The sequence below is a fragment of the Hemiscyllium ocellatum genome, chromosome 1, assembly GCF_020745735.1.
Source record: "Hemiscyllium ocellatum isolate sHemOce1 chromosome 1, sHemOce1.pat.X.cur, whole genome shotgun sequence".
NCBI lineage: Eukaryota > Metazoa > Chordata > Chondrichthyes > Orectolobiformes > Hemiscylliidae > Hemiscyllium > Hemiscyllium ocellatum.
This window is the reverse complement of record NC_083401.1, coordinates 156,117,350-156,370,355: the sequence shown is the minus strand read 5'-3', so window position 1 is coordinate 156,370,355 and position 253,006 is coordinate 156,117,350. Positions and strand designations below refer to the sequence as shown.

The 253,006-nt window shown below is 42.2% G+C and overlaps 1 protein-coding gene and 1 long non-coding RNA gene across 6 annotated transcripts; one reads left to right on the top strand and one right to left on the bottom strand.

Annotated features, from left to right (window-relative positions):
* Positions 1-20,318: 20,318 nt before the first annotated feature.
* On the top strand, positions 20,319-251,660 carry naf1 (nuclear assembly factor 1 homolog (S. cerevisiae)). Of its 5 annotated transcripts, none has more exons than XM_060826986.1 (9): positions 20,319-20,481; positions 30,262-30,890; positions 70,805-70,946; positions 124,001-124,094; positions 198,147-198,229; positions 200,797-200,957; positions 226,944-226,995; positions 245,529-245,622; positions 250,213-251,660. In XM_060826986.1, the coding sequence occupies exons 2-9, from the start codon at positions 30,280-30,282 to the stop codon at positions 250,722-250,724; spliced, it is 1,749 nt and encodes a 582-aa protein (XP_060682969.1). In that variant the 5' UTR covers positions 20,319-20,481; positions 30,262-30,279; the 3' UTR covers positions 250,725-251,660. The 5 variants fall into 5 exon arrangements, with proteins under 5 accessions (XP_060682969.1, XP_060682961.1, XP_060682953.1 ...); XM_060826978.1 differs by having other exon boundaries at positions 20,319-20,519; XM_060826970.1 differs by having other exon boundaries at positions 20,319-20,551.
* On the bottom strand, positions 28,107-109,997 carry LOC132816981 (uncharacterized). Its single transcript, XR_009644831.1, has 4 exons — positions 109,898-109,997; positions 106,539-106,625; positions 98,931-99,017; positions 28,107-29,447 (listed from the first exon to the last, which is right to left on the bottom strand). It is a non-coding gene; the product is annotated as an uncharacterized LOC132816981 (long non-coding RNA).
* Positions 251,661-253,006: the final 1,346 nt, after the last annotated feature.

Sequence of the window (253,006 nt, the reverse complement as noted above, 5' to 3'; positions counted from 1 at the left end):
TTTAGTAGCAGCAGTGTGCAGTATCTACAAGATGTACTGCAAAAATGCACCAAATCTCCTAAGACAGCACCTTCTTGCAGCAGATAATCAGAACACCATCGCTTGCAAGTTCTCCTCTGAGCCATACAGCATCCAAACTTGGAAATATATCGCTATTCCGTCAGTGTTGCTCGGTCAAAATCCTGGAATTCACTTCCTAATGGCATTTAAAGGTACCTCCATCAAAAAACTACAGTGGTTCAAGAAGGTAACTCACCAGCACCATCTTAAAGGCTTCTAGGAGTAAAAGCCTGTCGCACCAATATCCCATTAGTGAATTTTTAAAAAACCTGTTTAAAATTATGTGATCCCCTTTCAAGAGTGAATTGATTTTTTTTCTCAGCAGGTTGTGTGACTGGGAAGGTAGCGGAGGCAGAGTTATTGATTATTTTTAAGATGGTGTGGATACATTATTTTTTTGCAAGGATACCGCCATTCATCAAGGAATAAATGGAAACTGAAATAACTGCAGATGTCTTAAATCAGAACTAAAAACAGAAATTGCTGGTAAAGCTCAGCAGGTCTGGCAACATCTGTGAAGAGAAATAGAAGTTAATGTTTCCAGTCCTGTGACTCTTCAGTTCTGAGGAAGGGCCACCGGACCTGAAACATTAACAGCCAGACCTGCTGATTTCCTGCAACTTCTGTGAAGGAATAACATGAAATTTGGAATTCAAAACACAAACAAATCAGCCATAATCCCATTGAATAAAGACAAAGAAAAACTGTGGATGCTGGAATCCAAGGTAGACAAGCAGGAGGCTGAAAGAATGGTTACACCCAAAATGTTGACTTCTCCACCTCCTGATGTTGCCTGGCTTGCTGTGTTCTCCCAGCCTCCTGCTTGTCTACCATGATCTCAGTGAATGGCAGAACAGTCTTCAGAGCTGAATTGCCTACTTTCATTCGTATTTTGTACGCTTGCATGTTCATATCCTCATTTACAATCTTAAAATGTCTGCACTAGCACCTTTGTAACTGTTGGACTTAGTTAATCTGAGAGGTAAGCAGCCCAATTCAGACTTCAGGAGGCTGGAAGATGGTTACACCTTTTAAATTTAATGACCAAGCGTTGCTCATCTATCATAAGCAACCAAATGCTTGACTGCAGATAATACTCCGTGCACAAGCAGGAAGCTGAGAGAACACAGCAAACCAGGCAGCATCAAAAGTTGGAGACGTCGACGTTTCGAGTGTTACCCTTCTTCAGGACCTGTGGCATTCACTTTGATGTTAACAACACTGAAGCTAAATGTAGTGTGCAGAAACTGTCTTAAGGCATAGCCTGCACACATCATTCTACAATCACCTTGAGTAAGAGTTTGGAATCAGTGAATGCTCCACATATCTCAAAAGGGAAATATTCTTTCTATGTACAAGCTTCTCAAGGCAGTGCATTGACATTCAAGGCCAGGTCATTGAGATGTACAGCACGGACACAGACCCTTCGGTCCAACTTGTCCATGCCGACTCGCTGTCCTAAATTAATTTAGTTCCATATGCTGGCACCCAGCCCGTATCGCTTCAAACCCTTCCTATTCAAATACCCATCCAGATGCCTTTTAAATGTTGCAACTATACCAGCCTCCAACACTTCCTCTGGCAGCTCCTTCCACACACGTACCATCCTCTGCCTGAAAAAGTTACCCCTTAAGTCTCTTTTATATTTTTCCCATCTCACCGTAAACCTATGCCCTCTAGTTCTGCACTCCTCCACCCCAGGGAAGAGGCTTTGTCAGGTTATCCTATCCATGCCCCTCATGATTTTATAAACCTCTATAAAGTCACCCCTCAGCCTCCAATGTTGCAGGGAAATCAGCCCATGCCTGTTCAGCCTTTCCCTGTAGCTCAAATCCTCCAACTCTGGCAGCATCCTTGTAAATCTTTTCTGAACCCTTTCAAGTTTCACAACATCCTTCCGATAGGAAGGAGACCAGAATTGCATGCAATATTCCAACAGTGGCCTAACCAATGTCCTGTACAGCTGCAACATGACCTCCCAACTCCTGTACTCAATACTCTGACCAATAAAGGAAAGCATACCAAACACCTTCTTCACTATCCTATCTACCAGAGACTCCACTTTCAAGGAGCTATGAACCTGCACTCCAAGGTCTCTTTGTTCAGCAACACTCTCTAGGACCTGAACATTAAGTGTATAAGTCCTGCTAAGATTTGCTTTCCCAAAATGCAGCACCTCTCATTTATCTAAATTAAACACCAGCTGCCACTTCTCAGCCCATTGGTCCATCTGTTCAAGATCCCGTTGTATTCTGAAGTAACCTTATTCACTGTCCACTACTCTTCCAGGTTTGGTGTCACAACAAAGCGCTGACTCTCACAGGTTCAACATTGTATTAGAGGATGCTCAAGTCTTTCAGGCAACTTGCAATCTGAATTATTGGCAGGCTACTAATGATGTACGGGTCAAAAGGAAATCCCTCAGGATTCCTCTCAACTTGCTACCTCACATGAGAGACTTCACTGTACAACACTCAGTTATAATATCTTTCATTTTGTTCACTCGTGAGATGTGGACATCACTGGATGGCCAGCATTCTTTGCCCATCCCTAACTGAGATGGTGGTGAATTGACTTCTCAAACCATTGACTCACAATACCCTGAGGGAGGGAATTACAAGATTTTGACCCAGCGATAATGGAGGAATGGTGATACATTTCCAAACCAGGATGGTCTGTGTCTTGGATATGCATTTGCATGTGGTGGAGTTCCCATGTATCTGTTGCCGGTGGCCTTTCATAGAGAAGTGGTCATGGGTTTGGAAGGTGCTATCTAAGGATCTTCGGTATATCTCTGCAGTTCATCCTGTCGACAGTATACACTGCTGCTACTGTCCATTAGACAGAATGGATGCTTGTGAATGTAGTGCCAATCAAGTGGGCTGCTTTGTCCTGGATAGTGTCAAGTCTCAATGTTGTTGGAGTTGCACCCATCCAGGCAAGTGGGGAGTATTCCACTGTCTTCTTGATTTCTGCTTCGTAGATGATGGGCAAGCTTTGGAGAGTGAGGAGTTGAGTTATTTGCTGCAGTATTCCTAGCCTCTAGCCTACTCTTGTAGCCACTATATTTATCTGGTGAGTCCAATTGAGTTTCTTGTCAATGGTAACCCAAGAAGGTCCTGTCACTGAGGTCCTATTTACCTTTTCCCTTTCCCCTGGTTACTGCCCCATAAGGGTTCCTTTATCCAAAGCTCCCTAATCAGCTGTGCCTCATCACACATCAAATCTAGAATTACCTATTCCCCAGTGGGCTCTATAACAAGCTGCTCCAAAATGCCATTTCATAGATATTCCATGAATTTGTTTCTTTAGACCCACAACTAACCTGATTTTCCAAGTTCACCAGCATATTGTAGTTGGTCATGATTTTTGTTATAATGCCTTTCTTCCATGTCTTTTCTACCTCCTGACTTATTTCTTTCCAACATTCTGACGATTATTAGGAGACCTGGACACAACTCCCATCTGGGTCTTTTTTCCCTTTGCAGTTCCTCAACTTTACCCAAACAGATTCTAAGCCGTTTGACCCTATACCACTTCTTGTGACCGGTTTAGTTATATTTTTTACGACAAGGTGACCACATCACTTCAGCCCATCTGCCTGTCCTTTCAAAAAGACATGTATCTTTGGATATTTAGTTCTTAGCATTGATCATCTGCCTGCCAATTTCAATCTGCACTGCAAGCTCATTTACCTTGCTGCATGCACTTAAGTGCAACACCCTGGGCCCTGCATTAATTGCTCCACTTCTCACAGTTATCCCCTTATCTGCTGTGTCTGAAGTTAGAGTCCTAACTCTTTCCATACTTCTCTTTTCTATCACCTGTTCTGGAAACTTTAATTATCTTTGCTGATCCCTCCCCCACTTTAACTTTTTCTATTAATTTCTATGCAACTGAACCCCTAAACCCACCAGCCCCATATTATTTAGCTATCCAACTGATGTATCTTTCTGACTCCAGGTACAATTGATGTCTGAATGTTACTTACCATCATAAAAGTGAAATCCTTTTAAATTCAAGAGTATGGTTATTATGCATTAGTTATTAGTTTGTGGAGGAATCTACAGATCCTGTAAATGACTTTTTAAGTTTCATGCAATTGTTACTTGTTCATCATGAGTAAGACCATATGGCTTCAGTAGAACACATGGCTTTCAGGTTGAACAAAGATGTTGGGCATTAACCCAAGTGGGAGGAAAGCAAGAGTGAGTGTGAAGAAATGGATTTCTGGAAATAGGGATGCATGTCAGGGGCAGCATGGTGGTTCGGTGGTCAGCACTGCTGCCTCACAGCACCAGGGTCCCATGTTCAATTCCAGCCTCAGGTGACCATCTGTGTGGAGTTTGCACATTCTCTGTGGGTTTGCTTCGGTTTCCTCCTGCAGTCCAAAGATGTACAGGTCAGGTAGATTGGCTATGCTCAAATTGCCTATAGTGTTAGGTGCATTACTCGGGGGGGAATGGGTTACTCGTCAGTGTGGATTGGTTGGGCTGAAGGGCCTGCCCCCACACTGTAGGGAAACTAATCTAATCATTTATGTTCCTGTGGAGATATCTAGATGGTTTTCCAAGTACTTCGCACTTCAAGCTTACTCACCTGCTCTTCCGTACTGGAGGATGGAGCAAGGACAATCACTGGAATTTTAGGTAAGTGCATTCATATGAAATAAGAGGGAGCCAGCAGTTTTGGATGAAAGGAGTGAGAATAAAAATGCCTGGACCTCTGAGCTGTCTTAAAGAGCTTTTTGACAATTTATTTTCAACAAATGTATAATTTGTGACCTTCACATTTGTTGCCAGCCGTATAATCCAAACGGAACCAAGAACAAAGAAGTTGCATAGATAAAACAAATGTCTAAACTTTCACAACAATGTTATAGCTATGAGATATCTTTTGCAGTGAAACCAATTGGTGATGAATTAATGAATAATCAAAACATCTAATTTTGATTACAGGTGGGTTACTCTTCGGAGGGTCGGTGTGGACTGGTTGGGCTGAAGGGTCTGTTTCCACACTGTAGGGAATCAAATCTAAAAACTAGAAATTATTGCTCTTCCAGTATCATGGACTTTTCTTTGCAGCCATCTGACAATGCAGTTAAAGCATCAGTTTATTATTTCATCAGCAAGGTGGCACCTCAGACAGCACAGACATTCCTCAGTACAGTAGGGTAGATGATGTGCTTAAGTCTGCCATGGAATTCATAGAAACAACCTTTTGAATCAGTAGCAAGAATACTACCAGCAGAGTCAAGCTTCTTTGGCTACTTCTGTCACCAAAAGTGGGTGTTTTGATTATTCTTTAATCCATCACCAATTCGTTTCACTTTAAAAGATATTGAGTACTTGTAAAACGTTCACGGTGTTGCGAAGGTTTAGATATTTATTACACATACATAACTTCTTTCTTTCTGGTTCATTTTGGACATTTTCCTAAAACTTGAAATTGATCCACTTTTAACAATCCAGTAAAACTTAATTTTTTCAATCAATATTAAACATAGAGTATTTTTGTAAGAGCATATCCACAATGTTCTTCCGTTCACAAATTTGCAGGTAGGTATTCGAGCAACATTTAATAGTCCAGAAAATCCTAGAATCCAGATGTGAATGGCTCCACCATTCTGGACTGGAGAGGTTCCAGTGCATTAAAATGTTTAATAATTTGCTAAATAGATCATAAAAATTTATTTCACTCCTATTTTTGAAACATTGACCTGAATTTTACCAGCCTTTGTGGGGACACTGTGAGGCAGAAAGCCAGGTAAAAGTAGCATTCAGGCTAACTAGACAGAGTATAACTATAACTCAAGAATTTGATGAATAAGCAAGTTCTACAAATTCTAAATATTTCAAGCACTTAATTCTTTTTAAAAATCTAATCAAATTTGGCATTGAGCACTTAACTTTAACATTAATGTTGCTGCTTTCGCAGCAAGGGTCAATGGTAAGCAAGCTGCTGACTAGTAGCTGCTGTGTAAGTGACTTGTTAGAACTTGCCAATTGGTCAGCAGGAGTTGACTTGTCAGTATAAACAGAGAAGGCTTCTGTACACATGGTACAGACACCCAATTCAACAGAGTATATTTTGACAGAGTACTCTACTTTGGTATTTAGCACAGTGGTTCAAGAAGACGGTGAGATGATAGAGCTGCGGGTTTGGACATTAATTAAACTGATAGGTGGTTGGCTGCTGAGTTTCACATTTTTTCACAAAAGTAGGCTGTAGTGAAAACCATGCCTACTGTATCCATTGCACTTGATGTGGTCTCCTCTATATTGGGGGACAGGATGCAAACTTGCAGATTGTTTCAGAGAACATCTGTGGGACACCTGCAACAACCAACTTCCCCTCCTACTCCACCAAGGATGTGCACGTTGTGGGCCTCCTCTATCACCACTCCCTAAAGAACCTGACGCCTGGAGGAAGAACGCCTCATCTTCCACCTTGGGACCCTGCAGCCACACAGGATCAATGTGGATTTCACTAGTTTCCTCATTTCTCCTTCCCCACATTTCTCCTTCCCCAACTTGGCACCGCCCTCCTGACCTGTCTATCTTACTTCCCACCTATCTGCTCCATCCTCCTCTCCAACCTATCACCTTTATCCCCATCTTCACCTACCTATCACATTCTCAGCTAACTACCTCTCAGCCCCAGCCCCCTCCCATTTATCTCTCAGCCCCCAGGCCCACAAGCCTCATTCCTCATTAAGGGTTTATGTCCGAAACATCGATTCTCCTGATCCTTGGATGCTGCCTGACCTGCTGTGCTTTTCCAGCACCACACACTCCACGCTGATCTCCAGCATCTGCTGTCCTCATTTTCCCCAGGCAAGAATATAACATTGTATTGGGTTGGTTAGCAGTCCAGAATGACACGAGTGGTGTGGGTTCAATTCCTGTAATGGCTGAGGCTGAATGTTTCTCCTTCTCAATGTCTTCTCTCACCTGTGGCATTGTGACCTGTAGGCTGTACAGAGAGAGCAATTATATTGTTTGTACTAGGAAATGGGCAATAAATGCTGGCCTGCCAGTGACGCTCATAATCTCAAATTGGTGAAAAAATCTTGTAAAATCCCTTAGATTTTGGAAAGGTCCAAGTAAATTGGAAAAATGCCAATGCAATGTCATCATTGTGGGTAATACATGACTATATAGGTTAGTGACAGCTGCACAATTTTTGTGAAAATGGATTACATACTTCAGACTGAGCATAACACTTTGTTATGGGGCACTATCACAGTGCTGAAATGGATTCTGATTGGACCTAGCTCAAACACGGGCTTATAAAAGGAGTTGTGGGTCATAAGGAGCAGCACAATTATATTCAACCTGTAATTCTGTGGCTCAGCACATCCCTTAAACTGAAGGGACACTGTCAGTTCAGGGATAGATACAATTCAGTGGAGAGTGCAGGAGGGCATGCCTTAAACAGCACCAAGCATACCAAAAATATGAGTTCAATCTTTTGAAGTGACATCACAAGACAATTTAAATGCTAATCACAGAAACCACAGCCAATAGAATTTAAGTGATTCCACAAAAAGTTGTGAATGATGATGAATAATAAAGCAATTAAACAGAAGAGAAGACTCAACAAGTATCCGTATGCTCATTAATGGGGGCCCCAGCTCATCAGTACAAAAAGAAGATTGCAGCATTTTCAACTGTGTTCAGTCAGAAGTGCTTTATGAATAATGCATCTTGGCCACTTCTTAGGATTCTTAGCATCACACATACCAATTTTCTGACAGTTTAATTAATTCATGTCAAATCAAGAAATGGCTGAAGGCACTGGATACTGTAAAGATCCTGAAAATATTCTGGAAATAGTACTGAGGTCTTGTGCTTCAGAACTAGCTATGGTCTTGTATCCAATGCCTCGCTTAATCAAGGCAAATGCCTCAAATGCTTCCTTAACCACATTATCTACCTGTTCTGTTGCCATTGTAGATCTATGAATATGCTCTATACTTCCTAGAGCCCTAGCGTTTGACATAGAGCCTTAGAGATCTACAGCACAGAAAATGGCCCTTCTGCCCATCATATCCATGCCAGTCAAATGCAACCACCTAACTATTCTAATCCCATTTTACAGCACTTGGCCTATCGTCTTGAATGCCTTGACTTCTTAAGTGCACATCTAAATATTTCCTAAATATTATGAGGGTGTCTGCTTCTAACACCCTTACAGGCAGTGAGTTCCAAAAGCCCACCTCCCACTGGGTAAAAATGGTTTTCCTCAAATCTCCTTTAAACAGTTTGGAAACAATGACCACAATTTTGTAAGTTTTAATTTTCCTATGGATAAGAATAAGAATAGTCCTCAGGTTAAAGTATTAAATTAGGGAATGACTAGCCACAACAACTGGGGAATGTAGATGGGGGTGGCTTTACCATGCAGGAATCTTTTAAAGGCAATTTGAGTTGTATTCCGGACCTTACTTGCAGCTAATTCCTGTAAAAATTAAGGATAAGGATGGCTAGACTTCGGGAACCTTGAATAACAAGAGGAATTGTGAGCTGAGTCAAAAAGGGCAAAGTGGCATATGTAAGGTTTAGGCAAGTGAAGACCGAGAAGACCCTTGAAGAATACACAGATAGCAGGAAAGAACTTAAACAAGGAGTGACGAGGCCTAAAAGGGGCAATGAAATATCCTTGGCAATCAGGATTAAGGAAGTTCCCAATGCATTTTAAACTTATATAAGGAGCAAGAAGGTAGTCAGGGAAATGGTAGGACCACTCAAAGCCCACGGAGGGAACGTATGTTAGAGTTTGAGGAATTGGGTGAGGTCCTTAATGAATACTTTGCATCACATGAGGAATGGTGAGTCTAGAAAGGGGTATGTTGATATCCTGGACATAGAAGAAGGTGGTGTTGTGTGTTTTGAGAAGTCTCCAAAACAAGGCCCCAAGACCTGATGGGATCTAACCCAGATTACTGAGGGAGATGAGGGGAGAAATTGCTTTGGCATTGTACAAAATCTTTGTATCTCCTTTACTCACAGGACAAGCCCCAGAGGACTGATGAATGGCTAACATTGTTCCTTTGCTTAAGAACGTCAATAGAGAAATTTCAATCTGGTGAGCTTTATTTCAGTAGCAGGGGAATTATTGGAGGAGTTTCTTAGAGACAGGACTTACGCACATTTGAAAAGATATGGATTTATTAGTGAAAGGCAGCATTACTTTGTCAAGGGAGATCATAAAATAACAACATTTCTACAGTATGGAAGCAGGCCAATTGCTCCATCAAGTCCACACCAACCCATTGAAGATCAACCTACCGAGACCCACTTTTCCCATGGCAAAGCCTGCACATCCCTGGACACTATGGGCAATTCAGCATGGCCAACCCACCTGACCTGCACATCTTTCGATTGGGGGAGGAAACCAGAGCACCTGAAGGAAACCCATGCAGACACAGGGAGAACATGCAAACTTCACACAGACACTCACCCAAAGTTGGAAATGAACCCAGGTCCCTGGTGCTGTGAGGTAGCAGTGCTAACCACTGAGCAATCGTACCTCACAAGGGAGGTCATGTCTCACAAAATTGAACGCTTTTTTTGAGGAAGTGACAAAGATGATTGATGAGGACAGGATGGTGGATGCTGTTTATGTATACTTTAGTATGGGCAGACTGATGCAGAAGGTGAAGTCTCATGGGATCCATTGTGAGCTGGTAAGATGGATAGAGAACTGGCTTAGTCATAGAAGACAGAGAGTTATGGTGGAAGGTTGCTTTTCTGACTGGAGATCAATAGCCAGTGGTCATGGAGTCAGACAGCTCAGAAATTGACCCTTTGGTCCAACTCATCCAGGCGGAATTAGTTTCTCAAACTAAACTAATCCTATTTGTCTGAGTTTGGCTCATATCCTTCTAAACCTTTCCTGTTCATGTACCTGTCCATATGTCTTTTAAATGTTAAAACTGTACAAGCATCTACCACTTGCTCTGGCAGTTCATTCCACATACAAACCACCCTCTATGCCAAAACGTTGCCTCTCAGTCCCTTTGAATCTTTCTCCTCTCACCTTAAAAATAACTATAGGGAATAAGTTTAAGGTGAGAGAGGAAAGATTTAAAAGGGATGTAAGAGGCAACTTTTCACACAGAGGATGGTGCGTGTATGAAATGAGCTGCCAGAGAAAGTGGTGGGGGCTGGTACAATTACAACAATTAAAGGCATCTGGATGGGTATATAAATATGAAGGGTTAAGAGATATATGGTTCAAGGGTGTGATGCTGGAAAAGCACAGTCGGTCAAACAATACGAGGAGCAGGAGAATCAATGTTTTGAGCGTAAGCTCTTCATCAGAAAAATGCTGGCAAATAGGACTAGATTTATTTAGGATATCTGATCAGCATGGATGCATTGGGCTGAATGGTCTGTTTCCATGCTGTACATCTCAATGACTCTATATGCCACCTAGTTTTGAAGTGATCTTTGGTATTCACCTTATCTGTGTCCCACATGATTTTATAAACCTCTATAAGGTCATCCCTCAACCTCCTATGTTCTGTTATCCTAGCCTGTCCAGTCTCTCCTTATAACTCAAACCCTCCAGTCCTAACAACATTCTGGCAAATCTTTTCTGAACCCTTTCTATTTTAATAATATCTTTTCTATCGCAGGTCGACAATTCTACACAATTCTCCAAAAGCATCACCCAATCCTGTGTAACCTCAACATGATGTCCCAACTCCTATACCCAATGGTTATAGCATGAAGGCAAACGTCTTAACGTCCTGTCTACCTGTGACACAGTTTTCAAAGAACTATGAACTTGAATCTCCAAGTCTCTCTGTTCTACAACACTTCTGGAATAGTGTCCATTTCTAGTCACCCAGTTATAGGAAGGGTATTATTGAGCTGGAGAGGGATGAAAAGACAGTTACCAGATGTTGCCGAATATGTAAGGTTTGAGTTATGAAGAAAACCTGGATAGGCTGAGACCTTTATCATGGAGCATAGGAGATTGGGAGGCAATGTTATAGCAGTTTATAAAACAATAAGGGGTATAGACAGGGTTAATGGTAGTTGTATTTTCCCTTGGATAGGACATTTCAGACTAATGGGCACATTTTTAAGGTGAAAGGAGAGAGATTTAAAAAAGATTTGAGGAGCAATTTGTTTTACACAGAGGGTGGTTCGTGTGTGGAATGAACTTTCTGAGGAAGTGATGGATGTGGGTACAATTACAATATTTAAAAGATATTAAGAAATAAGCCAGGAGGAGGCCAGTGGGACATATTTAGTTTGGCGTGGACTGATTGGACCCAAGAGTCTGTTTCCACACTGTATGACTTGATGGCTGTGACGACCGAAGGCCCGAGCATTAATTGAAAAAGGTTCTGCCCCTTTTTGTTGTACCAAAATGTAACACCTCATTTATCCAAACTGAACTCCATCTGCCATTATTCAGCCCATTGACCCCTTTGATCAAGATCGCTTTGCAATGTTAAATTAGATTATACCACAGGGACTGTACTAAAAGGGTTAGTGGTGGCATCCCCGTTGTTAGTAATACACACACATATATATAAATGTATATAAAAATGATTTGGATGAGAATGTAGGTGTCCTATTAGTCTGATTGCAGACTGCGCAAAGATTGGGAGGAGCTGCATTTAGTGAGGAGGATTGCCAGAGGTTGGAGATAGTCTGGAGATTTGGGCAGAGAAATAGCAAATGGAATTTAACCTGGACAAATGTGAGGTGATACATTTTGGTCAAATTCAGGAGGAAAGTAAACTGAAAATGGGAGAACCCATAGAAGCATTAACATACAGAGAGATCTAGTATTACAGGTCCACAGTTCCATGAACGTGGCCAAGAAGGTGCATTGCATGTTTGCCTTTATTGACTGAGGCATAGAGTATAAGCTGTTCTGCTATAACGCGCATTTTGTGAATGCAAATTTGCTATAATGCGATTGATGAATTGGGGACACTTGTTTCTATGGTGCAAACTTTTAAAGTGTGTAATGGTTATAACACTATTCCAGCCCTACTAGTTTAAATGGTGCTGCTATTGAACAATTTTCTTGGGATTGCATGAGGATGGAACTACTGCGTTTATAGCAGAATTGACGGTATAAAAATGGGCAAGTTAATGTTGCAACTGTATAGAACTTTAGTTAAAACAAAAGAACAAAGAAAATTACAGCACAGGAACAGGCCCTTCGACGCTCCAAGCCTGTGCTGATCCAGATCCTCTATCCAAACGTATCGCCTATTTTCCAAAGATCTGCATCCCTCTGCTCCCTGCCTATTCATGTATCTGTCTAGATGCATAGTAAATGACACTATTGTGCCTACCTCTACCAATTTTGCTGGCAACAAGTTCCAGATACCCACCACCCTCTGCGAAAAGAACTTTCCACGCAGATTTTTCCTCTTTCACCTTGAACTTGTGACCCCGAGTAATTGAGTCCCCCATCTGGGAAAAGGCTTCTTGCTATCCACTCTGACTATACCTCTCATGATTCTGTCGAGTTCAATCAGGTCCTCCTCAACCTCTGCCTCTCTAATGAAAATAATCCTAATTTACTCAACCTTTCTTCATAGCTAGTGCCCTCCATACCAGGCAACATCCTAGTGAACCTCCTCTGCACCCTCCCCAAAGTAACCACATCATTCTGCTAATATGATGACCAGAACTGTATGCAGTATTACAAATGTGGCCGAACCAAAGTCCTATACAACTGTTAGGCCAGGTTTGAAATATTGCATGCTGTTCTGGTCACCACACTACTAGAAGGATACGAAGACTTGGGACAGGATACAGAAAAGGTTAACCAGGATGTTGTCTGGTTTGGAGGGTATTAGCTATGAAGAGAGATCAGACAAGCTTGGTTGCTGTTCACTTGAACATCAGAGGCTGAAGGGCGAAAGAATTTTGCAAAATTATTAAATGCATGGATAGAATGGGTAGTCAGAGTCTTTTTCCCAGAGTAGAAATGTCAAATTCAAGAATTATGGGGACATAGATCTAAGATAAAAAAGGAAAAAGTTTAAAGGAGACATTAGAGGCAAGTTTTTATACAGAGGGTGGTAAGTACCTCGAATGTGCTGCAGAGAAGGGTTTGAAGTGGATACAGTACAAATGTTTAAGAGGCATCTTGACGAATACATGAATAGGCAGGAAACAGAGGGATATGGACTACATGGAGGCAAAAGATTTCTAGATTAGAAAGGCATAATGTTTTGACACAGGCTTGCTGGGCTGAATGGCCTGCTACTGTGCTGTAGTCATCTTTGTTCTTTGCTTAATACTTCTGCCTCTTGCCTTAAATCTATGCTCTCTGACCATTGATCCCTCCATCAAGGAGAAAAGTCTCTTCCTATGTACCCTACCTATGATCTTTTAATTTTATACATCTCAGTCATGTACTCTCTCAATCTCCTCTGCTCTAATGAAAACAACTGTAGTCTGTCTAATGTCTCTTCATAACTGAAGCATTTTATTTAACTTTTCCAATATTTTAAGGGACTGGCATAAATGCTCATCTGATTCATAGTGCTTCCAAGGGTTCTATTATTCCTCATGTAATGTTTACTCTATGAAATTTGTGCACAAATCTGCTCGTCCAATTCTCTTGTACTGTTGGGTGCCCAGAATACACTGCCAGCAATTTGATTGCACCTTTTTTGGCTTTTAAGTTCTACATATGGCTTCATTTGAAGAGACTTCTAAGATGTCATCCCTCCTGCTGTAATTGACTCCCTTGTTAAAATTGTAATACCTCCCCTTCTCTTACCTCATTCCCTCTCATCTAAAGACCATGTATCCTGAAATATTGAGCTGCCAGTCCTGCCCCCATTTCAACCAAATCTAAGTGATAGCAATTACATCATATCCACATTTAATTTTGTGCCCTCAACCCACCTGCTTTGTTTGTTAGACTCTTAGTATTAAAATAAATACCATCCAGCCTTGCCAAACTTGTGCTCTCCAGCCATACATTCATTTGGATTAAGCTCCTATTCCTATACTCTTCGAGAGATTAACATCTTTTGGGTCCTATTCTTTAATGTATTTTCCAGCTCTCTAAATTCTGCTTTCAGGTTCTCATTCTTTTTCCCAGCTAAGTCATTGGCACCAATGTATCATGATCTCTGTCTGTTTGCGCTTCAGAATGCCTTGCAGCCATTCAGTGACACCACTGAACCTGGCACCAGGGAGGCCATCTTGCAGTCTTGTTTGAAGCCGGACAAATGCTTGTCTGTTGCCCTAAAAATTGAATCGCCGACCGCTATAGCCCTGCTGTTCTTTTTCCTATCCTCTTGTGCAGCACTCCCAGGCAATGTGCCATGAAGTTGGCTGCCACTGCTTTCCTCTGTAGAGTTGTGACCCAATAGGAGCCAAACTGGTATATCTGTTAGAAAAGGGAGATGGCCACAGGATACACCTGCATTACCCGCCTTCCTGTTCTCTGGCCACCTTACTGAATGTGTGAACCATGACTTGCTCAGAAGTACATGTACTTCTCTGCCTTGCTAATCATTCCAAATGCATCATCTCACACTTTTCAGGTTTAAATTCCAAGTGCCACTGTTCAACCCCACTGAATCATCCTGTGGTTTGAAATTTTCCTCCTTGCTATTTATCACATCTCTCATTTTTGTGTCATCGGTGAACTTTCTGTTTATATCTCCTACACTGATTTAAACTCTGTGTTATAGCACTGGACATCAGCCTCCAGTCACAAAAACAGCCTACAATCACCCTCTGTTTCCTGTTAATCAGCCAATTTTGAATCCAATTTTCAAAATTCCATTGGATCTCATAGGGTCTTAACTTCTTCACCATCTGCCCTGCATGATCTTGTCAAAAACTTTACTGAAGTCCATATAGACTATATCAATTCCAGTATCCACATCTACTAATCACCACCTTGAAAAAATCAAACAAATTGATTCGCTGTCTGTTATTTGCTCATCTAAATTGAGATTACTTCTGTTCCACAGGATTTTTTTCTGTTGTTTTCCTAACCTTGATGTAAGACTCAATGGCTTGTAGTTTCTTGGTTTATCCATACCACACTCCTTGAATAATGGCACCACATTAGCTATACTCTAGCACCCCTGCTATGGCCAGAGAAGATTTGAACATTCATGGCAGATGCCCTGCAATCTCCTATCTTACCGCCCAGAAGATCCTGGGATAAATCTCATTTGGAACTCGGTATTTGTCCACTTTCAAGCTTGCTAAAACTGCAAATAAGGCAAAAGTAAGGATTGCAGATGCTGGAGATTAGAGTCGATGAATGTGGTGCTAGAAAAGCACAGCAGGTCAGGCAGCATCCGAGAAGCAGGAGAATCGACATTTCAGGCATAAGCCCTTCATCAGGAAGCCTCCCAAAGCCAATTTAGTCAATTATATGTAAACCTGGAGGAACTTCAACTAAGCATTAGTGAGCAGGTTATTCTTGCATATGCCACTTGATAGTTGTCAATGATTCCATTAATAACTTTGCAGATAATCAAGGGTACATTGATATTTGTAGACAGGACATCTGGTTGATGTTATTCTTTTAGGTTTACTGGACTAGCTTAGTTAGAGGCACAGCTTGGTCTTTAGCATATGCGTTCATTATCATTGTTGGAATTTTGTCAGGTCTCATTGCCTTTGTAGTATCCAGTGCCTGTTATCATCACTATGGGGTGAATCAAACTGGTTGAGCACTGGCATCTGTAGTGCTAGGGACTTCAGGAAGAATCCAAGATGGATCATACATTTGGCACTTTGGCTGAAAGTCGTTGCAAATACTTCAGCCTTGGGTTCTGCTGGTATTCCCATTATGAGGATAGGGAAATCTATTGAAGCTGCTCCTCCTGTTGGTTAGTTAACTGCCCATCACTATCTGTGACTAGAAGTGTCAGGACTGCGGTATTTATATCTGATCTGTTGGTTGTAGGATTGATTAGTTCTATCCATTCAGTGCTGCTTCTGTTTTTTGGCACACAAGTGTTGTAGCTTCAACAAATTGATATCTCATTTTTAGGTACGCCTCCTCCTGTCATGTCCTCCTGCGATCTTGACTGAACATGTTTGGACCAAAGACGTAATGAGGTAAATAACAGAGCAATAGTGATAGGACCGAAACTGAGTAGCAGTGAGAAGGTTACTTTTGTGTGAGATGGCACTGCTTGATAGCACTGTTAATTGCACCATTGTGCATAATTGAGAGGAGATTGACAAGGGAGTAATTGGCCTAATTATATTTGTCCTGTTTCTTTTGCGGACAGGCATACATTTTCAACATAGACAACTTGCGTGGCAATGAGCTCAGTTGGATAGAAGAGCACACATTTTCAAATTACAGCCAGAGCTGCGTCAGGGCCCGTAGCCTTTGCAGTATCCAGTGCCTTCAGTGAATTGAATTGATAGAAGATTTGCACGTGAGATTTCTGATCATTTACTTGGGACTTCCACATACAGAAGTTTATCAATTAATGTATGACACTGAAGAGCGAATCTTACAAGCCTCACAATGTTGAGCTTATGATCACAGATTTTTGTCTGCAGTTCACAATTCCTGGTATGTCATTACTCAACAGCAACACAGATGATTCTTTTATTTTAAAATTACTTGTCAATAATGCAGTACTTAAATCTCCTCTCAAAATTAATTTCAACATCCAAAATGTTAATTGCACATCACGATGATAAGATGTAGAAGAATAACAAAACTGCTATTCAAGTAAGAGAGCCATTTAGTACAGTGGGGAAAAAATTACACAGCCCATCAAAAAACTTAGGCCGTTAATTTACACAGTTTAAAATTAGACATGTTGCAAAAGTTTATATTAGCGTACAGATACTCATAATGACTTAACATTGATTAGATATTTGGATTAGATTACTTAGTGTGGAAACAGGCCCTTCAGTCCAACAAGTGCACACTGACCCTCCAAAGAGTAACCCCTCAGACCCATTCCTCTACATATACCGCTTCACCTAACACTATGGGCAATTCACCTAACCTGCACATCTTTGGACTGTGGGAGGAAACCGGAGCACCTAGAGAAAACCCATGTGGACTTGGGAAGAATGTGCAAACTCCATACAGAGAGTCACCCGAGGCTGGAATCGAACCTTGGCCCCTGGTGCAGAGAGGAAGCAGTGCGAACCACTGAGCCACCGTGTTTGTCAAAATTTAATTTGGACTTCAGAGCATTAAAATGTGTAATATTCTCCTTTTTGGTGTTATTTTATAAATGACATGTCCTGTTCGGAGCTGAAAACAGTTTTCTCTTTTGGTTAAAAATGATGATTGTGGGTGTCCTCGGGTGAGGGACACCCTGACACACCTGGTGGGGGTCCTCGGGTGAGGGACACCCTGACTCACCTGGTGGGTGTCCTTGGGTGAGGGACACCGTGACTCACTTGGTGGGTGTATGAGGGTGAGGGACACCCTGACTCGCCTGGTGGGTATATTAGGATGAGGGACACCGTGACTCACCTGGTGAGTGTATCAGGGTGAGGGACACTCTGACTCACCTGGTGGGGGTCCTCGGGTGAGGGACACCGTGACTCACCTGGTGGGGGTCCTCGGGTGAGGGACACCGTGACTCACCTGGTGGGGGTCCTCGGGTGAGGGACTACCCTGACACACCTGGTGGGGGTCCTCGGGTGAGGGACACCCTGACTCACCTGGTGGGGCTCCGCGGGTGAGGGACACCCTGACTCACCTGGTGGGGCTCCTCGAGTGAGGGACACCCTGACTCACCTGGTGGGTGTATCAGGGTGAGGGACTCCCTGACCCGCCTGGTGGGTGTATGAGGGTGAGGGACACCTTGACTCGCCCTGTGGGTGTATGAGGGTGAGGGACACCCTGACTCGCCTGGTGGGTGTATGAGGGTGAGGGACACACTGACTCATCTGGTCAGTGTATCAGGGTGAGGGACACCCTGACCCGCCCTTTGGGTGTATGAGGGTGAGGGACACCCTGACCAGCCCGGTGGGTGTATGAGGGTGAGGGACACCCTGACTCGCCTGGTGGGTGTATCAGGGTGACGGACACCCTGACCCACCTGGTGGGTGTATGAGGGTGAGGGACACCCTGACCCGCCCGGTGGGTGCATCAGAGTAAGGGACACCCTGACCCGCCTGGTGGGTGTATGAGGTATACCCTGATCCGCCAGGTGGTGTATGAGGGTGAGGGACACCCTGACTCGCCCTGTGGGTGTATGAGGGTGAGGGACACCCTGACTCGCCTGGTGGGTGTATGAGGGTGAGGGACACCCTGACCCGCCCGGTGGGTGCATCAGAGTAAGGGACACCCTGACCCGCCTGGTGGGTGTATGAGGTATACCCTGATCCGCCAGGTGGTGTATGAGGGTGAGGGACACCCTGACTCGCCCTGTGGGTGTATGAGGGTGAGGGACACCCTGACTCGCCTGGTGGGTGTATCAGAGTAAGGGACACCCTGATCCGCCAGGTGGTGTATGAGGGTGAGGGACACCCTGACGCGCCCGGTGGGTGCATCAGAGTAAGGGACACCCTGATCCGCCAGGTGGTGTATGAGGGTGAGGGACACCCTGACTCGCCCTGTGGGTGTATGAGGGTGAGGGACACCCTGACTCGCCTGGTGGGTGTATCAGGGTGAGGGACACCCTGACCCGCCCGGTGGGTGTATCAGGGTGAGGGACACCCTGACCCGCCCGGTGGGTGTATGAGGGTGAGGGACACCCTGACCCGCTCAGTGGGTGTGTGAGGGTGAGGGACACCCTGACTCTCCCGGTGGGTGTGTGAGGGTGAGGGACACCCTGACCCGCCCGGTGGGTGTATGAGGGTGAGGGACACCCTGACCCGCCCGGTGGGTGTGTGAGGGTGAGGGACACCCTGACTCTCCCGGTGGGTGTGTGAGGGACACCCTGACCCGCCTAGTGGGTGTATGAGGGTGAGGGACACACTGACTCATCTGGTCAGTGTATCAGGGGGAGGGACACCCTGACCCGCCCGGTGGGTGTATGAGGGTGAGGGACACCCTGACTCGCCTGGTCAGTGTATCAGGGTGAGGGACACCCTGACCCGCCCGGTGGGTGCATCAGAGTAAGGGACACCCTGACCCGCCTGGTGGGTGCATGAGGTATACCCTGATCCGCCAGGTGGTGTATGAGGGTGAGGGACACCCTGACCCACCCGGTGGGTGTATGAGGGTGAGGGACACCCTGACCCGCCCGGTGGGTGTATGAGGGTGAGGGACACCCTGACTCTCCCAGTGGGTGTATGAGGGTGAGGGACACCCTGACCCGCCCGGTGGGTGTATGAGGGTGAGGGACACCCTGACCCGCCCGGTGGGTGTGTGAGGGTGAGGGACACCCTGACCCGCCCGGTGGGTGTATGAGGGTGAGGTACACCCTGATTCACCTGGTGGGTGTGTGAGGGTGAGGGACACCCTGACCCTCCTGGTGGGTATATGAGGGACACCCTGACCCGCCCGGTGGGTGTGTGAGGGTGAGGGACACCCTGACCCGCCCGGTGGGTGTATGAGGGTGAGGGACACCCTGACCCGCCCGGTGGGTGTATGAGGGTGAGGGACACCCTGACCCGCCCGGTGGGTGTGAGAGGGTGAGGGACACCCTGACTCTCCCGGTGGGTGTGTGAGGGACACCCTGACCCGCCTAGTGGGTGTATGAGGGTGAGGGACACACTGACTCATCTGGTCAGTGTATCAGGGGGAGGGACACCCTGACCCGCCCGGTGGGTGTATGAGGGTGAGGGACACCTTGACCCGCCCGGTGGGTGTGTGAGGGTGAGGGACACCCTGACCCGCCCGGTGGGTGTGTGAGGGTGAGGGACACCCTGACTCTCCCAGTGGGTGTGTGAGGGACACCCTGACCCGCCCATGGGTGTATGAGGGACACCCTGACCCGCCTGGTGGGTGTATGAGGGTGAGTGACACCCTGACCCTCCTGGTGGGTGTATGAGGGTGAGTGACACCCTGACCTGCCCAGTGGGTGTATGAGGGTGAGGGACACCCTGACCCTCCTGGTGGGTGTGTGAGGGACACCCTGACCCTGCTGGTGGGTGTGTGAGGGTGAGGGACACCCTGACCCTCCTGGTGGGTGTATGAGGGACACCCTGACCCTCCTGGTGGGTGTGTGTGAGGGTGAGGGACACCCTGACCCACCTGATGGGTGTGTGAGGGTGAAGGGACACCCTCAGCGACGTTCCCGCCGCCTCTCCAACGGCCACCGGTGACGTCATCGCCCCGCGCCCGGGCTGTGTCGTCATCAGCCGGGCCGGCGCGTGTTGGCAGAGCGCGCGTGCTGCTGCTGGGTGGTTATGGTGGTGGTGGTGTCCACACACTGTCCCTGGTAATATTCACCAAAAACTCAATCAATCCTTGTCTTCTCACCGAGACGGACCACTGATCGGTCAGCTGCTCAAGTTTCGGGTAGTTTTCGTTTCAGTTTATTTCCTGAGCCCCCGACGGTGAGACTCCCGTGTTGATGTTAAAGTTGTAGGTGGGTTACTGCCCTTTATTGCTCAGGTGAAGCAAGTTAATGTAGTAACATCTAGAGTACTTAAACATAGTAGAATATTTAAACCATCTAAATATTGTTTAGGTATTTTTTTAAACAATTTATGATCCTAAAAGTTACTTATTGAATGGTCTGTTGCATGGAGCAAGGTATTTAATTCGTAATTGTTCCTTTGGGATGACTATCTTCCAATCATTAATACAAATTATTATTACCTATTATTTACTTATCTCTGCTACTTTATAATCTGCCTGTAATGCTGTCAAGGCAACTTTTTATTGTGCCTCGGTACACGTGACAATAAATTCAATTCAATTCAGGTTCTGCTGTGTTCGACTCCTCCAGTGAGGCACTTTTTGGTTTAACCGATTAAAACAGTAGTGCCAACATAATGTATTTTCTGTAGTGTAGTAAATTCCATTTGCTGAGGTCACTGTTTTGTTTTTGGGTAGGGGTGGGAGAGAATAGGGTGTATGACAGTTTTTGATTTATTTATTCATCCAAGTTAGTTGTAGTGCAGTTGGAAACCTGCCTGTGAACCGCAAGATTCCAGATTTAGTCCCAATCCAGGTGTGTGCACAAAAATTCGGGCTGATGTGCCAGTGTGGAATTGAGAGAGGGCTATACCATTTTGAGATGTTGTCTTTTGGTGGAACGTTTGACTGACATCTGGATGGATGTAAAAGATCTCCCGGCACTTTTTTTTTTGAATAAGCGAAAGTGAGTTTGTACACTACAGCACAGTTACATCATCATAAAAACTTATCTGGTCATTATCCTATTGCTATTTGCTTTATGTATTAACTACTCTATTTTCTAAATTACAGCAGTGACTCTGCCTTAAAAAGTTGTATAATGTTTTGCGATCTGGAGGTTGTGAAAAGGGCAATGGAAATCTGCAACGTTTTCGTCACAGGGTCTGATGCAAGTCCAGCATTTGTTGTCCATCCTTGCAGCTGTTGAGTAGTGAGGGTGAGCTGCTGCCTTAGCCCACTGCAGTCTGTGGTGTACGTGTGCCCTGAGGCTGGCAGGACAGATGTTCCAGAATTTTAACTGAGTGACTGAAGGAATAGTGCTTTATTTCTAATTCAGGATATTGTGCAACTTGGGAGGTGAACCTACAGATGGTCATGTTTGTATCTGCTGTCATTATTCTTGTGGATGATACGTTTGAAAGATGCTATGGATGGAATCTTGGTGGGCTGCTATGGCATCTTCTGCAAATGTTGTACAGTGCTATCATTGCATGTTACTAGTGGATAGAGTGCGAATAAAGCAGTGTGTTTTGTTCCCGATGGTGATGAACTTTTGAGTGTTCTTGGAGCTCAACCAGACTACTTGAAATTGGAGTTGCAGGTAGACAGGATGGTGAAGAGGGCATTTAATATGCTTGCCTTTATTGGTCAGTGCATTGAGTATAGAATTTGGGAGGTCATTTTGCAGCTGTACAGGACATTGGTTAGGCCGGTATTGGAATACTGTGTGCACTTCTGGTCTCCCTGCTAGGGGAAGGATGTTGTGAAACTTGAAAGGGTTCAGAAAAGATTTATAAAGATTTTGTTGGGTTTGCAGAGTTTGAGGGGCATAGACAAGGTAAATTGCAAAGGAGTATTCCCCTGGTATAATGTAGTCCAAAACTAGATTTAAGGTGAGAAGGGAAAGATTTAAAAGGACCTATGGGGCAACATTTTCAGAGGGTGGTGCATGTATGGAATGAGCTGCCAGAGGAAGTGGTGGATGCTGGTACAATTACAACATTTAAAAGGTATTTGGATTGGGAAATGAATAGAAAGGGTTTAGAGGGATATGGCCAATTGCTGGCAAATGAGACAAGGTTAATTTAGGATATCTGGTCTGTATGGGCAAGTTGGACCAAAGGGTTTCTTTCAAACTGTACAGCTCTCTGACTCTGGTATGTTGCAAGTATTCCATTGCGCACCCGACCTGTAACTTGTAGGTTGTGGACAGGCTCGGGAGTCTGGCGATCACTTAGTTGCTGTAGGATCCTAGCCTCTCATCTGCCTTTGTATAGCCACAATATTTATTAGTGGTCCTGGTCAATTTCTAGTCAATGATAACTGTTATGTTGTCATATTTAGTGATGGGACTGAATGCCAGGAGGAGATGATTTGGTCCTATCTTGTTGGAATCAACTAGGCAAAAGTGAGGACTGCAGATGCTGGAGATCAATGTCAAGATTAGAGTGGCGTTTTAGAGTACCCCTCTCATCCCAAAGCTGTGCCCTCTAGTTCAGGACTCTCCCCAACCGAGGGAAAAAAACCTTGTTTATTTATCGTTTCCATGCCCCTCCCGAGAAAACAGCCCCAGCCTATAAATCCTCTCACTATAGCTTAAACCCTCCAACTCTGGCAATATCCTTGTAACCTTTTCAAATTTCACAACATTCCACTCTTTGTTCAAAAAAAACTTGCCCCTCACATTTTTTTGAACTTTCCCCCTCTAAAGTTAAATGCATGTTCCCTAACATTAGTCTTTTAAACACTAGGGAAAAGATTTTGACCGTCAACACTTTCCTCTCATCTCAATTTTATAGACTTCTATCAAGTCTCCCCTAAGCCACCACTGCTCCAGAGAAAGCAACCCGAGTTTTTCTAACCTCATCTTTATAGCTCAGACCCTCTAATCCTGGTAAACCTCTTCTGAACCCTCTCTAGAGCCTCCACATCTTTCCTGTAATATGGCGACCAGTATTGTACGCATTACTCTAAGTGTGGCCCAACTAAAGTCTTATAAAGCTGCAATATGACATCCTGACTCTTGTACTCAATTCCCCAATCAATAAAGGTAAAGCCCTCTTTGCCTTACCTACTTGGGTAGCCACTTTCAGGGAGCTATGGACTTGAACCCCAATATTCCTGTCTATGTCAATTATGTTCAGGACTCTGCCATTAACTGTATACTTTTTCTTAACATTTCATCTCCCAAAGAGCAGCATTTACCCAGATTAAACTCTATCTGCCATTTCTCCAACCATATACGCTGCTGATCTGCATCCTATTGTATTCTACACTATCCACAACTCCACTGATCTTTGTCTCATCTGCAAACTTACTAACCCACCCATCTGCATTTTCATTCAAGTTATATGTATCAAAAAAGCAGAGGTCCCAGTATAGATCCTTGCAGAACACCACGAGTCATGGACCTACAGCCATAAAAACAATGTTCCATACAACCCTCTGCTTTCTACGGGCAAACCAATTCTGAGTCCATGCTGCCAAGTCACCATGGATCTCGAAAGATTCAGTCAACTTCAAAAGACATGACCTGCCTCCCACAAAGCCATGCTGATTGTCTTAATTAGGCCATGCTTTTCCTAGTGTGCATAAATCCTATCCCTAAGAATTCTCTCCAATAGCTTCCCAACAACTGATGTGAGACACACCGGTCTGTAGTTTGCTGGATTATCCATATCTCCCATCTTGAACAGAGGAACAACATTAGCTACTTGCCAGCCCTCCGGGACATCTCCTGTGGCTGGCAATGATCTGATGCTGTAGAGGACTGGGCCATATTTCAAGTGGGTTACCACGGGGTTCACTACTGAGACCGCAGCTGTTCCAAATATGTATTAACTATTTGGACGAAGGAATTGAATGCAATATTTTCAAATTTGCAGATGACACTAAGCTGAGTGGCTGTTGTGAGGAGTATGCTAAGAGGCTGCAGAGTGACTTGGATAGACTAGCCAAGTTGACAAATACAGGTTGTTCTGCAATAACGCGACAGTTGTGTTCCCCTCCATCCTTGTGTTATAGAAAATCATGCAATGGAAAACCACTATATAAAATCATGCTGCAGAAGGATCGCTAATAGAAAATTACTGTACCCATTCAGTAGAAAGTTCGCATCATCCAAACAACGTCCACAATTTGTCAATCGCATTATAGTCACTTTGTACTGTCGAAACATGTGTTATAGCAGCATGACTTGTAATTGGCAAATACTTAGATAAATGTGAGGTTATCCACTTTGGTCACAAAACCAGGAAGGCAGATTATTATCTGAATGTTTACAGTTTAAGAAAAGATGAGGTGCAATGGGACCTAGGTGTTATTGCAAAACGTTTGTTGAAGGTTGGCATGCAGGTGCAGCAGGTGGTGAAGAAAGCTAATGGCATGCTCTGCTTCATAAAGTGAGGATTTGAGAACAGGAGTAAGGATGTCTTGCTGCAGTCATACAGGGAGAAAATGAGGACTGCAGATGCTGGAGATCAGAGCTGAAAATGTGTTGCTGGAAAAGCGCAGCAAGTCAGGCAGCATCCAAGGAACAGGAGATTTGACGTTTCGGGCATAAGCCCTTCTTCAGGAAGGGCTTCCTGAAGAAGGGCTTATGCCCGAAACGTCAAATCTCCTGTTCCTTGGATGCTGCCTGACTTGCGCTTTTCCAGCAACACATTTTCAGCAGTTATACAGGGCCTTGGTGAGGCTGCACCTCGAGTATTGTATGCAGTTTTGGTCTCCTCGTTTGAGGAAAGACTGAGATGTGGATGAATTTCTTCATGCAGGGAGTTGTGAACCTAAGGAATTCTCTCCCACAGGAAGCTGTTGGGATCAGTTCGTTAGATATATCCAAGAGGGAGCTAGACTTGGCCCTTGTAGCTAAGGGGACCAAGGGGTGTGGAGAGAAAGTGGGAGCAGGATACTGAAATAGTATGATTAGTCATGATCGTATTGAGTGGTGATGCAGGCTCAAAGGGCTGAGTGGCCTACTCCTGCACCTGTTTTCAATGATTCTATGTTCTGTGATTCATGGTGTGGTTCACAAGCGCTCATGTAGCGCAATGGTAGTGTCCCTTACCACTGGACCAGAAAGCCCAGTTCAAGTCACACCTGCTTCAGAGTATGTAATAACGTCTCCTGAACAGGTTGAGAAAATATCTACTACATTGGATAGTGTGCTGTTTTATAAAGACCTTGTTACGATGTATAATAGAATTATTTGTGGCTTAGTTAAATCTTTGTGATGTTGTGGCAATACATTTCGGATTAGACTGTCTCTGATCACCTCGGTAAAAGTGAGGACTGCAGATCCTGGAAACCAGAGTTTAGATCAGAGTGGTGCTGGAAAAGCACAGCAGGTCAGGCAGCATCTGTGAAGCAGGAAAATCGACGTTTCGGGCAAAAACCCTTCATCAAGAATAGAGGCAGGAAGCCTCCAGGTGGAGAGAGAAATGGGATTCTGGGGGGGTGAGGGGAAGGTAGCAAAGAGTACAGTAGGTGAATGGGGGTGGGGATGGAGGTGGTAGGTCAGAGGGGAGGGTGGAGGGGATAGGTGGGAAGGAAGATTGGCAGGTAGGACAAGTCATGAGGACAGTGCTGAGCTGGCAGGTTGGAACTGAGGTAAGGTGGGGGGAGGGGAAATGAGGAAAGTGGTGAAGTCCGCACTGATGCCCAGGGGTTGGAGTGTTCCGAGGTGGAAGGTGAGGCATTCTTCTTCCAGGTGTCGGGTGTGAGGGAGCGGCGGTGGAGGAGGCCCAGGACCTGCATGTCCTTTTGGTGGGGGGGGGGGGAAGGAATGTATCCCTGGTGGTGGGGTCTGCTTGGAGGTGGCGGAAATGTCGGCGGATGATGCGGTTAATGCAAAAGATGGTCGGGTGGAAAGTGAGGTTTGGGGGTGGGTGGCGGGGTCTGTCCTTGTTGCGGTTGGAGAGGTGGGGTTTGAGGGCGGAGGTGTGGGATGTGGATGAGATGCATTTGGAGGGCATCTTCAACCACATGAGAAGGGGAATTCCAGTCTCTAAAGAAGAAGGCCATCTGGTGTGTTCTGTGGTGGAACTGGTCCTCCTGGGAGCAGATACAGCAGAGATGGAGGAATTGGGAATACGGGATGGCATGTTTGCAGGAGGTAGGGTGGGAAGAGGTGTAATCCAGGTATTTGTGGCAGTCGGTGGGTTTGTAAAAAAATGTCAGTGTCAAGTCGGTCGTCATTAATGGAGATGGAGAGGTCCAGGAAGGGGAGGGAGGTGTCAGAGATGGTCCAGGTAAATTTAAGGTCAGGGTGGAATGTGTTGGTGAAGTTGATGAATTGCTCAACCTCCTCGCAGGAGCTGAGGTGGCGCCAATGCAGTCATCAATGTAGCGGAGGAAGAGGTTGGGAGTGGCCGGTGTAACTACGGAAGATGGACTGTTCCATATAGCCAATGAAGAGACAGGCACACGTATGGGCCCCAGCTATGCCTATCGCCTCTGGGCTGGAGGAAGTGGGAGGATTTGAAGGAGAATTGTTAAGGGTGAGGACCAGTTCAGCCAAACGAATGAGAGTGTTGGTGGAAGGGTACTGTTGGGGACGTCGGGAGAGGAAGAAATGGAGGACTTGGAGGCTCTGGTCATGGTGGATGGAGATGTAGAGGGATTGGATGCCCATGGTGAAGATGAGGCATTGGGGGCCGGTGAAACAGAAGTCTTGGAGGAGGTGGAGGGTGCGGGTGGTATTTCGAACGTACGTGGGGAGTTCCTGGACTAGGGATAGGACAATGTCGAGGTCGGTAGAGATGGGTTCGGTGGGGTGGTCAGGCTTGTGGATCTTGGGATGGAGATAGAATTGGGCGGGGCAGGGTTCTTGGACTATGCGGTTGGAAGCTGTGGGTGGGAGGTCTCCTGATGTGATGAGGTTCTGTTTGGTCTGGGAGATGATGGTTTGATGATTGGGGGTTGAGGTCACGGCCGAAGGAGTGGTAGGAGGAGGTGTCTTCGAGTTGGTGTCTGGCTTCAGTGGTGTAGAGGTCAGTGCGTCAAACTACCACAGCACCCTCTTTATCTGCTGGTTTGATGGTGCGGTTGGGATTGGAGCAGAGGGAGTGGAGGGCTGTGAGTTGTGAGGGTGAGAGGTAGGAGTGGAGGACGGGGGTAGACAGATTGAGGTGGTTAATGTCTTGGCGGCAGTTGGAAATGAAGACGTCCAGGGCGGGTAGTAGACCGGCACGGGGTGTCCAGTGGATAGTGTGTGTTGGAGGCGGGCGAAGGGGTCCTCCGAAGGTGGGTGGGAGTCCTGATTGTAAAAGTGAGCTCGGAGGCGGCGAAAGAAATTGTTGATGTCACAATGCATATTAAATTCACTGATGTGTGAACGGAGGGGGATAAAGGTAAGGTCTTTCCTGAGGACTGATCGGTCGTCCTCGGTGAGGGGAAGCTCTGGGGGGAAATGGTGAAAACCTGGCAGGGCTGGGAGCTAGGACCTGGTATAGGTGTGCAGCTAGGAATGGTGATGGAGCTGGTAACTGTAGTGGGTGTGGAGTTGGGGGAATGGGGGTTGTAGTCATGAGCAGGGGTGATGTTCCCCTTGGGGCATCACCTTCCTGGCATTGCTTTACATTCAGCTTAGCCCTCAAACCCTCGTCTTCTGTACCTGTTCTTGTGTGGGGAGCTTCCCAACTTTCACTCTCACATCCTCAAAAGCCCAGTTCTTTGGACCTCAACTCACCATTTCTTCAGCTAGCAATTTGCTGAACATTCTCAACCTTCAACTATCCAATTTAAAGTCATACTCTCATGCCACATCTGCTGCTTTTGGGGGAAGGTCATCAACGCAGCTCTCAAGTGTTGTCATCTCCCAATGTGTAGCAAAGTACAGTGAAAAGCTTTGTTTGCAGTCAGCACAGGCAAATCATAGTAAGCAACGACATACAGCTTGAGGGTGAAAAAAGACTTGGATAGTGTAAGGCATGCAGGCTACACTGCACAGGACATGTGCTAGATAAAATCGACATTAACAAGATCAGCATTATTTGAAGTTAGTGTCCATCCATCAGTCTGATATTGGCAGGGAAGAAGCTGTTCCTGAACAGTGTTCAAGCTTCTGTATCCTCTGTCTGTAGGAAGAGGTTGCAGGAGAGCATTACCTAGTGGGATGGGTCTTTGATGTTGGTAGCCTTTCCATGGCAATGAGATGCATAACTGGGCGGTTTGCTTCTGTGATGGTCGGAGCTGGATATCTGCTAACCTCACTTTCTCTTGGGCCTTGCAACAATCTTCTGTAGTTTCAAACAGTCCTTGGCAGAGCAGTTGCCATACCAGGCTGTTGGGCACCTGGGCGGTATGTTTTCAATGGTACATTTATTAAAGTTGGTCAGGATCATTATGAGTGTGGCAAATTTCTTGAGCCACCTGAAGAAGAAGAGGCATTGTAGTGCAATGGTTAAAAAGGCACAATGTGGGAAATCCTGGACAGATTGTCAGTTATAGTTCCTCAGACTGACTTGACGCATTCCACCCTCTCAGCCTCAGCCCCATTGATGTAAATGGGGCTTGTTCTCTCCTTTCTTTCTGAAGTCCGTGAACAGTTTTCTAGTTTTACTGACATTGAGAAGAGGTTGTTACCATTGCACCAATTCACCAAGCTCTCTGTCTCCTTTCTGTATTCTGATTCATCGTTGTTTGACATCTGTCCTACCACGGTGGTGTTGTCAGCAAACGTAAAGATGGTGTTTGTATGGAATTTGGCAGAATTGCACGTGGGTGTACAGGGAGTATAGTAGGGGGCAGAGATTGCATCCATGGGAGGGGGTTCCAGTGTTGAGCCTCCTTGTGGAGGAGGTACGGTTGCCTATCTTCGATGATTGCAGTCTGTGGGGTGAGCATCCAGATGCAGAGGGCAGAGCCGAGACCTGGATCTTGGAGTTTCGAGATCAGTCTGAGGGGATAATGGTGTTGATGAGCAGGAATGTAGGGTTAGGGAACTGGTGTCTGCTGTCGGCCTGTTATGTCGGTGGGTAAATTGCAGGGGATTGAGGCAGGCTGGGAGACTAGAATTGATGTGGGCCGTGACCAGCCTCTCGAAGCACGAAGCATCCTCCATGATCATGGAGTACAGAACCACTGGGCGGTAGTCAGGAAAGAATGTTACATTTTCCCATGAGCTGCAATTAGATATAATAAAGCTTTAATCTTGCAACACATCTAAAATGCTACTTATTAAAAGCGCAAGTGTGACAATGCCAAAGACAGGTTGTTTTATATCGTCATTCTTCACTTGTCTGCAGTCTTTGATATGGTTGATTTGTGTCATACCCTCTCCCCTTCAAGTCGACTTAGTTCTTTTCTGAGCTTGCTCATAATAGCGAGAGAACTGCTGGTTAATTAGTGTCTCATTTTTCAAAATTTTCCTGCTTGTTTTCAAATCCCTTGATTTGACCCCTCTGTCTATAATAACCTCCTACCATAAATGCCACTATTTCAGCTCCAATGATTTTGCCCTCTTAAGTATCCACAATTTTAATGACACCATCATTGGTGACCTCTGGTTCAACCACTTAGGTTCCAGAATTCTTTCTCTACATCTCTTTGACTTTCTACCTCACTTTCTACCTTTTATAGATTCTTCCTTAAACCTTTCAGTGATCTGTCCTATATCTCCTTATGTGTAATGTCATAATTTCTTTTGTGATGGTTCTGTGAAGTAGCTCGGAACATCTTTCTAAAATTAAAAGCGTTGCATAAAGACTATAAATGTTTGAGATGCAGTACATAACTTTTTTTTTATATTTCTCAGGCATTTGTAGGGGATTGAACAGGCAAGTTGAGTTGAGGTAGAAAATTCGCTTTGGTTGTATTGAATAAGTGAGCAGGCTTGAGTGAGCCATATGGTCTACTTTTTTGTTTTTTCTCACTTGATGAGAACTTCTTAAATGTTATATATTCTTAATTGTTTTTCTTTTCTTTGTTTCCTTTCAGTTTTGATTTTGAAGAAATATGACAGATCAAGGAGGCGATAGAGACGTTCAACCCTCTCAACAGACAGACACCACTGAGAAGAGAGTGGTCTCTGAGGGCAGTTTATTGATGGAAAGCAATGATGATTTGGCTGACAAACGACATGAACAGCCAGCAGCAGAATTATGCACTCAAGCATATAAAAATGAATCTCTGATGGCAGCTTCTGAAGTTTGTGTGATAAAGCAGAAAGATTCTAAAGTTCAGCATGAGCTTGGTGTTCCATCTCGACAGAGCACTGCAAATGAAATTATTGGCAATGTGCTGCCTTGTGTAACTCCAGTAACACCTGTCACGCAAGGGACTTTGAATGCTGTTAAATCAAGTGAGCTCAGTCCTTCTCAGGAGTGTGAGATTACATCAGCCACTCCTGCCTTGGTCACTGGTGATCAGGAAATGGAAGTTTCAGTGTCTGCTCAGTTGGAGACGTTATCATTTGAAACAGCACAGTTGAAATACCAGGAAACAGAACATACACAAGACCAACACTCGGGCCAAGAAAATAACTTTCCACAGGTTGATGTTACATTACAAGACAGTGCAGTTGACGCAGAAACTAGTGATGATGATGAAAGCTCTTCATCGGACAGGTGAGCATCCGAGGAAAGGAATTGGTAATACTGAACTTTAGCAAATTTCTAGATAATATAATACTAGAATACCTAGTTTATTTCATCAAAGAAATTGAAATTGCACTTGATTGTCAAAAATATGTTTTCTTTGTTAGTTAGGTAGTTCACTTCTGTAGGGTACCTATTGGAAAAAATATCCTAGAGATCTGCAAAAGTTCTCTTTTCATTTTAAGGAGATGTACACTCCCTTAGTCAATTTAAAGGAAAACTTGAAATTATCTTTCATAAACTGAGTGCTCCACTATGTACAAAGCAATATTCCAAAAACAAGCATGAGACTGATAACTACGTTTTGCGTTGCTAGTTGAGCGATAAAGATGAAAGGCATATTGTTACCCTAGGTGTACAGCTGGTGGCTGATTTTGCTTGATTTGGTTTATTCGCTCCTAATTTTCCTGCTGGTTTAGAGATTAAAGTCCCAACAACAGTATCAAGATCAAGATGGTGAAATGAGGAAAGGAATTATTTTTGGTATTATTGGGCTACTTCAACTGCTTGCATTTTATGTATCTAGTAAATGTATACAAATTGCTCAAAATTATTTCACAGAACTGTAACAGATGAAAGAATAAGATATGAGAAAGGATGATGAAATAAAAGAGGTGGAGAGTGAAAAATGACATGGTGAGGTGGAATGATACAGGAAGGAAATCTGATTGTGAGGCCTGGATGATTGAAGGAAAGGTGGATGTAACAGTGGCCATTTTCGAACAACCTTTAGATTGGTGGTGTGGTGTGGTGTATCATTACCATACATGTAGAAGCTAAGTGTGTGTTTTTCAATAGGGGTAATATGTTGGTGAGGAATCAAGAAGAGAACCTAAACAACTCCTTAGTGGCTTGATGTTAACAAGTGTGTTGGTTGAAGAGAAGTTATTATGGGCTGTGATAGGAAATGTGGGCAATCTTACTGAGCTGGAGAACAGAGAGACATTGCAGAAGCATAGGGAGATGTATCATGCAAACAGCCACAGACTATGAGGATCGCAAATGCACCATTTGTCAGCTTTTTTTTAACTTTCTTGGGGGTGGGGGGGGGGGGTGGGGGTGGGGGGGGGTGGGGGTGGGGGTGGGGGGGGGGGTGGGGGGGGTGGGGGGGGGGGGGGTGGGGGTGGGGGGGGGTGGGGGTGGGGGTGGGGGTGGGGGGGGGTGGGGGTGGGGGTGGGGGGGGGGGTGGGGGTGGGGGGGGGTGGGGGTGGGGGGGGGGTGGGGGTGGGGGGGGTGGGGGTGGGGGGGGGGGGGTGGGGGTGGGGGGTGGGGGTGGGGGGGGTGGGGGGGGGGGGGGGGGGGGGGGGGGGTGGGGGTGGGGGGGGGGGGGGGTGGGGGTGGGGGTGGGGGGGGGGGGTGGGGGGGGGGGGGGTGGGGGTGGGGGGGGGTGGGGGGGGGGGGTGGGTACAGTATCTTCTCTCAAACTCTATTTTAATTTAGTCCCTTCCTGCTCACCCTCTCCACCCTCTTCACTTTGTTTGCATTGCCTATAATTGTCTTTGCTTGTAAATACTTATTTGGATACATGGGTGTTTTTATTAATGCTTGTTAGTTTACCTAAGCAAACAAAAAGTCAGTGATTTTGGTGCTGGGAAGATGGTCAGTTGTGTGTGATAGCACTTCTGGGTTTAAAACCAAAGTAAAGTGCTTACTCTGATCTGTTGCAGATGTGATGGTCCAAATGTTCTCCTGCTCTGTAACAACGATTGTATTACTTTCAGTGAGCTATGATGGGTGAAAGTCAATAATTAGAAGGTTGAGTTCTGATTTGGCAGGTGACAGTATGTTCAAAAATTTGAGACAAGAAAGGAAAATTGGAGATTGGATCAAAGAAGAAATGTTCCCAGCCCTCTGCCCTATCACTGGTTTCCACCACTTCCTATGTCTCAGTTAGTGATTTAGATATTTTCTGATCACTTCTAACCATAGGTGGTCCATTCTTCTTTTTGACCAGAATAAAGTTTTGCTGAGCATTATGAAATATCTGCTTAAATGATACTGCTGCTCATCTACTGATCATTTCCTTTTGGTGCACTTTAGTCGTCTTCATATGTGTTTAAGTTGACAAGGCTGGTTTGAAACTCTGGTTGCTCTCCCTCAAAGTGGATTCTTTTTCTACTATGTTACAATCGTAACCACCTAGAAATTCCTTAATTGTGAGATTGCTTATTAACCCTAACACACTATTAGATTAAAACTAGCCCATTCCTCGGTAGATTGTGCAATGTACTGATCTAACAAGCTACAGAACATAGATAGAAAAGTACAGCACAGAACAGGCCCTTAGGCCCATAATGTTGTGCTGTGATTTAATCCTAATGTAAAATATAGTAACTTAACCTATGCACCCCTCAACTCACTGCTGTCCATGTGCATGTGCAGCAGTCGCTTAATTGTCCCCAGTGACTTCGCTTCCACCACCTCAGCTGGCAACGCATTCTATGCATTCACAACTCTCTGCATAAAGAACCTACCTCTGTCTCCTTTATACCTTCCTCCTAATATCTTCAAACTATGACTTCTCGTACTAGTCAATCCTGCCCTGGGGAAAAGTCTCTGGCTATTGACTCTATCTATTCCTCTCATTATTTCGTACACCTCTATCAGGTCTTCTCTCTTCCTCCTTCTCTCCAGAGAGAAAAATCTGAGCTTATTCAGCCTTTCTTCAAAAGGCAAGCCCTCCAGTCCAGAGAGCATCCTGGTAAACCTTCTTTGTACTCTCTCCAAAACCTCTATATCTTTCCTCTTGTAGGACGACCAGAATTGGACACGATATTCCAAGTGTGGTCGCACCAGGGACTTATAGAGCTGCAGCATAACCTCGCGGCTCTTAAACTCGATACCCCTGTTAATGAAAGCCAAAACACCATATGCTTTCTTATCAAACCTATCCACTTGGGTGGCAACTTTGAGGGATCTATGTACTTGCACACCCAGATCCCTCTGCTCCTCTACACTGCCAAGAATCCTGTCTTTAATCCTATATTCAGCATTCGAGTTTGACCTTCCAAAATGCATCACTTTGCATTTATCTAGGTTGAACTCCATCTGCCATTTCTTAGCCTAGCTCTGCATCCTGTCTGTTTTGCTGTAGCCTGCAGTACCCCTCTATACTATCGACGACACCTCCAACCTTTGTGTAATCTGCTAATTTACTAACCCACCCCCTCAACCACCTCATCCAAGTCATTTATAAAAAGTACAAACAGCAGAGGCCCAAGTCAGAGCCCTGCAGGACCCCACTCAACACTGACCTCCAGGCAGAATGCTTTCCATCTACAACCACTCCCTGCCTTCTGTCAGTCAGCCAATTATGAATGAGCCAACAATGGGGAACCCTATCAAATGCCTTGCTGAAATCCATATACACCACATCCACTGCTCAACCGTCGACCTGTCTTGACTCCTCCTCAAAGAACTCCATAAGATTTGTGAGACATGGCCTGACCCTCACAAAGCCATGCTGACTGTCTTTAATCACACTATGCTTTGCCAAATAGTCATAAATCGTATCACTCAGAATTCTTTTCACAACTTTGCTGACCACAAACATGAGACTGACTGGTCTGTAATTGCCAGGGATTTTGCTATTACCCTTCTTGGAAAGTGGAACAACATTCACTCCTTCCAATCCTCCAGTATGACTCCCGTGGAGAGTGAGGAGGTAAATATCCTCACCAGTGGCTTAGCAACCTCCTTTCTCGCTTCCTGGAGCAGCCTAGGATAAATTTGGTCTGGCCCTGGGGACTTAGCAATCTTAATGTTTTCCAACATTTCTAGCACATCATCTTCATCAATCTTGATCTGGTCAAGACTGTGTTCCAGCTCCTCAAAGTTTTCATTTACAACAAGATCCCTTTCCTTGGTGAAAACCGAAGCAAAAAACTCATTTAGGGCTTCCCCTATCTGCTCAGAATGCATGATGCGTTGTACAAATTTGCCTTCCATGTTGCTTGCCCATGAAAGTTTTACAGTCAATATGCAGATTAATATTAAGCATGCTCATTGTAGTATCTATCTTGTACCTCTTTTTTTTTTCTCCTGACTTTTATTTTATATTTTATTGTAGAGTGAGGCAACTCTTCAGCAGCCTAATGAAGACTGTCATTTGTGGCATGTTTCCTTTGTTATCACTTAATTCCATCTAAACTGGTACTGAGTCATAATCTGTTGCATCTGTATAATTTCCCACCACTGCATTGATAGACTTTTTTTTCACAAAGCAACCATGACTCCTTTACCTTTCTCCATAGTTTTTTGAAATGCTGAGTACCCTTGAATGTTGAGTTCCAAGTCTTGATTACCCTGCAGCACTGTCTCTGCAGTAGTTATTAATTCATATTCATTTATTTCTATTTGTTTTGTCAACTCCTTAATCTTGTTACAAATGCTGAACACATTTGATAATGAACTTTGTGCTTCGACATTTTATCATTATTATTCTGGTTCTAATTTCTGTACATTATGCTTATTTTCTGACTTTCTATTACAGTTTTGTTATGGCTAAGCTCTTCACTACCATGCACCTCTGCTGTCTTTATTTCTTAGATTTTTTAAAAGCAAATTCCATTTAATTGACTACCAGCTGCCCTACTACTAGTTTCATTTAAAGCCCTAACAAAATTATTTGCCAGGAGATTAATCTCCTCGTGGTTCAAATGAAAGCCTGTCCGAACAGAATAGCTACTTTTCCCGTTGCTCCATGAGTCAGAACCCATCTCACCACTCTTTGACCCACTCATTTACTTCTTGAATCTTGTTAGCCTGCAGCAGTTTTCATGTAGCATAGTAAGAATCTGGCTCCATTTTCTAAATTCTCCCCAATCAGTTTGTAGTACTTCCATAGAATTTCATCCCTATTGGACAAAAGTGCCTTCGAAACAAAGTTCTGGATTCTTATGCTTGCCTCACTCATAGTTGCAACCTCCTGTCCCTGACCACGGAGAAAATTTGGTGCAATTAATTGAAGTAGTGTGATTGTCTCCTGAAGTTGTGTCCAGTCTGAACACCATCCTTTCCTGCCTTACTTTTCTGGAACGTAGATGTTTGACATCATAGCTGAATTCTCTAGTCTTTGGCCTTGATACTGTCAGGATTTCCCTAATGTCTTTCTTTGCCTGTGTAACTGTTTCTCTTCTGTACATTTCCATCAATTTTACCTTTTCCGTCTTGGCTGACACCTGCTGTTATAACACATCACATGACTTGTTTTTGGACAGGACTGATTACAACAGAAAATGCAATATGGAAGTAATGCAATTCCCCCTGTACCCAAATATGCAATGTGAGTTGGTATTATTTGTAACTGGTGTAGCTTCCATCATACAGTTGACTGCATTAAACATGCACCATGCTTCTTTAGATGTCAGGTGTTAACTTGAAGATATCATGCAGAATCTATCTGAATGGTGCTTAATATATTGTCTCTTTTCTACTGCACGTAGTACCATTACCTTGCATAATAATCACCCAGAATTATCCCAATGTTCCCTACTTTTGTATGGGTGATAATTCTGGTATAATTAAGATTGTTTTATACCATAATTTCAATTAACATAATCTGTTTTAAGTGATCATGTGCACATGTCGAACCCCTGAGCTGGCAACTGATCAGGCCATTCTCCCTGTGCTGTGACAAGAGCGTACTTATTATTTACAGGGATACCTCACCCTCCTGAAATTGTTTCCAGTTCTCCAAACTCAGAACTGGCAGCATCTGTGGAGAGAAAGCATCATTAAAATTTCAATTCCAGTGACTCTGTTTCAGAACTGAGTTCCCTTCTGAGCATAGAACAGTACAGGCTCTTCGGAACTCGAAGTTGTGCCGACCTCTTATCAAGCTAACCTACCACCCCCTAATTTTACAATCATCGTGTGCCTGTCCAAGAGTTGCTTAAATGTCCCTAATGTATCTGACTCTATTACCACTGCAGGCAGTGCATTCGACATATACACCGCTTTCTATGTAAAGAACCATCTCTGACATTTCCCCTAAACCTTCCTCCAATCACCTTAAAATTATGCCCTTGTGATAACCATTTCCGCGCTGGGAAAAAGTCTCTGGCTATCCACTCTAACTATGCCTCTCATCATCTTGTACACCTTTATCAAGTCACCTCTCATCCTCCTTCACTCCAATGAGAAAAGTCCTAGCTCCCTCAACCTTTCTTCAGAGGACATGCTCTCCAGTCTTGGTGACATCCTGATAAATCTCCTCTGTACCCTCTCTCAAGTTTCCTATAATGAGGTGACCAGAACTGAACACAATATTCCAAGTGTGGTCTAACCATGACTTCATAGGGCTGCAGCATAACCTCGTGGCTCTTAAACTGAACTCCCCTGCTAATGAAAGCCAACACACCATATGCCGCCTTAACCCTATCAACTTGGGTGGCAACTTTGAGGGATCTATTGACATGGACCCCAAGATCCCTTTGTTCCTCCACTCTGCTAAAAATCCTGCCTTTAACCCCGTAATCTGCATTCAAATTAGACTTTCCAAAATGAATCCCTTCACACTTTTCCAGGGTGAACTCCATCTACTGTTCGTCAGCCCAGCTCTTCATCCTGTCCATGTCCAGTTGCAACCTATGCTAGCCCTCCACTCTATCCACAACTCCACCAACTTTGTGTCATCAGCAAACTTACTAACCCACCCTTCTACTTGCTCATCCAAGTCATTTTATAAAAATCACCTAAGAGCAGAGGTCCCAGAACAGATTCCTCTGGAACATCACTGATCACTGAGCTCTGGGCTGAATACTGTCCAGCTACAATCACCCTCTGTCTTCTATGGGCCAGCCAATTCTGTATGCTGGCAACCAATTTCCCTGTATCCCATGCCATCTTGCGATCTGAATGTACCTAACAAAGGGAACCTTATCAAATACCTTGCTAAAATCCATATACACCACATCCATTGCTCTACTTTCATCAATGTATTTTGTCACAGCCTCAAACAATTCAGTAAGACTTGAGGCATGTCCTGCTCCTCTCAAAATCATGCTGACTAGCTCTAATCAACCTACGCTTTTCTGAATAATCATAAATCCTGTCTCTCAATTCCCTGCAATAATTTGCCCACCACAGACTTAAGACTCTCTGGTCTGTAATTCCCAGGATTATCCCTATTCCCTTTCTTGAACAAGAGAATAACACTTGCTGCTTTCCCATCATCTGGTATTACTCCAGTGGACAGTGAGAAGACACAGATCATTGCCAAAAGGACAGCAATCTCTTCCCTCGTTTCCCATCGTAACCTTGGGTATATCTCACCTGGTCCGGGGACTTATCTATCCTGATGTTTTCAAAATTTCCAGCACCTTCTCCCTGTTAATATGCTCAAACAGGTTGATATCAGCCGGTTTCACGCTGTCCTCACAAACATCAAGGTCCCTCTCACGAGTGAATATTGAAACAAAATATTCATTAAGGACCTCCCCTACCTCCTTCAATTCCAGGCACAAGTTCCCTGCACTACTCCTGATTTGCCCTACTCTCACTCCAGCCATCATCTTGTTCCTCACATAAGGTTGTAATGCCTTGGGATTTTCCTTCATCCTACTCACCAAGGCTTTTTCATGGCCCGTTCTAGCTCTCCTAAATCCATTCTTCAGTTCCTTCCTTCCTGGCTACCTTGTAACCCTCTACAGCCCTGTCTGAAACTTGCTTCCTCAACTTTAAGTAAGCTTCCTTCTTCCACTTGACCAGATGTTCCACATCCCTTGTCATCCAAGATTCCTTCACCCTACAATCCCTTCCTTGCCTCTGTGGGACAAACCTATCCAGCACTGGCAGCAGATGCTCCCTAAACAACCTCCACATTTCTGTCTACATTTCCCTGAGAATATCTGCTCCCACTTTATGCTTCATGGTTTCTGCCTAATAACATTATAATGCGGCACAATGGCTGAGTGGTTAGCACTGCTGCCTCACAGCGCCAGGGACCCGGATTCGATTCCCACCTCTGGCGACTGTCTATGTGGAGTTTACACATTCTCCCTGTGTTTGCTAGACTGTGCAGTGTTGGGTTTTTGTAAAAGTACTTGGCATGGAACTTGTGGATCCATGTGTTGCCATTGTTGATTTTTGTGCTAGAATTGTAATATGGGGGATTTACAGTCAAAAGTTTTTGGGTCAAATCCATTTACAACGATTGAAATGCTGAAGGAGGCTATTCAGCCCATAAGGTCAGCACAGCTCTTTGTCAAGAACAATTCAGTCAGCCCTATTCCTCTGATCCTTCCTTGAATGTTTGTTTCTCTCTGGCTGACATCCAATTACTTCTTAAATTTATTTTTGTTCTTTGCTTCAACCTCTCTCCTATCTTTAAGGCATGGATTCAAAGTTATTACCCCTCTGTGATATTTTTAAGCATCTGACCCAGGTTCTTTTCTCTCCCTCAGCCATCAACAGCACCACCGCTAACACTGACAACCTATGCTGCTGTCCCCAGAGTCAATTTGTCTTGTCAGCCTTGTACCGTAAACTATTGGATCAGATTTTCTTTGCCTACATTCTCTGTCAAAGAAGTTTATAAAATTAAGAGGTACATAGATAGGGTTGACAGAGAATCTTTTTTTCCCAGTTTTGAAATGTCTACAGGCAGATGGTTGCGTTCTTGAGCAACCATCACAAAATCAAGCTTTAGAAACAGAACATAAAATATTGGCGTCACAGCCAAAACGCGTTTTAAAAGTTTGCACCATAGAAACAGTGTCACTGATTAATCAGTTGCATTACAGTGAATTTGTGTTGACAAAGCTTGCATAGCATGTAATACTAGGGGGCACGTGTTTAAGGTGAGAGAGGGAAGCTTCAAAGGAGATGTGAGGGGCAAGTCTTTTACACAGTGAGTCTGGAACATACTGTCATGGGTGGTGGTGGATGCAGATACGATAGAGGCATTTAAGGGACTTTTGGATAATCACGTGAATATGCAAAGATTGGATGGATGTGGACCAGGATTAGTTTAATTTGTTGTCATGTTCAACATAACGTTATGGGAGAAAGAGCCTGTTCCCATGCTGTACTGTTCTGTTTCTATCCCACAGTCATAGAGATGTACAGCATGGAAACAGATCATTTGGTCCAACACACCCATACCAACCAGATATTCTAAATTCATCTAGTACCATTTTCCAGCACTTTGCCCATATCCCTCTTAAACCCCTCCTATTCATGTACCCATCGAGATGTCTTTTAAATGTTGTAATTGTACTCTCCTCCAACACTTCCTCTGGCAACTCTTTCCGTACATGCACCACCCTTTGTGTGAAAATGTTGCCCCTTATGTCCCTTTTATTATCTTTCCTCTCTCATTCTAAACCTATGCCCTCTAGTTCTGGGCAGGGAACAACCCAGGAAAAAGACCTTGTCTATTTACCCTATTCATGCCCCTTTTGATTTTATAAACCTCTGTAAGGTCACCCCACAACCTCTGACGCTCGAACGAAAACAGCCCCAGCCTATTAAATGTCTCCCTACAACTCAAACCCACCAACCCTGTCAACGTCCTTGTAAATCTTTTCCGAACCCTTTGAGGTACGCAACATTCTTTCTATAGGTGAGAGACCAGAATTGCACACAGTATTCCTAAAGTGGCTGAACCAGTGTCCTGGACTACATCTCCTTCTTCCCTGCCTCCTGTAAAAATGCAGTTCCTTACTCCCAATTCCTCTGCCTCCACCGCATTTGCTTCCATGAGGACCAGTTCTGCCACAGAACACACCAGATGACCTCCTTCAAAGACTGCAATTTGCCCTCCCACGTGGTCAATGATGCCCGCCAGTGCATCTCATCCATTTCCCGCACCTCTGCCCTATACTCCCACCCCTCCAACCCAAACCCGCCTCCCCCCGCCGTCTTCACCTTCCACCTTCCCCCTTCCCAACCTCCGTGTACATTGCATCATCCTCTGCCATTTCTTTCACCTACAAAAGGACCCCACCACCAGTGATATATTCTACACACACACACACACACACACACACACACACCCCCGCCCCCCATCTGCTTTCTGTAAAGATCGTTCCCTTTGCGCAGGTCCACGTTTTCCACACCCCCCCCTCTCCAAACCACCATCCTCTCCTGGTACCTTCCCCTGCCACTGCAGGAATTGCAAAACCCACACCCAAACCTCCCATCTCGCCTTCATCCAAGGCCCCAAAGGAGCCTTCCACATCCATTAGAGTTTTACTTGCACTTCCACACATGTCATTTACTGTATCCGTCTCTCCTGATACGGTCTCTACATTGGGGAGACAGGACACCTACTTGCAGAGTGCTTCAGAAAACATTTCCAGGAGACCTGCACCATTCAAACCCACCGCCCCATGGCTGAACACTTCAACTCCCCCTCCCACTCTGCCAAGGTCCTGGGTCACCTCCATCGTCACACCATAACCACCCACCCCCGCCTGGAGGATGAACACCTTGGGACCCTCCAACCACATGGCATCAATGTGGATTTCACCAGTTTCCTCCTTTTTTTTTCTCCCCCAGCTTATCCCAGTTCCAACCTTCCAACTTGGCACTGTCCTCATGACCTGTCCTACCTGTCCGCCTTCCTTCCCTTTCCCGCTCTACCCTCCCCTCCGACATACCATCATTATCCTACTTCCATCTACCCATTAATGTTCTCAGCTCACAAACCTCGTTCCTGATGATGGGCTCATGCCTGAAACGTCGATTCTCCTGCTCCTCAGATGCTGCCTGACCTGCAATGCTTTTCCAGCACTGCACTCAACTCCAATATCCTGTCCAGCCTCAACATGACCTCCCAACTGCTATACTCAATACTCTGACCAATAAAGGCAAGCATACTAAGCACCTTCTTCACTATCCTATCTACCTGAGAGTCCACTTTCAAGGAAATATGAACCTGCACTCCAAGGTCTCTTTGTTTAGCAACATTCCCCAGGATCTTACTGTTAAGTGTAGAAGTCCTGCCGTAATTTGCCTTTCCAAGACGCAGCACCTCACATTTATGTAAATTAAACTCCATCTGCTACTCCTCAACCAATTGACCCATCTGATCGTTGTTCACCACACCTCCAATTTTGGTGTCATCTGCAAACTTACTAACTGTACCTCCAATGTTCACATAAAATTCCTTTAGATTAATGACAAAGCAGTGGACCCAGCACCGATCCTTGTGGCACAATGCTTGTCACAGGCCTCCAGTCTGGAAAGGAACCCTCCACCACTGCCCTCTGTCTTCTACCTTCGCACCAGTTCTGGATGTAAATGGCTAGCTCTCCCTGTATGCCATGAGATCTAACCTTGCTAACTGGTCTACCATGAGGAACCTTGTTGAATGCCATACTGAAGTCCGTTCCAATCACAACCACCACTCTGCCTTCTTCAGTCCTCTGCATTATTTCCTGAAGAAGGGCTTATGCCCGAAACGTAGATTCTCCTGCTCCTTGAATGCTGCCTGGCCTGCTGCGCTTTTCCAGCAACACCTTTTTCAGCTGCATTACTTCTTTGTAAAACTCAATCAAATTCACGAGACATGATTTCCCAGACACACAGCCATGCTGACTATCCCTAATCAGTCCTTGCCTTTCCAAATACAGGTAAATCCTGTCCCTCAGGATTCCCTCCAACAACTTGCCCACCATCGATGTCAGGCTCACTGGTCTATGAGAACGTTTACTCTGACTTAACAAAGAGCCGAATGGGTTTAATAAACCAAAAACAAAGTGGACTTGAAGGTAGTTGTTCTCATTGTTGATAGATGGAAAATAATAGTGGGCTTGCTTTAATTTTTTTACTAATCTTATCTAACTTACAAACTGACTTGGGTGGTGGTGGCGATGACATGGTTAAGAGTGATGTTGTAATTAATATAGAGTAGGACTGACAAAATACAGGAAGACAAACTTGCATAAGTGACTTAAAATTGACATGTGCTCTGTGTGTATATATTGTGATCTATTGTGGTAGTGACATATCGCTTTGCACACCACTACCTAATTGGTGTAGAGAAGCATAGAAATCTGCGTTTAGAGGTATAGTATGGCACAGGTTAATCAGCTTATAAAGTAAAATATAAACAGGAAGTTTCTGTTTTGGAATAGAATTGAAAAGCAGACAGGTTACCTTAACCTTAGTGCGAGTACATTTTGGAGTACAAAGAGCAATCTTGTTCACATTTTATTTTTAAATAAAACACACTGGAGGAGGGTCAGAATGTTTACCAGAAGGATAGACATAAATCTTTCTGTTTTGCAATCAGAAATGACCACGTTGGGCTCTCCTCACAGTTTTGTATCGAAGGTTGAGGGGTGACCTAATGAAGGTCTTTAAGATTTTGAAGAAGTTTGATTCGATAGACAAAAGGATGTTATCACTTATGGAGGAACCCCATCAGGAGTTCAAAACAAATTTTCCGTACCCAGGTAATAGTTAGAATGTGGAAATTAATTCCTCAAGGAATAGTTGGGAATAAGTAACATAGTATTTAAAGGAATTCAGACTTAAACACATGAAGGTAAGTGACAAGTTAATGGAGTTGGATTGCAAAGAGGGAGGAGGCTGGTGTTGATCATAGGTAACTGGGCCAAATGTCCCATGTTGTCACTATAATATATCATCTCTGAAGTGAATTGAACATACATCCCTCTAAAAGATTCTTATTAATTAGAAGCTGTGACATGTGGCAAAGTGCCAGGGCCTGATCAGCACTAAGATAGTTTTCTTCACAACATCCTCTACCATTACAAGTAATGCAAAAATTGATAGTTGGTAAATTTGATTTGACACAAGAAAATGTTGGAATCTCATCTAAACATAAGACCCTCTGAGCTGGCACTTTGTTTAAAAAAACGAATCTAAACATTTGAGACACAGCACACGTGTCCTTGTGTGAACTATGCAGCACATTAATTACAGTAAATTGCTATACTGTCTGTATTAGGTCAGACTAGCATATTTAATGTACTTGTCATAACCTCATGATATCCGAAAGTTCTTTACAATCTATGAAGTACTTTGGAAAAATAGTCAGTGTTGTAATGTAGGAGATGAATGACTGACTGATTCAAAACCCAGCTGTACCAAACAAACTTATTTTTTTCCTTTTTCCTTTCCTACTGCAATAAACCTCCCTCAAATAAATTACACAAAGCAGCCTAGGCATAAATCTAGGAATGCATTATTGCAACAAACCACCGAAATGGAAATCTTTCTTCAAGCGCCTGAATCATCAGTTCATTCTAAGCTTCCAGTTGCTGCAGTTCCACCTTGATGAATCAGCATTGTCTCAACCTCCTGTAAATGCATAAGGTCTCTTGAGGACCTTAGTAACTGGAGGTAAATAGTTCCAAGGAGTAGCGATTAGGCAATCAAATGGCATTTCTAACTGAGACTTGTGCAAAGTATGATGGAAGTTGGAATGCCTGACAAAACCAATCCAATGCAAAGTTTCAAATGTGATTTCTATCTTCTGCTTTTTCATCGTCTTTCTGATGTTTACTGATTACTTACAAGGGTGTTACTTAGTGTGTGTTGCTTTTGACACAAGCATGCCAACCTCAGTTGGATGACAAAAAACGAAAAAAGGGTGGAAATCGCAGCAGGTCAGGTAGCGTCCCTGAAGGTAGAACAAATTAATGTTTTGAGTCCTAATGATGATTCTTCAGAGCTGATGTGAAGTGTGGAGGGGGCAGTATTTATGCAATAGTTGGTGATGGGGGCGAAGTGGGGGGTGGAGTGTTGGGGGAGAAAGGGTACTAATCTTTCACGTTAAGTAATCAGAATATGAAAATGGCAAAACAATGGTGTGTCTACCTGACAGACTGAAAAGAACAGATGGTCCCACTGGAGTTGGGGGCTGGGTGTAGGAGAGGACCTGTTGACTGAGAAACCAACAAGTAAAACTAAAAGAAAAGGAAGGAATGGGAGTGGGTTCACAATTTTAAAGGTGTTGAACTGAAGCCCAGAAAGCTGTAAATGCCTTGTCTGAAGATGATCTGTTGTTCTTCCAGTGATTCACATAGCAAACTGGAACACTGCAGCATGCCACGGACAGACAAGTGGGCATGCGAGCAGGATACTGTGTTAAAATGACCAGTTGTGGGGAATCATGCTTGTGCATGGACCGGGGGTTTGCCGCAAGCTGGTCACAGCATCCTGCTAATATGGATGCTGCCTGACTAGATTAGATTAGATTACCTACAGTGTGGAAACAGGCCCTTCGGCCCAGCAAGTCCACACCGACCCGCTAAAGCGTAACCCACCCAGACCCCATTCTCCTACATTTACCCCTTCACTTAACACTACAGGCAATTTAGCATGGCCAATTCACCTAACCTGCACGTTTTTGGATTGTGGGAGGAAACCGGAGCACCCGGAGGAAACCCATGCAGACATGGGGAGAATGTGCAAACTCCACACAGACAGTTGCCTGAGGGGGGGATTGAACCCAGGTCTCTGGCGCTGTGAGGCAGCAGTGCTAACCACTGTGCCGCTGTGCCACCCACAAAGGGTCAGTTCGACTCGAAACATCAGCTCTTTTCTCTCCTTACAGATGCTACCAGACCTGCTGAGATTTTCCAGCATTTTCTCTTGTGGTAGCATATAAATACTGTAGTTACAGGAGTAGGATAGATGCTAGGAATCTTGCAATGAGTAACATGCCTCCTGATTTCCTCAAATCTTGTCCATCATCTCTAAGGCAAAAGTACTTCCTGCTTGCATGGATGAATGTGACTCCAAAAAGCATGACACCTTTCAGAACAAATCAGTTCACATGATTGGCACTGCATCCACAATACCAACAAGATGCATTGCAGAAATTCACAGAAATGCAGCTTCTCACCAATGCCCTCTACCGTCTTGAGGAACCCGGACAGCAGATACATGGGGACACCAGCAACTGCAAGTTCCCTCCACGCTGCTCATGGTTCTGACTTTGAAGTAAGGATCAGCAATTTAAGTGCTCGATCGAAAGTCTGGAGATTTTTTCCGAACTGAACTGAGGGTCTGACTGTACCAAATAACTTGCAGCAGTTCAAGAAGCTGGCTCACCAGTATCTTCTCTCTGGCATTTGGGTATTGGGCCATACATTCTGGCACAGCTAGTGAAGTTCACATTGTGTAAATTAATTTAAGAAAATTAAATCTTACTGCTCGCACAAATCAGATTTTGTACAAGCTACAAGATTTACTGAATGTGCATGACTTAGCTACTGACTGAATATACTTGGTGAGTTTTTGGCAAGCCACAGTGTTTCATTTAAGTATTTACAGAACATTAAGTAGTCAGTCTGCCTACTGTCACAGAGAAGTGGTAGTAGTATGCACCGTCTACAAAATGTGCTTCGGGAGCCTGCCAAAATATCAAAAGTACCTTCGTTTTCTTATTTTTCTAAGAGCATTTGGCAAACGGAAACCACTATCACTATGTAAGTTCCTCTCAGTAAGTCACATATCATCCTGATTTGTGACTATATCTCTCCTGATACCAAAATCTGGAATTCATTCCTTTAAAGCTCTGTGGCTCCCTACACCATCTGGACTATAAGAGATAACAAAGTAGTTCACCATTTTCTCAAAGGCACTGTAGGATGATGTATGATGGCCTCTCATTGTGATGTGGATGAAAAGCTCAATTCTTGAAGTACAGCTGCCATTCCTAGTTATCTACTGATAATGGTGCCAGGTCAGACTTGGACAGAGGAGCATCCTGCTCATTGCCATCACTGATGAATTGGTACTTCCCCATATTGAACACTCCTCCGAAGAAGTGCTGAGAGTGAAAACAACATGCACTTTTCTCTGGAAAAAATCAACGTTCATCCCCAGAAGTATCAACTGCTGATCAGTGTCTGGAAGGGTAGGTTGGGCCTGTGACTTATGGTGGGAAAACCCATATGAAGGGACAAAAAATCCCCACTTGACCTCTTTCTCACCGATGCATCTGTGGAGACTAAGTCCAATCTTCACAATGTTAGTGCCTTTTGTGTTGTGGATGCTATCGCTGCCCTAAATGGGGTAGGTTTAAGAAAGATATGGCAGCTCACACTCACCATCCATGAGGTGTTGTGTGCTATGAACAATAGCAGAATTACATTCTATCAGAATCTGCAATCTATGGCCTAGTTAATCCCTCACTTTAGTCTTACCATTATGTCAGGCGATCAATGCTAGCTCATCTCAGAGTGCAGGAGAGCATGCCAGGCACAGAACCAGGCAAATCTCAAAATGAGGTGTCAGCTTGGTGAAATCTCCAGCATGGAGCTACATGTATACCAAACAGCAGAAGTAACATGTAGATTGAGTTATATAACCTGGCAACTAATGGATCGGACCAGCATCTGTGGCCCCGTCTTATCCTGTTATGAATGGCTTTGGATCATCAAACAATGAACTGTTTGGCTGAGGAGGCTCCATAAATGTCCCCATCCTCCATGATGGCAGAGCCCAGAAGTTAAGTACAAACTACAAGAATGCGGCTCAGAGGCTGAATATTCTTGACTTATCAAAGCCTGTCCATCTACAAGACACAAGTCGGGAGTATGATGGAATGCGTGTCACTTAAAAATACCTAAGGTTGGTTTCAATATGTGCTATCCACAAGATGAACAGCTGAATTTGCAGCACTTTGTAGAGCATCTTCTAAAGTTGTGAATTCTGCTGTCTAGAAGGACAAGGATGTTAGGCCTTTGAGAAAACCACCAACTGCAAATTAGTTTCTAAATCTCGGATAATCCTGACTTGCAACGATATCACTGTTCACTGGATTTAATATCTTGAGCTTCATCCGGTTAGAGGGAGATGATTGGATTTTGAGGAAAGATTGAGATGGAAGGATCTTTATGGTACTTCCAGCCTGTGCAGGAATTTAATCCATGGTGTTGGCAACGTACTGCATCACAAACCATCAAACTAATTGAGCTATAGCCAATTCCCCCTCCCTAATGGTGCCTTAGGTGTAACCACACCACTTGAACTGCAGTGGTTGAAGAAACCGACTTACACCCACCGTCTTCTCTCAGGAAGAGCAATAAATGTTGGTCATGCTGGTGATATCCACATCCCATGAACAAATTTTAAAAGAAAGATTCCCTCATGAATAGGGAACCCGTTTATAGTGTGGCAGTTGTGCAATGTCGGTACTTTTATTAGTTTGTCAGATGCAATAATTAAATATTGATTTTTGACTATTGCCTCAAGCCTTTTGCGATCAATCAATTGCAGTTGTGTTCAGTGCTTGATAAAATTTATAGAGTGCCTAATTTCTAAAGAGGTTCGCTGCATCTCAAGAAATGTTATATAAAATAATTGTTTTGAGTCAGAAATTAAATCAGTAAGATTATAATTTGTGCTATTACTTGTACAATTTTATTGCACTGTAATGACTGTGGATTTAGCAAAATATAGCTATGAAATTTTGCAGTTAAGATTGACAGTTTTTCACTCTGAACAATATTTCACATAGCAGCTGATGGTAAAGACATGCAAATTTTCCCTGATTTATTGCACCAGTTTTAATAAAAAGATTTTTGTCAACTTGTTTTCATTTGTTTCATCTAGCAGTTGATGTTAAATGTTTTGCCTTATTGTAATTAAGGTTTATGAGCTAAATTGTTGAAATCAATGGCGACTGATTTTTAACTGGGGAACTCTTTGGGCCTGATTAAACCAATGACTGATCTGATTATATTGAAGTATTTTAATGTTTCTGAATTGTGTGTTTTGCAGCGACAAAGCATGTAGTTAATTGGTCTTCTGTTACCTAAAGAATTTTAATTTCTCCAGAAACAAACTTTCTCGTGCATACACGTCCAGCCCCACAAGGATATCATTTTCAGTGTAAAAAGTTTGGTTGCCATGGTCCCAGAGGACCATAGATATGCTCTTTCATTAGAGAGAGGCTATTGGTATTGAGTTTAGGCATGGGGGATACCTAGGTTCAGATGAGGTGTGGGACTTTCATGGTATTCTTAGCTAGTGCAGAAATTTAACCTGGGATGATGGTGTCATTCTGTATCACAAACTGAGCTAACATTCTTTCTCCACCTTCACCCCACCCAGTATTTTTAATTGCAGCTGTTTTGATTAGATTAGATAAGTTTAGATTCCCTACAGTGTGGAAACAGGCCCTTCAGCCCAACAAGTCCACACCGACCCTCGAAAGAGTAAGCCACCCAGACCCGTTGCCCTCCGACTAATGCACCTGACACTATGGGCAGTCTAGCGTGGCCAATATACCTGACCTGCACATCGATTTCTGGAGAAGAGAGGGAGATGCTTGTTTTCAGTTCCTTTTTTTGGAAGGAAATTACGAGTCAGAAAATCTGATTCCTTTTGTTTGCAGTGCAAAGCCAAGTGCTTTCAATTCTATTATTTGGCTGATAGATTCTACTTAATTTACGACAGAGAGGGTGGGGAGTGACAAGTCTTATTCGCTAAGCGTACTGAACAGATGGAAAAATATTGTACGTTTCTTGTTTATAACTAATTTTAGGATGCTAACGATTGCTAAAATATAGAAGAAACTGTATACAGATACTTGAATATTTAATGTGGCAATGCTTCTTTGTTTGCTGTGCTTCACTCTGTGATAATGACTCTGAATGCTTGAGGAAATAGAATTTTTGTTTTCGTTTATTTATTTTAAAATACCTTGACTTGGCGCACTGCCATTTGCTCACCTCAAATTTGGTTCTGTTGGAACCTAAATGAAGGAGATTGACTTTAAAAATGAATGCTTGAAATGAGTGGAGGCATCACCTTGAAAAATTCACTGGATTGATCCCTGGTTGAGAGCAGTGTTCTGTAATAAGCGAAGTAATTTTAAGGTTTTCTCCTGAAGTTTACAAGAATATGGGGAGATCTGATTGAAACAGACAAGATTGTGAAGGAGATGCGGGGGAAATTGCGAAGAAGTAATTTTCCCTGGCTGCGGAATCTAAACTAACAGTGACACTGGCCACTAAATCCTGACACTCGGTTAGCACTGTGATGCGAACTTTGTTCACCGAGTGGTGTGATGCTTTGGTGTTCTGCATTGCAGGGATTTGTGCATGTACAGTCGTTAAATATATTTCAGGCTGGGATAGATGTTGGTCTTTTCAGGAATCACGCAATATGCAGAGTGGGCAGGAAATTGCTTTTGAAGTCCAACATCAGCAGTGATTTATATTCAAGGCAAAGTAGGCTTGATGAGTAAGATGGTTGTCTTGTATGACCTATGTTTTAACTAATTCTGTTATCTTGATAGTTCATAACATTATAATAGATTGCAAGCTAGGGCTATTTCCATCTTGAATGTCCTTTGCACAGGATCTCAGAAAAAAAGCTTCTTAATTATTTTGCAAGGCCATTGATGACGAAAGTATATTTTTACCCATCTTGTTTGCTCTGATAAAAGTGCTTGTTTTGTACTCCTGTGAGAGGGGTAAAGGTAGATGGATATAATTTAGCATTTCAGATCCAGTATGACTCCTCATCAGACCTTTTTACAACATTAGCAGTCTAATGGATGTTGCATTATAGTGTACAGGAATAGTGTGGCAAGAAGAATGCGTAGGTTGGGGGAAGTGGAGGCATTTGGGATGGGTATTTGATTAGATTAGAGTCCCTACAGTATGGAAACAGGCCCTTCAGCCCAACTAGTCCACACTGACTCTTGGAAGAGTAACCCACCAGACCAGTTTCCCTCTGGCCAATGCACCTTACACTATGGGCAATTTAGCATGGCCAATCCACCTGACCTACACATCCTTGGATTGTGGGACAAAACCGGAGCACCCAGAGGAAACCCACGGAGAATGTGCAAACTCCACACAGACAGCCACTTAAGGCTGGAATCAAACCTGGGTCCCTGACGCTGTGAGACTGCAGTGCTAACCACTGAGCCACTGTGCCGCACCTTGTTGCAGTAGTGGGGTTGAATTGTTGACAATCATTAGAACAAAAGGAAGCGAGTCACCAGGCACATGGATGCTGGCGGTCTGCAACAGCCACACTCCCAGTGCTACTTCCCTATCTTGCTGTCATGCCTTTGTACGTTTTCTTGCTCATCAGATAATTTCCTTTTGAAACTCTTAATTGAGTCTGCCTGTACTGCAGAGCATTCCTAATTTTAACACTTGCTCTTAGTATATTCTTATACTCTGATTTCTAATGTTAATTTTTTTTAAACTTCTTATTGAACCATTTATAATCTGTCTGGTTCTCAATTACATTATTCACCAGATGTTTATTATATTTGGTTACTTTTTTTTTTGCTTCATTTTATTCTCTATCCCTTTCACCACCTAGACTTGGAGATGTCGGTGTTGGACTGGGGTGGACAAAGTTTAAAAAAAAATCACACACCACTAAGTTATAGTCCACTAGGTTTACTTGGAAGCACTAGCTTTTGAAGCGCCGCTTCTTCACCAGGTGGTTGTGGAGGGTAAGATCATGCTCACAGAATTTATAGGCAAAGGAGTCCAGTATCCGGGAGATGGGATACAGTAAACAATCTAAGATTAGATTAGATTACTTAGTGTGGAAACAGGCCCTTCGGCCCAACAAGTCCACACCGACCCGCTGAAGCGAAACCCACCCATACCCCTACATTTACCCCTTACCTAACACTACGGGCAATTTAGCATAGTCAGTTCGCCTGACCCGCACATCTTTGGACTGTGGGAGAAACCGGAGCACCCGTAGGAAACGCACGCAGACACGGGGAGAACGTGCAAACTCCACACAGTCAGTCGCCTGAGTCGGGAATTGAACCCAGGTCTCTGGCGCTGTGAGGCAGCAGTGCTAACCACTGTGCCACCGTGCCGCCCACAAAAATTAAAACTTTAATCTTTTATAATGGAATATGCTGGTTTCTGTTCTTTGATATATAAATCCCAGAGCTGCTTTTAAATTACCTTCTCAAGGTAGCTCAGCTTTTTAAATAATAGGTGTGAAGTCTGTCTGTGACCCGATGCTATGTCCGACTGACAAACCGTTTGTATAGTTTTATAGAGTTTACGTGGATTCATGCAGTTTTTGAGCAAAATAAAATATAATCACTCCATAAGCTTGTGTGTGTATGTAGGAGCGACAGATTGTGTGTGCATCAGTGTATGGGTGTGTGTGTATTTGTGTCTATGCTTGGTTAAGTGTGTGAGTGTGATGTGTGAGAGGGTGCGTGAGTTGGTATGAGTGCGGGAGGGATGTGTGTGTGTGATGAGAGAGAGCTTATGTGTGAGGATGGGTCTGTGTGTGCGTGTCTGTGTGCAAAACTTTTTCAGTCTCTGCTCAGCCACTTTGTGTTGTTGCTTGTCCCAAAGTCCGCCTTGGAGGATGGTCACCCGAAGGTCTGAGGCTGAATGTCCAGGACCCCTGCAGTGTTCCCCGACTGAGAGGGAACACTCCTGACTCGTGATGGTTGTGAGGTTTCCATTCATCCGTTGTTGTAGTGTCTGCTTGGTCTCGTTAATGTACCGTACCTCAGGGCATCCTTCCCTGCTGCAAATGAGATAGGCCATGTTGGCCGAGTCACATGAGTACTTGCCGTATACATGGTGGGAGGTGTCCCCATGTGTAATGGTGGTATCCATGTCGATACTCTGCCATGTCTTGCAGCGGCTACTGTGGCAGGGTGGTATGGTGTTGTCCTGAAGGCTGGGTAGTTTGCTATGTATCATGGTCTGTTTAAGGTTTATTGATTGTTTAAAGGCGAGGAGTAGAGGTGTGGGGAAGGTCTTGGCGAGGTGCACATCCTCATCGATCATGTATTGCAGGCTGCAAAGAACATGGCGTAGTTTATCCACTCCTGGGAAATACTGGGCAGCGAGTGGTACCCTGTCTATTGCAACCCATGTCTGTCTTCTGAGGAGGTCATTACGGTTTCTCGCTGTGGCATATCGGAACTGGCGGTCGATGGGTTGAGCATTGTACCCTGTTCTTATGAAGGCATCCTTGAGCACTTGCAAGTGTTCATCATGTTTCTCTTCATCTTAATAGATCCTGTGTATGTGTAGGGGATGGCTGTTTTAATATGTTTCAGGTAGAAGGTAGAGAGGTGTAGCATCATGACATTATCCACGGATTTGTGGTACAGTGAGATACTGAGCTGCCCATATGAGATGCATATGTCCAAGAACTGGGCAGATCCTAAAGAGTAGTCCATAGTTAGTTGGATGATGGGATGAAACTCATTGATATTACTGTGTAGTTGTTTCAGTAACTCCTCACCATGGGTACAGAGGAAGAAGATGCTGTCAATATATCTGGTGTATAGGGTTGATTGGAGGTCCTGTGTAGCAAAGACGTCTTGTTCGAACCTATGCATGAATGTGTCAGCATATTGGGGTGCAAATTTGATTCCCATGGCTATTCAGTGTGTCTGGATGAAGAACTGATTGTCAAAGATGAAAACATTGTGGTCGAGGATGAAGCAGATGAGTTATAGCACGGTGCTCGGAGATTGGCAGTTGTTGGTGTTGAGTACTGAGGCTGTTGCCCTGATGCTGTCATCATCGGGGATGCTGGTGTAGAGTGCTGACATGTCCATTGTGACGAGGAGTGGACCCATTTCGACTGGTCTGTGGGAACTGAGTTTCAGTAAGAAATCTGTAGTGTCGCGTCGGAAGCTGGGTTGTCCCCTGTGCAGCAGGTTTCAAGATGCCTTCATCATAGCTAGAGAGGTTCTCACATAGGGTCCCATTGTCTGATACGATGGGACATCCTGGTGTGTTGGCTTTGTGTATCTTCGGAAGGCAGTAGAAGTCACCCATGCAAGAAGACACAGGATGAGGGCGCATATGGAACTCTGATTAAGTGGATCAAAAGTCCTGATCAACATGTTTAGTTCACGGGTAGGATCAGTCGGTAGTTGCCTGTAGAGTTCCTGTTTGTTCAATTGTCAGTACATTTTCTCGCAGTAATCTGTTCTATTGAGTGACGATGGCTCCTCCTTTATCTGTTGGTTTGATGGCTATGTTGCAATTGGTTTTGAGAATATGGACGGCGTTGTGTTGTGATCAGATGATGTTCTGCTCTCCCTTGTGGGTGCGGCTGATGAACCTGGCACTTATACTTCCTGACGGTTTGAGCATGCATGTGAAGTCCAGGGCAGCGGCCGTCCGGTGGGGTCCAAGTCTTTTGTCGCTACTCTGTGAATGCCAGTGATGACTGTTCCGGTTTGTCGGTGGAGTCACTGGGATCGCTGCTGGCATCTTGGAAAGAATTCCCGGAGTCTCATCCGTCTGATGAATTTCTGTGTTGACTGCTAGACTCATGGGGTCCATTTTGGTGGTGGTGGTGGTGGAGCGGGGAGGACATGATGGCTTAGCTACTGTTGGTGGTAATATCAAATTTCTCCAGTTTCTTGTGTGTGTGTTTGTTTTGTGGACTTGTCTGTTTGGTAATGTCACGTAATGGTGCTGTGGTATCTTGAGTGCAAGCAGAAGTGTGGATTCCATCTTTGTAGAGTTTTACATGGATTCATACAATCTTTTTGAGACTTTTGGATTCCTTTTTGTCAGGTGATCCACTTTGGATGAGTAGAGTAGGGTAGCTTTTTATTTGTCATATCTACCATGTGCAACTGATACAATAAAAATGAGACAGAGCTCCTCCAGGACCGAGGGTGTTACATGGACAGCACAAACTACACAATCGTACATGGCGTAAAGTGCAAAACACGTAGGTTACAGACTATTAAAGAATGATAAATAATAGACATTTTTCTAGCAGCAATTCGAAATCGTGAAGAATTACAGATGGGAAAAACTCCAATCATATTCAACAAACTTGACACTATCAAGGACAAAGCAGCCTGGTGTTCTAGCACCCTATCCACCACCTTAAACACTGCCGGCTTCCACCAACTGTGCACAGTGGTTGCAATCTATCTCAACTGCAGTGAAGCAACTTGCCAATCCTTTTTTTGACAACACCTTCTAAATCAAGGAAAAGTGCAAAAGATATGGAAACAATACTACCTGAAATTTCTCTGCCTGATTCTCGCAACAACCTGCTGTTCCTTCAGAATTGCTGGATCAACATCCTGGAACTAGAACAGCACTGTGTAAATATACTTGCACTGTGTGTTTCTGGAATGTGGCTAACTATTGGCTGCTCAAGCAAAATCCTGATGCCATGAATGATTTGTTTTAAAGAAACCTTCTCAAATTAATTTTTCCTCCATCCAGTATCTCCACTCTCTTCATTATAAATTTGACAGCATTCCCCTTAAAGTTGTACCATTTAGTTTGGATTGCTTCACTTTATTCTTACAAAACATATAAATCACTTTTTGTATTAAATTTCATCTGCATGTGCTCCTTTCGCCAGCTTGCTATGTTCTTTGAAAATCTATAACTTGCCGTTTATGCACAGTGAATATTAAATGTATGTTTCTTATACCCAAATCCATATCATTGATATTCTGACAGTGACTCACTGGAACATTATGCTAGCCTTCCTTCCCGTCTGTCCCATCACTACTGTCTGCTTTCTGTCTCTCAGCCAGTTACAATCCAAGGCACCACTGCCATTTAATCGCATGTTGTCAGTTTTGGTAACAGCTCTCTTAAGCTACATTTCATTAAACAGTTCTTTTTCCAAGTCTGTGGATGCATTAACTGCACTAGCATCAGCGCTCTCTGTAATTTCATGGTAAACCTGTCTAATTGAGATGGAGTAATCTATGGTTTTCCAAATAAGAGTTTTAGCCTAGATTATGTTGTTTAACAGTTTCCCTATGTTGAATTTAAGCAAACTTGCTCGAAGATATTTTCTGCATTTATTGTCGATTGTGGGTGTAATTGCTCTTGAATGAAGTGGTGAGCCATGTTCTTGAACTTCTACAGTCCATGTGTAGGTATAATCATTGTTCGCTTTTGTTTTTTTTAAACTAGGCAACAACATTTATCTCCAGTTTTTGTGACTGCTCCCATAGTTGAAAGATCGTGTTCGAAGCGTCTGTTTTTAATTTTAAAATTTGCATTGATTGTATTTTCTGTTTTCTCTCTCTCTGTTTCAAGCTTACAAATTGTGCAATGCAATAAAACTGATTTTTATCTAAAAAGTTAATGTGCTAAATTATGTTGATTTGGATTTGATTTTTGATTTATTTTGGATCTTATGCCTAATTGCTACATTATTTTTAAATAAGCAGGATGCATGACCTATAGTTCAAAGGTTTAAGATGAATAGGCATGCTTGTATATTAGTATATTTTTGATGCAGTGACAGTCAGTTGTCATAGTGAATTATTGAATCTGTACAGCGTGAAAGTAGGCCATTCGGCCCACTGAGTTCACGCCCACCCAGATCAACATCCATACCCTATCCATGTAATCCTGCACATCCCTGGACATCACGAGCAATTTAATATGGCTAATTCATCTAACCTGCACATATTTGGACTGTGGGAGGAAACTGGAGCACCCAGTGGAAACCCATGCAGACATGAGAATGTGCAAACTCCACAATGTCACCCAAGGTTGGAACTGAACCCAGGTTCCTAGTGCTGTGAAGTAGTAGTACTAATCACTGACCCAATACGTTGCCTGTCCCATCTCTGCCTATTAAGTACATCCACTATTAAGAGTATTCAACACCAATGCAGCGCAGCAGCAGTACGCATCATCTACAAGAAGCGCTGCAGTAACTTAGAGGTTCCTCCATCAGTATCTTCCAAACCTGTTATATCTGCTCTCTAGAAGTACAAGACAGTGGGTGGCTGGGTGCATGACCAGCTGCAATTTCTCTTCCAAGTCACTCCTCATCCTGATTTGGAACTGTACAGCTATTTCTTCACATTTGCTGGGTCACAATCCTGGAACTCCCTTCATAACAGCACAGTGCGTATCCCTGCATCCCAAAAACAGCAGTTCTAAAGGACAGGTCACCATGACATTCTTGAACTTTAGACTTTTTGAAGTGCTTTGAAAATGCTACTAACAAAGTTAATAAATGAGAGTGACTAAGAAGTACACTTGCATAAGGTTAGTTAGAAAACTTAAAAGCACTTGGTAAAGTAGGTAACATACTGGATTAATGATTGGCTGACAGACTGAAAACAAGGAGTAGGAATAAATAGGTCATTTTTGCATTGGCACGCTGTGACTAGTGGGATACTGTTCGTATCAGTACTTGGCATCTCAGCTGTCCAGAATATTGTCATTTTGGCCTTGTAAGGAGTCCCATTTGGATTTACAAGGATTATACCTGGACATCTAGGGTTAAATTACAAGGAGACTGTATACAAATTCAACCTGTTTTGTCCAGAATTTAAAAAGATAAGAGGTGATCTGACTGAAGACCTCAAGATATTAATCCTTGTCTGCCTAATTGTGTCACAGAATTGTTTCCAATATTTTCCCCACCACTGAAGTGAGACTGACCGGCCCAAGGTTTCCTGGTTTATTCCTTTCTCCCTTCTTAAATAATGGTTCCACATTGTCCTCCCGTCCTCTGGCTCCTCTCTTATGGTCAGACACTGATTGAAAATTATTGCCAGCCTGCTATTTCCTCCCTTGCCTTAGTCAACAGCCTAGAAAATGTTCCACCTGAGAATGTGTGTAGGGTATAAGCAGGTAGGGAAACAGTTAAGTTCTGAGTCTTGTGAAACAAGAAGTTCAGCTGAGCATGACTCAGATCAGATAACAACTTGCAGTTAACAATGGGGTGCTGAAGGCAAGAGTAATGGGTGAACAAGGTGGAAAAGCATTCATTATGAAGAGCCATTTAACAATATTAGAAGCATTCAGCATGTAAGGTCAGTTAACAAGGTGTAAAAATATTCATTATGTGAAGCTAGTTAAGGTTCAGAGCATTCATTGTGTAACAGCAGTTGGCTTAATCTTTACTATTGATGCTCTCTGATTGTATGGGTCACCCAATCATTATGTATGCTTCCTTATCTGGATGCTCCTCCTTGTAAAATGACTATATAATTCATTAAGAAACTGCTATACTGGAGAAGACCGTGAACTCATGTCTCTGTGCACATGGGTAAACATTCTCTCTCCCTCCAGGGCTTGGAATACAGATGAAGGAGGTAAAACTTTGACTGGGAGGGAGGGAGGGAATCAGGATGATAATGTTGGCATAGTCAGCAGGATCCAAATGATAGTTACGATCAGATGGTGTCAGAGGCTGCCTGGAACATCAGTGTCCCGAGACGGATTTTAAACCTTGGTCCCTCTTGATAATCCTGTGTGTCGGAGATGGTACCCTCGCTCGATCGTTGCCTATTCTATGGATTGCTTGAACAGTAATTAGTTCAGCCGAGAGACACCGTTTCACAAGTATGCTGACAAACCCGAGGTTAGAGTCCTCTGCGCTACATTTTGGGGGGGGGGGGGGGGGGGGCGGGGGGAGGAGGATGGGTGTGATTGAGGTTAGAGTCCTCTGCGCGCTACTGGGGTTCGAGCTCTGTGTTTAATTGAGGTTTGGGTTCTCTGTGTTTAATTGGGGTTTGAGCCCCCATAAGGAGTAAAGTGAGAAAGGGGTTAAAGTTCCCCAGTGGTGAAATTTGAGGCTCTGAGAGTCTTTATTCTGGGGAAAGAGAGGGGCCTGGATTGTAGTGCCATGTGGTCCACTGTGAAGGCTTTCTCTTTTTATAAATGTGGTTTCAGTGAGAGGATGCAAAAAAAAATGATGGCGAGAAAACTCTGAAATTAAGGTTGTACTAGTACTTGGGTCGAAGGAGGAGAGTTTCAATGTAGAGTGTTTGATATTAAACCAATTTGGTTTGTTAAAATACAGGTTCAGAATATCCTTTTTAAGTAATTGTTTTGCCTTGTTTGAATCAGGATCTCAATTCAGTTTGTTTTGTGTGCTCTGGAATGGGGCAGACTTTGTTTTTACATTGAAATTGTACAATATTTATGATCTTTTTAAAATTATCAAACTTGTAACCTTAAAACAATTTGATTGAGTGCCTTGAGCCCCTGATTTGTTTGAAATTCTATAATACCTATTTAAAAAACATAGTTGGGTCAGTGCTCATGCTTTAACCAGATGAGAGTATTGTATTCAAATAGCTTTGCTGCTGTGTTTTTTAATGCAGAGTAAACACACAAAAGAAGAGTGTGTTTTGTGTTTGATGTTTTGTTAAGATTTTCTGGAGAATATCAGAACTTGAGGCTGAGATGCTTAAATTCTGTTGATTATTGTTAAGGCTTCATTTGCCCCCTTCATATTGCAAATTCAAAGAATGTTGATCTCTACCAAAGTTGCCACTGTAATTCTGACTGTATTATTTGGGAAGTTTCATTTGGAGAAATTATTTTAAAATGTTCCGCACTTCTTTACCAAGAATCTTTGAGATTTAAATCTGAACTGAAACTGCCTCTTCAGTTGCTAAAGCACAGGAAACATTTTGTTGTTTTCTTGCTGTTCTGGATTTTTGAAATGTTTTTCCCGATACGTTTCACATTAGCCAAGTATTAATTTGTTAAAGGAAAATGTTTGAATAACCTGAATGGGGTCCCCTGAGGGTTTGATTTTAGGACTATTGCTTGTTGTTGAAAATTGACTGAATTGTTTAGGCAGTACAATTTAGAAGTTTATGGATTGTATAAAATTTGATAATGTCATAAACAGTGAACAGAGTAACGGACTTCAAGATGACTGAGAATGTTGAAATAGGCAGACGCAATTTAGTGTTGCTAAATGTGTGACTGTCTTTGTATTGATAACCACTTTGGCAAGCAAGGAATGAGAGAGGAAATGCAGCTAACAGCTCTCTAGAATTTCTCCATTCACAGGTAAAGCACACCTTTGGACCACTGCCCACCCCTCCACAGCCTGATTCAACAGATTCAATCAGCTCCCCAGTCATGAGCATGAAAAGTGACAAAACTAACAAAGTGAGGAAGAGGTCGGTACACTTTTTTTTTGTCAGTGACCTTCCTACGGACATTAAACCAAGCTAGTGAGGGCAGGAATAGGAGGATAGAGCAGATGAATGCATGGCTGAGGAGCTGGTGTACGGGTGAAGGATTCACATTTTTGGATCATTGGAATCTCTTTTGGGGTAGAAGTGATCTGTACAAGAAGGATGGATTGCACCTAAATTGGAAGTGGATTAATATATTGGCAGGGAAATTTGATACAACTGCTTGGGAGGATTGAAACTAGTAAGGTGAGGGCGTGGGTCCCAGGGAGATAGTGAGGAAAGAGATCGATCTGAGATGGGTACAGCTGAGAACAGAAGTGAGTCAAACAGTCAGGGCAGGCAGGGACAAGGTAGAACTAATAAATTAAACTGCATTTATTTCAATGCAAGGAGCCTAACAGGGAAGGCAGATGAACTCAGGGCATGGTTAGGAACATGGAGATATCATAACAATTACAGAAACACGGCTCAGGGATGGGCAGGACTGGCAGCTTAATGTTCCAGGATACAAATGCTACAGGGAGGATAGAAAGGGAGGCAAGAGAGGAGGGGGAGTGGCATTTTTGATAAGGGATGGCATTACAGCTGTACTGAGGGAGAATATTCCCAGAAATACATCCAGGGGCGTTATTTGGGTGGAACTGAGAAATAAGAAAGGGATGATCACCTTATTGGGATTGTATAATAGACCCCCGAATAGTCAGAGGGAAATTGAGAAACAAACTTGTAAGGAAATCTCTGCTATCTGTAAGAATGATGGGGTAGTTATGGTAGGGGATTTTAACTTTCCAAACATCGACTGGGGCTGCCAGAGTGTTAAAGGTTTAGATGGAGAGGAATTTGTTAAGTGTGTACAAGACAATTTTCTGATTCGGTATGTGGATGTACCTATTAGAGAAGGTGCAAAACTTGACCTACTCTTGGGAAATAAGGTGAGGCAGGTGACTAAGGCGTCAGTGGGGGAGCACTTTGGGGCCAGCGACTGTAATTCTATTCATTTTAAAACAGTGATGGAAAAAGATAGACCAGATCTAAAAGTAGAAGTTCTAAATTGGAGAAAGGCCAATTTTGATGGTATTAGGCAAGAACTTTCGAAAGCTGATTGGAGGCAGATGTTCATAGGTAAAGGGACGGCTAGAAAATGGGAAGCCTTCAGAAATGAGATAACAGAATCCAGAGAAAGTATATTCCTGTCAGAGTGAAAGGGAAGGCTGATAGGTATGGGAAATGCTGAATGACTAAAGAAATTGAGGGTTTGGTTAAGAAAAAGAAGGAAGCATATGTTAGGTATAGGCAGGATAGATCGAGTGAATCCTTAGAAGAGTATAAAGGAAGTAGGAGTATACTTAAGAGGGAAATCAGGAGGGCAAAAAGGGGACATGAGATAGCTTTGGCAAATCGAATTAAGGAGAATCGAAAGAGTTTTTACAAATATATTAAGGACAGAAGGGTAACTAGGGAGAGAATAGGGCCCCTCAAAGATCAGCCTTTGTGTGGAGTCACAGAAAATGGGGGAGATACTAAATGAATATTTTGCATCAGTATTTACTGTGGAAAAGGATATGGAAGATATAGACTGTAGGGAAATAGATGGTGACATCTAGCAAAATGTCCATATTACAGAGGAGGAAGTGCTGGATGTTCTAAACGGTTAAAAGTGGATAAATCCCCAGGACCTGATCGGGTGTACCTGAGAACTCTGTGGGAAGCTAGAGAAGTGATTGCTGGGCGTCTTTCTGAGCTATTTGTATCATCGATAGTCACATGTGAGGTGCCAGAAGACTGGAGGTTGGCAAACGTGGTGCCACTGTTTAAGACGGGCAGTAAGGACAAGCCAGAGAACTATAGACCGGTGACCCTGCCTTGGTGGTGGGCAAGTTGTTGGAGGGAATCCTGAGGGACAGGATGTACATGTATTTGGAAAGGTAAGGACTGATTTGGGATAGTCAACATGGCTTTGAACGTGGGAAATCATGTCTCTCAAACTTGATTGAGTGTTTTGAAGAAGTAACAAAGAAGATTGATGAGGGCAGAGCAATAGATGTGAATCTATATGGACTTCAGTAAGACATTCGACAAGGTTCCCCATGGGAGACTGATTAGCAAGGTTAGATCTCATGGAATACAGGGAGAACTAGCCATTTGGATACAGAACTGGCTCAGGTAGAAGATAGAGGATGGTGGTGAAGTGTTGTTTTTCAGACTGGAGGCCTGTGACCAGTGGAGTGCCACAAGGATCGATGCTGGGCTCTCTACATTTTGTCATTTACATAAATGATTTGGATGCGAACATAAGGGGTGCAGTTAGGAATTTTGCAGGTGACACCAAAATTGGAGGGTTACCTCAGATTACAATAGGATCTGTACCAGATGGGCGAATGGGCTGAGAAGTGGCAGATGGAGTTTAATTTAGATAAATGTGAAGTGCTGCATTTTGGGAAAGCAAATCTTAGCCGGACTTATACACTTAATGGTAAGGTCCTCGGGAGTGTTGCTGAACAAAGAGACCTTGGAGTGCAGGTTCATAGCTCCTTGAAAGTGGAGTCGCAGGTAGATAGGATAGTGAAGAAGGCGCTTGGTATGCTTTCCTTTATTGGTCAGGGTATTGAGTACGAGAGGTGGGAAGTCATGTTGTGTCAGTACATGACATTGGTTATTCCACTGTTGGAATATTGTGTGCAATTCTGATCTCCTTCCTATCGGATAGATGTTGTGAAACTTGAAAGGTTTCAGAAAAGATTTACAAGGATGTTGCCAGGGTTGAGCTATAGGGGGAGACTGAACAAGCTGGGGCTGTTTTCCCTGGAGCGTGGGAGGATGAGGTGTGACCTGATAGAGGTTTTCAAAATTATGAGGGCCATGGATAGGATAAATAGGCAAAGTCTTTTCCCTGGGGTGGGGGAGTCCAGAACTAGAGGGCATAGGTTTAGGCTGAGAGGGGAAAAGTATAAAAGAGACCAAAGGGGCAGCTTTCTTATGCAGAGGATGGTACATCTTTGGAATGAGCTGCCAGAGGAAGTGGTGGAGGCTAATACATTTGCAACATTTCAGAGGCATTTGGATGGGTATGTGAATTGGAAGAGTTTGGAGAGATATGGGCCGGGCCCTGGCAGGTGAGATGAGATTGGGTTGGGATATCTGGTCGGCATGGACGGGTTGGACCGAAGGGTCTGTTTCATGCTGTACATCTCTGACTCTGTGAGCTTTACCTTGTCTTTTAATCATTTAAAGGATATGAAGGTTCACTGATTAAACTAACTTCACAACAGCCAGTTGGCTTTGTTACCATTGATAGCAGACCGGGAGCAGCTGCAGTGTGGAGTGCTGCGTTTGCCTAGCCTGCAGCTGCACACTCGGATGCACTGGTGTCCTCCATCTGAGGCATCTCCGGAAAGATGGAAGTCTTGCCAGTTTTGTGAAGCATTTAACTGCCTTTATCCAAGAATTGAGATTTCTCTGTAGAGTGATGCTGGGACAGACTGAATTTTGTTTCCAGGTTGGACTTTACTGAAGTACATTTTGGAGAACTGGCTCCTTTTCCGCTTGATTTGAAGGGGATGGATTGCTCACAAAGGACTGAATTTAAGAACTTTACTGGTGAATTTTGTTTTCCAGGTGGGAGGATTCTTCAAACTCTATTTACTGTAATGAGCTGGTAATTGTTGTTATAATCATTGTATGTTGTCTATCAATAACTTAAATACTGTCTGTCAGAATCTTATGAAAGCTTGTAATGCTATTAGTTATCACGAAATGATAAAAGAAGGCAATGAGAGTGTGTGTGTTTATGGAGGATGTAAGCAGGTAGGCAAGAGTTAAGTTCTGAGTCTTGTGAAACAAGAGGTTCAGCTGAGCAGAACTCAGATCAGATAAAAACTTGCAATTAACAATGGGGTGCCGGAGGAAAGGGTACGGGTTAACAAGGTGGAAAAGCATTCATTAAGAAGAGCCATTTAACAATATTCAAAACAATCAGTATGTAAGGTCAGTTTAACAAGGTGAAAAGTATTCATTATGTGAAGACAGTTAAGGTGAAGAACATTCATTGTGTATCAGCAGATGGTTTAATCTTTACTGTTGACACTCACTGATTGTAACGGTCACCCAAATAATATGTATGTTGCCTTATCTGGATGCTCCTCCCTGTAAAATGGCTATATAGTTTATTGAGAAACTGCTATTCTAGAGAAGCTTTTGTGTCTGCACGTGGGCGATCGTTCTCTCTCCCTTCGGGGCCTGGAATAAAGATGAAGGTAAAACTGTGTTTCTCTGAGCATTTTGCTTCAACTGAGGGGGAGTGGAATGACACAGCTGCCAATATTTATCAGCTTTTACGTATGCTAGACCACTTGGAACCTCCTCTTGTCCATGCCAACCTCCTTAATTAAGACTGTAAGACAAAGGAGCAGAAGCTAGGCCATTCAGCTCATCAGGTCTGCTCCATCATTCAATAATGGCTGATAAGTTTCTCATCCCCATTCTCCAGCCTTCTCCCTACAACCCTTGATTCCCTTGACAATCAAGAACTTATTCTTAAATATACTCAATGACCTGGCCTCGATAGCCTTCTGAGGCGGTTAATTCCATAGATTCACCACTCTGGCCGAAGAAGTTTCTCCTCATTTCTGTTCTAAAAGGTCTTCTCTTTAATCTAAGGCTGTGTCCTTGGGTTCTAGTCTCTCCTGCTAATGGAAACATCTTCCCAACAACCACTCTGTCCAGGCCATTCAGTATTCGGTAAGTTTCAATTTGATTTCTTCTCCTCCTCCCCCCCCCAACCCCCTACCCCAATCCTTCTCAAGTCCGAGTATAGACCCAAGTTCCTCAAATTTCACTCCTGGAACCATTTTCATGAACCTCCTCAGAACATGCACCAGGTCCAGTACATCCTTGCTGAGATATGAGGCTCAAAACTGTGCACAATACTCCAAATATGGTCTGATCAGAGCCTTTTAGAGACTGAGAAGAAGTACATCCCTGCTTTTATATTCAAGTCTTCTCAAAATAAATGCCATTGTTGCATTTGCCTTCCAAACTACTGACTCAACCTGCAAGTTTACCTTGAGTGAGTCCTGGTCTAGAACTCCCAAATCTCTTTGCACTTAAGACTTCTGAATTTTCTTCCCATTTAGAAAATAGTCCATGCCTCTGTTCTTCCTACCAAAGCCCATGACCTTACACTTTCCCACGTTGAACTCCATCTATCACTTTTTTGCCCACTATCCTGTGTCTAAATTCTTCTGCAGCCTCCCCGCTGCCTCAATGCTACCTGTCCCCCTACCTATCTTTGTATTGTCTGCAAACTGTAGTCAGAATGTCTTCAGTTCCTTCATCTGGATCGTTAATGTATAAAGTGAAAAGTTGTGGTCCCAACACTGAGCCTTGCGGTACACCACTTGTCACCAGCTGCCATCCTGAGAAAGACTCTTTTAGCCCCACTTGGCTTTCTACCAGACAGCCAAGCTTCTGCCCATGCTGGCACCTTGCCTCTAACCTTGCCATGGGCCCTTCTCTTGCTCAGTAGCCTCCTGTGCAGCACCTTGTCAAAGGCCTTCTTGAATTCCAGGTAGATAACATCCTTTGGCTCTCCTTGGTCTAACCTACTCATTACTTCCTCAAAGAATTCTAGCAGATTTGTCAGGCATGACCTTCTCTTGACGAAACCACGTTGACTCTGCCCTATTTTGCCATGTACTTCCAAGTATTCAGAAATCTCATCCTCTACAATGGATTCTAGAATCTTACCCATAACAAAGGTTAGGCTAATTGGTTTGTAGTTTTCCGTCTTTATATTACAATGGAACCTCGATTATCTGGCATTCGATTATCCAGCAAGGTCACAAGGTCCCGATACTTTGCTAAACTGATATCCGGCATTTGATTATCCGAGCAAAATACTCCCCGCCCGTGTTGTTTGGATAATCGAGGGTTTCTCTGTATATCACAGTCCTTCTATATACTCACATTGCCACTCTTACTTGTGAACATGGATACAAAATATTCAGTTTGAACATTCCTCCAAGTCCATGCACAAATGACTCCTCTGATCCTTAATGACCCCTACCCTATCTCTAGTTATGCTTCATATATCCATGATTTGTCAATGAGGACCAAATGTAATATTTCCAAGCTTGTGGATTCTACTTTAGTAAAGTGAGATGTGTGAGGAACATGTAAAATGACTTCAGGAGGATTTGGGCAGACATCACGAATGGGCAAGAATGTGGTAGATGGAATGTAATGTTGAGAAATGAGGTTGGCCACTGGTGGGAGAGACACGTGCAAAGTATTTCTTAAATACTTTGGAAAGAATAGATGTACAAAGTGACTTCGGTGTTCTTGTCAATAAGTTCTTGAAAGCTAATGGGCAGGTGCAGCAAGCTATTAGGAAGACTAAGCAAATGTTAGCCTTTATTGCAAGAGAATTTGAGTGCACGTGTCGCTTCAGTTGTACAGGAGCTTGGTTAGATTGCACCTTAAGTACTCTGTGCGCTGTTTAGGTCTCCTAATAGAGTCATACAGCACAGCAGCAGATCCTTTGATCCAACCAATCCATGTGGGTGACACGGTGGCACAGTGGTGAGCACTGCTGCCTCACAGCGCCAGAGACCTGGGTTCAATTCCCGCCTCAGGTGACTGTCTGTGTGGAGTTTGCGCATTTTCCCTGTGTCTGCATGGGTTCCCCGCCCCAGCCAGATTCCCACTACCCACGAGGTGAATTTGTTTTCCTCAAATCCCCTCTGAATCTCTTGCCTTTCATCTTTTAAACTTTATGCCGTATTGCTATTGAGCTTTCACTGAGGATGAGCAGATGTTCCCTATCCACATTATCTGTTTCTCATAATGTACACCTCAATCAAGTCCCCTGTCAGCCTTCTCTGCTTTAAGCAAACTACCCAAACTTTTCCAGCCTCTTCTCAAAGCTAGTCTCAGACAATATCCAAGTGAACCTCCTCTGCACAATATTCTTCTTATTGAGCGGTGACTAGAACTGCACTTAGTTTAGAAGAATGATGAGTGACTTGTTTGGAACATAAAGCACTGAGTGGACTTGACATGTGGATGCAGGAACCATGTTTCCCTCTTGTGAGAGAGACGAGAACCAGGGGGACATAGTTTAAAAATAGGGAGTCTCCCATTTAAAATAGAAATGAGGATTTTTTTTTCCCTTGGAGAGTTGAGAATCTGTAGAATGTTCTTCCGCAGAGAATGATGATGGCAGTGTCATTGACCATTTTCAGACAGAGGCTGACTGGTGTAGTGAAGTGTGGGCCGTACTTGAAGTGTGCACAGTGTGGTCGTCTTAGTATGTGCATTGGAAGTGGCTCCGAAGAAGTTTATGCGATGAGTGCCGGAATGAGTAGAGGTCCAGGAAGGGTATTCTCCTCTCTAAACACTAGAGTTTACAAGACCATGAAACAACTTGATTGAAACATGTAGGATCCTGGGAGGGGTCTTGACAAGGCTTATATGGAATGGACGGTTCTGTCTGTGGGAGAATCTTGAACTAGTCACTTTCAAAATAACGGGTCCCTCACTTTAAGCTAGAGAAAGAGATTTTATTTTTCAAAAAAGGTTTCATCTCTTTGGAGCACTCTTCCTTGAATGCTGGCCACTTTTTTTTTTATTAGGCTTTTTATAATGTTTTCTTCCTCCCGGGAATGTGTTTTCAAAATAAAACTTATTTTATGAAACAGCAATCATCCTTTGGCAAAAGGCTATACTGGAACAACTTGACTCAGCATGCAGCTCGTTCCAGATCACTTCCTTCAGTACTATTGCCAAAATGTTGTTAAGGGACGTGTAGAAGAAAGTGAGGACTGGCAGATGTTGGAGATCACAGTTGAAAAGTGTGGTGCTGGAAGAACACCGGGTTAGGCAGCATCCAAGCAGCAGCATAAGCCCTTCATCAGAAATGTGGGATGAGGGGGAAGGGGGGCTGAGAGATAATTAGGAGTGTGGGAGTGGGGCCCGGGAGGGGTGTGTGGGCAATGTAGCTGGGAAGGCAGTAGGTAGACACAGGTAGGGGGTGATGGTGATAGGTTGGAGGAGAGGGTGGAGTGGATAGATGGGAAAGAAGATAGACAGGTAGAACTGTTCAAGAGGGTGGTGCTGAGTTGGAGGGTTCGATTTGACATAAGATGGGGGGAGGAGAGTTGGGGGGGTGGGATGGGAGTTTAGTGGCAAGAGGTGTAGTCAAGGTAGTTGTGGGAGTCGGCGGGTTTGAAATAGATGCCCATGTTGAGTCAGTTGCTGGAGATGGAGACTAAGAGGTCCAGGAAGGGGAGGGAGATGTTAGAGATGGTGTAGGTGAACTTGAGATCAGAGTCGAATATGTTGGTGAAGTTGATGAACTGTTCAACCACCTTGTAGGAGCACAAGGTGGCACTGATACGATCATCAATGTAGCAGAGGAAAAGATGAGGAATGGTGCCAGTATCACTGCGGAAGATGGATTTTTCCACATATCCAAGAGGCAGGCAAAACTAGAGACCATGGAAGTACCCATGGCTAATCCTTTGGTCTGAAGGAAGTGGGAGGATTCAAAGGAGAAGTTGTTGAGGATGAGGGCTGCCAATTGAATGAGTGTGTTGGTGGAGTGGTATTAGTTTGCATCAGTGGAAGAGGAAAAAACATAGGGCTTGGAGGTCTTTGCCATGGCAGATGGACGTGTACAAGGCCTGGGTGTCCATGGTGTAAATGCATTGGCAGCCAGGAAAGCGAATGTCGTAGAGGAGGTGGAGGATGTACGTGGTGAGATCCTGGACCAAGGGGGAGTTTTCTTGAGTGACTGTGAGGGAGTGGCCAGAGTATCTGTGAGCATTTTCAACTGACCTGTATAAAGGGGATGTGTTTTCTTTGTTTGGGACCTCTTTGACTCGATCTCGCAGGCCTTGGTGGGGAGGGGGGGGGGGAGGGGTCACCTTGTTTGTACTGGCTTTAATAAACTTTAACTGTTCGCAGAAGTTGGTGTGTGTAAATTGCATCTCTGGGAAATAACCTAACACATCAGTTGTGGTGCAGCCAAGCTATTCTTGGTGGACTTTTGAAGTCCTCCACTTGGAGTACAATCAAATTGTCACCCTGTACCTCCTGCAAGTGACCTTCAACGTGGAAAGTAACTGATTCGTCAGCTCTAGGGTTGTTACTCTATTGGCAATCCTTGCCCATGTTTGGTCTGCTGCTAAGTTCATGGGCTTCAGTGTCAATGTTGAAGTTGCAATAATTCCAACTCCTGTTTTCCTCATTAATGATTTACTGTATCTGCCTGCTAACTTAGTGAGTCATTTACCAGGATCCCCAGAAACTCCCATATCTGAGTTCTGCAAACTCTCTGTCCAGTTAAATGAAATGCTGCTCTTTTAATCTTCTTTCCAACTTAGCCCAATCGTGTTTAACAAACAAAATTAAGGATAGTATTACAACATGAGGACTCATGTAAAGTTGCTAGAAATAGTAGCAAGCGCGAGGATTTGAAGCAATTTAGTGTTTAGCAGAGGTGCAACAAGAGATTGATTCGGGAGGAAAGTAAGCCTATGAGAGCAAATTTGCAAGGAATGTTAAAATGCTTCTGTAAGTACGTTTTTAAAAAACATTGGTTAAGCCAATTGTAGGGCCCTCAGAGTCTGAAACACAATGGAGAATAAGGAAATGACACCAATTAGCAGCTATCTTTTTGCTCTGTTAACAAAAACAACCCCCAGAAGTGTGAGGGGTGCAAGGGTCATGGCTAGGAGGTATTGAAGTAAATTAGTATTTGTAAAGAAAAAGTGTTAGGGAAAGTAATGGGACTTACCGCTGACAAATCCGGGAATGATAATCAGCATGCCAAGGTAGTGAAGGAAATGGAAGTATTGGATATGTTGGTTGTTCTCTTTCAAATTTTTTTAGCGTTTGAAATAGTACCAGCATATAGTGCCAGAAAAAAAGAGGGGACCTGATTTGAGGTTTACAAAATCATGAAGGGTAGAGACAGGGTAGATAGAGACCAGCTTTTTCCCAGGGTGAAGGATTCAATAACGAAAGGTCACCTTTTCAAGGAGAGAGGTGGAAAGTTTAAGGGATACACGTGGCAAGTATTTCACACAGAGGGTGATGGACGTTTGGAACACGTTGCCAGCAGAAGTAGTAGAGGCAGGCACGGTAGATTCATTTAAGGTGCATCTGAACAGATGCATGAGTAGGTGGAGAGCAGAGGGATACAGATGCTTAGGAATTGGGCGACAGGTTTAGACAGTGGATTTGGATCGGCTCAGGCTTGGAGAGCCGAAGGGCCTGTTACTGGGCTGTAAATTTTCTTTGTTCTTTGTTCATATTCGAGAGTTGCAAATGTCATCCTGCTGTTTCTTTTTAAAAATAGGATGAGGGAGGGAGAGAGCCAGAAATTCCACAGAATAATTACAGATTTAACATCAGCAGTAGTAAAAATGCTGGAATCTAGTACAAAGGATGTTATAACAGGACATTTAAATGCCATCTGTATTACTCAAAGTCAACATAGGTTTGTAAAATGGAAATTGTCTGATAAACCTACTGGAGTTCTTTACTGGATGTAATGTGTAGAATAGATGAGAGGAATCACTAGATATGGTGTGTTTTGATTTTCGGAAAGGTTTTGGGGAAAAAAAAATCCCAAGTAATCTCTTTAGTGGGAATCTATAGCTTGGGTACCAGCTATTCACAATGTATATCAATGATTTGAATGAGGGAGTCATGTGTAACATTTCCTAATTTGTTTGACAGCATGCTTTCAACTTGTTTTGTAAGTTGCAAGTATGTGGCAGATGCAGGAAAATGAAGATAAACATGAAACTCTGCTCTTTGGTAGGACAAGCAGAATGGGCAGATAATTAACTAATTAGTGATAGATTTGAAAATATTGAATATAAAAAGGAAGCCCGTGTCAGTGTACACTGGTCATTGAAAGCAAATCTGCTGTGCGTGAGGAGTTATGACAAATACTATATTGGCCTTTATTACATGAGGACTTGATTACTTTTTAATATGATTAATTTGTGTTTTGTTTCAGTGACTCCGATTCTACATCGACATCGTCATCATCATCTTCACTGTCTGTGTTTGTATTGTCAGAGGGTGAAGATGATGATCAGGAGGTAGGAGGAAAGAGAAAACCCCAACCAGTCAAAACAAAGGATGAACTGCTAATGGAGGTGGGTCCTGGCTTTGAATTTCATTGACTTTGTGGAGTCAGTGGTGATCAGAAAAAAAAACTTGATTTCAAGTTGCTCCCTATTATTATATTGCCTTAGATTCCAAAGGATTTGCAATGGTAGTAATTGATAGTCATACGCTCAAAACAATTATTCTCTTCTCTTGCTGAGCTATCTTTGGCCTGTGTTCTCAACTAACAGGCAATATATGTCGTTAAGTACTTTGCGTAGATCAAATTTGCATCAGTCTTGACTGTATGAGTATGCTGTTAATTGGGACGGGTTCCTGAGCAGGTGAGACCAGTATAAACTGGATGGATTAAACCTGGGCAATACCCAGGCCTGATGCTCTGTGTTAGAATAGTTGTGGAGGGTTTAAACTAAATTGGCTGTGGGTGAGAATCTAAGCAAGTAGTCAGATGAAGGCGAATCAAAGACCAGAGTAAAAGATAGAAAAGGAACAAGAGAAGTAATAGGCATAGGAATCAAAAGTCAGAATCAAACAAGGCCACAGTGGGTGGGGTGGGGGGGTGGGAGGAGAGAGATAAGAAACAAAATGGGAATGGGGCAAGGAAAATGAAGAAGACAAATCTTAACTCTTTGTGCCTGGGTGCATGGAGCATTCAAAATTAAGTGGATGAATTAATTGTGCTTATAGATGTACACAGGATATATTTGGGATTAAGGAGGCATGGCCATAGGGTGACCAGGGATGGGAGCAGAAGATTCCGAGGTATTCATTATTTAATAAGGACAGGCAAAAGAGAAAATGTGGTGAGTTGCATTACTCGTTAAAGAGATAAAAACAGTGTCTTTCCTCAATGTGTTTGGGTACAGTTGAGAAATACCAGAGGCAAAGAAATTTGAGGGTGATATATAGTCTATGTAGTGGCTAGAATGTCATCAAATAAGAAATTGGAGATGCTTACGGTAAAGAAGCAACCATAATTATGGTGACTTTAATTTGTGTATAGATTGGGTGAATCTAGTTAGCTATGATACAAGGATGAATGATTCCTGGACTATTTCTGGGAAGTATTCCTAATCGGTACATTTGAGAAACCAACTAGAAAACAGGCCATTTCAGCCTGGATATTAAGCGATGATGAATAATTGGTGATGTCGTTGAGACACCCCTTGGGGATGAACAACCATAATATTATCGAATTCTTCAAGGTTGAGACTGAGGTAGTTAATTCTGAGATTTAGGTCCTGAATCTTAAGGGCAACTGCAATGATTTGAGTCATGAGTTGGCTGTGATGGATGTGGAAATGTTACTGAATGTTTGAGGTATAAATTGTTTTGTCACCTGTGTTCTCACTATTGCTTATTTCAGAAGGCAAGTTATAACCGATGCAAAGTAGCACTGTTTGATGTGTATATTTATATTTTCTTCTCTGTGGAAGAAGCTGCAAATGTGTTGCTGGTCAAAGCACAGCAGGTTAGGCAGCATCTCAGGAATAGAGAATTCGACGTTTCGAGCATAAGCCCTTCCTGATGAAGGGCTTATGCTCGAAACGTCGAATTCTCTATTCCTGAGATGCTGCCTAACCTGCTGTGCTTTGACCAGCAACACATTTGCAGCTGTGATCTCCAGCATCTGCAGATCTCATTTTTTACTCTCTGTGGAAGAAGTTTTCTTTCTATGTATATTCCAATTGAGGTGAAGTGCTTACTAGATTTTACTTGCACAACCCCATCTTCTGCTGAAAGTTGAGCAAATTAGCACATTAGTGCTTTGCATACTTGAATTAACTTGCACTAGTTGTGATTGCAGCTCTAAGATTTGGAATAAAGTTAACTTTTGATTTCTATATAATAATGTGTTGGTTGACGATTGAAGTGAACTAATGGTAGAGCTGATATGACAGTACGTAAAACGTAGGTGGCAATGGTACTTTGGTTTTCAATGTGTTTAAAAACTCAAACATGATTTAGAAATGTCACAGTAAATGAAATCATGCAACATCAGTGTGGAGATTGTCAGTCATGTTTCTTCTGCTGCAAAACAAGCCACTTTGTGTATGATCCTTCTGTGTTCTGATTAGAAATTAAGAATTTGCTGGAAACTTTTACTTATGGCATGACATGGTACAGGGGAAAGCTTATCGCTTATAGATTTATTGATATGGACATTACCATATACAGAGGATCATTGATTATCTGAGAGAGATGGGCAGGCACTATTTCGTTCGGTTAATTGATCTCCTCTGGGGCTCGGAGTTTTCTGTGAAGTCTGCTCCCCGTTCAGGAGACTATGCAGCACCACACTGCACATGAGACCCAGCCCCCGGCTGCCCTCAACCCCATCCTCTCCCACCCTGCACCCTGCCCCCAACCCCGTCCGTTCCCGTCCCACAGCAAACTGCTGCTGCTGCCTTTGTGGGGTAAGTCTCCAAATAGCGTGCGCGCGCGCACAACTTTTTGACAGGTTCCACCTCTGCCCTGTACAGGTCTGTGTTGGAGTCTGTGGGAAGGTGGACAGGGTTTAGGGTACACCCCTATGTAGAATTCCAGAGAAAGTGTGGAGGGACAGGTGAGAGAGAAGGCAGATGGTCAGTCATTTGGAGATGGTACCTAGACTGTCCAGGACTGTCCTTGGTAGCATTTCAGTGAGTCGAGTTTGTTTTTCATCATTGCACCTGTAAACAAAAGACGTGTTAAGGGTTGACACAGCTCTTTGACGTCATGCTTCTATTGGGACCTTGAGATCCTCTTCGGATAATCCGACATTCGGATAATTGATACTCAGATAATCGAGGTTCCTCTGTATATAATTTTTATGACCCAGTTCAGCCAAATGCCCTATAAATAAGCGAAGCTCTATTTGTAGATGTTGATTTCTACTGTTAATATATCTTCAATGGCTGCAAACTTAAAAAAAATTCTGTAAATAGTTTTAAAAAAAGGCATCTTAAGTATCTTCAAGATGCGGTAGATTGCTGAAGAAATAACCAATTTTGACAAAGCTTTTCAATTTGCATTCATCCAACAGTTCGCAAGAAATACCAAAGTAAAGGGAAAACATTTGCACTAGGAGAAAGTACTAATTAGTTGGCAATGGACTGTGATTGGTCGAGATGTTGCCTCGAGGAATATACCACTTAATAATAAAATGACAGTTAACTGTCAATCTTTGATCTTTTTCAAATTTGGCAGCTTGGTTTCTGGTTAGAACATTGCCATGAGAAATTAATCTGTCAATGGGTAACCTCTATTTTAAGTTGAAGCAACACTGTGTTTAACTATTCCTTCTGTTTGTAAAGAGAAGGACCCTTTTATTAATATAGCTTTCATTATGTGGAAATGTGCTACCCTGCAAACCTGATTGACAGCTGTAGATTCTTTGACAGAGTAATTCTTTGCATGCTTAGAATTTTTCAGCAAATGTTGTTCAAGTGGAGATTAACAACCAATGTTGGACAGTTTTTGAATTTTGCAAGCGCAGGGCAATTACGTACAGAATGCATCTTGTGTAATGTGAGGAGCTGAAAGGATGTGTTGTTTGATGTGATGTACAGAATATATTATCTAGGATCACCAGCTCTGAAATTCATATACCCCATTTCTCATTTGCATGATGGGCAGAAGGTCTTGTTGGCGTGATGCAGCAACATATTCACGTGAACGCCATTTGTACTGCTACTGCACGGTAGCAGGGTGAAGCAGATAGCATCACCTTTTGCTTAAATCTTTATGATAGATAACCATGAAATTTTAATGTAAGGTAGCCTGGGCACTTTGTGGGATCAAAAATGATGGCCGTGGTAAACATGGCAGCATGATGTTAGGGTAGTAAGCACTGCTGCCTTACAACAGCAGGTTTGATTCCAGACTTAGGAGACTGTTCACAGTGTGTACATTCCCCTGCTGTCTGAGTGGGTTTCCCGTGTGCTCTGGTTTCCTCTCTCAATCCAAAGACGTGCAGCTTAAGTAGATTGACCATGCCATATTGCTCCATCGTGTCTGGTAATGTGCAGATTAGGTGAATTTGCTACAGTAAGTATGGTGTTACAAGGATAGGGTGGGAGGGAGTGGCTTACACTTGGCACAGAGATCTGTGTAAAAAGCAGCCAGAAAATACTTGATTTTTCAGCAGAACTTTGAAGATTAACACTGCAGGAGGTACCTAGGTCAGAAAGTGTGGTAAAGATGTCAAGAAGTGTTTCATCCTGGCCTGCTGCCAACTCTCCTGGATAATAACATTTGAACTAGGCAAAAGTGAGTCTAGATTAGAGTGGTGCTGGAAAAGCACAGCAGGTCAAGCAGCATCCGAGTAGCCGGAAAATCGACGTTTCAGGCAAAAGCTCTTCTTCTTTGCTGATTGAAGGGCTTTTGCCTGAAATATCGATTTTTCCTGCACCTCTGATGCTGCCTGATCTGCTGTGCTTTTCCAGCACCACTCTAATTTAGACTCTAAAAACATCTGGAGTTATTTACAGAAACCAGGGTAGTGAAAGACACTGAGCTATCTCATAGTCATAGAGAGATACAGCACAGAAACAGACCCTTTGGTCCAATTCGTCCATGCCGACCAGATATCCTAATCTAATCTACTCCCATTTGGCAGCACCTGGCCCATATCCCTCCAAACCCTTCCTATTCATATACCCATCCAGATGTATTTTTAAATGTTGTAATTGCACCAGCCTACACCACATCCTCCGGCAGCTCATTCCATTCACGCACCACCCTCTGTGTGAAAAAGTTGCCCTTAGGTACCTTTTTATATGTTCCCCTCTCACCTTAAATCCTTCTAGTTTTGGACACCCCCACACCTGGCAAAAGACCTTGTCTTTTTATCCTACCCATGCCCCTCATGATTTCATAAACCTCTATAAGGTCACCAATCAGCCTCCGATGCTCCAGGGAAAATAGTCCCAGCCTGTTCAGCCTCTCCCTCTAGCTCAAACCCTCCAACCCTGGCAACATCCTTGTAGACCTGAACCCTTGCAAGTTTCACAACACCCTTCCAATAGGAGGGAGACCAGAATTACACAAAATATTCCAACAGCGGCCTAACTAATGTCCTGTACAGCCACAACATGACCTCCCAACTCCTATACTCAATACTCTGACCAATAAAGGAAAGCATATCAAATGTTGCATTCACTATCCTATCTATGTGTCACTCCACTTTCAAGGAGCCATGAACCTGCACTCCAAGGTCTCTGTTCAGCAACATTCCCCAGTACCTTCGCATTAATTATGTTAGTCCTGCTCTGATTTACCTTTCCAGAATGCAGATCATGAAGCACATATATTAAAGTCTTAGAGGTGTCAGCCAAAAGCATTAACTCTGTTGGTTTGAGAAGAGGCGGTGTCCAAGTCACCATCTTATGACATGTTGTACTTTGTTTTCATTTTTTTCTTCCTTTTTATCACTTGTTTGCAACTTGGCTTTTCTTATGCAAACTAGAACAAAGGCATGTAGTTGAAAGTAGATGTCTGCCAAACTGCTACTGTGTATGCTTTAGAGCATGTAGAACCCTTTTTGACAAAACGTAATTCTTCACAGCAATTTGGATACAAACATAGACTCATATCATTTCTAAATACATTTTTCCAAAGTTTAAAACATTTCCCTCAAATCATTTTGAATCTTTTGAGGTTTGTGAACAATGTCCTGTTTTAGCAAAGACTTGATTTCTGGTGAGCCTTTCATGGCGCGTGGGCATTAATTGCTGATGGTCATTATTGCTGGTCTCCCAGAACCATCATATCACAGAGACAATGTCATTTCTCACTGGGAAGCCTCCAGGAGTATATCAGACTCTGGCTTGTTCGCCTGGGGCGTCGGATCAGCACTGCTGCGACTTTGAGGCCTCTTGTCTGATTGGTTGCCGTTGCCTCCAGTCTGTTTAGATATGTTTTAATCAACCATTTGGGCATATTGTAACACCTCTGGGACAGGTGGGTGTGAGCCCAGATCTGTGGCTTGTAGGTAGGGGCACTAATACTGTGCCATAAGAACTGTCTAGTTTGTTTAAATACTGTTCAACTGAATCAGGATTCGTATGTGCAGTAGGAGTAGGAAGTCAGAAGCAGAACATGCTCTCTTTGTGAGGCTATTTCTCATCCCTGTTTACTGTGATGATTGTGGGTATAGTGACAAAACTGATTGCAGTGGGAACAACAGTTTAGACACCCCCTTTTTTTTGCACAGGGTTCTGAAGTGTTCCAGATTTTGGAGGGGCTGGTGACCATTGATAGCTGCTATGTGAAGCCTTTCCTGAATTCTTAGCTTGGGAATTAAAAATAACCTATGTTGGCATAATGGATCAACTCATCCTAGTTGACTGTTTTACTATTGTACACTTCCTATATGCTACATATTGGGAATTGGAGACCTTTCAGGAAGAGATATAGTGTCACTATATCTGCCCCCAGTGTGGTTTCTCACCACTGACCAGATCTTTGGTCATGATGTGGAGGTGCTAATGTTGGACTGGGGTGGACAAAGTCAGAAGTCATATGACAACAGATTATAGTCCAACACGTTTATTTGTAAATCTTACAAGCTTTTGGAGTGCAGTCCCTTCATCAGGTGCACCTGATGAAAGGGCTGGATTCCAAAAGCTTGAGATTTCAAATAAACCTGTTGGACTTTAACCTGTTGTCGTGTGACTTCTGAATTTGTCCAGATCTTTAGTAGCAGCCATGAAGCCGCTTTGCAAACACATCACGACTTTCAATCAGCTACTGTTTATTGCTAAATCATTCTTGGTGGAAATCAACATTTTCTTCCCCAATGTCTTCCTCATAACCTCTTCAAATTCCCTAAACAGGCCTTTTACCATAATATCTCATTACAATTCTCAAGTCTAGGAGCAGGAAGACATGAGAATTTGTTAGAGATCATCTCTCTCAACCTCAAGATGAGACATTCTAAACATTTTCCATTTTAGCATGAGGAGAAGTATATCGGAATTTGTATCTTTTGTCATGTTTGCTTCTTCCTTCGAGCCTCTTGCCTAAGTTGCTGACATTCAGTTGTGAAATCAGCTTTAATCAACATGCACGCCCTCCCTTGTGTTGGCTATGGCTGTTGTGCCTGCATAGACTTGTTTTGCCTCACTGCACAAGAAAGGAGAAGGGCTACCTTTAGTTGCACTGCCCAGCAATGCTGGGAATCATAAAGGAAGTCACTCTCTCACTTGCTTTCCCAGCACATAATAACATTTCTTGTCCTATGAGCAGATAATGCAGCTATCGCTATTTGATTTTAGCTTATTTCAGTCTGTGGTTTATTCATTTTAGCAAGGAATATGGTTGGCTTCATGTCACTCCTCAACCTTCTATGCTGCAGTGGGGGAAAAAAAAACGTTCCAGCCCCTCCATAAAACCCAAACCTTCCATACTTTGCAACATCCTGGTAAATCTCTTCTGAACCTTCTACAGTTTAATAATATCCTTCCCATAACAGGGTGACCAGAACTAGACACAGTATCCAATGTTTGTACAGCCTCAACATTATTTCCTAACTTCTATACTCAATGGACTGAGCAATGAAGTCAAGTGTGATAAACATCACCTTAACCGCCCTATCTATATGTGACGCAAACTTCAAAGAATAATGTAACTGAACCCCTAGATCTCTCTGTTCTACAACACCAACCAAGGCCCTACTTCTAATTGTGTAAGATCTGCCTTAGTTTGTTTTACCAAAATGCAATAACTCACATTGATCTAAATTAAACACCATCTGCCACTCTTTAGCCTATTGACCTAATTAATCAAAATCTCTTTGAAATCTTAAATAACCTCCCTCTCCAATTTTGGTGTCATTCGCAAACTTACTAACTATGACTTTTATATTCTCATCCAAATCATTTATATAAACGACAAAAGTGGGTCAGCACCAATCCCTGTAGAACATCACTGGTTGTAGCCTTTCAGTCTGAGAAACAACCCTCCAGTGTTACTCTCTGACTCCTGTCATTTAGCCAATTTTGTTTCCAGCTGGCAAGCTCACCCTGAATCCCATGAGGTCTGACTTTGCTCATATTAGGGGCGGCATAGTGGCACAGTGGTTAGCACTGCTGCCTCACAGCGCCAGGGACTTGGGTTCAATTCCCGCCTCAGGCGACTGACTGTGTGGAGTTTGCACGTTCTCCCCGTGTCTGCGTGGGTTTCCTCTGGGTACTCCGGTTTCCTCCCACAGTCCAAAGATGTGCGGGTCAGGTGAATTGGCCGTGCTAAATTGCCCGTAGTGTTAGGTAAAGGGTATACGTAGGGGTATGGGTGGGTTGCGCTTCAGCGGGTCGGTGTGGACTTGTTGGGCCGAAGGGCCTGTTTCCACACTAAGTAATCTAAAAAAAATTAGTCTACCATGCAGAACCCTGTCAAAGGCATTTCTAAAGCCCAAGTGATAAATGTCTACTGTGTTCCCCTTATCAATCATCCTGGTTGTCCAAATTTGAGAGACAATTTCTCTTGCCTCGAAATCATGCTGACTAATCCTAACAATTCCTTGAATGTGCATCCTGAGTGTGCAAAGAATTATGCTGATGACCAATTTAGAATTGTTCTTTGCCAACAGTCTGGCATGCTTCCATGTATTGGAAGTGACATATTAATAGACAAAGTCCCTTTCTGTGTGGACAGAAGGAACAGGTATGCTGGCAGATGTTGCTTCAACTCAAAAATATCAATGACAGCCTTTCTGTGGCTACATTTTGCATTGACCTGCAAAATAAACCTGTCAGACTCAACCCAACTGGTTTTTAAAAAAAATTAAGGCTTGGATGTGGAAGCGGAAGGGTGGGTGAGTAAATTTGCCAAAGATACGAAGGTTGAAGTTGTGCATAATGTGGAGGGCTGTTGTAGGTTGCACTGGGACATTGACAGGATGCAGAGCTGGGCTGAGAAGTGGCAGGTGGAGTTCAACCTGGAAACGTGTGAAGTGAATCATTTTGGAAGGTCAAATTTGAATACAGATTACAGGGTTAAAGGCAGGATTCTTGGCATTGTGGAGGAACTGGGGGATCTTGGGGTCCATGTCCATTGATCCCTCAAAGTTGCCACCTGAGTTGATAGATTGTTAAGAAGGTGTATGGTGTGTTGGCTTTCATTAGCGGGGGGATTGAGTTTGAGCTGTGAGGCTATGCTGCAGTTCCACAATGCCCTGGTTAGAGCACACTTGGAATATTGTGTTCAGTTCTGGTCACCTCATTATAGGAAGGATGTAGAAGCTTTAGAGAGAGGGCAGAGGAGATTTACCAGGATGCTGCCTCGACAGGAGGGTTTTATAAAAAAAAATGTTGGGGGAGCTAGGGCTTTTCTCATTAAAGTGAAAAAGGATGAGGAGTGACTTGATAGAGGTGTACAAGATGATGAGAGGCATATTCAGGGTGGACAGCCAGAGACTTTTTCCCAGGGCGGAAATGGTTATCATGAGGGGGCATAATTTTAAGGTAATTGGAGGAAGGTTTAAGGGAGATATGAGGTCAGCTCTTTACACAGTAGTGGGTGCATGGAATGCACTGCCAGCAGTGATGGTAGAGCCAGATACATTATTTAAACGACTCTTTGATAGACACATGGATGATAATAAAATTAATGGAATGTAGATTAGTTTGATCTTAGCAGTAGGATAAAACATCGGCACAACGTGGAGGGCCAAAGGACTTGTACTGTGCTGTACTGTTCCATGTTCTTACCAATTAGCTGTCAGTCACAATTAATTGGGATATTCTCTGTGGCAAAGCCTTCACTAATCAGGGTTCAATTGCCAGCCAGTCAGCACTCTCTCCCCTCATACAGTACAATCATTGTTTCTGTTTTACTTTGGGCTTTGTTGTGAATTATCCTTCTGAGTACAAAACATCAATCCTTGTCAAAACATTTTTGACTTTCAGCATTATTCAAAGTTTTGCACTTCTAAGTGAATATAACACAGTGACCTCCACATGGATGGTTTTGGTGGAAGAAAGTTGAGAATAAAAGCATCTTTTGTTGGAGTTATTTAAAATGTTTATTATATTTCTGATTTGAGGATGTTTTGAGCAGCTTAATTAGCAGATGAGTAAACTACAAAATGTGATCTCTGCTGAGTATGAAACATGCTGATGTTGACTGTGTAGCCCACAATTGATTCTTAAAGTTTTGAGTGGATTGGTCTTTAAGAAAGAAGTCGATTAAATATGATAAATTGCTGGCTGCTTCTCTATTTGTCAGTACTGCAACCTTCAATAGTGAAGGAAGAAAATTACAAAAATGCAAAGAGCTGTAGCATTGATTGATTTTCTAATTTACAATGTCTGAAAACAATTTTTAAAAAATAAGCTCTATCATTTTTTCATTTTTACCTTTATGATATACATTTGTGTACAAGTTGAAATATTGTACTGTGCATTCCTGGGTGTGAGTCCTTGCATAATGAAATAAATTACTGATTGTGAGAGAAATACTGCATAAATGAATGGTTAAACTCACGCAGTTCATTATCTCTTTCCTAAATTCGATTTAGTATAGTCCTAATCATCAATTCCAGTCAGTCTTATTCACCCACTGAATATTTGATGTTGTCTTAGCCAAACATTTGTGTGTTACATTTATGTGCAGGATACCAGTTTCAGATTATGTAATCAGTTTAAGCACTAGTGGTGTTGCTCAAGAAGTTAAAATAAATAAATCAATCTCTCAAATTTGGAGTTATTCCAAATCCCCAAGATACCACTCCAAAGATATTTTGGATCTTGCCTTTGGGAAAATACTGCTTAGGATGATAACTGCTGCTTTCTCTGTGTGTTCATGGTAGTAAAGAGGAAACTGCTGTATGTGTTACAAAAGTCCCATCAATAATAGTATTTCTTGCCCTGCCCAAACAAAACCGGTTGCTTCTAAAGGGAAAGTGCTTCAGAGTTGCATAAATTGGGAGTCTAATCCAAGCCTCAGTATGTTTGCTCCAAATTTTGTGCCCTGAAGCAGGATGATGCACAAGGCATGATGTAAAACTGGAATAAGCTTTAGAAGTAAGTGTTCAAGTGAAATAATGTCAAACGGGGCAATATTCAGTGTGGCCAATATGTTCGTGTTGCATAGTTTTCTTTTCTGAAATACAAGTATTTTAATGTGTGTGATAGAAATTGAGTAATCCTGTATCTAAAACCTTTTGTCTTTTAAAACTTGAGGTTGCTCGATTAATTGACTTCATTGCAAATTACAAAGGTTTGGATTCTTTCTTGACACAAAGGGAGGAAGAATGTGATTATATGGTTGTCAACACATCTGTTCAACTACAAGAGATATGTAAACATTTAAATAGCTGGACACGTTTATTAATGTCTATTTACTCTTAACATCAAACATTTTATTTTAATCATTATTATATGATCATTCTTTGTTTGCTGTATAACATCAGATGTAGACCTATTCGATTTAGTTTCCTATTTTATTTGTGGACTTAATTGTTTTCAATATCCTTCATTGCTCTTTACCCCTCAGCAACCTTTGATGTTGTTTCCTTTGGCTGAATGGTCCAGAACAAGGGGTCATCACAATTTTGAAATCAAAGTGTATTTCAGATTGCAGCTTAGTTTATAGATTTTTGTTTTCCTAGGTTGCCTTTGATTATGTTTGCGATCGCTTTCAATCTTAGTTATTTGGAAACAGTTTCTCCTTAGTCAAAACAATGTGTAATTGTGAACACAATCTGCATCTCAAGCCTTACTGCTGTCAGAAAAATAACTCTATACTCAGTTGTCACTTCATTGTAATTGAAGTCTTTTGTCCTTGGTTCCCTTCTAATACACCTCCACTGTAACTTCTCAAAGGTCTTGGCACTGATTAAAATTTTGGCTAGACATTTGGTCATAATACTCTAGGTGGGGCTTACCATCTGTATTGTAAAGGTTTAGCTAACTTCCTTGGTTTTGTATTCTGTTTGTAGAGTCAAGAATCTCATCTGCCCCTTTTCAAACTACCCTCTTGATTAGATATGCACAAACTTCCTAAAGTATTCTGTACACCGTCCAGTCTGTAATGTTCCAGGATCCATGATTAAAATTGCACTACATAGCTATATTGGCCCTTCTTGTTTTTCCTGCTGAAATGTATTACTTCACACTTTGTGCTAAATTTCATGTCATTTCACAAACTTGTCTCTGTCCTGAAATATGTTTTGATGACCTCTTTTACTTTTTATTATTTTGGAATTTTTTGTAATTTGCAACTAAAAGGCTCAGGTAATTAAATAATACTACAGCATATTTACAGTGTGAATCAAAAAGTCTGGTGATCAGTCTTGGTTCAAAGAACGAAGATGACTGAATCCAGAGCAGCACCAAGCATCCCTCAGATATAAAGAGATTCTAACCTGATGAAACTGCAACATGCATACTATAGGCATATCATACGAACTCTACAACCAATGTATGCAGTGGTGTAGTTGAATTGTCACTGGATGAATAATCAAGAGATTCTTGTTGCTGCGTGCTGAAGAAGAGCCATACAAACTTGAAACATTAACTCTGTTTCTATTTCCACAAATGTGCTGAGTTTCTCCCATTCTTTGTATGTATTTTGAATTTCCAGCTATTGTTGTATTTCACTTTTATTGCTGTGGGGATGGGGATTCAGTTCCATTATGACAGAGAGTGAAATTTGAATTCAGCAAATAAATCTGGAATTAAAAGCTAGCTTTAATGGTGATCATTAACCACGGTCAACTGGGGTGAAATCCCATCTGGTTCAGGGCAGAAGATCTGCCATCCTCATCCGGTTTGATCAATATGTGGCTTCAGATCCGTAGCAATGTGGTTAAATCTTAAATGTGCTCTGAAATGGTCTAGCAAGCCACAGTTTTAACATGGGCAAAGAAACCTTCTCCCATTTATTACCTACCCGATTTCTGCAGCGTAGTATCCTCAGCTCACCCATCTTCAGTTGCTTAATCAATGACTTTTACTTCATTAAAATGTCAGAGGTGTGAATGTGCAGTCAGTGATGAACAATGTTCAAGAATATTTTTGACTATTTGGCAACAAAAACAGCCCATGTTCAAAAGCAGCAAGACCCGCACAACATTTAGGCTAGGGCTGATAAGTGCAAGTAACTTTTGTACTATACAAGTGCACTACAATTGACCTGGTAATAATTATCTCCAACAAGAGAGAAATCAACTATCATTCCTTGATATTTGATGGTATTGTTCAGTTCCCCATTATTAGCATTCTGGTGGTTACCATTGACCAGAATCTAAAGTGAACCAACCATTTGGATAGTTACAAGAGCAGGTCAGAGACTTGGAATTAAACAGTGAATAACTTCTAGACTTCTCCAAAACATGTCCACCATTGAGAAAGCACAACTCACAAGTGGACAGAATACTGTAGCTCCAATAAAACAGTAGAAGCTCAGCACCGTCAGGACAAAGCAACTTGATTGATTAGCTCTCCATTTGTCACCTTCAACATTCAGTCCCTCCACTACTAGTGCACATTGGCATCAATGTGCCCCATCTATAGGATGCACTGCAACAACTCCTCCAAGTCTCTTTAGACAGCACCTTCCAAATCTGTGACCTCTCCGCCCAGAAAAACAGGGAGTAGATAAATGGAAAAAACCCTGCCTGCAAAGTTGCACCATTGTGAGTTGAAAGTTTATGGTCACTCCTTTGTGTTTCTGGTCCAACATCCTGGATCTCCCTCCTTAACCTACACCCTAAGGACTGCAGCAGTTGCCACCAATTCATCAAAGACAACTAAGAATGAGCAATAACTGCTAGTTTAGCTAATAATGCCCAGGTCCCATGAATGAATAAAACATTAATGTTCTGAATTCCTGACATATTAATTGTCAATTGTGGTGAACAGTTCAATAAATGTTTGGAGAAAGTAGGCCCATACCCTCTTCAACTTCCTCAAAATTCTCACCCTCCATTGATGTGGTACCCATGCAAATCTGTGCAAAAGACCACTGTTACAGAAGTGCAGTGAACCTTTCTGCTAATTAAACCAAACGCACGGGAAAGCTCACCTCACCCCATGAAGTATCAGTGACTGAGAACACCCAAATTCCACAAATTAACAAAAAATATCAATTTATTCTTTAAAACTCCAAATGAATATTAAACAATAACCATTTACAACTCCAAGCCTCCTTTCCCTTAACTGTTTATCTCCCTTCCACACAATAACAATATGCTATTCTGATAAAAACCCATTTAAAATTACATTAACTTAATTTCAAAACCACACAGTGGCTGTTGTCGTCAGGATCTGTCATCTTCTGGCTGGAGATCTCCCTGGGTTGCATTCGGTCCGGTCTTTTACTACAAAGATGTTTCATATGAAAAAGGTACCTATGATAGAGTGTTTCATGAAGGGCTTTTGCCCGAAACGTCGATTTCGCTGCTCGTTGGATGCTGCCTGAACTGCTGTGCTCTTCCAGCACCACTGATCCAGAATTTTACCTATGATAGAGTGTGTCTTGCTGGCAGTTACTCTGGCGATGGCAGTTTATCTCTCTTTAACTTTTCAAAATGTCTACTTCTTTATACCCCACACATTGAATCGTCTCATCGGTTCGAGGTTGGCAAAAACAGTACATTCAAACTAGTTTGGGTTTTAGTATCCTGGGGCATAATTTAAACTGATTTGGCTAAACTCGAATGGTTGTCAAAACAGCAACCAAACTTCAATATTTGTTTCACAGCCAAATGTTTCTCATTTTCCATTTTTCCATACACTGAGATTGGTAGTCAGTCACATGACAAGTGCCTGCAAGCTCTCAGTGCCAAACATCTTTCACTCTCTCTTAAAGGTACAGGATATGCCTTCAATTTTACAACATTAGGCTAAAGTGTTTGTGATCATCTTTCTGGTCAGGAATGCTGCATAATAATCTATCTTAGCCTTTTACTGAGATTCCCTGTATTCAGCAATTTGGTTAGCTTAACTTCACATGATACCAAGAAATGGCTGAGTGGGTTTGTAAAAGCTTTGATTACTGATTGACACACCAGCTGTAGTTCAGAAGACCTGCATTCCAGAGTTAAGTTCCTGGTCAAGCTGTTCCAGTGCAGCTAAAGCTCTGGTGGCTGCCTAACAATATGGAAAATTGATCAGTTATCTCTTAGCTACAAAAAAAACAAATTCCCTTCAGAAACTACCACCTATCTATTCTGATCCCATTTTCCAGTTTTGTTTTAGATTCCCTACAGTGCGGAAACACACCATTTGGCCCAACAAGTCCACACCGACCCTCCAAAGAGTAATCCACCTATACCTATTTCTCTACACTTATCCCTGACTAATGCATCTAACACTACGGGCAGTGTAAAACCAAATCTCAATCTCAGGATATTGGATAGGCCATTTATGATGGCAATGAGGAAATATTTCTTCACTAAGAGGGTGGTTAACGTGTGGAATTTGCTACTGCAAAAAAAATTTAGATATTCAGGACACTAATGAATGTGGAGAGAGTGTGCAAATATATGTTGAGGTAGAGGGTCAGCCATAAAGATATTGAATGGTGAAGCAGGTTTGAAGGGCCAAAGAGTGTTCTGCTGCTTCTAGTTTCTGTATTTCTGTTTCGGCCCCAGGACATGACTGCACCAAAAGGGTAGTGTCAAAGCTCAATTATCTTCATAAAGTTAGAAATAGGGAAGTCTGTTGATGATGAAGGTTTTAGACCATAGAACATAAAGTACAACACAGAACAGGCCTTTTGACCCACGATGTTGTGTCGAGGATTAATCCTAATGCAAAATAAAATCACTTAACCAAAGCACCCCTCAACTCACTGCTATCTATGTGCATGTCCAGCAGTTGCTTAAATGTCCCTAATGACTCTGCTTCCACCACCACCACTGGCAACGCATTCCATGAATTCACAACTCTCTGCTTAAAGAACCTTCCTTCTTGTATCTTAAAACTGTGACCCCTCATACCAGTCAATCCTGCCCTGGGGAAAAGTCTTGTGTTTTCTTTGCCATTCCTAGTTTCACAGTTCCTCAAGCAGTCCGCACCCACGCCAATCAAGAACTGAACAGATTTGGACTGATAAATGGGCATAAAATTGATAATCACACAACATCAGGTTATAGTCCACCAGGTTTAATTGGAAGCACACTAGCTTTCGGAGTGCTGCTCCTTCATCACCACAACAAGGAGTAGTGCTCTGAAAATTAGTGCTTCCAAATAAACCTGCTGGACTATAACCTGACGTTGTGTTATTTTTAACTTTGTACAGCCCAGTCCAACACCGGCTTCTCAAATCATGATAAAATTGATGTTCCTCTTCTGCTAGGCAATGACACCATTTCTTTCCAGCTACTTTGCCTGAATTTAAAGCCGTGCCATTACTGAATCCTCTCCATTGAGCTGTGGAGGGAGGGGTTGCTATCGTCTAGAAACTGATTAAACCAGCAAATGAATAATATGGTTGCAAAAAAATGTCAAGGATTGGAAGTTCTGTGGCAAGTATCTTGCCTTTTTACTCCCCAGAATCTTCCCTTTGAAACTCGAACTCTGACACCTCGAGGATATGGGTGGCATTCAGACGTTTCTATCCAAACCCCACATAGCTTTCACCTGGAGCTATATCGCCTTTCCTGTTTGTGGGTCATAATTAGAGCAGTTTTTACTCCTGATTAAAGCAGTTAGGATGTGTGATGAATGCTGGTCTTAACAGTAACAATATGAAAGAATTGAAGCACGTGACTAGAGCCTTCACTGGCTATTGAATTGGTAACTGGGAAAACCTTATAATGATAGTTACAAAGGATGAAATCTAAGAAGTATTTTCTAAGCACACTATATATCTTTTTTGAGGTAGAGACAGCAAGATGATCAAAAAGAATTGGACCAAAGTTTGAAAAGTTCAAGGACCAGGAAGAAAAGCAGGGAAAATGGTAAGGGGGTGATGGATCTAGCGTTTCAGTGTCAAGGCATGATCAGTTTGTTAAAGTAGAGATTTGAGACTGTCCAGGGAATCCCTTATGGACTCAGGCCTGTAAGCCTCTCTCTTGGTTCATCCCAGAGATCGCACTCTTTGGTAGTCTGGAATAAAAACCTCTTACAGACAGTTTAGTTTAAATTTAGTCATCCCTTTTATTCACTACAACATAAGTGATGTCTATAAGCTAAACTAACTAGGTTCTAATAACCTAAGAGAGTAGGGTACCAGCTCCTCAAGTGCCCCAGCAGGCTACTCCATTGCACTCGTACGAAGTGGCTTCCTTTTATACAAAAGTTTACAAAACATTGCATGTTCTTAATTAGACAGATAACAGTGAAAGACAATAATTCATAACGAAGAAAAGTTAATTGATAGGTCTGTGTGTGTGTGACTGATCACTCCTACAGGCCTTGAGCTATCCATCAGGTGGGAAAAACAAATCCAGCCAAGTTAGGCATCTGCTGGTGAGTTAAGTTCCTATCAAGAAGTACCAGCCTGAATTAAATGGGAGATGTCATAAGGTAACCTTGCATGGCTTGCTTGTCTGATGTCATTGCTTTACAAAATGGCTCCTTAGCAAGGAGGGCAAACTTTTGATCATAAAATAGCCTCCTGACAGATTGTGTCAGAATCTCTTCAATGTTAGATTTAGAATAATTTTAAGCTGGGAGCAGATTCCTGCTTCTCATCTTAAGCACAGAATCATTCTGTACCTGAGGCTAAAATGTTACTGTAAGGTTGATTTAAAATGATTAATTAGTCTCGAATTAACCATGCCTTCTTTTCAAGTTTGTGATTCAAATTCAAATAAGACACAAGGTCTGATTAGTTAAGAGTTGACTTTGGGGCAGTTGGTAAGGTCTGTAGAGTGGTCTGCAAGAACAGCAAGTAAGTTAAAGCTTCATCAATATTATCTTTTAGAGTTCCTGTTTAATAACTGGTAATGGCTACACAATATCATCACAAAGTCCCAAAATGCAATTAATTTCAATCCATAGCAGATAAGCACTAAGAGTTAATTTTCTACTGGCTCCAACAGCCTCAGCACTAAAATGGTCTCTCTCTCTAGTGTTCTTTTGAACTCTCAATTCAGGGTTCTGTAACAGCAGAGATTTTTTTCTCTCTGTATCTGTCCCACTTGCAAGGGATAATAAGAATCCATTATGATTAACAGCATCTGACTGTTAATTAGAAAGTTTTTGATAGTCCCGAGTTTTGTTTCAGGGTTAGAATCAACACTGTCATTAATTTCACAAGCAAACGGCTGTGAATGTTATCACTTGGTGTCCTGTTCACACAGATTCACCGATGCTAAGGCAAATGTTCGTAATTGCCTTACAGCATCCTGTTATTACTTGGTGAGCCCAGATGTCCCTATCTTCTGTATTCCTTGAGATTGCCCCCTTTTTCTGAGCCTTTTTCTGTCTGTCTATTTTCCGAGTGCGGTAAATGTGTTCTATAATTCAGCATTACATTTTATTCTAAATGTTTAAAGAAAAGTTTTAAGGCTATAGACTCTTTTCAAGTTGAATTCTCTCTTCTGGTGCTACAAATCAATGTGCAGATGGTTACATTTTGTTCTATGTAGTTTGATCCAATTTCTGAATTCAACTTAAGAACGTAAGAATTAGGAGCAGGAGTAGGCCATCTGGCCCTTCGAGCTTGCACTGCCATTCAATAATTATTTTTATGTGTGGTCTACCTCCACTTACCTACCCTCTCTCACCACAACCTTTATTTCCTTTATTGTTTAAAATAAATCTATCTTGGTTTAAAAACATTCAATGAGGAATCCTCAACTACTTCCCTCGGCATGGAATTCCACAGATTCTCAACCCTCTAGGTGAAGAAGGTCCTCCTGAATTTGGACCTAAATCTGCTCTCACTAATTTTGAGGCTATGCCCTCTTGTCCCAGTTTGACCAGCCAGTGAAACATCCTCTCTCCTTCAATTTTATGTATTCCCTTCAAATTTTTGTTTCTGTAAGATTCCCCCCCCCCCAACCCCCATTCCTCATTCTTCTACATTCCAATTAATATAATCCCAGTCTACTCAGTCTCTCCTCAAAGACCAGCCCCCTCAACTCTGGAATCAACCTAGTGAACCTCCTTCTGCACTCCGTCTAGTGCCAGTATATCCTTTAAGTAAGGAGACCAAAACTGCATGCTGTACTCTAGGTGTGGCCTCACCAGCGCCCTTTACAGCTGCAGCATAAACTCCTTGCTTTTAAACTCAATCCCTTTAACAATGAAGAACAAATTCCGTTTGCCTTCTTTAATTACCTGTTGCGCCTGCAAACCAATTTTCTGTGATTCATGGACAAGGTCACCCAGGTCCCTCTGCACTGCAGCACACTACATTTTTTTTGCCATTCAAATAATAGTCCTTTTTCAGTATTATTCCTACCAAAGTTGATGACTTCACATTTATTAACATTGTACTCCCATTTGTCAGACCTTCGTCCACTCACTTAAACTATGTATGTCCGACTGCAATGTTTCACAGTCCTCTGAACACTTTGCTCTACCTTAGTGTCATCCATGAATTTTGACATGCTACACTTGGTCTCTAACTCCAAATCATTTCTGTAAATTGTAAATAAATGGCGTCCAAACACTGACCCCTGAGGCACACCTCTAGTCACTGATCACCAATCAGAAAAGCACTCATTTATCCCAACTCTTTGCTTCCTGTTAGTTAACCAGTCTTCTATCCATGCTAATACATTACCCACGACAAAATGCATCTTTATCTAATGCAGCAGCCTTTTGTGCGGCACCTTGTTGAATGCCTTTTGGAAATCTAGGGGTTAATAGATCTAGATGCCATCTATGTGTTTGTTTATGGTGTTGTGGTTGGAGTGCCAGGCCTCTAGGAATTCTCTGGCATGTCTTTGCTTAGCCTGTCCCAGGATAGATGTGTTGTCCCAGTCGAAATGGTGTTTTTTTTTTCATCCGTGTATGGCTATGAGGGAGAGGGGGTCGTGTCTTTTTGTGGCTAGCCGGTGCTCATGTATTCTGGTGGCCAACTTTCTTCCTGTTTGACCTACGTAGTGTTTGTGTCATCCCTTGCATGGAATTTTATAGATGACGTTGGTTTTGTCCATGGGTTGTAATGGGTCTTTTAAGTTTTAGTTTTTGTTTATTTTTTTTTAAATATCAGCTACTAATTTGTTCCTTATTTTCATTGCTTAATATTTTTACCATTTTAATCTACCAGCATGGAGACTTAGTCCTAAATATCAATACTCATCAGCCAATCAACTTACAACTTTTTAAAAATGTCACAGCTAGATTCATGTTCAAACCACCGCTCTTGACTGTCCACAAGTGGCAGTCCTGATCTCTTACTGTCTCTTGTGATTTTGTTTTTATTTATATAACGTGAAGTTCTCTGACTGATTGCGCTCTCATGTGGTTTCATTATGTAAGCACAACATCCAATGAACTTTCAGGTCCTCCTTTCATATATTCTTCTAATTGGCGCTGACTGCTTTCGGGTCCTTTTACCTTCATCTTCTCAACTGCCATGAGTTTACATTGGAGCCAGCTGTTCGGAAGGAAAAATTATCAAGGAGGAAATTTGCCTGACCTTGCCGATTTTTGTCATGTCTGGCATGGATTTTCAGATGACTGAACAGACTGATTCTTTGGAAACATGGAACAGATATGAGATGTTGAGATCTTGAGTCCAGAATTTACTTCCTTTCCATTTCTTCCCTGCTGCAACTTTGCCTCTTCAATGAAGTGTTTGGACTTGTGCCATAGTGCAACTTGATGGCCAAATTCTTGGTACTGCGAATGATTTACGAGCAAGCTCTTCCCAATCATTAATCTTAATGCTGTCCAACACAAGGCTCCATCATAGAAACTTTCCAGTAAACCTTAAGCAAATGATTTTGGCTAAAGAAAAATGTTCAATACGACCCTCAAATTGTAAGATTGCAGAGGAATCCATCTTTGGGTAGAAACACAAAAATTAGGAGCAGGAGGAGACCATTTAGCCTTTCAAGCCTATTCTACCATTCTTTATGTTTATGGCTGATCCTCTGTGTCAAAGCCATATTTGTTCTTGCTCTCCATACCCCTTGATGTCTTGAATATTTAAAACATTATCAATCTCTCTTTTTTGACTCAGTGACCTGTCCTCCACAGCTTTACATGGTAGCGGATTAAACTGGTTGACCACCCACAGAGTGAAGTTTCCTCATCTTAATCCCAAATGAGGCTTTTGTCATCTTAATCCCTACCCCTTATCCTGAGGCTGTGAACCTTGGTTTTAGACTTTCCAAATTGGGGAAACCTCCTCCCTACATCTAGTCTGTAGCACTGTTTAGCATTGTATGCTTTTTCAATCTGATCACTTGATCTTTTAAGTTGAGTGAATACAGGCCCAGTAAAACCAGTCTGTTCTTATACAATAGTCATGCCATTCCTCGTGTCACCCAAATGAACCTTTGCTGCACTTCCTTTCTGGCAAGTGTATCCTCTTTTAGGTAGGCAGATCAAAACTGCACATAGTGCCACCACGTTCCTGTTTCATTGCAGTAAGACAAGCCTACTTGTGAACTCTAATCCTCTTGTTGTGAAGGCCACTGTACAATTTGTCTCTTAATTGCTGCACCTGTTTGTTTTGATTGGTGTACAAAGATACTCTGATCCACACTTTCTAATATGTCACCATTTAAATAAGTCTTTCTTTCTGTTTTCACAACAAAATACATAACATCAAATTTCCCCACATTATACTGTCTCTGCCATTAGTTTCTCCACACATTCAACTTGTTTCAGTCACCCTGAAGCCGCCTTGCATTTCCCTCAACTCTCAATACCGCCTAGTTTTTGGATCATCAAACTTGGGAATATTGATTCAAGTCACTGATGGAATCATGAACAGCTAGACCCAAGCACTGATCCCAGCGGTATATCACATGTGCCATCCAGAAAAAGACCCATTTCTTTCCATACTCTGATTCTATCTTGAAATCTATCACTGAACTGTTAATCCAGAGACCCAGGTAACGTTCTGGGGAGCCAAGTTTGATTCCTGCCATGGCAAGTAGTAGAATTTAAATTCAATAAAAAAAATTTCTGGAATTAAGAGTCTATTGATGACCATGACACCGTTACCGATAGTTGGAAAAAAACATCTGGGTCACTAATGTTGTTTAGGGAAGGAAACTGCCATCCTTACCTGTTTTCCCACATGTGACTCCAGACATACATCAATGTAGTTGATTCTGACCAGTCCTCTGGGTAATTAGGAATGGGCAATAAATGCTGGCCGAGCCAGCGAGGCCCTCATTCCATGAAAGAATTTTTTTTAAAAATCACATTTTCTTCCTTTCTATTCTACTAGTTACATCCTTTAAGCTTAAGTTAAACATTATTCCCTTTTCATAAATCCATGCTGATTTTGTTCATGCTTTTCAAATGTTTAAATGTTCTGTTATCTCCTTTTTTATAACAGACTGCAGCATTTTACTGATGTTAAGTTAACTAGTCTGTAATTCTGTTTTAACTCTCCCTCCTGTTTTTCCAGTGATGGAGTTATTTTTGCCAATATATCTTCGAATCTGCAGAAACTGCTCCAGAGACTACAGAGTTATGGAAGATGGCCACCAATGCATCCATTATTTCCAGGGCATACAGATTATTGGTCTTGGGGACTTGTTAGCCTTTAACCCCATTAGCTTCTCAAACACTACATTTGATTAACAAATACAGATTTCCTTTAAATCCGCCCCCTCACATTTCCCTTGATCTCAAACATTTCTGGAACATTATTTGTGCCCTCTATTATGAAGATAGAACCAAATTGTATTTAGTTTGTCTGCCATTTCTATTTTCTCACATTATAATTTCTGACTGTAAGGAACTTTCATTTCTCTTCAACAATTATTTTGCTCTTCATTTATTTCTGGAACATTGTGCTGTATTTTCCTTCTCTTAACCTTTTTGTCCTCTTTTGCTGAATTCTAAACTGCTAGACCTTAGACTTGCTGCTTTTTCTGGCAATTTTCTCTCTCTCGTCTTTGGATCTAACACTGTCCCTAATTTGTTTAAGTCTTGGTTGAGCCAGTTTTCCTGTTCTTATTGCGCCAAACGGAAGAATAATTGTTGTAATTCATACATAATTGGCTTAAATACTGACCACTGCTAATCCATCGCCAATTCTTTTAGAAAGGTTGCTAATGTATTATGGCTGACCACTTCAAATCCCCTTCCCCCTCCATCAATGGCATTCAAGTCCTGGGCTGCCTCCTCCACCGAATCCAAGCCATCCAATGACTGGAGGAAGACTGTTTCACCTATCATCTTGGGACTCCCCAACTACACGGCATCAACATCAACTTCACTAGTTTCCAAATCTCCTCTCCCCTCCATCCCTGATTCAACTGTCCAACTTGGCACCGTCCTCTTGACCTGTCTATGTTCCTTCCCACCTATCTGCTGCACCTCCACACCAACCTGTCACACTCACCCCTGACCTGCATCCATCTATCGCCTTTCCTCCCATCCCCATCTCTCAGCTTCCTTCCTTTAATCTCTCAGCTTCCTTCCTCCCCACCCCCACATACCTGATGAGGCTTACAGAATCATAGAGATGTACAACACGGAAACAGATCCTTTGGTCCAACTGGTCCATGCCAACCAGATATCCCAACCCAATCTAGTCCCATTTGCCAACACGTAGCCCATATCCTTCTAAACCCTTCCTATTCGTTTACCCATCTAGATGCCTTTTAAATGCTGTGATTGTACCAGCCTTCACCACTTTCTCTGACAGTTCATTCCATATAAGCACCACCCTCTCCATGAAAAAAGTTGCCCCTTAGGTCCCCTTTATGTCTTTCTCATCTTCCCTAAACCTATGCCCTCTAGTTCTGGGCTCCCTTACTCCAGAGTAAAGACCTTGTCTATTTATCCTATCCATGCACTTCATGATTTTATAAACCACACCCTCAGCCTCTGACGCTCCAGGGAAAACAGCCCCAGCCTGTTCAGCCTCTCCCTGTAGCTCAAATCTTCCAACTCTGGCAACATCTTTGTAACTCTTTTCTGAACCCTTTCAAGTTTCACAACACCCTTCTGATAGGAAGGAGGCCAGAATTGCACACAATATTCCAAAATTGGCCTAACCAATATCTTGTACAGCTGCAATATGACCTCCCAACTCCTGCACTCAATGCTCTAACCAATAAAGGAAAGCATACCAAATGCCACCTTCATTATCCTATCTACCTGTGACTCTACTTTTCAAGGAACTACGAACCTGCAATCCAAGGTCTTTTTGTTCAGCAGTACTCCCCAGGACCTTACCATTAAGTGTAAAGTCCTGCTCTGATTTGCTTTTCCAAAATACCTAAAACATCGATTCTCCTGGTGCTTGCATGTTGCCTGACCTCTGTGCTTTTCCAGTACCACCTTTTTCAGCTCTGATCTCCAGCATCTGCAGTCATCATTTTCTCCTCCTCAATGCATTGGTCTTGGTGAATGGCCAGTGTGTGCTTGTGCATTCACTTAATATCATTTTCTTCTATATTATAAATGTGTGGTTGTTTCAGATTTGACATTGTTACAGTTGTCCTAATTGCAAGATGAAAAGCTTTGGGAATAGGTCTCTTTTTAGGAATATTCAAATGTTTTACGCTGAAGTGAACGTCTTAGTATTTCATTGCTTACTTAAAAATTGGTTTTCTTTACTTTCCATTTTAGTCTTATCCAATGTGCAAGTTTGGATTGGGGGAAGGAAAAAAGATTTTCACCATAAAGTGACTTAACTGCATTCTTTTTACGTAATCTATTTTTCTTGGAAACTCTTAGTCGGCAGATTCAACATCTGCTCCTGTTAGATTAGATTAGATTACTTAGTGTGGAAACAGGTCCTTCGGCCCAACAGGTCCACACCTGAAGCGCAACCCACCCATACCCCTACATTTGCCCCTTACCTAACACTACAGGCAGTTTAGCATGGCCAATTCACCTGGCCAGCACATCTTTGGACTGTGGGAGGAAACCGGAGCACCCAGAGGAAATCCACGTATACACGGGGAGAACATGCAAACTTCACACAGTCAGTCGCCTGAGGTGGAAATTGAATCCGGGTCTCTGGCGCTGTGAGACAGCAGTGCTAACCACTGTGCCACCGTGCCACCATCTTAGAGGAGCTCTTTATACTCCTGCCACAGCTCTCGATCTGTATCGCATCCTCACTTTTGCTTCCACTCAGTGCTGCTGCTGTGGATCTTGTTGGGGTGGGATGCTTATTATCCCTTATATTCCTGACCCAACCCCCATGCTTTCTGCTGTAACTTTAATCCTGTTCTTGTTCCCGTCTGTTTCTGTTCCCGTCCCTGCTGTAGGTTTGGAACTTTGGTTTGCCATTCTTTATATTTGTGTCCTTGTTTTGCTGTCACTCCTGCCTTTTCCCCTTATGTTGCTGTCACCTATGCTGCTGGTTTGGTGTCTTGGATTGCCACTCTAGGTCCAAACCTTCTCTCTGACTCTCACTGCCGATGTTGCTCGCCTTATTGAAATAATTGGTGCAATTATTTCTGTAAAATTTGAATTGCCCTTGAAGTAAAATTCTTGCATTTAAAATGAAAGTCAACAAAATAATTCCCACTCTGATCAACCCTTTTTCTGTCTAACATTTCCTGGTTAACTATTCAGGTAAGTTCAATGTTGTATGCCCAGGAAGAACAGCAAGGTTCATTTCCAACGCATCTAGTTTTTATCACCGTGAATATGACCCAATGGCATCAGCATGCCAGCTGTTGAATGTAATGAATAATCTTTCATTTACTTCTGTAAACATCAAGTCTTTCTGTGTTGACAGTGATCAATTTATTGGAGCCATCAAAAACTTTTGATGTCTTAACATGGTTTATTGTTTGATCTAATCTATATGTGGAAGCTAGTTCATGAGTTGAGACAAAAATCTTCCATAATAAATGATTAAGGAGGGACTGGTGAAACAACAGCTGTATAAGAAATACTTGAGATGAAGTTTAAATTCTGGCCAATATGTGTCATTATCCTAAAGTTCAGTTGTTTTTATAGATTATTGAATTAGGAACACCAGGAACTGATTTGGATCAGAAACAATTTTGTTATTAAAATGGTGTAGAAGGCAATGGCTTTGTATGAGAGGAGAAAGTGAGGACTGCAGATGTTGGAGGTCAGAGCTGAAAATGTGTTGCTGGAAAAGCGCAGCAGGTCAGGTAGCATCCAAGAAGCAGGCGAATTGACGTTTCGGGCATGAGCCCTTCTTCAGGAATGAGGAAAGTGTGTCCAGCAGGCTAAGATAAAAGGTAGGGAGGAGGGACTTGGGGGACGGGTGTTGGAAATGGATAGGTGGAAGAAGGTCAAGGTGAGGGTGATAGGCCGCAGTGGGGGTGGGGGCGGAGAGGTCAGGAAGAAGATTGCAGGTTAGGAAGGCGGTGCTGAGTTCGAGGGATTTGACTGAGGCAAGGTTGGGGGAGGGAAATGAGGAAACTAGAGAAATTTGAGTTCATCCCTTGTGGTTGGAGGGTTCCTAGGCGGAAGATGAGGCGCTCTTCCTCCAGCCGTCGTGTTGCTTTGGTCTGGCAATGGAGGAGTCTTTATAATGGCTTTGTAATGCAAAGGTAACGAAAATTGGATCTTGCGTCTCATTGAGTTCTCAGCTCGATTAATAATTTTAATAACTATTTTTATCTGCTAATGGGCAAGCATTGCTGGAAAGGATTTATTACTCTTCGAGAAGCTGGTGCTGAACAGTTTTTTTGAACTGCTGTAATCCAAGTAGGTTAGTTACACCCACAGTGCTGACCACATTTGTGATCATTGGCCCAAGCCTTCTGATCAGTGTCATAACTGCTGCATCCTATACTATCAGTCAGAAACCAACCCAGTTAGCTTGGTTATGTTTGAGAGTCCAACTTCTGATGGAGCAACCAGAAGAACTTACTCAGTGCAGGAAGCCAAGGGACCTTCAAAGAGAATTGGTACAGGAAACCTACCCCAACTTTTCCAACAGTAGGTGCCAAATAATAAGTTTAAGGACACAGTTTGAGTGGGTGAGTGGATGAATTTGTGAATGGATAGGTGCATAAGCCTGAGGTATTTTGAGAAGGGTAGCCAGGAGTTGGGTGGCAGTTGATTTGGGCTGGGGTGGAGTATAGTCCAGTCATGGAGTGGAGCAGTTGGATATTAGAATTAGTGTGATCATTATGCGCAGGTGGGTTCGGATAATTGACTTAGACAATGGATGTTGAGAGGAGTAGCTCTAGTGGGGTGGGGATCAAGGTGAATGTTAGAGGTGGGATTTCTGAAGTTACCCAGGACTGTTCTGTCTTAACATTTCCTGATCAACTAACTATTCAGGTGAATGATGCAGAGCTGCCTGAGGTCTTTGTCTTGAATTCTGAATTGGAGATGCTTATGCAGTATCGTGCAAGCAGGGAACTTGTCCATTGAAAATTCTGGAGAAAGTGAGGTCTGCAGATGCTGGAGATCAGAGCTGAAAATGTGTTGCTGGAAAAGCGCAGCAGGTCAGGCAGCATCCAAGGAACAGGAGGTTCGACGTTTTGGGCATAAGCCCTTCTTCTGGAATTGAAAATTCATACATTTTTGACCATTCCCATAGAGATGAGATGTGAGAAGAATTGGACTATTAAATTAAATATCTTTGAACAGACCCATCTTTGTTCCATAAAATGCACATCCAGTGTACAGAGAATATGTAAGTCGACACTAACTGTGTGAAGTAAAAATATCACTGCCACGAACAGAAGGGTTACTGCTGGATAGTGCCTAATTTACATCAATGTTGCAGCCCAGGCTAAGATCTAATTTTCATTCAACTCACGTGGTGCAAGATTTTGATGTGCCCACCTAGTTCTCCAAAAGAAAGAAGGCCCCTTTTTTTAATTTCTTCTGAAGTCATCATTTTTGCAGACAATATATTAATAAAGGAGTGTATAATATAAAGGAAGTATACTCTTAATCATACCTAAAATAACTAGCACACCAAGACACCTTCACTTTAGCTCTGATGAAGAATCACCTCGATTTGAAACATTAGGTTACCTTATTTCCACGGATGCTGCCTGACCTCCTGTGATCCCAGCAATTGTTGTTTTCAGTTCACATTCCAGCATCTGCAGTAACTTGTTCCTAATAACAACAAACTAACTCGGTTAATGATCTTCCTTAAAAATGCTCAGTGACTATTATTATTTTTAGATATATAAGAAATTGCAAAGTGAGAAAGCAGATGATAGTATAAACTTAGCTTGCATTTACAAGTGAGTGGCCATCTGCTTGAGGGAATTGATAAAATAAAAGCAGAAAATGCTGAAAGTACCCAACAGGTCTGGCAGTAATTAAGATGGCTATAGTTAATCTTTCAGGTGATAATCTTTCATATTATGAAAAAGGACAGGCAACAATTTGGAGTAAAAAGAGTTGACTGGAGGATTTCCATGGATTGAGAATGGTTCTGTTTCAAGTACATTCAAATGACAAATTACCATTTTAAAGTGATCAAACGATGGGCTGTCCTTTGATGGTGCCTGGACCATCTCCTAATTAATCAGTCAGCATTGCCAAAAGAGAGAAAAGGTAGAATAATCTACAAGAGTTGCCAAAAAGATGGAAGAAGTCAAAGATGAAGTGTATGGTGGAAGGATCGAGAAGTAGATAAGGTAGATTCAGGACGATAGACAGATGAATTCAAGATGGCTCCAAATTGTTGTGGTTCTGTTCGCCGAGCTGGAAGTTTTTGCTGCAAACGTTTCGTTCCCTGGCTAGGGAACATCATCAGTGCTATTGGAGCCTCCTGTGAAGCCAGGCTTCACAGGAGGCTCCAATAGCACTGATGATGTTCCCTAGCCAGGGAACGAAACGTTTGCAGCAAACACTTCCAGCTCGGCGAACAGAACCACAACAACGGACACCCGAGCTACAAATCTTCAACCAGACTTTAAATGGCTCCAAATGGCTATGATTTAGAATGTACTGCCTGAATTAACTTGTAGATTCCAAATGAAATTGGATAGGCTCCTCAAAAGCAAAAAAAAATAAGGGTGGTAGAGAAAGGAAACAAGATTAACTGAATTGCCTTTGCAGCAATCCAGCAGCAACTCTGGGCAAAAGGCTACTTTCTGAGCTATGACTATTCTAGGATTTTGTGCTTAGTCTGTGTATTTTCACTGTAGAGTTGTATGTTAGCCAGATGTAGCAATTGATCAATTTTTACTTGATCTTAATCAGCATACGACAACTCCAATTTCTTTTTAACAAGTCTCTCAAATTTGCACTGACATTCCGAGTTCCCACTGTGAAGTTTGAGTGTTCAATCTATGATAAAATCAACTCTCATCTTCCCAATAGTTTAGGAAATTTACGTGTTTTTGGAATCCAGGCTTGCTGCTGACTCCATAGGGAGCATAAAATGAACATTCCTTCTTTTACATCTATAATCTGTGAACATAGAGTCTCAGTGCAAAATTAGTTTTGGTACATATCAAGACTTTTTTAATTTAAGGAACAGTGAATTCTGACTAATCATTTGTTCTGACAGAACCGTAGTTCATAAGGCTTGTAAATTTATTCACGAGCCCTTTGTCCTAAAATGCTGCTGGCTTTGAACACGACTTTGAAACAAATGTGAGCTTCTAAAATTGTATAGTGTTTAAGAATCAACTTGATGATGATTCCAATTCGCATTGCATTGACCAGGTATTCTTAATCATTAATTGCTGGAAAAGTAGCATCTGTGGAGAGAAATCAGTTAACATTTCAGGACAAGTGACCCTTCCTCGAGCTGATGGTAGCTAGGAAAACGTTGGCTTATAATTTCTTCTATTTCTTTGGTCTCTATCCTGCCTGTCCTTTACCCCTTACCTCATCTGGAAATGCTTCAAAAGCAATTAAGCAATAATTTGAAATGCCTTTAAATTAGGACTCATAAGTGAACAGTGAAGTCCCACAAATAGCTGTGAAACTAGGCCATTTTTGATTGATGTTAGTTGAGGGCAGAGAAACACTTCTATTCTTCTCTTTGAACAGTACTGGAGTATCTTGCATGTTTGCCAAAGGGTACAGTTGTGGTCTCATTTTAATGTTTCATCCAGAAGATGCAACTTCTGACAATAATGGACTCCCTCAGGACTATGCTGAGGATTTGCACATATATGGTGTCTTGAAGCCTTCAGGTGATTTTAAATCACCTCACAGTAAAAAGAGTTGCTATTGAAATGTGGTTATTGTTATTCCGTAGGCAGAGATTTAGAGTTTGAATTGGACAGTGATGAGAGAACCAGTTTTTGATGTTTAAGGCAAATAATAGAACAGAGAATTTGTTAAGGACTGTTTCCTTAACTTACTCAACTAGTTTAAAACAATTGAAATTCAAACAGGTTATTAAATAGAAATGGTCGAGCTGTAATTACTTCCCACTGGTCAAAAGCTACGAATCAATTTGATTTAATTTTAACAAATGACAGGTTCTACATCTATGATGACAACAGTTGCCCCAAAATTAGGATTGTGATTTTAAAGAGAGTGCATTTGTAGACAAGTAGTAAATAGAGCAGATTGATTTTGTTGTAAAGGTCACTGCTTAATCTCAAGCCTGGTTAATGTGGCCACCTGTTTGGTTGTCCTCAACTCAAAGAGCAGGCAACTTTGCCTGAAGCATGTTTGAAGACATGTAAAATATCTGGCTGAGAGTCTAAAAGTATTTATATGAAGAGGTGGGTATGATCCAGCAACATAAAACTATTTTATGTTTTACTATTTTTCACGTTTCATTCATTCTTGTTCTTCTTGATGCATTCACGGGACGAGGGTGTTGCTGTTAGACTGCATTTGTTACCCACTCCTTAGTGTCCAGAGGGGCCAGTTAAGAATCAAGCGTATTGCTCTGGGTTAGGGGTTACATATTGGCCAGGCCAGGTAAGGATAGCAGTTTCCTTCCCTCGAGGACATTAGTGAATCAGATGGGTTTTTGCGACGATCAACAACGGAATCATGGTCATCATTAGATTCTTAATTCCAGATATTTATTGAATTCAAATTTTGCCAGCTGCTGTGGCAGGTTTTGGGCCCGGGTCCCCAGAATATTATCTGGGTCTCCGAATTGACAGTCCAGAACTGATACCCCAAGGCCATCGCCACCCCAAGGTTGTTTAATTAATTACTAGCTACAAACTAAAGAGCTTTGCAGAGTTATACGCTTCATAACAAACATGTTCCTATAGAAGCCTTGAATACATAGAGCCTGTGCCAGTGATAAATGTATTGGAGCCAATGTCAAACTATAGAATTTTTAAAATTTGAATATATTCATAATTTAATTTTGCATTTCTGTGTTGTAATAATATTTTTGTGTTGTTGTAATTTTCTTTCAAAATTTCATCAGTCCTAGAAGTGAAACCTTTAAAATTATTTAGTCCAAAAGTTTGTAGATAATTTTCTGAAATTCACGTACAAATGTGTGGAAAAGACCAGCATGTTTACCACACCTGTCCTTTCATGCCTGCACACAGTTCCAGTCCCCATCTTTAACATTGCCAGGAATCTACTGAGAAAGTGTGCAGAGAAAGTGGAAAGCATGGGTTAATTTATGAGAAGATTGCAAAAAATGTTTTATTTGAGAAGGTGGGCCAATAAGCTCAAAGAGGCAATTAGAACTGGTGAAGGTTATTTCCAATAATACAGGAACTGGAGTATTCAGCATCTTGAGCTGCTTTTTTTTTGCTTTCTGTTGGACCTTCATTGCTGATCTGTAACTGAACTTGATAGTTTCATTTTAGCTTTTGTAACTCTTGATAGATATTTATTACAAAGATACCAAACTCCATTTTGAAATTAATTGTCTTATCCTCAACAGGCATCTTTTTTTTTGGCAATACTCCTTATATGAAGGATTACATTCTGGCATTCTCCCTGAATGACCAAGGTATAATTTTAAGGTTGTTCTGCACAACCCACCAGGGGAAGTATGATAGGTACTGAGAAACTATCAAATACTCCAATCGTCTGCAACATTTCTGGACACGTCTTGTAACAGATGCTGTTTGTTGGAATTGCTGAATCTTTCTGATCATTGCTGACTCTAGTATTGCAGAAGCTACAAGCTTAGTCTTTGGAGCTGATATTAAAATTTTAATGTGCTTAGCTCCCAATAACGTTATGGTGATGCTGTTCTGCAGGGAAGAAGGTCATTTTGATTATGACTGCTGAATGAAAAAGGGGGGAAAAAGTTTTGCTTGCTCTATCTTGGCCTTGTAATTTACTGTTCTTTAGATGCCTATCCAAATACTTTTCAAATGCAATGATGGTTTCTGCCTTTGCCACCCTTTCTGGCAATGAGTTCCACACCCTCTTAATTGTCTTCATGAAAATTGTTTTTTTTCCAACTCTGTTCTAATCCTTCTACCTTTTATTTCAAATCTGTTCTCCTGATCATTGACTTGTCTAAGGGATATTCCTTTCCACTGTAGGCCCTTGTTAGTTTTAGATATGTTAGTTCATTCTGCTCAGCTGCTTTATTCAAAAGAAAGCAATCCAGCCTTTCCTCATGGCTAAAAATCTCACACTATACACATTCTCATTAGGATATGAGCAGATTAGGAAAGAGTTAAGTTGTAGTGGTTCTGTTCGCCGAGCTGGAAGTTTTTGTTGCAAACGTTTCGTCCCCTGGCTAGGAGACATCATCAGTGCTCTGGAGCCTCCTGCGAAGCGCTTCTTTGATGTTTCTTCTGGCATTTATAGTGGTCTGTCCTTGCCGCTTGCGGGTGTCAGTTTCAGCTGTCCGCTGTAGTGATTGGTATATTGGGTCCAGGTCGATGTGTCTGTTGATGGAATTTGTGGATGAATGCCATGCCTCTAGGAATTCCCTGGCTGTTCTCTGTCTGGCTTGCCCTATGATAGTAGTGTTTTCCCAGTCGAATTCATGTTGCTTGTTGTCTGAGTGTGTGGCTACTAGGGATAGCTGGTTGTGTCGTTTCGTGGACCAGCTATCCCTAGTAGCCACACACTCAGACAACAAGCAACATGAATTCGACTGGGAAAACACTACTATCATAGGGCAAGCCAGACAGAGAACAGCCAGGGAATTCCTAGAGGCATGGCATTCATCCACAAATTCCATCAACAGACACATCGACCTGGACCCAATATACCAACCACTACAGCAGACAGCTGAAACTGACACCCGCAAGCGGCAAGGACAGACCACTATAAATGCCGGAAGAAACATCAAAGAAGCGCTTCGCAGGAGGCTCCAGAGCACTGATGATGTCTCCTAGCCAGGGGACGAAACGTTTGCAACAAAAACTTCCAGCTCGGCGAACAGAACCACTACAACAAGCACCCGAGCTACAAATCTTCGCACAAACTTTGAAAGAGTTAAGTTTTGTGAAACAAGAGGTTGAGCTGAGCATGACTCAGATCAGATAAGAACTTGTAGTTAACAATAAGGTGCTGAAGGCAAGGGTATGGGTTACAAGGTGGAAAAGCATTCATTGTGAAGAGCCATTTAACAATATTGGAAACATTCAGTACGTAAGGTCCGTTTAACAAGGTGAAAAGTATTCATTATGTGAAGCCAGGTAAAAACAAGGACTGCAGTTGCTGAAAACCAGAGTCTAGATTAGAATGGTACTGGAAAAGCACAGCAGGTCAGGCAACATCAGAGGAGCAGGAAAATCGATGTTTTGGGCAAAATCCCTTCATCAGGAATAGAGCACTATTCCCGATTGAAAGGCTTTTGCCCGAAACATCGATTTTCCTGCTCCTCGGATGCTGCCTGACCTGCTGTGCTTTTCCAGCACCATTCTAATCTAGATCATGTGAAGCCAGTTAAGGTTAAGAACATTCATTGTGTAACAACAGGCAGCTTAATCTTTACTGTTGACACTCGCTAATTGTAACGGTCACCCAGTCGATATGTATATTGCCTAATCTGGATGCTCGTCCCTCTAAACTGACTGTATAATTCATTAAGAAAGTGCTGTTTGAGAGAGAAGACCGAGAACTCGTGTCTCTGTGCACATGGGTGATTGTTCTCTCTCCCTCCAGGGCCTGGAATAAAGATAAAGGAGGTAAAGCCATACTGTGTCTCTGAGTGTTTTGTTTCAGCTGAGGGGGAAACTGGACACTAATAGTATCCATGTAAATCTCTATCTTTATTTGGATAGTCACAACTTTGTTGTAACACGGTGACTATTGGGATGGAATCAAAACCAATCATGGATATTTTTGATTTGATGACATTTATTTAATTATATTGAACTGGCCGAATTATATAGCCAGTTTGTTAACTGGTATTCTTTTTTATTGAGGATTGATTTTTAAACTGCCTATCTACACACTGTGTATTTTTGTACCATGCAAGGGCTGTAACAAACACTACATTCGACAAACAGGCAGAAAACTAGCCACCAGGATACATGAACACCAACTAGCCACAAAAAGACATGACCCACACTCTTGGAATATTGCATGCAATTCTGGTCTCCTTCCTATCGGAAAGATGTTGTGAAACTTGAAAGGGTTCAGAAAAGATTTACAAAGATGTTGCCAGGGTTGGACGATTTGAGCTACAGGGAGAGGCTGAACAGGCTGGGGCTGTTTTCCTTGGAGTGTCGGAGGCTGAAGGGTGACCTTATAGAGGTTTACAAAATTATGGGGGGGCATGGATAGGATTGGATAAATAGACAAAGTCTTTTCCCTGGGGTCAGGGAGTCCAGAACTAGAGGGCATAGGTTTAGTTTGAGAGGGGAAACATATGAAAGAGACCTAAGGGACAACTTTTTCACGGAGAAGATGATACGTGTATGGAGTGAGCTGCCAGAATAAGTGGTGGAGGCTGGTACAATTGCAACATTTAAGAGGCATTTGGATGAGTATATGAACAGGAGAAAGTGAGGTCTGCAGATGCTGGAGATCAGAGCTGAAAATATGTTGCTGAAAAAGCGCAGCAGGTCAGGCAGCATTCAGGGAGCAGGAGATTCGACGTTTCGGGCATAAGCCCTTCTTCAGGAAATTCCTGAAGAAGGGCTTATGCCTGAAAAGTCGAATCGCCTGTTCCCTGGATGCTGCCTGACCTACAGCGCATTTTCAGCATGGGTATATGAACAGGCAAGGTTTGGAGGGATATGGGCCGGGTGCTGGCAGGTGGGACTAGATTGGGTTGGGATATCTGGTCGGCATGGACAGGTTGGACTGAAGAGTCTGTTTCCATGCTGTACATCTCTATGATTCTATGATTGGTATCCTCACATACCGATGAGGAAGGACACCCCTTTGACTGGGAAAACCCATCCATCCTAGGACAAGTCAAACAAAGACACGCACAGGAATTCCTAGAAACATGGCATTCCAACCAGAACTCTATCAACAAACATACTGAGTTAGAACCCCATCTACCACCCCCTGAGAAAGGAATAGGAAGTGACTTCACCACAGGAAATAACATCACCACAGGAAATGACATCACCAACCCAAACATATAAATAGAAAGCAGGAATTTTCAGCATTGCTTCTCATGAGGTCCACTGAAGATGTTACCTAGTAAGTTAACGAAACGTCTGGAAATGAACCTTTTCAGCTCAGTAAACAAACCTACCAAAGGTTGAATGTCCTTGACTGTTGAAGTGTTCCCTGACTGGGAGGAAACTCTCCTACCTGGTGACTGTTAACTGGTGTCCATGCATTTGTTGCCGTTGTGTCCTCGTAGTCTCGTTGATATGCCATGTCTCAGGGCATCCTTGCCTGCAAGGTATACAAGTACGCATCATTGGCCGAGTCACGTCATTGCCTACCTCATAGATACAATAGTACATATAGTACAATCCCATCAAAGTGATGACCCCCTTTTCATTTTTCAGTTCCACTCATCTAGCTCCACTAGATTTTAAACATAGCAGACATTAAACTGAGTACTGCCATGATATTTTCCAGAATCGAGAACGCCACTCCTACTCCTCTGTTACCTCCCCTTCTATCCTTCCTATAGCATCTGTACGCGGGAACATCCTGCCACTAGTTGTATCCCTCCCTCTCGTAAGGTAATAGTTATCAGTAAAATCGTTATTATTATAAACCAGAACATAAAGGAATAAAGTTAGAAGTTCAACAATCTTTGAGTCTTTGCTTGTTCTCTGGAGACCTCAACTGTCTGTACTTAATGCAAATACTGAGGGACTGCCCTCACGGCTCACTCTTCCCGCATCCGGCCATGATGCGGTTGCTATGCTGAAGCTGCTGTCTCCTCAGTCTCCTGCCTCCAGAACATTCCCAGGCAGTACCTACTCACATGCCGAGACACTGCAATGCTGAGCTGCGAGATCGCCATGTGCCCCTGAGAGACCGGGCCGAGAGACTGCCATGGGACACTAAGAACCTGCCATGGGTCAGGACAAGAGGATGCCTCGTTGGGTCTGTGCTGAGGATGGGAGTGGAGTAAAGAAAGGGGGGAAAAGTGAGAAAGAGATAGAGCAGATGAGCTTTGGCTGAAGCATCCTACTCCTCCGCCATTTTGTTTGTTACATCTTGTATATTAACTTCTGTACTGGCCTCAACCTTATCTTTTGTTTCTACTGTTTACGGTCCCACACCGTTGTCAGACTAAGTAACTTAGCTATTTGCTACCTCCCAAGTAGTTCTAGCAAATCTTCCAACCAAGATATTTGACCCCCTCCCCAGTTCAGTTGCAGTCTGTCGCTCTTGTAAGGGTCACCTCTTCTGGGTCAACCATGGAAGGATTTTAAATATAGTTCACATTAAACTGAAAACTTATTGTCGGCTAGGAAGGACAGCAGTGATAGATTGAGCTAGGCTTCAAGTAGTAGGGTTATGGATGAACTGAAGTGAATAAAAGTTGGAAGATGGTAGGCCAACCAAGAGAATTGCAACAGTTGGGTCTTGAGGTGACCGTCATAAGTGGGCTGAGGCCGAGATAGAAGCAAATGATATTATCCTGGTGATAGTCAGCCTTTATCATAGAGAGGATTTTGAATTGGTACCTTGGGTTAAATTCAAATGCTGACGTGAACCCAAAAGGATTGCCTGCAAGCAGCATAGAATTGTGTTAAGGCTCCAGAGCTTGTGCTGAAACCCAAAAAGTATGGCTTTTGTCTTTGCAGTGTTTATGTTGTGACATTGCAGCTCAGTCAAGACTGGATGCTAGTCAAAGAAAATGATAACAGAGTTGTAAGAGTCCTGACGAGTGGTGACCATTAGATATAGGAGCAGAATTAGGCTCTTTGGCCCATCAGGTATGATTGCCATCAAAAGTACATAACGTCACACTTTGCCACATTATGTTCCATTTGATTGCATTTCTCAATCCCCTTCTCTCTGTAACCCTTGACCCTGTCCTTTACTAATGAAGAACCTCATCTATCTCTTTTTTTATAAATAGCTCAGTGACTTGGCCTCCACAGCCTTCTGCGGCAGTGAGTTCCCCAGATTAACCACTGTTTAGCTGAAGAAATTCCCCATCATTTCAGTTTCTAAAGAATCTTCCCTTCACTTGGAGACTGTGCCCTTGAGTCCTAAGCTCTCCTACTCGTGGAAGCATCTTCACACCTGTTGAATCCAGACCTCTCAGAACTCAATAGTTTTAGTTGTAGTTATGTCAGTGCAGACTCAATGGGCTAAAGGTCCTTTCTGTTTGGTGTGAATCTAAGGGTCAGTGAGATTTCCCCCCCCCCCCACCAAGTCCGTCCTTCCAGACTCCATCAAGTACAAATCAGAGTCCGCAAGCACTCTTCAAATGGCAAGCCCTTCAGCCTGGGATCATTCTTGTAAACCTCCTCCAGACCCTATCCATTGCCAACATGTTCCTTGCTTCGATATGGGTCCAAAAACTGATAATACAGTATTCCAAATGCAATCTGACCAGAGTCCTGGACAGCTTCAGCAGTATGTGTTTGCTCTTATATTCTAGCCCTCATGTAATGAATGCTAACATTGCATTTGCCCTCCTAACTACCAATCTGTATGTTAATCTTGGGGTCCTTAATGAAGAACTCCCAAGTCCCTTTTGAGCTTCAGATTTCTGAAACCTTTCACCGTCTAGAAAATAGGCTACACGTCTTCTTCTTACAAAAGTACATAACGTCACACTTTGCCACATTTGGTTCCATCAGCCACTTCTTTGCCCACTCTCCTAGCCTGCCCAAGTTGGGGTGACAGCTTGTCATTAAGTCTTTATTGAATTACTGCAATTACAGCTTCATACCACAGAGGGGGCACTTTTGTTTTGGTGATTTCATATTCTATATTGCCCAGACTTGTTTTGTCTGACATACCCTGTAGGGAACTTATTACTTCAAAGATAATCTTATCTGATGTTCATCACCTCAATTTCCATTGTCTACCACCAAGCAGTGACTTACAAGCAGCCATTAATAATTAATCTAGCATTATGCAACTCCCTGGAGAGATTCAATTATTGCTGCACATTGGTTTCCGGTCTCCTGATCGGGGTTGTAACAAAGTAACCAAGTAGTTACAGAATGGTCTCCAAATGAAGACCTTTCCAACAACCTTTCACTTTCTTCATTCTTACATAAAGCAGAACCAACTTGAATTAAATGTAGATATATAGTCAGATGATGCTTCAAATAAAAAGGTAAGTTGTACTTTAGTCAAAGCATTATGATGTGTCTGACATCTACAGGCAGTTGCATCAGTGTCTGCCTGTGTCACTAATTTGCTGCACAGTTCCGTAATTTACCATTCTTTATTCATACAGAATAGGTCAGGCACCCTATCCAATAATAGCTTTCACCTCTCTGAGATTCACAGGCACAATTATCATTAGCAACGTACACTGCTAAGAACCTTCTCTCACTTGGAGCACAGCAGTCCTAATGGATTTGCCTTCCAGACTTCAATCCACTAATCTTCTAAGCAGTATCACCTTGGTTCACTGTTTTCTCAAAGTGAATAAAACTTTCTCCAAACTTTTTGAACAGCTTTCCATGTTATAGATTTCTTTAGCCAGTACCCATGTGGCATGCAAGAGCTCCTTTTACCTTTTTCTGAAAGACAGAAAGAATCTGTCTCTTCTCGAGAGGAATTTTCTTGTCTTTCTCACGAAATTTCTGTACTTGTTTTTGTTTCTGTTTTGTTTGTCTCTGTACCCTGCCTTCAAACTCTCAATCTCCTACTAATGGATTTCCTTTGTGTCTGCAGCTTTCCTGTCTGTTTGGTTACACGCCTTTGATAACATTGCTTCCTTCCTGATGCTATTGCTTGAGGTCAAGGGTCAGCTGGTCATACAGTCTGATGTTCCTTATTCATCAAACTAAAATGAAGAGCAATCAAAAGCCCATGTTATGCAGCGTAGCACTTCCACTCAACACTTGGGGTACTGTTATATTATAAAAATACACTCATTCAGGGAAAAGTCATTCTTTGTTTATAAACATCATGCTATGTAGAATGTACAACATAGAAGCAGGTCCAACAAATCCATGCTGGTGTGCTTTTTTTAACCCTTTGGCTGGACTGCATTAAGAATACTGTTTCCTGCTTTTGTCCACTGGACACTAAAAGTGGCTTTGGAAAAAGTTCAGTGGATGTCCACACAAATAACTCTCATCTTGAACAATTTTTATTCTCCTCAAAAGCTTTTCTTTTTTAAGAGCTGAAGAATGTTGGCTTGTTTGGCAAAGACCCATAGGTGATGTCAGGAAAACTTTGTAATGCATTGCCCGAAATGGTGGTCAAAGCAGATTCAATGCAACTAATTCATAGGACATTGGATGAATAATTTATAGATGTGCATAGAAAGTTCTACAAATTGTTGACTCGGGGACAATGAGCCAAATGCACACCTTCTGTGGCCTATCATTGTGATTACTATCAGCACTACAATAAAGTGGCAGTAGGTGAACTCTGCATTTTCCCAGACATTTTATTGCAATCGGGGGATGACCATTCAGAGTATTAGAATTGACAAACTGTTCCTGTTATCACAACTGTTCCTGTCCTGTGCTTGCTCTCTCACTCGCACAGATGCTGTCTCTCAGATACGCACACTCTCACCCATGCACATACCCTCTCACAGGCTTGTAATCCGTCTGCTTAGGATGCACACATGCTCTCTCACAGTCATGCAGACACTGATATTTGCACTCTCTTCCCCTCCCCAGCATGCATGCATACACATGCTCGCGCTCTCGCCCGCGCTCTCTCCCTCACCCCCTCCCAAGTCTATGGGATTAATTTCTATTCACAGATACATTCTATTTTGTTCAAAAAGCACACAATCTACGGGCAGTTAATTCACGTGACATTTTATAAAATCTTACTTTGGAATAGAACCAGTCTGACTCAAGGTTGGAATGCAGACAGACTCTAACCTTTAGTGCATTGTCTGAGCTGAGATGTCACCTTTTTTAATAAAACCTTAAGTTATCTCAGGAATGTGACTTGAAAGAAGTTTTTGGGTTTACGTATTAATGAATTGAAACCTGCAATCCATTCTAAAAGATGAAAGACTTAACAGCAATTTAGATTTGTTCAATATATACCAGTGAGCCTGACATTGTTGGAGGGAATCCTGAGGGACAGAATGTACATGTATTTCGAAAGACAAGGACTGACTAGGGTGAGTCAACATGGCTTTGTGTGTGGGAAATCATGTCTCACTAACTTGACTGAGTTTTTTGAGGAAGTAACAAAGATGATTGAGGGCAGAGCAGTAGATGTGATCTATATGGACTTCAGTAAGGTGTCGACAAGGTTCCCAATGGGAGACTGGTCAGCAAGGTTAGATCTCTCAGAATACAGGAAGAACTAGCCATTTGGACACACAGCTGGTTCAAAGGTAGAAGACAGAGGGTGGTGACGGAGGATTGTTTTTCGGACTGGAGGCCAGTGACCAGTGGAGTGCCACAAGGATCGTTGCTGGATCCACTGCTTTTTGTCGTTTACATAAATGATTTGGATGCGAGCATAAGAGGTACCGTTAGTAAGTTTGCAGATGACACCAAGATTGAAGGTGTAGTGGACAGCGAAGAGGGTACCTCAGATTACAACAGGATCTGGACCAGATGGGCCAATTGGCTGAGAAGTGGAGTTTAATTCAGAAGACTAAGAGGAGATCTGATTGAGACATATAAGATTATTAAAGGATTGGATACTCTGGAGGCAGGAAACATGTTTCCGTTGATGGATGAGTGCTGAACCAGAGGACCCAGCTTAAAAATACAGGGTGGACCATTTAGGACAGAGATGAGGAGAAACTTCTTCACCCAGAGAGTGATGGCTGTGTGGAATGCTCTGCCCCAGAGGGCAGTGGAGGCCCAGTCTCTGGATTCATTTGAGAAAGAGTTGGATAGAGCTCTCAAAGATAGTGGAATCAAGGGCTATGGAGATAAGGCAGGAAAAGAATACTGATTAAGGATGATCAGCCATGATCATATTGAATGGTGGTGCAGGCTCGAGGGGCAGAATGGTCTACTCCTGCACCTATTGTCTATTATCTGTTGTTTATGTGAGGCATTTGAATGGGTATATGAATAGGAAGGGTTTGGAGGGATATGGGCTGGGTACTGGCAGGTGGAACAAGATCGGGTTGGAGGGAAGAGTCTGTTTCCATACTGTACATCTCTGACTCTATACCATATCGGTTGCAAGAGACTATGACCTGTGCTATAAATTCTGTGTCTTATGATCCTGCTCTACTAGTTACCTGATAAAGGAGTAGCGCTCTGAAAGCTAGTACTTCAAAATACAGAGGAACTTCGATTATCCAACATTCGATTATCAGAATATTGGGAGTGTAGGGAGAGCATGGTGAGCGGCTCTAATGAGAAGGAGGAGGGGTGGTGGCTGCAAGATGGAAAGAGAGGGAGTCTTCAACTTGTGGGTGAGAGAGAGACTGCAAGTTGGGAGAGAGAGGAGGAGTGGCTGTAAGCTAGGCAGTAAACTGATGAAAGTAATATTCAATTAAAAGGGTGCCATGAAAACCTGATGTTACTAAGGTAATGAACTTGCGTTGCGGTGTGGAATCTCAAGCTTAAAGTTACATTAAATTCAAGAGCTACCGTACGGGAGTAGATGTATTGGTTGTTAAATGTAAATGTGAGGGGCAGTAATTTGCATGGTTAACATCCTTAAGCTTTTATATTTGTGATGGAAGCACATTAGTTGTGACCTTGACAGGCTGTGGAAAAGATATTTAGACTAATGACTTTTTGTGCATAGGTGTGTGTGTGTGTGTTTGTCAGTTATTTTGAGTAACCACTTATTGAATTATGTTGACTTGAACCCAGTTAAATACTGTAATGTTTCAAAAGTTAATGTTTTCCATGCATGTTGTGGCTGTATGATGACGGTATGATGATTATGAAAGATAAGGGTGAATTATAGCCATACAGCTGTAAAGCATGGAAACATACCCTTCGGTCCAACTCGTCCATGGCGACCTGATATCTGAAACTAATGTCACATTTTCTGGCACTTAGCCTATATCCCCCTCAACCCTTCTTATTCATATACCCATCCAGTTGCTTTTCAAATGTTGTAATTGTACCAGCCTCCACCATTTCTTCTGGCAGCTCATTCCATACACTCATCACCCTCAGCGTGAAAAAGTTTCCCCTTCAGTCCCTTTTTAGATCTTCCCCCTTTCACCTTAAACCTATACCCTCTGTTTCTGGACTCTCCTATTCCATTTGGACTCTTTCTGGACTCTCCTGCTAGTTACCCTATTCATGCCCCTCATGATTTTATAAACCTCTATAAGGTCACCCCTCAGCCTCGATTGCTCCAGGGAAAACAGCGCCAGCCTATTCAGCCTGACCCTATAGCTTAAACCCTCCAACTCTGGACAGCAGCCTTGTAAACCTTTTCTGAACCCTTTAATGTTTCACAACATCCTTCCTATAGGAGGGAGACCTGTATTGTACACAATATCCCAGCAGTGGCCTGACCAATGTCCTGTAGAGCCACAACATGACCGCCCACCTCGTGTACTCAATGCTGTGACCAATAAAAGAAAGCATACCTTCACTATCCTATCTACCTGCAACTCCACTTTCAATGAACTGTGAACCTGCACTCCAAGGTCTCTCTGTTTAGCAACACTTCCCAGGACCTTACCATTAAGTGCATAAGATCTGCCCTGATTTGCCTTTCCAAAATGCAGCACCTCGCATTTATCTAAATTATACTCCATCTGCCACTCCTCAGTCTATTGGTCCATCTGTTCAAGATCCCATTGTCATCTTAGGTAACCTTCTTTGCTGTCCACTACACCACCAAATTTGGTGTCATTTGAAAACTTATTAACTATACCTCCTATGTTCACACCCAAATCATTCATATAAATGATGAAAAGCAGTGGACCCAGCAGTGATCCTTGTGGCACAGTACTGGTCACAGGTGTCCAGTCTGAAAATTAACCCTTCATCACCAACCTCTGTCTTCAACTTTCAAGCCAGTTCTATATCCAAATGGCTAGTTCTCCCTGTATTCCATCTAATTTAACCTTGCTAACCAGTCTACAATGAGGTATCTTGTTGAATGCCTTACTGAAGTCCATATAGATCACCACTCTGGCCTCATTAACCCTCTTTGTTACTTCTTCAAGGAACTCAATCAAGTTAGTGAGAAATGATTTCCCATACACAAAGCCATGTTGACTATCCCTAATCAGTCCTTGCCTGTCCAAACACAAAATCCTGTCCCTCCGGATTCTCTCCAACAACTTGTCCACCACCAATGTCAGGCTCACTGATCTGTAGTTCACTGGCTTGTCCTTACCACCGTTCTTGAATAGTGGCACCACATTAACCAACCTCCAGTCTTCTGGCACTTCACCTGATACTATCGATGATACAAATATATCAGCAATGGGCCCACCAATCACTCCCCTAGCTTGCCACAGAGATCTAGGATATACCTGATCAGGCCCTGGGAATTTATCCACCTTTATACGTTTTAAGGTATCTAGCACCACCACCTCTGAACATTTTTCAAGATGTCGCCATCTATTTCCCCACATTGTATGTCTTCCTTGTCCTTTTTCACGAAAAATACTCGTTTGCACACTGATGCAAAATACTCGTTTAGTATCTCCTCCCATTTCCTGCAGTTTCACATACTGGCTGCTTGATGATCTTGGGGGGGGGGGGGGGCCTCTATTCTCTCCTTATTTACCATTTTGTTTTTAATGTTTCTATAAACTCCCTTTGGATTCTTCTTAACCCTATTTGCCAAAGCCCCCCGATGTCACCTTTTTGCCTTCCTGATTGTCCTTTTAACTAAACTCTTACTGCCTTTATACTCTCTGAAAGATTCACTCGATCTCTGCTGTGTATACTTGACACATGTTTCCTTTTTCTTGACCAAAACCTCAGTTTATTTAGTCATCCGTTGTTCCCTCCACCCACTAGCCTGGCCTTTCACCGTAACAGGAGCCTACTGTCCCTGGATTCTCGTTATCTCCATTTTGAAGGCTTCTTATTTTCTAGCTGTCCCTTGACCTGTGAACATCTGCCCCACCCAATTAACTTTTGAAAGTTCTTGCCTAATACCGTCAAAATCGACCTTCCTCCAATTTAGAACTTTTCTTCTAATTCTGTGATTCCAAATACTTCATATATCAATACAAATACAGACGGTAATGTTATTACTTGACCTAATAAAGGCATTGGTGAGAATGAAATATGTAGTTCATACAGATCAAATGTAGCAAAGACCTTTTTAAAGAAAGCAAACCATGCGTGGGGAGATTTATTTTGACCAGCAATTGTTGTTAATTCTAGATATGCAAGAAACACTTAACTTTTTTTTAATAAAATAAAATTTTAACAATAAATTGCTCCCACACACTTGATCAAGGTATGTTAGGACATCACCTGATCTAATATCTCCTTGTATGGTCCAGTGCTACATTAAGAACTGGACCCCTTGCTCTACCATGTAATAAGATTGTGATGTGGACATGCCAGCCTTGGGCTGGGGTGGACAAAGTCAAAAGTCTCATGACACTAGGTTATAGTCCAACAGGTTTATTTGATCTCTCAAACTTTTGGAGCACTGACCCTGATGAATGGGCAGTGCTCCAAAAGTTTGTGATTTCAAATAAACCTGTTGGACTATAACCTGGTGTCATGTAACTTTTGACCATGTAATCAGACCGTGACTGATCTGACTATTCTGGATTCTAACCGAGCCTGGATAACCTTTTGACCATCTTGCTTAAAGAGCTTATCTACCCCTGCTTTAAAAAAAAGTGTGAGGGTGAGCGATCCAATGACCCATGACCTGCTGAGGAAAAAAAACTTTCATCTCTGTCTTAAATAGATGACCCCTTATTTTGGCATGTCCTCCCCACTTTTAGATCCTCACAAAAGAGGAAATGTCCTTTCTACATCCACCCATTGTTGAGTGTGTGAATTTACTGTGGAGCATCCTTGGTGCTGAGCATGTTGTGAACTGGATGTTTAGTGAGGTGATCACACCACAGGTGAAGGCTGAACAGGCATTAAGGTAATGTGTGACCACCAGGCAGAGTTCCCTCTTTCTGACATATCTTTTTTGCATATTGCTGGGGAGATGACTGTGCAGTGGAAAGCCAAGGAAGCCAACCTCATGACACTGTAGGTAGATCTGCTGCCAAAGAGGGAAAGAAGAAGAATGACAGGGTTGTAGTAGTACAGGATTCAGTTGTGAGATGAGCATTTCTGTGACTGCAAAAGAAACTCCTTGATGGTATGTTGACTCCCTGCTACCAGTGTCACGGATGTTACTGGAAAAGCACAGCCGCTCAGGCAACATTGGAGGAGCAGGAGAATCGAATTATGACCAAAATGTCGTTTCTCCTGCTCCTTGGATGATGGCTGACCTGCTGTGCCTTTCCAGCACCACGCTTCAACTCTGATCTCCAACATCTGCAGTCCTCACTCTCTCCTCAGGCATGTTACTGAATGGCTGCAGGACATTCTGAAGGAGGATTGCAAAAAGATCATGGTACATATTGGTACTAGTGACATAGGTGCAAAAAGGGATGAGGTTCTGTAAGCAGAATTTAGGTGGCTTAAAGTATTGTGGTTGGAATGAAGTCAACCAGGTGGACACCACTGAATATGATTTCCTTGACTGGTACTATTAGACTGGTCCTCCTGACAGATAAGAACAGGAGTGTTGGGGGTTCTACTCCCTCTCAGAGCCAGCTTTGAACTAGCTGGGTCAGTGTCATATGTTATTCACACATATATAAAGGGTGACTTGGTAACAGGATACCACCCTTTGTGGAGTTATTCTGAAAAGGCTTTCAGTTAGCTTATTTGGCTGGATGGCTGGTTTATGGTAAAGAGTAATGCTGGCAGTATTGGTTCAGTTCCTGCACCAACGGAGGTCTCTTCTTCTCAGTCTCTTCCCTTACCAAAGGTGTGGTGACCATCGGGTTAGACCACCACCAGTTATCTCTCTAGTGAGAGGCAACCCTATGGTAGTTCAATTGTGACTTTACTTTAGGGAGCTAGGAAGTATATTTAGAAAGAGGACCATTAAAATAGTAATCCCTGGATTACTTCTGGTGCTACGTGCGAGTGAGTGTCGGGATACGTTAGACCAGATGAATGTATAGCTGGAGAGATGTTGCAGGAAGCAGGGCTTGAGATTTTTGGGACGTTGGGACTGAAAAGACATTTAACGTTTTTGTGGATGGTGGGATCTGCACAAGGTGGGCAGGTTGCATTTGAACCGGAATGGGACCAGCATCCTTGCAGCGGCGTTTGCTAGTGCTGTTGGGGAGGTTTTAAATTAGTTTGGCAGGGGGCTGAGATCAAGAAAAAAGGGATCACCATGGCCAAATTTGGAAGAGACGAAGTGAGTAGTAAAGCATTGAAATCATAGGCCAGTTAAGGCACTTGGAAATTGAGCATGGTTGGATGGTATCTGTAAAGAGCTCAACAAACAAGGCAGATGAGTTTAGAGCACAAATTAAAGCAAGGAGCTATGATGTCATTACTGTCACGGAAACATGGTTGAGAGATGGACAAATTGGCACCTAAATATTCTAGGATATAGGTTCTTCAGGTGAGGTAAGGAAGGGTGAAGAAGAGCGAAGTGTCATAATATTGATCAGGAAATCAATTAGTCATTAGGAGGGATGACCTCTTATTCGAATGAGAGACAAGAAGACTGTAGATGTAGCAATCCAAAGGAGACAAATAGCAGGCTGGAAGAACACAGCAAACCAGGCAGCATCAGACAGTAGAGAAGTCGATTTTGTTTGGATTGAGAACCTTAGTCACTGTCTGATGAAGAGTCTTGACTTGAAATGTCGACTTCTCCACCTCCTGATGCTGCCTGGCTTGCTGTGTTCTTTCAGCCTCCTGCTTGTCTACTTATGTTATTCTAATGAAGTCACATGAGTAGAACTTAAAAGCCAAGAAAGGAATGGTCATGCTGCTGGTAGAGTACCGTAAGCCACAAATACTGAGAGAAATGGAGCAGATATGTAGCAAATTTCTAAGAAGGGGAGGATTGGAGAGATCTGAAGCCAGGCAAGTGGTTAAGTATCACCTATTTTAATAAGATCAGGTATGATTTGGCCAGAGAGGACTGGGAGCAAATACCTTTAGTATATATGTCAGACCAAAGGAAATGAAATAGGGAGCAGACAGGGCCATGGGTTCCAATAATACTAAATGTGGGGAACAACAAATCCAGTGTATCTTGGGCAGTGAAGGATATGGGGTTGGATAAAGAGAAAAATGTGAGGTTTTTTGGCAAATGCCAAGGGCTGAAAGCAGCAGAATCCCAAGAGGAATAAAGAATGTGAAGTAAAGGGGAACATTAAAAAGACCTCAGTAGAGTCAAGAGGTGACATGACAGGATAATGGCAGGTGAAAAATGTGGAATCCAAAGTTATTTTGTAACTATGTTGGGGTAAAAGGATCCCTTGGGAAACAGTGGGGTCTATTTAAGGACCACTGGTAATCTGTGCATGGAGCTAGGAGACCTAACAGTGGTCTAAATGAATACTTTGTTTCAGTGTCGACTAGTGAGGGCAATGTGGGTACAGAAATCAGGGAGAACAATTGTGATATAGCTTCAGGGGTAGGTGGGTCCTGGACAAACTGGGTTGTTCCTGAACTGGAATGAGTCCAGAATCTTGCTGAGAGGTTTGCTTGTGTTGTTGGGGAGGTTTTGAACTGATTTGACAGGGGCATAGGGCATAGATTAGATGCAAGGTTGGGGTCAAAGTGTCATTAGATATGGAAGGAATTCTCGAACAATCCAATGGGTAGAGAAGACGGTGTCTGGGGAATGTTATCTATTTTAATGAAAGTAGGTTGATTAGTAAGGTGGATAAACTTGGAGCATTGATCAGCATATAGGAGTATGATATTTTTGCAATCACCTGAGACATGGTTGAAATAAGGGCAGGACTGACAGCTCAACATGCTATGGTATACAAATTTCAGGTGCATGTTGTAAGAGAGGTGGGGCATTGCATTATCAATGAAGGAAACCATCATTGCAGTAATGAGGGAAGATGTCTAGAAGGGTCTTCAAATGAGACCATCTGGGTAAGAGCTTAGAAATAAAAAGAGGGCAATTGATGTTAGTTGTATTATAATACAAACCTTCCATCTGTCAGAAGGACAGGTATATAGGCAAATCGCAGAAAGGTGTGACAGAAACAGGTTTACAGTTGTAGGGCATTCGACTTTGCGAACGTTATTTGGGATCACCTTAGTGTGCAATGATTAGATAGGATGGAATTTTAAAAATGCATCCAGGAGAGCTTTTTGTACCAGTATGTCGATAGTCCTGCTTGAGATGGGACCATAATAGACCTAATCCGAGCAAATGAAGCTGGTCAAGTGATTAAAATTTCAGTGGGCGAATATTTTGCGGATACTCACCATGACTCTTAAGTTTCAAAGTAATTACAGAAAGAGGTAAGGATAATTTCTGCACTGAGTGTCTAAACTGGGGGAGGCTGACTTCAAGATTATTAACAAGGATCTGGTAAAAATAGAGTGGGAGTGGTTACTTGCAAGTAAGTCTATACTTGGTGAATAGGTATCTTTTAAAGTTATATAGTGAGAACTTGAAGCCACTGTATTCCTCGAAGTGTAAAGGCAAGGACAGCAAATCAAGGGAATCCTGAGCTTGAGTGAGATTAAAGGAAAAAGAAGGAAGCATATCTCTGGTTCAGTGCATTGAAAACAACAGAAGGAAGTCGTGATGAAGCATTAACCCAAAACATCGACTCTCTTGCTCCTCAGATGCTACCTGACCTGCTGTGCTTTTTCCAGCACCACACTTTATTGACTGTAACCTCTCCAGCATCTGCAGTCCTCACTATCTCCTAGGGGAGTCACTTCAAAAAGTATCGAGAGTAGAGGTTGCTTAAAGAGATAAGGGCATAGAGGGGCCACAGAATATCTTTGACAGATAGGATCAAGAAAAGCCCCAAAGCTTTTTCCAAATATATTAGGAGTGAGAGAATTACCAGGCAAAATATGGGACCTATTAGAGACCAAAAGGCCAACCTATGTGTGGACCTTAGAGGAGATTTAATTTCGGATGGTGAAGTTCTAGAACATGTTAACATTAATGAGGAGTTATTTGATGTTTCAGTGGACATAAAGTGCACAAATCCCCAGCCTGATGAGATATATCCCAGTCTGCTCTGGGAGGCAGGGCGGGATAATTCTTGGGCATTGGAGGAGACATTTAATGCTTCGCTGACCACAGGTGACCGAAGGATAGCTAATATGGTTCCTTTGTTCCAGAAAGGGAGTAGGATGGGCCAGGTAATTCTAGACCATTAAGTCTGTCAGGCATGGTATGGAAATTATTAGAAAAATTTCTGAGGGACAGGATTAATCAACACTTGGAAAGGCAAGGATTAATCAAAAATATTCAGCATGCAATTGTTTCAGGTAAGTCCTGTTTGATTGTAATTGATTTTTTAAAAAAGGTCACTAAATATAAAATGAGGGTAGTACAATTGTCATGTGCACATGGACTTTGGTAAGGCCTTTGACAAGTTTGGGTCAAAAGGTAAGTGCCCATGGCTTCCAAAGCAAATTAGCAAACTGGATCCACAACTGGTTTACAAACAGGAGGAAAAGGTGATGGTGGAGGGATGTTTTGTGATTTAGAACCATGTGACCAGCGGTTGGTGATAGAACCCTTACTGTTTCTTATGTAAATAATAACTTGGATGTGAGTGTACCAAGCGTAATTAGGCAGAGTGCCTGAAGGGCACTCCACCCTTCAGGCACTTTGCCTATATTCCTGATGAAGGGCTTTTGCTCAAAACGTCGATTTTCCTGCTCCTCGGATGCTGCCTGAACTGCTGTTCTTTTCCAGCACCACTCTACTCCAGAATCTGGTTCACAGCATCTGCAGTCATTGTTTTTACTTACCAAGTACAATTAGTAAGATTGCAGAATGCAAGATAATGATGGTGTTGATTGTGAGGAGGATGGCATCAGGTTGAAATCTGATATTGACCACCTGATAAATTGGGTAGAGCAATGGCGGATAGAATTCAATCTTGACAAGTGCAAGATGATGCATTTTGGGAGATCTAATAATGGACGGATATGTACAATGGTAGGATCCTAGGAAATACTGGGGAACAAGGGACCTCGGTGTGCAAGTCTATAGATCCCCGAAGGTGTCAGTGCAAGTAGACATGGTGATGAAGAAGGCATACAGGATACTTGCCTTCATTGGCCAGGGTGTAGAATGTAGAAGCAAGGAATCTTGTTACAACTTTGTAAAACATTGGTTAGGCCACAGCTGGAACACTATTTGCAGTTCTGGTTGCCACACTGTCTGAGGACATGGTTGTACAGGATAGAATGCACAAGAGATTCACATAGCCTACAATGAAAGTCTCAGTTATGAAGAGAAACTGGATAGGCTGGGATATCCTTGGAACAGCGGAGGCTGAGGGGCTGTATGATTTGAGGTATACGGCTTTGAGATGCACAGACAGAATGGATTGTGAAAATCTTTTCCCAAAGGCAGATGTGCCTAAGGGCAGAGAACATAAGTTTAACGTGAGGAGTAAGTAGTTTAAAGGAAAAATGAAGCTTTTTTTTTCATCCAGAAGGTGGTGGAAATGTAGAGTGAGCTGTCTGAGAAGACTTAAGAGGCATCTAGATGAGTACTTAAAATGCCAGGACATAGTACAGATAAATATAATTAGTGTAGTTTGATGTTTGTTGATTTGCATGGATATGGTTGTCCAAACGGCTTGTTTCTATGCTGTTTGACTCTGTGACAATTAAAGAAATTAGCATAGCAAGGAGGCTGCAAGTAGATTGGCAAATTTGAAAGTCGATAAATCTCTAGGGCAAGATGAAATGTATCCATGAGAGGTGCTGGAGAACTGAAGGGGAACAAATATAGAGAGAGGAAGGAAGGGACAAACTAGGAAACTCCAGGCCAGTCAGTTTCTCCTCAAAGGTGGAGAAACCATTTAAAACAAATCTCAGTCACTGAATTAATTTGAACTTGGAAAGGCAGAGATTTGGACCAGTCACCATGGCTATGTTAAAAGGGTGTCATGTCTGCCCAAACTTGATTGAACTTTTCAAAGAGGTGACCAGGTATTTAGATGAGAGCTATATATTTGATGTAATCTACTTGGAGTTAAGCAAAGGCTGTTGATGTTGTCCTGCATGGGAGACTGATTGCAAAGGTAACTATCCATGGGATTCAAGGAAATCTAGCATTTGGATCCATGATTGACTGAGTGACAGTAAGTACAGGGTAGTTTTTGAGGTGCGTTTTTGTGACTGGAACCCTGTGCCCAATGGGGTTCAGTAGGGATTGGTGATGGGGCTCACGTCGTTTACAATTATATATAAGCAATTTAGACTTGAAAGTAGGAAGGTTGGTAAGTACATTTGCAGATGATATGAAAATTGAAAGGGTGGTCAGTAGTGAGGAGGATACTCTCCATTTATAGGAGAATATAAATGAGCTGGTCAGATGAATTAATCAGGGACAAATTGAATTCAATCCAGATAAGTGTGAGATGATGCACTTGGGCCGGACAAACAAGGTAAGGGAATACATGGTGAATGTAGAACTCTGGGTCAGAAGGACCTTGGTGTACTTGTCCACAGGTCCCTGAGGATAGAAGGTCAGATAAAATGTTTAAGAAAACACAGAGGATACTTGCCATTATTAGCCGAGGCGTAAAATCTAAGAGTAGAGAGGTGATTTTGGAACTGTATAAAATGCTGTTCAGGTCACAGTTAGATAATCGTGTGCAATTTTGGTGACCACATTATAGGAGGCATGTGATTACACTGGAGAGGGTGCAGAGGAGATTTACCAGGATGATGCCTGGCTGGATAATTTAGTATTGAAGAGAGGTCAGATAGACTGCAAATGTTTTTCTTGGAGCAGAGGAGACTGAAGGGGCATAATTGAGATGTGTAAAACGATGAAGGACATAGATTAAGCAGGAAGGAACACTTCCTCTTGGAGGGACATAGATTTAAGATAAAGGACAGGAGGTTTAGAGGAGATGTGAGGACAAATGTTTTTATCCAAAGGATGGTGGGAAATTGGAACTTACTGTTGAAGCAGAAACCTTCAATTACGTTTAAGGAGTATTTAGATCTGCACTTTCGATGCTCAGGCATACACAGTTATTGACCAAGTGGTTTCAAATGAGATTAGAATAGTTAGGTGCCTGTTTCGACAGGTATGGACTTAATGGGCTGAAGGGTCTTTTTCTTTCCTTTGGACATTGGACATTGATGACTGTAACACAACAACTAATTCCCTCAGAATCTCAAAGGTCCACAATGGTTGACCATTTCTATTTGTTTTGATACTTCCTGACAAAATTAACTATTCTGTATTCTGCCTAAAGACTAAAGTAATGGAAAGGTACAAGAGAAACTTGCAGAGAGGACTTTAACATCTTTGACATACAATTGTAAATATTAGTTTCTGAATAACATTGAAGCAAAATGTGCCACTGGTATGATGACATATAAGGAAGCTGTCTGTGAAAACTGTGCAACACTAATTATTATGTGTTTACTTTGCAACCAACAGTGATTCAAGCAACCTAACATACCAAATACTTGAATTATATTGCATTTGTCTCCTTTCTATATCAGGATTTGCCCAAAGTCGAAGAAGTAAATATTGTTCTTCCTGAAGAAGTAAAAAAGGAGCCCATTGGGATTGTCTCCAGTATCATTGACCAATTGGGTATGTAAAGCGAAAATCGCTAAACTGGAACAGCATGTAATTCTTCACAGTGATGCATAATATGCCATTTAGTTTTCTTTAGATGACTTTTCCATTTAACAGTCAACCTCGTCTAACAGTCACCAAGCAGCCTGCCTTTTCTTTTGCCCAGTAAACAGTGCAAAGACTTTCTTCCTCTTTCAGGGATCAGTGAAATCTAGTCTGAGCAAATAAGTGTTCAATCGGTACTTTTTAAAGTGGGGAAAGCAAAGATTAGCAAAAATAAAGTTAATTTCTCTCCACTGTTCCCACTGCAGCCTCTGATAACGTTCTACCCTTCATAACTTGGGTTTATCTGTGGAAGTTTTAATTACCACTAAGAAGTCACCAGCATTATGGCACTGCCATTGTCATCATCTATCGATAATTTATCATCAAGTGAAATGGAGACCAGCCACTGCATCCATCCATCTGGGCTAAGGTCTTCTCTTCTCTTTCTCTCTGGCTGTATTATTATCATCTGCTCTCACTCTCAGCCTCTCTCTCCATACATTGATCTCACTATCAAACTACTAATGGAATCCAATTGTACCTGCTTTTTTTCCTGATGTTCAGCATTATGTAGCAAGTCTGATCTCTCAACTGTTGTTGATTCTTCCTTGCAGCTTCAGCAATGTTTCTGCAATCAGAGCTAATTCGTTGTTTAACATTCATTTCTATGCTTCCATTTGCTGCTATAATTTTCTCCAAGTCTTCCCCTACAATCTTTTACACATTTACTCTGGTCCCCTTTGCTCTACTAATATTCATACCCCCTTTTTTAAAAATTCTTTTTGGTTGCTTTTCTGTCATCCTACAGACACTCAGTCACGTTCTCAACATCCCCAGTGTATCGCTCAATGTCATCTGCAGACATTATTGAGCATGGCACTTTCTGTCTCACTTGCTAAGATCAGATGTCTGTGACAGTCAGGAAGACAATGAGGGCTTGGTGCAGTCCAACTTTGAAACTTTCCTCATGCTGTTACTACTTGGCTGTAACTCCCTTTATATATGCTGTAATAATCATTCATATGTCTCGCAGACTGCACACATTCTACCACATCAGGCACCCTTTCTGGCCTACTGGTCATACGCCTTCTCCAGATCAATGAATACAGTCTCCATGATGTGTTTAGCTTTCCTGATATTTCTGCATTATTTGTCACAATAATAATGCTGTTTTAAAAGTGATAGGTAGCACAAAGTACAAAAAGTTAATTTGCTTCAACTTTTTTTTTCAGTTTTATTTGTGTATTGTGAGATTAAATACTAATACCTTTTTAAACCAGGCAAATATTAATAGTAAACCTCAATCAATTTTGTTTAATTAAGGAAAGCTAGCATCTATTTGTTCAGGGAAAATTGTATTTAATTAACTTTATAAGAGTTTTTTGATGAAATGATGGTGTTGATGAAGGTCTTTGAGGTGAATGAAGTAGACACAGATAATTTGTGGAAGGCATGGTGGCACAGTGGTTAGCACTGCTGCCTCACTGCGCCCGAGACCCGGGTTCAATTCCCGACTCAGGCGACTGACTGTGTGGAGTTTGCACATTCTCCCTGTGTCTGTGTGGGTTTCCTACGGGTGCTCTGGTTTCCTCCTATGGACACAGAAATGTGCAGGTTAGGTGAATTGGCCATGCTAAATTGTCCATAGTGGTAGGGGTATGGGTGGGTTGCACTTCGGAGGGTCGTTGTGGAGTTGTTGGGCTGAAGGGCCTGTTTCCACACTGTAAGTAATCTAATCTAATCTAATAAATTTTCAAAAGGCAATTGCTATGGATGGGAATGAGACGCTGAATTCCATTATTCTCATTACCTTCCTTTCATAAGGAGCATTGTTTAATTTTGAAGGACTGAAAATGATGCCCAGCAGACGCTTTCCAGTTTAAGCTGGGAATATTAGTTATTTATCAATTTCAATTGTGTGATGGGTCTTGGGTGACTTTTTCATAAACGTGCACGCACACAGTTTTTTAAAGAGTCTGTGAGTATTAAAACTAAATGGTTTAAAGTTCAGTCACTCGAAGATCAGAATCCAAATGCCTAGAGTCAGCAATTATCGAATTTGTTCAGAACTGGTGATAATGTAACAAAATAGAACTGTGGATGCTGGTAAGATTAGTGAATAGGATCATTTGGTTTTTACAGGTTATGATCCACTTGAGAAAGTGTGCTCATTGTTGATCCTCACTATTCATGGGTTAACCATAAAAATTAGCAATTTAATCCAAGTAACCAAAGTCCATAGTTTACTTTTCAGGTGGAATCAGGTTAATGGCAAACACTGATCAGGTGACTGTGCTTAACAATAACTATTATTTATTACAAATAAATGAATTCTAATCACAAACAGCTGTGGCTGCACTAGTTAAAATTCTTAACCACTTTAAAACCCATACAACTCAAGGCAAAAAAAACCCCAAACAGACACACATTGCTATTCTGGGTTTGAGAAAAACCCAGAAGCTCAGTTCAGTAGCAGCAGGGCTGATGACGTGGGAAACAAAAAGAACAAGATTTTTAGTTTTTCACATTCTTTCACTTGGAAGGCAGCAGAGGATAATTGTACACAAAGTACAATGTCTCTTAGTTACTGGTTAAAGGTAACATCTTCCAGCAACTGGTGGAAGAAAATCAACTTTTTTTTCAGGCCTAAGGTACCTTTACTGCAAAGTGAGAGTGACACAGACCCTGCTCCTCCATCAGCCCACCCTCTATTGTAATTACCAAGCTGTCCACCTGCCCTGGAGCCAGTCATAAAGTTGTTGTCAGGCTGATGATATCTGGTATCCACAACCAGCTGTATTTGGACAGACTAGTCAGTGATCAGTATCTAATTAAATTTCACTGACCATAACCAAATGGATCCAAAATGGTGGGCAGGAGTAAATCTTGGCTGCACCTCTTTTTTTCCTTCTTTTGAGGTTTACTTCAGTGCTGGAGCTGATTTTCTTGCAGCAGTAATTAGTGTTTTATAAGCTGTTGCTTTGTTTTTGGAACTTCAATCAAAACATTGGTACTTTAAATGGCAGAAAAGAGAGAGCAGGAGACCACCACGGTTGATTGGAAGAACTAATCAAGAGTTCAGAAAAAAAAGCAGTGAACTTTCCACAGCTGACTGTGACGTTACAAGAACTGTATCTACAAATATAAGAGCTTGGTCCAAGAAAAACAAACCAGCTATGAAATTTACAGCTTGGTGTGAGACCTTATTATCAGATCTGAGGATCAGCTAAGTTTTTTGAAATGTCTTCTAAAACATGAATCTTAATCTGTTTTTCTTTTGTAAATGCATTGTAGTGAGTAGGGCGAGGGTTTTTAAAATATGTTTTATGAAGATCTGTCTCTTGATTAAATTTTAAAAATATATGAAACATAGATACTAAGTTCAAAGTTTGTGAGAAGATTTGTAGCTCGGGTGCTCGTTGTTGTGGTTCTGTTCGCTGAGCTGGGAATTTGTGTTGCAGACGTTTCGTCCCCTGTCTAGATGACATCCTCAGTGCTTGGGAGCCTCTTGCGAAGCGCTTCAGTGATATTTCTTACGGCATTTATAGTGGTTTGTCTCTGCCGCTTCCGGTTGTCTGTTCCAGCTGTCCCTTGTAGTGGCCGGTACATTGGGTCCAGGTCGATGTGCTTATTGATTGAATTTGTGGATGAGTGTCATGCCTCTAGGAATTCTCTGGCTGTTCTCTGTTTGGCTTGTCCTATAATAGTAACGTTGTCCCAGTCAAACTCATGTTGCTTGTCATCTGCATGTGTGGCTACTAAGGATAGTTGGTCGTGTCGTTTCGTGGCTCGTTGGTGTCACAAATTCCCAGCTCGGCGAACAGAACCACAACATAGATACTAAGTTATCCTAACGCAGTGTTTTTAGAGCAGTAAGACTGCTATTTTCTGGTTCTGTAGATTACTAAGATGCGGAGATGGCCATTAGTTGAGTGATGTGCTCTTCTTGAATGTGGGAGATTAGGGAGAATTTCCATTTTCCTGATGATTAGGTCTGCAGGATATGTGTTTGGTTGTAAATCCTATTGGATCCCATGGATTGGTTGGAGCAGCATTTAGAGGTAATGAGGAATTTACTTGGGACCCATAGAGATGTCCAAGGTGGGTACAGTTGAGAAAAGGAGCAAGTCAGACAGTCAAGACAGGCGGGAACAAGGTAGCAAATGAAGTAGGATCAAAAAACATTGATTTCATTGCAAGAGGCCTGACTGGTAAGGCAGATGAACTCAGGGGATGTTTGGAAATATGGAATTGGGATATCATAGTCATTACAGAAACGTGGCTCAGGGATGGACAGGACTGGCAGCTTAATGTTTTTTGGTCGGTTATACATGCTGTGGGAAGAATAGAAAGGAGAAATAGTGGCGTTTTTGTTTGGGATAACATTATGGTTACACTTAGGGAAGAATGTTCCAGGGAGTATGTCCAGTGAAGTTATTTAGGTGGAATTGAGCAATAAGAAAGGGATCATTATTTTATTGAACTGTACTATAGACCCCATCCCACAGTTGTCAGTGGGAAATTGAAAAGCAAATTTGTCAGGAAATCCGTTATCTGTAAGAATAATTCGGTGGTTATGGTAGGGGATTTTAATTTTCCAAACATACTGGGCTACCATAGTGTTAAGGGCTTGGATGGAGAGGAATTAAGGATGTACAAGCAAATTTTCTGATTTAGTATATGGGTGTACCTACTAAAAGTGCAAAACTTGACCTACTCTTGGGAAATAAGGCAGGACAAATGACTGAGGTGTCAATAGGGGAGCACTTTGGGGCCTGTGATCATAATTCTGAGTTTTTAAATAGTTATGGAAAGGGATAAAGAGGATTCTGGGTAATCCAAAATGGAGGATGCGGGGGAAAAATTTGTGGCAGTAAGGGCTGCTATTTTTGTTTCGAAATCAGCTCCAACACTGAAAATGCCTCATTGAATTCTAGGAGCAGTAATTACTGGTTCCATAAGCTGTTGCGTATTTTGGAACTTTGGAGAAGAAAGACATGAAAACAATGGCACTTTGAAAGGGAGGAAGAGAAACAAAATCAGTGACCATGTTGGAACAAAGAACAGTACAGCACAGGAATAGGCCCTTTGATCCGACCAAGCCTGTACTCCACATTTTCCCTTCTACGCTAAATCTGTCTTCAGTTACAGGATCTGTATCCATCTATTCCCTTCCTATTCATGTATTTGTCCAGGTGTTTCTTGAATGCTGCTACTGTGTCTGCTTCCGCCACTGCCTCTGGCAGCGTGTTCCAGGCATTCACCCTTACTCGCATATCTCTTTTAACACCCTCCGCACTTTTGTGTCCCCCAGTAATTGACCCCTCCACCCTGGGGGAAAAAGCCTCATACTTTCCACGCTATCCATGCCATTCACAATCTTATAAACTCCTATCAGATTGCCCCTCAACTTCCTGCATTCCAGTGAAATCAAGTCCAGTACAGCCGACCTTTCCTTCGCGTCATTGAGGCATGGAGATGTACAGCACAGAAACAGATCTTTCAGTCCAACTCGTCCATGTCGACCAGATATTCTAAACTCATCTAGCCCCATTTGCCAGCACTTGGCCCATACCCTTCTGAACCCTTCCTATTCATATACTCATTCAGATGCCTTTTAAATGTTGTAATGGGATTAGCCTCTACCATTCCACCTGGCAGCTTATTCCATACACGCACCACCCTCTGCATGAAAAATTTGCCCCTTGGGTCCCTTTTAAATTTTTTCCCACTCACCATAAACCTATGCCTTCCAGTTCTGGACACCACCCCAGGGAAAAGACTTTGTCTATTTATCCTATCCATGCCCCTCATGATTTTATAAACCTAAATAAGGTCACCCCTCAGCCTCTGACGCTCCAGTGAAAACAGCCCCAGCCTGTTCAGCCTCTCCCTATAGCTCGAATCCTCCAACCCTGGCAACAGCCTTGTAAATCTTTTCTGAACCCTTTCAAGTTTCACAACGTCTTTCCAATGGGAGAGAGACCGGAATTGCACACAATACTCCAAAAGCAGCCTAAACAATGTCCTTTCCAGCCGCATCATGGCCTCCCAATCCAATACTCAATCTTCTGACCAATAAAGGAAAGCATACTAAATGCCTTCTTCACTAACCAATCTACCTGGGAGTCCACTTCCAAGGAATAATAAAATTGTACTCCAAGGTCTCTTCATTCAGCAACACTGTCCAGGACCTTACCATCATGTGTACAGGTCCAGGTCTGATTTGCCTTTCCAAAATGCAGCACCTCACATTTATCTAAATTAAATTCTACCTGCCACTCCGCAGCCCATTGGGCCATCTGATCAAGATCCCATTGTACTCTGAGGTAACCTTCTTTGCTCAGATCCCATTGTACTCTGAGGTAACCTTCTTTGCTCACATCCAAATCATTTATTTCAATGATGAAAAGCAGTGGACCCAGCACCGATCCTTGTGGCACCCCACTGGTCACAGGCCTCTAGTCACATTTTAATTTCATTGTTAAAATCTCCCATACTAGGCAACATCCTAGTAAACCTTTTCTGCACAGAATTGTGCACAATATTCTAAGTGTGGCCTGCCTAACGTTCTATAAAGCTGCAGCATAACTTGTCTATCCTTATAATCCATGCCCCTTCTAATGAAGGCAAGCATGCCAGCAGCTGTTTTTGCTACCTTATCTACTTGCGCTTCAGTGAGCTGTAGATGTGCACACTCAGATTGCTCTACATATCAATACTCCAAAGGGTTCTGTCATTCACTGTGCAATGTCTCCCATACTTAACCTTCCAAAATGCATATGCTCACGTTAAACTCCATCGGCCAATTTCTGCCTGTACCTTTCAACTGACCTTTATCCTGTTGTATCCTCTGACAATCCTCCTCACATCCTGCAACGCCACCAAACTTTGGTATCATCTGCAAACTTACTAATTAGATCAGCTACATTTTTCTCCAAATCATTTACGTCAACAACAAACAATAGAAGTTCTAGTACTGATCCCTGTGGAAGACCACTCGTCACAATCCTTCATTCTGAAAAGCATCCTTCCATCGCTACCCTCTGTCTCCTGTGACTAAGCCAGTTCTGTATTCATCTTGTCAGCTCACCCCAATATCATGTGACTTCACCTTTTGTACTAGTCTGCTATGAGGGATCTTGTCAAAAAGTTTACAGAGGAACCTCGATTATCCGGCATTTGATTATCTGAATATTGGATTATCCAGCAAGATCGCAAGATCCCAGTGCTTGGCTAAACTGTGTTATCCGGCATTCGATTATCACAAATTCGATTAACTGAACAAAGTACGGGTAATCTTTGGGTAATCGAGGTTCCTCTGTACTGAAGTCCATGTGGACTGTATCACCAGCTTTTCCCTCGTTAGTCATCTTCGTCACCACCTCAAAAAAACTTGATCAAATATTTGAGGCATGGCCTCACAAGCCACGCTGTCTATCATTTGCTTCTAAGTTTGTATAGATCTTATTCCTGAGAATCTTTTCCAATACTTTTCCTGCTACCGACACGAGGCACACAGGTCTGTAATCTCCTGAATTATCCCTGTTACCCTTCTTAAACAATGGGATAACATTGGCTATTCCCTAGCCCTCTGGGACCTCACCTGTGGCCAAAGAGGATACAAAGATGTCTGTCAATGCTGTAGCAATTTGTTCTCTTCCCTCCCTCATTCTGGATTAGATTCCTTCAGAACCCGGGGGCTTACCTACCTTAATACTTTTTAAGACCTCTTCCTTTTTAATAGCAGCTTGATTTAGAGATTCGATACTCCCTTCCCTGAGATTATCCTCCACCAATTGCTTCTCTTTGGTGCATACTGACACAAAGTATTCATTTAGGACCTCACCTACCACTTCTGGCTCCACACAGAAATTCTCTCCTTTGTCCTTGAATGGGCCAGCCCTTTCCCTGGCTACCCTCTTGCTTTTTATGTCTAGATAAAGCCTTGGGATTCTCCCTAATCCTTCATCAGACCCTTGCTTCTCTCTTCAAGCGGTGAATCTAATGAAGAAATAAACCTGCATGTTTATTTGATCCAGCAGTGTACCTGTACAGCTGACTACCTCTGCTTTTTCTTGGAGTTCATCTGAGAAATATGAGCAAACCATGAACTTCACAGCTGACCTTGGAGAAGCCTATGTGTGGGAGCTCACAGCAGGGAAGCAGCTAAGTGTATGTTGGTGAAGTGTAACAGCCCTTTGTTTTTGTAAATCTACATTAATGAGTAGTGTGGGTTCTTTCTGATTACATGTTTTTTTATTGAGATCTGTCTCTTGATTAAGCTTTAAAAATACGAAACATAGGTACTAAGTTAGCCTGGAGCAGTGTTTTTAAGACTGGGCTATTGTCTGGGTCTGTAGATTGTGAAGGAGCAAAGCTGGCCTTTAGCAGAGTGATATGCTCTTCCTGTCGGATGTGGGAGCTTAGGGAGATTTTCCATGTTACTCATGGGTTATGTCTGCAGGAAGTGTGTTTGGTTGGGATCCCATTGTATCGCATGGATCAGTTGGAGCAGCATTTGAAGGCAATGAAGAATTTATAGGAGCTCGAGGTTGTGACAGATGGCAATTGCCAAGGCAGAACACTGCAGGTACACTCAGGCAGATGGATTACTTCTATGAAAGTTTGGAGGGATCGGCAAGTTGTGTAGGAGTCTCCTGTGGTATCCCCATCTCAAACAAATATTATGTTTTGGGAAATGTAGAAGGCAAAAATTATGAGAATGTAGTAGCGAACAACCAGGTTTCTGGTACCTGAATGCGGCTGTAAAGAGGGGTGTGTCAGGTTCCAAGTGATTGATTGATTGTGTTAGGAGTCTCTCTAATCAGACACATAGACAGATGTTGCTGTGACCACTGATGAGACATCAGAGAATGGCGCGTTGCTTCCTTGGTGCCAGGATCAAGGATATCTCATAAAAGGTACAGAATAATCTCAAAAGGGGAGAGGGTCCAGCAGGAGGTCGTCATACATACTGGAACTAACGACATAGGAAGGGAAAAGGACAAGATTCAGAAGAGACAATACAGGAAATGTGGCAGGAATTTAAAAAGTAGGTCCTCGAGGATAGTAATATCTGGATTACTACTGGGACCACGAGCTAGTGAGGTTAGGACTAGGAGGATTGAGCAGCTGGAGGGCAGCACGATGGCTCAGTGGTTAGCACTACTGCCTCACAGCACCAGGGACCCGGTTTGATTCCAACCTCCAGCTACTGTCTGTGTAGAGTTTGCACATTCTCCCTGTGACTGAGATTCCTCCGGGTTCCCCAGTTTTCTCCCACAGTCCAAAGATGCGCAGGTTAGGTGAATTGGCCGAGCTAAATTCCCATAGTGTTCAGGGATGTGTACATTGGGTGCATTAGTCAGGAAATGTAGAGTAATTGGGAAGGGGAATGAGCCTGGGTGGGGTATTCTTCAGAGGGTCAATGTGGACTTGGTGGGCCAAATGGCCTGTTTCCACACTGCAGGGGTTCTATGAATGTGGCAGAGGAGCTGGTGCAGAGGAGAAGGATTCACGTTTTTGGATCATTGGAATGTCTTCTGGGGTAGAAGTGACCTGTATAAGAAGGATGCACTACACCTAAATTCGACAGAGACTAATATACTGGCAGGGAGATTTGCTAAAGCTTTTCGGGAAGATTTAAACTAAGGGCTTGGGGTGGGACCCAAGGAGACAGTGAAGAAAGAGATCAGTCTGAGACAGGAGTGGTTGGGAAATGGAATAAGTCAAGAAGCAGGAAATTCGACGTTTCGGGATTTCCTGCTCCTTGGATGCTGCCTGACCTGCTGCGCTTTTCCAGCAACACATTTTCAGCTCTGATGTCCAGCATCTGCAGACCTCACTTTTTCCTCAATGGAATAAGTCAAGGCAGGCAGGAACAAAGCAGACACCAAGATGGGGCTAATTAATTAAATTGCATTTATTTCAATGCAAGAGGCTTAACAGGTAAGGCAGATGAACTCAGGGCATGGTTGAGAACATGGGATTGGGATATCATAGTGATTGCAGAGACATGGCACAGGGATGGGCAGGACTGGCAGCTTAATATCTCGGTATTGATGATACAGGAAAGGTAAAAGGAGGGGCAAGAGAAGAAGGGGAGTGGCGTTTTTGACTGGGAATAACATTTTGGCTGTACTTGGAGGATACTCCTGGGAATATGTCCAGGGGAATTATTTGGGTGGAACTGAGAAATAAGGAAGGGGTGGTCACCTTCTAGACCCCTCCAATAGTCAGAGGGAAATTGAGATTATAATTTTTTAAGGAGATCAGTTTTCTGTAAGAATAGTAAGGTGGTTATAGCAGGGGATTTTAACTTTCCATCCAAACCCTTAACACCATGACAGTCCTGGTCTACATTTGGAGAGGAATGTAAGTGTGTTCAAGCAAATTTTCTCATGCAGTATATGGGTGGTCCTACGAGAGAAGGTGCAAGATTTGACTTACTCTTGGGAAATAACGCAGGGCAGGTTACAGGTGTCAGTTGGGGGAACACTTTGGGGTCAGTGACCATAATTCTATTAGTTTTAAAATAGTGATGGAAAAGGATAAATCAAACCTGAAAGTTGAAGTTCAAAATTGGTGGGAAGGCCAATTTTGACAGTATTAAGCAAGAATTTTCGAAAGTTGATTTGGGGTGGATGTTTGCAGGTAAAGGGATGGCTGGAAAATGGGAAGCTCTCAAAAATGAGATAACGGGTCCAGCAGGTTCTTGTTAAGATGAAGGGCAAGCCTGGTAGATGTAGGGAAGTTGAGGTTTTGGTCAAGAAAAAGCCTATGTCAGGTATTAACAGCAGAGATCAAATGAATCCTGAGACGAATATAAAGGCAGTAGATATATACTTAGAGGGAAATCAGGAGGGCAAAAAGGGGACGTGAGATAGCTTTGGCAAATCGGTTTAAGGTGAATGTAAAGGAATTCTATAAATACATTAAGGACAAAAGGATAATGTGAGAGAGAATACAGCACCTTGAGAATCAGTAAGGCTGCCTATGTGCGAAACCGCAGGAGAGGGGGAGATAGTAAATGAGTATTTTGCATCAGTGTTCACTGTGGAGAAGAATGTGGAAATAGAGAAAGTTGGGAAATAAATAGCGATATCTTGAAAAATATCCATATTACAGAGGAAGTGGTGCTGGACGTCTTAAAACACACTAAGGTGGATAAAACCTCAGCACCTGACCAGGTGTACCAGAACTGTGAGGGAAGCTCGGGAAGAGATTGCTGAGATATTTGCATCATTGATGGCCACAGGTGAGGCTCGGAAGACTGGAGTATGTGTAGTGTAGTGCCATTATCCAAAATTGGTGGTTAAGGAAAAGCCAGGGAACTATAGGCGGTGAGTATGATGTCAATGGTGGGCAAGTTAATGGAGGGCATCCTGAGGGGCAGGGTTTGCATGTACTTGGAAAGTCGAGGCCTGATTTGAGATAGTCAACATGGCTTTGTGCGTGGGAAAGTATGTCTTACTAACTTGAAAGAGTTTGTTGAAGAAGTGCTGAAGAAGATTGATGAAGGCAGAGCAGTGGATGCTTTTTTTTTGGACTTCAAGGCATTTGACAACATTTTTCAAGGGAGACTGGTTTGCAAGGTTAGATGACATGGAATACAAGGAGAGCTAGCCGTTTGGACATAAAATGGATTGATGGTAGGATACAGGGTGGTGATGGAGAGTAGATTTTTGGACTGGAAGCCTGTGACCAGCGGTGTGCCACAATGATTGGTGCTGGGTCTACTGCTTTTTGTCATTTATTTAGATGTGAATATAGGAAGTATGGTTTGTGAGTTTGCAAAATTGGTGGTGCAGTGGACAGCAAAGAAGATTACCTCAGCGTACAGCAGGACCTTTATCAGATAGGCCAGTGGGCCTAGGAGTGGCAGATAGGTTTTAATGTTGACTGATGTGTGATGAGGGAAATCAGGGCTGGACTTAAGCAATTAATGGTAGAGTGCTGGGGTGTATTGCTGAACAAAGAGACCTTGGAGTGCGGATTTATAGCTCCTTGAAAATAGAGTTGCAGGTAGATGAGATAGTGATAAAAGTGTTTGGTATGCTTTCCTTTATTATTCAGTGCACTGAGCGTAGGAGTTGGGAGGTCATGTTACAGCTCTGCACACCATCAGTTAGGCTACTTTTGGAATATTGCATCCAGTTCTGGTCTCCCTGCTTTGCATCTCAATCATTGCCTGAAGCTGTGAAACCTTATTACTTTACATCCTCCACTGCTTGGAAAGCAAACAGTGTAAATACAGCTCAGAGTTCCAGTTTTAAGTGCAGCAGTTTCTTGCGTAGAGCTTGTTTATTTTAAGTATTTTTCCCATTTCAGACCACAATCGAGCATAAATAAAATTATATGATCTTTACAAGGTGAATTCACAATTTCTTTTAGAAATGAATTTTGAGGACATTTTAACTTTGGTTGTTGTTTCACAGACATTTTATTTTATTTTCATAAATACATGTCACAATAAATTAATATACTGGACTACGTTAGAATGGAGATCTGCTTTTTTTTGTATTAATGTTAAAGTAGATTGATTCTAAGGTGAGAAACATATTGTTGCAGCTCTCAAAACTCAAAATTTGTTTCAATCACTGGTGCTGCCCCTCTGTGACTAATGGATAGCCATTAATGAGCTATTCATCTGAACAAAAGAATTTCCACCTCACTGGTTAAACCATTAAAAACACCTTCGGAGACCATTGCTTTTAGTATCTCTGTAAACACAATGAGTTTCAAGATGTTCCTTTTGTTAGTAATTCTGGTTGAGGCCAGGAGGCTGAGCTCCTTTTGTTGCAATGTATTGAAGTATGTCCACACAATAACAGATGAGAAAATCTCCAAGAATGTCCCTCTGTGTGAAGCTTCCAGAATTTATGGCTGGTTTATAAATTATATGATCTGTTGTGACAACCGTTTTAGAATCCAGACAACTACTTGCAAATGTAGGGAAAAGGATTTTTCACAACTTCTTTATATCCCCCATCTCTGTGGAAGGTTCACATTTGATCAAATGTTGACATAAAACGCTTAGCAGAAAAGTTATGCAATAACGGGGATAATGAAACATGGGTATGAAGCTCACTGAGTGATAGGAAGCAGAAAATCATGGGTTATTTTTGCAATGCAGATGGAATTTAATTCTGATAAATGCAAGATATATTTTACATGGTCTAATAAGGAAAAGATGCGTACAGTAAATGGTAAATTAAGTTTAGGGAGTACTGAGGAACAAAGCGACTTTGGTAAATAAATCCATAGATTCCTGAAGGTGTCAGCATAGGTTTTGGATGTAGGTTTGCTCGCTGAAGTGCAAGGTTCATTTCCAGACGTTTAGTTACCTTACTAGGTAACATCTTCAGTGGGCCTCAGGCGAAGCAATGCTGAAAATTCCTGCTTTCTATTTATATGTTTGGGTTTCTTTGGGTTGGTGATGTTATTTCCTGTGATGAAGTCACTTCCTGTTCCTTTTATCAGGGGTTGGTAAATGGGGTCTAACTCAACGTGTTTGCTTTTTTTTTCACCCAGAGGGTAGTAGATATATGGAACATGCTGTCGGAGAATGTGGTGGAGGCAGGGACTTTTGGGACATTTAACAAACATCTGGCTGAGTACTTTTTTAAAAAAAACACAATAACAAGCAGACTATGGACCAAACACCAAATGGGATTAGTGTTCTTTGGTTATATAGACATGGTGGGCTGAAAGCATGTTAATGTGCTGTATGACTCTGTGTCCTGGGATTTAGCAAGGCATGGTATTGTGACCACTATTTTCATTGATTCATAGTAATGAATCACACTTGGGTATTGCAAAACTTACAGGATGCTATAAAACATGGTGTTGTGAACTAAGAAGGCATAGGCTGGTGGAAGGTGGAAACATGTGGCAAATGAAATTTAAATCTAGGGTGGCATGGTGGCTCAGTGGTTAGCACTGCTGCCTCACAGCACCAGGACCCCAGGTTCGATTCCAGCCTCTGGCGACTGTCTGCGCAGAGTTTGCACATTCTCCCCATGTTTGCGTGGGTTTCCTCCAGGTGCTCCGGTTTCCTCCTACAGTCCAAAGATGTGCAGGTCAGGTGAATTGGCCATGTTGAATTGTCAATAGTGTTAGGTGCATTAGTCAGAGGGAAATGGGTCTGGGTGGGTTACTCTTCAGAAGGTTGGTGGGGACGTGTTGGGCCGAAGGGCCTGTTTCCACACTGTAGGGAATCTAATCTAAAAAGCTAATCTACTGGAGAGAAGTCGAAGGGAGAACAAGAGGAACCAATGTAAAATGAAGGGAATATTCTGAAGAGGGTGTATAAGTAGAGGAAATTGAATATATGTGTGTTTAATATTATTGAAAGTTGCAGGATGGTTTGGAAAAGTCATAGAGATGTACAGCACGGAAACAGACACTTCAGTCCAACTCGTCCATGCCTAAAGATATCCTACATTAATCTAGTCCCATTTCCCAGCACTTGGCCCATATCCCTGTAAACCCTTCCTATTCATATACCCATCCAGATGCCTTTCAAATGTTGTAACTGTCCAAGCTTCCACTATTTCCTTTGGCAGCTTATTCTATACACGCACCAACCTCGACATGAAAAAGTTGACGCTTAGGTCCTTTACAAATCTTTCCTATCTCACCCTAAACCTCTGACCTCTAGTTCTGGACTCTCCCCACCTCAAGGAAAAGACCCTGTCTCTTTACCCTATCCAAGTGCTTCAAGAATTTATAAAGCTCTGTAAGGTCACCCCTCAGCCTCCAATGTTCCAAGAAAAACAGCCCTTGAGTATTCAGCCTTTTCCTAAAGCTCAATCCCTCCAACCCTGACAACATTCTTGTCAATCTTTTGAACCCTTCCAAGTTTCATAACATCTTTCCACTAGGAAGGAGACCATAATTGCATACAATATTCCAAAAATGGTCTAACCAATGTCCTGTGCAGTTGCAACATGACCTCCCAACCCCAATACTTAATGCTGTGACCAGTAACGGCAAGCATACCAAATGCCTCCCTCGCTATCCTATCTACCTGCGACTCCACTTTCAAGGAACTGTGAACCTGCCCTCCAAGGTCTCTTTGTTCAGTAACATTCCCCAGGTCCTTGTCATTAAGTGTATAAGTCCTGCCCTGATTTGCCTTTTCAAAATGCAGCACCTCACATTTATCTAAATTAAACTCCACCTGCCTCTCCTTGGCCCATCTCATCAAGATCCTGTTACACTCTAAGTTAACTTTCTTTACTGTCAACTACACCTCCAATTTTGGTGTCATCTGCAAACTTACTCCTATGTTCCCAGTCAAATCATTTATGTGAATTTTGAAAAGCAGTGGACCCAGCACTGATCCTTTTGTGGCACTCCACTGGTCACAGGCCTCCAGACTGAAAAGCAACACTCCACCACACCCTCTGTCTTCTACCTTCTAGCCAGTCCTGTATTCAAATGGGTAGTTCTACTTTATTCAGCCCCCTCATTTTGAAAACCATTGTCAGATTTCCTCTCAGTCCCTTTCTCTCCAAAGAGAGACATTTCTCACTCCTGGAACCATTCTTGTTTGTTTCTGCACTCCCTCCAATGCATGTGGCATCCACGACTGTACACACTATTCAGCTGAGGGTTAAATGTCTTAAACCAAATTCAACATGATTTCCCTGTACTTTATGCCCTTATTGTACGCCTTATTAACTGCTGTCTCCACTGTTCTGTCACCTTCAGTGATCTGTGTATATGTACACCCAAGTCCCTCAGATCCTACACTCCCTTTTAGGATTGTACCCATTAATTTATGTTGTCTTTCAATATTTCTCACGTGTTTGTATTGAATCTCATCTGCATTTCTCTGCCCACTTTCCCAACTCATCATTGACCTTCTGGAGTTTCACACGATCATATTCTACAAACTTGGAGATGGTTCTCTGCACGCCAATATTCAGATTATCAAATATATATCAGGAATAGTAAGGGTCCTGTAACTGGTAATGCATGGAGAAATCCAGTTCAAACCTTCCTACAGCTCAGAAACAAATTATTAACCATTAATCTGTTTCTTAGCACTCAGCCAGTCTTTTTTTTAAATGTATGTTGCTACTGTCCCTTTTATACCATGACTTATACCTTTCCCTCACAAGTCAGTTGTGGGGCGCTGTATCAAAAAACTTCTGGAGATCCTTATGAATCACATTATTGTTGTTGCCGTCATCCATTGTTTCTGTTACCTCTTCAAAAAACTCAAGTAACTTAGTTAAACTTGATTTCCAATTTAAACAACCGTGCTGGCACTCCTAAAAGACTGACCTTTTCCCATGTAATTATGATTCTATCCAAAATAATTGTTTCCAGCAGTTTCCCCAACAATCAAGTTAATCTAACTTGTCTGTAATTGCTGAGATTATCCTTGTAAGATTTCTTGAATAAGGCCATAATGTTTGCAATTCTCTGAACTTCTGGTACTGCCCTGTATTGAGAGAAGTCTCAAAGATTTTGGCCAGTGCCGTTGCAGTATCTACTGTCGCTTCCTTCAAAATGCTTCTCACCTTGTACAGTTGTTGTGCTTTTATCAACTTCAGGTGCCAAGGACCTATCTCAGATTTCTTCCTTATTAATTTTAAGCTGCTCTAGTGACAGCGTTTCCTTCTCTTTCGCCATGCCTGGGCAGCATCCGTCTCTTTTGTAAAGATAGATGCAAAGTAGTAATTTAACACAGGAGTAAAAGAGAGAGCTGGGAATGCTTGAAATCTGAAACAAACAAACAAAAACAGAAATTGCTGGTGACACTGAATAGGTTTGGTGGGATCTATGGAGAGAAAACAGTTAAACTGGGGTTTTGAGTCCAATAATAACTTCATTCTGGTTCTGAGGAAGGAACACCAGACTTAAAATGTTACCTCTGCCACAGATGCTGCCAGGCCTGCTGGATTTCTCCAGCAATTGCTGTTTTTGTTTGTTATTAATTTAACACCACAGCTATGTCCCTGCCTGAAAGTATAAATTCTCTTTTTTTTTGGTTTCTGATCAGCCCTATTTCTCCTTTTGACCACTCTTATTGTTTATGGGCTTACCTATAATAAAAGAAACAGGAAGCAGGGAAAGCAAGGAAAAAGACTAGCAGCTCATATACATTGGAATCAAAAAGTCTTCTGTTGGCATATCGATTGTGAAAAGATGAGCTTTAAAGAAGAGTGGTGCAGATTAGGGACTAAGGCGTGCATTGAGGCAAAGGAAGTTGATTACTCTGCATCTGTTTTTACTGAGGAAGATATTGAAGCATTTCAAATTGATAATTATAATCGTTTGAAAGACTTCCTGTTAGTGCAGTTGAGGAACCAGGTCAAAATGAGTTAAATTAAATTGAAAGAAACTAACAGAAGTGGGGATGGAAGTTGTGGAGACACTTGTCTTAATTTTCCAGTCTTCCTTGGGCTCAGATGATGCGAGACAATTGAAGAATTTTAAATATAATGTCTTTGTTCAGAAAAAGGATGAAAAGATAAGGCCTTGCAGTTTATTCTTGGTGATGGGGAATCTTCTAGAAATAATAATTTGGAACAAAATTTGTTTGTTGAATTCATGCTTGGTTAAATGTAAGTTAATTAACATATGCCAGCATGTCTTTGTTTAGGGCAAATAATTTTCAACTAACTTGCTGGGCATTTTCTTTGAGCTTGCGAGAGTAATGCTGTTGATGTGCTTGAAGTATGCTGATTTCAACAGACATTTGTTGAAGTGCCATGTAATAGACTTGTGGGCAAAATTACAACTTGTAGAATGAACGGGCCAGTAGCAACTGGATGTTAAATTAGCTCAGTGACAGTAGGAAGAATGTCTTTTTTCAGATTGGAGGAAGATTTATGGTGGAGTGGAGTTCCACAGGATTTGGAGCTAAGACTTTCACTCTTCCGATTATATATTAATGACCTAGACAGTTTCAGAATTTGCAGATGATGTGAAACTTGGAAGCAGTGTGAACAGTGAAAAGGACAGATTGGACTTTAGGAAGATTTTGATTTGTTGGTGAAATGGGCAGACATATTTAAAGCAGAGAGGTGTGAAATGATTCATTTTAGTAGCAATGATGTGGACAGATAATGTTAAAGGTAAAATTGTAAAAAAGCGTGTAGTAACAAAAGTGTATATGTTCATAAATCATTGAAATGAGCACACCGGGTTGAAGCACACAGCAGCCTAAACTTTATTAATTGGGACAATTGAGTATAAAGCAAGAAAATAATGCAACGCTCACCTGGATGCTAGTTCAACAACAACTTGAGTATTGTCATAGTCATAGAGATATACAGCATAGAAACAGACCCTTTGGTCCAACCTGTCCATGCCGACCAGATATCCAAACCCAATTTAGTCAGCACCCGGCCCGTATCCCTCCAAATCCTTCCTATTCATATACCCATCCAAATGCCTCTTAAATGTTGCAATTGTACCAGCCTCCACCACATCCTCTGGCAGCTCATTACATACACGTACCACCCTCTGCGTGAAAAAGTCGCCCCTTAGGTCTCTTTTATATCTTTCCCCTCTCACCCTAAACCTATGACCACTAGTGCTGGACTCACTGACCCCACGGAAAAGACTTTGTCTATTTATCCTATCCATGACCCTCATAATTTTGTAAACCTCTATAAGGTCACCCCTCAGCCTCCGATGCTCCAGGGAAAACAGCCCCAGCCTGTTCAGCCTCTCCCTATAGCTCAAATCCTCCAACCCTGGCAACATCCTTGTAAATCTTTTCTGAACTCTTTCAAGTTTCACAACATCTTTCCGATAGGAAGGAGACCAGAATTGCACTCAATATTCCAACAGTGGCCTAACCAATGTCCTGTACAGCTGCAACATGACCTCCCAACTCCTGTACTCAATACACTGACCAATAAAGGAAAGCATACCTTTCTTCACTGTCCTGTCTACCTGTGACTCCACTTTCAAGGAGCTATGAACCTGCACTCCAAGGTCTCTTTGTTCAGCAACCCTCCCTAGGACCTTACCTGCTAAGATTTGCTTTCCCAAAATGCAGTGCCTATCATTTATCTGAATTAAACTCCATTTGCCACTTCTCAGCCCATTGGCCCATCTGGTCCAGATCTTGTTGTAATCTGAGGTAACCCTCTTTGCTGTCCATTATACCTCCAATTTTGGTGTCATCTGCAAACTTACTAACTGTACATCTTATGCTCGTATCCAAATCATTTATGTAAATAACAAAAATAGAGGACCCAGCACCGATCCTTGTGGCACTCCACTGGTCACAGGCCTCCAGTCTGAAAAACAACCCTCCACCACCACCCTCTGTCTTCTACCTTTTGAGCCAGTTTTGTATCCAGATGGCTAGTTCTCCCTGTATTCCATGAGATCTAACCTTTCTAATCAGTCTCCCATGGGGAACCTTGTCGAATGCCTTACTGAAGTCCATGTAGATCACATCTACTGCTCTGCCTTCGTCAATCCTCTGTTACTTCTTCAAAAAACTCAATCAAGTTTGTGAGACATGATTTCCCATGCACAAAGCCATGTTGACTATCCCGAATCAGACCTTGCCTTTCCAAATACATGTACATCCTGTCCCTCAGGATTCCCTCCAACAACTTGCCCATCACGGAGGTCAGGCTCACCGGTCTATAGTTCCTGGCTTGTCTTTACCGCCCTTCTTAAACAGTGGCACTACGTTTTCCAACTTCCAGTTGGATTGGAAGGAGCAGAATCTGAAAAGCGAAGAACTTCAAGGTCTCCAGTGAGAAGATGAGAGAGTGGCGCAAGACATTTAATTCCTATGTTGAATCAATGGAGCTATTATAGTCCAAATAGCTTCCTTCTGTGATTCTGAGAGAACTTGCTGGATATAGGCTCAGTTGTTGGACTTGAAAAAAATAATTTAGATAATTTCAGTTACCTTTTTAATGTGACAGCATTTTGGGAACAGTGATCACGACTCCTGAAGTTTGAAGGTGTGAATAAGGATAAGTCAGGATCTTGCAGGAAGGTACTAACTTGGGGGCGGGCAAGTTACGTTAGTATTAGGCAGGAGCTAACCATTGTTAATTGGGGGAGCTGATATCACACTTGACAACTGGGCGTTGTTTAAAGACCTACTGATCAGCGTACAGAACTAGTATGTTCAAGTAAGGAGGAAGGACAAAGATGGCAAGGTAAGGGATAATTGGAAATGAGGGAGGTTGTAAATTTAGTCAAAAGAAAAAAAGAAACGTGTAACGATTTGGAAGCTAAATTTGGACGTAGTCCATGAAGAATAGAAAGATAGCAGGGAATTAGGAGAGCAAAAAGGAGTCCATAAAATGACCGTGGCAAGTCGGGTTAAAGAGAATTCCAAGGAATTCTATGAATACATTAAAACCAAGAGGATAACTAGGGAGAAGGTAGAGCCACTCAAGGATAAAAGAGAGTACTTGTGCTTGGAGGCAGAGGATGTGGGAAAGATCCTAAATGGATATTTTGCTTCAGTATTCATCCAAGAGAAGGATTTGGATGATACAGAGATTTGTATGAAGCTAGGGCATTTTGAGATCAAGAACAAAGTGGTGGTTGGTTTCTTGAAGAACATTAAGGTGGATAAATCCTCAGGGCTTAATGGTATCTACCCAAGTCATTGAGAGAGACAAGAGAAGAGATTGCTCGGGCTTTGACCAAGATCTTTGTATCCTCGCGAGCCACTGGGGAGCTCCCAGAGAACTGGTGAGTAGATAATGTTCCTCTTTTCAAGAAAGGCAATGGAGATAATCCAGAAACTATAGACTAGTGAGTCTTGCATCAGTGGTTAGGAAGCTGACTGGGGGCAGATGTTCGCAGATAAAGGGACAGCTGGAAATTGGGAAGCCTTCAGAATTGAGTTAACAAGAGTCTGGAGACAGTATATTCCTGTTAGGGTGAAAGGTAAAACTGGTAGATGTAAGGAATGCTGGATGACTAGAGAAATTGAGGGTTTGGTTAAGATAAAGAAGGAAGCATATGTCAGGTGTAGACAGGAGAGATCAAGTAAATCCTTACAGTATAAAGGCAGTAGGAGTATACTTAAGATGGGGATCAGGAGGGCAAAAAGGGAACAGGAGTTAGCTTTGACAAATAGAATTAAGGTGAATTCAAAGGGTTTTTATAAATACATAAAGGACAAAAGGGTAACTATGAAGCGAATAGTTCCCCTCAAACATCAGCAAAGCAGCCTTTGTGTGGAACCGCAGGAGATGGGGGAGATACTAAACAAGTATTTTACGTCAGTGTTTACTGTGCAGAAGGATATGGAAGATCTAGAATGTGGGAAAATAGATGATGACATTATGTAAAATGATCATATTGCAGAGGAGGAAGTGCTGGATGTCTTGAAATGCACAAAGGTGGATAAATCCCCAGGACTTGATCGGGTGTACAGTGGCACTCTGTGTCAAACAAGGGAAGTGATTGCTGGAATATTTCTATCATCGATAGTCACAGGTGAGGTGCCAAAAGATTGGAGAATGGCTAATGTGGTGCCATTATTTAAGAAGGGTGGTAAGGACAAGTCAGGGAACTATAGACCAGTGAGCCTGATGGCAGTGGTGGGCAGGTTATTGGAGGGATTCCTGAGGGACAGAATTTGCACTTATTTGGAAAGGCAAGGACTGATTAGGGATAGTCAACATGGCTTTGTATGTGGGAAATCATGTCTCATGAACTTGATTAAGTTTTTTGAAAAAGTAGCAAAGAGGATTGATAAGAGCAGAGCAGTAGATGTGATCTATATGGACTTCAGTAAGGCATTCGACAGGGTTCCCCATGGGAGACTGATTAGCAAGGTTAGATCTCATGGAATACAGGGGGAACTATCCATTTGGATACAAAACTGGCTCGAAGGTAGAAGACAGAGGGTGATGGTGGATTGTTTTTCAAACTGGAGGCCTGTGACCAGTGGAGTGCCACAAGGATCAGTGCAGCGTCCACCACTTTTCGTCATTTATATTAATTATTTGAATATGAACATAAGAGATATAGTTGGTAAGTTTGCAGATGACACCAAAATTGGAGGTGTAATGGACAGCAAAGAAGGTAACCTCTGAATCCAACAGGATCTTGATCAAATGGGCTAATGGACTGAGGAGTGACAGATGGAGTTTAATTTAGATATATGTGAGGTGCTACATTTTGGGAAAGTGAATCTTAGCTGGGCGTATACGCTTCATGGTAAGGTCCTCAGGAATGTTGCTGAACAAAGAGACCTTGGAGTGCAGGTTCATAGCTCCTTGAAAATGAGTCGCAAGTAGATAGGACAGTGAAGAAGGCATTTGATATGCCGCCTTTTACTGGTCAAAGCATTGAGTACAGGAGTTGGGAGGTCATGTTGCAGCTGTATAGGACATTGGTTAGGCCACTGTTGGAATATTGTGTGCAGTTCTGGTCTCCTTCCTATTGGAAGGTTATTGTGAAACTTGAGAGGATTCAGAAAAGATTTATAAGGCTGTTGCCAGGGTTGGAGGATTTGAGCTATAGGGAGATGTTGAATAGGCTGGGGCTTGTTTTCCCTGGAGCTTTGAAGGCTGGGGGTGACCTTATAGAGGTTTATAGAATTATGAGGGGCATTGATAGGATAAATAGCCAAAGTCTCTTCCATGGGGCGGGAGAGTCCAGAACTAGAGGGCAGAGGTTTAGGGTGAGAGGGTAAAGATATAAAAGAGACCTAAGGGCAAACCCAGAGTGTGGTACGTGTATGTAATGAGCTGCCAGAGGAAGTGGTGGAGGCTAGTGTGATTGCACTGTTTTAAAAAGCATCTGATGGGTACATCTATAGGAAGGTTTTGAAGGGATATGTGTCGGGTGCTGGCAGGTGGGACGAGATTGGTTTGGGATATCTGGTCGGCGTGGACAAGTTGGGCAGAACTGACTGTTTCCGTGCTGTACATTTCTATAATATTATGATTCTATCTGTGGATTGTGGGAGGAAACTGGAGCACCGGAGGAAACCCAGGCAGACACTGGGAAATAGCAAACTCCACACAGACAGTCGCCTGAGGCTGGAAACAGTTTCTGGCACTGTGAGGCAGCGGTGCTAGCCACTGTGCCGTCCACTGTTCTTTGTCTACATGGTTTTCAGGGCAATTAGCAAGAGAGAGTGCAGTGAGTTGATTTATATTGCTCTTGTAGAGTTGACGTAGGTATGGTGGCTGAATGGCCACTTCCTATACTGTAACCATTCTATGATTCTTAAATACAGCAATAATTCCGGTGTTGCAGAATAGTCTGTCTTTTTAATTCATTTGGCTTTGGAAATTCAGTGACACATTTACCAAGTACTGGGTCATATAGGCCTTAAGCTGTGTGCCATTTTCTCAGTCCTTTTTCATGGCACTTGAGATTAATTTGTCTTAATAACGCAACTTGGCAACAGTTTCTGTTGAAAGGGACCTGTATGTATTTCCAAGGAAGTTGCTTTAGAAATTATGTATTTAGAACATATGTTGCCCAGTTTGTAGGGCAAACGTTCCAGTAATCCTGTTTGTTAAAGTGAAAAATATTAACTTAATTACAATAACCCATTTTATGGCCTTTTTCATACATCACTTGGTCTGAATAAGTCTTAATCCTTAATTAGATAAAACGTTATTTGTACTTTTAATTGTTAAAACAACTTTGAAAAACAGCATGCGTGAAATTTACTCTAGCTTATTTTCTGGATTACTTCATTGTATTTTGTATTTATATTATTTGGCACAGAATGTTTATACCATGTATTCTTGTACTGTTAATTGTAATATGGAATTGTGGTCATTAATCATTTCTTGTCGATGCCTGTCTACTGAGAGAGCATTCTGTGAATAGAGCAGGATGCAACAATCCTTGTACTAATCACACTATACATTGCTATTTAATAATAACTTAGAACAATAAAAATGTTGAGGACTTGTTGATGACTTGTTTAATTTACTTCAAGCAACTTGCATAATCAAAATGGAGCTATCTTGTGAAAGCAACAGATTTACACAATAGGCGTGCTTTTTGCAATTGCTGTGATCCAGTTGTGAATTGAATTGAATTTATTGTCACCTGTACTGAGGCACAGTGAAAAGTTTTGTCTTGCGAGCAATACAGGCAGATCAGAGTTAAATAGCATAGATAAGTAAACAATAGGTAAATGTGACCTGAACATGAGAATTAAACTGGCCGAGAGTGAAATGCATGCTGACATTCTCCATGCACGCACTAGATACTTCACATAGAGATGTTGGGCAAAAGTAGTCTGCAGTAGAACCCAAAGTAAGACAGCTTTTAGGCAACCTATGCAAACAATGCAGCTGGTGCCACACGTAGTGCTTTGGGGTAGTCTGACATTAAGGCTATGATCTGGAGGAGGCAGTGTTGGGCTGGGGTGTACAAAGTTAAAAATCACACACCACCAGGTTGTAGTTCAACGAGTCTATTTGGAAGCACGAGCTTTCGGAGCACTGCTCCTTCAGGGAGCTGTGGAGCAGGATCTTAAGACACAAATTATAGCAAAAGATTACAGTGTCATGCAACTGAAATGACATATTGAACTTCATATTGACATAATGACATTCTAGAATGCTAGAATGTGACTTGAAAGAAGTTTACATCTGAATGAACCAAAACTTGCAGCCCATTATTAAAGATGAAAGACTTAACAGCAATCTAGATTTGTTCAATATATCATTTCAGTTGCATGACACTGTAATCTTTTGCTATAAATTCTGTGCCTTATGACCCTGCTCCACAGTTCCCTGATGAAGGAGCAGCGCTCTGAAAGCTAGTGCTTCCAAGTAAACCTGTTGGACTATAACCTGATGTTGTGTGATTGTTAACATTGACATTAAGGCTGCCTGTTTTTCCCATTCTTGCAGGCTGGAGAGGGCAAGCCAGATTTGCTGTAGATTATTACATCATAAGAAACATCAATTTTAGGTGATAGTTCCATCTCAGTTAGTATAAGTGCTGCAGGCTTCTGTTAATGGGAGGAGCCATGAAAGTCATCATTCCTTATACAAGTCAGGCAATTTTTGACTATTAAGTCTGTTGATTTATGCTGACCCATGTGTGCACTTGCTTCCCTGGGTGGTTAGGCTTAGAGTCTGTGCTTAAGTGGATGGAATCCATTGAACCAGGCAAATAAACTCAACAAATAAAATTTTTTTAAATTATTGATTTTTCAATTGGCAGGCTGGAATATCAGGATATGTATATTGAGCTAACATTTGACTGATAGATTGATAATGCAAAACGTTTGCAATCAACACAGGTCATGGTAGGTTGAACCTTGGCATAGATTCCCTAATGGAGACCAGGCTTGGAGCAGATAACTGTGTAAGAAAATCCATTATACATTCATCTGTCAGGGAGTGGGTCAGAAGAAATGTTTGAGCATGCTGTTATGAGTGGTCACATCTTTAAACGTAGTGAGCTCTTTACAGTGAAGCCAGCGTCTTGTTTACAGGATTGCTTTGAACTCTTTCCCCTACCAAATGGGTATGTTGGAAAGAGACAAAGGAGAGGTTCAAGCACAGGAGTTGGAGAGTTAAGGCAGTAAATGCAAAGGTACAGATGCAGATCAAAAAGCAAGCACTGTCTTGGAAGAGGCATACAATTATTGGGGAAAAAGAAAATCACTTTCTGGAAGCAGTCAGATTTCCACTTTGCATAAAAGGAGAAAGGAAATCTTTGTCTTGTGCAAGCTCATTAAAAAGGTCTCAAGTCTGGAGAGCTGTGTAAATAGCTTGGAAATATGAAAGCGCTGGATGTTATCCCAGAGGTGATTCAACCAGGGCTTTACTGATTGGTCGCTTAAAAAAGAATGCAGGAAAGCATTATGACTCGAGAGAGAGAGGACAATGAGAAATGTGCTTTGCTGATGATCATACCCATGAATATTTGAAGTGAATGATGTTGTCAGACAGGAGTCCTGATCTATCCTCCATGGATTTAAAAGATAGATATCTTGTGCAACTGTGTAGCTATGCAATGCTATACCGTGAGCGGCACGGTGGTACAGTGGTTAGCACTGCTGCCTCACAGCGCCAGAGACCCGGGTTCAATTCCCGACTCAGGCGACTGACTATGTGGAGTTTGCACGTTCTCCCCGTGTCTGCGTGGGTTTCCTCCGGGTGCTCCGGTTTCCTCCCACAGTCCAAAGATGAATTGGTCAGGTGAATTGGCCATGCTAAATTGCCCATAGTGTTAGGTGAAGGGTAAATGTAGGGGTATGGGTGGGTTGCGCTTCGGCGGGTCGGTGTGGACTTGTTGGGCCGAAGGGCCTGTTTCTACACTAAGTAATCTAATCTAATCTTATGCAGGGAATAATGGAAATACTTACAGTTGCTTAAGACCTTTCTTTGCAAACTTTTTTTTGCACGTTCATTCATTGTTACTTTATGTTGCTTCTGATTTGGGTTAAAGTAAAAGTTGCAATAAGTGAAATCTGCTGACAATCTCCACTTTTCATAGACATTCTTTAAATTTCCTTTCTGGTTCCTAACAAAGAACACTGTCTTAACTCTCTGTGCCTAGCACAACAACATGACAGTGTCAGTTAGGGCTGTACATAATGCCCTCCATTTTGCCAGAGCAGCGAGGCGAGGCGAGGAGGAGGAGTGAAGCAAGGGCTGCTGGGAAGGGTACGTTTTCCCGCATGAAAAGGGACTTACCTCTGGAGTCAGGCCTCCTGAGACACGAATCTCAGACCCGTGGCATGTGACTCTTGCTTGATGTGGGAGCTTAGGAACGTGTCTGACATTCCTGACTCTTACACTTGCAAGAAGTGTGTCCAGCTGCAGCTCTTTTTTGACCGCATGATGTCTCTGGAGCTGCGGATGGACTCCCTGTGGAGCATCCGCGTTGCTGAGGAGGTCGTGGATAGCACATTTAGTGAACTGGTCACACCACAGGTTAGGATTGCTGGGGGAGACAGTGAATGGGTGACCAAAAGACAGAAAGAGTAGGAAGGCAGTCAGGTGTACCCTGTGGGCATCTCCCTCCAAAACAGCTATACCGTTTTGGATACTGTTGGGGGAGATGGCTCACCAAGGGAGGGCAGCAGCTGCCAGGATCATGGCACCGTGGCAGGCACTACTGTTCAGAAAGGTGGGAAAAAGACTCGCAGGGCCATAGTCATAGGGGATTCTATTGTGAGGGGAGTAGATAGGCGGTTCGGTGGCCAAAAACAGGACTCCCGGATGGTTTGTTGCCTCCCAGGTGCTCGGGTCAGGGATGTCACCGGTTGGCTGCAGGGCATTCTAAAAGGAGAACGTGAACGGCCAGTTGTCTTGGTGCATATAGGCACCAACGATATAAGTAGGAAGCGAGATGGGGTCCTGAAAGAAGAATTCAGGGAGCTAGGAGAGAAGTTAAAGGGGAAGACCTCAAAGGTAGTGATTTTTGGGATTACTACCAGTGCCACGTGCTAGCCAGCGTAGAAATGAAAAAATAGGCAGGATGAACGCGTGGTTTGAGAGATGGTGTAGGAGGGAGGGGTTCAGATTTGTTGGACATTGGGACAAATTCTGGGGAAGGTGGGACTATTACAAAAGGGGTGGTCTACATCTGAACCAGACCGGAACCAATGTCCATGGGGGAGTTTTTGCTACTGCTGTTGGGGAGGTTTTAAACTAATGTGGCAGGGGGCTGGGAACCAGAAGATAAGACATGTAGACAGCGAGGTGGAGACTGTAAGAATTATGAAGATAACATTAATAAAGAGAAGAATAGGCAGAGAGCAGGTGAGCACAAAAGAACTGGTGGCCTGAAATGCATCTACTTTAATGCAAGGAGTATAGTGTGTAAGGTAGATGAACTTAGGGCTTGGATTGGTGTCTGGGAGTATGACATTATTGTCGTCACAGAGACTTGGTTGAAGGAAGGGCATGATGATTGGTAACTAAATGTTCCAGGATATTGACGCTTCAGACAGGACAGGGAGGAAAGTAAAAGAGGAGGTGGCATTGCATTACTGGTCAGGGACAATATCGTGACTGTGCTAAAGGAGGACACAATGGCGGTCTTGGGTAGTGGGGCATTATGGGTAGAGCTCAGAAATAAGAAGGGTGCAGTTACATTGTTGGGGCTGTATTACAGACCTCCCAACAGTGAGCGTGAGGTAGAAGAACAAATAGATAAACAGATTATGAATAGATGTAGAGGCAATAGGGTAGTGGTGATGGGAAATCGAAAGAATAGGACAAGTCTTGAACAAGGAATCAAGCGGGTGAAAAGGGATCATGAAATAGCTTTAGCAAGCAGAATTACGGAAAATCCCAAAGCATTTTATTCTTGTGTAAGAAGCAAGCGGGTAACTAGAGAAAGGATTGGTCCGCTAAAGGATAAGGAAGGAAGGTTGTGGGTCGAACCTGAGAAAATGGGCGAGATTCTGAATGATTACTTTGCATCAGGGTTCACTGAGGAGAGGGACATGATGAATGTTGAGATTAGAGATAGACGTTTGATTAGTCTGGATCATATTGACATAAGTAGGCAAGATGTGTTGGGTAGGCTAGAGGTTATTAAGGTGGACAAATCCCTAGGACCAGTTGGGACCTATCCCAGGTTGCTGAGGAAGGCGAGAGAGAAAATAGCTGGGGCCCTGACAGATATCTTAATGGCATCCTCAAATACAGGTGAGGTGCCAGAAGACTGGAGAGTAGCTTATGTTGTCCTCTGTACAAGAAGGATAGTAGGGATATTCCGGGTAACTACAGACGTGTGAGCCTGACATCAGTGGTGGGGAAGTTGGTGGAGAGGGTACTAAGAGACAAGCTCATTCTTTTCTAAATATAAATAGATCCAATCAGTGATAGGCAACATGGTTTTGTGTGGGGGAGATCGTGCCTTACCAACTCAATAGAGTTCTTCGGGGAAGTAACCAAGCTGATAGATGAAGAAAGGGTTGTTTATGTCATATACATGGACTTTAGTAAAGCGTTTGATAAGGTTCCCCATTGTAGACTAATAGAGAAAGTGAAGTCACATGGTGTGCATGGTGTTCTAGCTAGGTGGATAAAGAACTGGTTGAGCAACAGGAGACAGTAATAGTAGTTGTAGGGAGTTTCTTGAAATGGGGAAAGGTGACCAGTGGTGTTCCACAGGTGTCAGTATTGGGTCCATTGTTGTTTGTAATATACATAAATGATCTAGAAGAGGGCACTGATGGTATGATCAGCAAGTTTGCAGATGGCACGAAGATTGGTGGAGTAGCAGAAAGCATAAGGGAATGTCAGAGAATACAGGAGGATATAGATAGACTGGAGAGTTGGGCAGAAAAGTGGCAGATGGCTTTTAATCCAAACAAATGTGAGGTGATGCATTTAGGCAAGTCTAATTCTAGAGCGAATTATACAATGAATGGAAGAGCCTTGGGATGGGCAGAGAGATCTGGGAGTGAAGGTCCATTGTACCCTGAAGGTTGTTGCACAGGTGGATCGAGTGGTCAAGAAGGCATATAGTATGCTTGCCTTCATTGGACGGGGTATTGAGTGTAAGAGCTGGCAAGTTGTATTAAAATTGTATAAGACATTGGTTCAGCCGCATTTAGAATACTGTGTACAGTTCTGGGTGCCACATTACCAAAAGGATGTGGACACTTTGGAGAGGGTGCAGAGAAGGTTTATGAGGGTGTTGCCTGGTATGGAAGGTACTAGCTCTGAAGCGAGGTTGAGTAGATTTGGTTTATTTTCACTAGAAAAAAGGAGATTGAGGGGGGACCTGAATGAGGTCTACAAAATCATGAAGGGTATAAACAGGGTGGATAGAGTTCAGCATTTTTTCCCAGGGTGAAGGATTCAATAGCAGAGGTCATGCTTTCAAGGCAAGAGGTGGAAAGTTTAAGGGGGATGCATGCGGCAAGTACTTCATGCAGAGGATGGTGGGCGTTTGGAACGCATTGCCAGCAGAGGTGGTAGAGACAGGCATGGTAGATTCATTTAAGATATGTCTGGACAGATGCACGAGTAGGTGGGACGCAGAGGGGGATACAAATGCTTAGGAATTGATTGACAGGTTTAGACAGTACATTTGGATTGGCTCAGGCTTAAAGGGACAAAGGGTCTGTTCCTGGGCTGTAAATTTTCTTTGTTCTCTTTCTTTGTTCTATATATGTGGAGATGGGCTGAACAAAATATGAATTATCTATACAGGTATTATGATAGGAGAGAGAAAGGAAGATCTTAATTGGGCACTGCTAAAAGATAATGGAGTTCATTTAACAACATGGTGGATAACTAAAATATAGCCATTTAGTGCAGTAGAAGAATGTGCCATTAATGGTGTGTATTGAATTCCTGACTTCAGCAGTGGAAATTTAAAATTTATTAATAACAAGCAGAGGAATGATAAGAGTCACCAATGTGTGTTTGTGTAGGAATAGGAAGAGAAATAGCAAGAGTTTTGATAAGTAATTAAATGTAGTTAACAACGAGATGCAAGAATTTGAAATGTTTCAAGACCTTTGGACTTGAGGTTACAGTAATTGGAATGTAGCAATGCATTATTAAATAGAAATAGAAATACCTTTATTTATGAAAACTAGAGCATTAAAGATTGTCTGTTGCCTTGTCTATGACCAATTGATTATTATAAATCACTTTAAAACACATGGCTCTGCTTGATTAGATTATCATGCTTTCAGGACCTTTCAAAAACACTTTACAGCCAATGGGTTGCTTAGGTGCAGTCAGGTTATGTTGCAGCAACTACAGTAGGCAAATTGCATATGGTGGATTTTCATAAATAAGAAATAAATGGCTGAAGTAACCTGTTTTTGGTGGTGTTGACTGAAAATTGGGGTTGGCCAACATATCAAGATATCTAAACAAAAACTGTTTGCTGGGAAAAAAACAGAAGCAGAAATAGGTGAAAAAGCTCAGCAGGCCTCAGCATTTGTGGAGTGAAAGCAGAGTTAACGAGATTGCAAATGTTTAGGTAAAGGGTTAACTGCAGTATTTGTATGGATATTCTGATCTTAACAAGTTTGGAAAATTAATAGTATGTGGTATGAGTAGGAGACTGAAAGCCAGGAGGAGAATAGCCTTTTTTATTTGAATTCGCATAGTTGTGTCGGATTCTCTTGTTTTCGAGGTGTGTAGTACTTTGGACAAAAGTGCAGAAAAATGAAATTAACCAAAACAAAAAACAAGCCAGAAGATATAACAAGTGCAGAAGAGAAATTGAAGAATTAGAAAAGGATGTAAATAAGTGCCGAAACATTGACTCTCCTCTTCGCATGCTGTCTTACCTGCTGTGTTTTTCCAGTGCCACACTTTTCAACTCTGACTTTCCAGAATCTGCAGTCCTCACTTTCTCCATGATGAGAAAGATCCTCCATTGTCTTTTTAAAAATTTTATTATTCCATGTGAATTTTTATTTCAATAAAATAACTCTTAAGGAATTAAAATGGCTGCTATTAAACATACTGGGCAAGTTGGCTGCTTCCAGAAATTAAGAGCAGTTTCCAGAAAAAATAAAGCTCTCAATACCCCTCTCATTTGTTCAGTCAACACAAAGGTACCCCAGACAACAGTCTCTACAGCCATGGTTGGTTTGAAAGCAAAAATGGAAGATTCTGGAAATCAGAAACAAAGGCAGAAATTGCTGGGAAAACTGAGCAGATCTGGAAGCATCTCTGTTAACATTTCAGGTCCAGTGACCCTATTTCAGAACTGATGGTAGTTAGGGAAAGGTTGGTATTTGGGCAGAAGATAGGGAGGGGGTGGAAGAACCAAAAGAAAGAGAAAAGCAGTTGGATAAACAAAGGAGTCGGTCAAGGTCAGCCCAGGCAGATGAATAGCTGCTAATGGGGACAATTAGGAGCTGACAATGAGTGTGTGTGGGAACAACCAATTTGATGATAAGGTCTGGTGAGTGGAAGGTGGATAAGGACATGGAAGAAGGTGCTCAAGCCCTAAAATTTGTGAACTCGATATTAACACCAGAAGGCTGCAAAGTTCCCAAGCAGAACATAAAGTGCTGTTCTTCTAGTTTGTGCTGAGCTTTGCTGGAGGACTGCAACAAGCCTGATACAGAGATAAAGACAAGGGAACATGGCAGTGTACTCAAGAGGCAAGCAACTGGAAACTCATCGTCTTTTTTTTTGTGGACAGAATGTCGATGTTATGCAAAGTGGTCACCCAGTCTATGCTTTGTTTGCTCAGTGTCGAGGAGTGGCAGATGGAGTTTAATTCAGATAAATGATAGGCACTGCATTTTGGGAAAGCAAATCTTAGCAGGACTTCTGCACTTAATGGTAAGGTCCTAGGGAGTGTTGCTGAACAAAAGGACCTTGGAGTGCAGGTTCATAGCTCCTTGGAAGTGGAGTCGTAGGTAGATAGAATAGTGAAGAAGGTGTTTGGTATGCTTTCCTTTATTGGTCAGAGTATTGAGTACAAAGGTTGGGAGGTCAAGTTGCGGCTGTACATGACAATGGTTAGGCCACTGTTGGAATATTGAGTGCAGTTCTGGTCTCCTTCCTATCGGAAAGATGTTATGAAACTTGAAAGGGTTCAGAAAAGATTTAAAGGATGTTGCTAGGGTTGTAGGATATGAGCTATAGGGAGAGGTTGAATAGGCTGGCATTGTTCTCCCTACAGCGTCGGAGGCTGAGGGGTGACCTTATAGAGGCTTATAAAATCATGAGGGGCATGGATAGGGTAAATAGACAGGGTCTTTTTCTTGGGGTGGGGGAGGGGGGAGTCCAGAACTAGAGGGCGTAGGTTCAGGGTGAGGGGAAAATATAAAAGAGACCTAAGGGGCAACTTATTTACACAGAGGGTGGTACGTGTGTGGAATGAGCTGCCAGAGGAAGTGGTGGAGGCTGGTACAATTGCAACATTTAAAAAGCATCTGGAGGGATATATGAATAGGAAGGGTTTGGAGGGATATGGGCCAGATGCTGATAGGTGGGACTAGATTTGGTTGGGATATCTGGTTGGCATGGACAGGTTGGACCGAAGGGTCTGTTCCCGTGCTGTACATCTGTAGAGACTCTATGTTTAACCGATGGGTCATCAACACCAAATTATCTTCGATAAAGTGGAATGGTTTGAGCATAGGGCTTTTTAAAAAAAATCCCGTTAACTAAAGGTACTCAACCTGAAACCCCAAACGTGTGACTGAATTTACCCGGCTGGTTTGATCTTCATTAATTGTATGGTTTCCTCAGTCTGGTTCTATGTTGGTGCAATCAACAGCTCCAGGCTTAGCTAAGTTTGCCTCTAGTCTTGATTTCTCTGAAAATCTGATTTCAGGATTCTGAGAGAGGTGGGGAATGCACCATGACCTATTTTGAAAGGAAAAACGAATAACTTCAAAATAATTTGAAAGCCACCTCTGTTTTGGACACTGGAATTTTTTTTAAAGAAAAGATTCTCTTTCTTGTCCATGGCAGAAACTATAGTTAGGAAGCGCCACTTTTCAATTTCTGACTTCTATCATTAGAACAGTGAAGTTGTCCAATGTTATGAATGATTGGGGCGATTAAGCAGTGAAGATTAATTTCATAGCTGAATTGGTTTCAAATGAGTGGAAGAACAAATGGAAGAAGTTGGAAGAAATTTTACTCTCAGATTGATTTGGTAGTCTCAAATATTGAAATAACCTAAAAGTCCTTTGAGGGAATTGGTTAATAATTCTGCATTCAAAGTTTTATAGAAAAAGCAAGGAAAATTAGATTAATTTTAATATCTTCCTGCTTTGTACGTTTTTGAGATTTGCTGGGATGAAGCACAAGTCTTGGGATTGTATAATGACATATAGCAAAACAGCGATCTGAGTTAGAGTCAGAGATGTGCAGCAGGGAAACAGACCCTTCAGTCCAATCTGTCCATGCCAACCTGATATCCTAAAATAATCTAGTCCCATTTGCCAGCAATTGGCCCATATCCTTTTAAACCAATCCATTTCAGATACCCATCTAGATGTATTTAAAATGTTGTAATTTTACCAGCCTCCACCACTTCCTCTGACAGGTTATTCCATATGTGCATTAACTTCTGGATGAAAAAATTGCCCCTCTGGACACTTTTAAATCTTACCCCTCTCGCCTTAAATCTATGCCCTCTAGTTTTGGACTCTCCCACCCAGGGAAAATATCTTGTCTATTTACATGATGTTCCAGAGAAAACAGCCTGAGTCTGGTTAGCCTATGGTTTTGTAAACCTGGCAACATCCTTGTAATTCTTTTCTGAACGTTTCAAACTTCACACAATCCTCCCTGTAGTTGGGAGACCAGAATTGCACACAGTATTCCAAAAGAGGCCAAACCTCTTGTACAGCTGCAAGATGACTTCCCAACTCATACACTCAATGCACTGACCAATAAAGGCAAGCATACCAAACACTGCCTTCACTATCTTACCTATCTGAGAGTCCACTTTCAAGGAACCTGGATTCCAAAGGCTCTTTGTACAACATTATCCCCAGGACCTGACCAAAACGTGTGTACATCCTGCCCTGATTTACCTTTCCAAAATGCAACACCTCACATTTATGAAAATTAAACTTCATCTGCTATTCCTTGGCCTATTGACCCATCTGATCAAGATCATGTTGCACTCTGAGGTAATCTTCTTTGCTGTCTACACCTCCAATTTTGGTGTCATCGGCAAACTTACTCACCATTCCTCCTATGTTTACATCCAAATTATTTATAAAAATGATGAAAAGCAATGGACCTCGCACTGATCCTTGTGGCATAGTACTGGCCAAAGGCCTCTGGTCTGAAAAGAAGCCCCTCCACCACCACCGTCTGTCTTCTCCCTTCAAGCTGGTTCTGTATCCAATGGCTAGTTCTCCCTCAATTCTGTGTGAGCTAAACAGTCTACCAGGAGAAACCTTATCAAATCCCTTACTAAAATTCATATAGGTCATGTCCACCACTGTGCCCTCATCAATTGTCTTTGTTACTTCTTCAAAAACTCAATCAGGTTAGTGAGATACAATTTCCCACACACACAAGCATGTTGACTATCCCAAATCAGTCGTTGCCTTTCCAAATACATGTAAATCCTGTCTCTCCGGATCCCCTCTGATATCTTGCCTACCACTGATGTCAGGTGTACCAGTCTATAGTTAGCCTTTCCTTACTATTCTTCTTAAATAGTGGTACTATGTTACCCAACTTCCAGACTTCTGGCACCTCACCTGTGGCTACTGATATAAATATCTCAGTAATGGACCCAGGAATCACTTCTCTAGCTTCCCAAAGGGTTCTCGGTACACCTGATCAGGTGGTGGGGATTCATTCCCCTTTATGCATTTTCAGATGTTCAGCACCTCCTCTGTAATATGGACATTTTTTAAGATGTCGCTGTTTATTTCCCTGTGTCCTCTATCTTCCATTTCCTTCTCCACAGTAAACACTGATACAAAATATTCATTTAGATTAGATTTTCTATAGTGTGGAAACAGGCCCTTCAGCTCAACAAGTCCACACCAACCCTCCAAAGAGCAACCCAACCAATCCCATTTCCCTCTGACTAATGCACCCAATGCTATGGGCAATTTAGCATGGCCAAATTTAGTGTCATCCCCATCTCCTGCAGTTCCCCACGTAGGTGGTCTTGCTGATCTTTAGGGGCCTTATTCTCTCCCTTGCTATCCATTTGTCATTAATGCTCTCTAGAATCCCTTTGGATTCTCCTTAAGCCTCTTTGCCAAAGCTATCTCTTGTCCTCCTGATTTCCCTCCTAAGAACACTCGTACTGCCTTTATACTCTTCCAAGGATTCACTCGATATCTGCTGTCTATACCTGATATATGCTTTGTTTTTCTAAACAAAACCTCAATTTCTGTAGTCATCCAGCATTCCCTACACATACCTGTCTTACCCATCACCCTATGGAGAAACATACTCTCTCATAGAGTCATAGAGATGTACAGCATGGAAAGAGACCCTTCGGTCCAACCCGTCCATGTCGACCAGTTATCCCAACCCAATCTAGTCCCACCTGCCAGCACCCGGCCCATATCCCTTCAAACTCTTCCTATTCATATACCCATCCAAATGCCTCTTAAATGTTGCAATTGTACCAGCCTCCACCACATCCTCTGGCAGCTCATTCTATATCCGTACCACCCTCTGCGTGAAACAGTTGCCCCTTAGGTCTCTTTTATATCTTTCCCCTCTCACCCTAAACCTATGCCCTCTAGTTCTGGACTCCCCGACCCCAGGGAAAAGACTTTGCCTATTTATCCTATCCATGCCCCTCATAATTTTGTAAACCTCTATAAGGTCACCGCTCAGCCTCCGACGCTCCAGGGAAAACAGCCCCAGCCTGTTCAGCCTCTCTCTCTAGCTCAAATCCTCCAACCCTGGCAACATCCTTGTAAATCTTTTCTGAACCCTTTCAAGTTTCACAACATCTTTCCGACACGAAGGAGACCAGAATAGCATGCAGTATTCCAACAGTGGCCTGACCAATGTCCTGTACAGCTGCAACATGACCTCCCAACTCCTGTACTCAATACTCTGACCAATAAAGGAAAGCATACCAAACGCTGTCTTCACTATCCTATCTACCTGCGACTCCACTTTCAAGGAGCTATGAGTCTGCACTCCAAGGTCCCTTTGTTCAGCAACACTCCCTCGGACCTTACCATTAAGTATATAAGTCCTGCTAAGATTTACTTTCCCAAAATGCAGCCACTCGCATTTATCTGAATTAAACTCCATCTGCCATTTCTCAGTCCATTGGCCCATCTGGTCCAGATCCTTTTGTAATCTGAGGTAACCTCTGCCCTTGTTAACTCATTTTTGAAGGATTTCAAATTTCTGGCCATCCCTTTACCTGCGAACATCTGCCCTCGTTCAACTTTTGAAAGTTCTTGCATAATACTGTCAAAATTGGCCTTCCTCCAATTTAGAACTTTTAACTTTTAGATCTGATCTATCCTTTTCCATCACTATTTAAAAACTAATAGAATTATGGTCGCTGGCCCCAAAGTGTTCTCCCACTGATACCTCAGTCACCTGCCCTACTGTATTTCCCAAGAGTACGTCAAGTTTGCACCTTCTCGAGTAGGTACATCCACATACTGCATAAGGGAATTTTCTTGTGCACACTTAACATTAACATTAAGGATGGGGGGGGTCTATAGTACAATCCCAATAAGGTGATCATTCCTTTCTTGTTTCTCAGTTCCTCCCAAATAACTTGTCTGGAAGTATTCCTAGGAATATCCTCCCTGAGTACAACCATAATGTTATCCCTAATCAAAAACACCACTCCCCCTCTCTTGGTTCCCCCCCCATCCCATCTTTTTCATCCTTCGCATCTATACCCTGGAACATTAAGCTGCTCGTCCGGTCCATCTCTGAGCCACGTCTCTGTAATTGCTATGACATCCCAGCCCCATGTTCCCAACCGTGCCTGGAGTTCATCTGCTTTACCTGTTAGGCTTGTTGCATTGAAATGAATGTAGTTTAATTTATCAGTGCTGCATCGTTCTCTGCGTTGTTCCTGCCTGACCTGACTATTTGACTTACTCTTTTTTCCCAGCTGTACCAGTCTTAGGTTGATTTCTTACCATCTCCCTGGATCCATTTTCCCACTTTAAATCCTCCTGAGCAGCTCTGGCAAATCTCCCTGTCAGTATATTAAGCCCCTTCCAGTTCAGGTGCAATCCATCCTTCTTACACAGGTCACTTCTACCCGAGAAGAGATTCCCATGATCCAAAAACATGAACCCTTCTCTTTTGCACCAGCTCTTCCAGCCATGCATTCATCTGCTCTATCCTCCTATTCCTACCATCACTAGCTCGTGGCTCTGGGATTAATCGCAAGTATACTTTTTAAATTCCTGTCTTACTTCCTTTATCCTCTCCTCATAATGTCGTCCTGTCCTTTTTCCTATGTTGTTGGTTCCAATGTGTATAACAACCTCCTGCTTGACCCTCTCTCCTTTGAGAATATTCTGCAAAAATACCATGACAGAGTTGTGGCGAACCAACTAGTGTGAACATAAACTTTTTTTTTCATTGGAGTTGTTCAGTATGAGGAAGTAGTAAAGTTTTAGAAATGTTCAGTTTCTGCAAAGAATATCTGAAATTCACTAATCTGTATGCTTATTTAGGAGATTACTTTCAAGTGGAATATATATTGATGTCGTCATTCCGTAGTATTACCATTTTGCCTCTTCGGTACACAAAACATTTTGCAAGAACTATTACATTTTATTTTATTATCGGTGTTCTGACCACTGAGTTTGTAATCCAGGTGACTCACTGCATTGTATTCTGCTAGAAAGTCCTGAAATTCCATTTACGTTTATTTCGATTTAAATCGTGTCACTTGCCTACAGACTTCAGCATTACCTGTAAATTATACAGCTGAAAACAGAACTAATTTGTCCTAATATCTTCAAGTGAACAAGCAGAGTATGTTTTAAAACTAGTTTAAGAATATTTCTTCTACTGAATAATTGAATTCTATTACTTGGGAAATTTAGATTGTTTCAATCTCATTTCTTCTCCAATTTACTGTAGTTTCCATATGATTACAAAATTGCAATAAGTGTTTACACTGTTCGAAAGGCTTTAAGACTTTTGTAAAAGAATTAGCTTGTTATTGAAGTACTCAAAATGTCATAAGTGCATAACAATGTCAAAATGACGCAACTGTTTCATTAAACATTAGGGATTGAACATTGCAGATGTGCTGCAGATTCAGCCTTTACATGATCATGGTTTTCCAAGTTCTAATTGGAGATGTGTCCTTTGCTGCTGCTGCTTATCTGTTACAGCTAATTGTTATTGATTTTTGGGCTGCATCGTATATTTCTAGCGCCTGAGGTAAAATATCATTCCCATTAGGTGAGCTCTTTATGTAAAGTATGACCATTATAAAGTTAGATTTGTGCATTATCTAAACCTACAATTATTAGAGTACAAAGATGGGCCTGCATGATAATTACTAAATGAATTTGCATATTGAATTTAGCCATGCAGGCAATGACAACTGAGAGTGCACTAGCTGACTGAATCAACTCGTACTTTATAGAATTATAGTGTCATAAATATGTACAGCACAGAAAAAAGCCTCTATTTAGTGAGACATGACACACTTCAGGAGCAGGTGGGACTTGAATCTGATCATTCTGACTCAGAGGGAAGGACCCTATCGGTGTTCCATAAGAGCTGTAAAGGGACTTCCATACTATGGCGTAGAAGTAATATCCCTACATCTGGATCTTCCAAAATACCCTGAAGTTCTAATTATCACAGTTGTAATATAACAATGCCACAGCAAGTTCTGAACAAACATCACTAAATTAAATGGCCAAATTATCTGTTTTTACAGTACTACTGTCCTTTGGTGCCCTTCAGAAAGTGCCATTGGTTATTTCATTTAAGCCGGCAGCGGGCAGATGAGAACGGAGTCTGATGTCTCATCTGAATGACAGCATTCATGCCAATGCAATATTCCTTTGGTCATGAAGTGTCACCCAAGAGTGTGCACTCAACTCTTTGGAGTGAAGTTCTAACTAAATTAGCCATGCTACTAACAGCTTTCCCAGCGTTTTAAGAACAAGAAGACATCTTAATTGCAGATGCTCACTTTTGGAGTTCTTACTAAACCCATTTCTACATTTCCCCATTTTATTCTCTACGTTCTGATCTCTCTCTTCCTTTGTCTTTTTCTTCCTGTTAACTTATTTCCTACATGTGCTTTTTACCGTGTTTCAGCTCTACTCTTTTCTATCCTTGCCATTTGTCTGGTTGCTTTCCCATCTCTTTCTTTGCTCCTTTGCTCTTGTCTTCCTCCTTTAGTACTTATATTTTTTCCTTCCCTCCTCTTAAAGAAACTAGTAGCTTCAGAACATTTATTGTGTAGATGAAAAGCAGCAACTGCACCAGAGACACCATGAAAAGAAAATCATTTGCACACAAAGGTCAGATCAACTCCTGATCGGTGACTAATCTCCTTCGAGATGACGTGGAAGAGCTGGTGTTGGAATGGGGTGGAGAAAGCTAAGAATCTCACAGCACCAGGTTATAGTCCAACCGGTTTATTTGGAAGCACTAGCTTTCGCAGCACTGTTCCTTCATCAGATGGTTGTGAAGCAGGACCATAAGACACAGAATTTATAGCGAAAGATTACAGTGTCATGCTATTAAAATTATATATTTAACAACCTAGATTGCTGTCAAGTTTTTTATGTTTTAGAAAGGGGATGCAGATTTTGGTTCATTAATATGTAAATCTCAGAATTTCTTTCAAATCATTTTCTCAAGATAACCTAAGGTTTTATATTTAAAAAAGTGACATCTCAGCTCAGACAATGCAAAGTGAGGTCAGAGTCTGTCTGTATCCCAATCTTGAGTCAGACTGGTTCTCTTTCCAAAGCGGAATTTAGACAATATTATATGGCTTGACTGTCTGCATTGATTGATGACAGGTTGTGCATTTTTTTTTGAGCAAAACAGAATGTATCTACAAGTATAATTCTGCAAATACAAATTCACCCCATAGACTTATTATATGTATGTGTATGTGTGTCTTTGCAGGAAAGAGAGAGAGTGAGTGAGAGTGTACTTGAGAGTGTGTGTGTTTGCAAGCTTGGTAAAGTGTGAGTGTGATGGGGTATAAGCCTGTGTGAGTGTGGGGGGTGTGTGTGAGAATGAGAGTGTGTATGAGAAAGGGTCTGTGTGAGTATGAAAGTGTGTGTTTGTGTGAGAGAGTGCATAGTGTTGTGGCGTCACCTGTAGTGTGACATGAACCCAAGGTCCCGTTTGAAGCCAACCTCATGGGTACTGAATTTGGCTATCAACCTCTGATTGGCCACTTTGCATTGTTGCCTGTCCTGCCTTGGAAAATGGTCACCTGAAACTCCGAAGCCAAATGTCCTGGACCACTGAAGTGTTTCCCAACTGGGAGGGAACACTCCTGGCTGCTGATTATTGTGGTGTCTCCATTCATCCATTTTTGTAGTGTCTGCTTGGTCTCGCCAATGTACCATACCTGGGAGCATCCTTGCCTGCAGTGTATGAGATAGACCATGTTGGCTGAGTCACATGAGTGCTTGCCATGTACATGGTAGGAGGTGTCCCCACGTGTAATGATGGTATTCGTGTCGATACTCTGACACGTTTTGCAGTGGTTCCAATGACAGGGTTGTACGGTGTTGTGGTTGATGTGCTGAAGGCTGGGCAGTTTGCTGCAAACAATGATCTGTTTCAGATTTGGTGGTTGTTTAAAGGCGAGAAGTGGAGGTGTGGGGAAGGTCTTGACTCATTCTCATTAATAATGTGGTGCAGGCTGCGAAGAACATAGTGTAGTTTTTCGTCTCCAAGGAACTACTGGACAACAAAGAGTACCCAACAATATTTTGTATTCCCATATTATATTTCCATATAATATTTTGTATTCCCATATAATATTTTGTAAATTCCACTTTGGAAATAGAACCAGTCTGACTCAAGATTTGGGATACCGACAGACTCCGACCTCTCACCTTTAATGCATTAACTGAACAGAGTTGTCAACCTTTTGTTTTTGAATAAAACCTTGAGACTTAAAAAAAAAGTTCTGGGATTTACATATTAATGAACCAAAGCCTGTAACCCATTCCAAAAGATGAAAAACTTAACAGCAATCTAGGTTTATGAAGTATATCATTTTACTAACATGACACTGCAACACTTTGCTATAAATTCTGTCTTATGGTCCTGCTTCACAACTACCCGAAGAAGGAGTAGCCCCCTGAAAGCTAGTGATTAGGTTTTTTTTAAATAAATTGCTCCCAAATAAACCTGTTGGACCACAACCTGGTGTTGTGTGATTTTTAACTCCCTAGAGGTGACATAGTGCAGGTTTAGAAAGGTTGGCATGCTCAGCACCTTATCTTTGTGCTTTTGAAAACTTGCAACTCTGCAACTTCTTCAATCTGGTCTGATCATTGAGGAATAAAAATTCCTTCTTCTACATCTGATTGTAAGGATGCAGTTGAGTCAAGTGACCAAGAAATCCAGGGTAGGACTTCTTGTTTCTAAAATCCCCTGACATGTTGTCCAACCTCGCAATGCACCTTCTCAAAAAAAAAATGCTGATGTTGTTGTGTTATGTATTAGTCTTAGTCATACAGTTTGTCTGCTGTACTCTTAAGATTTTATGGAATATGGTTTATCTTTTCCATTGTCTGCGTTCAAGTGCAAGAAAAAGAAACTAATGTGTATTTATAAAGAGCAGTTTTATGATTTAGGTGGAATCAAGCAATGACCAGATACTTCATTAAAATAAAATTGAGAGAACCAGAATACTGGAAATATTTTGTGTAACTATCTCCTTGCTGGGCACTGAACTTTCCAGCGATATTAGATCTAAGTGATTATATTTTCAGAGTTTATTTCTAAATGTATTATTTATGTGAAGGTTTGACGAATTCTGGCATGTCATGATCAGAGTGCACATATTGAGGAAGATTAGTTGATCTGTATTACAGGAATATGCCATCAGTATCTACGTTATATTTATTAGCAGCATGGTATCCATTTCTAAAATTTACAGCTTTTGTTTATAAATCTGTATTAGAACTATGAATGAGAGCATGCCATTGGTATTCTTCACTGCCTGCTGCACCTGAATGCTAACCTTCAGCGACTGTTCCATCATGGCACCCAGGTCTCATTGCACCTCACCTTTTCCTAAACTGCCATCATTCAGATAAAAATCTGCCTTCCTGTTTTTGTGATCACAGTCAATAACCTCACTTTTATCCAGGACTGACATATGAGGAAAGGCTGGATTTATTGGACTTATTTTTGCAGGAATTTACAACAGTATTAGTTCATATGTTACCTTTCAGTCATCTTTGAAAAAATAGCAAAGTCAATCTTAAAATATATGCGGTGAATTTACATACTCTACAGTTTTAAAATGTTTGGTAACTATTATGAGACAGTTGAATCTTCTTTCCCTGTTAGATAAATATTTAAATTGGTGATGTAATGGAAGAAGGTTACCTCAGCGTACGACAGGACTTTGAGGAATGGCAGATGGAGTTTAATTTAGATAAATGTGAGCTGTTGCATTTTGGTAAGGCAAATCAGGGTGGGACTTAATGGTAATGTCCTGGGGAGTGTGGTGGAACAAAGGGACCATGGAGTACAGCTCCGTTTGTGCGTGTTGGGATAATTGCTCCTGTAGTTAAGTATCTGGTCTGTGTATGCAATCATCCCATCACCCACAAAAGGAGCTGAGTCAGGATATTATTTAAACAGGACACAATACACTGCAGCACCCAGGAACTATGAGCGGCAGAAGAAAAATACTTATACGACGTATTCAAGAACAGTGGGTACCCTATAAATACAGTCCTCCGATTCTTAAACAACAAACCCAAACAAGTAAACACAACACGCTGAGAAACTCTAGCAATTCTAACATACATTAAAGACATCTCAAGACTACTCTGACCCCTTGGCATCATGGTAGCCCCCAAACCTACCAACACACTAAAACAGTTACTGATGAACCTAAATGACCCTATACCAAAAACCAATAAAACGAATGTCACAAACACTACATCGGACAGACAGGCAGGAAACTAGCTGCCAGGATACACAAACACCAACTAGTCACTAAAAGACGTGACACACTATCACTAGCATCCTTACATTCAGCCAAAGTGGGACATCACTTCGACTGGGACAACATATCCATCCTAGGCCAGGCTAAACGGAGACACGCACAGGAATTCCTAGAGGCCTAGCATTAAAACTGGAATTCCTTCAATAAACACATCGATTTGGACTCCATTTACCAACCTCTGAGATAAAGAACAGGCAATGAGATCACCAATCTTAACAGACCAAGACACACACAGGAAGTGGGACAGAATTCAGTGCTTCACAGGAGGTTCACTGATTATGTTACCGAGCATAGTGCCGAAACATCTGAAAACAAACCTTCCAGCTCAGCAAGCAAATTTACAATCTAAACCTCAACGTGAGCTACAAATCTCTTCAAAAATTGCAGACCTCAATATTTATATAGATATAAAAACTCTGATCACAAGCCCACTAATAATTGAAATGAATCAATTCTCCTTACTTGCTTATCAGAACCCTCTTATAATTTTGAATGCCTCGGAGATTTTCTCTTACCCTCTATTATCTAACAACATCAATTTCTGCTTCTAGGATCTCTTCACAATATTGAACTCCTCCACTCTTGTTCACGACCAACTTCAAAGCCTAGGTAGCCTTACTTAAATATGATGATCAAAACTAATGTAGTACTCAAACTGAGACCATATCAAAGATTTATGAATATTTAGTTTCAGCTGTTGATTATATTCCAGGATCTAAATGCCAAGCAAGTATCTAATATGTTTTCTTAAGCATCTTATCACCTTGACCTGCCACTTGCAAATGTTCAAAGGTGTATAACAAATTCCTCTGCATCCTCACTACAGTACCATCTTGATGATGAACCTTGGGAGGAGCAAAATGGAGAGACTGGTCTTTCTTGTAATTGCATTTATACTTGTCATATATCTGCCCAATTTCACCAGCCTCTGCTCTCCTGAAGACTTTTGTTTCTTTTCTTAATGTTTTCTATGTTGCTTGGGTTTAGGTAATCTGCAAGCTTCAAAGTTGCACTCCCTATGCAATAAATCATTTGTTTAGATATAGCAAGAAAATCAATGGCCCTATTACTGAGCTTCACTGCATATTTGTCTCCGTTTCGGCAATATTCAGTACTGTTCTTTATCTCCTGTCGATCAGTTGTGTTCTAAGTTATACCAATCCTTTTATCCCATTGCTTATGGACTTACAAAGACAAGCTCAGTATAGTCTTATTAGACAACAAAGAACTAAGAGAATTACAGCACAGGAACAGGCCCTTCAGCCCTCTAAGCCTGCGCTGATACAGATCCTCTATCTAAACCTGTTGTCTATTTTTTAAGGGTCTGTATCTCTCTGCTCCCTGCTCATTCTACATCTGTTTACATACATCTTAAAAGACACTGTCATGCCCACCTCTACCACCTCCTCTGGCAAAATGTTCCAGACACCCACTACCCTCTGCGTAAAGAACTTTCCACGAATATCTCCCCTAAACTGTTCCCCTCTCACTTTGAACACATGACCCCTAGTAGTTGGCTTCCCCACTCTGGAGAGAAAGCCTCTTGCTATCCATCCTGTCTATACCTCTCCTGATTTTGTAGACCTCGATCAGGTCTCCCCTCAACCTCTGTCTGTCTAATGAAGATAATCCTAATCTACTCAACCTCTCTTCATAGCTGGCACCAGCTCCCCCCCCATACCAGGCAACATCCTGGTGAACCTCCTCTGCACCCTCTCCAAAGCATCCACATCCTTTTGGTAATGTGCCGACCAGAACTGTACGTAGTATTCCAAATGTGGCTGAACCAAAATCTTATACAACTGTAACATGACCTGCCAACTCTTGTACTCAATATCCCTTTCAGTGAAAGAAAATATGCCGTATGCTGCCTTGACCATTCTCTTGACCTGTGTCGCCACCTTCAGGGAACAATGAACCTGAACACCCAGATCTCTGTGTACATCAATTTTCCCCAGGACTTTTCCATTTACTGTATATTTTGCTCTTGAACCGGATCTTCCTGCATCACCTCGCATTTGTCTGGATTGAACTCCATCGGTCACTTCTCTGCCCAACTCTCCAAACTCTCTATATTCTGCTGTATTCTCTGACTGTTCCGTTCACTATCTGCTACTCCACCAATCTTAGTGTCATCTGCAAACTTCCTAATCAGACCATTTATACTTTCCTCCAGATCATTTATGTATATCACAAACAATAGTGGTCCCAATACAGATCCCTGTGGAACACCCTTGGTCATAGTTCTCCATTTTGAGAAACTCCCTTCCATTACTATTCTGTCTTCTGTCGCCCAGCCAGTTCTTTATCCATCTAGCTAGTGCACCCTGGACCTCATGCACCTCACTTTCTCTATCAGCCTACCATGGGGAACCTTATCAGATGCCTTACTGAACTCCATTTGTATGACATGTACAGTCCTTCCCTCATCAATCAACTTTGTCACTTCCTCAAATAATTCTATTAAGATAGTGAGACATGACCTTCCCTGCACAAAACCATGTTGCCTGTCACTGATAAGCCCCATTTTCTTTCAAATGGGAATAGATTCTATCCCTCAGTATCTTCGCTAGGCTAATCGGTCTATAATTGCCTGGATTATCCCTGGTACACTTCTTAAACAAGGGGACAACATATTAGCAATTCACCAGTCCTCTGAGATCTCATCCATGTTCACCTATGCTGCAAAGATATCTTGAAGGTCCCAGCTATTTCTTCTCTTACTTTCCTCAGTAATCTGGGGTAAATCCCATCCGGACCTGGGGACTTGTCTACCTTAACGCCTTTTAGAATACCCTACACTTCCTCCCTCCTTATGCTGACTTGACCTAGAGTAATCAAACCTCTACCCCTAACCTCAACATGCGTCATGTCCCTCTCCTCCATGAATACCAATGTAAAGTACTCATAAGAATCTCACCCATTTTCTTTGACTCCCCACATAACTTCCCTCCTTTGTCCTTGAGTGGACAAACGCTTTCTCTAGTTATCCTCTTGCCTCTTGTATATGAATAAAAAGCTTTGGGATTTTCCTTAACCCCATTTGCTAAAGATATCTTATGACCCCTTGTAGCCCTCCTAATTCCTCGTTTCAGATTGGTCCTACATGCCCAATATTCTTCCAAAGTTTCATCTGCCTTCAGTCACCTAGACCTTTATGTACGCTTCCATTTTCCTCTTGGCTAGTCTCTCAATTTCACCTCTCAATCATGGTTCCCTAATCTTGCCATTTCTTTCCCTCATTTTCACAGGAACATGTCTCTTCTGCACTCTGATCAACCTCTTTTTAAAAGCCTCCCACATATCAAATGTGGATTTACCTTCAAACAGCTGCTCCCAATCTAGATCACTCCGCTTCTGTTCAATTTTGCTATAGTTAGCCTTTCCCTAATTTAGCACTCTTCCTTTAGAAGGACTCTTGTCTTTGTCCATGAGTATTCTAAAACTTATGGAATTGTGATCACTATTCCCATAAGTAATCCCCTACTGAAATTTCAATCATCTAGCCGGGCTCATTCCCCAACACCACATCCAGTATGGCCCCTTCCCATGTTGGATTATTTACTTACTGCTTTAGAAAACCTTCCTGAGCGCTCCTTATAAATTCTCCATCTAGACCTCTAACACTAAGTGAATCCCAGTCAATGTTGAGAAAATTAAAATTTCCTATCCCAACCCCAATCTTGTTGCTCCTACATCTTTCCATAATCTGCTTACATATTTGTACCGCTATCTCATGCTCGCTGTTGTGAGGCCTGTACTACGCTGTTGAGGCCTGGTGTACAGCCCCAACATTGATCGGTTCCTATATGCACCACGACAACTGGCGATTCACCTTTCCCCTTCAAAATGTTCTGCAGCCAATTCAAGACCTCCCTGACCCGTGCACCAGGGAGGCAACATATCATTCGCGAGTCTCGTATTCAACCACAGAACTGCCTATCTACTCCCCTTACAATTGAATCCACTATGACTAGCCCTTCCAGTCTTTTTCCTGCCTTTCTGCACAGCAGAGCCAGCCACAGTGCCATGAAACTGGCTACTGCTGCCTTCCTCTGGTGAGCCATCTCCCCCAACAGTATCCAAAACAGGGCTGTTCTTTCATTAGAGTGAGAGAGATGAAGGTCACCACAGGTCAAACAAGAGAAGTTGACAAGGAGAGTCCTTCATGGTAACCTCAACTAGTACAATGATTGAACAGATGCTGTTGGCATCACTCTGCTTTGAAAACCAGCCATCCAGCTAAGTGAGCTAATGTTTGCCGATACACTAAGCTGGGTGGCAGCGTGTGCTGTGAGGAGGATACTAAGAGGCTGGAGGGTGAATTGGACAGACTGGCTGAATGGACAAATACCTGACAAATGAAATTCAATGTGGATAAATGTGACATTTGCCCACTTTGGCCACAAAAACAGGAAGGCAGATTATTGTCTGAATGGTGGCATTTTAGGAAAAGGTGAGGTGCAATAAGGCATGAGTGTCATGGTGGAACAGTTGCTGAATGTTGGGATGCAGGTGCTGCAGATGGTGAGAAAAGCTCATGGCATGTTCTCTGTAGTGAGAGGATTTGATTATAGGAGTAAGGATGTCTTGTTGCAGTTATATAGGCCTGATTTGGGGATGTCGGTGTTGGACTGGGGTGTACAAAGTTAAAACTCCCACAACACCAGGTTATAGTCCAACAGGTTTAATTGGAAGCACACTAGCTTTCGAAGCGACGGTCCTTCATCAGGTGATTGTGGACAATGACCTGATGAAGGAGCGGCACCTCAAAAGCTAGTGTGCTTCCAATTAAACCTGTTGGACTATAACCTGGCGTTGTGGGAGTTTTAACAGTTATAAAGGGCCTTGGTAAGGCCACACCTTGAGTATTGTGCGCAGTTTTTGTCTTATAATCTGAGGAAGGGCACTCTTGCTATTGAGGAAGTCCAGTGAAGGTTCACCAGACTGATTCCCAGGATGGCAGGACTGACAGATGAGGAAAGGCTGGATCGGCTTATACTTGCTGGAATTTAGAAGAAAGGGGGTGGGGGGGCGGTGTTCTTATTGAAACAATACAAGATCCCAATGGGACTGGACAGGTTAGATGCAGGAAGCGTGTTCCCAACATCGGGCAAGTCCAGAACAAGGAGTCACAGTCTAGGAATAAGGGGTAAACTATTCAGGACTGAGATGCGGAAGAATTTCTATACTTGGAATTGTGAATCTATGGAATTCTCTCCCACAGGAAGCTGTGGACCTGGTTCATTAGATATATTCAAGAGGGAGCTGAATGTGGCCCTTAATGGCTAAAGGGATCAAGGGCTAAAGGGAGAGGCAGTAATGGGATACTGAGGTTGCATGATCAGCCATGATTGTATTCAATCATGGTCCTGGCTTGAAAAGCCGAATGGCCTACTCCTGGATCTATTTTTTATATTTCTATGACCTCGAATAGATTTATAGATGGCTACAGCACTGAAGGATCCCATGTGGCCCATCTTATATGTGCTGATCAACAAATATCTGACCCCACAAATCTCCTGTTTCAACCTTTGGCCCATAATCCTGCAGCTTATGGCAACAGACATTATTAATTAAATGCTGCTTAAATGTCCAAAGGTTTTTGATTCAAAACACCCTTTTAGGCAAAAATTCCAGATTCCGATCACCCTTTGAATGAAATAAAAATTGTTAGCTTCTGTCTTTGTCTTCTGCCCCTTACCTTAAACCTATGGGGCCCTGATTATTGTCTGTTCTGATAATGAGAAATTAGAATTAAGTTTATCCTCATGTGTACTCAAGGATAGGGATGCAGGAGTGTAGTGAAAAATTGACAAAATCACCATTCCTGCAGCCATCTTAGATACAAAGATAGCTAGGTACAAAATCTAAGGTCCAAAGTAGAAAAAAAATAGAGAAATAAGTTAAAAGTTGAGCACTACAGTCCTTCTTACTATAAAGCTGAAAAAATAAGGAATTACAGTCCTCCTTTAGGGGCCGGCAGGTGCTTTTTGCTAGGCTTCCCTACAGGTCCTTATACTCCCCACAATGGCTCAATCTCTCTCCCCTGTTCTGGGTGTACACTCCTCTGTCATGCCATGTCAAGGCTGGCCACTGGAGTTCAGTCCAACTTGCTGGATACCATGCATCTGACCGCCATCCGCATTCAACAGCCAACCCTGCTGGGATTCTGGCAATCCGCGATCTGATCCAGCATTTAATCCCGAAGCTGCTTTCACGTCCCAGACCTCAAAGGAGCTGCAGCAATCTTGCACCAGCTGCCCCACACCAAAGACAGACTTCAGGCCCACAGCTGCTGCCGTTTCCGCTGACTCCACTATCAAGCTCCCTCCAGAAGCTAAGTTTTAAAAAAAACTTTTAAAAAAGGTAAAATAAATAAAGAAGAAAGAAAAATGCTCAGAGCAGTAGAGCCCTGGCTCAGAACCTTCACTCTGTTGCCATCTTGAAGAAAAAAGGAAAACATGCCTTCCTTATCCACCCGATGTTCCTTATAATTTTGTATACTCTTTCAAGTCACCTTGCAACCTTTGCTGATCCACAAAGAAAACAGTCCTAGCATGACCAATCTTAGACCCTCCAGCCCAGACAACATCTTGGTAAATCTCTTGTCCAGGTCAGACCCACCTTCCTATAACATGCTAATCAGAACTGCAAGTGTGGTCAAACTTTCATTTAAGTCCATTCCAGCATAATCTCCTTGCTCTTGTATTCTATAACTTGGGCTCATAAAGGCAATTATCCCACGTTGTTTACCACTTTATCCAACTGCCTTTCTAGATTCCGGGATCTGTAGGGAAGGCTTTTGTGTAACTTAGCAGGAATGTGGGACCAAAGGAGAAGAGTTAACAAAATACTTGAAGGTGCAACTGGCACTAGCTTAGACAATAGAAAGTTAGCAGGTGATGTCAAAGTAAAGAAGAAAAAGTGAAGTACAATTGTGAATGCACAAAGTATAGTAAATAAGATTAGAAGGTTACAGTTGCAGATTGCTGTACGGAGTTTTGATGTGATGCAATAACAGAAGGGAAAGACTTGGGATTAAATATTCCTGGGTACAAGATGTTCGGAAAAGGTAGAAAAGGAAGATAAAGAGGAAGTTGATGGAATTGGTTAAGGAGTGTGTTGCAGTGCTCAAGAAAAACAAAGGGTCCAAGCATCAAATCGATTTGGTTAGAACTAAGGAACAATTACACTGCGAGGCGCGGTCTCCTCTACATTGGGGAGACAGGGCACCAACTTGTGGAACATTTCAAGGAACATTGCTGGGACACATGCACTAAACAACTCCACCACCTTGTAGCTGACCACTTCACCCCCCCCCCCCCCCCACTCTCCCAAGGGTATGCAAGTCCTGCGCTGCCTCCATTGCCAAATCAAATCCACCTACCAACTGGAGGAAGAACGCCTCATCTTCCAGCTTGGGACTCTTCAACCACATGGCATCAACATTGACTTCACTAGTTTCCAACTCTCCTCTCCCCTCCCCTCACCCCCAGGTTCAACCCTCCAATTCTGCTCTGCCCTCTTGATCTGTTCTGCTGTCCATCTTCCTTCCCACCCATCTGCTCCACCCTGCCCACCAACCTATCATAATTACACCTCACCTGCATTCATCTTTAACCTTATCCCAGCCCTACCCCTACTCTCCAATTTATCTGTCATCCCTGTTCCCCTTCCACATTCCTGTTTGAAGGGTTTATGCCTGAAATGTCAACTTTCCTGCTCTTCAGATGCTGCCTGACTGGCTGCACTTTTCCAGCACCACCCTTTTCGACTGATTCTCCAGCAGCTTCAGTCCTCACTTTCTCCTGAGTGCAGTCTATAGACTACTGACTGGTGGAAAGGATCTAGAAGAATAAACCTTCAGGGAAATTATTGAGGGATGCCGATAATATAGAGTAGATATAATGAGAAACTTCAATTATGGAAATATGAACTGGAAAACTCTTAGTGTACAGGGCAGTGAGAGGCAAATGTTCCTAGATAGAATGCGCAAGTGTCTCTTGGAACCGTATTTAACCAGTCCAACAGAGAAAGGTGCACTGTTGGTTGGACCTGGTTCTTGGAAATGACGGGCATGTAAATAGAAATTCAGTGGACCATGATCATTAGGTTCAGTATAATGGCGAATGATATGCAAGAATCCAGAATGTGAAAAATGAATGTGGGCAGCAAGGACTTCAGTCTCAGACTTCTGTCTCACAGTTAGCCATTCACCTTCCTTAAGCTGCAGAATGCCAGGTTCTTGAACATGCTATCCACAAACCTATTGAGTTTCATTAATATGTTGCGGGAATGCATGCACACTCGTGTACGCGCACACACATCTTTCTTTTTATTGTAGATTCCCTCCTACTTGAACGCAAACTAAAAAAAAAGTTACACTCATTTGTGTTCCAAGTCCCAGTTGGATCTATACCAGTCAGTTTGCTTCTCTGCCTCGGGTCCTCACCTCTCCTGCTCCTTTTCAGTGTTGCTGCCTGGTGTCACAAGATCCTTACCTCATCAGCACTGCTCCCGTGTCACTGATAAACCAGTTAATAGTACTTCAAATGTCTTTTGAAAGTTCACATACTCAAGTGATCATCAATGACAGAGGCCACCAACCTTGATAATAAGAACACCCTTTTATCCAAATAGGACAAGTTTAGAAATGGCAATATCTTATGAGTCACAAATGCCAGTACTGATAAGCAAGACCATTATAGGAAACATGTGAATGCATTGGAGAGAGTGGATTTCCCTGCCGCGTTTTCTCATTGGTAGTTGTAAACGTCCATATGTTTTCAATCAAAAGGAAAGTTATTAGCAATGTTTTCATGCTTGGGCAAAAAGATGTTGAATGATATGTTTCCACAAGGATGATTTAGGTTTTACAAAAAAGTGAACCATTTTCTAATTAACCATTTCAGATTTCCAGTAATAAATCAAAGAATCTTTATCAAAACGGCCTCAACTCTGTGCAGTTGGTCTACTCCTGCATCATGTTCGGACTGGTAGTTGTGGTGATGTCTTTGAACTAAACAAGGGGTAAAGGATCTGGGGTGTGGATAGTGGTCAGTCCTGCAGGCCCAACGCAAGCAGTCTCCAGTTCGTCATAAGTCAGTTGGGGAACTGCACAGTGATCATGGTCATTCATGAGACACGAGTAGGCCACTGTGAGTCATGCACAGGATAAAGACAGAGTTAGATAGGACTCTGGTATGAGATGGTACAAAGGACGAGTAGCCTGCTGTTACAGTGGATCATGTATAATAGCATTACATTTACAAATGTGAGCTTGCATTTGCAATGATGAGTTACCTGTGCCCTCAGAGGGGTTTTTGTTTTTATTTTCGTTTCTCTCTCACTTTGTGCACTGGGAAGGATAATTGCTGGTAATGCATGATCTTGTATACAGCTGAGTTTTAAATATGGCATCTGCAGTGTAAATTCAAAGATGTCCTGGCAGTGGTGAGTACCTGTGGTGCTGATGGGCACAAGATAATGTGAGAGCGGTGCTGTAGAGTTGCTGTACATACTTTGTAAGGTGAACTGCATGAGATGACTCTGGAGCTCACGGAAAGAAATGCCCCACAGACCTTTGGTCTGAACTTTGGTCTGCAGTTTTCCCATTTTGGAATTAGACTGACCAGTTATAATTAGCAGGTCATTCATTCTTTAGGCACTGTTGCTTTATTCAAGGAGAATTAGAGCTTTTGCATTGGGTGGCTTTGCTAACTTAAATGAAGCAAAGCTTTTGAGAACTTTTTTCTGTCCATATCTGGTCCAATATCTCAAACTGCTCTCTACTAGAATGTTAACTTCCATCCATTTTTATAGCCATAGAGCTATACAGCATGGAAGCAGACCCTTCAGTCCAACTTGTCCATGCTGACCAAATATCTTAAATTATTCCCGTCCCATTTGTCAACTTTTAGCCCACATCCCTCTATACCCTTTCTATCCACATATCCATCCAGGTGCCTTTTAAATGTTGTAATTTTACCAGCCTCCACCACTTCTGTCAGCTCATTCCAGACTTGTAACACCCTCTGTGTGAAAATGTTGCCACTTAAGATCTTTTTAAATCTTGCCCCTCTCACCTTAAATGTATGCTCTCTAGTTCTGGACCTCCCTACCCTGGGTAAAAGACCTTGTCTATTTACCGTATCCATGCACCTCATGATTTTATAAACTTCCATAAGGTCATCCCTCAGCCTCTGGGCTCCAGGGAAAACAGCCCAGGTCTCCCTATCGCTCAAATCCTGTAGTCCCAGCAACATCCTTGTAAATCTTTTCTGAACCCTTTCAAGTTTCACAACATCTTTCCTATATCAGGGAGAGCAGAACTGAATGCAGTATTCCAAACGTGGCCTAGCCAGTGTCCTGTACAGCAGCAATATGACCTCCCAACTCCTTTACTCAATGTTATGACTAATGAAGGTAAGTGTACCAAATGCTGTCTTCACCACTCTGCCTACCTGAACTCCACGTTCAAGGAACAATGTATTTTCTGCAAATTATTTATTCAGTGTCCTACCCTTTAACTTAAGATGTCCTTTTTGTTATTAAATCATTCCTTAAGTTGTCTTTTTCAATTTTCACGTGTTGGTGAAAGTTTAATTTCTCTCTTTCTCTCTTTTGACTGACCTGATGTTTTCTTATTCTCTTGCCATTGTCCTTTTCTCCTTTTTTGATTTACACTTGCATATTTTTTAAGATTCTACCCAGTTCACTCCTGTATTCTGGATCTTACATTTGTCATAAACCTTTACTTAATTCATTCCTGGGACATGGCCATTGCTGGCTGGCTGTTATTTATTGCCCTTTCCTAGTTGTCCTTGTGAACAAAGAACGAAAGAACAGTACAGTACAGGAACAAGCACTTTGGCCCACCAAGATTTTGGGGACATCCGATGCCTTTGTAAACTAAAAACCTTTTATCTCTATGCAGTCTCTATTCCTCTTTTCCCTGTCTATTCATGTCTGTCAAGATGTCTCTTAAACATTGCTTTTGTTTATCACATAGAGTGTCATAGACATACAGCACAGAAACAGACCCTTCTGTCCAACCCGTCCATGCTGGCCAGGTATCCTATATAATTCTAGTCCCATCTGTCAGCATTTTGCCCACATCTCTCTCAACCCTTCCTATTCATATACCCATGTAGATGCCTTGAATGTTGTAATTGTACCAGCCTCCACCAATTCCTTTGGCAGCTCAATCCATGCATGCACACCTACCCCCATGTGAAAATGTTGCCCCTTGGGTTCCTTTTAAATCTTTTCCCCTAAATCTATGCCCACTAGTTTTGGACTCCCTCACCTCGGAGAAAAGACCTTGTCTATTTACCCTGTCCGTGTCCCTCATGATTTTATAAACCTCTATAAGGTCAGTACCAACTTGTTCTGCCTCTTTCTATTGCTCAAACCCTCCAGCCCTGACGATATCTCCTTTAAACTTAGCCGCTTTTGCCTCTCCTCATAATTGACATTGCTATACTGGGAAGGAGACTCCTGACTATCCATTCTAATCATACCTCTTAATCTATCAGGTAGGCCCTCATCCTTCAAAGTTCAAGGAGAAAAAAAACAAGTTTGTACAATCTCTTCATGCTAATAACCTCCGAACCAGGCAACATCCTGGTAAACCATTTTTGCCAAAGCCTCCACATCCTTCTTGGAGTATGGTGTTACGACGCGGCAGTGAACCCTTCTGCTAATTAAACCTAAACACAGAAAAGCTCACCTCGCCTCAGACTCTCTTGAAATAGGAATGACAGAGAATTTCCCAAATTTCACTATTTAAAGAAAAATATCAATTTTATTCTTTAAAGCTAAAAGTGAACATGGAACAACAACATTAGTCAGGAGTAAATGTAGGGAATGGGTCTGGGTGGGTTACTCTTCAGAGGGTTGGTGTGGACTTGGGCCAAATGGCCTGTTTTCACACTGTAGGAATCTAATCTAATTGAAAAAAAACGATTTACAACTCTTAGCCTCCTTTATCTTTAAGGTCTGTTTTTGACCTCCAACTCTATAACAATATACTGATCCAATAAAAGCCCCTATTGAGATGTTATTGTATTGGAATAGTTAATAATAGTATTTATTATTCTGTTAAGTTTTCTAATAAAATAAGTTAAATCTATGTTCTACCTTTTGTATTTTAACCATAGTATTTGAATAAATGGTGATTTGCTTAATGTTAAGTAGTTTGACCGATTGAATTGCATGTGGAACACAGCACGTTACATTTGCCTTTGAATTAAGAAAAAAGTTAGGAGATAGAATATTCTTTTAAAATATTTTGAGGGGGTCTAGTCTAGTCCTTAACAAATTGGGGGCTTTTGTCAAGATCAAAACCTCTAATTCCAGATGGGGTCAAAAGATTATTAGACTCAAAGGAGCGAGTGGTAAGCATTAGTGCCTTTTGTTTCGGGTGTTGAATTTGGTTGGTTCAACCAGGGTGTACCTCGTGTAGTGATGGCTCTTTCACTCATTAAAAGTTTTCTGGGGTGCAAGAAGTCACTCCAGGAGTTCTAATGAAAGGCAAAGCTTTTGGAATTGGAAGATCAGTTAGAGTTGGGGTTATTTTTGTGATGCAAGAAGTGGGGGAAATCGCACCAATAGCTTGACATTTACGATTGTCGGAAATGCCATGGGAATCTTTGGAAATAGCTAAAATTCAATTTCAAATGAAACAGCTTGAAGTAGAGGCAAGGAAAAAAATAACTTTGGCAGAATAAATAGAGAAGAGGAAATGAAGCCGTTTGAATCATAATTAAAAGGAGAGGAAGGCCCTAGCAGAAGAAAGCATGAAAATGAGAGGAGAAAGAGAGGAAGAAAAGCAGAAAAACAGAGTTTGAACTTCAGAAGTTGGCAACTATAGAAAAAAAATCTATTTAAAAGGGCAGAGGGTGAGGCTTAGAGAAGAGGAAAGTGATGGAGAACAATCCCATTGTAGCCAAAGGCTTGGTGGGAATTTGTTTAAATATGTCCCAACGTCACCTTGGCTCGATGAGGGGGATACAGAAGTTTTTCTCATTTCATTTAAGAAAGTGGCTAAATGAATGAAATGGTTGGTGACCATGTGTGTATTGTTAATCCAAACAAAGTTGGTAGAGAGAGCTAGTGAGGTATTTGCATCACTGTCAGAGAGGAAATCTGGGGAGTACAATGAGGTGAAAAGTGCCATTTTAAGTGCATATGAGCTAGTACCAGAAGCCTGCAGATATTGTTTCTGGAATATAAGAAGGTGCATTCAGTTTGAAAGGATCAAACAAAATAATTTCAATACATGGATAAGGACATTGAAAATAGATTAAACATATGACACCCTTAGACGATTACTTTGGAGGAATTCAAAATGCACTTTATGAAATAGTGAGAGCTCCTATGGAAGAGCAGCGAGTTAAAATTGTAAGTCTAGGAAATGTCAATGATTGTGAGTTTGTTCATAAGTTAGCATTTGGCTTCTAACATCAATTTCAGACGTTAAGGGATAGAAGTTGGGGAAAAAAGGAATCCTCAAGTTTTAAAAGGACTCCTAGGGACAGTCTTTGAAAATCAGTGGTGCTGCATGTATGGAACGATCTGCCAAAGGAAGTGGCAGAAGCAAGTATAATTACAGCATTTAAAAGACATTTGGACAGTTATGTGAATAGAAAAGGCTTGGAGGGATTCTGGCCAAAATCATGCAAATGGAACCGGTTCAGTTTAGGAAATTGGTTGGTGTGGGCAAGCTAGACTGAATGGTCTGTTTTCATACTTTTTGACTGACTGTCTTTTGGACATTATATGGGTATAAACAGATTAAGCGAGTTGATAAAACTTGGCAGATGGATGTAATGTGGTTGAAAATGAGGTTTTGCACTTTAGCTGAAAGAATAAAGGAGCTGAATATTATTTAACTGGAGAAAGACTGCAGAATGTTGCAGTGTAGACATCTGAGAGTCTTTGTGCATGAATCACAAACACTAGCGACCAAGTTCAGTGTGTACTAGGAAAGGCAAAGGGAATAAATGATGAAAGTAGGGAGGTTTAGTTAAAACTGTAAGGCACTGGAATACTTGTGAACAGTTTTGGTCCCCTTATCTAAGGAAAGGTAGACTGGCATTGGAGACAGCCAAGGAAGGTTCATTTATGCTAACACCAGGTATGGAGGGACTGTCATGAGAAGAGGTTGAATAGTTTAAGCCTGTACTATTTGGAAATTAGAAGAATGAGAGATGACCTTAATGAAACATACAAGATTCTTAGGAGACTTGACAGGGTCGACTTGTAGAAAGGTTGCTTCCGTGTGGGAGAGACTAGCACTCGAGGGCACAATCTCAGAATAAAAGGTTCCATTTTATAATAATTGAGGAATTTTTTCTTTCACAGGGTTGTGAATCTGTAGAATTCTTTACTGCAGAGGGCTATCAAGGTTGGGTCTAAGTGCTTTCAGTCTGTCATAAGCAGTTTTTTTTAAATCAGGAAAAAGGCAATAAAATGGATTTGAGGATTAATAGATGAATTGTGATCCCATGGCAGAGCTAACTCCAAGGGCTGAATGGCCTACCTTTGCTCCTATGCCTTATGGACTTACAACCAGAAAATGTTACTATGTTGGAATATTAGTTCTGCAGCTGTTTTAATGATCTCTATTATAATTCATTATAATGCAAAAATATAATTTCTGGCTGATGGTGCTTGAGCTGAAAGCATAAAATAAGTGACGTAATTATCTAACTGTAGTGTGAACTTTAATATTTAATTGTAAAGTCTTTATTATTTTTCCCTTCTAACTCCAATCAATTTAAGGTGAATAATTTGTCAGGCTGTGTTAGGTCTCCACTAAATCTGCAAAATTGTGTTGTCTGTAAGGGACCCTTGATGCACTATAGTTGTTGTGAACAAAAGATGTACTTGTTTGTTCTAATTTCCTAACTAACCATAGTGGCAAAAGGCATTTTATTGCATTTTATAAGTTAAGTGTGGAAAACAATGATCTTGTTGAAATAACTTTAAGGGCAGATACAATGTTTTAACGTTTACACAGTATTTAAAGTCGGAAGGAAATGTCATTTGATTTTGCTAGATTGTTATGAGTGAACGCGGATGTATAAAGTCTAATCACTCAGTTACTCAGATGGATACTTTATGTAGCAAATTTACATTTGTACTTCAGCATATTGCTTTTTTGCATTTTCCTATTTGCTCATTACTTTCTGTTAATATTAAAGGTTTGCTTTTTACAAAGCTAGCATTATATATAATACTACAAAACAGAGGAACCTCTATTATCTGAAGGACACTGAAAAGGAGTGTTTCGTGAGGTTAATCGAATTCTGATAATCGAATGCTGGATAACTGAGGTTCCTCTGTATGTAGTTTAAGCAACCTACCTGCTATTTACTGGATTTTTCCTGTTGTGAAAGTGTTTACCTGTGTTTGGGAAGAGGTTTTCCCCTGGATGCAGTCACCAAGCCACATGTGCAGTTGCATTCCTTTCCAAAATGCAATATTTTGCCGAAACCTACTTAAACCTGTTTGCGCATGACTGAATGTTAAATACTCCATGACCCAGAGCTAATTTTCCCTTGAAGAATGATAAGGTCATGCAGTTGACCTAACAGTTTAAAATGGGGTTATTGCAGAAAAGGATCCGCAGACTATGTGACCTGAATGTAAACAACTGAAAAAGACTGGGAGAGACTGATGATTATCTTGGTTAGGATATGATCTGTTTTGTGAGCTGTGCTGATTTAACAAAAGCAATATCCTTTTGCAGGAGGAGTGTGGAAACTGGAGTTGTGTTGAAGCTGCAATTGAATTTTTTTTGTGCTACTTTGATTTCTGGATGAGGAGGAGCCAGTATTGGACTGCGGTGGACAAAGTAAAAAAATCACACAACACCAAGTTATAGTCCAACAGGTTTACTTGGAAGCACTAGCTTTCAAAGCGCTGCTCCTTCTTTATGTAGCACTAGGAACAGGACTCGGAAAGCTGTTACTTCCATATAAACCTGGTGTTGTGTGATTTTTAACTTTGATTTCTGGATGAATTGTTCTGGAAAACAAAATTGCAAATTAGGGAAAATTCTACCCTTTGTTTATGAAAGATCAGATACTTGAGTTTTGAGCTTCTGTTCACAGATTGATCAAAGCTCTTATTTAGTCAATATTATTTAAGTATACTATTAAAAGATTAATACTTACAATTACACCTGATGATTGAAATCAACTGAGCTTAGAACTCAATCAAAGCCTTTAAGCCCAGTTACAGTTTATGATTCACATGATTTTATCCTATCCTGAATATGTGATTTAGTTGCAATCAAGATTTTAAAAAACTGATTAGACAACATATTATCAGAAAAGTTGGATTATTAAGCTGGTTTCCTTACTAACACACATTATTAGGAGAGTGTTATTGGTGTACATTCTCACTTTATTGTTCAACAAAGATTAATTTAATAAATATTTGTTATTCCACCATGTGAATTTTTCTGTGTTCATTCATGGGATGTGAGCATCACTGGCTAAGCCAGCATTTATTATCTTTCCATAGTTGCCCTTGAGAAGATTATAGAATGTAGATATGTCCAGCACAGAAACGGGCCCTTTGGCCCACAATGTTGTGCCGAACATGACGCCAAATTAAACTAATCCCTTCTGCCTGCCCTTTGTCCATATCCTGCAATGCCTTGCATATTCATGTGCTTATCTAAAAGTCCCTTAAATGCCCTTATCATATCTAGGGTGTAGGTTTGCTCGCTGAGCTGTAGGTTTGATATCCAGACGTTTCATTACCTGGCTAGGTAACATCATCAGTGGTGACCTCCAAGTGAAGCGAAGCTGTTGTCTCCTGCTTTCTATTTATATCTTTCTCCTGGATGGGGATCCTGGGGTTTGTGGTGATGTCATTTCCTGTTCATTTTCTGAGGGGTTGGTAGATGGTATCTAGATCTATGTGTTTGTTTATGGCATTGTAGTTGGAGTGCCAGGCCTCTAGGAATTCTCTGGCATGTCTTTGCTTAGCCTGTCCCAGGATAGATGTGTTGTCCCAGTCGAATTGGTGGTTTTTTTCATCCCTGTGTAGGGCTACGAGGGAGAGAGGGTCGTGTCTTCTTTTTTATCATATCTGTCTCCACCAGCAATCCTTTCAATGTGTTCCAGACTCCTACCGATCTCTGTGTTAAAACAAAACTGCCCCTCATGGCTCCTTTGAACTTTCCCCTCTCACCTTAAATGTATGCCCCCTTGTATTAGACATTTAAGCTCTGGGAAAAAGATTCCCACCATCAACCCTCATTATGCATCTTATAATTTTATAGCCTTTTATCAAATCTCCCCTTAGCCTTCACCAGTCCAGAGAAAACAACTCAAGTTTTTCTAGCCTCTCCTTGTAGCTCCTGTCTTCTAATCCGGACAGCATCCTGGTAACCCTTTTGTGCATCTTCTCCAAAGCCCCCGCATCATTTCTGTGTTGTGGTGACCAGAATTGACATTACACATGAGTGAGACCTAACCAAAGTCTTATAAAGCTACAACATGACATCCTGACTCTTGTACTCAATTCCCTGACCAATAAAGGCAACCATGCCATGTGCCTTCTTTACCACCCTATCTATATGCATCATTGTTGTTCCTGCCATTAAATGTATACTTTGCCTTAACATTTGATCTCCCAAAGTGCCTCGCCTCACTCTGTGAATCTGCAAACTTATTAACCCACCCGTCTACATTTTCATCTCAAATATTTATGTATACACAAATAACAAAGGTCCCAGTTCTCAAGTAGCCCTTAAGAAGGTTATGGTTGTAGGACTCTTATATAATAATCTGTCCTGAATACATTTCAAGAAACCTGCAGCCTGTAAACTCTTCATACTATGATTATTCCAATTCACATTAGGGTATTGTTGAAATCCACTAATATAATTACCCTATTGTTATTATTACATGCCTCAGTAAAATAACTGCATGTCTTAGTCATTGTTTCAACTCCCCACATGATTTAACTTGATGTAGTCACTCACAAAGCTTCTTTGATAATAGTATTTGTAACTAAGAAGGGGAGTCTCTAGAATCCAGGATTGTCCTCTGCTTTTTAAGACAATGTTAAGTTACATTTAAGTAGGAAGGCATTCTTATTGTATTCAAATTCCCAGTTATTATTCTCTGATAAAACATTTGGTCACATCTTTCTAATCTTCTAAATTTAAATGGATTTCTTGGGTTTAGTGGTACCAAATTTAAATATTCTCTCTTTTTTTGAGACCATTTTGCTGTTTTTTTTTGCTGTAGTTGAAATAAAGTAGGTCCACAATTTTCAACCCTTGATCTTTAAGATGTGTCTGCAAATTATATTTCATGTTAATTAACTATTGCTGAATCAATGAATGTTTACAATAGCATCGTAATTCTTAAATGTATATTAATTTGTATGTAAATTACATACACAAGATATTGAATTTGCATGTTTAGCCTTCAGGTCGTTCTGCTATAACGCGATAGATATGTTTCTCTGAAACCTCGCACCATAGCACCATTTTCTATGGAAAACCGCACTGCAGAAGTTTGCTAATAACAATTCGCTATACCCATTCAGTAGAAAGTTCACGTTATCCAAACAGTGTCCGCAATTCGTCAATCGCTTTACAGCCAATTCACGCTGACAAAATGTATGTTGTAGTAGAATGACTTGTATTAATGCTTGTGTTGCAAATGTTGCCTACTGGAAAGAGCAGATGAAGACCTTCTGGGAAACCTTCTACTATTTTGGTTAGATTTTTTAAAGGGTTTGAGAGGATTCCTATTGTGAAAGCTGTTCTTGACATAATGATAAAGGTCAGTATCTTGTGTGATGCCTTTGCCTAATCCTATGCTTAAGTTTTTTTTTTCTTTGCTTTGGGCAAGATGCATTTTATAGAATTGAGCTTTTGCCTGTTACACAAATTAGTAACAAGAGCAACAACCCTAAATGTCAAGAGCTACCAAAAACCTAGCCTTGCGGCAGTACAGCCAACCAGAATAGCCATCAAGAGTGTGTGCATTTCCAGTGATCCCTAATGTGGCTGTCGCTGGACTCTGCAGTTATTGTATGATATATCTTGTCCGCAAATCGAAAGTTTCATTTTGCTCCAGATCTTTAATGGGATAAGTCTCCACTATAATGTTAATGCATAGGATTGACCCTTTATAGCCCCTTGAGAAGTAAAATGAAGATAAGTTATTGACTGACAGAATTTTGAATGCAAAAGCAGTGTTCTGTGAATGTTCAATAGGTGTGGAGTTTTTACTTATATTTGAGGGCATGGATATGCAGGAGCAATTTATTTGTTACAAATGTAACAATTAGCTATTTATTCTGTTTAAAACCCTAATTGTAGCTACAAACTTTATCTGCAACTGAGATATTTTCACAGCAGATTTCAGCATAGGTCGATTTTTCGCTTGCCTGATTAAAACTCATTCCTTCTGAACATACTAAAAGTAATCATACCAAACTTGTTCTCCTCTGACCTACAGCACTAACAGCATAATTTTACCTATTCTCTATCACTCCTTTTGGTTTGTCTGAGAGTAAATTTTATATATTCGACTTGAAAGCCCCCCAATCCACTATTGACAGATTTATAACTGCTGCAGTGTAATCTTTTTTACTTTTTAAAGTGAAGGTTGCCTGAAGAGTAAAGTTTCTTCCTTTCCCACATCACTTCTTTGGCCATGTGTTAGAACATAGAACAATACAGCACAGAACAGGCCCTTCAGCCCACGATGTTGTGCCGACCACTGGTCCTCATGTATGCACCCTCAAATTTCTGTGACCATATGTATGTCCAGCAGTCTCTTAAATGTCCCCAATGACCTTGCTTCCACAACTGCTGCTGATAACGCATTCCATGCTCTCTCAACTCTGTAAAGAACCCATCTCTGACATCCCCTCTATACTTTCCTCCAACCAGCTTAAAACTATGACCCCTCATGTTAGTCATTTCTGCTCTGGGAAATAGTCTCTGGCTACCAACTCTATCTATGCCTCTCATTGTCTTATCTACCTCAATTAGGTCCCCTCTCCTCCTCCTTTTCTCCAATGAAAAAAGTCTAAGCTCAGTCAACCTCCTTTCATAAGATAAGCCCTCCAGTCCAGGCTGGTAAACCTCCTCTGCACCCTCTCCAAAGCATCCACATCTTTCCTATAATAGGGCGACCAGAACTGGACACAGTATTCCAAGTGCGGTCTAACCAAAGTTTTATAGAGCTGCAACAAGATCTCACGACTCTTAAACTCAATCCCCCTGTTAATGAAAGCCAAAACACCATCTGCTTTCTTAACAACTCTGTCCACTTGGGTGGCCATTTTAAGGGATCTACGTACCTGCACACCAAGATCCCTCTGTTCCTCCACACTGCCAAGAATCCTATCCTTAATCCTGTACTCAGCTTTCAAAATCGACCTTCCAAAATGCATCACCTCGCATTTATCCATGTTGAACTCCATCTGCCAACTCTCAGCCCATCTCTGCATCCTGTCAATGTCCCGCTGCAGCCTACAACAGCCCTCTATACTGTCAACGACACCTCCAACCTTTGTGTCGTCTGCAAATTTGCTGACCCATTCTTCAATCCCCTCATCCAAGTCATTAATAAAAATTACAAACAGTAAAGGCCCAAGGACAGAGCCCTGTGGAACATCACTCACCACAGACATCCAGGCAGAATATTTTCCTCCTTCTACCACTCGCTGTCTTCTGTTGGCCAGCCAATTCTGTATCCAGACAGCTAAGTTCCTCTGTATCCCATTCCTCCTGATCTTCTGAATGAGCCTTCCATGGGTGAACCTTATCAAATGCCTTGCTGAAGTCCATATACACCATATCCACAGCTCGAACCTCATCTTTTCTAGTCACATCCTCAAAGAACTCGATAAGGTTTGTGAGGCATGACCTGCCCCTCACAAAGCCGTGTTGACTGCATTTAATCAAGTCATTCTCTTCCAGATGGTCGTAAATCCTATCCCTCAGAATCCTTTCTAACATCTTGCAGGTGACAGACGTGAGACTTACTGGTCTGTAATTATCGGGGATTTCCCTATTTCCTTTCTTGAAGAGAGGGATTACATTTGCCTCTCTCCAGTCCTCAGGTACGACTCCAGTGGAGAGCGAGGATGCAAAGATCTTCGCAAGTGGCGAAGCAATTGTATTTCTCATTTCCCAAAGCAGCCAAGGACAAATCTGGTCCGGGCCTGACGACTTGTCAATCTTAATGTTTGACAAAACTTTCAGCACATCAGCTTCTTCTAACTCCATCCATTCCACCATGCACACCTGCTCTTCAAAGGTTTCATTCACTACAAAGTTCGTTTCTTTCTTAAAGACAGAAGCAAAAAACTCATTTAGGGCTTCCCCTACCTCCTCAGACTCCACACACGAATTCCCTATGCTATCCCTAATCGGCCTTACTCTTTCTTTGACCATTTTCTTATTCCTCACATACGTGTAAAATGCCTTTGTGTTCTCCCTAATCCGTTCTGCCAAGCCTTTCTTGTGCCCCCTCTTGGCTCTCTTCAGACCATTTTTGAGCTCCTTCCTCGCCTGCCTGTAATCCTGTAGAGCTGAGCTTGACCCTAGCTTCCTCCACCTTATGTAAGCTACCTTTTCCTTTTGATGAGAAGCTTCACCGCACTCGCCATCCAAGGTTCCTTTATCTTACCACTTCTTGTCTGTGTCAGAGGGACATATTTATTCATCACTTGCAACAACTGTTCCTTAAACAGTTTCCACATGTCTATAGTGCCTTTAACATGGAACAATTGCTCCCAATCCATGCTTCCTAACTCCTGTCTAATCGCATCATAGTTTCCTCTTCCCCAATTAAATATCCTCCCATTTTGCCTAATCCTCTCCTTCTCCATAGCTATGTAAAATGTGAGGCAGTTGTGGTCACTATCACCAAAATGCTCTCCCACCATAAGGTCTGATACCTGCCACGGCTCGTTTCCGAGCACCAAGTGTAGAATGGCTTCTCTCTTCACCGGCCTGTCAACATACTGAGTTAGGAAACCCTCCTGAACACACCTTACAAAAACGGCTCCATTCAAATCTTCTGCTCGAAGGAGGTTCCAATCAATATTGGGAAAGTTAAAGTCACCCGTTACAACAACCCTACTACGTCCACACTTTTCCAAAATCTGCCGACCTATGCTTTCTTCCTTCTCCCTGCTGCTGTTGGGGGGCCTGTAGTAAACCCCTAAAGAGGTGACTGCTCCCTTGCTGTTCCTAATTTCCACCCATACTGACTCGGTAGGCAGATCTTCCTCAACAATGGAAGCTTCTGTAGCTGTGATACCCTCTCTGGTTAGTAGTGCTACACCCCCTCCTCTTTTTCCCCCCTCCCTATTCTTTTTAAATGCTGTAAACCCTGAAACATCCAGCAACCATTCCTGCCCCCGAGAAACCCATGTCTCTGTTGTGACCACAACATCATAGCACCAGGTACTGATCCATGCTCTAAGTCATCACTTTTATTACTGATTCTCCTTGCGTTAAAGCAAACACACTTTAACTGATCCCTTGGTTCCTTCCCAGGAAATTCCTCCCACTAGCTGGTCTACCTCTTGCTATTGCCTCATCTGCATCAACTCTCACCTCCGGTATACAGCTCAGGTTCCCACCCCCCTGCCATACTAGTTTAAACCCTCGCGAGCTACAGGACATTGGTCCCCTTCCAGTTCAGATGCAACCCGTCCTTCTTGTACAGGTCCCACCTTCCCCAGAAGGCATCCCAATTATCTACATATCTGAAGCCCTCCCTTCTACACCAGCTGCGCAGCACGTGTTAAGCTGCGCCTACTCTATTCCTTGCCTCGGTATCTCGTGGCACCGGTAGTAAACTAGAGAACACTACTCTGTTCGTCCTGCTTTGCAGCTTCCATCCTAACTCCCTGAAATCACTTTTTATATCCTCGATCCTTTTCCTGGCTATATCATTAGCACCAATTTGTAACACGATTCCTGGCTGTTCGCTCTCCCCTTTTAGAACCTTATACACCTGATCGAGAGACGTCCCGGATCCAGGCACCAGGGAGGCAACATACATTCCGGGAATCCCGATCCTGACCACAAAATCTCCTGTCAGTTCCCCTATCACGTGTACTTTTCTATTCTGCCCCCTTCCCTTCTTTGCCACAGTATCAGGCTCGGTGCCAGAGAACTGACTGCTATGACTTTCCTCTGGTAGGTCATTCCCCCCCCCCCCCCCCCCCCCCCCCCCCCCCCCCCCCCCCCCCGACAGTATCTAAAACTGTATACTTTTGCTGAGGGGAATGTCCACAGGCGATCTCTGCACTGTCTCTGTCTCCTTTCCTTCCACTAACTGGAACCCATCTATCCTTGTCCTGAGCCTTAGGAGTGACCAACTCCCGATAACTCCTTTCAATTACCCTCTCAGTCTCCTGAATGATCTGTAGTTGCTCCAGCTCCAGCTCCAATCCAGCTCTAACACAGTTTTCAAAGAGCTGGAGTTGGGTGCACCTCCCGCAGATGTAGCCAGCGGAGACGTGTGCCATGTCTCCCACCTGCCACATTCTGCAGGAGGAGCAAGCAACTGCCCTAGCATCCATACCCGACTTATCTTAACACTCACTCAGTACTAAAGTAGAAAGCTTAGTTCAAGTTGCTATACAATTAATAACAAACTTATATTCAATGGAGGAATTTTAGAATGAACCTTACCTTATTAACTAGGTTAGAGGAGGAGGGCGGGTGGGAGACACTACAGTTGTAGAGTCTCGGGTTTAGCTTCCTTGCTGACATATATGGTCACTGCTTTCCTTCCCGGCTGTCCCTCTGGTCCTCGTCACTTCCCCCCGCTGCTCCTGCTCCTTCTGTGAAAGGGAAAACACCGCTGTCCGCTACCGGTAAGTAATTTTAAACTGCCTTCCCTTAGCTGCAGTCTTTCGGGTTCGTCTTACCTCCGCTGCTGCTCGCACTCAAAAATTCAATTTTCTTATCCCTGTAACAACGTAAATGTAGCTTCTGTAGTAATCCAACGATTCTAACACATGAAGTATTGTGTATTTTTTTTACGAAAGGACTTTGCTCCAAACTCCTAGTTCTATTCTGGAACAGAGTGGTGGTGGAAAAGCACAGCAATTCAGGCAGCATCTGAGGAGCAGGAAAATCGACATTTCGGGCAAAAGCCCTTCATCAGGAATACAGGCAGAGAGCCTGAAGGGTGGAGAGATAAATGAGAGGAGGGTGGGGCTGGGGAGAAAGTAGCATAGAGTACAATAGGTGAGTGGGGGTGGGGATAAAGGTGATAGGTCAGAGAGGCAGGGAGGAGGGTGCGGGAAGGTTGCAAAGAGTATAATGGGTGGATGGGGGTGGGGATGAAGGCGATAGGTCAGAGAGGAGGGTGGAGTGGATAGGTGGAAAAGAAGATAGGCAGGTAGGACAGGTTATGGGGACAGTGCTGAACTGGAAGTTTGGAACTGGGGTGAGGTGGGGGAAGGGGAAATGAGGAAACTGTTGAAGTCCACATTGATGCCCTGGGGTTGAAGTGTTCCGAGGCGGAAGGTAAAACTTTGAATGGAAAAGGCTCCTTTAGGGCCTTGGATGGAGGTGAGGGAGGAGGTGTGGGCACAGGTTTTGCAATTCCTGCGGTGGCAGGGGAAGGTGCCAGGACAGGAGGGTGGGGTGTTGGGGGGTATGGAACTGATCAGGTAATCACGGAGGGAAGTCTTTGCGGAAGGCCGAAAGGGGTGGGGAGGGAAAACAATCCCTGGTGGTGGGGTCTGTTTGGTGGTGGCGGAAATGCCGGCGGATGATTTGGTTTATGCGAAGGTTGGTAGGGTGGAAGGTGAGCACCAGGGGGGTTCTGTCCTTGTTACGGTTGGAGGGGTGGGTCTGAGGGCAGAGGTGTGGGATGTGGACGAGATGCATTGGAGGGCCTCTTTAACCACACGGTAAGGGAAATTGCGGTGTCTAAAGAAGGAGGCCATCTGGTGTGTTCTGTCATGGAACTGGTTCTCCTGGGAGCAGATACGGCGGAGGCGGAGGAATTGGGAATACAGGATGGCATTTTTGCAGGGGGTAGGGTGGGAAGAGGTGTAATCCAGGTAGCTGTGGGAGTCTGTGGGTTTGTAAAAAAAAATGTTGGTGTCAAGTTGGTCATCATTAATGGAGATGGAAGGGGAGGGAGGTGTCAGAGATGGTCCAGGTAAATTTAAGGTCAGGGTGGAATGTGCTGGTGAAGTTGATTAATTGCTCAACCTCCTCGCGGGAGCGTGAGGTGGCACCAATGCAGTCATCAATGTAGCGGAGGAAGAGGTGGGGAGTGGTGTCGGTGTAACCACGGAAGATGGACTGTTCTACATAGCCGACAAAGCAACAGGCATAGCTGTGGTCCATATGGATGCCCATGGCTAGCCCTTTGATGTGGAGGAAGTGGGAGGATTCGAAGGAGAAATTGTTAAGGGTGAGAACCGGTTCGGCCAAACGAATGAGAGTGTCGGTGGAAGGGTACTGTTGGGGACGTTGGGATTGGAAGAAACTGAGGGCTTGGAAGCCCTGGTCATGGCGGATTGAGGTGTAGAGGGACTGGATATCCATGGTGAAGATGAGGCGGTGGGGGCCAGGGAAACAGAAGTCTTGGAGGAAGTGGAGGGCATGGGTGGTGTCTCGAACATCAGAAATAGAATATTTTGCTTATTCTTTCCAGCATTTCTAATCTCACCAAGAACCACACTGACTACATCCTCCCTTTCATGCTCCAATACTCTTTCAAGCTGTTTTTAAAATATTTTTCATTAGGTCTGCAACATACCATGTAGGACTATTGATCCTGTTTACAAAGGATGCTATCTATTCCCCCTAGTTAGTATAACCTTTTGGTTGTCCTCCAAACAACCTTTCATTTTTTCCTCCATCGCAACTATGTTTAGTCTATTGGGTAAGAGCACTTCCTGAGAGCCCTCATTTTCCTTTCACCTGGATTACTCTTTCATTTCTGGTAATTACAGTTGGTTTTGATTTGCTCCATGCAGTAATTTGCATGAAGCGCTAAAATGCAAAATGCAATTTCAAATGCTTACTGCCTGGAACTTACGCATGCTATTAGGTGCTAAGGCACGAAGAAGCTCTTGCCTCCCCGCCCCAGACTCCATTGCCACCCTCACGTTCTCAGCTTTTAATTTTGTTTATGATGTGCTCTCCTATCTTCACATTCTACTGTGTTTCAGCACACTGCTAGAATCTTGAGCCCTGTTCTTGTGTAATAGAAGCCCTGACATTTGCTTTGATCTGTGAAGTGCAGTATGAACTCTCTGATCACACAACAAACAACTTCTGTCCGGAAAATAAATCCGTTCAGGCTTCAGTACAATTGTGACTTTGTTTGCTGAAGCTCATAGCCGGTCTTTGTTACAGCCACATTTAGCAGTCTCTAATGTGAGGAAATTTGTTAAAAAGGTTGCAATCAGTGCTTTTGTACCTCTTTCAAAAATGACTAAGTGAATGGTTTATTGATTATCTGGAATTTAATGCCACATACCTCTGAATACAGGAAGCCATGGGACATAATATACACAGATGAATACTTTTCAAATTAATAACATAGTGACTGAAGACACTTCAGTCTGGACTTTTTTGGGGGGACTTTAAATGCATCCTTCATAATAAGTAGTGATTTGGCATTTTATTGCTGTTTGATAAGTGACATGATTCCGATCAAAATTAAAGCAATCATTCTGGAGCTAAGGAGCTGCAAAGGGACCAGGATTTTGTGATGTTTCTTAGTAAATCATCAATATTAGACTGAACTATTAAGCTTTAAATTGTTCAACATTGCAAACTGCTTTGGTTGTAGCTTGATAAAGTTAATTAAAATAGTCAATGATTATTGTTCGCATGAGTATGTAAAATTGAGGTTGAATATGTTCTTTCTCTTTTTTAATTTTTGGAATTTTGATGGCTGTCATTAGCATGTCTTGATATTTGTTGCCTATCTCAATTGCCTTGAGTGGTCATTAATCTGCTGAAGTCCATTTCATAATTCCTCTAAGAATTTTAACTTGTCCCTTCACCACCTCCCTGCTCACCATCCAAGGACCTTTCAGGTGAAGCAGCTTGTATTTACCACACCTAATGTGGTCTATTCTACATTGGAGAAACCAAATGCAGACTGGGTGACCATTTTGCAGAACACCACTGGTCTGTGCACAAGCAGGATCCTGACCTTCCAGTAGCCAGTCATTTTAAAACCGCGTCCTGCTCACATGCCCACCTGTCTGTCCTCTGTATGCTGCAGTGTTCCAGTGAAACACAGTGCAAACTGGAGGGACAACATCTGATCTTCAGACTAGGAACTTTACAGCCTTCTGGACTTGATATAGAGTTCAGTATCTTTAAATGTGGCCAATTTCTTTTCTTTTAACTTGTTATCATGTCCTCCCTTCCCCCATTCCACTTACTGTCCTTTCAAGTCTGGCCAGAGGCACACCATTGTTCTGCAGTTCTTGCATTCCGATCTCTTAATGTAAACTATTAACATCTTTTCTCCACCAGCACCCTGTAACAACTACCCCCACCACCACTCCCCAGAACTATAGCATGAATGCTGTTCCTCCACACTTCACTTAGGCTCTGATAAAGATCATCATAGAATCCCTACAGTGTGGAAACAGGCCATTTGACCCAACAAGTCCACGCTGACCTGCCGAAGAGTAACCCACCCAGACCCATTTCCCTGCCCTAATACTTGACATTTTCCCTGATTAATACACCTAACCTATACATTCCTGAACACTATGAGCAATTTAGCATGGCCAATTCACCTGACCTGCACATCTTTGGACTCTGGGAGGAAACTGGAGCACCCAGAGCACCCACGCAGACACTGGGAGAATGTGCAAACTCCACACAGACAATTGCACAAGGCGAGAATTGAACCTGGGTCCCTGGCACTGTGAGGCAGCAGTGCTAACGACTGAACCAATGTGCCACCCAAAGATTGGGTCATCTTGACTCGGAAGCTTTTGCTTACTCTCTTCCTCCATGGACGCTATCTGACTAGCTGTGATATCTAGCATTGTTGTTTCCAATACAGCATCTGCGGTCATTTGTTCCTATATGTTAGGCCAATATTTTGCTGCTTCTGTTTGCACCAGAACTGAGCGCAATAAATGTTATCTTGCTAATTTTTACTTGCTAGGTATCTTTGTATGTTATCAAGAATGTACGATGGGAAGTTCTATGAGATTCAGTATTATCTCACTGATGATGCTTACCAAAGCTTCAGCATTGATGCTAGTGAATTAAAACAATAGCGGAGAAGCACAACAGATTTGGCAGCATCTGTTGAGAGAACATCAAATTTAATGTTCAAAGTTCAGTGACCAATCATCAGGCTGACGCTAGTAGCTGGGACAGGGTGACATTTATGCCTGATGGCTAGGTTTTTGGGGGGTTGGGGAGTATAATGAATATAATACATGGAGACAGTGTTCAGAGAGAGAAAAGGGGATAGACAAACAAAGCAATAGCGGGTAATAGCCCAAGAGAGATGAATGCTGGGTGAAGTGCTACAAGAACTGTGAACAGGTGAAAAGGAGTTGCCTATGCAGGGAGCAACCCATACAGTGCATGTCTAGGGGAATGGGAGGAGGGAAACTGATATTGAGGAGGGTGATCATGTTTTGAAATTGTTAAACTCAGTGTTGAGTACTGAAAGCTATCAGGTGCTTCAGTGGAATATGAAGTAGTGTTCCTTCAGCGTACATTGAGCCTTGCTGGAGCTCTGCAGCAGGCCTGATACAAAAGTGTTGACGTTGGAGAAAAGTGGTATGTTTTGAAGTGGCAAAGCAGCTGGGAGCTTAGAGTCCTCTTTATGGACCAAGGGTAGCTATTCAGCTAAGTGATCACCCAATTAGTGCTTCGTCTTTCCAATGTCTCGAAGACCAGATTGTGAGAAAGGAATGGAGTAGACTAGTAGTGTAGGTAGATCACTGCTTCACTTGGAAGGTCTGTCTGGGTTATTTGGTAATGAGGGAAGAGGTAAATGGGCAAGCGTTGAACCTTCTGTGATTACCTGGGAACGTGCCATGGAGTGTGTGTTGCTGTTGGGAATGGAGGAAAAGTGGACTAGGGGACCTGGAGGGAGTAGTCCCCTCTACTGGAACCATGTGTCTGGTAGTGGCATTCCACTTGAGGTGATGAAAATAATTGTGTGTGATGCTTTTGATACAGAGGATGGTAAGGTGGAAATTGAGGACCCTGGGGACCCCTGCAATTGTAGGGAAGGGGTGAGGGCAGAGTATGGGAAATAGATTGGACCTGGCTGAGGCCCTGTCATTCACTTTTGTGGGAAATCCTCATTCGAAGAAAAGGGTGGATGTTTCTGAGGCCGTCCCTACAGTATGTAGCATCATCAGAACAGATAAGATGGAGAAACTGGGAGGTTGGACTGGAGTCCTTACAGGCAGCAGGCTGTGAGAATATATATAAAGTGACTTGGAGTCAATTGTTTGTAATGGATATTGATGGCTAGCTTATCTACAGAAATGGGAAAGGAGATGTTGAGGAAGAGAGGAGTCGGAGATACATCAGGTGCAGGTGAGAGTAGAGTGAGAATTGGAAGCAAAATTGATAAATTCTTTTGATTCTGGCAAGGAAACTGAAGCAGCTGCAATGTGCCATAGATGTACAAGAGGAAGAAATATGAGGAAGCACCCAAGTAGAACAAAGAATGTCTCACATAACCCACAAAGAGATGGACGTAGCCCATGTGGCTATCCACGGCCACACCTTTGACCTGAAGAAAGTGAACAACTTCACTTTGAGAGGAGGTGAAAGTAAAGCCGAGCTGAGGTAGGTGGAGGAGTATGCTGGTGGATGGGCATGGTTCAGGTCTTCTCTCAAGGAGATGTGGCGGGCCCTCTGACCATCCAGATGGAGATGGACTCGTCGAAGAATTGCATGTCTGCGGTGAAGAGGAGACAGATGGTGCTGGCAAACTGGAAATTTTGTAACCAACATAAGGTGTCAAAATATACATGGGGAAGGACTGGACAATGAGAGAGAAAAGTGATTCAAGATAGTAAAAAGTAAGTTCTGTGGGGTAGGAGCAGGAGCAGGCTGAAATAGTCTGCCTGAGCAGTCTTGTTGGTGGATTTTGGACTTTGAGTTGGGGGGCCCATGAGATGGGAGGTTCTAGGAGGGAGATCCCCAGACTAGATGAAGTTAGTGATAGCCATGGAGACAATCGTTTGATACTCAATGGTTCAATTCACACTAACAAATTGTTACATAAACAATCATTCCTTGCCTGACTGAGGATATGGGCAATTTAAATGATCAAACGGTGGTTCACCTGCAAATTTACCAAAGATTCCTTGTGGAGTTGTTTTCTGTTTTTTGTCTTCTATATGTGAACATTTCAATGTCACTTCTGACTTTCTTTCTCTTTTTGTTTCCAGTTATTGTAAAATCGCTGAAGGACATGCCACCAGTGAATGAGGAAACTATTCTATTCAGAAAGGACAACGCTTCAGTTGGGAAGGTAATTTCATTAGAATTCTTAATAACTGATAAGTCTTAAATTGTGTGGAATCATAGTATCATACAGCATGGAGACAGACCCTTCGACCAACATTCCTAAACTCAACTAGTCTAATTTGTCTGCATTTGGCCCGTATTCCTTTAAACCTTATCTATCTTCGTACCTGTGCAAATGTATTTTAAATGTTGTGATTGCGCCTGCCTCCTTCACTTTCTGGCAGCTTCTTCCATATACACAGTATCCTGTCTGCAAATGTTGCCCCTTCCGTCCCTTTTAAATCTCATCCCTCTCACTTTAAAGCTATGCCTTCTAGTTTCAGAATCCTTTACCCCAGGGAAAAGAACTTGTCTATGCCCCTCATGATTTTATAAAAGTCAGTAAGGTCTCAGTCTCCTATGATCTAGGGGGAAAAAGTCCCAGCCTCTCCTTTTAACTCAGAACTTCCAGTCTCAGTAACAGCCTTGAGAACCTTTTTTGCACCCTTTCCAGTTTAATAACATCCTTCATATATGAGGGTGACCAGAATAGTGTGCAGTACTCCAAATGTGGCTTTACCAATGTCTTTGTCCGGTTATAATGTGACATCCCAACTCCTATACTAATTGCTCTGACCAGTGAAGGCCAAATGCTGCCTTCACGACCACCTTGATCTATGAAGCCATTTTCAAGGTGCTGCGTACCTGCACCACTAGATATCTTGGTTTGACAGTACTCCCTAGGGCCATAACATTAATTATGTTAAGTCCTGTCCTGGCTTGTCTTAATAAAACACATTTACCTGGAATAAAGTCTGTCTGCCTTTGCTTGGCCGACTGGACCAGCTGATCAAGATTCCATTGTACTCTTGGATAACCACCGCCATCAATTTTGGTATCATGTGCAAATTTACTAACTAGGTATCCTATATTCATATCCAAATCATTTAATGAAGTGACAAGCAACAGTGGACCCGCATCGATCCTTATGTCACAGGCCTCCAGCCCAAAAAGCAATCTTCTACCACCACCCTGTCTCCTACTTTCAAGCCAATTTTGTACCCAGTTTGCGAGGTTTCCATGAATCCCACGTGATTTAACCTTATGAACCAGTCTATCACGTGGACCCTTGTCGAAGGCCTTGCAAAAGTCTATGTAGCCAAAGCTCTGCCTTCATCTATCTTCTTGGTCACCTCTTCAAAAAAAAAATCAAATTTATACGGCATGATTTTCCTAACACATGCTGATTATCGCTAATCATTCCTTGCCTTTCCAAATGCATGTAAATCCTGTCTCTTAGAATCCCCTGCAACAATGTGCCCACCACTGGCATTAGACTCACTGGTCTTTAGTTCCCTGACTTTTCCTTGCAGCCTTTTTAAAATAATGGCACAACATTAACCACCCTGCAGTCTTCTGGGACCTTGTCCATGGCTGTTGATGGTATAAATATCTCTGCTGGGGACTCCACAATTTCTTCCCTAGCTTCCCATAATGTCCTGGGATACACTTGATCATGTCCTGGGAACTTATCTACATTTATTCATTTTAAGAACCCCAGCACCACCTCTTCTGTAACGTGGTCTCTTTTCAAGACATTACTATTTATTTCCCCGAGTTCCCTCACTTCCCTGTCTTTCTCCACTGTAAATACTGTTGTGAAATATTATTTAGGACCTCTTCCTGTCTGTGATTCCACACATAGATGGCCTGTTTGATCTTTAAGACCCTATTTTTTATCCCCTAGTTACTCTTTTTGGATCTCTTTGTCACTTGCGGTAAAGGAGAATCCAAAGATATCTCATGTCCTCTTTTTGGCCTCCCGATTTCCTACATACTCTAAACTCCTCAAGGGATTTACTTGATCCCAGCTGCCTATAAATTTAATATGCCGCTGCCGACTTCTTTGCTAGAGCCTTAGTATCTCTCGTCATCCAGTGTTCCCTACTGCTGCCAGCCTTGCCATTCACACGAACAGAAACACACATTAAACACGCATTTTCTTGCTTATGAAACTCTTTGTGGGTTACCTAAATTTGCTGACAGAGGGAGATGCTGAGAAGCATGACTGGGGATGTTGGAACCCATGAGTATTGATGGTGGGGTGTCACCAGGAACTATGACTACTGAGGCAGGTGTGACATTCCATGGGTTTTTACACAGGACTTTGCCAGACAGTCTCTGAATTTGTATCCAAAGTTTTTTTTTCTCTCTGCAGCAGTCCTTTTTTAGGAAATGCATTTCACTCTGCATTACAAAATGTATCAATAAATATTTTTGGGGTTCTGATCCATCATCATAACAAGGAATCAGCGAGAATTCAGCTGCTCACAAATATATTCAATACGAATGAATGTATTTCCAAAAAGGAGGTTAGGATTGTTTTAGTTAATTGACATGATAGAGTATGTTAATTCACTTGGTGAAAATTTCTTGCAATTATTTTATCTAATATTTCTATTTCTTTGAAAAATTCCCTTTTGAAATGATTTTAATGAAGCAATCTCCATGCAACTTGACTTCATTATTTTTGTATTATGCATTTTCTGATAAGTGTCTAAAGTTTGTTTCGATTCTCTGCTTGCACCTTAGGTATTTGAGGTGTTTGGTCCAGTTTCTCAGCCATTTTACGTCCTACGTTTCAATTCTACTGAAGACGTCACTGTTAAGGAAATAAAGCTACAAGAGATGCTTTACTTTGCCCCTGCAGTGAAGGATTTCACTCAGTACATCTTTGCAGAGCAACTCAAGCAGTAAGTTAGTTTTCACGCATCTTAGACTTCAATCTCACAATTCTTCAGCGAAGAATAATTTTTCAGTGAAGAATTGTCACTTATCCAATAGGGTTTGACTACGCTTTCTTGTGAAAACAGGGTTATTTTCCAAACATTACAACCATGTAAAAAGATTTGCTCAGTGACCTGAACTAAGAACTTGTGTATAGCCCCTTATAATTTGAGTGAGTCAATTTAAAAATAACCAGCACCAAAACTTTATTCTTAACCAAGAACTTAATTTATTGCTGTGAACTGCTAAAGTTACTAATTAAAGAACTTAAAATGATTAAATGTAGGTAAAGATAAAAGACCCTCAACAATAAGTCAGTGTTGTTTGTCTGGAATGAATGGTTGAATTTGTAGGGTTGTGGCCAGTAGTTCCAATGGCTTCTATCGTTAAAATTAAGTAGAGTTTGCCTCTAAGTAGACTCAGTAGGTGAATCAGCTTAGCATATGGGTGTAAGTTCTGTTCCTTTAATGATTTCATCAACTTAGATTGCCTAGATTAATTTTAGCAGAACAGGGGTGATTTCTGACAGCCTTAACCAATGATTCAATGGCAGATGTTGCTCAGTTAGCTTAACTGAGTGCTGTAGCCTGCACCTGTCAACTTAGCACACATTCATGTTTATTTTTTTCGTTTTCATTTTTCGTGTATTGTGAATGACTTTAAACAGCACTAATTATGTAGGACTGAGAAGGTGTTCCATGTCTTTAACTTACTTTTGTCTTTTCCTCCCCAGAATAGAAACAAAAAATTATGTTTATTTTTAAAGCAATGATATAGATCTTCTAATCCTAATTGCAATGAACAGTAAGAAGTCCATTGTCATTGAGGAATGAACAGCATGACTAGTTTGGAAGGAAATTGAGCAATGTCTTCCTGGACCCCTACCACTATTCGAGTAAAAAGTGAGGTCTGCAGATGCTGGAGATCAGAGCTGAAAATGTGTTGCTGGTTAAAGCACAGCAGGTTAGGCAGCATCCAAGGAACAGAAAATTCGACGTTTCGGGCCAGAGCCTCCTGATGAAGGGCTCTGGCCCGAAACGTCGAATTTCCTGTTCCTTGGATGCTGCCTAACCTGCTGTGCTTTAACCAGCAACACATTTTCACCCCTACCACTATTCACCAACCCTTCCTCAGACCATAGTGAATTATAGTGTGAGTGCCTTCTTTCTAGTGTGTGTAATTCTTTTGCCAGTTATCTTAATTTGGTATCGATCCTCCTGCCACTAGAGACTATTTTCCGATTCATTCCCTCAATACTCTTCAAGATTTTACACTGCTGACAAATTGCCTTTTAAATTTCTCTGCTTACTCTTTGATATTTAGACAAATCTCTTCTTGTTTTCTGACAAGCATAATTGGTCAGTTGAGTAATTTTAAAATTAGTATCAGGCAGCTTGCTGTTGGATTCTTTGCCTTTATTTACATAGCCATGGATTCTCCATGCCTTATTATCAGCCTTCTAATCTTGTCCTGGAACTTCTCGATCTGAGGGTGGTCATATTGGACTCTATGTTGGCCCTATTTTTTTCTTCACAGAAGGGCCAAACAAGCTAGGTTTTTCCAACATTTTCTGTTTTCATTTAGCATTTAATTCACTGGTTCTAACTCTTAATCCAAAGAGTGGAATTTTGTTGGTAATTTCTTCATTTGGCAGTAATTCAGTCAATTTCCTTATTTTTGGCTTATAGTTCCTTCATGTGAATCGTAACACTAGCACTACTTCTGATGAATTTTTGTAAAAAAAAAACGAAGTGTTTTTGTTTTCTTTACCATGGCGACTTCTAATGTGTGCTCATGCAATCTAATGAGCTGAGGAGTTTTTAGCCTCTCTGAATTTGTTTCATTTATGGCATATCTACTCTCTTTGTTAAATGCCTTTTTTTTTGGAACTCAGTAACAATTAAATTTATGTTGTGTCTTTAACATGATGCGTTACTATGCAGGTATTCTATATTGTAATCTAGACTGGTGTACTCTGATATTTCAATAGTTATTTTTATCTTGGACTCATTTGATCACAAATAAATGAGTTCATATTTCAATACATTTTGTAGTTCACTTTCCCTTGATCCATTTATCATCCACTTTTAAATCAGCTTTTTATCTTCTAATTTACTGCCTCAGTCTCTGTCTTAATCATGTCCTCCTTAATTTTTATACTAACCTTTTAATACAGCTTGATCACAGTTGCTAAGTGTTTTCTTTATCTTGTCTGTTCTGATTGATTTCTTATTTCTTGGAGTTTGACCTAACTGCAATCAAGAATGTACAATGTCCAGGTACTTCCTCCCCTAATAGCACTGAAGGTATTTCTACATCAAAAGCACTGCAGCTGTCCATGAGGGTAGCTCACCATTATTTTCTCAGGGATGCTAAGCAATGAGTGACAAATTCTGGCCTAGCCATCATTGCTGGTGAATGAATGTCCTGTACACACTTCCGAAAGAAACTTAAATCTCCCCTCCTTTCTTACGAGCTTATTTGGCAGCATTGAAGACCTCCCATGATTGTTGTTCTGCATTTCATAGATCTGCTGTAATATTTCTTCCTCATCTCCTTTCTAATATTGACAGGCCAGCCATCGCTTATTTGGTATTGCTCTCACCTTGGGGGCAAAAGATTCAGGTGTCACTCCGGGGATTAGTCACAGAAATCAAGGGTTGATATTGCTTTGCATTTCTCAGAGACCGGTCCAGCATTGGAGGTGCCATCTTTCAGGTGAAACATTAAACGGAAACCCAGTATGACTCCATGTGGATGTAACAATCCCTTGGCAATATGTTGAAGCTGAGCTGGAGAGTTATTTCCAGTATCTTAGCTAATACTTATTCTACTTTTGTCATGTTAATTGAAGAATATTTGGTCATTTTCACATTGCTGTGTACATATTGGATGCCACATTTCTTGCATTACAACAAAGACTATATTTCAAATGTAGGAGCAAGTTACTGCAGATGCTGGAATTTGTACTGAAAACAAAAAATGCTGACATCACAGTTGGTCAGGCAGCATCCATGGAGAGAAAGTCGTAGTTTGCTTTCCCTCCATAGATGCTCCCTGATCCGCTGTAATCTTCAGCACTTTGTTTCCATCACATTTCAGATATATAGCTTATTGGCAAAAAGACACATTGTGCTTGTCAGTACAAAAGACATAGGTAAACAAAGGGATAGGATCCTGCAAAATGAATATAGGGAGTTAGATAAGAAGTTAAAAAGCAGGGCATCAAGGCTAGTGATGTCCAGATTACTCCCAGTGCCACGCGCCAGTGAGGATAGAAATAGAAAAATAGGCCAGATGAAGCATGGATGAGAAACTGGTTAAGTGGGCAGGGTTTTGAGTCCTTGCATCATTAGGAGGGGGGGGGGGGGGGTGGAGGCAGTTAAGGGCGGGGGGGGGTGGAGACGGTTAAGGGAGGGGGGCGTGGTGGGGCAACCAGTATCCTTGCGGGGAGATTTGGTAGTGTTACCCAGGAGGGTTTAAACTAGTTTGACAGGGCAGTGGGACTCTGAATATGAGAGGGGCCATTGAGAAGTTAGGGGAAAATACATTGGCCGTCGAGATCAAGTTTACTATTCAGGGTAGTCGGAAGCACAATATATGGGAGGAAAAGACTTCTGGTTTAAAGTTATTTCAGTGCACGTGGCCAGACTAGTAAGGCAGATGAGCTCAACATATTGATTGGCTCTGGGGACTGATCCATGGCTGAGAGAAGCGCAGGACTGGCAACTCAGTGTTCCAAGATACAGAAGCTATAGGTGTGACAGAAATACAAGAAGTGAGAGGGGGAGTTGCTGTTTTGATAAGGAAGGACATTAGAGAGGCTATTCTTATGTGGTTATCAAATGAAGTCATATGGTGAAACAGAAGGGGATGGTCACTTTGTTGAGACTGTATTATAGATCCCCAAGTAGCCAGCGGGTACTAGAGGAGCAGATGTATAGAGAGATTGCAGATATCTTAGGAATAACAGTATGTGTTGGTTGGAGATTTTATATTCCCCTGTATTGGCTTGGCCACCCAGAGTATAAAAGACACGGACAGGGTGGAGTTTGTCAAATGTGTTCAGGAAAAGTTTCCTAAAACAATAGAGGGCCCTACTCGGGACAGTACAACACTGAACCTCCTCTGAGGAAATGAGGTCAGGCAAGTGACTGAAGTGTCAGTTGCAGAGCACTTTGAGTCCAGTGACCATAACTCTCTTAGTTTTAACATAGTTATGAATAAAGGTCCCCGGTTAAGGTGCTAAACTGGACCAAGACCAATTTTGGGGCCATTAGGCAGAATCTAGCAGAGGTTGATAGGGTGAATGTTTGAAAGAAAATGAATGACTAGCAATGGGAGCCTGTTAAAAGTATATCCCTATTAAGGTAAAGGGCAAAGCTATCAGGTTTAGGGATCCCTGGCTGACTTGGGATATTGAGGCTCTAGTCAGGAAAAAGAAGGCAGTACACATTGGGTTTAATCTGTCGGGCTCAAGTGAATCTTTGGATGACTATAAAAAGTGTAAGAGCACACTGTAGAGGGAAATCAGAAGAGCAAAACGAAGGTATGAGATTGATCTGCCAGATAAGGTTAAAGATAATCTCAAGAGGTTCTATAGCTATGAATAAGAGTAAAAGGGTGGCGAGGGAGCGAATAGGTTCCCTTAAAGTTCAACTTGGCAGTCTATGTGTGGAGCCACAGGAGATGGAAATTTTTAATGATTATTGTTTCCTCAGTAAACACAGAGGAGTAATCATGGATGCTATGGAAATAAAAGAAGCAAGTGGGCATATTTTGAACTGCATACGTATTACCAGAGAGAAGGTGTTTGCAGCCTTAAACCACATTAAGGTGGAAAAATCCCTGGGGCCTGATCAAGTCCTCTGGCACTGTAGGAGGCTAGGGAAGAAATTGCAGAGGCCCTTGCAGAGATTTTTGCTTCATCTCTAGCCACTGGTGAAGTTTTGGAAAACTGGAGGGTGGCTAATATTATTTGATATGATGATGAAGGTATTTAACATGCTGGCCCTCATCAATCTAGGCATTGAGTAGAGGAATTGGGATGTTATTTAAGAAAGGTAGCAAAGACAAGGCAGGGAACTACATGTCAGTGAGCCTGACTTCAGTGGTAGGTAAGTTATTGGAGAGGATACTGAGGGACAGATCAGCCAAAGTTTGGTCTGATTAGGGATAGTCAGCATGGAATTGTGTGCAGGAAGTCATGTCTGACAATTGTTGCCAGAATCTTTCAAAGAGATAACCAAGAGGTTTAGATGAGGGCAGGGCAGCAAATGTTGTCTATATGGACTTTAGTAAGGCCTTTGAGGTCCCACATGGCTAACTAGTCATGAAAGTTAATTGCATGGGATCCAGGGAGAGATAGCTAATTGGATTCAAAATTAACTTGATGGTTGGAAGCAGAGGGTGATGGTTGAAGGTTGTTCCTTGGAAAGGAGGCTTGCGACTAGTGTGTCACAGGGGTCAGTGCTGGGACCTTTTGTTATTTGTTATTTACATAAATGATTTGGACGTGAATGTACAAGGTATGATTAGTAGGTTTGTAGGTGATACAAAATTAGGAGGAATTGTTGATAGTGAGGAAGAGACATAGAGATGTACAGCACGGAAACAGACCCTCCAGTCCAACCCCTCCATGCCGACCAGCTAGCCCAACTCAATCTAGTCCCACCTGCCAGCACTTGGCCCATGTCCCTTCAAACCCTTCCTATTCATATACTCATCCAGATGCCTTTTAAATGTTACAATTGTACCAGCCACCACCACTTCCTCTAGCAGCTCATTCCATACACATACCACCCTCTGAGTGGACAAGTTTCCCCTTAGATCTCTTTTACATCTTTCCCCTCTCACCCTAAACCTATGCTCTCCAGTTCTGGACTCCACAACCCCAGGAAAAACACTTTGCCTATTTACCCTATCCATGTCCCTCATAATTTTGTAAATTGCTATAAGGTCACCTCTCAGCCTCCGATGCTCCAGGGAACACAATCCAAGTCTGTTCAGCCTCTCCCTATAGCTCAAATCCTCCGACCCTGGCAACATCCTTGTAAATCTTTTCTGAACCCTTTCAAGTTTCGCAATATCTTTCCGATAGGAAGGAGACCAGAATTGCATGCAATATTCCAACAGTGGCTGAACCAATGTCCTGTATGGTCACAACATGACCTCCCAACTCCTGTACTCAATACTCTGACCAACAAAGGAAAGCATACCAAATGCCTTCTTCACTATCCTATCTACCTACAACTCCACTTTCAAGGAGCTATGGACCTGCACTCCAAGGTCTCTTTGATCAGCAACACTCCCTCGGACCTTACCATTAAGTGTAAAAGTCCTGCTAGAGATTTAAAAGAGACCTACTTTTTCACAAAGGGTGGTACATGTATGGAATGTGCTGCCAGAGGATGTGGTGGAGGCTGGTACAATTGCAACATTTAAGAGGCATTTGGATGGGTATGTGAATAGGAAGGGTTTGGAGGGATATGGGCCGGATACTGGCAGATGGGACTAGATTGGGTTGGGATATCTGGTCAGCATGGACGTGTTGGACCGAAGGTTCTCTTTCCATGCTGTCCATCTCTATGGCTCTGACATTACCACCCTGTCAATCTCCTCTGCTGTAAGGAAAATAAGCCGGTCTGTCCAATTTTTTTAATATAATTTGGTCAGGCAGCAGAAATGGCACAAGACTGATTAAGAGCTACACGATGGGGGCAAGAGTGTGGTGCTGGAAAAGTACAGCAGGTCAGGCAGCATCCGAGGAGCAGGAGAGTCGTCATTTCGGGCATAAGCTCTTCATTGGAGCTTCCTGATGATGGGCTTATGCCCGAAACATCGATTCTCCTGCTCCTCGGATGCCGTCTGATTTGCTGTGCTTTTCCAGCACCTCACTCTCTACTCTGATCTCCGGCATCTGCAGTCCTCACTTTTTCTCCTGGTTAAGAGCTACAATCAAACATGCTGGGACTTTTGGTGAAACAAGTTTAAAATCTGAACTCTGTTAAACCTACAGCCAGGGCATATTGTAACCTGTTCTGTAAGCTGTGACCTGTGGTTCTCTGTGTTGACCAAATAAGGCAGTAACCTGGTAGTTGGCTAGACAGTGGACACCGCTTTACCTTGTATGGAATACAGAATAGGGCTATTTAACATTTGGGAGTTGTTTACCAGTAAAACTCCATTGACTGAGATTGAATATTGGAATTAAGATTTAGTCAATTCATTGGCTGAGTGCCAAGGAAGTTCTTGGAAATGAGCACCATTTGTGATAAAAGTTAACAGAACAAAGGGTTTTACAGGAAGAGCATTCAAAACTAGAATTAGAGAAGTATATACCCTGGAGTTGTCTTCAGAGAAGATGATGAACCATGAGGCAAGATCAACACTGAGAGCAAACATTGGTCACTTCATTCAGATCAGAGTAGTATTTGTTTCATTTTTGATGCAGGGCTTATGCTCAAAACATCGATTCTTCTGGTCCACGAATGCTGCCTGACCAGCTGTGTTTTTCCAGCACCACACTTTTTGATCCCGTTCTTCAGCGTCTGCAGTCCTTATTTTCTACTCATATTTGTTTCAAGCCAAACTTGTAGAGTTAGAGTTAGTGTTAAATGTGATTTAAGTAAAATAAAGCGAAGTTAAATGAAGTGAGGTAAAGTTGCAGTTAAGTTAGATGAATTAAGAAGTAACTGTTTCAACGAATTTATATTTTATACTGAGTGTTACCACCTAAAAATTCAGATAAGGAAGCGTTTGTTTAAGTAAAGCCTGAATAGATTCTCTGTCTTGTGTATGTCACACAAGGCAAGAATACCGGAGTTTAAAAAAAATGAGTACTCCTTTCAGGTAGTAATAATTGAAGCTGTCCAGCCCAGGCAATGTTCTGGTAAATATCCTCTGTGCCTTCTCCAGTGCTGTCACATCCCTCCTGTAATGTGATTTTCAGAACTGCATGTAAGATTCTAGCTGTGACCTAACCATTGTTTTGTACAATTCCAGCATAACCTTCCTGCTTTTGAGCCCTGTGCATCAACTAATGTATACTATATGTCTTAATCACTTTATCGACCTCCCCGATACTCTAAGGGACTGGTTTGCATGCACTCTAAGGTCTCTCTGATCATCAGTGCTTCCTAAAGTTCTGTCGTTCATGTATTCAACTATTGTTTGTCATCTCTCTCCTTGCAGCTGTCTTTGGCTCAGCCAAGCTGTTTGCTACCTCAGTGTCATATTTGATCCCAAGATGTTCATGGGGCTACATAAATTGGCATTACTCTTGCCTTTGAACTAAACGGCATCAGTATAATTTAGTTGAAAATTTGTCTCCCATATTAGAAATAATTGCTTTGCACGAGAGGTGATGAGTATTTGATTATAATCTGTCAGCCAAGCTAATAGCATCAAAGATATTTGGAACTGAAGGTGTCCGTGTAGTTTTTGAATTTACTCTGAATTGAGCTGTCAGTCATCTTCCAACCTTTGATTTGCTTCTTTCTTACTCTCTGGGCACATCCCCTCTCCTCCTGTTATTGTAGTTCTCTCATGATCTTCAAAGTTGGGTCTTAGTTGAATAAATATGTTGTTAAATGCATTTATCGTATTTCCGTTAGTGGAAGAAAATTAGAATCATTTGCCTAACCAGAGCTACAAAAATTAAACGTCTGTACAAGACACATTTTTAGGTAGATTTTATTTAGGCTTCCTATTTTCCTTTTATAGTTTGTTTCCCCAATGCCATGATTGTTTGCCCAAATTTATGGGGCTGTGCACAGCACTTTGAGGTAGCAAATTCCACAGATTCACAACCATTTGGGAGAAGTAGTTTCTTCTCAGCTCTTTTTAAGTTTGCAACCCATTATCCTGTGCCTATGATCTCTCATCCTAGAATGCCCCACAAGAGGAAGCATCCACTTCACATCTATTTTATCCATATCTTTAATCATCTTGAATACCTCAATTTGATCTCTCCTCATTCTCATCAATTTGAGAAACTGTAGGCCTAAACTGTTCAACCTCTCTTCATACAACAAATCCATCATCTCTGGGATCAATCTAGTGAACCTCCTCTGAACGTGGTCCAATGCCACTACCTCTTTCCTCAAATAAGGGGACCAAAACTCTGCACAATACTCCAGGTGCAGTTTCACCAATACCTTGTATAGTTGCAACAATACTTCCTTACCTTTACATTCTATTCCTTCAGCTATAAAAGCCAACATTCCATTTACTTTCTTTATTTTCTGCTGTACCTGCATGCTTGTTTGTGTGACTCATGAATGAATATGTCTTATACAGAATCTGTGTAATATCACCTTCCAAACAGATGGCTAGTTTATTGAACTCATGCAGACACAGTGGGCTGAATTGCCTCTTTCTGTGGTTTCTGATAACAAACTCGCGACAGGTACATACTACTTTGAAGTTGATGTCACACATAGGCATTTGGTATGCTTGCCTTCATTGTTCAGTCCTTTTGAGGAGTTGGGAAGTCATATTGAGGTTATACAGGACATTGGTGAGGCCTCATCTGGAATACTGTGTCCTTTTCTGGTTGCCCAGTAACAGGAAGGATATTATCAAGCTGGAGAGGGTTCAGGGCAGATTTACCAAGATGTTGCTGGATATGGAAGGTTTGAGTTATAAAGAAAGGCTGGGACTTTTTCCACTGGAGTGTAAGGTGTTCAGGATTTAATTGCAAGCAAGTTGATCCTTTCCTCCTTTTTCTTTCGAGTTGCATGTTATAGGCATTATCAGGGGTTAACTTTCAAGTCTACTGTTCATCCCTGTCCTTGCCTCTAATAGCTACCAAATTTGGGAGTATTTAAATGCAGAGTCAAACAAGGAAGTTTGATACAGGATCCCTTTTTAGAAATGTACATTGATGCAAGATATTCTAAGTTCCATATAGCCAACAAAGAGATTGGCAAAGCTGGGGCCAATACGGGTGCCCATTGCTACCCCTTTTGGTTTGGAGGAAGTGGGAAGATTCAAAGGAGAAATTGTTACGGGTGAGGACCAGTTCGGCCAAACGAATGAGTGTGTCGGTGAAAGGGTACTGTTGGGGGCATCAGGAGAGGAAGAAATGGAGGGCTTGGAGGGCCTAGTCATGGCAGGTGGAGGTGTAGAGGGATTGGATATCCATGGTGGAGATGAAGCATTGGGGGAATGGGGAAACGGAAGAATTGGAGGATGAGGAGGGCGTGGGTGGTGTCTCGAATGTATGTGGGGAGTTCCTGGACTAGCTTACTTTTACAATCAGGACTCCTGCCTACCTCTCGAGGACCCCTTCGCCCACCTTCAACACACTCCATCCACCTGGACACCCCTTGCTGGCCTATTACCCGCCTCGACCTCCTCATTCCCAACTTCCGGGACATTAACCGCCTCAACCTGTCTGCCCCCCTCCCCCACTCCAACTTCTCACTCTCTCAACGTGCTGCCCTCCAATCCCTCTGCTCCAATCCCAACCTCACCGTCCAGCCAACGGATAAAGGGGATGCAGTGATAGTCTGGCGCACTGACCTCTGCACCGCTGAAACCAGACGCCAACTCGAGGACCTCCTTCTACCACCCCCCTCGACCATGACCCCACCATCACCAAACCATCATCTCCCAGACCATACAGAACCTCAGGAGATCTCCCACCCACAGCTTCCAACGTCATAGTCCAGGAACCTTGCACTGCCTGGTTCTACCGCCTTCCCAAGATCCACAAGCCTGACCACCCTGGCCGACCCATTGTCTCAGCATGCTCCTGCCCCACTGAACTCATCTCTACCTACCTTGATACTGTCCTTTCCCAACCCCCCCCCCCCCACCCCCACCCCAATCCAGGCTTTTGCCCGAAACGTCGATTTTCCTGGGAAGTGGGCAGGGATCAGGAAAGGTGGGATGAGATTGAATTGGGGAGTGGGCCTCAGACAATTTTGGTGGTGGTGGTGGGGGCGGGGGGGTGGGGGGGTGGGGAGTGATTATAACCATCATGAGCCACATTGCAATGTGAATGCAGGCTCGAGCATGGGGGGATGGTATCATCACTAATCACATATTTTGGGTTGGTAAGCGAGACTTTGAGATCAGAGGTGGGCTGGGTCAAGAGTTGCCATCAAGCATATTGTATTAGGTAATGAATGCAGGTGTCAAGTGGAGGAAAGGAGCCATCATTAGCCAGCTTGTATTAGGAAGTGAGATTGTGGCCATTATTAATCAGGTTCAGTTCAGAATCTTGAAGTCAGCAGTCTCCAGAGCTGTCCATGGCACAAGGACAGTGATGAAAGAAGTAGTGACTTCTCTGCCTGGAGGTTCTGGCACATCCTACTGGACAAGTGATTGTTGTTCAGGTCAATGGTAATCACTAGCTTAACAGCCTGTCCATAGAGATGGCCTGCACCAGATAGACTTCTTTAGATCCACCATGACCTTAAGGAATAGGGGAGCAGATGCAAGAAATCAAACGACCTACTACTGATCCTCTTTCTTGGGATCTTTTGGTCTTTTGATACTGGCCATCCCATTGACAGACTACTCAGCGAGTGCAGGCACTGCTGGTTAGCACTTCTGCATCTATTCTTTCATGCTCTGTTAGGAGAAAGTGAGGATTGCAGATGCTTCCATATCCATCACAAGTTCACCTGCACCTCCACACACATCACTTACTGCATCTGCTGCACCCGATGTGGCCTCCTCTACATTGGGGAGAAAGGCCGCCTACTTGCGGAATGTTTCAGAGAACACCTCTGGGACACCGGACCAACCAACCCAACCGCCCTGTGGCTGAACACTTTAACTCCGTCTCCCACTCCGCCTAGGACATGCAGGTCCTTGGCCTCCTCCATCGCCAGACTGTAACAACACGATGCCTGGAGGAAGAGCACCTCATCTTCCGCCTAGGAACCCTCCAACCACAGGGGATGAATGCAGATTTCTCCAGCTTCCTCATTTCCCTTCCCTCCACCTCATCTCAGTCCCAACCCTCGGACTCAGCACCGCCTTCTTGACCTACAGTCTTCTTCCCAACCTCTGCACCCTCACCACCTCTCCGGCCTATCATCCTCACCTTAACCTCCTTCCACCTATCGCATTCCCAACGCCCCTCCCCCAAGTCCCTCCTCCCTACCTTTTATCTTAGCCTGCTTTGCACACCCTCCTCATTCCTGAAGAAGGGCTTATGCCCGAAATGTCAATTCTCCTGCTCCTTGGATGCTGCCTAACCTGCTGCGCTTTTCATGCTCTGTTTGTTATGGCTGACTTATAGATTCATCAGTCATGACCCACTGTTTGGAAAGTCCTCTTTGTATTATATATTTTAAGCATCATTGAAATTGAAGTCAAATAACACTGTCATATGTTAAATATTGTTATTCTCAGTAATTGAACCCACAATTATGTTTCGGTTTGACATTTATTAGCTTCAGATAGAAATTATTACTTGCCGTAGCCATCATTGCTTGCATGTTATGTTTTAACTACATTGCTGTATCTCCATTATTGAAGAATACTTTGATCTTGAATTGCTATTTGCTTCACTAAAGTAGAAATATACTCATCATCTGCTGTTAGATGTGCAGAATGCTTCTTTCAGTTTATTTTCTTCTTTAAGTTATGCAGTGTATCATGTGAGCACTTCCTTCATTTGTGAATTTCTCAGTTATTTAAGCAGTAAGCTGTTTTCAGTGTTGCTAGAATGGATGCAAGTCTCACACTGTGCTGAGAGGCAAGAGATTAAACATTATGTAGTTAACTTTAAGTTAAGTAAGGTCAATGACCTTACACGTTGGTACATTTTTCAGGCATAGTTTTTTCTAGCTTAATTTGACTACCTGATGATGCTGCAGGTTCTCGGGCAGTGGCTATTTGCAATTCTTTGATTGTCTGTTTGATTTGGCTGCTTGACTGCTCTTTCTGCCACCTCCTGCCGTCAGTTGTTTTACATCTAACTTTCTTCCATTTGCCTGAGGTGGATTTGTTACATAGTAATCTCAGAGGCTACTCTCCTCCCGTCTGTATTTAAGGCTCACTATCTCGTGGGTTCTTTCTAAAATGTCAATCATGATAAGTGTATGCCAGAAATATTAGATGAGTGATTCCTGCCTTTTACCATTAGATCAGACTATTTGCTTGTTGTTTATAACCTCCTGAATCTTGGACAACAAACTCATGTTTTCCTCAAAGATATTTCTGTTGATTCGTTGACCAGTTTCCAAGTACATTTTTTTTCTCTAATCTTTCAGCTTCTGGACGGTTTTTTTTTCTTTTTTTTTATCAAACAGTGAAGGGGATCTCCTGTTTATTTTTTCTCTCTTTTTTTTCTTTTTATTAACCTCCGCACTATCGCCTAACTGCGGTAGTGCTTATTTTTTCCCCAGCACCCATGTCTGGACGGCTTTATATTTAAAGGTACCAGTGTTCTTTCATGTGTTTTGACTCATTACAGTCAACAATATGATACGCATGAATGTAAATTAGTCAAATCCATCTTCCCCATGTGTGTTTACGGTGCACTTTGGAGTTACTGCATCATGTACAAGTGCTCAGGGAGAAGCTATAAACTTATAGTTGACAAATCCATCATTGAACACCGTTGTAATGCCCCATTGTGACTTTTGTTTAGTTGGAGACAAAGTTCAGCTCGTGAATTGTTTTTCTTACTTTATGCTACTTCCAGTAAATTCAAAACTCCCTGTGATGCATCGTTCCCATACTAGCATTCCTGACGTCATTAGTTCATCCCTGCGGATAGATTCCTAGGGATAATTACAATGCATACAACTTGGACAGATGGTGGGCAGTGGTGGCCAAGCCAATGGGTATAAAGCTGTCAGTAACTTGTTTGAAAATCTGAAGTGTTTGTAGAATACATGGAGAACTGCCTTACACTGGATTCATTATAAAAACCGGATGTCGTAAATTGGAAACGGAAACTCAGGTCTGGCAGCACCTATGCAGAGCAATCAGAGTTAATGGTCTGGGTCAAGTGACCCTTCCTCAGTTCGTACCCTTTTCATGGATATATTAATGAAGGTAGAAGGATGTTTTCGTAATTTGAGTTTCTGGCTGGGTGTAAGATGGTGGCTTTGAAACCTAAGGCTATCCACTTAAGGCACAGTGATGTGCCAGACTGATTGAGCATTAGATGATAAATGTATTAAAGTAGATGGCTCAGAAAGATGGTAAAACCACCAGGGAACATAGAAAATTAACAGCAGGAATAGACCATACAGACCATCAAGCCCACACGACCGTTCAGTATGATCATGGCGGATCCTGAATCTCAACACCACACTTCCACTCCCTCCCCATACCCTTGACAACTTTAGACTCTAGAGATCTATCGATATCTTTATTATATTTATTTAGTGACTTTGCTTCCACAACCTTCTATGGTAGAGAATTGCACAGATTTATCCCTCCCTGTGATGGAAGAAATTTCTCCTCAACTCAGACCAAGATGCCCTACTGCTTATCCTTAATCAATGATCCCTTATTCTAGATGGTCCAGTTAGGGGAAGCATCATCTTTGCACTCAGTCTGTCTAGCCCTGTTTTATATATTTCATTAGATTCTCTATCCCTCTGAATTACGGTGATCAAAGACCCAGTCACCCTTATCTCTCTTCATGATCACCCTGTCCTCCCAGGAATCAGTCCAGTGAACCTGTGCTGCATTCCCTCTTTGGTATATCTTTCCTTTGGTAAGCATACTAAAACTACACACATTGCACCATTTGTAGTCACACTCAGGCTCTACCACTAAGATTTCCTTACCTCTGTACTCAAATCTTCTTCCAATCAAAGTAAGTTTCAGTTCCCTAATCACACCCCCTCTGACATGTTCATCCTTGGCTGCCTCCAATGTCACAGTGAATTAGACTGCACATTGGAGGAACAACACCTTATCTTCCATCTGGCAGATACAGCTTGGAGGACTTAACATTGAGTTCCCTAATTACCTTCCCATCCATCCACTGGCTCCTTTTCCAGCGTTCCTTTTCCAGGTCTCCGTTTCTAGCCCTGCTTTCTCCCTTCCATTCCACCTATTGAACCTTACTTCCAGCTACCAACCAGATTCATCCCTCCCATTAATCAGACAGGTTGTACCCACTACCTATGCCCACCTATCATTACCTCATCATTCAGCTACCTTCCTGACCCCACCCACCTTACTCTCTTTATCTGTAGCTCCCCACACCCACACCTAGTTCTGAAGAAGGGTTAATACCTGAAACGTTGACTTCTCCACCTCCTGATGCTGCCTGGCTTGCTGTGTTCTTCCAGCCTCTTGCTTGTCTACCAAATATACCATTTGCCTTTTGAACTGAGAGGGGAATATTATAGAAGTGTATACGGTCATGAGAGGCATGGATAGGGTGAATGCACTCAGTCTTTTTCCCAGAGTTGGGGAATCGAGGACTAAAGGTCATCAGGTTAAGGTTAAGAGGGAAAGAATAAAAGGGGAGCAACATTTTTACACAGTGGGTGGTATGCATATGGAATGGGCTGCCAGTGGAAGTGGTTGAGGCGGGTACATTAATAAAATTTAAAAGGCATTTGGACAAATTATTGGATAGGAAAGGTTTGGAAGGATATGGGCCAAGTGCACGAAAATGGGGTTAGTGTGGATGGACATTTATGTCCGTGTGGACCACTTTGGGCCATAGGACCTGTCTCCATGCTGTAGGATTCTCGGAGTCTCTGACTCTATCGAAAGGGCATGTCTCTATGCTGCAGGATTCTAGCACTTTCTATGACTCTATAAGTGTGTTCTAGGTTTCAATGAGTGGTGTTCAAGAGCATCAATAATCTTTTGATCGTCAATCCTTCCCTTTCTATCACCATTTCAGTAATATTCCGCCATTCTGTTTTCATGTCAAAGTGGATAGCTTCATATTTATTCACATATTCTGCATCTACCATGTATGTACTGACTCAATTTGTCTGAATTGCCTTATAAAACCCTCTCTACAAGCTGTTCATTATGGTCAGTCCCACCTAGCTTTGTGTCATCAACAAGTTTGGAAATATTATACTCCACTCCCTCATTCAAATTATTTTATTAGTTGGGACCCAAACATTGATTTCCACAGTAACCCCCTTATCACCACTGCCTTAACCGAGAACTATTTATTGCTGTTGTTTCCTGTCTGCTAAATATTCTTTATCCACATGACCACATATGCTGGCTCTACTTTAGCTACTTCAAAAAATCCTCAAACAAAACTCCAGTGTGTCTGAAAAATATGGACAAAGTTAAAAATCACACAACAGCAGGCTATAGTCCAACAGCTTTATTTGAAAGTCCAGGCTCTCAGAGCGCCACTGTTTTGTCACGTAATTCGTGGGGCAGGATCATACGACACAGACTGGGATGCTTCCTCCCAGTGAGGGAACACTTCAGCTGTCCAGGATATTCGGCCTCAGATCTTCGGTTGACCGTTCTCCCAGACGGACCTCTACATCCGCACCAATGCAGAGTTGCTGAGCAGAGGCTGATAGCTAAGTTCAATACCCATGAGGATGGTCTCAACTGGGATCTTGGGTTTATATCACACTACAGGTGACCCCACTTCACTATACGCTTTCGCACTCTTACATACGATCAGGCTCTCATACTCTCACAGACCCCCTCTTATACACATGTGCATTATCTCTCAATCGTTCTCTCACACACACATATGCACATGTGTGCACATCTTCTCTCAAGCATTTACTCTGCAACATTCGTGTGCACACCCTCACATGCGCACTCTCTCACACAAACTTTTACTCTCTCGCATGTACAATCTCTGCCCCCCCCCCCAATGCGTGTGCACAAGCTCTCTCGCTCGCTCTCTCTCTCTCTCTCTCTCTGTCTCACTTTCTCTCTGTATCTCACACAGAAGATACTTGCTTCCCCAGCACTTCTCAAAAATTGTTTAATTGCTCTCCCATTTTCTTGTTTTTCATTATGAATTGTCTCATTTCAGAATGTAAGTGCCCTATATTTGTCTTCACTTATCGTTTTTTTGCTTACATAAGTCCACTAAACTATCAGAAGAACTCTGTGGGAAGCTAGCGAAGTGATTGCTGGGCTTCTTGCCGAGATATTTGTATCATCGATAGTCACAGGTGAGGTGCCGGAAGACTGGAGGTTAGCAAATGTGGTGCCATTGTTTAAGAAGGGCAGTAAGGACAAGCCAGGGAACTATAGACAGGTGAGCCTGACCTCGGTGGTGGAGGGAATCCTGAAGGACAGGATGTACATGTATTTGGAAAGGCAAGGACTGCTTGGGGATAGTCAACATGGCTTTGTGTGTGGGAAATCATGTCCCACAAACTTGAGTTTTTTGAAGAAGGAACAAAGAAGATTGATGAGGGCAGAGCAGTAGATGTGATCTATATGGACTTCAGTAAGGCGTTCAACAAGATTCCCCATGGGAGACTGATTAGCAAGGTTAGATCTCGTGGAATTCAGGGAGAACTAGCCATTTGGATATAGAACTGGCTCAGAGGTACAAGACAAGGGTGGTGGTGGAGGGTTGTTTTTCAGACTGGAGGCCTGTGACCTGTGGAGTGCCACAAGGATCGGTGCTGGGCCCTCTACTTTTTGTAATTTACATGAATGATTTGGATGCGAGCATAAGAGATACCGTTAGTAAGTGTGCAGATGACCCCAAAATTGGAGGTGGAGTGGACAGCGAAGAGGGTTACCTCCGATTACAACAGGATTTGGACAAGATGGGCCAGTGGGCTGAGAAGTGGTAGATGAAGTTTAATTCAGATAAATGCGAGGTGCTGCATTTTGGGAAAGCAAATCTTAGCAGGACTTCTACACTTAATGATAAGGTCCAAGGGAGTGTTGCTGAACAAAGAGACCTTGGAGTGCAGGTTCACAGTGCCTTGAAAGTGGAGTCGGAGGTAGATAGGATAGTGAAGAAGGTGTTTGGTATGCTTTCCTTTATTGGTCAGAGTATTGAGTACAGGAGTTGGGAGGTCATGTTATGGCTGTACATGACATTGGTTCGGCCACTGTTGGAATATTACATGCAATTCTGGTCTCCTTCCTATTGGAAAGATGTTGTGAAACTTGAAAGGGTTCAGAAAAGATTTACAAAGATGTTGCCAGGGTTGGATGATTTGAGCTACAGGGAGAGGTTGAACAGGCTGGGGCTGTTTTCCCTGGAACATGGGAGGGTATGGGGTGACCTTATAGAGATTTACAAAATTATGAGGGTCATTAGATTAGATTAGACTTACAGTGTGGAAACAGGCCCTTCGGCCCAACAAGTCCACACCGACCCGCCGAAGCGCAACCCACCTATACCCCTACATTTACCCCTTACCTAACACTACGGGCAATTTAGCATGGCCAATTCACCTGACCCGCACATCTTTGGACTGTGGGAGGAAACCGGAGCACCCGGAGGAAACCCACGCAGACACGGGGAGAACATGCAAACTCCACACAGTCAGTCGCCTGAGGCGGGAATTGAACCCAGGTCTCTGGCGCTGTGAGGCAGCAGTGCTAACCACTGTGCCACCGTGCCGCCCATTTATGACATCACCTCTTGTTCTTCAAAAAGGCAATGTGTTGTGCCCAACCTATTTAACTTTTTCTCGTTAGATAGTCCATACTAAGGATCAGGTTATACCCAAAACGTCAGTTTTCCTGCTCCTCGGATACTGCCTGACCTACTATGCTTTTTCCGCACCACTCTGATCTCCAACATCTGCAGTCCTCACTTTCGCCATGCTAAGGATCATCCTAGTGACCTTCTCTGAACTGCCTCCAATCAAATCATATCTTTCCTTAAATAAGGGCACCAAACTGCTCAGTATTCTAGATGTAGTCTCACCAACATCTTGTACGTTTGTAGTCAGACTTCCTGACTCTTATACGTGAATTAAAGGCAAACATTCCTGATTACCTGCTCCGCCTCTATTAGCTTTTTGTGTTTCACACACAAGCAACTCCAAGTCCCTTGGTGTTGCAGCTTTCTGCAGTTTTTCTCCATTTAAATAATACAATGTTCTTTTATTCTCCCTTCTAAAATGAGCAACTTCACATTTTTCCACATCAGATTCCAATTGTCAACGTTTTGCGGACTGACTTAACCTATCAATATCTCTGTGTAAAATACTTGTGTCCCCTTTCCAACTTGATGTTCCACCTATTTTTGTGTCGTCTCCAAAATTGCTGCAGTACTTTAGCTTCCTTCCTCCAAGTCATTAATATATATTGTAAACAGTTTTGGTCCCTGTGCCGAGCCCTGTAGAACCCCACTGGTTACAGATTATCATCCTGAAAAAGAATTTATTTTACCCACTTGCATGTTAGCTGATTCTCTGTCCATGCCAATATAGTACCTCCAACACCATGGGCTCTTGTCACTTAACCTTTTGTATGAGGTACCTTGTCGAACACCTTTTGGAAGTTCAAATAGTCAGACATTATTTTCTGTTTGTGAAGGCATTCTAACTATGCTTGATTATATTATGATTTTCCAAATGTGCTGCTATTACCTTCTTAGTAATTGAATCCATAATTTTCCGAACAATAAGTGCTGGGCTAATCGGTCTACAGTTACTCGCTTTGTCCCCCCACTTTTTGAATAGGGGTGTCATATTGGCACTTTTTCAATCTTCCAGTACTTATGCAGAATCCAAGGATTTTTGGAAAAATACAACCAAAGCATCTGTTATTTCTGCTGCAGCTTTTAACAACCTCGGATGGAAGCCATCAGAGCCAAGTGTTTTTCCTGGCTTTAAGCCCATTACTTTGTCTAATGTTACTTTAGTGCTGGTGCAGGTACTTAATTCCTCCCCCATATCTTTTAGTATTAATGGGATGTTGTAAAGATGCAAATATCTATTTGACTCCTCTGCTATTTCCTCTTTCACCATAACTATCATTTTCTAAGGGACCAATTTGACCCCTCTCTTTTTGTATATTTAAAGAAGGTCTTACTGTCAACTTTTATGTTCCTCACTAGTTTGCCCTTGTAATTTATTTTCTGTCTTTTTTTCCATCCTCTTTTGTTGGATTCTGAATTTATAGCCAAGAGACCAGGACTACTCACTTTTGCATTCTTCTATACTTTTTCTTTCGACTTTATATTCTTAACTTCCTTGGTTAGCCATGGTGGGTTTATTCCTCTCTTAGAATTTCTCCTCCTTACTAGGATATATTTTTTGCAGAGTCGTGAATTACCTCCTTAAATGTTTATCGCTTGCTTACTGTCTTTCCTGTCCAATCCACTTTAGCTAACTCTGTCTTCATTTCATTTTAATTCCCTGTATTTGTGTTAAACACAATTGTTTCTAACCCAAGTTCCTCCTGCACAGCCTGAATATTAAATTCTATCGCATTATGATCACTACTTCATGGGTGATCTTTTAATTGGAAATTATTTAATAAAGCTGTTTTATTGCCAGTTACCAGATCAAGGATAGCTTGTTCACTTAATGGCTCCCTGACATATTGCTCTGAAAACTATCCATGTTACTGTCTATGAATTTGTTGTTGTACCTCCCCTTTCCAACTTAATTGACGCAGTCAACATACTTATAACATTTACAGTCTGTTTTTATGTTTCTTGTAAATTTACACATCCTCCATTTTCCCCTCTTAATCAACCTGTTGATCCTCCTTTGCTGAATTCTTATGCTTGCTACTTTTCCTGCAACTAATATGCCTCCTCTTTGAATCTAGTGATGTTCATATTTTCTTTAGTTGTTCTTTTGCCCTAAACAAATCTATAACTACTGTAGTAAATGCATTCATTTCTTAAATGTTAACCATTGCCTTAAATGTTAACCCATCTATCATGCCTTCATAGTTTTGTCTGTTTAGCTATAGAACCCCAGTTTTCAATTGGATTGTTCCATTTTTTTGTCCCGGTGAAAGAATTCTCTCATGTTATGGTCACTTTTTTTCCTAATGGACCTCACAATAAGATTATTGATAAGCTACTTCTCTGTGTACAAGACAAATTTTGTTTGCTCTGGAGTTGTTTCCTCAATGTGCAAGTCTAGCAATCCAAGACACCTGAGACAGCACCTTCTAAATCCATGACTAGTTCATTCTAGAAAGACAAAGGCAGCAGATACATGGACACACCATCACTTGGAGACTCCCCTCAAAGCCACTCATCATGCTGACTGAGATATCACTGTTTCTTCACTGTCACTGGGTCAAAAACCTCGAAATCCTTCCTGAACATCTTTGAGGGTCTACCTGAAGACGATCACCTTCTTGAGCAACTAGGGACAGACAATAAATGTTGGTTAAGCCAGCAACTCTCATGTCCCATGACTTAATGAAGTGAAAACTCCAGGAACCCATTTGCTACAGTATTATTGCTAGTTTCACCCTATCGATATGTAGATTAAAATCACTGATTTTTATGGCACTGTTATTGCATGCATCTCTTAATTTTCTAGTTTAATGCCATCCCTGACCTTGCCACCACAATTTCAGTGCCAGTAATGAACTCCCACTAACTCACCTTTGTCCCTTCCTTATTCTACCCAGACTGATTCCACTTCTAGATTTCCTGAGGTAATGTCCTCTCTAGAGATTGAATACCTTTTAATGTTCAGTTCCCATCCTTGGTTACCCTGCAGCTCTGTGTCTCTGTAATGGCAATCATATTGTGCTTATATAAATGTTTCCACTGTTAATTAATCTTCCTTACTGTCGAAGCTGTCTGCATTCAGATATAGTACCTTTAGGCTTGTCATTTTGACATTTTTATGTATTGTTTTTTGTATCACGATTCTGTTTGCTGTTGACCCCTGTTTCCTCTGCCTTGCACTTCTGCTTTGTAATTTTATATCTTTGTTTTGCTCATTTTTACCTCCCTGCTCAGGATCGTATTCTCCTGCCACTCTGGTTTAAACCCTTCCCAATATATATTGAGATGGTAAAGTTCTAATTTGGGAGGCCCCTTGCATCATGCAGTCACAAAAATATTATGTTTCGCAGAAATATGGGATAAGAGAAATGCTCATTGACAGACCTGAGAAAGGAAAACATCTAATACTCTTACATTAGTGTTGGCTTACATTTTTGATTCCAATTCCAGCATTACATATCTATATTTGTTCCAGCTCCCTTATTTGGGAAAGAGTCAATGTAGCCTCACGAAAAAAGGCCTAAACTTCTGCCATTGAGTTGTGGAGGGCGTTTTCTTTCATAAATGCAAAGACCAGGTCTGTGAATAGTCAGCTGCTGGCATCCAGTCTAAATACTTATTTTTAAAACGGTCCAACGTCGATTGAACGCAATGTTATTTTGTTACAATATTTACTGCAGCGCAATCATGAGAAATCATCCAGGAAACTACTCCTTAGCTCGCTTGCGCGACCATGGAGCCGTCAGGGGATAATGATGACAGACTAGATGGTTTAGATAAGTGAAAGCAATTTTAATCTTTTATGTAACCAGTTTTCAAGTTTGTGTGCAAGATGTTTCAATGGCCCATGACTACTTTGGAGTTACTCTCTGTTAACTGAAGAAAAGCACGCATACTTGTTGATGAACTGACGCAGTAGACTATACCTCCACTCTCATTTTTCACTGTGGCTTTTGCAAAACTGTTAACTGAAATCAGTCACATAATGCCAAGAATGCTAGGAAGAAAGGACGAGGCTGGTTATACTTTAGTGCTCTATATGCCCAGTCACTGCAGTTGGTAAATGGTGTCTTGTGAGATGAGGTACATTAAGAGTCTCGCACTCCTGGGTCATGATTTTAGCCTGCATGTTGGGTGCTCATTTTTTTCTTAGATATTTTATTAATTTACACCAACAGTAAATTCTCACAGTTTACAACATCTAATTTTGATTTCCAGTACTGTATCAATCTCACCAAGGCTGATTGGTTGCTATGGAAATAAACACTTCTATTTTAACCAATACAAGAACCTACAGTTGATGGCTGTGTTTAAATGGTTTTGTTGTAATGAGAACACATGCTTGCAAAAAAAATGCATAATTCAGCAACAGAAATCAGTGCTGCAATTAAAACATCCTTCACTTTGAAAAGTCTGACACTGCATCTCCGTATGTCTAGTTAATGTTCTCCCTTAGGGATGCTGCAAAATAATTACAGCCCCTTCGTAACATTGCCATGTGTATTTTTATCTTTTAACTGTTTACGTCAGACACCAAACAAGACATTGGTGTAGTACCTCATTCAAAAGGCAGCACCTTTGTCAGTGCAACTCTTCTACAGATTGGACTGGGGATGTTAACTTGATATTGATGCTCATTGTGCCACTTGAACTCTCAACCTTCTGACTTGGAGGCAATCAGTTGGCCCATGGCTGACACTCATGTAATATAGAGTTTTAGGCAGTGTGAAGCTGCTTATTTGGTTCAAGGCTGACAAAATGCAATGGTTGCATTTATTTACACTACAAATTTCAGAATTATTACTGCAGTTGTTTTTATTGGGTTTCCAAAGTTTTGCTGCCAGTGTGCTGGTCTCTCCAAGTTAAAGAAATGTGATCCTTATGAAGAAATAAAAACGTATTGGTGAACGACCCCTGTAGAGAGCAGTGTTTCAAGGTGGTTGAGGGTGGTAGGTCACTAATGAGAGAAACATTGTGCCCATAAACAGATTGGAAGGAAATGGTGAGGAGCTGCTCCTCCTATCACAAAGCTAATTGTCTCGTGTGCTTGCTGTTAATAGGATCATGATTAGAGGAATGAGGTGAATGGCAGTAGTCAGCAAGACTAAAATAAGTGAGCATAGATTGGCACTGCAGTCTCTCAGCACCAGGGACCTGGGTTCAATTCCAGCCTTGGGCGACTGTCTGTGTGGAGTTTGCTCATTCTCCCCATGTCTGCGTGGGTTTCCTCTGGGTGCTCCGGTTTCCTCCCACAATCCAAATATTTGCAGGTTAGGTGGATTGGCCGTGCTAAATTTCCCATAGCGTTAGGTGCATTAGTTGGGGAATGTAGAGAAATAAAGGAATGGGTCTGGGTGGGATACACTTCAGAGGGTCAGTGTGGACCTGCCAAAGGCCCTGTTTCCACACTGTAGGGATTCTAAGGAACAAGAAAGATAGCAGTTGGCATCTAATTTTGATTTCCACATGGCAGCTGACAACAGTGAGAAGACCAGTGTAGATTATCGGGCCCGCAAAGGGAAGAGAGGGGGACAGAAAAGGATGAAAGGTTGTGCCAGTTTTATTATTATTGTAAAAACTATCCCTCTCATCTTGTGCCAATTTAAAACTGTCTAGAAAATTAATATTTTCCTTGCGTGGTGTTGCTTTAACTTTAATGGAACAGTGATGGTTATTGGTGAATTATTCTACATCTGCTCCATCTGTATCCAACACCCCAGCATTTATTGAGGGGAGATGTGTGGCCTTGAGATTTTATCACTGGATTGTTAATCTAGAGGCCCAGGTACTGTTTTGAGGATGCAGGTTCAAATCACGCCATAGCAAAGGTGGAATTTTAATCCAATAAAAATCTGAAATTAAGGATCTGATGAATCCATTGTCAACTGTTGGAAGAACCCATCTGATTTACTAGTGTCCTTTAGGGAAGGAAATTGCCTTCCTTACCTGGTCTAGCTTACATGTGACTTCAGACCCACAGCAATGTAGTTGCCAGTCTGGAACGGGCAATAAATGCAGACCTAGCCAGTGACACCCTGATCCATTGTACGAGTAAATACATATATTTTTTACATGCATGTAAATAAACATACATAAAAATACAAATAAGTGTTATTGCTAAGTAATCACTGAAGTAAGGAGTTTGAGGTTAAATAAGTAGCCCCCAAAAGTCAAAGAGTAGCCCTTGAGCTATCTTGAGAGCACTTGGAGAGTTGGGGTGAGGAAAGATTTTGAGCCATTTGAGATTAGTGTTAGAAAGCAGTCTGGTTGATTATAACCACTGTTATTGAAGCTAAATTAAGTGTTTTTCCCATCATCTTTGAAGTAATACCATGGAGTAAAGAGTTCCACAAGCAACAGCAACAAAAGCTGAAATTGCTGGAAAAACACAGCAGGTCTGGCAGCAAATGCACTCTAAAGAAGAGTCACTGGAACTGAAACGTTAACCCTGCTTTGTCTGCATGGATACTGCCAGATCTGCAGAGTTTATCCAACATCTTTGGGTTTTTTTTTTAAAAAAGAGTTTCATGAATTTGCTTGATATGCAGCAGAATATTCTATATTCTATGATTGGTGCAATTTGCTCAGAAATAAAGTATCTATACAAATCTTGTCTTTCTTGTGAAATTATAGTTTCTCTTTTTATTCTGCAGATTTATATTCAAAGTGTGCTTAATGCAAATGCAACTTGAAATTTTGTCCAAATTTCTTTTTAACTACAATAAAGATTACCTCAGTTGGCTGGGTGGCTTGCATGCGATGTGGAATGATGTCAACAGCATGGGTTCAGTTCCCACATTGACTGAAGTTATTGTGAAGGACATTTCTTCCCAACCCATCCCATCCCCTCCCCTGATGCATGGTGACCCTTGCAGTTAAACCACTGCCGGTCGGCTCACTCTAATAAGAGAGTATCCCTGTGGTAATGTGGGATTTTGGTGACTTTACAAGCAGTTTGTTTGTTCAAAACAAAGCTGCAGTTGAATATGCTCCATACTCTGATGTATCTGATTTAGAATTAATGTGTTTAATTTGTCTTTGAAAAAGTTTAATTATAAACAGGGCCATTGTAGAACCATGTCCTTTTGGCATGTTAACACTACCTCTTTCTGTTTTGTCCTGAACTGTTCCCTTCTTTGAGACACTTACCTGGTTTCCCTTTAGAGGTATTTGTGGACTTTTGCTTCAGCCATCTTTTATGACAGACAATTGAGCATGATAACAACTCTCAGTAAAATCTTTCTCTTAATTACACCTTTAATTTTGGGTGAGGGTACAAAATGGGTTAAATTAGAGTTTATTTTAGTAACAAAATGTAAACTTTCCTTTTAAACAGAGAAAAAGGTTCTGATGCATCTTGGAGAAATGACCAGGAGCCACCAGCTGAAGTGAGTTTATTCCAGTTGATTATTTTCTTCCTTGTTCGCAGAGCAATGTTTTCTTCCATCTCAGTGGGTGCTGTATGATTTACAGTAAAGACGTAGAAATTACAACATATAAACCTTCACATACGTTATATTCTTTGTAAGTTGTGCAGATTTGTCAATTCAGATGGGTCAGTTCAGAGAAGTTCACCATCTAGAATAGATTGGCTACTTTTATCTGGAATATATAGTTCTGTTTAAGTATTTGCTTTAAAGCAATAAGTAAGACAGTGATATGGAGAGTGAGTGTATTTTGTTCTCTTACAGTCTGACCAAACTCTAATTGAGATTTTAATCTAAAATGTGTGCCTTTTGGTAAAATCTAAGAATTTATAATATAAATTATATAAGCGAGATGAGCCTCAGAAAATTGTAAGAACTAGCTTGCTGCTGGTCATGGTGGGAAACCCTCCATGTCATTCTCTGAAACTGATACTTACCTACCACAGATTTGATTTTGGCAGGGATGAGGAATAGTAACGCATAGAAGTCATGACTTGCCGAAAGGCAAGTTGCATTGCTGAGAACAAGTAATCCCAGTTACATTTTTCTACTATCCTAACTTCTTCTCACTACTGCGAAATATCATCTTAAGTTCTTCCTGATATTGGCTTGATCAGTATATTCAAGGCTGAGATAGACGGATTTTCAGCAATATGGGAGTCGAGGATTATGGGGGAGAAAGCAGGAAAGTGGAGTTGAAGGTTAACAGATTGACCATGATCTAATTGAACAGCAAGCAGACTTGATGGGCCAAATTATCTATTTCTGCTCCTGCATCTTATGCTCTTGTCATGTTGACTAGCTAGTTTCTGTTTTTCAGCTTTATTTCTGTCTCACTCCCTCCCCTTGAATAGAGAGGTTGTATTTGCTGCTTTACAATTTGATAGAACCTTTTATGATTTTAGGAATATTTGAAGAATCAACACCATTGCATCTTCTACCTCATAAGCCACCTCTTTAAGACCCTAGAATGAAGTCCACCTGGACTCAAGAACTTGACAGCCTGCAGTTCCAGCAATTTATTTAATACTGCTTCCTAGTGATTACAATTGCACCATGCTCCGTTTTTACACGTCTAGCTAACTTTTTCTGATACTCTGAATTATTCCTCTTGATTAACCTTTTGGTCTGCTGCCTTTTATATACTAATCAATCATCTGACCTGTCAATCATCATTTCACATTTAAGATTTTTTTCCCTTCGGTTTTGATCATCATCTAAACTGCTTTAGTTAACCATGGATGTTGGGTCCTCTCTTTAGAATTTTTCATTATAATAGGAATATGCTTTGGAGTATTCTGTAAGAGCCCATATAAATCTGCCACTGAATCTTACCAAGTGTGCCATGCCACTTCAGAAAGCTTACCGTCATACACAGATACCTTTCAAACTAGATGCAAAGTTCAGTCATATTGTGATTGCTGCTAGTTGTGAGCCTTTTATTCTGAAGTCACCAATTTGTCCAATCACGTCATGAAGTGCCATTTTCAAAATAATCTGCTTGCTGCTTGTTTCCAGGAGTTAGCTGCTCTAAGAAATCATGGCCAAAGCGTTCTATGAACTCCTCATCCAGGCTGATACTATCAATCTATTATATGTAGATTAAAGTTACATATGATTATTGCTGACCCCTTGTCACAAGTACGCGATTTCTTCTTGTATATTTTGTCCTACATTGTGGTTATTTTTAGGAGGCCTATAGGCAACTCATGAGTTCTATGCCTTATTACTCCTCATCCCTGCCAAAATCAAATCTGTGGTAGGTATCAGTTTCAGAGAATGACATGGAGGGTTTCCCACCAGGACCTGTAGCAAGTTAGTTCTCTCAATTTTCTGAGGCTCATCTCGTTAAGTATGCCCCATAATGCCATTCTCATGCTATTTTATGCTCACTGGGAAATTATTTGCTGATTCTAGGACTTTCCATGCTATCGGTGCCATTCTTAAACCTCACTGAGTATCATGACAAGCACTGCCAGCCTAGTATAGAGCAGCTATATATACAGTCTAGTGCCCATTGTCAGGAGGAGTGCACAGCAATGTCATAAGAAGGCTAATGACCTTTTGAATTCTGCGAGAGTATGTGCCATCACCTTTTGTCTGCTATCTTGTGCTCCACTTAAATCTGCCATTGTATTCACCTTCTACCAAGGCGTATAGTTTTCCATTCTCAATATTATAAATATCATCTCCCATGCATGACTCTCACCAACCCCTTTCCTAAACAGCTAACCCTTCCTGACTTCTGTGATTCCTACTTGATCACTCAGAACAGCTCACCACCTTTCCTGTCTGGTAAAAGACCAACCTCCTGATCACAGTCTCTTGTTGCCAAGCATGACAAGCTATCTGTGCATGAAAAGACAAGGCAGAGATGTGAATATTGAAGTAGACACAAAGTATGTGAGTGCTGAGAAAGCAAGCAAAGAGACCTGAGGTGCACCTTACGTGAGATGGGTGCCTATCTCAGCGCACACAGCTCCCTGGCAGTGTAACATTGAAACATAAGGTGTCAAAAGCTCCAAGGAACAGTACTGAAGTGCTGAACTCCATTAAAAGCAGGTTTCCTGATGCATTGCTAATGCCACCCTTGGTGGATAGACGGTGTGGGTAGTTGCTGGCCAAGTTGGATATCTAACTAAGACATTGGTGAGTTTGAGGTTTCTGGTACCGCCTCAGATTTTTACCATCTGTCTTTTCCTACCATTCTCTAACAATTGTTTTCCATATTGCTAATTTCCTCTTCTACGTCATTTCTACACTTTGACATACTGTATCATTCCATGATGTAGTCCCTTCCCGCTACTATTTAATTTGAAGCCTACTTCTCTAATTTGCAGTTCACAAAAAACGCTGGTTCCAGTATGGTTCAGGACTCTTATGTGTTTGGCTACAAGGGCATAATGCTGTCGTCAAGATTTGACCAGATAACAATAAGATTTGAATATTCTAATACATGGTCTACAGTTTGACCATTTTGTTTAATATCTGACCGATTTTACCAGTAATTGCTGAAGAAAAAATAAATTTTATCAAAGCTTGTACTCATCAGGCCAATTCACAAGAATAACAATAAAGTGTAAAACCAACATTTTTACTCTGAGAGGAGTGTGCTAATTTGTTCGCAAGTGGTCTTTGATTAGTAGAAGGGCTCATTGGGAGTATGCACCAGTAATGTTGATTAACAGTTTACTGCTAAGATTTGTGTAGATGTCAGATCAGGCAGGTTGACTCTGATTGCTCAAGGCATTGCCCTGAGCAAGGAGTCATCAAATTGCTGGTTCTGTACTACCAAATGCTTGAGGCTGTATTATTTGTTTAACCTTGGATCTTCCTTGGACTTATAGGTTTTTTTTTAGCTCTATCACTGCATGACCATTTCAGTGATGTGCGTGGAATTGGTTATTTTATCTTCTGTATTGCTATCTGGCTGGTCTGCAGTAAATTACTTTACCAACTTAATTGTTTTATCTAATTCATTCTATGTTTTGATCTGGGTATTTTTCCCCCATCCCATTATCAGCCCAAGTAATTTTAATTATCTTGGGGCTACACTATGACTAATTGGTTTCCAGGTATTGTACCTGAAATGTTTGTTATTATGAATTAATTAGTACTTGTTTAAAAATGGCCGATTGTGTCCGCTCTTAATAGGAAATGTTCTTCCTAATGCATTTACGTTGGCTGATAGAGAGCCAACCTTTTCTCATTTATTCAGTTGTAAAAAAACACCTTTTGACATACAGAGAAGTTTTCATGAAAGACAATGACACCTAACCATTATATTCTTCAACATCCATGCCTGTCTACTTAATAGAATTAATGTATTTTATTCTGGATGTAATGATGAATCAATGCAATACCTCTACTAGCCCTCCCTGGACAAGCAAGTTAAATATTAAATTATTTTTCATTTATAAATACAGTTTATTTTTTGGCTAAGATTGACTGTATGGAAAATTGATGAGGCAGAGAAATTACCATAGAATCCCGACAGTATGGAAAGATGTCATTTGGCCCATCGAATCTGCATCGACCTTCTGAAGAGCATCCCTTCCGACCTAGATCCTCCACCCTATCCCCATAACCCCACATTTACCATTGCCTCTCCACCTAACCTGCACATCTTTGGACGGTGGGAGGAAACCCGCGCAGACATAGGGAGAACCAGGCTTGCATACACTACACAGTCAGTCAGCCAAGGCTGGAATCAAGGCTGAGTCCCTGGTGCTGTGAGGCAGCAATGCTAGTCACCCAGAAGACAAGAATAAATACTGTGCATTTTGTTCCAGAAGTATCAAACAACAGCCATCACTTTTCAAATACAAAATAATTAATTTTGAGATCACCTTGTGATTTCTAGATTTATGGAGACCAGAGCAGAAAAATTATTGTCTCATTAGTCTAAAGGCTTTCATTCATAACTTAATCTGTATAAAGTCAAACCTCCTGCATGAAAAAATACTTGCATCAGCTATTTGTCACAGTACCCAAAAGAAGAATACATGGTTGAAAATGGGTAAAATTAAGGAACAGATTCTGTAAGCAAGTTAGAAATTAAATTTGGTTTATTGTTACATGTACTCAATTAACAAAAGTTCAGCAGTACAGTGAAATGTGTATAGTGTGGCCAACACATGGTGCATATTTAGATATAGATCTTCGGTTCAAAAAATAGAGAAAATGAAAGGTTACACGACATTGCAGGTGTTAATAGTATAAGTTAGGAAAATAAGAACTAAAGCTGAAAAGATAGACGTTACAGTCTTTCTATAAGGGCTTCAATGTTGTTTGACTGGTTCCCAAGCCATTAGCCATCTTCACTCTGGAAGAAGTTGAGTTTAAAACAGAAATCACTTTACAGGTTTTAGGAAAATAACACTCAGGAGAGCAAGTTCTAAGTATGTTATCCAACAAAGATGCTGTCAGCAGCAGAAACAACACTGGAGAACAAGATTATAGATAATTGTGATAATAATAAGGATCTTTTGAGCTAATTAAGAATTAGAACTCATGAATGTTTAGGACTGCTGCATGTATCCTAAAACAAATTTGCATTTGATTGCTATGATGTGACAAATGTTTTAAATATCTACTGTGCATCAAACTTCACTTTATGCTGCTGGGATATCAGTCCCTGCGGAAGGGTGGAGCTTTTGGAGTCTGGCATGCCAACCTCTACCATACACAGGCTGCGTGCCAGCTCTCAGATACCTCCTCCTAGCTCCCCCTGGGCCAACACCCCACTGCTGTATGCCTTTACAAACTTCCTCACTATCCACAACCTCACCAACTTTTGTCATCTGCAAACTTACTTATCAGACACACTGTTTTTATCCACGTCATTTACATATATATTGCAAACAAAAGTGCCAGCACTGATCTCTATATAAAAAAAACACCACTGGTCACAGGCCTCCAGTCAGAAAAATACCCCTTTGTAATTAGCCTCTGTCTTCTACAATGAGATCGGTGGCGGGCAAGTTATTGGAGGGAATCCTGAGGGACACGTTCTACATGTATTTGGAAAGGAAAGGACTGATTAAGGATAGCCAGCATGGCTTTATGCATGAGAAATCATGTCTCATGAACTTAATTGAGTCTTTTGAAGAAGTAACCAAGAGGATTTATGGCGGCAGAGCAGTGGACATGATCTATATGGACTTCAGTAAGGCATTCAACAAGGTTCCTCACAGTGGACTAGTTAGCAAAGTTAGATCTCATGGACAAAGTTAAAAATCACATAACACCAGGTTATAGTCCAACAGGTTTATTTGGAAGAACTAGCTCTCCACATCAGATCTCATGGAATACAGGGAGAATGAGCTGGATGTAAGCTTGCTCTTGGAGCTAGAAGGTTCGTTTTCAGACTTTTCATCACCATACTAGGTCACAGCATCAGTGAGCCTCCATTGAAGCACTGGTGTTATGTCCCACTTTCTATTTATATGTTTAGGTTTCCTTGGGTTGGTGATGTAATTTCTTGTGTTGGTGATCTCATTTGGATGAGAACGAGCCATTTGGATACAGAAGGTAGAAAACAGAGGGTGGTGGGAGGGTTGCTTTTCAGACTGAAGGCCTGTGACCAGTGGTGTTCCACAAGGATTGGTTTTGGATCCACAGCTTTTTGTCATTTATATAAACAGTTTGGATGTGAACATAAGAGGTATAGTTAGCAAGTTTGCAGATGATCCCAAAATTGGAGATGTAATAGACAGCGAAGAAGGTTACCACAGAGTACAATGGGGGCTAATAGGTCAAGGAATGGCAGATGGAATTTAATTTAGATAAATATGAAGTGCTGCATTTTGGAAAGACAGATCAGGGCAGGACACTTAATGGTAAGGTCCTAGGGAGTGTTGCTGAACAAAGAGACCTTGGAGTGCAGGTTCATAGTTCCTTGAAAGTGTAGTCACGAGTCAGTAGGATAGTGAAGGAGGTGTTTAGTATGCTTTCCTTCAGAGCACTGAATACAGGGTTGGGAGGTCAGTTTGCAGCTATACAGGACATTGGTTAGGCCACCTTTGGAATATTGTGGCAATTCTAGTCTCCCTTCTACAGGGAGGATGTTGTGAAACTTGAAAGGGTTCAGAAAAGATTTACAAGGATGTTATCAAGGTTGGAATTTTGAACAATAGGGAGATGCTGAATAGGATGGGGTTGTTTTCCCTGGAATGTCCGTGGTTGAGGGGCGATCTTATAGAGGTTTATAAGATCATGAGGGGCATGGATAAGGTAAATAAATGTGATCTTTTCCCTGAGATGGGAGAGTCCAGAATTAGATGGTATAGGTTTAGGGTGAGAGGAGAAAGATTTGAAAGGGTCCGAAGGGGCAACTTTTTCGCGCAGAGGGTAGTGCATGTATGGATTGAGCTGCCAGAGGAAGTGGTGGAGGCTGGTACAATCCCAACATTTAAAAGGCATTTGGATGGGTATATGAATAGGAAGGGTTTAGAGGGATATGGGCCAAGTGCTGGCAAATGGGACTAGATTAATTTAGGATATCTGGTCAGCATGGACAAGTTGGACCGAAGGGTCTGTTTCCATGCTGTGCATCTCTATGACTCTAATTCGACAAATTAAAGTATTTGAGTTGTAAGGATTATTGAAGCCCAAGAGATATAAGTATAATTTGTGGAAGAATGGAACCAGGTTAGATGCAGAGTTTTCAACCACTGAAACAAATTGCTAACTTTTATTGTGCGCGTGTGTGTGCGTGCGCGTGCGCTTGTGAGCATTCAATTGGAATCTCAAATGAATTTTTGAATTAGATCAGAATTGTATGTAGAAATCCATGTGTATTGGTATGGTAATCTCCCAATTATGATTGGCCCTTAGATTACTTTTGGAAACAAAGTAATGTCACTTGCTTTTGCTTTCTCTTTTTGACATGTCCAGGAAAATATGATAGGTGAATGGGTGGAGAGGAGCACATGGGGTGATGGTTATCCAGAAATGATGCCACGTTGGTGGCTTGACAACCGAGGAAGTTTACGTATTTATCTTTAATATATGATATGAATTAATCGAACAATTTGAATCAATTTCCACAATGAGATTTGATTTCCTATATTCTCTGTCGTCATAATTTACAGCATTGACCTTTGACATGGACCTGCTTATCTTTACTGGTCAGTAGTTCTTGAACTGACTTAGAAAGTTAGATTTTCATTTCTAATTTGCTCACTATTCCAAACTTGAAACGCCCCTGAATGACTGATTTCGATGTAGATAAACTCTAACCTTTCCTCAGCTCTGTGCATCAGAAATGACATGCTAGATACCAAGATACTGCTTCGGAAGAGACATGTACTTGTTTGGTATGGGAACTAAAGCAACTAACTTGTCAATTATCTTTAGGTCATACATTGCATAAAGACCGTCTCTCCATTAACAATGTAAACAGCGATAGGATGTCTTCTGTGACACTCATTATCTCAAAGCTAAATAGGTCATGTGAATATACATGTTGTGATACAGAGGGATCTCAGCTCTCCGAACGAGATCGGCGGGCACTATTTCATTTGGATAATCGATTATTTGGATAATCGATTTTACCTTAAACAAGGGAAGCCATGCTGATCTAATGCTGTGCTGTACAGGAGAATTTGTTTAAATCTATAATTTTAATGTATCGAGCACAAGAGGATACAGATTTCACATGATGAACAAAATCAAGCAATTATAACACGAGAAAACCTTTTTAAAATGCAGCAGTAGTTAGCATTTGGCAGGGGAGGTGAAGACAGCATTAAACAACGTCCCGAACAGTTTCTATGAACGCAAGGGCATTGGTCAGTTTCCGGGAACTCAGTTGCGCGATAGAATGACAGAAGACCACCTCGCACATGCGTTTACGTTCTCGGCCATTTTTTCATTGAACGGCCTGGTGAAGTTGATGGGAATACTGTAAAACAATTACTTTTGCAAAGCCCTGTGTAACTAACCCTTACCTAAAAAAAAATCCAGTCACTGATGCTTGAGCTGCTTGTGTTTCTTTGCTTTTGCCAGCGTTTTCACATCATCTTCAGTAGAGGTAATCCATATACGCTTACCTCTTTGAAGTAATGTTTTTGCGAGACCTTGAAATCGTCTTTGGATAATCCGATATTCGAATAATTGATTTTTGGATAATTGGTATTTGGATAATCGAAGTTCCTCTGGATTAGCTTCTTCATCTAGTATGCTCCAATCATCTCCAACTTCCGGTCGCCATCCAGTTCAACTCCCTTGTCAACATGTCGAGGGAGTGGACCACCTCCAAGGCCACGTGCAAACTGGAGGAAGAACACCTCATCATCTACTTTGGGAGCTTACAACCATATGGCCTTAATATAGAATTCACCTCCAAATCTCCCTACTCCCACCTCATTCCAGATCTAGCCGTCCATCTCCTCCCTGCTTCCTTAACTTGCCCCTACCTGTCCATCGTTCTTCCCACCTATCCATTCTACCCTTCCCACTGACCAATCACAGCTGCCTCCTACCTGCATCCACGTATTGCCATCCCACCCACCTTTCCCCCACTCCCACGCACTTCCTCTATTTGTTTTACTGACCCCTTCCCCTCTCCCAGTCCGAATGACGGGTTCCAACCTGGAACGTTGACTCACCTTCTCTGATGTTGCTTGACCTGCTGTGCTTTTTCCAGTTCCACTCTCATTCATCTGGTGTTGCAACCATGGAAAATGCAGGGTTACAGTGATAGGTGGGGGCTGGACTTGAGTGGGATGCTCTTCGGAGGATCGGTGTGACTTAATAGGTCAAATGACCTGCTTCCACATTGTAGGGATTCTATATCTGGTTCATCATGGATCTGGACCTGAGTTTCCATGGAAGTACCAAACTTTCACATGCTAAAGCTTCACAAACAGTGAGATGATATACAAGTTCCTCCATCTTTTGCTCTAGCCTAGTAAGAATCTGAAGTAGCCCTGTCTAATATTCCCAAAATCGTGATAGCAAGTTGAAATTGACACCTATGACTGAATACAGAGGCATGGCTTCTGTATGAGGCTCAGCAGTAATGGTTTCCAATTTACCTTTGCAGCCTTCAGCATTAGCATTCCATTCAGATTACATGCATAGATTTTCTGCTGCAGTTACCAAAGAAAACGATCAACTGATCAACTGCACACAACTCGTCTGTAAAGGCCTTTAGCTTAAGAAGTACTCTTTTGAATTATACTCACTCTTTGTCATTTGTTTCCGTGTTTTCATGAGACATGAAAACTAATTAAACAGTCCTTAACTGTGCATGATGTTCAAAGTTTGTGCGAAGATTTGTAGCTCGGGTGCTCGTTGTTGTGGTTCTGTTCGCCGAGCTGGAAGTTTTTGTTGCAAACGTTTTGTTCCCTGGCTAGGCGACATCATCAGTGCTTTGGAGCCTCCTGCGAAGCGCTTCTTTGATGTTTCTTCCGGTATTTATAGTGGTCTGTCCTTGCCGCTTCCTGTTGTCAGTTTCAGCTGTCCGCTGTAGTGGTTGGTATATTGGGTCCAGATCGATGTGTTTGTTGATGGAGTTTGTGGATGAATGCCGTGCCTCTAGGAATTCCCTGGCTGTTCTCTGTCTGGCTTGCCCTATGATAGTGGTGTTGTCCCAGTCGAATTCATGTTGCTTTGTTGTCTGTGTGTGTGGCTACTTGGGATAGCTGGTCGTGTTGTTTCGTGGCTAGTTGATGTTCATGTATGCGGATTGTTAGCTGTCTTCCTGTTTGTCCTATATAGTGTTTTGTGCAGTCCTTGCATGGTATTTTGTACACTACATTAGTTTTGCTCATGTTGCGTATCGGGTCCTTTGTTCTAGTGAGTTGTTGTCTGAGCATGGCTATTGGTTTGTGTGCCGTTATGAGTCCTAAGGGTCGCAGTAGTCTGGCTGTCAGTTCAGAAACGCTCCTGATGTATCCCTGCCCACTACCAGGCTCACTGGTCTGTAGTCTGTAGCTTGTCCTTACCACCCTTCTTAAACAGTGGCACCACATTAGCTAACTTCCAGTCTTCTGGCACCTCACCTGTGACTATCGATGATACATATATCTTAGCAAGAGGTCCAGCAATCACTTCTCTCGCTTCCCACAGAGTTCTAGGGTACACCTGATCAGGTCCTGGGGATATAATTCCTGCTCCAGTTTTCTAACATTCAGGGCTCAACTTTTCATCTAATCCTGTCACTATCCTGTATCTAGTTAGGAATGTAATGGAATAATCACTGTTCACCTGGAAGACTGTAGCTCCAACATTCATGAAGCTTGAGATGATTTAATAAAGCAGCTGTTTTGATTGAAACCCCACCCTTGACCGTCAACGTTCAAATCTTCCAACATCATTGGAATCTCTTTTGGGGTAGAAGTGACCTGTACAAGAAGGACTGATTACACCTAAGTTGGAAGGGTACTAATATACTGGCAGGGAGATTTGCTGGAGCTGCTCGAGAGGATTTAAAATAGTTAAGATGAGGGGTGGGACCCAGGGAGATAGTGAGGAAAGAGATCAGTGTGAGACTGGTACAGTTGAGAACAGAAGCGAGTCAAACAGTCAGGGCAGGCAGGGACATGGCAGGACTAATAAATTAAACTGCATTTAATTTCCCTAACTGGGAAGGCAGATGAACTCAGGGCATGATTACAAACATGGGACTGGGATATCATAGCAATTATGGAAACATGGCTCCGGGATGGGCATGACTGGCAGCTCAATGTTCCAGGATACAAATGCTACAGGAAGGATAGAAAGGGAGGCAAGAGAGGAGAGAAAGTTGCATTTTTGATAAGGGAAGCCAAGTTTCGTGACTGGCTTTGAGACTGGCTCTAATGCAACGAAGTGTACGTCGGTTTCCACGAGATCAGTTGTGTTAGGAGATTCTGTAGTCATGGAAAGGGAGTGGCATTCTTGATAAGGTATAGCTTTACAGCTGTGCTGAAGGAGGATATTCCTGGAAATACATCCAGGGATGTTATTTGGGTGGAACTGAGAAATAAGAAAGGGATGATCACCTTATTGGGATTGTATTATAGATTCCCTAATAGCCAGAGGGAAATTGAGAAACAAACTTGCAAGAAGATCTCACCTATCTGTAAGAATAATAGGATAGTTATGGTAGGGGATTTTAACTTTCCAAACATAGACTGGGACTGCCAGTGTTAAGGGTTTAGATGGAGAGGAACTTTGTATAATAAAATTTTCTAATTCAGTATGTAGATGTACCTATTCGAGAAGATGCAAAACTTAACCTATTCTTGGGAAATAAGGCAGGGCAGGTGACTGAGGTGTCAATGAGGGAGCACTTTGGGGCCAGTGACCATAATTCTATTCATTTCAAAATAGTGATGGAACAGGATAGACCAGATCTAAAAGTTGAAGTTCTAAATTGGAGAAAGGCTAATATTGACGGTGTTAGGCAAGAACTTGTGAAAGCTGATTGGAGGCAGATGTTCGCAGGTAAAGGGACGGCTGGAAAATGGGAAGCCTTCAGAAATGAGGTAATGAGAATCCAGAGAAAGTATATTCCTATCAGGTGAAAGGGAAGGCTGGTAGGTATAGGGAATGCTGGATGACTAAAGAAATTGAGGGTATGGTTAAGAAAAAGAAGGAAACATATGTAAGGTATAGACAGGATAGATCGAGTGAATGCTTAGAAGAGTATAAAGGTGGGAGTATACTTAATAGGGAAATCAGGAGGGCAAAACGGGGACATGAAATAGTTTTGGCAAATCGAATTAAGGAGAATCCAAAGGATTTTTAAAAATATATTAAGGACAGAAGGGTAACTAGGGAGAGAATAGGGCCCCTCAAAGATCAGCAAGGTGGTCTTTGTCTGGAGCCACAGAAAATGGGGGAGATACTAAACGAGTATTTTGCATCAGTATTTACTGTGGAAAAGGATATGGAAGATATAGACTGTAGGGTAATAGATGGTGAGATCTTGCAAAATGTCCCTATTACAGAGGAGGAAGTGCTGGATGTCTTGGAGCGCATAAAAGCCCCCTCCTAACATCCCTTAACACTTTACCCATTAAAATTCAATTTCAATTTCAAATTCAATAACCCATCCAAATGCCTCTTAAATGTTGCAATTATATTCAGGGACTTGACCTCTAGTTTTCTGTGGTAGAGAATTATGTGGGCTCCCCACCTTCTGTGTGAAGATATTTCTCCTTATCTCATTCTGAAATAGCCTGCCACTATCCTGATGCTTTATTCTGGGCCCTCAACCATGAGAAACATCTTCCCTGCATCCAGTCTCTCCTGTCCTGTCACTCATTTATGTTTCAGTGTAAGCCCCTCTCATTCTAAACTCCAGTAGTAGAGACCCAGTCAACCCAATCTCTCCTCGTACAACAAACCTGCCATCCTAGGAATTAGTCTGGTGAACCTTTTATTGCACTCACTGTATGGCAAGTGTATCTTGTCTTGGGGAAGTGAACAAAATTGCATACAGTACAAGGAAATAAAAATAAACACAGGAAAAACAACTGCCCATTAGCTTGTGGTATAAGGATAAGAGGTCACAGATTTAAAGCTTTTGACAACAGATGCAGGGAAATTGAGACGGTGAACCTTTTGTTTTCTGCAAAACTGGTACTGACTTAGAATTCCCTCCCAACAAGGATAGTGGAAGTGAAAGCAATGATTAAGAGAAAATTGCATGGTCATCTGAGTGAAATGCCTCTTTGAGGGCTACAGGAGTTAAGTAGGGGGGTGCGGCTGATTGGATTGCCCTGAGTAGGGTAGATGGGTTCAGTAGCTGCTTTCTATTCCATAGCCTCTGAAGAATTGAATAGATTTATCACCAATTAATATAATGAAAATGCTGTGAATTATATCATCTGATTTTTGGTCTCCATTGTTTTTTGGAACTCTTAAAATTTCAATTTCTGACAGGCAAAAAAATGTTTTTTTTTAGAAACTAATTTGAGCTATTTATAGCGAAAAGATGCTGCACCACTACATGGTGACATGACTATTTGAATGGCTGTTCATCATGTCTGCCATTGAAGATTTGTTAGAGATATTAACATCATTTAGTGCTTACGTAATGACAGAATAGTTGTTGAGTAGATGGTTTAGATCTCAGGTGACCTCAGAGGAACGAAAGGACCAAAGGGTTCAGAGGGAAAATCTTTAAGGAATGGGTACTGTAATTAGAAATTGAAATGCATATGCCAATTGGGTATTGGATTTAGATTCAGTAGTAGCTTTCATAATGATGTTAGACAAAACATTGAATAAAGAAAATAAATATAGAAAATGAGGAAAGTGGAGGATGAAGGCTAACTTGATTGCTCTGAGAATCAGTACAATTTCAGTGGGCTGGATGACCTTTATTTGTGGTGTACTTTGTTACTTTGATGTAACATGGTTAATTGCAGTATTTCATTTGGGATCAACTAACTTAGCATGGACTAGGAACTGAATCATTTTATCACCCGTGATCTGGTGTTGGTTGTAGCATTACTCATTAGATCATTAGAGACATTATGAAATTTTATGGGAGGCAGAAAGAACACTTACGCTGGTGTAGCTCCTACAGTGGTTATATTTGACAAATGGAAGTGGGCATAAACCTTCAAATGCTTAATGCTGCATTGTTATAAATGCATTTTTGCTCTTATAAACTTGAATAATAACGTTTGGTTTAAGGAATAAAATGCACTTACTAGAAAAATTCTGATTCATGTTGAAGAAGAATAAATTAGACCTGTATAGTTTCTTATTTGAGCTGCTGCGTAAAGCAGGATTGCTTCGAAATGCATTACCATTTTGTCATTGAATATCGGTTACCTTTTTGTGCACTTGTGTTCCCCAAGTTTCTCTGTTAATTTAAAGGAAAAGTCTGGTCAGGGTAGTGGAAGAACTTTGAAGAATACTGTGGAATTTTTACCAACCATCTGATCTTTAACAGAAGGGTCCTTAATTTATTCTAGGCAAAAGTGAGGACTGCAAGTGCTGGAGATTTGAAAGTATGGTGCTGGAAATGCACAGCAGGTCAGGCAGCATCCATGGGGAAGGAGAGTCAATGTTTCGGGCAAAAGCCCTTCATCAGGAAAGGGACTGTGAGCCTTGGTGGGTGGAGAGAGAAATGGGAGGGGCTGAGGCTGGGGAGAAGGTCGCTGAGAGTGCAATAGGTGGATGGAGGCCGGGGTAAAGGTGATAGGCTGGAGAGAAGGGTGGAGTGGATAGGTGGGAAGGAAGATGGACAGGTGGCAAAGGTCATGAGGACGGTGATGAGCTGGAAGGTTGGAACTGGGTTAGGTGGGGTGGGGGGGAGAGGAGACTGGCGAAGCCCACATTAATGCCGTGAGTTTGGAGGTCCCAAGGCAGAAGATAAGGTGTTCTTCCTCCAGGCATTGGGTGGTAAGGAAGTGGCGATGGAGGAGGCCCAGGATCTGCATATCCTCGGCGGAGTGGGAGGAGGAATTGAAGTATTCAGCCACGAAGAGGTGGGGTTGGTTGGTGCAGGTGTACCGGAGATGTTCTCTGAAGCACTCGTGAGAGTAGGTGTCCTGTTTTCCCAATGTAGAGGAGACCGCATTGGGAGCAATGAATAGAGTAAATGACGTGTGGAAGTGCAGGTGAACTTTGATTGATGTGGAAGGCTCCTTTGGGACCTTGGATGGAGTTGTGGGGGGAGGTGTGGGCCCAGGTTTTGCAATTCCTAAGGTGGCAGGGAGGGGAGGGTGTGTTGTTGGGGGTATGGACCTGTCTAGGGTGTCACATAGGAATGTTCTTTACAGAAAGCGGATAGGGGTGGGAAGGGAAATATAACTGTGCTGGTGGGTTTCATTAGTAGGTGGCGGAAATAGCGGAGGATGATGCTATGTATACGGAGGTTGGTGGAGTGGAAGGTGAGGACCAGGTGGCCTCTGCCCTTGTTGCAGTTGGCAGGGTGGGATTCTAGGGTGGAGGTGCTGGAAGTGGATGAGATGTGCTGGAGAGCATCGTCAGCCACGTTGGAGGGGATATTGTGGTCTTTAAAGGAGAAGGCTGTTTGGTGTGTTCTGTGGTGGAAGTGGCCCTCCAGGGAGCAGATGTAGCAGAGGAATTGGGAATAGGAGAGAAGAAATTTACAGGAGGAAGGGTGGGAAGAGGTGTAGTCCAGGTTCCCTCTGCAACTCCCTCATCAGGTCCACGTTCCCCCACCAATCACCTCCGTCCAAGGCTCCAAAGGAGCTTTCCACATCCATCAGAGTTTTACATGCACTTCCACACATGTCATTTACTGTATCCGTCACTCCTGATGCCGTCTTCTCTACTTTGGGAAGACAGGACACGTATTCTGAGTGCTTCAAAGAACATCTCTGGCTCATCCGCACCAACCAACCCCACCGCCCTGTGGCTGAACACTTCAACTCCCCCTCCCACTCCACCAAGGACATGCAGGTCCTGGACCTCCTCCATCGCCACTTCCTTAGCACCCGATGCCGAGAGGAAGAACGCCTCATCTCCCGCATTGGGGCCCTCTAACCCCACAGCATCAATGTGGACTTCACCAGTTTCCTCACTTCCCCTCCCCCTGCCTTACCCCAGTTCAAACCTTCCAGCTCAGCTCTGTCCTCCCTGTCCATCTTCCTTCCCATCTATCCAGCCCACCCTCCCCTTTGACCAATCACCGTAACCCACACCTTGAACCACATATTGCACTCTTGGCTACCTTCCCCCCCCCCCGACTAACCCAACCTCCACTCCCGGCACCTTGCCCTGCATCTGCAAGAAATGTGAAAACTTGTGCCTGCACCTCTCCCCTCACTTCCCTCCAAGGCCCCAAGGGATCCTTCCATATCCGTCACAAATTCACCTGCACCTCCACACACATCATTTACTGCATCCGCTGCACCCGATGTGGCCTCCTATACATAGGGGAGACAAGCCGCCAACTTGCAGAACGTTTCAGAGAACGCCTCCGGGACACCCACACCAACCAACCCAACCACCCCATGGCTGAACATTTTAACTCCCCCTCCCACTCCGCCAAGGTCCTTGGCCGCCTTCATCACCAGCTGAAAATGTGTTGCTGGAAAAGCGCAGCAGGTCAGGCAGCATCAAAGGAACAGGAGATTTGACGATTAGGGCATCACCAGACCATGGCAACACGACGCCTGGAGGAAGAGTGCCTCATCTTCCGCCTAGGAACCCTCCAACCACAAGGGATGAATGCAGATTTCTCCAACTTCCTCATTTCCCCTCCCCCCACCTTTTCTCAGTCCCAACCCTCGGACTCAGCACCACCTTCTTGACCTACAATCTTCTTCCCGACCTCACCGTCCCCACCCCCACTCCGGCCTTTCACCCTCACCTTAACCTCCTTCCACCTATCGCATTCCCAACGCCCCTCCCCCAAGTCCCTCCTCCCTACCTTTTATCTTAGCCTGTTTGGCACACCCTCCTCATTTCTGAAGAAGGGCTTATGCCCGAAACGTCGATTCTCCTGCTCCTTGGATGCTGCCTGACCTGCTGCGCTTTTCCAGCAACACATTTTTCAGCTCTGATCTCCAGCATCTGCAGTCCTCACTTTCTCCTAAATGGAGAACTGGACGAGCTAAGTGAGTTCAAAAGAAATGGAGGATGACTTTCTGCCCAAAGTATTCTTGGTGTATTTGATTAGCAGCCAAATACTGTTTAAAATATCTGAGCATCCAATATCTCTTCATAAAACCTCCTACTTATTTGGTATTCACTTGAATAATATTTTGAACTCTGATAGTAATAGAGTCGATAGTTATGAAAGATAATTGTTGACCTTTCCTCAATCCTATCTTTGCTGGAGCGTGGGTGCTGGAGTCCTCTAGCTTACATTGATGTGGCCATTACTGAATTAATCTTGGTCGTGACTGTCTGCAGATATTTCAGTCTTGGGGAACATCAGAATCCAGACTGCTGTGAACCTTGATCAGATTTGTTTTTGTGTATTTTAGGATATTTACTGGTGACTGCACTGAAAAACAATTAACTTAGCACAGACTGTAGATCAACCTGATACCCTACTGCTTAACCTTGGTAGCCTACTTTCTGAATAACTGCAATAAATTAGTGGGAAATGGAGAACGGTGGCACAGTAGCTGGCACTGTTGCCTCACAGTGCCAGGGAGCTGGGTTCAATTCCAGCCTGGGGTGACTGTCTGTGTGGAGATTGCACATTCTCCCTGTGTTGGTGTGGGCTTCCTCCAGGTACTCTAGTTTCCTCCCACAGTCCAAAGCTGTAGAGTTTAGCTGGATTGGCCTTGCTAAATTGCTGTTAGTGTTGAGGAATTGTATAAGCTAGATGGGGTAGCCATGGTAAAAATAGGGTTTGGGTAGGATGGTGTTCAGAGTGTTGGTGCAGACTGATAGGCCGAATGGCCTCTTTCCACACTTTAGGGGTTCTACGATTCTGTGAACTTATGCACGTGAACGCTATGTGCAATAGTATGAATAAGTCCAATGTGCAGATGTTCTGCGTAAACTATAACTTTGTTGATATGCTAAAGGCTAGTCGAAGTTGGGTGGAATTAAATGGGTTTTATTTCATATAACATTACACGCAAGACTTATTGGAGTCTGACTGTCCAACTACTTGGATTTTATGTAAAATAAATTGCCCTGACACATGTCACTGTAAAATTTAGTTTCTCATTCAACTTGTACTCCTCCATAGGTTAATTCTTTTTGCTGTTGAGGCCAATGAAATTGTTTTTCGGATGTATATGTTAATAGAGTCTAAATTAATTTCCACTTGGGACAGTGCTGCAACAGATTTAAGCTTCAAATAAGGAACATAATACAAGTACACATCGTTTAAGGATTTGTCTGTGTAACTGATCCTCCATATGCCTTAATGTTCTTAAACTTAGTGTTCAAGTTCGATAATAATGTCATTAAAATGAGATTAAGGGGTTATTAGACAGCACAGATGTCTCATTTAGAAGCCATGTGTGGTTGATTACTGCATTTCCAAGTGTGACAGGAGACCATGAAATGTAAAAATTAATCATAAACCAAATGATTGTTGTCTTTAATAGGCTCTGGATTTCAGTGACGATGAAAAAGAAAGGGAAGCAAAGCAAAAGAAGAAAAAGAAGCAACAAAATCATGGAGATAAAAATACTCGATCTGGTGAGTCATTTTAGATAGTCTTACTGGTAGATCACAGCCAAAAAATTTAACATTGGTCCCTTGCGATTCATTGGTCACGTTATAAATATGTATACGCAATAAACACACTTTTTCAAGAGTTATGTTGTTTACAGCTGTTTGTCCTTTGTGCGGAAACTGCAACATTATCTGTATCATCGCATAATAAGACCGTTCTATCTTGCAGCTAAGCAATTTCTAAGAGCGTTTTGTGGCTAGTAAGAAATATCAGCATTTGGGTTTTCATCCTTTCCCAAATGAGGCCTTGAAAATTTGCCCTCAGTTTGAAACCTTTCAAGCAGGGAAGGGAGAGCAAAGAAGAATAATTTATTTTCAATGCAAGACGTATTCCTCCAGAAGTGTCACCTTAATTTTAACATTGGGTCGACAGAAGAAAAAATAATTTTCAACTGCACAGTGTCCAGTTGTATTAGTTACAATTTTGATGGAATTATACAGTCCCTGTAGTGCAGAAAGAGGCAATTTGGCCCATCAAGTGTGACCAAACTTCCAAAAACATCCCACCCAGTCGCAGGTATCCATCCAGTCCCTGTAAACCCGCATTGAACATGGTTAATCCACCTAACCTGCACATCTTTGGACTTTGGGAGGAAACAGGAGCACCCTGGTAGAAACCCACGCAGACATGGGGAGAACGTACAAACTCCACCCAGACAGTCACCCAAGCTTGGAATCAAACCCAAACCGTTGGCGCTGTGAGGCAGCAGTGCTTACTGTGCCAATTTTGTTGAGATCATTTGCCGTGTAATCTTGAGACCATGGGAGTGAGTCTATTCATGTTATTTATGGATGACCCCAAAATTGATGGTACAGTGAACAGTGAAGAAGGTTACCCACAAGTGCAAAGAGATCTTGATCAAATGGGCCGATAAGTGACATATGGAATATAATTTAAATAAATGCGAGCTGTTGCATTTTGGTAAGACAACCAGGGCAGGGCTTACACGGGTAATAGTAGGTTCCTGCGGAGTGTTGTTTAAGTGAGGGATGAGAGTTTTAAATTCAAGATGTTGACAGTGAGCCACTGTAGGTCTACAAGCACAGGAGACCGGCCAAAGTGAGAATTGAGACAACCTAATAGCATTTTTGATGTACAGCATGGAAACAGGCCATTCGGTCCAACCCTTCCATGCCGACCAAATATCCCAACCCAATCTAGTCCCACCTGCCAGCACCCGGCCCATATCCCTCCAAACCCTTCCTATTCATATACACTTCCAAATGCCTCTGAAATGTTGCAATTGTACCAGCCTCCACCACTCCCTCTGGCAGCTCATTCCATACACGTACCACCCTCTTCGTGAAAATGTTGCCCCTTAGGTCACTTTTATACCTTTCCCCTCTCAACCTAAACCTATGCCCTCTAGTTCTGGACTCCCCGACCCCAGGGAAAAGACTTTGTCTATTTATCCCCTATCCATGACCCTCATAATTTTGTAAACCTCTATAAGGTCACCCCTCGTCTCTGACGCTCCAGGGAAAACAGCCCCAGCTGTTCAGCCTCTTCCTGTAGCTCAGATCCTCCAACCCTGGCAACATCCTTGTAAATCTTTTCTGAGCCCTTTCAAGTTTCACAACATCTTTCCGATAGGAAGGAGACCAGAATTGCACGCAATATTCCAACAGTGGCTGAATCAATGTCCTGTACAGCCGCAACATGACCTCCCAACTCCTGAACTCAATACTTTAACCAATAAAGGAAAGCATACCAAACGTTGTCTTCACTATCCTATCTACCTGCGACTCCACTTTCAAGGAGCTATGAACCTGCACTCCAAGGTCTCTTTGTTCAGCAACACTCCCTAGGACCTTACCATTAAGTGTATAAGTCCTGCTAAGATTTGCTTTCCCAAAACACAGCACCTCACATTTGTCTGAATTAAACTCCATCTGCCACTTCTCAGCCCATTGGCCCATCTGGTCCAGATCCTGTTGTAATCTGAGGTAACCCTCTTCGCTGTCCACTAAACCTCCAATTTTGGGGTCATCTGCAAACTTACTAACTGTACCTCTTATGCTCGCATCCAAATCATTTATGTAAATGACAAAAAGTAGAGGTCCCAGCACCGAACCTTGTGGCACTCCACTGGTCACAGGTCTCCAGTCTGAAAAACAACCCTCCACCACCACCCTCTGTCTTCTACCTTTGAGCCAGTTCTGTATCCAAATGGCTAGTTCTCCCTGTATTCCATGAGATCTAACCTTGCTAATCAGTCTCCCATGGGGAACCTTGTCGAACGCCTTACTGTAGTCCATATAGATCACATCTACTGCTCATCAATCTTCTTTGTTACTTCTTCAAAAAACTCAATCAAGTTTGTGAGACATGAATTCCCACACACAAAGCCATGTTGACTATCCCTTATCAGTCCTTGCCTTTCCAAATACATGTACACCCTTTCAGGATTCCCTCCAACAACTTGCCCACCACTGAGGTCCAGCTCACTGGTCTATAGTTCCCTGGCTTGTCTTTACTACCCTTCTTAAACAGTGGGACCACGTTTGCCAACCTCCAGTCTTCCGACACCTCACCTGTGATTATCGATGATACAAATACCCCAGCAATCACTTCTCTAGTTTCCTACAGAGTTCTTGGGTACACCTGATCAGGTCCTGGGGATTTATCCACTTTTAACCGTTTCAAGCCATCCACACTTCCTCCTCTGGACGTTTTGCAAGATGTCTCCATTTATTACCCTACAGTCTAAATCTTCCATATCTTTTTCCACAGTAAATACTGATGCAAAATATTCATTTACTATCTCCCCCATTTTCTGTGGCTCCACACAAAGGCCACCTTGCTGATCTTTAAGGGGCCCTATTCTCTCCCTAGTTACCCTTTTGTCCTTAATATATTTGTAAAAACTCTTTCGATTCTCCTTAATTCTATTTGCCAAAGCTATCTCATGTCCCCGTTTTGCCCTCCTGATTTCCCTCTTAAGTATACTCCTACTTCCTTTATATTCTTCTAAGGATTCACTCAATCTATCCTGTATATACCTCACATATGCTTCCTTCTTTTTCTTAACCATACCCTCAATTTCTTTAGTCATCCAGCATTTCCTATACCTACCAGCCTTCCCTTTCATCCTGACAGGAATACGCTTTCTCTGGATTCTTGTTATCTCATTTCTGAAGGCTTCCCATTTTCCAGCCATCCCTTTTACCTGCGAACATCTATCTCCGATCAGCTTTCGCAAGTTCTTGCCTAACACCATCAAAATTGGCCTTTCTCCAATTTAGAACTTCTACTTTTAGATCTGGTCTATCTTTTCCATCACTGTTTTAAAATGAATAGAATTACGGTCGCTGGCCCCAAAGTGCTCCCCCACTGACATCTCAGTCACCTGCCCTGCCTTATTTCCCAAACGTAGGTCAAGTTTTGCACCTTCTCTAGTAGGTACATCCACATACTGAATCAGAAAATTGTCTTGTACACATTTAAGAAATTCCTTTCCATCTTAACCTTTAACACTATGGCAGTCCCATTCGATGTTTGGAAAGTTAAAATCCCTGACCATAACTATCCTATTATTCTTACAGACAGCTGAGATCTCCTTACAAGTTTGTTTCTCAATTCCCCTCTGACTGTTGGGGGGTGGGGGGGGAGGTGCCTCCCTTTCCATGACTACAGAATCTCCTAACACAATTGATCTCTTGGAAGCCGACGTACACCTCGTTGCATTAGAGCCAGTCTCAAAGCCAGTCATGAAACTTGACTGTTCGTGCTACGTTCCCCTGAGAATCCATCACCCCCTACATTTTCCAAAACGGCATACCTGTTTGAAATGGGTATATCCACAAAAGATTCCTGACCTAGGTGCCGACCTCTCTCCCCCTTCCTGGAATTAAACCATATATGTGACTGTATCTGAGACTTTTATGAGACAATTATGGAGGGAAGAAGGTGATAATGTGCCTTTGAATCTACAAGTACGCTTTAGTCCCCTTATGAAAGAACTTAGTTGGCCCGCTAAATTGGGCCTTCTCCTATTCCTCAAATGGGGACAACAATTTCCAAATCTCACCCCAAATAATTGTAATCCTACCAACATTTAAATAAAAAGATGCTGAATCTACGTGACTGTCATTGAACACTCTGATAGTTCATGATGCCAGTGTCTGATGTTTGAATCTTAACCTTAATTTAATGTATTAACAGGTGTTAACTGAATGTCTGAGGAGGTTGCCTGTCTGGCAGTCCATATCCTTTCCATCATAAAGTTGACCAACTTCCATCTCTGAATTTTGCTCACTTTTGTCCCCACTTGAGAAACACGCGTCCAAACTATTATCGCAAGTACTTTGCGGCTGCCAGAGCGTTGAAAATTAATGAAACAAATTATATTTTTTAATTGGATTGCTACTGGCTCATCAGACAGTAAATTAGCATGTCTTATATCTACATATAGAACAGAATAAGTTTTGCATATTACCATGCTATTAATCGCTGTTAACTTTTTAAATGATATTTGTTGGTTCAGTATTATCAAAATTGTATTGCTGTAAATGATTTGTGTGTAAAAATAATGTTGACTAACATCCTTTCAGGTGGAAAGGAAGGTGGGCAAGCACAACAACAAAAACAAGTTCGGTCAACGTATGGGAGAGGATTTCACCACAGTCCTGGTCAGGGATTCCGTCATCATTCTTCAACCAGATTTGAAAGTCCAACAGGTTATGGGTTTCCTCAGCCACCAGGAAACTTTGGCGCATCGTTTAACCAGAGGTCACCATTTAGACCTCCAGGACTTCAACCATCTGACAATATCATGCACTCACAGCCATTAATGTCATGGCCTTATACTCCTCCATTTTGGTCTCCAGTGCTGAATGAAATGCATCGTTTCTTAACTCCACCACCGCCTCCGCCGCCTCCACCTCCTCCCCCCTCCCTTCCACTTCAGCCAATGAGCCCAGACTGGTCAGAGCCTAACATGAGACACACTACTTGCTTTCCAAATGCTCCCCCCTCTTGTTTTTCTAATACACCTCCTCACCCACCAAATTCTCAACTCCATCCACAAGGCTCACAAGACTATGTTTATAGACCTGGCTATTAGGAAGGCTTATGTTTGCAAACTTTCTGACGTACATGAAGTTTATAACAAATATCAAGTATCATTCTCAGTTCAGACGTAGATAGAATTGGGTGTAAAATTTTCTGATAGTATTCAGGAGGGTAAAGCAACGAAGAGCATGGTTGTGCTCATTGAAATAACATCAGTTAATGATAATTATGATCTAATAAGCACTGTTCACATTGAGTCTCTGCTTCCAATGACCGTTTGAAGCAAGCAAAATCTTACAAGAACAAGTGCAGAGCTATGTCCTCGTGTCATCTTAAACTTAAAGAACTAGTTCACACTTAATAATTATGAATGCTGTCTTTCCTGATGTCTGCTCTTGTTAAACTTCAATGGAAAGAGGTACTGATTTTGTCCATGTTATAGAATAAACTTGACTTTTCTTCGTATTTCGGCTAATAAATTCAGTCACCTTCAGCTATAGTTTGTACGTATCATTCTACTTGTTCAGAAATGGCACTTTGGGTGTGAAAGGCGTCTCTGTCAGGCCAAAATGAGTCCTGCAGAATCTGCAGCCTTGTTTGTATCTCAAACAATGTTTTTCTCCATTTAGGATTTTGAACAGGATGCAAAATGATCTGCTAATTTGTGTTGCTGCTAAAGACCAATTCAATCTTATTTCCTGAACATAAATTGTAATGCTGTATTTTGTAAATACAGAAATTTTGTGTAACTGGTGTTAAATTAGTCAGCCAAGACTTTACATACATTTAGCGAACTTTGCATCTTCAGAAGATCCTGAGTGTCCCTTCTTTACCCACAAAATGGTTGGCTGTGAAATTGAGTAAATCAAAAATATTCTAATAAAGGTGTCAAGTTCTTCCTATAATGTTTGTATTTGTCTTTTGACATTGAATGTAAGTTTAAAGAGAATGGAATTGAAAATTAAATTACTTCACAACTTTCAGTGAATTCTTTTTTGAATTTGTGTGGTTTTGTTTTGTGCTGCGTATACTTGTTGTTTTCCAGAAGACTTAGAATGTAGAATCATAGATTCCTTTTAGAGAGGAAATAGGTCACTCAGTCCATTGAGTATGCACTGTCTCTCTGATGAGTCTCTGACCCAAATCCACTGTAAATATGACTCTGTGGTTAGTGTGATTTTATATACATGTCTTTCATTAGTCTTACTGTCATCAAGAATTTAACAAATGTTTGTGGTTTTCTATGTTATGCCACAACTAATTGGGTTCTTGCTGAGTCAAATGTATGTACAGTCTAGCTTCTGTGCTTACTGATTCTACTGTATGTTACACACAACTGACTGCACTGATTCTGTTTCACAGCGAAAGTAGCTGAAAGAAAGACCTTTATATTGGAATGTTACATTTCACGATTTAATATTTGAAATCTGAGCCGTAATGCAACAGCCTGTACCATGGAACAGTCTTGCAAACCATACAGATCTTGAATTTGATCCATCGTTTATTCTATTACTGTACTGCAACAATTCATTTTGAAATTGTTGTTTTCCTAATCATTGCCAATTTTGTATGAAGTTTGAGATATGTTCAGTCCAATGTCGACAAGACTGAAGCCATCCTTGCTAGCCCCCGTGTTTAACTTGCACCAACTCTGGTCCAGCCAAAATAAATTCATCGTTGAATTATTCTCAAACGCTTGTTGATCCTCCCTGCATTTTCCTCACTCCATTTTTTTACCATTTATAATCATACATGAAAGAAACTTAGAAAATTGGGAGAGGGGTCAGCCCTTCACCCCTTGTAGTCTGCTTTGTCATCCATTATGACCAGAGCTGATCTTGTAACTCAATAGCCTGTTCCCTTTTTCGTTCACTATCCTTTGATCCCCTTAGCCAAAAATGCTATATCCAACTCCTTGAAATCTTTCAATGTTTTGGCTTTGACTGCATCACATGATGCACATGTGCCACACATGAATATGGACAAATAGAAGACCAGTTGACAGCAAATATTCCAAAGCATAGACCCATTCTACGAGCCGATGTCCTCTTGAAATACATCATTCCTCAGTACACAACCGTCACTTGAAAATTTTCAAATTGGCCTCTTTAAACCAAAATGTGGGTCACTAATATGAATTGAGAAAATCGTGTCCCACTAATGACCCCTGGGGGAGCCCACCAAATACTTTCCTTCACTCCAAAAGACAACTTCCTCATTACACTAATTCCTGTCAGTTAACAACTTCATATCCAAGCAGGTGCTATCACATTTCTTCTAAGGGCTTCAAATATACTTGTCGTGTTATATCTTGAAGTATGTTCTTAAAATAAA

What these genes read in the sequence shown, in the direction of transcription:
- naf1 (XM_060826986.1), top strand. Translation starts at nt 30,280, where the DNA reads ATGACAGATCAAGGAGGCGATAGAGACGTTCAACCCTCTCAACAGACA. An exon ending in AGGATGAACTGCTAATGGAG is followed by an intron (nt 70,947 to 124,000) that starts GTGGGTCCTGGC and finishes TTTCTATATCAG; the next exon opens with GATTTGCCCAAAGTCGAAGA. An exon ending in AGATAAAAATACTCGATCTG is followed by an intron (nt 245,623 to 250,212) that starts GTGAGTCATTTT and finishes ACATCCTTTCAG; the next exon opens with GTGGAAAGGAAGGTGGGCAA.